At 45.9% G+C, this 285,278-nt stretch overlaps 9 protein-coding genes and 1 long non-coding RNA gene across 24 annotated transcripts; 6 read left to right on the top strand and 4 right to left on the bottom strand.

Annotated features, from left to right (window-relative positions):
• Positions 1-45,390: 45,390 nt before the first annotated feature.
• Positions 45,391-52,985, bottom strand: Pigm (phosphatidylinositol glycan anchor biosynthesis class M). The gene has a single exon (XM_021650586.2). The coding sequence runs from the start codon at positions 50,298-50,300 to the stop codon at positions 49,029-49,031; it is 1,272 nt and encodes a 423-aa protein (XP_021506261.1). The 5' UTR covers positions 50,301-52,985; the 3' UTR covers positions 45,391-49,028.
• Positions 52,986-53,130: 145 nt separating this feature from the next.
• Kcnj10 (potassium inwardly rectifying channel subfamily J member 10) lies at positions 53,131-87,326 on the bottom strand. Of its 2 annotated transcripts, none has more exons than XM_021650598.2 (2): positions 87,156-87,326; positions 53,131-58,153 (listed from the first exon to the last, which is right to left on the bottom strand). In XM_021650598.2, exon 2 carries the CDS (start codon positions 58,151-58,153, stop codon positions 57,014-57,016), a length of 1,140 nt encoding a protein of 379 aa, XP_021506273.1. In that variant the 5' UTR covers positions 87,156-87,326; the 3' UTR covers positions 53,131-57,013. The 2 variants fall into 2 exon arrangements, with proteins under 2 accessions (XP_021506273.1, XP_060220690.1); XM_060364707.1 differs by lacking the exon at positions 87,156-87,326 and adding an exon at positions 75,283-75,367.
• Positions 87,327-99,828: 12,502 nt separating this feature from the next.
• Kcnj9 (potassium inwardly rectifying channel subfamily J member 9) lies at positions 99,829-108,386 on the top strand. 9 transcript variants are annotated; one of them, XM_021650602.2, is made up of 4 exons: positions 99,829-100,023; positions 101,037-101,101; positions 102,266-103,141; positions 105,702-108,386. In XM_021650602.2, the coding sequence occupies exons 3-4, from the start codon at positions 102,292-102,294 to the stop codon at positions 106,031-106,033; spliced, it is 1,182 nt and encodes a 393-aa protein (XP_021506277.1). In that variant the 5' UTR covers positions 99,829-100,023; positions 101,037-101,101; positions 102,266-102,291; the 3' UTR covers positions 106,034-108,386. The 9 variants fall into 9 exon arrangements, with proteins under 9 accessions (XP_021506277.1, XP_060220684.1, XP_060220682.1 ...); XM_060364701.1 differs by having other exon boundaries at positions 101,972-103,141; XM_060364699.1 differs by having other exon boundaries at positions 101,778-103,141.
• Positions 108,387-109,068: 682 nt separating this feature from the next.
• Igsf8 (immunoglobulin superfamily member 8) lies at positions 109,069-116,805 on the bottom strand. Of its 2 annotated transcripts, XM_060364698.1 has the most exons (8): positions 116,683-116,805; positions 116,213-116,330; positions 112,418-112,795; positions 111,118-111,579; positions 110,407-110,814; positions 109,886-110,299; positions 109,501-109,631; positions 109,069-109,339 (listed from the first exon to the last, which is right to left on the bottom strand). In XM_060364698.1, exons 2-7 carry the CDS (start codon positions 116,283-116,285, stop codon positions 109,516-109,518), a joined length of 1,851 nt encoding a protein of 616 aa, XP_060220681.1. In that variant the 5' UTR covers positions 116,286-116,330; positions 116,683-116,805; the 3' UTR covers positions 109,069-109,339; positions 109,501-109,515. The 2 variants fall into 2 exon arrangements, with proteins under 2 accessions (XP_060220681.1, XP_060220680.1); XM_060364697.1 differs by lacking the exon at positions 116,683-116,805 and having other exon boundaries at positions 116,213-116,494.
• Positions 116,806-125,989: 9,184 nt separating this feature from the next.
• On the top strand, positions 125,990-131,370 carry LOC132646401 (uncharacterized). 3 transcript variants are annotated; one of them, XR_009584649.1, is made up of 3 exons: positions 125,990-126,535; positions 130,270-130,421; positions 131,136-131,370. It is a non-coding gene; the product is annotated as an uncharacterized LOC132646401 (long non-coding RNA). The 3 variants fall into 3 exon arrangements; XR_009584648.1 differs by lacking the exon at positions 125,990-126,535 and adding an exon at positions 129,880-130,011; XR_009584647.1 differs by lacking the exon at positions 125,990-126,535 and adding an exon at positions 129,880-130,092.
• Positions 131,371-132,308: 938 nt separating this feature from the next.
• Positions 132,309-159,206, top strand: LOC110556713 (sodium/potassium-transporting ATPase subunit alpha-2). Its single transcript, XM_021650604.2, has 23 exons — positions 132,309-132,461; positions 136,797-136,901; positions 137,083-137,142; positions 139,073-139,276; positions 139,756-139,869; positions 140,125-140,259; positions 141,114-141,231; positions 142,975-143,243; positions 144,054-144,252; positions 144,359-144,468; positions 144,661-144,795; positions 145,455-145,644; positions 146,252-146,427; positions 150,647-150,783; positions 151,256-151,406; positions 151,490-151,658; positions 151,861-152,015; positions 152,354-152,477; positions 152,666-152,811; positions 153,004-153,134; positions 155,140-155,241; positions 155,368-155,459; positions 156,530-159,206. The coding sequence occupies exons 1-23, from the start codon at positions 132,450-132,452 to the stop codon at positions 156,556-156,558; spliced, it is 3,063 nt and encodes a 1,020-aa protein (XP_021506279.1). The 5' UTR covers positions 132,309-132,449; the 3' UTR covers positions 156,559-159,206.
• Positions 159,207-174,120: 14,914 nt separating this feature from the next.
• LOC110556693 (sodium/potassium-transporting ATPase subunit alpha-4) lies at positions 174,121-205,454 on the top strand. Its single transcript, XM_060364696.1, has 20 exons — positions 174,121-174,277; positions 175,012-175,125; positions 177,462-177,596; positions 177,865-177,982; positions 182,109-182,377; positions 183,780-183,981; positions 184,306-184,415; positions 184,596-184,730; positions 188,624-188,813; positions 188,949-189,121; positions 192,979-193,112; positions 193,495-193,645; positions 193,947-194,115; positions 195,524-195,678; positions 195,799-195,922; positions 197,328-197,473; positions 201,146-201,276; positions 201,355-201,415; positions 202,316-202,340; positions 205,255-205,454. The coding sequence occupies exons 1-20, from the start codon at positions 174,176-174,178 to the stop codon at positions 205,407-205,409; spliced, it is 2,799 nt and encodes a 932-aa protein (XP_060220679.1). The 5' UTR covers positions 174,121-174,175; the 3' UTR covers positions 205,410-205,454.
• Positions 205,455-209,203: 3,749 nt separating this feature from the next.
• Casq1 (calsequestrin 1) lies at positions 209,204-219,598 on the top strand. The gene is made up of 11 exons (XM_021650600.2): positions 209,204-210,026; positions 211,586-211,670; positions 212,689-212,789; positions 213,421-213,532; positions 213,884-213,957; positions 214,293-214,423; positions 215,552-215,597; positions 216,062-216,116; positions 216,338-216,438; positions 217,453-217,527; positions 218,987-219,598. Exons 1-11 carry the CDS (start codon positions 209,748-209,750, stop codon positions 219,149-219,151), a joined length of 1,224 nt encoding a protein of 407 aa, XP_021506275.2. The 5' UTR covers positions 209,204-209,747; the 3' UTR covers positions 219,152-219,598.
• Positions 219,599-222,749: 3,151 nt separating this feature from the next.
• Positions 222,750-232,584, top strand: Pea15 (proliferation and apoptosis adaptor protein 15). Of its 2 annotated transcripts, none has more exons than XM_060364694.1 (4): positions 222,750-222,888; positions 228,760-228,867; positions 230,298-230,453; positions 230,613-232,584. In XM_060364694.1, exons 2-4 carry the CDS (start codon positions 228,762-228,764, stop codon positions 230,675-230,677), a joined length of 327 nt encoding a protein of 108 aa, XP_060220677.1. In that variant the 5' UTR covers positions 222,750-222,888; positions 228,760-228,761; the 3' UTR covers positions 230,678-232,584. The 2 variants fall into 2 exon arrangements, with proteins under 2 accessions (XP_060220677.1, XP_021506272.1); XM_021650597.2 differs by having other exon boundaries at positions 228,760-228,933.
• A 334-nt stretch (positions 232,585-232,918) lies between these two features.
• Dcaf8 (DDB1 and CUL4 associated factor 8) lies at positions 232,919-276,359 on the bottom strand. 2 transcript variants are annotated; one of them, XM_021650595.2, is made up of 14 exons: positions 276,215-276,359; positions 275,075-275,148; positions 259,313-259,386; positions 254,618-255,270; positions 253,532-253,672; positions 252,239-252,333; positions 248,044-248,154; positions 242,380-242,452; positions 241,848-241,905; positions 241,238-241,345; positions 239,780-239,910; positions 236,263-236,382; positions 235,516-235,632; positions 232,919-234,860 (listed from the first exon to the last, which is right to left on the bottom strand). In XM_021650595.2, the coding sequence occupies exons 3-14, from the start codon at positions 259,356-259,358 to the stop codon at positions 234,744-234,746; spliced, it is 1,770 nt and encodes a 589-aa protein (XP_021506270.1). In that variant the 5' UTR covers positions 259,359-259,386; positions 275,075-275,148; positions 276,215-276,359; the 3' UTR covers positions 232,919-234,743. The 2 variants fall into 2 exon arrangements, with proteins under 2 accessions (XP_021506270.1, XP_021506269.1); XM_021650594.2 differs by having other exon boundaries at positions 276,045-276,285.
• Between the last annotated feature and the right edge of the window lie 8,919 nt (positions 276,360-285,278).

The following is a 285,278-nucleotide window of genomic DNA, read 5'->3' as shown; positions in this document are numbered from 1 at the left end:
GGCCCAGCCCGCAGTGAGTGGTGCCACACGCGGGCAGATGGTCTAGGTGCTGTTAAGAAAGAAGGTTGAAAAAAACTAATTTCTAAGGAACAATATCAAAGCTGATCTTTAGCCTCCAATTGCACACACACATACACACTTACACATATTTGCACTCACACACACTCAGATGCCCATTCTATTGATTTTACACATGACAGCACATTTTAAAACTTAACTGTATTAACCTGAGAACTAAAACGCACACTCATCACATCAGAGGCTAAAGCAGAAACGCCTTTAGTTCCAGGTCCGTCTGGAGTAGATTAGAAGAACCTATGCCAGAAAAAGAAAAAAGGAAGGGCAGGGGCATAGGGGAAAAAGTAAGGCAGGGGAGAAAGGAGGAACAAGTATTAAGGGAGAGAGGGGGGAGAAATGAGGAAAAGGTATTAAGGGAAAGAGGGGGGAGGAAGGAAAGACTGTAGGGGATGGAGGGGTAGAGAAGAGTCAGAAGGAAAGAGGAGGGAGAGGGAGGGACGACAGGAGGGAAAGCTGTGATTTAATATAAATAAATGAAGGCGGAATACAGATCAATTGGAGGGGTGGGGGGAAGCAAGTTGAGCAAGCCATGGGGAACAAGCCAGAAAGCAGTTCTTTTCCATATCCTCAGTTCCTGCCTCCAGGATTTTATCCTCCCCAGGCTGTTTCTTGGTCATGATGCCTTTATCACAGCTACAGAAAACAAACTAATACTGATAGCCAGATAACCCAAGAATGATGGAAGAAGACACTAAGAAGACACTTAAGCTTGTCCTCTGGCCTGCTCAGACATGAGTACGCACATGTAAAAAGAACAGTAAATTTAGGCTCATAAGAAGCAAGGCCTGACAGCCCAGGCCCATGATCCCAGATACTTAGGAGGTTAAGGCAGGAGGATTGCAATTTCAAGGCCAGCCTAGACAACTTAATGAAGTCCCACCTCAAAATAAAAAGGAAAAACCAAGGGCTGTGGGTATGGCTCAATGGCAGAGCATGACTAAGCTTACGTGAGACCCAGGGTTCAATTCCAGTATCACCAAAAAAATTAATTAAATAAAAATATTTTTGTTTTTTCGAGACAGGGTTTCTGTGTGTAGCCCCAGCTGTCCTTGAACTCACTCTGTAGAACGGGCTAGCCTCAAAACTCACAAAGATCGTCTGCCTCTGCTTCCTGACTACTGGAATCAAAAGTATACATCACAACACCCAGCTTAATTAGATGAATCTTAAATAGAAGAATATATTAACAAAGAGAAAGCTAGTTGAAACCTATGAAAGAGAATAAATGGCACAAGGTGGGCATGGTGGTGCACTCTCATAATCCCGGCACTTGGGGATGCAGAGGCAATCAGATCTTTGTGAGTTCGAGACCAGCCTGGTCTACAAAGAGAGTCCAGGACAGTCAAGGCTACACAGAGACACCCTGTCTCAAAAAAAAAAAAAAAGAATAAATGACTCATGAGCTCCAGATGATATAAGTGACAGGTGTCCTACCCTTCCCCTGGGCAGAAAGCATCACTAGTCTCTTGTCTTTCAAAAGAATTCTAGTGTCGGGAGCCGCGTTCCTTTGCCAGCAGCTTTCCTGAGGCTGTGGGAGGCACTTCTGCCTGCACCTAAGACAGGAATTAACTCCCTCACACACCACCACCTTCACACTCAGCTACCCTCCACCGGTGACCCTAGGGAATGTGTATAAATAACCTCACTGTCCTTCCCTGTAGGAGACCCCGCACACACAAGGCAGGTGTCCCCTCCTGAGATACTCCCAGGATCCCGTCCCAGTCTCAGCAGGGCTGCCTCCCCACCTCCACAGCACCTCCCAGCTCTCCTTCCTGCACAAAACAAATACACCTCCAAAGTCAAATTCTCATTTCAAAGGAAAATTCATTCCATTTTTTTTAAGTCTGCAAGATGCCTCGGCAAGAAAAGCTATTGGCAGCCAACCCTTACGACCCATGCCCTATCTTCAGAACCCACGTGGAGGAAAGAGAAAACCAATTCCTCCAAAGTGTCCTCTGACCTCCACATGAGTGTGTGCACACATGTTCACACACACAGAATAAATAATGTGAAGGAAAAAAAAAGTCTACATCCATAGAAAGGGAGAAATAAAAACAGAAACGAACAGAGTTAGCAAGGATACAATGAAGCCACAGACTGAAACCCCGGATCATAAACACACATGTACACGCGAATCTTTTTTAATGGTCCCATGTAAAATTTTATGTCGGCTTACTTGAAAATTTGATAAAACGGTAGATGTATTGGAAGATATAAATAATCAAAACTGGATTAGGAGAATGCAAAAGGTCTGGAAAACTAATCCACATGGGACAAGCTGGAAAAACATTGCCAGACAATTGTACTCTCGGAAGATGACAGGCCTGGAGAGAGAGTTCCTAACGTGACCAAAATGTGTATGTATTTCAAACACACAGCCAGTTGTTAAAACTAACAGGAAGGAGGGTCTATAATATTAATAGTAGATAGAATAGATTTCCCAGTCATAAATGTGACTAAAATAGCACCAGAAAGAGAAAATTACAGACCAACCTGACTTATGAATATAGATGAAAAAATCCTGAATAAAATATTAGCCAATTAAATGCAGCAGTGTGATAAAAGAATAATGTAGCATGATCAAGGAGGTTTATTTTTATAAGAATACAAGTAAGGACCCAAATTAGAATTTCTATTAATATGAAATTACCCATATGAATAAAAAGATTATCTCAATAGACACTTAAAAGTTATTTTTTTGCTATTAAAAAGAAGAAGAAAAAAACTAAATAATCGGAAGATGAAAACACACTTATTTAACAGGACAGGAATACCTACCAATAGGTAATATTGCATTTAAAAGGAAATGTTTTAGAGAATTTCCCAGTACCGTTACTAGTAAGATACAAATGATGGTTGTTATTGTACCAGCATATCACATGGCTGTGGCCATTTCAGTGCTCAGCCATAAGACAGCATGTCCTGCCACAAAAATTAATTAATCAATCAATTTAATTAAATAAATGTACAGCCAACATATCAGAAACAGGATAAATACTTAACTATAGCTGTTCACCTTAAAAGCCAAAGATACTGTGAGATTAAACAAAGGCCACCCAAATTAAAACAGAAGCCATCTCTTCTGGGCTTGCTATTAGCAGGAAGGCGAGCCCTCATCACTTGGATTTGGAAGATTCTGAGGCAGGTGGAGAAATAGAGTGATTCTGTGTTCTCTGTCTTTCCATCTCCCCCAACCCAGCTGCTCTCAACTTTGTATGTTGAAACCTTAATCTTAATGTGGCGGTGTTTGAAGGAAGCAATCAGATCCTGATACTAGAGCCCTGGTAAATGGAACTAGTACCTTTGCAAGAAGCTGGGGGTGGCAGAGGAGTGGGGAGTGGAGGCGGGCAGGCTCTTTCGCCTTCCACTCTCCCAAGCGAGCTCTGAGAAGGCTACAGTTGGTAAGAAGGCCCTCATAGGAGCTGGTGGTGGCCCGCTCTGGCCCCAGGCTTCCTGCTTCCGGAACTGTGAGAAACAGATGTATATTGCTTATAAGGCGCAAAGAGTGGTACTTGGTCGGAGCAATGCAAACCAAGACTGATAAATTGCTGTTCTGGAAAGCTAGAGGCTGGCAAACCGGAAGCATCTATGAGATTGTCTCGGGGAACATATATCACTTTCCCTGGCTGGTCCTGACTTGAAAACAGAGGCAAAGCCTTGGAGAAATGCTATTTTTAGCTGAGCCCTGGCTTTTCTGGGCCCACTAAAGCAGCAGACCTGGTCTGACTCCTCTGCTGCTTGCTGCAAAGGTTGTAGGTCAACATTCTGTCTTCATATGTGGTTCAGCCATGGCTTGTTTTTATATACTGTTCCTTAAAAACGAGAAAATAAGGTATATAGTTACAACCTAGATGTTCAGCTTTGAGTTATTTTGGCCTTCTGTTCCCCCCCTTGGGGTTGGTTGGTTTGTTTGTTTGTTTGAGACAGGGTGTCACTATATAGCTCACTCTGGCTTTGAACTCCCAACTATCCTGCATCAAGATCCTGACTGCCGAGTTACAGGCATGTCCCCCACCCCGCACCTAGCTCCTTCAGCCTAGTTTGATTTCTGTTCTCTTTGACTCAGAGAACCCAAGCCACAGCAGCCACGTGGCACACTCAGCATTTTTCCCATTGGGTCTCTTTCTCTGGCGACTTTCCTATCTCCTCTGCTTACCTCTTGCTGGAACTTTTGTCACTGAGTTCGCAGTCTTTACTCTTCAATAGCCTCTTGTAACAATTTTATTCTTTCTCTGGAGTGGATGCTGGGCCTGTAACTTCACTCACCAAAGCACCAATAGCCAAGAGAGTTCTGCAGCAGTCTCCCGAATTTTCACAGAGCTGAGTTCCAAAACTGCCCCCCAGGAGATGGATGTCTGAGGCCATCGACTGCACTGTATAGTCCGTGTTTTATCCTATCCCTACGATTAAATTTAACCTCTAAGTTAGGCACAGTAAGAGATTAACAATTAATAATGAAATGGAACAATTAATGTATTGCCATAAACTCCATGAATGTGGTCCCTCAAAGCTCTCTCACTGTACTCTTACCCACTCTCACAGAGGATGCCGGATGCCGCTGCTGTATCATGTCTCAATTGCCAGCATCACTACTCTTGTGCTTTGGGACCACTGTTCAGAGAGACAAAGCGAAAGGCAAGCATCATGACTCCTTCAGTTGCCCTTGTAACCAAGATGGCCGATGGCAGGTACCGCGTGCTGCATGGAGACCCTGGGCAAAGAGGTGAGTCTATCTGGGTAGGATGGAGCAGGGCTGCACGAGATTTCATCACACTCCTCAGCGCATGCAGTTTAAACCTTGACAATTATTTTATTTCTGAAATTTCGCATCGAACATTTGACCTCAGATAACTGAAACCACTGGGGGAGGGGGAAGAACCATTGATAAGGGGGGGCACTGCTGTACGGAACGAGTCCCCAGTAAAAGTGGGAAAATAAGGAAATACGCTTATTGCAGAAGCGGGTAGCAACACCCAGGATTGGTCATAAACGTATTTTCCACTTCTCAGCATAGGGGCTTTCTGACTCTCCTCATCCCTTCTTAAACGTCAGTGCACCCTAGCTTGCCGGCCTCTCCCTCTGTCCTTCTGTACACATTCCTGACACTCTTTTTAACGGAAGTCTACTACACTTCTTTGAATGCATGCACCACAGCACACATGTGGACCCTAGAGGAGGAACTTGGAGGAACTGGTTTTCCCCTTCTACCACGTGGGTCCTGGAGGTCAAACTCAGCACATTAGGCTCGGCAGCAAATGTGCTTACTCACTGAGCCTTCTCACTCAGGCTTGGCCCCATAGCGTTGCTCTCACAGACCCGTTCTTGGACCCTCACTCCACTTCTAGCGCGCCTGCAGACACCTAAACTATTTCTCTCTTTTGCTTTCCAACAGTCATCCAGAGCTCTTCAGGTCTTACCAGACCAAATACAGGGCTGTACCGTTCTTGACCAAATAGCTCCACCCATGCATTTGCTAAATGAATTCTTTAAAAAGAAAAAGAGAAAGGGAAGGACACGACTGCTCCTAGGTTTGGAAGCGGAGAAGGATTTTTTTGTAGATACAAGGGAGAGCATAGCCAGAGACAAAAACATCTGGGAGAGTCCAAAGCAAACATAACCTTGAGCTGGGCCATGTGAGGAGATGGGAGGAAGAGAGAGCCAGGAGGCCAGAAGAAAAAAAAAAAAAGTCCAGCATAGCCAAAATGGTTGTATTACATAGGGAAGGGTAGCTGGGAGAAAGACAAGCCAGCCGCAGGGTTGGAGAATTTTAGAGTAGAAATGAGTCATACCAGCCATTTCCTGTAATAGGGAAGGTGGCCCTCAGGTCCACCTTGATATGTTAAAAAGGGACCTTAGCCAGCAGTTTGTCCTGGGGTTGAGAACTAACATCACAGCCTTTCTGTTGATAATAAATGATAAGGGGTGATGTAATGTTTTCTATGACTACTTCCTGCTGACATTGGGGCATCCTTTTTGGGAGACCTAAGAGAGGAAGCTGGAATGCTGGCCAAGACTGAATGGGGAAGGGAAGGAGGAAGAGAAGGAGGGAGGGAGGGGGAGGGAGAGAGACAGACAGACAGACAGAGAGAGAGATCCCACCCTCAGGAATAGGCAGGAGGAGGTGGGGAAATTTAGGAGTACTTATTTGGAGTTGGGGGGGGGGGTTGTTTTGTTTTTTTTTTTTTTTTTAAACCTTGGAGAGGCAGCTCCAAGTCAACTCCTGGAAACTTACATGAATTTTTTACAAACAGAAATAAAAGTTTTAGATATAAGCCAGGTGAGGTGGTGCATGCCTGGAATCCCAGCACTTAGGGAGGCAGAGGCAGGCAGATCTCTGTGAGTTCAGGGCCAGCCTGATCTACAAAGCCAGTCCAGGACAGCCAGGGATACACAGAGAAACCCTGTCTTGAAAAACCAAAAAGACAAAAGAAAGAACAAGTGTTAGTTAGATAGGTCAGCATGATCACGTTTGTAACCTGTACTGAAATCCACAGGGTAGAAAGAACAGTAGACCCACACGTCGAGTCACAGAAAAAGCTTGGGGACCCTGAAATATTTCAGGTTAAACACCTCTGTGAGTTTATCTCCTTTCAGAGTCTGGTAGCAAGGAAAACTGTCTTTCTCAGCTGCAGACCTAGTAGTTCCGTAAAGTGAGGCCTGAAGTCTGATTTTTATTGATGAAGAGAAGGCAGCTGTAGCTTCGGGAGAGGAGCTGGTGGTACGCTTGCTGCTGTTAAAGCTACAGTTAATCAAATATCATCAGAGATCTGAGAAGGATAAATAGTAGCAGGAGGCATAATCCAAACGGCGTACATATCAATTAAAATAACTGAGACTCACCCACTACCTAGATGACTGTCCTGGGCTGTCCTGGGCTGTCCTGGGCTGTCCTGGGCTGTCCTGGGCTGTCCTGGGCTGTCCTGGGCTGTCCTGGGCTCCCATGATCTCCATGGCTTCACTGGGGGCAGTGGTTATACAGGACAGCATTTAATCTTCAGCTGATCCACACCTGGATCAGCCCAGGTCTGAGAGGCTTTCTTGTGAATGAGGAACTTGGGAGACTGACCTTACTTTGATCAGGCAGAGTAGGACGATGAACCCAGTGTCCACAGTTTGTACAGTTTGAGGCAGACAAAGCATGGGACAGTTTTCTCCTCCAGTGGTTAGTGCTACCACTGTTCAGATGGAGTTTTCCTGCCCCATCTTCTTAGGAGAACTGAGGGTTCCATCTAGTATCTGGCATGTCCGTCTGTTACGGGAAGCTTTTTTCATTAAACACGTAAAATGTCATAAGTAGCAGATCTCCGAAGAGTTTGAGGACCATCATTAAGTATATCTGAGTAAGTTACTTGCTTCAGGCTAGACTTTAAAAATACCTACAGGAGGCTAAATAAAGCTTGTTGCTAAATGAATTACCCAACAGTTTACAAGTTAGTTACTTTTATAAGATTAGGATTTTAATCTTTATCCCTGTTAAGTTTGAGACTTAAAATTTTTAGTTGAAGGTTTAACTGAAGATTCCTTAGCATCAAAATAAAACTTTAAACCATAAATAATAGAGACTGTAAACTTTCTTGTTCCTTTTATAGTGTATCATTATAGATTATCACAGTTCTTCTGTATGACTCAGATTATCCAAATAGTGAAAGCTTAACAAGGTAAGCAAAGACAAAGAGGCTAGACAAATATTACTGTGAACCTAAATAGACCTTAGGAGTTTATAAACCTTATTTATCAAACATGCCTTATTTATCAAATATATATATGCTAAACATGTTTTTTTTTAAATTTTCTAGAAGCCTGGTGTTGATCAGAGTTAGCAAAGACATAAGTATGTGTGTAGATAAGGATTTTTAAGGTAGGTTTGTTAACCTGCGTATGCCTTTATAACCTTAGGAAGCTATCATCATATAAAAATCCTAATCTAAGATATTTTGGAAACCTGATGTTGCTTTTTTTAGTTTAAAAAGGAAATACAACAATAAGCTCATTGGGCTCAGTAGGACTAAGAATATGCCACCTTATAGGTGCAGTCTCAGTTGGTTTATAATGTGAGGCCAACCTAAGATGGTAATGAAGTCACATAGTACCCTCTTTTACCAGTAAAGCTGGCTGCCAGCCACATGATGGCTGTTTTTTAAAATCTTTTTTTTTTGTAAACCTATTTTAAAATAATCTACTTTTAAATAAGAGCTGAATATATATATTATATAATATATAGGTATATGTATCTATATATGGAAGGGCAGACCAGCCCCTGGGCTGGAGAATTCAGGACAGGGATCAGGGTGTGCCAGCCATACCCTGTAAGCGGTAGGGACTGAGGGATGTTGGGAGAACCTGGCAGCCAGGTCTGCTTTGGTATGTTAATAGGCACCTCAGCCTAATACTTAAGATATAGGATCTAGAGCTCTAGAGTTAGGGCATCTCCCCCAGAAAGCTGTAGTTGCTTACTTTTGGGTTTTTTGTTGTTGTTGTTGTGTTGTTTTGTTTTGTTTTTTGCTTTTTTGGTTTGTGTTAGATGTTCTCTATACAATGCAAAGTTGTCAAAAAAAAAGTCAGCTGCATCTGAACAGTAATAATTTGCAGGATAAATTCCACTTTCAATGTGAATAATATAAAATAAGATGCCTAATAGTAAGCATGAAAAGACTATAAAATTAATATAAAGGAAAATGAAAAGCTGTTTGGGGAATACAGAAAGCTCTGAGAGACATACCATATTTATGGTTGGCATATTTATGGGAGGAAAGAGAGGAAGAGGAAGAACATAAGGAAGAGATCAATGTTTTATATTCAAAATTAATGTGATTTTAATGAAAATCTCAAGGGTCCTTTTTGCAAACTAGCATAATTAATATACAGTCTACCAAGAACAACAGATAAGAATAAAAAATATATTGACAAAGAAGAGCAATGTTGTTGTGTTCAGATGTGAAGTGTTCCCCCATAGACTCAGATGTCTGAATACTTGGTCTCTAGCTCTGCAGCCTTGTTTGGGGAAGTTGCAGGAAGTAAAGCCTTCTGGAGAAAGTGGATTGCTGAGCAGAGCCTTGAGGTTTTATAGCCTGGCCCCTCTTTAGGTATTCTCTCTTGCTTCCTTTTCCAGGATTTCTGGGAGGCCCAAGGACACTGTCACCATCCATTCCCTTCCATGGTAGACTGTATCCCTTCAAACAGTGAGCCAAAATAAGCCCTCCCCTTCAAAAGTTGCCTTTGCCAGGTATTTTGTCACAGAAGTGAGAAAAGAAACTAAGACAGAGAACTACATTGTCAAATACTAAAATATGATTCAGTGTTAAAATCAAATTACACAGTCTTGTTACACAAGCATGCCGATAAATCAAAGAACCTAACAGAAAGCCCCATTACTTAAGATTAAGTTCACTTCCAATAACCAATAAAAATATAATGTAACAGTGATTTAAGTAAGAAAAACAAACACAAGCTTATTAACATGTATGCCTCATCTAAACATAAGCAAAACCCCAGAAAAAAATATTAAGTCCCACACTGGCCAGGTGGATAGGTTAACTGCAGATCTTCCCCTCTTCCTCCTCCAAATCTAATCCACCTGTCTCACCCTCAGCTCTGTAGCAGAGCACCTGCTATGGCCTCCTCCCTCCTCTCTGTTCCTATCTTCATCCATCATTCAGAGCCTCTCCTCCAACCTTTCTCCCCGCTCATCCTGTTCTCCCAGCCCCCAATCCAGCAGGCATCCCTCAGAACCACCAGCCACTCCTTGAGAGAGGCAGCTAAGCCTGAACTTCAGGCTTTCACTCTCCTCCACATCCAATCCCGCAGTCTCATCCCCAGTTCTGTAACAGGCTACTGGTTACTGCCTCTCCTCACTCTCTACTCCCATTCCCAGAGGACTGAGCAGAATCTAGCGGCACACCCTGCTTTTCCTCCCACCCCTGGACGCTCTCAGGCTCTTCCGACACCAGTAACCCCATGTCCCCAGTAATAAGACAGACTAATAGAATAGATTCGAAAACAGCACCCTTCTGCTACATCCAAGAAATACACGTTAATATCAACAACAGACATCACCTCAGAATAAAAGGATGGAAAAAGATATTCCAAGCAAATGAACCTAAGAAACAAGCTGGTGAAGCTCTTTTAATATCTGACAAACTAGACTTCAAACAAAAACTAATCATAAGAGATAGGGAAAGACATTACATATCATACTCATTAAAGGAAAATCTATGAAGAAGACATTTTAATTTTTGGGTTTTTTTGTTTTGTTTTGTTTTGTTGTTTTGGTTTTTTTAGTTTTTAGAGACAGGGTTTCTCTGTGTAGCTTTGGCTGTCCTGGATTCACTTTGTAGACCTCAAACTGCTGGCCTGGAACTCACACAGATCTGCCTGCCTCTGCCTCTCTGAGTGCTGGGATCACAGGTGTGCACCACCACGCTTGGCTTGACATTTTAATTTTGAACATCTAGGCACCAAACACAAGGGCAGCCAAATTTGTAAGAGAAACACTCCTGCAGCTTAAATCACATATTGACCCTCACACACACATGGGGGGACACCTCAGTAGCCCCACGCTCACCAATGGTAATCCAGACAAACTAAACAGAAAAAGGGTGGAGGTGACCTATGATATAAACCAAATGGATTTAATAGATATTTACAGAGCCTTCCACCCAAACACAAAAGAATATGCCTTCTCCTCATCACCTCATAGAACTTTCTCCACATACTCAGACAGAAAACAAGTCTCCACAGATACAAGAAAACCAAAATAATGCCCTGTATCTTATCTGACTAAAGCTGGATATCAACAACAGAAACAAACAAAAAAAAAAGCTTACAAATTCATGGAAACTAAACAACTCACTTCTGAACAAAAAAAAAAAAAAAATGGGTCAAGACAGAAATTAAGAAAGAAATAAAAGACTTTCTAGATCTGAGTAAAAATTGAAGGTCTCTAAGAACGTGACACTGGGCAGGTCTTGCCCTTCCCTCTTCTCTCTCCCCTGCTAAAGATTCCCTTATTTAGGCACTTCCCCATTCCTAAAGCTAGCCACGGAGGTCTGGTTCCTTAATTGGCCACTTCCTTATGCCTGACTCATTCCTGTGACTGATTACCAAGGTCCAACTATCAAAACATGAAGGTCTTGCAGACAAAAATCTCAACTCGGCTACCCTGACTAACATGCCCAATCAGAATTTACCAACTCACCCTAGCTCATTCTAACCCTGACCTCACTTAAAAAAAAAAAAAGAAAGAAAAAAAGATTACTGCTGCAGAGCTTTGCTGCTATTTCTGCCTGGCTCAGATTCAGCAACCTTGTCTCTGCCTTACTTAATAAACAAGCTCTTAGTGTTTGGGTATGATCTGTGCCTAATCCAGGGTCTAGAAGGGAGCATTCTATGGTGCAAGGTTTCCTTCAAAAATAAGTACAAAACACACCCAAACTTATGAGACACAATAAAGATGGTTGTAAAAGGCAAGTTCATAGCGCTAAGTATCTACATTAAAAAACAAAACAAAACAAAACAAACAAACAAACAAACAAAAAAACAAAAAAACTGGAGAGATCTTATACCAGTAACTTAACAGCATGCCTGAAAGCTCTAAAACAAAAAGAAGAAATCATAACCCCAAAGAAGTAGAATTAATCAAAGAAGCAAGGAATAATCAAACTCGGAGCTGAAATCAATAAAATAGAAACAAACAAACAACAACAAAAATACAAAGAATTAATGAAACAAAGAGCTGGTTCAAGTGACAAGCCTGTATTCAAATTATCTTCCAAAATAGAAACAAAAGGAATATTGCCCAGTTCGTTTTATGTGGCCGCAGATGCCCTGATGAACCCACACAACAAGGAAAGGGAATTACAAACCCATTTTCAAACCCATTTTCCTTATGAACATAAACACAAAGAAGCCTCCTGTATCAGAAATGGGTTATATCTAATTGAGTTTTTGGTCTAAGGGGTTCCATGGGTATCCCCCAAACAACCCAGGATGTTGCCAAGACTATAGATTGCTCTTTATAAACTGACAACACGGCCCTATTGCTGAAGACAACAATTACACAACTCATTGAATGTAGAGAAGTTGAGCTGTTACCTACAAAAAAAAACATCTACGTTTTTTAGTGTCTTTGGTACAAGAAGGTATGCTGTAGGCCAGCAATAGAGAATCACAAACACTAACCCAGCCACAAGCCCTTTGATCTACAATAGTATCCTGCCTGCAAGATATGCTAAGGCATAGTTTTTGTGAGTAACCAACCAATAACTGATTTGACTCAACTCCAGAAGATGGAATCAATACCCACTGTGTGGGTGGCCAAAAACTTGAGACTAGATAGCCCAGACACATAGGCTAAGAACAAATACTATCATTCTACTAAAAGAGCATAGCAATAAAATGACTCCTGATGACATTCTGCTATACTCCTAGATCACTGCCTTACTCAACCATCATCAGGGAAGCTTCCTCCTGCAGCAGATGGGAACAAATACAGACACCCCACAGCCAGACAATAGAGAGAGTGAGGCCTTAAAACACTCAGCCCTAAAAGGGTTATCTCTATTAAATCCCTCCCCTTCGGGATCAGAGAACCCTTCAGAAGAAGAGGCAGAAAGAGTCCAAGAGCCAGAGGGGTGGAGGACACCAAGGAAATGAGACCTTCTCAGTCAACATGATTGATGCCCGTATGAACTCACAGAGACTAAGGCAGGGAGCACAGGGCCTGCACAGGTCTGCACCAGTTGGGGGTCCTAGAGCTGAAAGAAGTGAACATATGTCCCCATCGCCAACCCAGAAGCCATCTCCCATTGATAACCACTTTGAGCAGGCATCTCACTGGGGAAACAAACTACATTTAGGTTAGGTTGCATGCCTAACAGATGGCCAACAGAAAATGAACTCAAGAGAGTCATTGGAACTTCCTTGTCTCGTAATGACATGTCAGAGCTTTTTTTTTTTTTTAAATCTTATTTCTCATTTTTATTTTATGTTACTTATATGTTTATTCTATTTACCCTACCTTTGGTTATATATTATGGCTTCCACTTTGGTCGTTTTATGGGATTCCTGAGTGTATAAACAATTGAATCTCTGCAGCTATGTTTCTTGTGCCTTTTCTTAGGCTCTTTCCCTTCAGTTTGTTTTGTCCAATTCTGATGTGTTAGTTTGTTTATCTTATTATATTTTATTTTATTATCATCCCTTAAAAAGTCTACCTATCTATTTTTTTTCAAGACAGGTTTTCTCTGTGTAGCCCTGGCTGTCCTGGGAACTCACTCTGTAGACCAGGCTGTGTACGCCTGCATGACAGAAGAGGGCATCAGATCCCATTATAGATGGCTGTGAGCCACCACATGGTCGCTGAGGATTTAACCACTGAGCCACATTTCCAGCCCCCTGCCTGTTTTCTAATGAGACACAAAGAGGGTGGAACCAGAGGGGAAGGGAAGTGGGGAGGAACTGGGAGGAGAAACCATAATTAGAATATATTATGTGAGAAAAAAAATTAATATATTTCCAATAAAAGGAAAACATAAAAAAAGCCAAGTGGGGGGGAAGTGGAGAGGAACAGGCAGGAGTAGAGGGAGGGAAACTGTAATCAGTATATATTACGTGAGGGGCAAAAATCTATTTTCAATAAAAGGGAAAAAATAAATCTCTAAAGTATATCTCAAAAATAAGAAGCAATTAAGGGGCCAGCAAGATGGTTCCACGCGTAAAAGCACTTCCCACGCAAGCCGTGAGAGCTGAGCTTGATCCCAGACCTCTGTAAAGGCATAGAGAACCAACTCCACAAAGCTGATTTCCACACATGTATCCTGACACACATGAGCCTGCACTCACACAGACGCGCCATACCCAAAGACAATAATAATAACTAATAAGGAAAAAGTGGGGGACTGAGCTCATGTCCTTGCCCATCCACACACTGAGAGCTGCCTCCCCGATCCTGTCTTGAATCTTTCCATCCTTTTACCTGTGTCCCTGACAGTTCCACTATTCAAAAGAGTCCTGGAGACGTAAGCCTGGATATATATTGGCAGTTTGCAAGAATATATTGCAATATGAAGATATACCACTGATTTATTTTTATTTTATTTTTTGCTAAATGGAAAAAGTTGACCATAAAAATTATGTGATCACAGAATAGTCTAGGCCTTCACTAGTATCTATCTGCTCACAACCTCTACTCATTTATTCTGCCTCCACTCACTTCATCCCATGCCTCCTTTAGGCTGAGCAACACGGGACCCAAGGGTATCATTACTAGCAAACTCTCGCTGAAGGGCCGAGAGATGAGAGTAATTACGGCACACAGCAGGAAACCACTTTGCATTTCACACCAGAGCTTCCAGGAAGCTCCCTACCAGTCAAGCTACTCCAGAGACTCCACCCTGTTTTGGGTTCCTGTCTGGCTTCCCTTCTCATTGTCACCTCTTTACCTCCTAGCCCTCATCTTCCTCTTTTGTTGGAGTTTGAATCTGAATGTCTCTCACAGGTCCCTGTTTTGAGCACTTATTCCCTGGTGCTGATGGAGATGGGGCCTAGTGGATGAAAGGAGGTAACTTGAGGTGGGCTTTTGAAGGCCATGCGTACACCTGGCTGGGCCCATGCTCTTTCCCCTAGCCACAGACAGAGCCATGCATTGTCCCACTGACCTTGCATGGGGAAGTGAAACCCTCTGAAATAATGAGCCAAAAAAAAAAATCCTTTCTCTTATTGAGCTGTTTCTGTCATGCATTTTGGTTACTGTGAAGCAGAAGAAACAGTCCATACCCTCTCTTAAGCTTCCAGAGTATTACTCAGTATTGGCTTGCTTTGTGAAAATGTGTTATAAAGCTTTTTAGTTTCCTCCTCTTCTTTCCTTGTCATGGTACCAAGATGACAAGCGTCCACTACTCAACTTCATGGGGACTATTAAGAATCTCTCTAAATTTAAAAAAAATTAAAAAATTAAAGTTTCCTTGAGCTGTTTGGATCTTTAAAAGGCAGAAGCACCTTCAATGCTGACAGCACACAAGTGCAAATGTAGGTCTTCTTTTTACACTTCATATTTATACATGCATATGTTGAAGAAAAGAAAAAAGGCTGGAAAGGCATTCTCCAACATACTAACAACAATTTATTCTGATTGTTGGGACTACAATAACATTTTCTTTTCGCTTTGCTCAAAATATGCTTTTTCCAAGTCTTCTGAAATGAGTTTATATTAATTTTATGAAAAATTGTATTTTCTAAGCAATAAGATGTGACAACAAGGACAAAAAAAATAATTCCTTTTGTTACAAAATTTTACCATTCAAATGCAAATGCCTTCACTTCATCTCAGCGTCTTTCACCTCCCAGTTCTCACTGATAGACTTAGGAGAAAAAGCAAGTTTATAAACAGCTATAATTAACGTCTAAATTATGTATTTCAAAGAGGCCAACAGACAAAGATGAAATAAGAAGCAACTACCAACTAATGGACAATAGATTCTTAGATCCAAAATGGGGGTGATGCCTGCCCTGGATTTATACCTTGTATTTCCTAGATTTATACCATGTGTATCTGTTCCGTAGCATTCAATCAAATGGGTTGACATTTGGCCAGATTCATGGCCCATGAATTTTAACAAGAGATAAAATTTGATAAAATCTATCAATCTCAATGTTTAGTTCTCCAAAAATATTTATGTCAGCCATTTATCCACATAAAATATGTAAGGGACCATTGACTCAGCCTGAGATCAAATATGTAGGGGATGCATGTCCTGCATTAGGAATATCCCAGGCTGAACAGCATCCTGCAGAGTTTACGCTCTAAGGAACTTCAGGATGGGCCCTAACCTGAAAATTGGGTCTTTGCAAATAGGAGGAGTTAAGTCTTTAACTTCCTATGACTTTAGAAGAGAATCGATGGAAAATAAAGTGGGGAAGTGTGGTTGATTGTCAGGATAGAGTAGAGTAAGAACCCAGAGGCAACTCTCCATCGGGGCTGGAGAGCGTTAAACTTCTGCCAACACCATTTAACAGGAGGGATTTTCACTTAGGCCTAGATCTGGGAGCCATTTAGTTCACATAGTATAATTTTCTCTCCTTCTGGGTGCGTGGGTATGTACACATTGTGGAAGCCAAAAGTCAACATACGGTGTCTTCCTCCATCGATCTCCGCCATATTGTTTGAGATATTGAACCCAGAGGGTCCAAATTATCTAATTGGCTGACATGGAGCCCCAAGGGATCCTCCTGTCCCCACCTCCCCAGCACTGGGATTACACATGCATGCCACTGTACTCCGTGTTCTTTGTAAATACTGGAGATCTGAACTCATGCTTGGGAAGCAAGTTCTTCATGTAAGGTGCCATTTTCCCAGCCCTCATCCGGGTTTTATCACTCCTTGCTGGCAATGACTTTCCAGCAGATCTGCATGTTACTGGCTCGCACCCACTCTCCTCCCTAATGGAATCCCCGAGTAATACATATCCTCCTGTGTGCATGTCTCTCACCTTGAGGGAGTCACAGGATGCCCCAGTCCTGCAGTGGAGGAAGCCTGGCTCTTTGGCATAATCTCCAGCTTTGCCTCTCTGTGTTCTTTCTTCTCTCAGTCCCTCGTCTAATGCACGTCCTAGTTTGCTCCTCTGTTGTTGCGATCCTGGGAAGGAAGTAGTTTATTTGGCTTATAGGTGACAGTCCATTGAGGGGAAACAAGACAGGAACTCAGGACAGGAACGTGGGAGCAGGAGCTGAAGCAGAGGCCATGGAGGAATGCTGCCTACTGGCTTGCTCCCCATGGCTTGCTCGGCCTGCTTTCTTATAAAACCAGCACCACCAGCCCAGGGAGGGCCGAGCACCACCCATGATGGGCTGGGCCCTCCTCACACGTCACCCAGCAATCAAGAAAATACCTCAAAGTCTTTTCTGATGGAGGCAATTTCCCAACTGAAGTTCTCCCTTTCCAGAGACTGTAGTTTGTGTCAAGTTGAAAAAAGGTAACCTGTTCTCACCCGCAGCCACACCACCTGCAGCCCCAAGCACTCTGTTTTTACAGCAATAGGGTTTTTAGTGTCTTTCCTTGACTTCTCGGCGAGCTCCTACACACATGACCTTTAAGATTTCTCTTCCCTGGAATGCACACCCTTTCACGGAACCACCCAGTCATAGCTGCCACCACCTTCCTGGGCACACCTCTGGCCCAGCAGTTGTCACTGTGTGCCAACAGCCTATTTGCTTTTTGTCTCTCCCACCAGACCTTGAGCTCCTTGAAGGCAGTGACCACATATTAGTCATGTCTGTCCCCAGGCCTGCTTCCACCAAAGATGGAAGAAGAAGCCATAAACGACAAAGGGCACTTCTCCCTGTGGCCTAACAGGGCCAGCCTAGCGAAAGGACCAGTGTCCTTGGTGCTACCGGGATGGAGCTACCAAGTTATCACTTGGTCCTAGGAGATTCACAGGGTGGAGGAAGCTTGTTCTGCAAGAGGTAGTGAGAGCCGTGCTGTCTCTGGAAATGAGTAAGCTCAAGTACACCCTGTTTAACCCTCATTCCACCGACATACTCGGTCCCATTTCCCTTCCTCTGCCCACCTCCTGGCCCTAAGCGGCTATCACGCTATGCCGCTCCGGACAGTTAGAACGCAACTTTATTGTTAAATATCCTTGAGGCTGTAGTTAGATATCCACAATATCAGAAACTAAGGCACCGGGGCATTCTTCTGCACATGCGCACTAACAAAGGATCCGCCTCCTCCAAAGATTCAATATCCTCATACCACTTACGTTGTGGTTTTTACACCTCATGAGAAGAAGGTCGTGGGAAGAAATAGCCTAAAAACGTCCACCATGATCTGGGAAAGACAAAGAGCCCCCTAACCCTACCAATACACCACCCACCTCCTAAATATTCATCAAAAGCTTCTAAAATCCACAATCAAAGATGGGTTGCTCCCCGTCTCGGAGCTGTCCACTCCAAATCCTCTGGAGTGTTTGTTTTGCTTGACTTGGCTAAATAAACTGCTGAAAGTGCATGTGTCTCTTGACTGAATTCCCTCCTTCAAGAAGACAAGAACCAAGAGGCCTTGGAAACACCTCCACAACCAACACTTTCCCATCCTCAGGCTTTCTGTTGCCCCTATCGGTCAGGATGACTCTTCTTCTATTCCTAGTCCTGCCTCGCTCCAAGGAGGTCCCGCTGTTTGGGGCCAGATGGGAGCTTGGTGCCTAAACTCTTGCAGGTACTGGCTCCCGAACCACCTCGGTGCCATAATGCAGCTCTCTGCGCGGCGAGCCGCTGGTCGGCCGCCCAGCGCCACCTGGTGGTCAGAACATTCCCACCGCTCCCCTTCAGTCCAGCCTCCTGGTTTTCCCGGCCCCTGCCCCTTCCTCCCCCTCAGAAGGGAAACCTTTGAAGGAAGACCCTAGGCTGTGGATCGGCAGCCTAGAGGGTACAATTACTCCTTGTAGGCAGCCAGAGCAGGGTTTGGGATATTAGACCAAAGCGCCCTTGTGGGGACTGAGCAGCCAAAATCTGGAACCTTCTCCCTTTGTCCTCAGCCAACCAGCAAGGCTATTCACAGGAAAGGTAGGTCTCTTGTCCATTCTTGTGTCCTGCAGACATCTCTGAGCCCTCCTGAGTCACTTCCTGAGGAGGGACAAGGTCACCTACAGTTTGACTCACCTATAGTTTGCCTGAAGTATGGTTTTGCTTGCAGCCCTGCGCTGTCTAGCCCAGACCTGTATCGTTTTAGAGCCTGCTTCTGCTTCAGGAAGGAGGTGAGAGGGGAAGAGCTGGATAGCCTGAAGGTCAGGAAGAGCCTAGGCCCTCCAGAGTCCCGGCCTCCTCCTTGTAGCCGTCCAGAGCTCAGCATAGGGAAGAGTGGCTGGCCCACGGAGAAGGCAGAAATTCTCTCCTCCCACAGTCTCTGCTTCCCCTATAGTAAATTTAGACCCCCGAATTCGGAGGTGTAACTTGAGGTTAGTTAGACTGTTCATGAGCCTGAGACGCTTCGGTATTTGTGAGTTCTCCCTCCGTTAACAAAAACTATTACTCAATTTTAGTTCTCTGTTAGCATAAAGGCAAATGTAATCTAGACTGGATTCGGGGTTGCACATTCGTTAGTATAGTTTGTTTGTTTTTTAACTTAAAATCATTTCGAACATCCTCATGACCTCCAGAAAGTGCATTGGTCCCCAGACCGGGTGTTAATGGGTGTGGCCCGCATAGTCCGCGCGAGTAACACTTGCGCCCCGCCCCTGCCCGTAGAAGCAGCAACTCTCTAGGACCAGGGGGAAACCTTCGAAACAGCCAGAACATCCTGGATCCAATCAACCAACCAGTCCTTGTCTTGTTGGCTCCAGGATCTAAAGACGTTCCTGTGATAAGAGCACGAGGAACTGGAGCGGGACCCTTTCATCATAAGATTGCCTGTCGTAGCCAGGCCTGAACCCACCTATAATCCCAGCGCTTGAGAGGCTGAGGCAGGAGGATCATGAATTCAAAGCCGGCTAGCACCACCTAGCTACACAGCCGGCCTTGTTTGGTCATATAAATAGAAACTCAAAAGAGAGGTCAAACCAAACGAGGGCGGACCCTCGAAGTTTCGAATGACCCACCAAATACTTGATGAGAGCAATCAGGCCTCATACCAAACATTCCTACTTCTCGGAGGCCGCCACTTGACAGTGCAGCCTGCACAGCTAGTCAATAAACAAGAGCTTTTCTAACCAAAATATTTTTCTGATCAACAAACGAGGTAAATCAAAGCACCGGCTCCCTGGCCGGAAAATTATGAAAACATCTGTATTTACCGATTAAACTGTTTCAACCGCATTAATAGAGTCCGTGCGTAAGCACATCACTTGGCGAGATTTTACCAATTGGTTCTGGATTGCTTTTATAAATAGAAGTAAGTGTTACGGTTAAAACTAAAGTTTAACCATTCTGCTCGTTAAATGGCTTTTTAAAGGGTTGTTTTGCGTTCCGTGAGTTTCTTAAACTCAAAGAGGAAAATATCAAGTTCCCCCTAGGTGAAGCAGTGCACACCTGTAAGAGATTAGGGCTGGATTGTCTTGTTTTACATAAATGATTGTGTTATATCATGAAAGTGTGAGACAGCTTGAGAACCCAACCACAGCCTCGTGAGCCCTCAGTTCCACTTTGTTTGTTTGTTTTTTAAAAAGAAAGCTTAAACTACTATTTTTCAAAAGCTTTTAACTTTAAAAAACACTTTTACGGGCTGAAATAATTATAGTTAATGGCGACAGTTAATCTTTGTTTCCACACAGCGTCTCATTCATCTTCACAGCCGAGCATAATCGCTGTTGTTTATGTCAAAGCCAGAGGAGGTTAAATAAAGAGTCCAGGATACCACAGCCAAACAAGGAGCTCTGAAGCCCACAGTCCTTCACAGCCCTCTCTGTGCAGCAGAGGAAGGCTTTGCTGACTGAAATGAAGACGAGGGCCCCTTGGAGCAGCAAATTCTGCTTCTGTCTGGGAAGCTTAGCATAAAATAACAACCCTTGTCCCTGTTAAAACCTGACTCCAGCTAAGTTTTGCATCTATTACTAGTCATATAACTTTTTAAATTTTCTGCCATTGTGTAGCATGATTTTTTTTCTCTTGGGTTCCCCCATATACTTGCAGGAATTCTAAGGAGTCTGCAGACCGCCCAAAAGATGAAATTCCAAGTCAAAGGCAGCGCGAGACAGACAGGCAATAATGTAGCCTGTAGCACCATCTACTGGTAGAGTTTCAGTATTGCAGCTATCTTGGGTCAGGCCCGAAAGGAGCAGGTTAGTGCTAAACAGTACGTTCTCCCTTGTGAGTCAAAATAACAGAAAGTCTTTTCCTGCAGAGAAAGCACAGAGGTAATCTTGACATCTCCCCGCACCGCCAAAGTACTGAGTCCTGGTCCTGGTTTTCCATAACTGGTTGTATAGGCTTGGGTAGGTCACTCCATCTCAAGTACCCCATCTTGGATCATAGGGAAGGGCTTTTTAGTTACGTTCCTCCAAACACTAAGATCACCGCCAGGGCCCTCCACAAAAGGCTAGGCCATGGTGTGGCTTCCTCTCCAGACTGAAGTGTAGGCATGCCTTAACCCTTTCAAATATAAATTTCTTGAATAAGGTTTTTTTCACAAAGTATCCCACAAGACTTCAATAAATTGTGTGTGTGTGTGTGTGTGTGTGTGTTCTATAGACATGGTCAACCCGTATCAACATTTACTGCACCTACAACTTTCCAAGGCTCCGCACTAAATCTTTATGAGCTATAAAAAACAGAAGTTCCAGTGAAGAACTCAGAGCTTGGTTGTAGAATAAGGCAAGTACATCATCTCTTCATTCCTTAACAATCTTGTCTATCAACTGGGAGAGTTTTCCCCCATGAGATCATATCCCTGGTTTTATAACAAAAGTCAATGGGAGAGGGAGAGAGATCTTTTTATAGTCGGTCTAGCTGGAAGGCATCTTTGCTATAAAACTCGTGTTTCAGGAGTCTCTGGGGGAGAACTTGAGCCAGAGCTGAGCTCCTCGGCCATCACTGTGTAGCAGTGTTCCTTCTCGTGGGGACTGAATTCCATTAAGAGATTTGTAGGTATTATCTATTGTGTTTAAGCAAAGTATATAAGAGTCTTGTGTCCCAACACGGACATCCACTCTATATCACCAAAGGCGGACATATAAAATATCAGCAAATGTCCCCGATAGTTTATCTTCTCTCAGAGACCAACTTGTTAGATTTATTAATATTTCTACCAAAGATTGGGAAGGAATTTACTCTTCAAATATCCGAGTAAGACAACAATCATATCCCGACTAATTAATGTTAACCATTTTCTCAGGTCCTGAAGTTTTTCTAACAACTACAGCTCATTTAATCCTCACAGCATTGCCAGGAAGTGCCCTATTTTGCCTCCTTGTTCCAGAAGAAGAAAATGAGGAACATTTATTAAATAACCCATAAAGCTATAGTTGGCTGATGCAAACTTTCTTCCCTGGGATAATCTTTAAGAGAGGTTAGGAATGCCCCCCACCCCTGACCCCCAGATCACAAGTCTTACAGTGGATGTCTTTCTGAACCCAGCTGCAGGCTCAGAGACCATTCAGACAATCAAAGAGTCCTCTTTCTGCACAAAGCAAGGAGTGGCATGGGAGCTGCTTGAATTTCCTTACATCATATGCAAGATGGAAATCGTTAGTCAACTTCTTTTGGCTTCTCTATCTCTTAGCATCCTGCCCACCACGCCTTATTGCAACCAAAAGAAATAGTGTACAATGCTTTGTAACTTCAACAATCCGGCAGTCTTCTTTCCCAGGTTGGGTCCATTTGGGTGGTGTTGGAAGAAAAGTGCTGGTAGTTGCCACATTCCAACAGCTACAAAAGAATTAGAGTGATTTTACTCTTCTCCCGTCTTCTCTATCCAAGATAGTTCAAGAAACACTAGATCGTAATAGGTCTTTATTTATTTCAATTTATTCACTTTGTACCCTGGCTGTAGCCCCCTCCCTCATCTCTTCCTAGTCCCAACCACCCTCTTTTTTCTCCCCCTATGCCCTTTCCCTAGTCCCCTGATAGGGGACGACCTCCTCCCCTTCTATCTGATCCTAGCCTATCAAGGCTGGCTGTATCATCTTACTCTGTGGCCTGACAAGACTACCCCACCCCCAGGGAGAGGTGATCAAAGAACTGGCCACTGAATTCATGTCAGAGACAGCCCCTGATCCCCTTACTAGGGAACCCAGTTGGAAACTGAGAAGCCTATGGACTTTCTCTGAGCAGGGGATCTAGGTCCTCTGCATGCATGGTCCTTGGTCTCTGCAGGCCCCCCTGGGCCCAGGTTTTTTTTTTTTTTGTTTTTTGTTTTTGGCTTTGTCGGTCTCCCTGTAGAGTTCCTGTCCCCTCCAGGTCTTTCTATCTCCCTCTTCTTCCAAAAGGTTTCTTGCACTCTGCCCAAAGTTTGGCTAAGAGTCTCAGTATCTCCTTCGATACCCTCGTGGGTAGAGTCTTTCCAAGGTCCCGTGTGGAAGGGTCCTGTCCTGTTCCTTGTCTTCTACTTCTGATGTCTGTCCTGTTTTCCCTTCTGAGTGAGGTTTCAGCCTCTTCCCTATGGTTTTTCTTGTTGTTTAGCTTCTCTAGGACTATAGATTTTAGCATGTCTAACCTATATTATATGTCTAATATCCACTTATAAGTGAGTATATACCATGTGTGTCTTTCTGCTTCTGGGTTACCTCACTCAGGATGATCTTTTCTAGTTCCCACCATTTGCCTGCAAATTTCATTATTTCCTTGTTTTTAATCGATGAGTAACATTCTACTGTGTAAATGTACCACACATTCTGTATCCATTCCTCCATTGAGGGACATCTCGGCTGAAAATAAAGTTTTCTTTTCAAGTATCTGGTTAATCTCAGAGCACCTTCCCTACCCGACCCTACGTCTGTCTTCAATCAAGGAGGAAGATACATAGTCCAAAAACACAGACAATTCTGGGGGGGGGGGGAGAGGATGTTCTAACTTTTTAATTATCTTCCCAGAAATGGGGCCAAAACGTTGATTCTCCCTGTCAGAACTCGCTGGCACCATGGACCCACAGTAGGGCAGGTGTGCTCTGACGGATACATTTTGTAGCAAACAAAACAAAGAACCTCTCCCTGAGGAATAACACAATCATGGTGTCTTTTCTTCCCTTCTTGTCATATGTATAATTTGTCTTCTCTTGGAAAGGTACCTATAAATTTTAATGCAATTTACCTAAGAACAATAGCCAAGTCACAATTCGCTAATCACTTTTGTCTCCCAGGAGGAAGGGGGAAATCTTAGCTGCATGCTGAATGACTATTACGGGCACTTCAAGGCTCACAAAGGAGAACCGAACCAGAGATCCTCCAAAAAGAATGTCATCCCTAATTTGTCAGACCCTTAAGGTAATAAAAAATTGTCTATGCAATAATGAGATAACCCCACCATTCAAACTCTGACTAAAAATCCTTAGATGACATTGAAGCACAACTCAGGACTCCAGGATTGGAGAAATAAGCGCGCGCGCGCGCACACACACACACACACACACACACACACACACGCACGCACATGCCCCGAGCAATGAAAGAAAACACTGGTCACAAGATTTCCAGAAAGGAAGAATATTAAGGACATTGTCGAGTCTTCCCATCTGATGCATTTTTTTCCCCTTTCTACAGGATGTTTGGCAAATGACTGGCCTCCCTGTCTGTTGTACAGAGACTATAAGGAAGAGACTTGTCTTATTCAACATCGGAAACAAGAGCTTGTCCCTCAGGCGACTATAAATCTTGAGTAGTGTTCCGTTTCCCTGCCAACCTGATAAATAAGCTGGGTTGTTTTTCGTTTCTCAAGGTATGGACTGGAAAACAGAAGATGCCCATCATTCTCTGTCCACTCCTCCCTCCTACCCGGGCTCTGGGAGGCTGCTCAAGAGGCCCACTTTTCAATGTGAGATCAATACAAGCTAAATAGGTAGTATTTCCAGCCCAAAGGGGCAACGCAAATCAATGCATTTAATGCTTTCCCTTGGGATTCGCTGATGAAATGACCTACAGGGTCGAAGAGGACAAACACATCATTGTGTGACAGAGAACAGAAATGAGTGAGAATCACAAGGCTGTGGGGTCCAAGTCAAACCATCTTCAAGGGGAGCAGGGCTGGAGCGCTCGCTCAGGGAGGGTCAGGTGACACCCGCTGCCGTGCCCCCTCCCCCCCCTCCCCGTAGCTGCTCAAGGCTTGTTAGGGGCTAGCACTAAGAACAGGGTGGTGACTTGCTCTCCAGGCACAGCTGCCACATCAGAGCCCTGGCAAATAGCTACTGGGGTGAGGGTGGGGCGCACAGGGTGAGAGGGCGGAGTTGAAGTGATGGTGGAGGATGGGAGGGGAGAGTAAGAGGGTGTTGGGTGGAGGGTGAGAGGATGGGGATGGGATGGAGGGTGGTGGTGGAGGGTAGGTGGATCGGCACACAGGAGTGTTCAGCTACCGTGACGGTCATTGGAGGGGAGCCTTTCTGGCTTAAGTGAAGCTGTCCACCCCTCACACACAATGTCACTTCAAATGTGGTTATAGTGAGGAAAATATAAATTTGCTTTCCATGCTGAGATGGAAACATTTCCACAGAGACCCATAATCTCCAGGGGAACCGCCATCCATTCCCATCTAGACAGGCAGAGACCTTCCATTGTGAGGAAGAGAACATGGAGAAAAATGATCGGATAAGAGATGAGAAAGCCGGAGAGGGAGTGCCAGGCAAACTTAAAAGAGCTGTCTGAATTTATTCTAGTAAAGTACGGCAGTCAAAGACCTTAAAAAAAATCCTATGCTCATCCAGGTAGAAAACAAAACAAAATAAGCTGTTCACACTGAGAAATAGCCGATTTCTCTTCTGAAACCTGAAATGCAACAATGTCACTCAATCGCAAAACAGATAATAAATCTGTGTAATGGAAAATGATACAGCAGTGAAAATGAGTGTAGTCCTTGACATGAGACAGCACAGGCGAGGAGCAAACGGGGAATACTGGGTAAAGAGAGTATTACAAAAACACATACATGTAAGATTAAGACACATCCCAGTTAAAGAACATATTGTTAAAGGATATACATGAAAAAACTGTAACCAAAAATCAAGAATACATTATCTCAAAAATCAGTATAGTGGTTCTTTCTTTCTTGTTTTCTTTCTTTCTTTTTCCCAAGACAAGGTTTCTCTGTGTAGCCTTGGCTGTCCTAGACTTGCTTTGTAGACCAGACTGGCCTCAAATTCACAGAGATCTACCTGCCTCTGCCTCTGCCTCCCCAACTGCTGGAGTTACAGGCATGCACCACCTCAACCAACTTAGTGGTTTTCTTTGGGAAATGGAAAAGGGGTACAGTTGGAAGCAAGTTCTAGTATAAGTGATATTTTATGTCTTGGTCAAGGTGGTGATTGTACGAATATTTATTATTATTATTATTTAAATTGTTTAAATTATACAAATGGCCAGGCATAGCGGCACATACCTTTAATCCTAATACTCAGAAGGCAGAGGCAGGTGGAGCTCTGTGAGTTCAAGACCAGCTGGTCTACATGACAGGTTCCAGGCCAGTCATAGATACACAGGAAGACCCTGTCTCAGAAAGTAAAATAATGAATTACATAATTGCATCCCATTGATTATTCCATACATATAATCTGTTTCACATTACACTTGTGTTTTAAAAGACTGAGATGGCTCAGTGGATATAGGCACTTGTGGCCAAACCAGACAACCTAAGTTTAAACCCCTGAATCCACATGGTAGAAAAAGAACCAAAAATTATTCTCTAATTTCCACACATGGAGCATGGCACACTTGCACACCCTCACATGCACACGATAGATAGATAGATAGATAGATAGATAGATAGATAGATAGATAGACAGACAGATAGATAGATAGATATTTTAAATCCAAGTACAAAACAGTATCCATTAGGGTTTTCCACAAACACAGGTTCAAAAGGATGTATACAGAAAAAAAAAAATGTACATAAAAAAGAGTTCTCATGAAGGACTGGCCCAAACCACTGGGGAATCTAAGGAGTCGCAGAAGCGACCTTCTTTGGGCTAGAGTCCCATTAAGCATGTAGTTCTAGTTAAAGCCTAAGGCCTGAGGGCCGGACCTCCAAGGGTATCAATCCCACTGTGACTCCAAGTGGGAAAGAACCAAGAACATGGCTACGGGCAGAAGATGGGCGCGCTCACCCGGGGACGCATGGCCCTTTCTTTACCATTGTGTTCTGTGCAGGCCCTCCATACAGTGGGAGATAGCCCCCACACTGACAGGTAGAACTTTAATCAGTTGACCGATTCAAAGGCCAGCATCTTCTGGAACTCCAACATACCTAGAAACGGTATTCTGCCAGCTATCTGTGCAGTTTTTGTTGTTTTGTTTGTTTGTTTGTTTGTTTCGGGTTTCTCTGTGTAGCCTCGGCTGTCCTGGACTTGCTTTATAGACCAGGCTGGCCTTGAACTCACAGAGATCCGCCTGCCTCTGCCTCCCTGAGTGCTGGGAATACGGGTGGGCACCACTGAGCCCAGTTATCTGTGCAATTTTTACTCAGTTAAATGACACATAAAATTAACTTTCTAAAAATTAAGGAACATATCAGTTATGCAATAAAAAATTAATCATACAACAGTGAGAATTTAAGATTATGTATGTTTAAGAAACACGTTGACAAAGTACAAAAGAGAGAGGGAACTACAATAGACAAATCTTACTTTGAAATGAGATGCAAATTTTCTAATTATTTTTAAAAGGCAAATTAGATTAGTAAGTATATTAGGGTACGTTAGGTAGTGTTAAATGTTGTTAGGATTTGTAATGAAAGAACACATGTGGTTCAACATTAGAAAATCTTATTATAAAGCATTAAGTTGAGAGAAAAGCCACAGGATATCAGTACATACTGAAGTCATTTGATTTGATAAAATTCCACACGCGCCACTTGTATTAATAAAACACAGGGCATCCAGCAAACCACAAAATGCATATATTTTGACAATAGAAAATGCTTGCTTCACACTTAAAACTCAAATGCCAAGATGTCTCTGCCACAGACAGGTACAATATGAAGATGCCAGCTAGCATGCATGACCTTTGTTAGAAAGCTTTCAGCCGAGTATAATAAGGCAAGAAGAAAGAATTAGAAAGTACACAGACTGAAAAAGAAAAGACAAAAATTGTAATGTTGTGTAATTGCTTGAAAACCCAGAAGAACTAACTTCAGTTTTTTCTAATTCTCATGATTTGTCCAACTGCAAGATGTTAAAACCACTAGTTATAATCTTAGCAAAGGTGTTAACACCGCTAGTTACGGTAGTAAATGCCACCAGGAGCTGAGCAGACCCCAGAAATGAAGTGTGTATCACTGTTCCCAGCTCTACACGTTTGTCAGAAGGAACTGTGAGCCTGGTTGTCAGACAGGCTCTCCAAGAGACATTTGTAAAGCCGGAATTTGGAATAAAACTTCCTGGTTTTTAGCTAAGATCCTGGGAGGCCGCTGGGAGACAGAGACAGGAGGCAGTCTGGGGCCTGCTGACGAGGAAGTCTTGCTAAATATGCAGGTTCAGCTTTCAGCGAGAGACCCTGTCTCAAAACACAGAGTGAACAGTGGTTGAGGAAGACACCTGACATTGACCTCTAGCCTCCACACACATGTACACATACATGCACAGGCCCTCACACCCACACACAATACATATATCTTCATGTATATGTTTGTATATACATGCACATATATATTTTCATAGGCTAGATATGACCACAGGCCTCTAATGTGTATTTTTTTTTTTTTTTTTTTTTGAGCCAGAGTCTTACATGTAGCCCTGGCTGGCCTGGGACTTACAACATAGACCAGGCTGGTATCAAACTCACAGATCTCTGCCTGCCTCTGCCTCTGGGATTAAAGGCATATGTCACCACGCCCTGCTAGTGTATAACTTTTCATTAGTGCTCAATTACATAGCTAATGTGCTAATATCTTAGAAGAAGAGTAAAATAAAACAAATTGGTTAACTCTTCAATAATGGACCATTTGAAATAAATATAATTAAGCATTCTTATGTCACACCAAAGGAAGTCCAGAAAGGAAGAAAGAAAGAAAGAAAGAAAGAAAGAAAGAAAGAAAGAAAGAAAGAAAGAAAGAAAGAAAGAAAGGAAGGAAGGAAGGAAGGAAGGAAGGAAGGAAGGAAGGAAGAAACTAAGCCAGGTATAGCATGCCTATAATCCCAGCACTTAAGAGATGGAGGCAAGAGTTCAAGGTCAGTGTCTGCCACATGGCAAATTAAGGTCATCCTGGCTACATGAATAGCAAAAATATGTAGATAAACCTCTATAAATACAAGGAGAATGTTTTCTAAAAGTAACAACAAACAAAAAAAAATCACAAAATGCAAAACAGACCTTGAATACATACTTTTTTTTCACCATTTCAGGTCAAAACATAAAAGACCAATTCGTGTAAGGAAAAATATTTAAACACAAGAGATCAATATCCTTTATATAACAAAGATGGCCTTCGAAATCAATAACAGGTATCTTCAGGGAATACTGAACACAGGCTTTGGTAAAGCAAATCAGAAGAAATGCCAAAGGCCAATGAGTATAATGTTCAACCACACCAGTAATAAAAAAAAAAAAACTGAATTTTCCCTACTGACTTGGCAAAGATTTCTCAAAATTATTTTTTAGCTTCAGTATCTACAAAGGCGTTAATTGTTGATAGTGGTCTACATTAATACATCCTGTAGAACAATTTGACAATATGTGTCAGAACTCAGGAAGCCCATTTTGACTCAGGAAGTTCATTTCTAAAAGTTTAGTCTAGAGAAATAACATACAAGGATACCACTAGCAGAAAACTAAAACAAAAACAAAACCAACACAAATGGATTATGAAATGCTTAACATTTAAGGTCTGAAGAAAGTCTTCAAAGACTATTTGTTATTGAAAGCCATTAAGTAATACTCTGCTCAGGCTTTATTTAAAGTTAACTTTAAAATATATACAATGATCTGAACGGATACACTGAAAGTATTAGCGGTGGTTCTCAGTGGACTATGGAGTTAGTCTACTGGGCTCTAAACATCCATTTAAAATTTTCGTTCCTGATTTTCATAACGAACATATTGTTTTGATGACAAGAGGAACTTTTATTTTTATTTAAAAATAAAACAAGCTGGAGTCATCACATGAACTAATTGATTGCTATGGTTACTTAGCTGTGTTAGGAGAAACTAGATACCATTTATTCGCTTTCGTTCTGTGTGTGTGCGTTTCTATGAAATATACATACTGTATATAAGCAGCAGGCCCGTGTTTCTATACTTGTGTTTTGCTTAGACCACTTCTAAAATAAACTCAAAAATATAAAATAAATTAAAAATAAATATAGTGAAAGCAACCCCAGAAATAAGAGATATACCCAAAGAGACCTTACACAAGCTTTAATTTAACTGTGTAAAATTTTAAGTTTTATTGCAAATAGTCCACAGAGTAGATTCTCTGCATGAGGCTCCCTAGAGGAGTGTGTAAGCAAAGTTCCTGGTTTGTCCTTGGCCACTTAGTACAGATAATGGACTCACACAAATACTCACAGGACCACAGGGACTTGCTGGCAGATGTGGCCTTCCTTCCACACACAGTGAACAGTGGATTCCTGCCAACTCCTCAAATATATGGAAAGAAAAGCCAAACGGATTTTGCCAGTGGTTCAAGGAAGGAAAAGCCTGCCCTCCAAAGGCTGTGACATGTGTTACATGAATCTAAGAGTCCATTCACAAATAAGAATGTAGGTGTCTGAAATGAACAAAATATCAAATTACAAGCTTCCATACATTAAGAAGGACAAGGTAAAGTTCCACCCTTCTAAAATAATATGGTATTTTCTGACTGGCCACTCTCCTTTGCCCATTGTTGGCCCAGACAGACTCTGTGTGTGTGTGTGTGTGTGTGTGTGTGTGTGTGTGTGTGTATTGTCATGTGTGTATCATGGTGTATTTGTGGAAGTAAGATGACAATTTTCAGGAGGAGTCCTTCCATCGTGTGCGCCCCAGGGGTCAAACACAGGTTGTAAGGCTTGACAGCAAGTGCCCTACCCACTGAGCCATCTTGCTGACCCTGTACCTTATCTTTTGATACAGGATTTCTCCCTGAACCTGGAGACACCAATTGGGCCGACTGTCTAGAAAGCAATGGTTAGATCTCCATCTGTCTCCACCCACCCACAAGCTGTGGAGTTATAGATATAACCCTATATCTATACACGGGGGCTGGAGATCCGAACTCAGGTCCTCATGCTTGCACCGTGCACTTTCCCATCTGAGCGGTCTCCCTAGTCCCAGCACCTGAGACAGACTTCTTAATGTTAGATCGCCCTGGGGTCACTGACAAACTCCCTCCCACACAAGCTCTGCCAGGCACTTGTGTGTAAGTACATTTATAGCCCAGTGGTTCCCACATGTCTACCTGACTGTCCGTGATTTAACTAAGATATCAGCAGCTCAAACTCAGCAGGATCGATTCCAGACTCTGTCTTTCTCCCTAAATCTATTCCTTCCATCCATCTTCCCGGTTCGGTGAAGGACATCACTATCCATCTCACTGACCAAACCAAAAGCCATTTTCCTTTCCCTTCTCCTGGGCACCGAATCCATCACAAGCCCTGACGGTTCTCTCTCCAAAATACACAAATGTGTGCTGAGCCCAGGCATGTCTACAAATGCGTGCTGGGTCCGGCCACCTCTTACCATCTCTTGTACCATTGCTTGGGTTTAAGCCACTGTCTTAGTTAGAGATTGTGTTGCAGAAATAAAACACCATGACCAAAAACAACTTGACTGCAAGTGCCCTACCCACTGAGCCATCCTGCTGACCCTGCACCCTATCTTTTGATACAGGATTTCTCCCTGAACCTGGAGATACCAATCAGGAGGAAATGATTTGTTTCATTTTAAAGCTACTAAGTCCATCACTGAAAAGGGAAGCCAGGGTAGGAACTCGGGGCAGGAACTGGAGCAGAAACCATGGGGGAGTCAGGTCCTCCTGACCTGTAGCTTGCTGAGGCTGCTTTCTTACACACCAGGACCACCACCTTCCCACCCACAGCGGTTGGACCCCTGCAGCACCAATCACTATGACAATACACTACAGATTTGCCCACAGGGAAATCTTTTTTGTTTTGTTTTTTTTCAAAGGGTTTCGCTGTGTAGCCCTGGCTGTCCTGAAACTCGCTTTGTAGACCAGGCTGGCCTTATACGCACAGAGATCCTCCTGCCTCTGCCTCCCAGGGTGCTGGGATTAAAGGTTTGCACCATCACGCCTGGCAGCCTACATGGAAATATTTTAGACACATTTTCTCCAGTTGAAAGTCCCTCTTTACTAACAACCTTGAGTTAAGTTGCCACTAAACTAGCCAGGACAGCCAACATCGTGGTCTCTTATCTGGGTTTTGCAATAGCTTCCTGTTGGTCTTAGCAAGATCCAGGCTCTAGTAAAGCCTCTACAATTATTTGGAACGCCTTCCTTCATTCAGTCATTCGCTTCTCCTTTTCTCCCCCTCGTTCTCTTCGTCCCTCTCTCCCTCCCTCTGTCTGTCTTTCACATTTTTGCAGTGCTAGGGATTCACCCTAAGGGCCTGCACATGCCAGCAAGCTAGGCAAGGGTTCTGCTACTGAACTACACCCCGTGTTGTTGTTCTATAATTTAGTTGGCTGGTTTAGTTTATTGCAACAAGAAATCATCTCGTCTCCGCCTCCTAAATGTAGATCACGAACATATGGCATTACACTCAGCTCCAGAGTGCTGTGCGTGTGTGTGGTGTGCTTTGCGTGTGTATATGCCTGTTTGAACCTAAATGCGTCCACACTTGTGTGGGCCTGAGTGGGCATGCGTGCACACGGGTGTAAAGGCCTGAAGCTGAAGATAGGCGTCCTCTTCAACCGCCTTCCACTTTGTTGAAGTTTCTCGTTGAACCCAGAGCTCTCCAGTTCCACCTAGTGGAGCTGGCCAGTTTGTTCCAGAGTGGTAGGGTCCCAGGTGGCTGCCACACCTTCCTGGCTTTTATCTGCGTGCTTGTGCAGCAAACACTTGATCCACTGAGCTGCCCACCACCACCACCAAGAGTGTCAAATATATATACAACCTGCTGAGTGCACTTGGGTCGTGCATATGCATGCTTGAGAGACGATCAACTTAGCACTGGATACCCAAAGGGAGGCTCACAGAAGGGAAAGACTGATTCTTCCTCCCTCTCAGCAGGTGTTAATTGCCCTATAGTTCTTCATCTGGGGCGGGCCTCCTGAAAAACTGAACTCTTTTCTTCTTAAATCTCTCCAGCCACTTTCTATTATACATGAGAAGAAATTTAAAATAAAATAAAATAAAAAAATAAAACAAAACAAGCCTGGATGTCTCACCATGGCCCACAGGCAACACGGTTCTCTCCTTATGTAAGTTCCTTTCTGGCCCCAGGGCTTTCTTTGCATTTCTGGAATGCCAGGTTCATCTTCTCTGACAGCTGCTGCACTTTCTAAAGGTGCCCTCCCCACACCTCTGCCAATGGATTTACTTGAAGAACGCTGCCTAGCTCCAGAGACGGGAGTAAGCAGGAAGGAAAGGTGAGGACTCAACTAGATGGTTTGTGCTCCTCCACAGCAGGCAACCAGCTCCCAGGACCTCCCATTTCTAGTTCCTGTTTTGTATTTCCAAGAACAAAGTTAGCTGCTCTACTGGTCTCCGGAAGAGTAGCTCCTCAAGCCAAGGAATGGTTTAAATTAACCATTAATTAGGGTATTTCTTTTTTATGATGCCTGGTAGCTTTGCAGTTAGAAGTCAGTTCTCTCTATCTCTCTCCTTCCTTCTTTTCCTCCCTCTCCCCCCCCCCTCTTTTCTTTTTTACAGACAGGGTTTGTCTGTGTAGCCCTGGCTGTCCTGAACTTGCTTTGTAGACCAGGCTGTCCTCAAACTCACAGAGATCTGCCTGCCTCTGCCTCCCCGAGTGCTAGGATTACAGGCTTACACCACCATGCCCAGCCCCTTTGTCTTAATTAGGGGCTTGTAAAGGAAAAATTAATTGCACAAAATGGAGTTTCAATATGACATTTTCATGCATGCACTTAGTGTTCTTTGATAATGTTGACACACCCCATCCCATGTCCTCCACCAATGTCCCTCCCGCCTTCCCTTGTTCCCCTTCTTCTCTCTTAATAGTTCCTTTATTTCAGCTTGTATATTTGTTTGTTGGTTGGTTGGCTTTTAATCTAGATTCCACATGTGAGAGAACACAGAGTATTTCTGGTTTTGAGTCAGGCTTGTTTAACACGAGCTCCAGCTCTATCCATTTTCCTTCCTAGAGTGTGATTCGTTTCTTCTTTATAGCTAAACTCCACTGTGTGTATATTCCATATTTCCTTTAACCATTCATCTGCTTATGGGCACCTAGCCCGGTTTCGTAATTTGACTATTGTGAATAATGCTGTAAATACCATGATTGTGCAGGTTACCTCAGTGATAGGTAGACTTTGATTCCTTCTGTTGGTGGGGGTGTATGTTAGTCCAGCTACTATGATGGTTCTCAAAATCATGATGTTTCTCAATAACCTAAAAACCCACGATGTTTCAGAACAACCATGTAGTTCAGCTCCTTGGCATTTGCCTTACGTATTCAAACCACCACACTGGTCTTTTGCAAACATCTGGTTTTCCATTTTGTGTTTTTATGGACTTTCTGTCTGTGCATGTGTTTCTATATGCATATGTGCTTCTTGGGTTCTTTCTTGTGTTTTCTGTTTGTTTGTTTGTTTGTTTGTTTGTCTTGGTCTATTCTGCTTGGTTTTTTATACACCTGTTTGTTTTCCAAGGAGAGAGAGAAACAAGACTAAGTTCACTGGGTGGGGAGGAAGGGAGGATCTAGGAGGAGACAGGAGAGAGGGGAAACTGTGATCAGAATTTACTGTGTGAAAAGAATATATTTCCAATTAAGAAACAAAAAGAAAGAAAGTACATTGAGCTCCTGCAGCGTGAAACCCATAATCTAGAGACCGTGTGCCTGTGTGCTAGCCTCCTGTTGTTTTCAAGATAGGACACCGCGCCAAACCAGTAACGGTCGTGGGTGTGGTCAACAGCCGAGACTGTTCCTCGTACTCAGTCCCAACAGTTAACTCTGCTCTGGAAAATGTAAAGCCTAAGGTAGAAAACTAGAAACTGGGGGTTACTGGAGCTGGCCGCCTGCTCTGAAAGTCCACAAGCCGCTCAATTCCTTGCCTCCCACACTTGCTCTTCAATGTCTGTCTTTAGAGTTTCTTAACTGGCCCACAGACTTTAAACACATCCTTTAGCTAAAGTTGGGTTCTGTAATTTACAGTCTACAAGACCTTAAAAGGAACCCCAACTCAAATTATTTTAATTATCTGTTACCTAGAGTTAAGCCTCACGAGCTCTTTTCTTACCAGTGACTATCGGCTACCCTGGACCATCTATGAAATCTAAACTCAGAAATAATTTTTGGCAAATGTAGGGCAGTTTGATTTGCATGTGCATGTGTTTGCACTCAGGTTGCGTGAAAACAGGCCTGCTTCCTCTCCAAGTCCCCCAGCACCCTTTGGTATTTTTCAACCTTCAGGCTGAATTCCTGTTCTCTCTCAATGTTTGCACACAGTTCATTTTCTCACTCACTCACTCACTCACTCACTCACTCACTCACTCACAGTTTTTGTGGAAAAATTGGGAACTCCCTCTGTATACACATCAGGGCCCTGTGTGTGCAAAGCCAATAAGTCTGAGCTCTAAAAAGGCATCTTTTCTCTCTAAGGAGGAGCTCATGTCTGTCTTTCTCATGTTTTCTTCCTCACCAGAGCAAAGGCTTAACTTGATAGAGGTCAGGATTCCTTTGAAGGGAGCTGCAGACATTTCCCTAGAGGGAAGAAACTGAAGACCTGTGCGTGTAAAATTGTGCATACAACCGGGATTCTTGGGATTCTCACTAATAATCACACCCCCGGCTGTGTCAGTCCACTTTTAGTCATTACGACAAAATACTCAAGGCAAAGCTAACTATACAAAGACAAAAAGTTTATTTGGCTCAGCTTCGGTGACCATCTTGGCTGCATCGAATCTTGCCGAGAATATAGATAAAGGAGAGAAGCCACACAGTGAAAGCCAAAGAGGTGAGGTCCCACAGTCCCTACCACATCTTTCCACCACAGAAGAGAGGGGTTCCAACACTGGACCCTTCAGGGGAAGGGTGGGAGCAAACACCTGCTCTGCAACAGCATCTAACAGCCCCCACGGTTAGTCCTCCCTTTCTCTAGCAATGACTCCCCTCTGCCCCTCCTGTCAGAGATTGATACAAACAAAGCTAGTTTCTCCCTCCCGGGGTGTATTACCCCAATGAGCAAGAACAACAGAAACTAAAGCCTCCCCAACACTTACAGGCGCTGTCACACTTAGAAGTTGCTAACTGCTCTCCCCCGCCATTAGAATAACCCCAGGACAAACACTCGTAATTTCCTAGATTACAGTTTACCTCACACGAGCTGCATTTTAAATGCTTTCCTTGGTAGTGAGACATGCTTGCTTGGGCCCTAGCTGAAATTATGAAAGAGCCAAATCCTATCAGCAATAGACTTAGCAAGAATTTTTGAGGTAGGTTATTTCCTGGGAAGATGATCACAGTGATTAATCTCATCGAGTTTTTGTCATCACTTTCGGAGGGTGACGTTCTTGGTCCTGTTCCCAGATTCTAGAGACCTGTCAATTTGAAACCTGCAGCACCTACCTTCTAGTTAGAAAAGTTCTGAAAACATTGGAGCTTTCTGGATTGCCTTCTCCAAGATAAATTAGGGGAAAGGAGAGTAGGGAGAAAAAAGATTAAAAAAAAAAAAAAAAAGAGTGGGTAGACGAGGAAGAAAAAGCATCATAAAATTTCACGCAGGTCAAAACTGGACAGATTTTTTTTTTTCCACCAGCCTTTAGCATTGGGGGAGGCAGAGTTATTTCCTCTGAACGTCTTTCTTTCTTTCTTTAGTCAACAAATAACATGTATCTTTAAAAAAAATTTTTTTTTGTCAGTTGAATTAAATAAAACGAAGTATGAAAAATACATAGGCTTACAAAGGGTGCTCAGCAAACATTTGTTAACTTGCCAGCCCCACTACACTTGTTTAACACACCTATTACACACACACACACACACACACACGCAAACACGCACACACACACAAATTGTCCTTGGGAGCTAATCTAGTTTGAAAGAAATACAAGCCCAATGTAATACAATGGTACACCAAAAGTATTACTTACCTAGTCTTACAACTATTTTTTTTTTTTCCTTAATCATTAACTTCTGGGACTGGAGAGATGGTTCAGTGGTTGAGAGCACTATCTGCTCTTCAGGAGGTCCTGGGTTCAATTCCCACCAACCACCACGTGGTGACTCACCACCATGTGTACTGGCAACTGATGCCCTCTTCTGGCGTGCAGATGTACAAGCAGATAGAGTACTCCTACATAAGATAAATATATCTTAAAAAAAAAAAATAGTTACCCTCTCCATATGAGTTCAATTTTTACAACTCAGAAGAGACTTCTGAGTTAGGCCTTGAAAACTGGGTAGCACCCAGTCTGAAAGCTGGGAGATAGGCAAGCCCGCTTGGCAGAAAGACAGCACAGCTGAAGGCGTCACACTGGGGTCGTTTCAGAAAACTGCATCATCTGGTGAGCTAGAGTGAGGGCGAAGGAGGGAAATTGGTGCTAGACAGAAGGTGCCGAAGCTCTTGGACTTCTCGCAGGTCACGAAGCCTCCTAGGGTGCTTTCATCAGAGCGGTGACAGGAACAGATGTGTCTTAGAAAGCAGGCTGCAGCAGCAGTGGGGAGGATAAATGAGAGGTGGAATGAAGGGCAAGAGAGACAGAAAGCAAGACCAGTCAGAGCTATCGATTCCAGATGAGAGATAATGAGAGCCTGCACTGAAGGACTGGCCACGGCACTGGCAAGATGCCAGCAGGCTCTGGGGACATTAAAGGCGAGAGCTGACAGGATTTAGTGACTGATTAGATGGGGGCGGGTAGTAAGAGAAGGAATAGGAGGTGATTATAAACTCCTAACTTAGAAAACTAGGCAGACACTAATGGCATTTAGAAATGACAGGCAGTAAGAAACTGCTTTCTTTTCCTTTTCACAGCTGCCACCATGGTCACTGAGTGAAGGACTCAACTGTCCCCAGCTCCCACTTGACAGACTCTTTGTATAACTCAATTCAACAAACCTGGGCAAGTGGGTGGAACACCCCAGTAGCTCGGTGATGTGGGTTACTCCTGTCCATCTTCTCTTGGGTCTGTGAAACCCCTGAGGAAAGAACTAATCCCAGTTCCTACAGAACTCAAAGCCCAGCTGGCACAGCCACACGCTGAAACTACAGTACAAGGTGACCTGCAGTGTAGACAAAAGTGCTGGGTGGAGTCATTTAGAGGACATCTAAGGTAGGCTCCCGTCCTGGTCTCTCTCTTCAACCGCTTCCGGTGCCTATTCTGTTTGCCCTTCTAAATGAGAATTAATCATCCTCCCTAGGGTCCTCCTTGTTATTTAGCGTCTTTAGGTCTGTGGATTTTAGTATGGTTATCCTGTATTATACGGTTAATATCTAAGTGAGAATATACCATGCATGTCTTTCTGCTTCTGGGATACCTCACTCAGGATGATCTTTTCTAGTTCCATCCATTTGCCTGAAAATTTCGTGATTTCCTTGTTTTTAATAGCTGTATAGTATTCCATTGTGTAAATGTACCACAATTTCTTTATCCTAGATGTTGAAGGACATCTAAGTTGTTTCCAGATTCTGGCGAGCAGGAGATGGAAGTAGATGCTGAAACTCACAGCCAAACTTTGGGCAGAACACAGGGAGTCTTATGGAAGAGTGGAAAGATAGAAGGACCCGGAGGGGACAGGCAGGCCACAAGAAGACCAACAAATCCAACAAATCTGGGCCCAGGGGGGCCTGCAGAGACTGATGCACCAACCAAGAACCATGCATGGAGAGGACCTAGATTCCTCTGCTCAGATGGAGCAAATAGGCAGCTCAGTCTCCATGCAGGTATCCTAGTAAGGGGAGCAGGGGCTGTCTCGGACATGGGTTTTGTTGCCCTCTTTTTGATGACATCCTCCTGGTGGGGTGGCCTTGCCGGGCGACAAAGGAAGAGAACCAAGGCAGTTCTGATGAGAATGAGACTTGACAGGCTAGGGTCAGATAGTGGGGAGAAGAGCTCCCCCTTTCTGTGGACTAGGAGAGGGGAATAGCGGGGTAGAGAGAGGGGAGGTGGGACTGGGAGGAGATGAGGAAGGGGACTACAATCGAGATATAAAGTGACTAAATTACAAACGCAAAAAAAGAAAATAAACAAAAAGTGCAGTACCAGAGAAAGCTTTGCAAAGGTCACCCTTAAACAAAACATGAACTGGTGAGAGAGAGACAAGCAGGGCATTTAACCACGGGAGCAGCAGGAGGTTTAAAAGCATGAAATGATGGTAAACTTTGGTAAGGTGGTTGGGATAAGGTAGAGGAAGCAGAATGGGAAACAGCCAATCACAAAAGATTGTGTGGAGCACTGGCTTACTTGGTAGAGTGCTCCAGAGTGCTCCCGTAGACTTCACAAAGTCCTGGGCTCAATCATCTGTATGCATAAACCTGGCATGAGCCACCCACCTCTAATTCCAGCACTTAAGAGGTAGGGGCAGGAGGATCAGGAGTTAAGATGATCCTTGACCAAGCTGGGGTCCTCCGGAGGGCTGTCTCTGAAACTGTTTTGTAAGGTTGTGGTGGTTTGAATAGGTATGAATCTCCCTCGGCCCATAGGGAGTGGCACTGTTAGGAGGTGTGGCCTTGTTGGAGGAAGCGTGTCACTGTGGGAGTGGGCTTTGAGGTCTCAGAAGTTCAAGCCAGGCCTGTTCCTGTGGATCCCGAGGTGGAACTCAGCTCCTTCTGCCAGCACCATGTCTGCCTTCACACTGCCTTCTCCAGACCAACGGTGGCTGAACTATGTGTGCAATTTATTCTAGCCAGTGAACTGTGAGTGACAGCCACCGTTCCAGCAGTCACCTGTATCACACTATAACTCCTTGAAGGCAGAACAGTTGTTTTCACCACCTTTATTTGCTGATCGTATCTGAGTATGTAACCAAAGTTGGCACCTATATGAATGATCATTAAACTAATTTTTTTTTCCTGCACTTCCAGACTTCTAGAACCCAGTGGATCATTTTCCGTTCACCATAGCTAAATGTTCAGCAGAGGAAGGAGTGATAAAGTCCCAGAAGATCTAGTAGGTTCTGGTCCTACTAAATGTACTATCTTGGACCTTGGACAAAGCATACATATTTCTAGTAATTCATTAATTCACTTCTTTGGGGTGGGGCAGTGCTTAGCGGTCAGGACAGATTTCACAAGTCAGTCCTCTTTCTAACGTGTGCACCCTGCAGCTGGAACTCAGTTCAGATACATGACATTCACTACACAAATGAAATTTCCCTATTCAATCGGACATCTTCAGGTTGCATTAAAAGGAACTTGCAAAATATTAGAAAACAAAGAACTGGGATCAGAAATGTTGGGGTTCAACTCTGGCCTTGCATTAGCCAGGGCTTTTGTTTTGGAAAGTCACTTGCTTCCGTGTAGTTTTTAATCTGTAAAATAAGCAGGGCAACACCCTGCACCCGAGACCCACCCGCATTTTAAAAACCACAGTATTTTTATGGAATTTAATGGGGTCTCACATAACATTTTATTAGCAGAATATGTTCCTAATGTTACTGGTAACTCTTCAAAAGCGGAGTATTTGACTCATTATTAGCGTATTTGACACATGGCCAGCATCTATAAATAACTGCCAAAAGAATGGAGAGCAAAGGTTAAGTTTTTCCTTTGTGAAATGAACTGAACTTCAAATAGTCATGCTCCAAATTATTTTAGATAGTCACTGTAAGTGTCGGTTCATTTTAGATAGCAGACATAGCAATTAGCAAAGTGTCTGTGCAGCTAGAATCATTGCCATTTAGTCTGGGTTTTATTCAGGATAATGAATATGAATGCGTTTTGACTAAATGAATGGTTCTGCCAGAGCGGCGCTGCATACAGGCTCATACCATTGTGATGCTTCTGACCCAGACAGAAGACATGTGCATTCATCTACAGAACACTGACCTTTGAGTGGCACCCTCCCCCCAATACAACACAACAGAGGAAGAAATGCTATGTAAATTGAGGGCACAAGCCAAACCCTCAATCGTCAGTGCCGGGCAGTGGGGGTGCACACCTTTAATCCCAGCACTCGGGGGGCAGAGGCAGGCAGAGCTCTGAGTTTGAGGGCAGCCAGGACTACACAGAGAAAGCCTGTCTCAAAAGAGACAGAAAGAGAGAATCAATCAGTTAATATACGGTTCGGATACAGAAGTAGAAATCTATAAAGCTTGAGCCAGACATTTGAAGGATCTCTTGTTTTGTGCATATACTTACTTACTTACTAGATCAAGACGAAAAGGAAAGAGTTTATAAAAACAGGAAGTCAAATAATTATTTTATATAAATCCAAACTCTTTGCATGTACACTCACATGCACACAAACACTCACACACACTCAGCGCACAAATATATACCTACCATAAAAACCAGCTACGCCACTCCCAGCTACACACAAATTAGAAACATAAAATCATGGCATTTGCAAGAAAAAAGATAAAAACTGGAAATTATGTTTCCTCCATACTGCAGATCCTAGATTTTAATCACTCTGTGTATGAGTGGGTAGAAATAGGTCGTGAGGAAGGAAGGGGACCCTGATGGAGGGGCAAGGCTTAAGGTGAGCTTCAGAAGGGGAAAGAAAGGAGGTGGTAGAAATGTGACATAAGGGCCAGGTGTGGTCATGCACATCTTTAATCCCAGCATTTGGGACACATACACCAGTGGACTTCTATGAGTTCAAGGCTGGCTTGTCTACATAGTCAGACCATCTCAAAGAAAATAATAATACTAATAGTAATAATAATAATAATAATAATAATAATAAAGTGACATGAAGGTAGAAAGGCTTCTGGGGGAAAGAGAGGAAAGGGTGGAAGGGAACCCACAAAAAAGTATGTATGAAAATACCAGAATGAAACCCATTGCTTTTATGTTCACTTAAGAGGGCTTAACAAAGCTGGGCAGTGGTGGCGCATGCCTTAATTCCAGTGCTAGAGAGGTAGAGGCAGGTGGATCTCAGTTTGAGGCCGGTCTGATGTAGAGCAAGTTCCAGGATGGCCAGGGCTACACAGAGGAACCTTGTCTTGAAGAAAAACAAACAAACAAACAAACAAAACAAGGCAGCTTAACAAAATACAAACACCTACAAAGATTTAAGGCTGGATCTCCTTTGGAACTCTAGAATCCCTTCCTCTCATCCCACCATCTACACACACACATATAATATATACCTATAATTCCAGTTCAGTCCTTTTGCTTGTACATGTCATAACTTTTCTGGCTGAATAAAATTTTGGTGTGTGTGTGTGTGTGTGTGTGTGTGTGTGTATTTTCTTTATTTGCTAGCTCCATTCTCACGTATGTTGTAGATGGCAATTAATATTTACTATTGATATATCTTTCAGTAAATCCGTGGTTAATCCTAAACGGTTGATTAACCAAATCACCACAAAGAGACCGGGATTTATTTAATTAATCTAGAGCACAATGCTGGGCAATAGTTACTCCATCCTAAACCTCCAAGCCCACATAGTTTCCTACCATTTAGATTTCCCACATTATACTTGCTTTTAGTGATATTTTAGGTCCAGTCCATCTCTCCATCTCATTCCAAGACCTCTCCTCCAGCCTCTGCTCTCTCTTTTCCTCTGCCTCCCACTCCTCCCTGTCCTCTGGCTCCTCCCCTCTCCTGCCTACTCCTTCCTCTCCATTGCTCAACATCATGGCTGGTTGCTTTATTTTGGCATGTTTTCACAAAGCTGAGACAGGTGATGCTTAGAATAAGTATCACAATGCAATGTCCTGATTGAAACTAGAGAGTGGGGAAGAGAAATCAGCATTTGAATGAACAAGGGTAAGGTGTATACATTCATATAATTGTAAACTGCAGCATTAAATAGAAATGAAAAAGTATCGAAGTTGTAATTTGACTTTGGACCTGGGTGTGGTAGAGCTCGTTCCTATGGTGGCTGTATTTTGAGTTGTTTGAGAAACCTATACTGATTAGCACAGTAGCTGGCCCAGTTTACTGTCACTAGCAGTTTAGTCTTAATGCATTAGTTTTGACTTTAGCCACTATGATGAGGGTGAGGACAAACATCAACAGTTTTAACCCTAATTTCAGTTTGTTTCTTCTTTTGAGATTTGCAGTTCATTAGCCCATTTTACTGACAGGAAGATTTGAGAGGGTTTTACTGTTTCTCTTCCTTACATATTTGCCTTCAATATTTAGTAGCTTATTCTGTGCCAAATATTGGGCATATTAATTTAACTGTTTTTTCAAGACAGGGTCTCATTAGGTAGCTGTGCTGGAGCTAGGTAGCCCAGGCTGGCCTCAAACTCACAGAGAGCTGCCACCTCCCAAGTCCTGGGACTAAAGGCATGTGCCACTGTGTCTGTCTTAATTTCTTACCAAGCAATTCTCTGATTATATTTTCATCCCCACTTCACAGATGGAAAACAATGTATGTATCCTGTTCAAGAGATGTGAAGATCCTGTTCAAGAGCTAGACCTAAGCTGTGTGATCTAGGCTTCTCTTATGGCATTAATCAGCCTGGGACATTTTCCTAACCACATGGATGCTCATTCTTTTAACCATACAAATGAACACTGCCATGTACACTGTTGTCCCCACCTTGTCAGAATGGCTGAAGTCAAGAACAATAATGTAGGTGAAGATGTAAACTGCCAGTGACAGTAAGCTGGGGTAGCTACTGTGCGAATCCTGTGGCGGTTTCTCAAAAATAAATAAAAAAATAAAAATAAAAACACATTACCATAGGAACCAGCTATACCACTGCTAGTTCCAAAGTTAAATTAGGACTTTTAAGCGCTTCCACAGATACTGTTCATTTGTTTGTTGCTGTACAATTTACAATGACCTGAGAAGTAGAACCAGTGAATAAAATGTGCACACACTGCAATTTTATTCAGCCACAGAAGAAATTCAATAAACTGAGGGAATTAGGATCACATACTACCTACAGCTTTATTTAGTTAGCTAAAATGTGATTCATTAATTGACTTCTTAGGCAAAGTGAATGGAGGGAAAGGACAGCAACAAAGATATAATACAAATAAGGAAGAGAGGAGTGGATGTGAGAAAATTACTAAATGTCTATTACATAACTAAGAGAAATGTTTAGGAACAGAAATGGCCTAGGGACTAAGAGTCCTCGCTCTTCTTCTGGAGGGCCTGGATTCAGTTCCCAGCACCTTACAAGTATTTATAACTCCATTCTCAGAGGAGTCAACATCCTCTTCTGGCCTCTGAGGGCACTGATCACACACACAGTAGGTATACCTGTATGCACAACACTCAATACACAAAACAAAGTTAAATACATGCACACACACAACCAGAAACTTGGTGCAGCCTAAGAATGGCTCCTTAGACAACCACACCTCAGGAAGGTCAAACAGACTGGCATGGCATCTGCCAGGGTTAAGTGTTGAGTCCCATTTATTTTGCAGAAATCTTCTGCTTGATCTGGGAACTCTGAAAAAAAAAAAAAAAAAAAAAAAAAAACTACAACACAGTGAAAAGCATATGTTATTTCAGTCAGAAGAATTCACTTAAAATTCTAGTTCTGTCTGTCATTTATCAGCAAGTCATTTAATCTTTGAACCGCTTTGCCCATCAATAAACCTAAGTACAAACACCAAATCTGAAGTGTTGTCATAAAAACTAAGCTGTGGCAGAGGAAATTGATTAACAATGAAAAACCATCATCATGATACAAAGTCTGTAAAGCAACTTTTGTCACTGAGGAAAGGATGGATATTAAGATACCCAAGATGTATTTCCTCTCATCTTAAAGTCTGCCATAAACCACAAAGCTGATGCTCTGTTTTCTTAGGAGATGGAATTATCCACAAAAGTAGGTGCTCAACTCTGGTGAAAGGGGAGGTTACTTACTTGCCAATTCTGTTTAGACTAGGAAAAGTAATGGCTATATGGCTGTTTAAAGAAAACAAACAAACAAACAAAAACAAGGCCAGATGCAGGCATACACTTAGAATCCCAGTGCTGGGCTGGAGAGATGGCTCAACTGTTAAAAGCATTGCCTGCTCTTCCAGAGGTCCTGAGTTCAATTCCCAGCAATCACATGGTGGCTCACAACCATCTATACTGGGATCTGATGCCCTCTTCTAGTGTGCAGGTGTTCATGCAGATAGAGTACTCATATATGTAAGATAAATAAAGCTTAAAAAAAAAAAAAAAAAAAAAGAATCCCAATGCTTTCAAGGCAGATCCTTAGGGTTTACCGACGAGTCAGCCTAGTCAATTTAGCTAGCTCCAAAAAAGAAAAAACATAACATGGACAGTGCTTGGGGAATGATATCCAAGACTGATGCATGCTTGCAGGCACGCTCGCACACACACACACACACACACACACACACAAACACACACAGAAATAATAAAACATAAGGGGAACGAGAAGAGATTGCATTTAAAGACCACCACAGGTAGAATTTTTTGCATATTTTTCTATTTGTAACTCACAGAACAGATGGCAAAAGAATGTAGGTGGTAATATAAACAACAGCTGATGTTAAAAAATAATATATTCAGCCATAAATTAACCAAAGGACAAGTTTTATACAACATATGAAACATTATATTACTTATAAAATCCAGACAGCGGTTAAGTCAGTAACTGAGATCTATGGTTTTTCCTTACTGAGTTGCACATTCCTGGATTGTCACAGCTTTTCCAAAGACCCTAATCCAAACCAGGTGTTATCCAGCACACCTGTTAATCCCTGCATCTGGGAGGTAGATTCAGGAGGATGCGAGTTCAAGGCCAGCCCGTTATATTGCAGGTTTGGGACCAGCCTGGGCTCTATGAGACCCTATATCTTACAACAACTAAAAAACAAAACAGACAATAATGATCCTATTCCAGGGAATTTAACTTGAGGCCTTTAAGGACATTTTGGAGACATCAGAAAAGCAGTTAGAGAAGAAAACACGCAGTGCTGTTTATACCACAACCTATCTCGATTGACACTCTTCTTAAATGCTTGCCTGTAAATCAGTCTGTCTTACACGGCTGATGCTGTACTGTGGATCTGAGTTTTTCCCACAACAGCCCAGGTGTTCATAGCTTCCTCCCTTGCCGGCGGCACTGCTGGGAAGCTGTGGGAACTTCAGGTCCGGCCAGCGGGGTGTTTTAAGGCATCAGAGGGAACTGATACCTCAAAGGGAACTGGGAGGCCCATATCCCTCCTTCGGGTCTTCTGCACCTGCAATGCGGTTGCTTGTTCTTACTGTGTGCTCCCTGCCACAGACGCTACTTCATCACAGGCCTGATGAAACAGGGCCAACCAATCTCAAAGTGAAACTTCTAAATCCATGTCCCCAAATAAACCTTTTCTCTCTGCAAGTTGATTTACACATCTGCTACAGTGACATAAAGATAATGAAGGTAGAATAAGAACAAGAGAATTACATAGAAAGTAAGTCAGAGAGCTACACAAACTTACAGTACTATTTAAGGACTAATAAGGAAACAAAAGGTAACATGAAAGGAAGCCAAAGCAATCAGATGGCTTGGCGTGAAAAGGTACCTGCTGCCAAGACTGATAACCCCAATCTGGCACTCAGGAAAGAGGAAAGTGGACTACCACAAGTTGTCTTCTGATGTCTACAGGTGCATCTGACTTCCATACACAGGCTGTGGTATTCGTGCCTCTTCCCCAAATACAAATTAAAAACGCTGCAAAGCAAAAGTCAAACCCAAGAGACCAAATCAAGCAATTTCTCCATTTAACTTGTTAAATGTTTTGCAGCATGGGGTTGAGAGTTGGCTCAGTGCTTAAGAATACTGATGGCTCTTCGAGAGGACTCAGGTTCGATTCCTAGCACAACATGACGGCTCAAAACCATCTGTAACTCTAGTTCTAGGAAATTCAATGCCCTCTTCTTGGGCACTAGGAATGCACATGGTGCACAGAAATACAGGCAAAACACCCATACACATAAATGAAATTGAAATGTTTTGCAGCAGATAAACTGCAAAATATCTTCTGCTTCTCTTAAGAAACAAAGGCTGGGCAGTGATGGTATACACCTCTAATCCCAGCACTTGGGAAGCAGAGGCAGAGGCAGATCTGTGAGTTTGAGGTCAGCCTGTTCTACAGAGTGAGTTCCAGGATAGCTATGGCTACACAGAGAAACCCTGACTCAGGGTTTTTTGATAAAGAATTTCTGAGTTAATCACAGAACTGTGATCTCAGCTCTTGGGAAGTAGAGGCATGAGACAGATCAGGAGTTCAAAGTTATCATTGGCTTCGAAGTAAGTTTGAGGCCAGCTTGAACCAAGACTGTGTAAAAGACCAAAAACAAAAGAAGTCAGATGTACACAAACACATTTCACGGGGGGCCGGACACACTGCTCAGTGGCAGAGTACTCTGCCTAGAACTTCATCCTAGAACGCTGAAGGTTTCAATCCCCATAACTGTATGATTGTAAAAGGTTCATGTGCCATAATTTGAAAGCCACTACTTAAACTGTCTTAAGAAAGGAGCTGTTAAATTATGAGCTAATGAATATAGAATTTGACATTTTAGGAAATGTCATTGTTTTCTACAACTGACCACTTTTCTTACAGACAGCCACAGAAAAGCCATCTATTCTAAGGCCAAATCCCAAAAGGAATCCAGCAAAGAAATGCTGCCAGTAATAGAATTTTGAATTATGATCAGCCTATAAATATTTTATCCTCAAAGGCTTTTTAGGCTTGCCTTGAGAGGGGGAAAAAAAAATTCTGGAGTAGTATTTGTTTTCAGGAGTTTTTTTGTTGTGGTTGTTAACTCTGGAAAAACAATCTGTTTTTATTTTCCAAATCATGACCTCAAAAATCATAGTGATCTACTGCTACTCATCTTTGAATGTTAGGACACTCTCAACTTAGATGGGCTATCTTTTCCAAAAATACTTTAGGATGCTTATTCATACAATTGAGAAAGTATTCCAACCCCCACTCCCACCCCAAGGAATAGTATAGTGATAAATAAGGGCCTGCCCACTGAAGCCTCATTTCTGCAATTCCTCAATTCCCTTGCAACCTCTTGATGATCTAGACCAGTGAGTCCTAAGGATGCCATTTATGCTTTACAGGAATCTTCCTCAAGTCTTTTCTAGTATTTCAAGTATTTTCAGTGTAGGATTTAAGCTAGGAGATGCCTTATCAACAATGTAACAATTTAAGTGATAAAACCAGATTAGAGCAAATAAAGTTTTATCCAAAACTTAAGATTTATCATCTAAACTCTATTACTTTTACAAGACAATAATATTCTGCTTAAATTCTAGATGGAAAATCTTTCCAGCAATTAAAAAAAAAAAAGGATAATAGTGTTTGATTTATTTTTTAAAAACTCAGATCTAGGGGCTGGAGAGATGGCTCAGAGGTTAGGAGCACTGTCTGTGCTTTCTGAGGTCCTGAGTTCAATTCCCAGCAACCACATGGTGGCTCACAACCATCTATAATGAGATCTGATGCCCTTTCCTGGGTTACAGGTACTGTATACATAATAAATAAATCCTTTAAAAAATAAAAAATATTAAAAAAACCCTCAGATCTAAAGATGGATGAGTTTAATCTTTTTGTATAAAATACTGCTGATACTAAATTACAAAAAAAAGAAATACATGATCACAATTTAAATTTTTTGAATTAGTCCTCTTCTAAGACCCCACATTTAATACAAAATATTAAACTTTCCCAACTAAGCAACGAAAGTGTTAATACTTTATATGTAAAAATGTTGTACTCTGTGAACTTTGTAAATTTTCACAACTGTCAGAAACAAAAGGCAGGGGCTGAAGCAGTGGCCCAGTATAACAGGAACAAACACTGCTGGAGACCTAATATCTATTTCTCTACTGTAGAAAAATATTTTAGCATCTTCTAGTTTCATCAGCTTTCCAACTATCAAACAAGAAATCTTTACTTTTCATTACAAAACTGAGAACTAAGATTTTCTAAAGAGTGGGCCTCAATTAATGGAGCCCCTTTATATATATGGCCAACATTGGTTTCAATTCCTTTTGGAACAAGGGAACTTTCAGTAGTGTGCTTAAAATGTTCAGGGAGGGAAAAAAAAATTCCAAAGCTTTTCCAGTCCACACAAAATAATCAGAATTTTCCAGGAGGTTGCAGAAGGCACAGAAGACACATCAGTCGTATTTGATTCTCTCTGTTAGGCGGTCTTCCTTGTAATGGGAAATAATCTGAATCAGTATGGAACAGTTGATCAGAAGGAAGAACAAACCGGCTAGCCAAATAAACAGGAAGGTGTTCGTTCCTTGAAACTCTAGCATATACGCAGGAGCCAGCCATAAGGCCTGCCCTATGAACCAGAGCAATAAGAGGATTATGGCTCTTTCCCAAGACATTCTCACTAGTGGCATCACCAGAGGCAGAAGGCAGAGGTACCAAAGAAAGTACTGAGAGGTGCAGACTTTGTTAAAAGTCACAAAAATGGACGTATGAAGAAAACAACAAAAGACAAGATCTCTGTAATAGGCAAAAGACACAGCTAAAAGCAAGATGAACTGTGGCAGGAACGCAGCCAGGCCCAGGGTAAAACTCCACTTGCTCTCTGCAGTCAAATACAGCATGTAGAAGTACGGTGAGAAGTTATGGCGGATATCCCTCCTGGTCAGGTGATAAAGATAGGTGTGCTCCAAAAATTCCCAACCGTATTTATAGTAAAAGCCGAGGCTCAGGGCAAAAAACGTGAGTCCAGCAACTGCTACGAAGAGCAGCACGGCCCAGCTACACAGCCTCTTCGAGAAGTCATACAGACGAGCCTGGAAAGAGTACCGGGCTTGCCGGAGACCCTCGTCACTGTCACGCTCGGGCCGCAAATGGAGCGCTATGGGGAAGATGTAGGTCACCGGGTAGATCTTCATGTGTACCGCGACCCCGTAGATGAGCCCGGCACACGCGATGAGTCGTTTCTCTATCAAGTACAGGGCCGTAAGCACCAGGGAGGCGACGATGGAGTCCGCGTTGCCTCGGCTGGACACCGCCATGGGTAAGGGGTTCAGCAGCCAGAAGACGCAGTAGCCACAGGCCTGGCGGCGCCCCAGCCCCTTGAGCAGCAGGAGGCGGTAGAGGAGGAAGGCGGTGAGGAGATCGCAGCTGATGAAGAGAAACTTGCCGAAGAGTTCGCTGAGGTAGATGTTGGGGGTGAGGAGCCAACTCAGGAGCGGGGTGTAGCGATACGTCGCCCTCAGGTAAGGGGAGCGCCCTTCGGTGACGAAACGCGCGGCGTCCGTGAACACGTGGTAGTCTATGTCGGTGTACCTCACGAGCAGAGTCCGGTCCTGGAAGACGCCGTAGAAAACCAGGGCGACCCGGGCCAGGAAGGCCACGGCGAACACCCCGGCGGGGGGCACCCGCAGGTTCAGGAACCATTCCCCCCAGTGCCTGGCGTAGCTCATGGTCCGCACCGCGCCCCTCTCGCTAGCCGTCCTCCGGCTCCCTCTACTCGGCTGCCTGGAGCATCTCCTCGGCTGGAGCGCCCACCGCAACAGCTGGGGATGGCCACTTCCGTCACGACGTTCCCCCCCCCGGAAGGAGTCCCCCCCGCACCACTTCCGGCCTCGCGCGGCGTCTCAGCTTTCTCCAGTGTCTCCGAGAGAGGAGGGATTTCCGGTCCCTCGTTGAGACACTTCCGCTGTCCGGAAAGCCCGGAGTGGCTGAGGCGTAGTGGAGCTGGGTAAACCTTCTCTTTCAGGAACCAGTTCTGCGGCGTTCCCAGCTGGGGTCAGCTGAGGAGGACTCTTGACCCCGAGGGAGCTGCGACCTGCTGCTGCATCCCACACAACTGGCTTGGAGGACTGAGAGTGGGAAATACAGAGGGAAAGAAAATAAGCCTAAAAGAGTTCTCATGTTTTCTTTCACCCTGATGGGAAGGTTCCTCGTACCTGAATACGTGTAGGTTGTCATTCCTGGAGTGCTGTCAGCTCCGTTCTTTTCAAGCATCGTTCACGGAGGTCAGAATCTGGCCTTCACCCACCCCGTTCCGCCTGGCCACCATTAATTTCTTGCCAAGGACTCCGAATCTTTCATTCTTTTTTCTTGTTTCTTACTGTACTGAAAAATCTGCTCGTAAGAACGTCATACTTTATTTTTGAATGTTTTCAGTTTCAACTAAATTGTAAGGTTCTCGAGAGTAGAAAGTGTCTTATTTCTTTGTACTTCTTGTCATCTGTTACAGTCTCAGGCGCGTGGTAGCCGACACAAACTGTCTGGATTGATCTTACAAATTTAGCTGCGCCTAGATGAGTATAGAGGTGGCTCCACTCAGTCTAGACATGTGTCTCTCACCCCACACTTTGCATTCATCCTTTGAATGAGCCCTCTTAACCTTACAGTCATATTCCGATATTTCTATCCTTTAATATGCCTAGACGTAATTACATGGTGTAGATTAATCACTACTTCTAGTCATTTTTCATCACACATTGGCCATATATACCGTGATAACACTTTACCATTCAAATTGTAGTTCTTAATAGTTGTTTATTAAGGATTTACTAACGATTGCCAGACATACTATTTTTTTTTAATATAAAGTAGATATCCCTACCTTTATTAACAAAGACAATCAGTTTATGGAGGGTAAATAAGTCACATAGGTAGTAGCAGGACTGAAATTGAAAGTAGGTCTATCCAGCCCAGGATATCTTAATCACTCTGTCCTAAACTTGCAAATAAAATGCTGATTTAGAATTCCAATTTCCCTCTGTTTCTTTTTCTCCTCTCTTCTTCAAGTCTTTCTGATATTCTTTCATTCTTTTCTTTATGTCTCTGGTTTGTTATTTTCCTTTCTGAATTATGGACAAGTGAAGCTTAGTCTCAGTAGAGAATATGAGAGAGATGTTTGAATATTAAGGCTTTGTCTGGGTAGGTTGCTTTAGGCTTTTTGTTTTGTTTTTTTGGCAGAAAAGCCTTAGCTTATTATCTCTCTATAGCTGACTTAGTAAGTAGGAGAGACACCGAATTCAGGAAGATAAGGAAACAACTAATCAAGTGAAGCAGCCTCTTCCTGAAGCTGCAGAAAATAGAGTTCTTAAACAAATGCCACTCCCTGCCTTAGGGCCTGACCCTGTGAAACGTTTTGTATTAGTATATGCTAACTGCTTCACATTTAGTTATAGTTTTTTTATATATACCACTTATTTCTTTTTTAAAATTTATTTATTTATTATGCATGTATACAGTATTCTGTCTGCATTCCAGAAGAGGGTATCAGATCACATTATAGATGGTTATGCACCACCATGTGGTTGCTGGGAATTGAACTCAGGACCTCTGGAAGAATAGCCAGCAGAAGCACTCTGAACCACTGAGCCATCTCTCCAGCCCCCTATACCACTTATTTCTGCGTGTAAGAACTACAGATTTGTGATCTGGTTATTTCATGCATCTTGTACATTTAATATATCTTATGACTCACTTGTAGTGTTTCCTAAATATCGATTTATTAAGGGTGAGAGACCCAAATTTTCCCTCTTACCTTTGCATGTTAAGGACCAAAAGTCAGTGACTGTAACCTGTTATTTCTTGCCAGAGTATTTGGGGTTAGATACTGACCATGACTTTCTCAGACTAATGCTAGGTAAGAATAGATAAGAAGCCCATTACTTTGAGATTGGGTTTAGAACTGCCTGATGATTAAAATGGGCTTCCAGAGCCTTGAGAATGTTTGAAGAAAACCATCAAAAAAGTATTTCCTATAGTGTGAAAGGAAAAATGAACTAAAAAAATCACTCTCCAAAAGGAACAGTGTCCCAGATCCAGAGCTGTTTTACTCCTGGAATTAGCCGAGCCAGTTTGCAGATTCCTGAGCCTTAGTATTTATTAAATCTTGCCCTTTAAGAAGTGTATTTGCAGCTGGGAAGTGACAGACACCTTTAATGCCAGCATTAGGGAGGCAGGCAGATCTTAGTGAGTTCCAGGACAGCCAGGGCCACACAGAGAAACCCTGTCTCCAAGAAAAAAAAGAAAGGAAAGAAAAAAATAATCACCTTTTCAAAAATTTAAAAACTGAATTTGAAATTGATTTGTTAAGGGATCTTAACAGGGGAGAGAGCAAGAAAAAGATTGGTGAAGGACTGGGTGAAACCATTAGTGAAATGTTTGAGTGTAAGGGAAAGTCAGCAGGAAAGCAGAGCCTAACTGAGTGATCCTCTCCAAAAATTCGGCCTGTGAGTTCAAACCTTGATAACAAGATAGGCTTCGATTACTAAAAGAACATACAGTGAGAACAAGAGATTCATCCAGTTTATTTAGTAGTTTGTTCTGAGCAGACAAAAATAAACCAAAAATACCTCACACGTCTTTTTTTTTCTAAATACATTTGACCTGGTTTAGTCTTTAATGCAATGTGTAGAAAAATCATCCCTAGATACTTCTGCTTCAGTAGCATTGGCCAACACTGGGCCTGGAAGCCCAGCTAACTGTACAGCATCGGTAACTGTGTTATTTTGCAAAGAAACTACATTAGCCAGCAGGGGTGAAGTTTTGTGGAACCAAGCCTTGGAGAAGGTGCAATGTGCCTGGCTAATAGCCACGTTATGACTGCTTTTCTTTCTCTGCTGACCTCAGGGAAACCCTTGGGATACTAGCTGATGTGGGTTTCAGGAAGTGGGAGGAGCAGTAGGGAGCCGCAGGAATCAGTGAAAGCAGTTTGGGGATTTCAGAAGCCTCTCACAGAACTGCATCATCCTCTGGGGAAGATGAAAGCCACATTCTGCATTTTCATAGAAGAGCCTGGAAGCCAATGCATTCAATCTGCCTTCATGCCAAGACTGAGACTTTGATATATGAAGCACCCCCTTTTAAGATTTCTGTATATAAGCTTGGGTCTCTGTCTTGAGAGTATCTTGAGCGCAACCGCTCATCAGTCCTGGCATTTGCATTCTGGCATTAAGGTTTCCACTTAATGCTTCCCAAATACTAAAATTTCAGTTTCTCAGTTTTCAGTTACCGGCTTAGAGTGACAGTTCCCACCTTGGTGGAAAAAATGAAAATGCAGAGTGTATTTCAAGAGAGTAAAATGGAAGGATGCTTTTGTTTGTGTTTGCTTGATTGCTTGTTCATTTTAGAAGTTGTTCAAGGGGCGGGTTATTGCCAGAGATAGGTAGCACATAGTATAAGTGTTAGATTTTCCTAGATCTGCATGGGTGGGGCATTTCCTTACCCCATTTCCTTCTAGCCCCTCAGCCCCTCTCTTGTCCTATCAGCACAGTTCATCAAACCCTGATGGATGTTCCTTTATTTATGAAAAGGGCAAGGTCTAGACTTCCCTTTTCTATAATCAAACTTAAAACCATCAGCTACTCTTACTGCTCATATGACTATAACACAGAAAATCCAGTTATCCTACTCCCCCAAACCAAGGCAAGATATTTTTCCCTTTGTTAAAGTCTGAATACTTCCTTTCTGTACATTCCGTATATTTAGATATATGTACACCTATATACATATATGTCTATATATTATCTCTGTTTTTTTTTTCCTTAGATAAACATTTATATGCTATCCCAAATTTCCACCCACCTTTTGTGTGTCAGTCACAAGTAAGACTCTGGGTTTCATTTCACTAGGTCCCTTAGTCTCATCTTTCTCATTTTCCCACTCTGGATATCCTTATCCTTCCCCATTGGTTGTTTTGCCCACCTGATCTCTTGCACCCCACTTAAAATCTGCACCTGTTATCCTCTTGACATTCCAAGTCTACAGACAGGGAACCTGTTTCTCATCAGTCCTGGCTGCTAATAAAGCTTCTTCTATATCCTGAAAAAGGAATCCGGGTCGGGAGTTGGGCTGTGATCTAAAGAACCACTTAAGGCTGGGAATGGGAGTTGTCCCATTGTTGGAAAAGGTGTCATTCTGAATGAACAGGACAGAATGATTTTAAAGTGCAACTTAGAGCAAAGCCTAGGATTGAAGAGGAAGTTCAAAAGGGGTTAAGGCAGAAATTGTTCTCTTCTCATGTTGTTATCCAAGAATCTTAGGAGAATTGGGCCTTAGGCAAGGGACTGGGAAGCGAGTCATTCCTTCAGGAAGGAAACAGCTATGTGCAGAAGGCACACAGGATAAATTGCCAGTGGATAAGAAGATGCACACACAGCAGTACACTTGGTCCCTGCACACTGAATGCCATCAAGTAAGTGCAGTGTTGAATATGTTTAAAAGCACAGAAGCCAGCTCTTGCCTTTTGTTCTTTGTTTCAGACATTCAGGTTCTTCTGGTTCTTGTTTTGATGTGAGTTTGAGGATAATGGTGAGTAAGGAGAGACTGAAGGATCTTCATTTTCAAGCTAGTTAATTGAATTCAAGGGAAGAAGACCAATAGAAGAGGACTGGGCACAGCTGAGATAGGTTCAGCCTCAAGATCTTCTGGGTTTCTCTGCAAGGATTTGTGCAGAGATATGTGCACATCCTGTATGAATGTGCAGCTGGTCATCATTTGTCAAGTCCACCTTACATCAATCATTCCTGCCGGAATTCCTGCTAAACTATCTTGTAGGATTTCCTGTGTACCTAAGTGGACAGAACTCACGTGTAATTTGCTCTTTAGAACAGAACTCAGTGCGTATAATGTCCTTCCCTGAGCCCTGCCACAGCCCTCATCAAACAGCTAGGAATGGACTGGGGCTGACCTTAAGTTGTCTTTTAATTTGCTGAAACTGACCCATAGGCAGAAGAGAGTAGAGATGACACTGACTTTCATCATTTTATGCCAAGTGTCGGGATGGCTGAGATTAGAATGTAAGTTCCTTTCCTCCCAGCATTGCCTCACAAAATAGCTGGCTCTTTTCAGAAGGGCACCAGGAGATGTAACAAAATAGTGGCTGGCAGCCAGAGTTCTGCTTCAGCCCAGACCTTAACAAAACATCGCAGATTTCCAGAGGCTCTGTACAGCAATCGGGAAATCTGAGAAGTTGGTGCAACTTTCCTGGGGAATCTGTGTCCTGTGACTAGTTTAATAGATCAATGTTAAGAAAGGAAATGACTTGTGTTTTTCTTTCTTCACAAGGTTGGATTAAGGGAAGAGGGTTCTGGGACTGGTAGGAAAGGAAGCAGAGGAACCAGGTACACTGTAATCTGGAGTTCTTTTAGATATTTTCATGGGGGCTGGGTACTGAACTTATTTAAGAGAGCACTGGGGGCTCATGTCTCTAATCCCTGCACATGGGAGGCAGAGGCAGAGGCAGGTGGGTCTCTGTGGGTTCCAGGCTAGCCTAGTCTACATAGTAAGTTCCAGGACACCCAGAGCTACATAGTGAGGCCCTGCTTCCAATAATTGGGATGGGGGGAGCACATTGGCTAAGGTCTTCCCACTTACAGGAAACAGGAAAACAAATCTTTCCAGGACAGGACCGCCAGAAGGACAAGTTCAGAGTAGTAGACAATAGTTCCAAAATTGAATTTCTCAGAATCCAGAATGGATGCAGGAAGGATAGTGGCTGTTCGTGTGTCTCAGGTCAGCCCCAGCTATGTGGAAACAGAGGCTGAGAGAGAACTGGGCATCCTGAGAAGATCCACTTGAGAACAGAAAATAAGGTGGTGACCAAGAGTCTAGGTTACCTCAGGAGTCAGCAGCTGAAATTAAAACACCATGACAAACCCTGGCTTCTTCAGGATTTGGTAGAGAGCCCAGAGAAAACTGATTTCAGATCCGGTGTTTCTGAGGGCATAGACCACAGAGTGGCTCTCTGAGAGAGTTCTGCTTTACGGAACTTACTAGATGGACACCAATGGAAGGAGCTCCAGTCACAGGTCATCAGACTTTCTAGTAGTGGGTGGCTGGGGGGAGTCTACCCATCCAGTCACATGGTCCTAATGTGAATTTCCAAGCATGGCTGAGGCCTTTCAAGCCACTTCAGCTTAATCTTCCCTCATCTTGCCCCGTCCTGGCTTAAGAGTCGTGTACATTGGTGTAGCAGTAGAGGAAGGTGCAAGGGGACAGTGAGAGGGAAAACACAGGACTGCAGTTGGCCTGGGCTACTCACAGGCCACAGCATTAAGGGAAAGTGGAGAATGGGTGCTTCCGGGGCTCTCCAGCGGACCCAGATAGTATCCTTTTCCCAGGGCACTAAGAAAGGAAAAGGCCAGAGGGCTCGGGAGGAGAGAATAGGATCTCAGACGTTGCTGATGCGCACACTAAGGGCACTGCCTTCCTTTTCCGCTTGCTCTCTTAATGACTCCTCCAACTTGAGCTTTTCTGGGTCTCCATAGCGCACAGTGCTGTCACGGAGACCACCAGGGGGAGCCACTTTCACAACCTGGTCAAAAAGGCTGAAGTCAGCTACGTATTTGCCACTGGCTGACAGTGAAATGGCAGGTGTGAATTCGTAGCCCCAGAGGATCTCCTCCGGCAGGTAGGAAGTGCGCACCTGACAGGTGGCGCTGGTGGACTCGACTGTCCCACTTAGGATCAGCACCAGCTCAAAGTCACCCTCCCCACTGCGGAGGGGGAGATCTTTCAAGGGGCTTGTCTCATCTACCACGTGGTAGAAGGTGAGGGGTAGAATGAGAAAGGGGCTGTCAGAGGCTGTGTCCACTTGGAAAGCCACATTGACCTGGTTGAGCCGAATATTCTCGCCCTCCTTCGTCTGGTGGGTCTGAAGCAGTTTGCCTGTCACCTGGCATCCAATGAGGAGACTTTTACGCATATTGGCAACCCGGATCATAAGGCAAGGCTTCCCATTGTGGGAGGCTACAACTGCATGCTGGCTGAAGCGGATAGTCTCAGCCCTCTTCTTGGGCCGTGCAATCTTTGCCAGGAAGGTACCGGTGATGAAGATTTCCAGAATGGTGGTGAGCACAAGCTGCGCAATAAGAAGCACGATGGCCAGAGGGCACTCCTCACTGATATAGCGAAAGCCATAGCCAATGGTGGTCTGGGATTCGAGGGAGAAGAGGAAGGCTCCCGTGAGTGTGTGCACCTGCACTACACAAGGAGTGTGGTTGGCAGGAGGTCCCAGCTCCAACAGGTCCCCATGGGCCACAGCTACCAGATACCACACCACACCAAAGAGGAACCAGGTGCCTGCAAAGGTTGCAGAAAAGAGCAGAAGCTTGTAGCGCCATTGCATGTCGATGAAGGTCGTCCATAGGTCCTTGAGGTAGAGGAACCGCTTGTCAGCAATGTGCTCCATTCTCACATTGCTGCGGCCGTCTTTCGTCAGGACCCTCCTCCGACGGATGCCTGGGGCCACGAGGGGCCGGCTTTCTGTCTGAGTCGTCTGACTGTAATAGACCTTAGCAACTGATGTCATCTGCAGGGAGCAAGACAGCACAAAGGAGGTTATTGCCAAAGTCCAGCCAACTCCTAGATACTCCCCAATAAGAAGAGAAGCTAACTAACATATGTTTTTAAAAAACAATTCTTATATTTATGTGTGGGGATTGTACTTAAGTGTCACAGCAAAGGGCAATTTGCAAGATTTTGTTTTATCCCACCATGGGGGCTCTGGGAATTAAACTCCGGTGGTTCAATTGGTTTGGTGGCAAATGCCTTACCTGCTGAGTGAGAGTCATCTTGCCAGCCCCTAACTTTCCTTTTGATGCCATTTACCCTGGCAAATATTTGTAGAGCACTTGTTAAATGCCAGCCATAGCATGAGGTGCTGATAAGTAAAAGATGGAAATGACATCATTCATGCTAAGAACTCCAAGCTTAGTGAGGAAGACACATGTGAATTGGACAAATAATTGCAATACACTGTGATAACGTTTGTGATTTGAGGAAGAGGTGGAACAGAGAAGAAAGAGTGAGAAGTGCACAGGTTCCTGAAAGTAGGAATGAGAGGAATGAGAACTACCGATCCCCACTGAACACACACGTGCATGCAAGCATGTGCACACACACATGCGCACTCATGAACACACACCACTCCTGTGGAGATAACTAATTTGAAATAAAATTTCTCCCTTCTGACGACTATCAAGGCAAAAAAGCATATTCCACTGAAATCCTGGGGCAGTCCTTTAACTTCACCAGGCTCTCTCCTAGCCCCAAGTTAATGCTCACTGGTGAGAAAATAGCAGAAGGAATCCATTTTTCCCTCAAAGTGTCCAATCTTCTTCATTTGCTGCCATTATCATCATCATTTGTTTACACTCCTTAGGAGATGTGACATCTGGGTCAGGGTCTAGGCTGATATTAGAGAGAGCACAGGCAAGGTTTGAGCAAAAGCAGGAAGCAGAAAGAAATCAACAGGTCGCAGCATCCTGCCAGCACCAAGACATTTCCCTACAGGTTGACAGCAACTCTAGATTGTAGGCAGCAAAACTGTCTTGACTGAAGTGAGGGTGGACTCCATCTTAGTAGCTATGTCTGCACAGGTTCAAATTCAAGATTGCTGTTCATTCTGATAGTAGAAAGTGGGACAAGGCATTGAAACAGGAGACAATTCATGTAATACAAGGTGTCTGGCATCCCTGCCCCAAAAGTAACTTTGTACTTTTCCAGTAGAGAAAATTTTAATACCTTAGACTATGAGCCTGACATCTGACACTCTGGAGAAGGATTGAGATGATTTCTGGGATTGGGGGCTCTCTGGATATCAGAGCATCATGTTGCATCCCCCACTCCATATGTCTGAACTATTACATTTCATCATTGTTCTATCATACTCCCTCATTTCCCCCATTGCTTTGCCTCTGGAAGACTCTACATTATATGAGTCTGCCCATAAACTCCTGTCCACACAGACACTGAATTTTTTCTAAAATGATCACCAATGGATGTGGGTCCTTGAGAACATTCATAGGCAGCCAACCTGCCTATGAATTTACCAGCCTGGTGAGCATTTGAAACGTTTATCTGTGGGAGACTGCTACTCAGCCGGGCCCCAGTGCTCTCTCCACTGCCCTACGGCCTTGGTTCCTTTGAAGCAAAAGAGAAAGCTCTGTAGCTCTGAAAAATTCCAGTTTTGGAATGTAAATAAAGCCCTGTTCAATACTCAAAAGTGTGTTCAATATCACGTGTGTGTGTGTGTGTGTGCGTTTGATCCTCAAATTCTTACTGATGTGAAACCTAATACATGAAATTTTTGAGGACTGTTAGAAAACAAAGGAACTGCACAGTTAGAGATGAGATAATATAATTTTAATTTTCAAAAATAAAAATGAAAAATACTTCATAAGCTATAGACAAATGGGTACTTATCCTAGGAAAGATTCTCAATCAAAATACGAAGATTATGTATAACTAGACAGAACAAGAAAAAAAGTTGTTGGTAAAACTCATTATGGGTTTGCTAAGAATGAGTTATATCAAAATAAATTAATTTTCTTCTATGATGAGGTAACTAAATTGACAAATCAAAATACAGATAATGTGTAACTATTATCAAAAAAACTTTAGCAAGTTTTTTGACAAGAATCTATCATTATATCTTTGGGGATAAGATAGAGAAAAATGACTAAAAAGGTAAAGTAATTACGGGGTCATAAAAATTCAGTGGTGCTGGGGAGTAGATCTTGGTAGCTAAAATTCATTTTCTATTGATGTAGAGAGAGATTTTTCCTTGATCTTGCCCTATCCAATGATCTTAACACTAATTTCATTCAAAACTAGAGAACACTGTGGCCATCAATTATGTGGATGACACAAACCTGGAACATTTTGCAAGGACTGGGCAGACTTGGGATCTAAAAAGAATGGATGAGTGAGCCAAATCTAAAAAAAAAAAAAGATAAATGTTGGATTATGTGCTTGGGTCCAAGAAGTATCTGGGAAGGTTTAAGATTATGAAGATGTAATTTAGTCACATTATCATGGAGGAAAAGATATTTAAACATTTTAGAAAAAATACAGTATGAACTATTTGTATATTTTGGCTGCCAAAAAGCAGTACAATCTTAAGCTAGTTTGGTTTAATGAAGTCTCTAGGATAAGGAGGTAAATGATTCCACTCTGCTCAGTTCATTCCACATCTTCAGTATTCCATCTCAAGCAGCAATCAAAATATAAAAAAAAAAAAAAAAATCCGTACCAGATCACGTGGGAAATGGTGAAACGAAATGGATGGATTTTGTCAAGAGAAGAGATGTTCTGAAAGAAAGAACAAATGTGTACAAAATACTGGGCTTGAGGGGCTGGCATATGAATAAAAATGGTTCAGATTAGTCTTCTGAGCTTCAAGAACAAACAGGACGAGTGAGTTCAAACTATAGGGAGAAAGACTCCAGGGTTACATTAAAACAGAGCGCTGTGTAATCAGGATTGCCCAGATACAAAGAGCCCCTAGAAAGGCGGAGAACATGCTGTTCCTGGGTGTTCATGGAGAAGCTGTACAGTCCTTTCAGAAGATTCGTCTCCTCTCAGAGGAGATGAAAGCGCTGCGTGGATATAGAAAGGTTAGGCTTCCAGCCAAACCTGTGGGGAGCATCAGGATGCCTGCCCCCCCCACCTCTGTCCCTGATGACATTCCGGCATCTCTCATCCAAGACCAAGGTTTGTGTTAAGAGGAGGTTCTGCATATCAGGGAGAATGGAGGCTCTCAACAACCTATCTTATTCTCAAAACAATAACCGATGATTATTACTTTATAAAATAGGTAATTTGACCTCCACATCATGAGGTAGATGCGAAAGGCATCATTAGAAACTAAGGCTCAAAAAAAAAAAAAAAAAAAATCACTTCAAGCAAATTAGTGGTAAATGAAAAGCCAAACCCAGGTCTTCTTGTTCCTGGTCCAAAACTGGTACTCTGTGCTGAGGAGCTTCAGAAACAGAGAAGACTGCGCTTTGAGAGCCCAGAGTCAAGGGCTCTAGAGATTTTGGCTACCAGCTAGCTTTTTCGTTGCCTCCGGCTGTTGTGTTTGCCGCCTCCAACTGTTGTGTCTACGGTTGCCAGCCCTTATATCTGCCACCTCCAGCTGTGATCCGAAGTTCCCAGCTGTTTGCCACCTCCTACAGCCAGGCCACTTTGTTCTCAGGGGTGGCCAGACTCAGAAACAGATAAACAATCAGCACACTCCACCCCCAAGCTGGCCGGGCCTCAGGGGAAAGGAAACCAGCCAAAGTTTTGGAAGTGGTTTCTCGCTGCCCTACCACACATCCTTGTTCCTCAAGAGGGTGCAATTTCTCCAAACCAGTGCCAGCCGTGCACTGGGGTTGGCATTCTAACGAGCAGCCTGAATAGTGAGAACAAACCAGGGGATCTACCAACCCCTTTTATTCTCTAAGAAATGAGCTAATTCTTTCCCTAAAGCAAAGGTTAGTCCTGAGGACAGTGATGTTCATTCCTCTGGCAAATACCATGCCTATCTCTGTTTCACGTTGCCAGCTCCCCCTAAAGCTGGGTTTCCTTACCTACAAGGACTTTCATTTTATGCCAGTCGATTGTGCTTCAGAAGGAATGGATTTATCAAAGCCTTTCTCAAGTACTTGATTGTTCACGAGACAAGACACAGTTCTTGTGACTAAAATTGGCCAAGGTCCCCCCATTGTTTCAAGATAAACCACAAGCTTTTGGCATAGCACTCAAGGTCCTCCATGATTTAGTTAGTCTCTGCCACCTTTTTATTCTCCTTCTCATTATTATTATTTTAAATACTGTGTTTCTTTTATTTCATGTGCATTGGTGTTTTGTCTGAATGTATATCTTTGTGAAAGTGTTGGGTCCCTTGGAATTGGAGTTATAGATAGGTTTGAGTTGCCATGTGGATGCTAGAAACTGAACCCAGGTCCTCTGGAAGAGCAATCAGTGGTCTCAACCACTGAGCCATCTCTCCAGCCCCCTTTTTCTTATCTTATTCTTCTTCCTCCTTCTTCTCTACCCTCCTCCTTCTTTGTTATTCTTCTTCTTTTGTTTCATTTTCCAAGAACACGTTTCTCTGTGTAGCTCTGGCTGTCCTGGAACTCTCTTTGTAGACCAGGCTGATCCTAAAGAGATCCACCTGCCTCTACCTCCCAAGTGCTGGGACTAAAAGCAACATGTCATAACCCCTGGTTTGGGCTTATTTCTTGGCCTTACCCTTGACAGTATTCCATGCATCCTTAGACTTCAGCTCTGCAAAGACCTCAATGTCTGATTCTTTCTACCTTTGGATCTGCTTTTGTACTGCTCAACTCTCTGGCTGTCTGATGACCTCCTGCCTATCTTACAAAGCCTGGACCAAGTGATAGTGATACCTTTGGAAGCCTTCCTCACCTTCAAAGAGATAGTTTTTCTCTATACACCTACCCTACCACAGCCCAGACTCTCTCTGACGTGAGTTTTCTAAGCATGCACTGGCCTGCATTCCACTTTAACACCGTAGTGCTTTGAATATTTTTTTTTTTTGCCATTGTTTGCCATCTGTTTACTCTTAATTGAAGGCCTTGGAATATGCTTGCATCTGTTTTACCAGAAGAAAGTACAGTTTTTAAGACCAAAGAAGAGATGACTAAAGACAACATCTGAACAGGTCTGAGCAAGGCTGGCACCTTGATGCACCTTCCTGGAGACCATGATAGGGAAGAAGAGGATCTGAGTTTGTTCAGGTATGACTCATGTTGCAGATGCTTGCAGATGTTTTCAGAAGGTGGAGGAAAGACAGCTCAGAGACTTCAGTGCCAGCCCTTGTATGGGTCAGCTGATTTTTTTTGCAGGAACATGGTAAAAGAGTGGCTCTTTTAAGTTGCTGCGGATGGAGGCTGGGAAGGAAGTTAAATTAGCAGAGGGCTTGAACAGTATGCACGAAGCCCTGGCTTTGAGCCTCACTGTATAAACCAGGAATGGTGGCACAGCTGTAATCCCAGTGCTCAGGGAGGTCAAGACAGGAGAATCAGAGGTACAGGTTATCCTTGGCTATACAGAAAATCTAAAACCAGCCTGGGCTATATGAAATACTGTCTCAAAATTTTAATTGAGTTGATTAATTAGCACTAAAATTTATTGTGCTATATTAGGTGGTCAGAAAGGATGCTTCTATACCACAGATAGCAGTTGGATGGGATGGGGGATAAATCATACCATTTCCTGAAACCTATAATGTGGGAGGCAAGTCCTTTCAGCTGCAGAGAAAGAGCTTTCTGTGTAGCAGAAGCAACTCAAGTGAAAGGAGCTTCAGATGTGAGTACTAAACCCACCCATTTCCTAATGCGGACAACTTCTCACTCTTCATCTCTTTGACTCCCTAAATCATTAAAGGTGCTATCATTCTCCCAGCTCCTCACCCTCATGGTCAGAGAGCCATGCCAAACTGCCTTTCCTCCTCAGTTCTGTGTTTTGGATGCATTCCTTATGTTGCCTCCCTTCATTTCATTACCATCTTTTGGGGCTTTAATGAATCACCGCATCGCCTACTATTCATCTCATTTCTCCATTTTTTTTCCTGTAATCAAACTCGTCCTATATTTCTACTGTGTTACCCCGCCGACCCACACTTCTGACTGTGAATCGATGAGTGCTGATCCAGTGTTTTCCCAAGCCCGTGCACATTTCATTCTCATGGCATTCCTAGGAGACAGTAAACCCAGAGTTCTGAGGGTATAGCATAACTGAAAGGGCATACTCAGCATGCCCAAGGCTCTGAGTTTGATCCCAAGCACTGAGAAAAAAAAAAACTGTAGTCCTTAGTTTATGTGTGAGGAAACTGAGGCTCATCAAGATGGTGTGACCGACAAGCATGGAGTCCTCTAACCCCAAATCCACCCACTTTTCATTACACTATGTCCATCCTGGAGCCTTCCCCAGTTCGAAGAAAGTATTTCATTGTTCACCAAAGAGACAGAAGACTCAGTCTCGCACCAGAGGTGTTATGTGATCTGCTTCTAACCCACCTTCCAGCCTTATTCCCCACTGCTTCTCTCCTGGGGCACATTCAAGCACTTGTTGCCTTGCTGTTGAAGCCCTGCTGTGCCCATACAGGCTTTCTTGCCTTCCAGGCTACCTGAGTTCAAATGACCCCTGTTCCATAAAGCCTTCTCAGAAACCACAGCCTATTCCTGAGTTCCCACTTAGTGAGTAAAAACAAGTTTATTGAGGGAAGCACCTAGGTCTATTGTATCTTAGTTTTAGGATCTTACGATTTAGATAGCAAATATTCTCCCAAGAAAACACATGTGTTGAAGGCCCTTGTCCCCAATATAGCAGTGTTCAGAGGTTGAGACTTGACATGAGTAATTGGATCACGAGAGCTCTAATTCATCAGTGCATTGATTAACTGGCAGTTTAGAGGTGGGGCCTACTTGGAAGTAAGTCATTGGGGGGGCATGACCTGAAGGATGTATCTTGTCCCCCCAACCTTCCTCTGCACTTCCTTGTTTCCCTGAAGTGAGCGGTTTTCTTCCTCCATGCCATTGTAGCATGATGCTTCTGCCACGGCCCCTGGCCTAGGAACAACAGAGGTTACCACATAGACCGAAATATCTCAAACCACAATTCAAACATTTCCTCCTGTAAGGATTTCTCTCAGATTTTTTTTTTTTTTTTTTTTTTTTTTTTTTTTTTACGCAACACAAAGCTGACTGACACAGCTAACAATTACGAGAAGCTCAGAAAGCATTTTGTGAGGGGAATTAATGAACAGAAAATGGCACAGCCATTCCTGGGTATAAAGGTCGATCTAAGAGAATGAGAAGATGCTGCTGTCACTGTAGGGCCGAGGAAATGTGGAACCTCTTGTTTTATGTGGAATGAATGGAACTCAACTCTAGCCTAGGGCCTTCTTTTTTTCTTATTTGTGTCTTCTCTTGATATTTCCTGTGGTTTTTTTTTCCCCCTTATATGCATGAAAACCCCAGATAACTAATTAGAATTATTAATAAATATGAGAAAAAAACAAAGTGTGTCTATCTGTAATGGTGTTTCTCACCACTTGCAGGGTGAGCTTTGTTTTCATGATCTTGTATAATGAATTTCTTTTTAGTATCTCCCGGGTACCAAATTCTAAACAAGACACTGGAGTTAAAGAGACGACTAAGATATAAATTAATTTCCTTGAAGACCTTAGAGCCTAACGAGAGAATCAACCATAAACAGGCAGGAACCAGTGATGTACGGATCAGTGTGTGTGAAGGCAGAGAAAGGTGACATCCAGTTCAAAGGATGGGGGTTGGGTGGTAACTAATATTGAGTCTCTATTGTGTGGTAGATGTGGGACTGTGATATATATTTTTTAAACATTTATTTGTTATATATGTAGTGTTCTGCCTGTATATGCACCTGCATGCCAGAAAAGCACACCAGATCTCACTATGGATGGTTGTAAGCCACCATGTGGTTGCTGGGAACTGAACTCAGGACCTCTGGCTCTTAACCTCTGAGCCATCTCTCCAGCCCCGCTGTGATATGTTTTTAATTCTTAGTTAACACATTTTCCAAATCACCATATAAAACTGACATTATTTCCATTTGGACTAGGAAATGTAGAGAGCAACCAGGACTTGAACTTTTCCTGCTACACCCAAGTCTCTCTTTCAGAGAAGAATACAAGAAAAGGGTGACATTGAGTCTAAAGGATGACCAAATTTTGTTAGGGCTTTGTAGGAAGAACCAAAAGAGAGCACATCCAATGAAAGGAGCACAGTGCGAACGGGCATATACCACTGGGGATGTCACAGACAGAGAATAAGAAACTACTTTTTTTTTTTTTTTTAAGTTCTGACAGATTAGGAAAGAGGGAGGTGAACAGTGGTACTCCTCTGGGGCTTTCTCTCTGTTTCCTGACTATAGATGTGATGTGACCAAGCACTCCAAGCACTATGCCTTCCTGCTATGACGGGTTGTACGTATTCTCTCTTAAGCAAGAGCCAAAATAAACCTCTTCCCCTAGGTTGCTTCTTGCCAGCTCTTTGGTCGCAGCAACAAGATATGTCACTGTACAAGCCCAGCGAGACAATCTGTGAGCAGGTCACCTTCAAATAACATGCATTTCCAAGAAATGGCCCAGACTTGTGTGGTCATGCATCACATTCTAGAGATGAGGTGGGACAGTCAGCAAAGGACGGGTAAGGTCTAACCTGGGAACAAAGTGCAGCTCTGCCTGCTGGGAAAATGCACTGGCCTGGGAAACAGGAAATTGAGGGCCATTCTCAGTTCTGCCCTGGGCAACTCTCAACAAGCTCTTTGCCCTCTAGGCCTCCATATCATTCATTGTGGAAGAAGGAGGTTGTATCAGATCTTCACTGTCCCAACTCTAGCACACACCTGTCTGCACCCAGAGACACCAATAGCCTCAGGATTCACTTCAGCGCATGCCCTATGGATATAGATTATGAAGGTCTTACAATATCTTAATGTAATATAAGCAAAGCACGGTGGGATAAAAGGAAACATTTACATTACTTGAAACCAAAGCAGCTCTCAAACATGCCCAGTGCATGGCACCTGTGAACACCCTCCTCTTTTTTGCCATTCAGAACTCACGCTGCTAGCTCAGTTTGGAGGTGTTGTGCTAGAAGATGAAAGAGGACACTTTCTGCTTTAAAACTCCCCATCTAGTGGGCAGTGGCACATGCTTATAATCCCAGAATTCCAGAGGCCCAGGCAAGAGGATGGTGAATTTGAGGCCATCCTGGGCTTTCCAGAAGGAACGTAGCTCAAAAAACAAACAAAACAAAAACTTCACCGTCCGGCTAACTTGGTCTGGTCCCGTTCCTCCCACTGGAGAAAGGAAACTGTTACCCAGGGTCCTCTCACCACCCGTATCAGCTCTTTTAAAAATATCAAATCCCACTTAAATAGTGATCTTAGAGGCCTCCTGGAGCAGAGTGGCTGGATCTGAAAGAACTATTTCTGGACTTCCAAGTGTTCTGAGTAAAAGAGAGCAAGAGAAGAGAAAAGAGACAGGGAGAAGAGGAAGGGCAATGAGAAAAGCTCTGAGGGTTATGTAAGCCCTCGAGGTTAGAAGAATGGACTTGGATGTGGGCTCTTGTAAAGCTTAATGTCGTTATTCATCAATCTCTCTCTCCTGTCCTTTCCCCGGTGAAAACGGAGAAATAGAACTGGAGCTGGACACACACAAATCTTGAGGTGACTGGAAAGCGGGCAGTGTGCATGTCCAGGGGCCTGCCTTGCCAGCTGAGTCACTGCTGCCTCTGTCCCCCACCCTGAGTCTCCTTCCCCCTGACCCTCCCATCCTCTAGCCCCAGCCTGACACCAAGGCCCTGGCCCAGGGAAGAATAGGCTTTTCTTCCCTTGTGTCAACGTTTGGAAAGTTCTCATAGTTTGATCAGAAGGAAGGATAAAAAGCCTTCAAAGCATTTCCTGGGAGCCTGTGACCTCTTGCTGGCCCTTCTGACACCCCCGCCCCACCCCCAGTTAGGAGTGGGAGGGACAAAGAGATGGGACCATGTCAGATGTTTTTCTGTGTTTAGACAGCACCACTGCCTGTCAGTGTGGGCTGATCAGGACCATTGGCCCTTCCTCCTGCTTGTTCCCCAGATAATGCCTTCTGACCCTCTTCAGGAAGGGAACCATGTTCCTGCAGAGAACTCCAGAGGCTGGCATCTCAGAGAACCCATTGTCTCCAGCTGGAGAGGGAGGATGACTCCTTGGCACATTGCCTCCTTGTGTACCTGCCTCTCACATCACTTCTAGCATACTCCCTCCCTGAGTTGTGGTCCAGCCATGGTATCTGCTCTTAGCTGTTGTCTAGGTCTACAGAACTGCACATCCTGAGCTCTTCAGTTAAACTGGTCCTTTGTGAGGACTTGGCACTATGTAGAGTTCAACTGAGGACGGAGCTGTACCACTGCCTCCTCATTAGCCTCAGCGCCAATGGTCCGGAGAGCCTCCAAACCTGACCCCATGTGAGCCTTCACCTCGGAACATTTGCTTAGAAATGTTAACGCACCCTCCTTCACCTTAACGGAAGAACCAGAAAATGCAAGTAATTGTCTGATTTAGCAGGAAACACTGGGAAAGGAAAATTCCGTCCGCCCTACCCCATCCTTTCAGAGGCAGGATCTTATGTAGTCCAAGCTGTCCCTGAACTCAGAATGTGCCTAAGGATGACTCTTGCCTGTATCTTTTGTGTCACACCCAGTTAATACAGTGTTTGGGAGCTGAAGCCAGGGCTTCATGCATGCCAGGCAAGCACTCTACCAACCACGCCACAGCCCCAGCCTATTTTCAGTACACGATGAGACGCTGAAACACTTCCCAAGGACACTGGGAGGAAGCTGAAGTCAAGTTTGAGTTGAGAAGGAACTGGAGGATAGACAACATATCTGTTCAGGATCTCTCCTTTGTGGGTCTCCTCTGCCTCAACTCTCAAATCAGTCACAGCCTAAGCTTGGACTCCTTAAAGGGATTCTAATCCAACTTCTGTCTGATGCTACTGGTTGAAGTAATCAAACTCATTTAGGTCTCAGACAAACCCCACCTCAGGAAAATCCACCTCTACCCTCTGAGCAGAGGAGGGTCCGGAAGGCCTACTGAGGGGTACAGAGAAAGAGAGAACTACAAAACTACAAAGGGAAACACCCACCGACTCACAAAAAAACTTCAATTTACCCTGCCTGCAAGATGTTTAGGGACAAAAATAGAGCAGAGACTGAGGGAATGTACAGTCAATGCCTGACCCAACCTGAGACTCATCCCATGGGACAGAGCCAACCCCTGACATGATTAATGGTACTCTGCTATGCTTACAGATGGAAGCCTAGAACAGCTGTCCTCTGATTGCTCACCCAGCAGCTGATGGAAACAGATGCAGACCCACAACCAATCATTGGGTGGAGCACAGGAAGACTTGTGGAAGAATGGGGGAAAGGATAGAAGGATCCAGAAGGGACAGGAGCTCCGCAAAAACACCAACAGAGCCAACTAACCAGGGCCCAGGGGGGCCTGTGGAGACTGAAGCCCCAACCAAGCACCAGGTGTGGACTGAATTTAGGCCGCCTACACAGATGTAGCTGATGGGCAGCTCAGTCTTTATATAGGTTCCCTAATAAGGTGAATGGGGGGCTGATTCAGACATGGACTCTTCTGCCTGTTTTCGATCACTTTCCCCTGGCAGAGCTACCTTGACAGGCCACAGGGGAACAGGATGTGCTCAGTTCTGACGAAACTTGATGTGCTGGGGTGGGTGGGTAAGGGTGTGAGTTCCCCTTCTCTGAAGAGTAGGGGAGGGGGATGGAGAAACAGGGACAGAGAGTGGGATGGAGAGAAGAAGAGGGATGGTGATATGACCAAGATGTAAAATGAATAAATAGAAGAAGGAAAAAAAAATTACAAACTTCAAGCTTAGCGGTGACCAGCCATTCTCCCATGTTGCATATGTAAGTCCTGGCCACCAGGGGGCAGGGCTCTCTAGTCTGGCAAGCTGCCCTCACAGACTTTCACAACCTCTACCAACACACCAACCCACTCCTTTTTCAGTTAGGTTGAACTACATATAATCGCAAATTAAAAATAAACAGATCACCCATCGTTGATATCATATGGTTCAATAACACTCGCAAATTAAGTAATAGTAGCAACCACCTCTAAAGAGCAGAAGTCTGCCTTCAAGAAAGCACCTATATAAATTCCACACCATTTTGTTCGATCCACACAGCCTTCAGGTGTGAGCAAAGGCAACCAGGAAATTTTCTCGAAGGTCAGAGGTGACGTTCCATTTGTTAAATCCAAGGGCGTTTTCTCAACCGAAGCAGTCTGTCATCAGCAGTTGAAACTGAAGACAGGAGGTCCGTTCCTGGCACACTCTGTTTTTTGTCTCAATTGCAGTGTGCTGGGAACTCTGATTTTGTAGAGCTTCTAAACTTTTAAGATTTTAGGCACATCACCTGAGTTTCTGGGCTTCCACATCCTTCATCTGCAAAAATGGCCTAATGACATGGAGGCGATGGGAGAATTATAGAAGATCATGAATTGTGGAGTGCTAGGAATGCAGTCTTGTTCCTGTCTGACATCACATTATCTAGATCATCTCTACCACTACCTTTAAATATATATTCTCTCTTTCAACGTTTATTTATATGGGTGCTGTAGCACACAGGTGGAGGTCACAAGACAACTTGCAAGGATTCGGGTCTCTTTTTCCACCACGTAGTTTCGCAGGTATCAAATTCAAATCATCAGGCTTGTCAGGAAGCTCCGTTAGCCACACTGAGCCAGCTCACCTGCCCTCTGTTTACTTTTGAACTATCCCTTTAGATGAGGTCTCTTTCCTACCCCCCTCCACTTTGATGCACCACCTCCCTCCCATCTTGATTCTCATTCTTAACATTGCTACCCTCCTGGCCTCCACTGTTCCAGCCCTTCCTATGCATTCCGCCTCACCTTGGCTTTGTATGGCAAAGTACTTACAGGTTCCCTCTTTCTGGAACACTCCAGTTTCCAGTGTACAGACACGTGTCTTCTCCTCGAGAATCTCTTGTGTGTTTTGCTCTCGTTCAGAGAATTGTCTTCCATTCATTTAGTGCCCAAACTGGATATCTGGTCTCTCTCTCTCTCATCTCTCAGCTCATTTGGTCACCAGGTCTTATCAATTCTGCCTCTTTGTGAGTCTCCCCACTCTCTGGGTAGGCTCCCACCATTCACCCTTGTATTCTTTTTCACTTGAAATGGAGAAATGACTCCCTGGTCACCCTGCCCAAGCTCGTATCCCTATCCCCATCCCCATCCCGGTCCTTCAGCTGCCATGGAGCCCTGCAGCACCCTGTCTGACCCATCACTCAGCTCAGGCTTGAGATCCATCAGTGAATTATTTCAACTTTCATGACAAAACTGCGTGATGTGGAACTCCAGATCCTTCCCTGACATCTCTACCTCCCTACCCCCGCCTCGCTCTAGAAGCCTCTCCTTTGCCTCCTCCCCACAACCCCTGTTCCTGTCATGAAGAACACTTCCTACCCTCCCCTACATGTGTCCTCACTTTTGCTTCTGCAACTCTCTCCATAGAGTCTCCCCACTTCCCCCAACTCTCTTCCACACCCTCTTCCCTCTAAAATATTCCCATTCCTCAAGGTCCTGCTCTAGTCCTAGTGCTCTCTTTGCCGTGGAGGCTGCTCCAGGCACCCAGGCAGAAATATTTATAGTCCCTTTGTGCTCCAGAAACATTTCACCACAGCTTTCTGAAGTCAGAGATTTGAGCTCATGCATATTTTTTAAGCTAGTACTTTTGAAGTTCTTCTAATCATTCGGTGTATAAGGACTTTGATATGTCAGGATGGATTCTGGGCTATAGATGTTAACTATACAGCCTATATGAGCCATCTTCACACACACACACACACATATCCACGCACACCAGATATCACTGATTCATAAAAGTACATTTATTTTCCTGGCTGAGCCTCAGAATCTTCCTAGCATAGTGATACAGAAACCATTTTTTTGTTTTGCTTTTGTTTTTGTTTGTTTTTTGAGACAAGGTTTCTCTGTGTAGCCTTGGCTGTCCTGGACTTGCTTTGTAGACCAAGCTGTCCTCAAACTCACAGCGATCCCCCAACTCTGCCTCCCCGAGTGCCGGGAGCAAAGGTGTGTGCCACCACACCCAGCTCAAAAACCCATTTTCAAGTGGACTTAGACTAACAAATGAAACCTATTTTTTATCCCGGTGCCTCTGTGTCACAGCCAAATTCTCTTTCTGTTCTCTGTTGCCACTGTTTGCCATTCTGGTCTTCATCAGTTCGTGAGTTATGGGAACCTCAGTCAATCTCTTAATCTCTCTAGGGCTCAGTTTCCTCATCTAAGGAGCCAATACACTTTGATTGTGTGCTCAGGATTACAAGAGATAAATAAAGTATGTGAAATCTGTAAGGCCCTTATGCAAATAAAGACATCATTATTGTTGTGCTTTGCAGATGAAGAAAAGAATTCCTCTGGATTAGAGGAACTAAGACTCGGAAAGGTGAGGTGACTTGCTGACATTTATTTAATAGCAAGCCAGAAGCTTTCTCCAAGTCTCCCGGGATTTTTACTCATATTGCTTCTCCGTACCCCTGAGGGCTTGATGCCAATCAAGCTGAACCAAGGCCTTATTACTGCTTTCTCTAGGGTAACTGCAGTTGGTGGGATAGGATTTGCTACGGCCTCCAAATTCGAGGGGCTTCCAGTTCACTGCTCTATCCCAACCCTCCCCCACCCATTCCCAACATGAGGCTTCCTCCAGAACCTCCTCAGCCTGCCAAGTGACGGGAAAAGCGTGCAGCAAGGAATGCTGAACAGATCTCAGTTCCTCGATGACTGATCTCTGGGCCCTTACCACCCCCTCACCTACTTCCAAACTCAGAGGCTCCAGGAAGCTAGCAGGCTTCTCCGGGCTTAGGATGCTCAGGACCTCAGAAGACTATGTTCTGGCACCTGATCTGACACTAGAGAGGCTCCAAGCTGACAGGACTTGTGCCTTAGTAGTCCCGGGAGCCCAGTTGCAATTCCTACTTTAGAAAAGAGAGAGACGGGTGTGATGGCGCACACCTTTCTTTAATTCCAGCACTTGGAAGATAGAGACAGACAGATCTCTGTGGGTTCAAGGCCAGATTGATCTACATAGTGAGTACCAGAACAGCCAGAGCTACTTAGTAAAACACTATCTCAGAGAGAGAGAGAGAGAGACAGAGAGAGAACCTTTGCTAAAGGTCCCTTCTCTATGCATTTGCTAATCTGTCATCTTCAAGTTATATTATCTAGTGATGAGATATTATCATCACTAGATAATAGAGAGATACAAGAGGCAAAAGCAGACTCAGGAGCCACTGTCTGGTGAGGAGGCACCCAGGACAGCTCCCACAGGATAATTTTACTGTGCCCCACTCCTTGCACTAAGGGCCACCTCCATCTTTGCCAAAATGAAAAGCACTTCTGAACTGATTTTTTAATTTAATGGCTTTTTTAAATTAGATTTATTCATTTATTGTTTATACAGTATACTGCTTGCATGTGTGCAGATCTCATTATAGATGGTTATGAGCCACCATGTGTATGCTGGGATTTAAACTCAGGTCCTCTGGAAGAACAGTCAGTGTGCCTAACCTCTGAGCTATCTCTCCAGCCCTTTAATGTTTACTGTATTGCCTGTATGTATGCGTGTGCCTGAGATCCCCTAGAACTAGAATTAGAGACAATTGTGATTTGCCATGTGGAGATACTGGGAATTGAACCCTGGTCCTCTTAACTGCTGAGCCATTTGTCCTGCCCCTGAACTGATCTTATTTTTAAGATTTATTTATTTATTGTATACAATGTTCCGTCTGCATGTACACCTGCACCCCTGAAGAGGGCACCAGATCTCATTATAGATGGTTATGAGCCACCACGTGGTTGCTGGGAATTAAACTCAGGAGCTCTGGAGGAGCAGTCAGTGCTCTTATCTTCTGAGCCATCTCTCTAGTCCTTGAACTGATTCTTAATCTGTATCTTTTGTTCATTTTTGAGTCTTCCTCAGCACCTGACATTTATGGACTTAAAAGAGCCCATAAGAAGCCAGGTGGTGGTGGCTCATACCTCTGATCCCAGCACTCAGGAGACAGAGGTAGGAGGATCTCTGAGTTCGAGGCTAGCCTGGGCTACAAGGTGAATTCCAGGATAGCCAGCACTACACAAAGTGTAGTGCTGTCTTAAATTCCCTCCTCCACTCCTCCTTCCCTCCCCCTCGCCCCAACGAACAAAGAGCCCATCAGGGGACAATGAGCCACTGGCTCAGTGGGTGGAGATGCTATGGGTGTGGTCTCTGGGATCTGCATGGGGGAAGAAAAGAACCAATTCCCATGGATTATCACCCATGCACAGCACTCTATATTACTTTCCCTCCCTTGGGCTGCCTCTGAAGAACTCGTACTTTGCTTTTATCTGGCAGATCCTTCCTCTCAGACCTCTGGGCACTTGCAGGCACTGACTCAGTCCCCTTTCAGCCTTGACTCTGGACTGACAGGCTGTGCTCTATCTATTGTCCCAGACCCTGTTGCCAGTCATCCTTAGCCTCACCTCCTCAGAATCACCCCTGCTCTCGGAGTGAGGGTGGGCAAATGGGGAAACTGAGGCTGCAGTTGGTATGTTGCTTATCAGGAATGTCTCAATGCCAGAAATCCAGTTTTCCATAGGAGCTAGAGCATTCTTTCATGGTGGGAGAGGGAGAAGCAATGCCAAGCCCTGGCCTAAAACTTCTGAAGCTTTAGCCTAGATCAAGAGATCATCCAGGCAGAGCCAGTGCCTTCTGGGACAGTGTGACCAAGGCAAGAAGGGAGAGTCTTTAAGAAAGACAAGTTGGGAGGAAAGGGTTGAGGAGAACCAGAGGGACCTGTCTCTAAAGCTCCCAGAAGGGAAGATGTGACAAGGTCCCTTACAGTCTGACTTTTGCTGAACTTCTGAGCATCAATATTCTCTATCTTTTATCCATTCCTCACACATCCCTTTCCCACTAGCCATACCAAACACCTCTCACTTCAGGAAACTACTCCAGCAAACAATTCTTTGCAAAATGGGACCTTTTCCAATCCCACATTGCTTGCTAAGTTCTCTTACCTCAGGATTCAGCTTGGATGTCACTTTTTCTGGAAAGCCTTTCATGAAGGCCTTCAGCCCTTCATCTGTGTTCCTACAGTATCACCAACAGCCCCAGCCCAGCCCTTCCCACATGCTAGTATTTTGCTGATGGCTCCATGTGATATGATACGTAGACCAATCCTTCACAGAAGGTTGGTGACAGCCCTGCCTTCATGCTAATGCTGTGGAAACTAGACTTAGAGTAGCTGCCTTGCTCCAGAAAGTTTCTAAGAGGGCTGGCACTGCAAACTGAACCCAGTCCATACTTGTCATCTTGCCCTGAGTCACAGGATGTTGGTGCTGGGAGGCACATCCCATTCAGTCCCCTCCATGTACAAAACCAAAAAGGAGACACAGCTTAGAAAAGATGGACAGTTTTCCCAAGATCACACAGCTTGCCAATGGAGCATGTGACTTGACATTGGCATCAGGGCAGTAGTCCTGGCCTTCATCCACCTTCTTCCTTCCTACAAGATCTGACCCTGGGGTGCTGAAGTGACAGTTGGTTTACACTTGAAATATTATCACGTGGAGCTTGTTCCCTGTCCTCTCCCAGCCTGGGATGTGTTTGAGCTGACTCTCCCCTCCATCAGGGAGCAAAGCCTCTCTTACCTCCTGCAGCAGCCAAGCCAGAAACACACTGTAAGAAGTGAAACAGAAATTAGTGGGGTCTCTGGAGAGAATAGGGGAAACACTGGAGGATGCTCTCTCTGCAGGCTCTGAAAGTGGCCCAGGAACCTCTGAACTATGTAGAAAGCCCATTTCCCACAGGGGTTCTGAAAGTCATCTGAACTATTGTGCAGGCCACCCAAACTTGGTTTACAAGGTGACTACAGGGCGACCTTCCTTACAGAGACACAGACTTCCTTTCTTTTCTTCCTTTTCCTGTGCCTAGTAATACCTCAAACCAAGGAAATTCTTCTTTCTAGCAAGTGTTACCTGTTGTTGCTTAAGCAATTTCTTTCTTTCTTTCTTTCTTTCTTTCTTTCTTTCTTTCTTTCTTTCTTTCTTTCTGCTGTTCTGAAACTCTCTCTGTAGACCAGGCTGGCCTTGAACTCAGAGATCCACCGGCCTCTTGCCTCCCAAATGCTGGAATTAAAGGAGTGCAGAATTGCACCATCTGGCAAGCAATTTATTCTCGTTTGCACCCTTGAGGGCTATGGAGACCCATGAGTACTCTACCTATGACTCCTACTGTCCTCTCAGCTCCAGCTCCTCCTCAAGGCTACTGTTCCACAGATGGAAGGCAACCTCTGACTCACAGAGCAGTCCCAGGAGGTCAACCTTCACCCCAGGAGGCAGTCTCTCTGCTGCTTCCTAACTTTCCCCCATATTCTTTAGCTACATTCCATTTGAGAAGGATGGGGATGGGGTGAGGGTGGCAAGCAGATTCTGAGTAGATCTGGAGTGGTGTTCAGAGCAAGGCGTCTCATTGGGTGCCCCTCCACTTGGCTGATCGCTACAGCACAGCAGGAAGGATTGTGGTCAGGTTTCCTTCACCCAAACTGGACATTCAGAGGCAGAGGAACACAGATAGAAGGGATGGATGAGGTGCAGAGACTGATGGGAAACATGATTTAGGCTGAATCCGGTAGCCAGAGGGAAGCATCTGGCTAATGAGTAGAGGGGAGGAATAGCAGGATCCTGCAGTTATTTTGTGCAGTTCTGACGTAAGGGAAGCATCATGGAGATCAGTGTGCATTAACCACTTCAGCTTGCTTTCTGCTGAAGCTACTGCAGCTGCGATCTCATGCACCCTCCCTGGACCCAGTGCACCTCAGAAGTCAGCTCAGCCCTGAAGTCTCTGAAGTGATAGAAGGCCTCTCCCCAGACCTAACCCTCCTTTACAGCATCTACTCCAAGCTACTAGAGAGATGCCCCAGACCAGAATACTATCATAGGCACAGACACCCAGCACAGATGCTGTGCAGACAGGTATATGAGCTGGGAAGGGCAGAGCTGAGTACCACAAAGGCTTGCGGCCAACAGTGGTCACCAGCTCTAAATCAGCTATGTAGCTGAAGGATAACTCTCTCCAGCTCTCCAGAGTCAGTAGCAGGAGCAGGGCTGAAGGCAGAGTAAGAAGCAGAAAGAGGTAGGTCCACCCTGCTCAAAGTGACCTTCTGAAACCCTTTCTGTACCCAGAAGCCCAGTGAAGGTCCCCATACCTACAGTTCTCTATTCCCAACTGTTACTGTGCAGGCAACTTCTTTCCGAAAAGGGTGAGTGAAAGGCAACTATGGTAAAATTCCATAGGAGTAAGAGACCGTCTGAGTAGAGCCAGAAACAGCCAGTACAAAAAAAAAAATCAAACAACAAAACTAGAGACAAGAGACCATTCTTGTCAGCAGCTACCTGGGCACCTCATCTCCCCTTCTCAGTCTTGCTGAGAAAAATTATACTCATCCTGTCAACCTCTCAGGGTCATGAGGGATCGGGATGTTCTGGAGTGCTCTGGGGGAAATGCAACAGAAAATCCACCAGAGCCTGCCCACCGGGTCAGGATACATTATCTATCTATCTATCTATCTATCTATCTATCTATCTATCTATCTATCTATCTATCTATCTATACCTGTGTGCTTGACTCAGTGCTGGGGTGGGGGTCCTGGTCCACTAACCTCACTCCGAGGCTGGGGCAGAGGTAGGAAAGTTGTACTCCAAGTTTGGCTGAGGCTGTGTCCGTGGTTAACGTATAAGCAGGTACAGTCTGGGGCAGCAGGACATTCCCCGCCCCAGGGCCACATTGTTGAGGTCACAACAAGTGCAAACTTGTTAAAACCTGTGTCAGAGCAGCAGAGGGCAGAGTGAGGGGCGGGGAGGGGGGGATGGTACTGAGTCGCCAGCAGCTGCTGGAGGAGGGTGGAAGGGAAAGGGGGTGAAGTGGGGAGAGGAGGTGCGCAGGTGCATACGCTGATGGGAGGCGGTGTGGACATGTGGTCTGCACGTTGTACCGGGGCACATCTGCTTGGCTGGGGCGCTGGGGCGGGTGTGGGGCCGCATAGATGAGTGTGTGCCTGTGTGTCTCTGCATATATGAGCCGTGTGTCCACGAGCAGGGATAAGAAAGGGGCGGGGCAGTTGCAGGTCCAGGCTGGGCATATAGAAGGAGGCACGGGCGGGCTGTGTGTACCCTACTCCGTCATGGGCCTCTCAGACCTGCATTCCAACTCCCTCCGCAGACCGCCCCCACCCCGGTGGTTCAGGCTTTGCCCTCCACAGTCAGCCATGTCAGATGCCATCGCCCCAGCCTGTCCAAAGTGAGGGTGTCCTACTGCCCACAGACTCCCCCCACACCCATGCTCTCTGGGCCCTCTGGACACTGGGGCGGGTGAGGGGTGGTGGGGGGAGGCTCTGAAAGCAGGTGACTGTTTGGGGGAACTTGGGGACAGAGCCCCCATTGTGCCCGCCCAGGAGCCGCCTCAATGGAGCTCTCTGACACAAAGGGGCTTTGACAATGGGCAGGACATTAGTATGCAGAGCCAGCCCCTAGGCCCTCTCACTGTCCCACAGCCCAGGGGCGGGAGCTGGGGGGCGCCTGGCAGTGGAAGACAGGGTGGGGCAAGGCTGAGACTGGGGAGATTTTAGCCCCAGCAGCTCCCTTGGGATCACTGACCAAGAACCAAAAGAAGAAGATTGACTAGGGCCCCCAAACCCACCACTGACCAAAGGGGACAGTCTAAACAGGAAGGCCTTGGGGATAGGAGTTGGGAGAAGGGCTATGGGTGGGCAGTCTGAGTCCTCCCACTCCTACCTCCGTTTTGCCCTCTAGTCAAGGGAATTGTGTGGGTAGGATTGTGAACAGCAGCATGAGAGAGCAAGGTTCCAAGCCGAAGGCCAGAGCCACAGCTGGTGGAGGCTGTGTGCCAGAATGGTCAGGCATCAGGAGGAGAGGGAGCCGAAATTCTGGGTGCTCAGATTTAGAGGGCAGTCTGGTCTGCTGCTTCCTTGCATGCTGTCCTCTTATTCTGTGTGGGTGGGTAAGTGGCAGGGTGTGTGGAGACCTAAAGTTGATGTCAGGTGTCTTTTGCTACAGCAACACAAGACCTAGATTTTACATGGGTGATGGAGATCTGAACTCAGAGCAAACACTTTCCTCACTGAGCCATCTCCCTAGTTTAGTGCTTCCTTCCTTCCTTCCTTCCTTCCTTCCTTCCTTCCTTCCTTCCTTCCTTCCCTCCCTCCTTCCTTCCTTCTTTCTTTCTTTCTTTTTCTTTCTTTTTTTGAGACAGAGTTTCTCAGTGTAGCCTTGGCTGTCCTGGACTTGCTTTGCAGACCAGGCTGGCTTTGAACTCACAGAGATCCTCCTGCCTCTGCCTCCCTGAGTGCTGGGATTACAGGCATGTGCCACCATACCCAGCTTGGTGCTGCCCTCTTATAAGACCTCTACAGCCCCCACTGCAGATAGAGAAAGCAACTATAGTGATTAAGAACAAGGGCTGCTGTTCTCGGTGCTCTTCCAGGAAAGTCAGTCTGAACCCAGAAAGTAATATCAGCTGCGCTGCTAAGGGGAATCAAGCACAGGATCAGCAAGTCAGAGTACTCATCCCAAGGGTGTACACCCACACCCAATTCAGGCCCACCCCCAACACACACCAGCTAGGTCTGAGGTAGGGTTCAGTGCAGGGGCTCTGAGGAATGGGTTAGTGAGAGCTCTGAAGAGCGTAAGAACCTAGCAAAAGACTGCAGGCAGCCTGCAGGAGAAAGGGCGCTACCCGAGCTGCTGTAGAGTTTAATCAGATTTCCTCCAGCCTGGACCAGTAAGCTTAAGAATGTCTTTCTAGAGCTGAAGAGATGGCTCAGGGGTTAAGAGCACTGACTCCTCTTTCAGAGGACCTGAGTTCAATTCCCAGTTCTAGGGCTTCTGACACCCTCACACAGACATGCATGCAAACATAAGAGGAGGAGGAGATAGAGGAGGAGGAAGAGAAGGAGGAGGAGAGGAAGAGGAAGATTTAGCACCTTTCTAGTCACCTTTCTAGTGTTGTATCATCCTCTACACTCTAAACAGCAGATGCTTACTTATTTATGCTCTGTCATAGGAATTGAACCTAGAACCTCATACATGCTTGGCAAATACTTTGCCACTAAACTATATCCCAGCCCTTATTTTCCCTTTTTATTTTGAGACAAAGTCTCATCAAGTTGATCAGACTGACACTGAATTCACCGTGTAGACCAGACAGGTCTTGAACTTATGATCCTCCTGCCTCAGCTTCCTGAATGCTGGGATTAAAGACACACACCACCACACCTGGCAGCAGATGCCTTTTAAAGGCTCTGTTTCATAGAGGACAAAATAGAAGCATGGGATGTTAAGGACTTACCCAAGGTTACATAGCTAATGGGTAGAGGAGCTAGGTTCAACCTCAAACAGGTAGCATCTCCTACAGCCCACAGAGTTACCAGTGAAGCCTCTGCTGAGGGACATCAGCTGAGATGCTCAGACTTTCATAAATGTCTCCTGCTGTTCCTCACATGGGCAGTTCTCGGGGTTCAGCTCAAGCACTCCTGAGGTGCTCTCAGAGGCTTTCTGAAGCCAAACCTATCCTTGTCATAACACCAACGTTGCATTATTTGTTCTTCCCATTATTTCAAGAGTGATCACCCTGGGGTGCGTGGCATGTGATATTGCAACATGCTAAATGCAGAAGCAAATAGAAGGAACCAAGTGATTTTTACTGAACTAGACATTAAAAAGATTGTGTAAATAAAAAGACAGGGTCACCCCTACTCGTCCTTTGTTTTATAAAACAGCTACTTTGACTTAAAATCTCACAATCAACAGGCAATCAGGTTATCATTATTATTAAATTAATTATGAATGGTCTTAAGTCTCTTCAGCATTTCTTTCTAACATGATGTGCCTCAATAGATACAACCCATGCAGATAATGTTCTTTGGAGCCCTCAGTAAAATTTAAATGTAAAGGGGTAGTGAGATTTAAAAAAATAATTAAGAGTCACTGCTCTGGAAAGCCTCAGACACTCACCTTCACCTTTTATACACCATCCAGGTATCTTTTTAAATCATAGAATCAGCCAGGTTTTAAGCATGGGGGTGAGGCGTGTATCTGGATCTCAGAGTTAGGACTGGAAAGAGTAGAAGAGCTGAGGGAGCTACTCTAGGGAGAATGTAACACTAAGAGGCCAGGCTGACACCCCCTTGAGTGTTCCCACATCTCCCACCTTGCAATCCCTGCTCAGAAGTATGGACAAGTCAATAGGACTGTCCCAGACTGGACTTTGACCAGCTGACAAGCCCAGCTCCAGGCTGGTGTTAGATCTCCCACTGAGGGACCAGCAATGCTGAGAGGACAAGGAACTGGGGTCCAAGAGTCTGCTGCTTATAACCTTAGGGTAACACACTGAGGGGCCAGCAATGCTGGGAGGACAAGGAACTGGGGTCCAAGAGTCTGCTGCTTATAATCTTAGGGCAACACTGTCCCTACCAGATGAAATGGTTGGTCAATGAGAAGTCACTCTTGAAGCTCCCTAGAGAGTTAGGTAATGGGGTCTCACACACATGGGCATTTCTCCCAAATGATCAAGAACAGAGTCCTGCCTAGATTCAAGGTAGACAGAGGGTTTTTTGTTGTTGTTGTTTGTTTGTTTGTTTGTTTTTTCCATCTCTGGAAAAAAGCAGAAGTCCTCTGCTGTGTGTCCAAAGGCCAAGGGATGGAAGCCTTGCCTTTGCTTCAGGAGGTCCTCAATATGACAGGGACATGAGCATGTCTTAGAGGACCTCATAAGCAAGTACAAAAGACAGGACATCTCCTCTAACATTTGCCGTGAATAAGGTATCCTAGGAAAAGTCAAAGTTGAAAATAAAAGAAGATGATTGAGTGCAAAGTTTTCAGGCAATGGACCTGGGAAGAGTGTACTCAGGAACTAATTGTCCTTGTGTGTGTCCCTCAGGACCAAACCCTTGAAAACACAGTCTCAACAGATGGGGTTCAGGAGGGGAGGTAGAAAAGGCAGAAAGTCACTTAAGTATTGTAACAGGAAATCTCAGTCTAATGCTAACAGGAGTGTCTAAGCATGGAAGGGGCAAGATAAAAATCACTGCTTATCAAAAAAAAATCACTGCTTATTGATATCAAAACCAAATGCGGAGCAGTTAAGGGAAGGAATAAAGGAGAGAGGCCAGAGTCAGAAAAGCCATGATGGTGGGTATCATTAGTAACTATTGATGAAATTGACAGGCTGATTAGAGGACAGAAGCTGAGAAGGGCATATAAGCCAGCTGAGAAGGAAGAGATGCTAAATGAAGAGAGCAAGAGACAGGCTAGGAATGAAGCTCAGCAGGCAGAGCATGTACAAAGCCCAGGGTTCCAGCCTCAGCACCACATAAAACCAGGCCTGGTAGGCAGTGTGGTAACACAGACTACTATCTCAACGCTTGAGAGGTGGAGACAGGAGAACAGAAAGTTCAAGATCATGGTTGGATACACAGCAAGCTTCATAAGACCTCTCCTTACCACACACACAAACAGAGAGAGAGAGAGAGAGAGAGAGAGAGAGAGAGAGAGAGAGAGACTGTGCTAGAGAGATAGCTCAATAGGTAAAGCACCTAATACACAAACATGAATTCCTGAGTTCGGATACCCAACACCCACATACAAAGCCAGGCACAGTGAACATGCCTACAATCCCAGTACCAGGGAGAACAGGATTCCTGGGGCATGCTCGCCAATCAGTCTGGCCAAACTGGTGAGCCCCAGGTTCAATAGGAAATCCCATCTTAAAATACAAAGTAGACAAAGATTGGGGAAGACGCCCAGCATCACCCTCTGCCCTCTATACTCTTGCACACACATCCATACATAAACACATACATACAGCACAAAAAAGAGAGGGGAAACAGAGCCATGAAGGGGAACAGAACTACAGGAAGATACATAGATACATACGTAGCCCAGATGGAGGGGTAGAAATTGGTATCTTTGGCTAAAAAGCAGAGGTTGCTAGGAATGAGAGATTGTCTGGGGAAGGGAACGGTATACAGCAGAACAGTTATTGATTCTGAATTGAAGACAGGAAATCTGTTTGGCACAAATTTCATGGGAAGAATGGGCCATGACATGAATGTCCTGTTTCTGGTAACAGCCAGCGTATTGGCATGAAACAGAAACCCCATGTTTAATTTCTCAGTCATTCTCCTGTCTTCTCAGATCTAGGGTGAAGTATCAGAAAACCACCATGAGGGCTGAGACTAGTCCCAGGAGCCAGGAGAGAGGACAGAGTAGAAAGAGTTGGAGAGCCCAGAGAATGTCAACAGCCAACTACACCTTTGACATGCTGCCCACCTCCTAAGCCCTATGCAAATATTGACTCTTTTAATCCTCTCAACTATTGTTAGCCGTGATGACAGCATGAGGGAAACTGTGGGGCTACTAACTGCTAAGGCCAGGACTTAAACCCAGTAAAGAGGACTCCAAGGCCGTGTTCTCAACAGCCTTGTGTTACCTCTCAGAATGCAAAGGTGGCAAAGTTAAGGGTCACCCTGCCACCCACGCGAAGCCTCTTGACAGTTATCATATAAACTCTACATTAAAGAGCTCCGCAGCTCCTCTCAGAAACCTTAATGGTGGGTTGTTTTGTTTTTGTTTTGACTGAGACTTTTTAAATTTTTTATTTTATTTATCATGGGGCACAGGGTCACATGTGTACCTAAGTACATACAACCCATGTGTGCAGGTGGCCAGAAGAGGGTGTCAGATCCCCTGGAATTGGACTTACAGATGGTTGTGAGCTGCTGTGTGGGTGCTGGAACTGAACCCAGGTCCTCTGCAAAAGCAGCAAGTGCTCTCCACCACTGAGCCATCTCTCTAAACCACCAGAAGTGTGTCTTCTTTTCTTTCCCAGGCATCATTTCAAAAGCCTTTCTTTTTATGGGATGTCTTCCCTACTGGAGCCTAACCTCTTTCCCTGAGTTTCACACATGCCCCCCCCCCCAGGACACATACACTGGTAGAGCTGCAGAAGGGCCATGTATTAACCCAGTCTTCTAGAGCCCCCACTTCTCCAAGCTTCTGCAGACCACACAGCTCTGATGTCTCTCCCACATTCCAGAGACAGCCCCTCCCTTCCCCACCACCTCAAAACCAGGCTCCAGGCAGGCAGACACCCACAGGAAGGTTGCTCCCACAATCCTTTTCTCTTTGCCCTTTCAAGGTTCTGATGGGGGGGGGGGGGAGAAGGGTGGAGAGTGGCCACCCAGGACGTACTCTCTCTATGAAGAATGGTGACAACATGGACACTGGTCTCTGAGGAGAGAAAAAAGCCCTTGGCCCCAGACTTGAGGTGATGAGATGAATGCAAAAACTCCCCATTCTTTGGAGTGGTTTTAGGCAGCTGCCCTCCATTCTGTGCTAAGACATTTGAAGTCCAAAACTCCCCTTTCTGGGCAGTCTTCCTGCAGCTACATCTCCATGGGGTGCCTCCTGGTATCCCTTCTCTCTGCCCCTTCCAGGGCCTCACTACTGTCCTGGACAGCTTGGCCTCAGCCTGGACAGTAGCACTGACCAGTCAGGCAAGAGAAGAATCTAGGCCGGGAAAGGGAGGGACACTGGAGTCTTTTTTTTTCTTTCTTTCTTTCTTTCTTTCTTCCCCGTCCTAAATAACTTTGCAGGAAAATTTAGGGACTTGTGTCTCTTTCCCTCCTCACCAGTGCTTCGGACCTCAACCTGTCTTTGCAGCTCGTGCACACAAACCCAGCCTAGGGTGCCCAGAAATCTCCTTTTTGGAAATGGACCTTGCTACTCAACTTTGAAACTCTTATCCCTCCAGTCCCAGCATAAAGGCAAAGAACTTCATATGAACCCACCCGGATCTAAACATCCCAGCCTCCCTGGTCCCTAAGGGAAAGAGAGAGAGGAAGGTCCCTGGGTCTTCCACCAGTCATTTCCCTTCCAGCCCAAGCCAGCAAACTGCAATGCAAATGAGCTCATGCAGAGTGCAGGTGGGGGCCATAGAGAGAATTTGGGAAATGCCATATTATCTCCCACATAGCTATGTGACCCCCAAAGACATATGGGCACAGTGTGGAGAGGTGTTATTCCCCACACCCACACCCAGCAGAGTAAGGAAAAGCAGTAGGATCCTGCATTAGGGCTACACACGGAATGGGACCGTGCCCCCCCTCCCCGCCCCAGTCACCCCCAGTCAGTGGAGTCATTGCCATTTGATATCCACTGAGACAACTTGGCTGCTCTGGGCTCTGGATGGGAGCTGGGGGTGGGGGGAACGGCTCAGAAAACAGCAGTTCCTTTCAGGACCCAGGTTGGCAAGGGCTTAGGGAGGCTGGACTGGCCCAGATCACCCCCTCACTCCCCCTTCTTTCTTCCTTCCCTTGCCACCACGACCAAAGGCTGGGGGGGTGGGTGGAGGGATTGGCACTGCCTGGGTCAAGCCTACCGCCTCTGCACTCCAGCCCTGGACCCTCTCCCTGGCACAACGCCTTCCCTGCCTGCTTCCCCTTTTCCTCCTTCCTGAAGAACCAGCTATGAGCCAGGACACCTGGTTCCTCCTAGACTTGGTCCCCGTACTCAGGCTACACCCCGGAGAGTTGACAAACCCGACGCTTTGGCAGAGGATGGAATCGCCATCATTCCAGGAACATAGTCAAAACTCCTTGGAGATCAGGGAACAGTGCTCACGATGAAACTCAGCTGAGCTCGCGGCAACTGCCGGCTCATGGTGCCAGTCTCTCAGCGCCCACTCTGTGCCTTCCACATAACCCCAAACAGGAGGCTCCCAAATCTTCTTTCACCATCTCCTGCCCTCCGGAACTACCTAAAGCAGTCTGTCCCATAGGGAGAAAAAAAAATTCAAACGCCACAGCAAGGGCGGTCTGGCCAGAAATCTCTTGTCAGAATTTGTATTGATAAGCAACCTAATCAGGCTTTAAGCTGTGCCTTCCCATGGGTCCAAATCTGTCTCTGTTTCTTTACACCCCTTGGTCAGCCTCAGCCTGCCCAGGACACTTCAGTTGCTGGAATGAAATCCTAAGACACTAGAAGTCCTACCCCCACTTTTTCTTTTCTTTTCTAGTTTTGTCCTTCTAGCCATTCTGGGCCTCAGCTCTCCTTCCTAGAATCAATTGTTTTTTTAACATGACTGCCCTTGGCCAGTCCCTGTTGGAGGAAGAGAAAGAATGGGAGAGGGAATCGCTGGAGGATGAATTCATAGACCCTAATCTACCCTCTAAATCCAGAAGAAAGAGCCTGCTCCTTCTGATATTCTCCTTGGGAAGCAATTTGAGGGGTGTGCGTAGGGAGGGGTCTCTCAAAATAGGAACCAAGTTGGAATGGAAGGAAGAGTGGGGAGGGAGGGTTCCAGGCACACCAGGCTGACTGTGACTTCTAATCCAATGCTTGTTTTTCTCCCCATGTGCAAACTGGTGATCAGAACATCCGTCAAAGAGTGTCACTGTGTGAATGTCACTGTAAGGGGGAGGGCTGGGAGCAGGAGTAACCTGTGCCTGCTGGGAGCAGGGGGCACAATCTCTATGCCCGCGTGGGTGGGTGCAGGCTTTATACGCACTGAATACTCTAGTTAACCGGACGCGCCCCGTGCAACTGCAGGTGTGCCAAATGACGAGGGGACATCACGGAAGCCCCTTTCTCAGATGGAAGGCCTGAGGGGCTAGCCTGAATAAAGTACCCTTGAGGAGGGGCTCTTCCCAGGGGAGTCCACTTGGAACTGCCAAGGCTGAAGGAGGGAGACAGGGTTGTACTGCCGAGGCCAGCCAGCCTAGGTAGGGACCGAAGGGCTAGAGGACCCCGATGTCCTAAGTGGATAGGACCCCGGCCAGGACGGCAGCACTCCTTCATCAGGGCCAGAGTCTTACCTTGGCTCGGAGGTGGATTGGCTTGCTCTGATGAACCGAGAGACAGCGGGACAGATGAACAGACGGGGCGGATAGGAGTGACGAGCGGAGCTGTGCGACGGGCAGGGCCAAGACTCTTAAACCCCGAGCCGGGATCAGATAAGGGCTTGTCCGGGGGCTGGGGCCGGGGTCGGGCCGGCCGGGGGCAGAGTTGGGCCGGGCCGGGCCGCCCCCTCCCTCTGCAGCGCCGGAGCCAAACTTTGTGTGAATGGAGGGGCCTGGAGGGGGCCGGGAGGCGGGGGCGGGGGGGAGAGTAGAGGCTGGCCAATGGCAGAGCGGAGCGCCAGGCCCGAGCCTGGGGATTGGAGGGATTTAGGCAAGGGGCGGGGCGCAGGGGGCTAGGAAGCGCACACAGAGACGGACTGAGGCGCAGAAACACCCAAAGACAGAGACGCAGACAGAGTCCCGGAGAAAAGGAGATGAAGTGACGATACGCGAAGCGATAGAAGCTGAGCTGGCAAGATGACAGGGAAAGAGAGAAAGGAGAAAAGGGAGGCGGCCGTGTCAGAATGGAGGAACCAGGACGAGGGCCGCGGGGGCGGGACTGGGCCCCAGTTAATGAGGTGGAAATGAATTCAGGACGGGCCGCGACTGGCAGACTTGGCCTGGGTTCCTGGGGCTACAGGGCTCTGGCATACCGCACAATTTTCAAGTTATTCGCTGTTCTTTGTGTAGAGAGTGGGGTGCTGGGTGTAAAAGGCGCATCAGAAACCATCCCTCTCGCCCCCCCCCCCCCCCCAGAAACTTCATATGGAAGGAAAAATAAGCTGCAGGCCAGTGCAAAGTGTGGGAGACACCCAACGCCGTGGAAGGAGAGGGAAGGGTCGTTCTACCTAGGGATTCCCTACAAATGTTCAAGGGAAGAGATAACATCTACGTGGGTCCTGGGAATGGGAATGCAGGGGGTCCAGGTCCAAGGAGGTGGCAGGCAGGACACTTATGGCAGAGGAACTGTGTATGTTAAGTCCTGAAGGGAACACACAAGTACACACCGGCTTAGGAAATGGCATCAAACTATTCCCACCCACTAGAGAACTCTCAGCAAGGACTGTTCTCATTACCTGAATCTACGTCTTGAGTGATTTGTATCCACTATGTCATGTATGGCATGTATTAAATGAGAAAATAGCGACTTCCCACTTTTATTCATAATACTAATACTAATCAATAACCAGTATTACTTATTTACTGGGTTCAGGGTTGAAAGCAGAGAAATTATGTATTTTAGTTTGTATGCAAGTGTCTCTCAAAAAGCCCTCATTGGGGCTGAGCGTGTAGCTGAGTGGTAGAATGCTTGCGTGATCGTGGGTTCCATCCATCACCACCACAGAAAGAATAATGTGAGGGAGAGAAGAAAGGAAGGAGGAAGGGAAGGAGGGAGAAAGGAAGGGAGAGAGCAAGGGAGGAAAGAAGAAAGGAAGGGAGGGGAGGGAGAGAGGGAGGAAGAAAGGAAAGAAAGAAGGTAGGAAGGGAAGGATGGAGGGAGGGAGGAAAAAGCCGAGAAGCAGGCAAGGAAACCCTCATTGGCCAAAGAGAGGGCTAGCTAAGGGCTAGTTCTTAGAAGCAAGGCTTGCTCAAGAAGACCCAGACTAAATATATGGTTGTTACATGGTCAGCCTGGACTTTCTGTAGGCAATGGAAAGCAACTGAGAGTTCTTGAGCAGAGGAAATAAAGCCATACAGAAGCTGCAGGAGGTTAATCTGGAAGTGAGTGAGCTGGTTTGAATCTGAGAGGAAACGGGAGGCATTTAGATTAGATAGAGAGCAACAGCAATAATGTGGGCATGAAGAGAGCCTGGACCGGGGTACCAAAAATCCACAAGAAAAAAAACAAAAACAACAACAACAAAAAAAAAACCTCCAAAGAACCAGCTTCTCAGTGTGAGCAAAGAGAAAGGCTTCTGAGATCTCACTGGCTGTGAACTCTACAAACAAGGAGAGCTATAGGATCACTGAATCCCAGGGAACAGCCAACCTGTTGATGAAACAGAAGATTGAGGCAAAGATGGTGAGTCAGGAGCTGGGAGGGGCGGGTGGAGGTCAGAGGGAAGAAGACACAGTGGGCAGGTGCTCCACAGCAGAAGCCATGACAGCAAGATAACCACGCACGGTGGAAAGATAGACGAATCTTCCAGAGTGAGGAAGATTTGCATTTCAAGGACGAGAAGGAGGAGACCCTAAAAAGTCACAGTGGATGGGCAAAGGTGTCAAAGAACCAAGAAAGGAAGGACAAAGAGAGGAACTTAGGACTGTGTCACTCTGTGTAGAAAGAGAAGCACTGGGTTTGATAACAAGAAAGTCATTGGTGACATTTGAGCCTATGCCTAGGGGTGGTATAGCTGGATCTTGAGGTAGCACTATTCCTAATTGTCTGAGAAAGTGCCAGATTGATTTCCAAAGTGGTTGTACAAGTTTACATTCCCATCAGCAATGGAGGAGTGTTCATTGGTGACATTTGAGACCAATTTCTTTTTGAGACCAATTTCTTTCTTTCTTTCTTTCTTTTTTTCTTTCTTTCTTATTTATTCATTCATTCGTTCATTTATTCTGAGACAGGGTTTCTCTGTGCAGTCCTGGCTGTCCTTGAACTCACTCTATCGGCCACACTGGCCTCAAACTCAGAGATCTGCCTTCCTCTTGCCTCCTGAGTGCTGGGACTGAAAGTGCGCCTCATCAGTTCACCACCTCTGTCCAGTTACAGAAGAGTGATTCAAGGGGAACTAGATTACAAGGCACTACAATAGGAAATGAGAAAATGTTAACATTACTCTTTTAAGAGTCTTGTTTAGAGAGGAGAAAAATACAGTCAGAACCAAAGCAATGGGCCAGGAACCATCTAACCATCTTCCTGTTTGTTTTTTTGTTTTTTTGTTTGTTTGTTTTGTTTGTTTGTTTTAATTTCTGGTATCTTCTGCTCTTAGAGATGAGTGGCTACGGTAAGATGATCTGAAGACCTGGCTGTTTAGGCTGCAATCCCAGTTGCTTAGAAAGCAGAAGCAGGAGGGTTGCAAACCCAAAGCCTTCCTGAGCTACAGAGTGAGTTCAAGGCCAGCTTGAACAACTTAGCAGGGCCCACAGTCTTGCTTTTCAAAGATGAAGATTATGAGGCTGAGCTCAGACTACAATATAAACTGAAGAACAGCCACTGAGAAGAGGAGACAAAGAACTGTCATGGTTTATGAACCCATTGCAAGGCATTCATCACGAATTTATTATTTTTTTCCAAAAATGCTATTCAAGCATTTGGCATCAATCACCATGTGCTCATGACTCTAATCCACCTGGATGTATATTTCAAACACAGTCCAACATAGAACGGATCATCTTGATCATAGGACTGCTCCTCTTTTTTCCAAGCCACAGTGAATCCAACTAGAAAGACAGCGGACATCCCAGACTCTTTATTCTTCCTTACCCCAGCTCCATTCTCTAACCAAAGTACCTCTTTTCTGAACCCGCTGAGCACCCTCCCACTCCCCCTCCCACTCCCCCTCCCAATCCCATTTGATTGCTGCTGCAGTCTCCAGCAGATGGACCTCTCAGCAAGGCTCCTGGAGCAGCCATGCTGGTTTGTTCCCACCAGTCTTTCTACACTCGAATAATCGTTCCGCTCCCGAATTTCTTTATGTAAAAACAATTAAGGCAAGCAAGATGGCTCAAACGATAAAGGCACTTGCCGCCAAACCTGACGACCTGAGGTAAATCTCCAGTACCAAATGTTGTCCTCCGACCTCCACATCTGTGTTGTGGTGCATACACACATACACACACACACACACACACACACACACACACACAGAGAGAGAGAGAGAGAGAGAGAGAGAGAGAGAGAGAGAGAGAGAGAGAGATGTAATTATAACCTGGCTGGTCTGACACCATTCTCCCCATGTCTTCCTTTAGCCCTTCACATCCAGATCTTCCTCCTCTAACACCCTTGGTTGGGTCTTGTGTTCTCTTTCTGTATTTTCCTCCTTTCTCCTTGGTCACCCAGACTGAGTGTTCTGCAAATCTCTACCTTCCCCCTGTCTTCCCTCTAGAGCTCAACTTCCATTCTGGCACTTGCAAGGAATTTCCACCCTCACATGAGAGGCCCCAGACGAACCCATACTCTTCCCCCATCTCAACTCCCCCTCACCAAGGTTGGGAATACGCACAGCTTCCTTATTTCTGTGTAACTCCTGCCAAGCACACTGAAAAACTAATAAGTGTTGGTCTACCTGCTTGCCCTATGTCCCATTCTGTAGCATGCCAGTTCAGCCACCAAGTTCTGTTAAGTCTCTCTTAGTCATATCTCTCTAGGATGCAAATTTTCATTTCCACTGCCAGAATCATAAAGATTACCACTGGCTCAGGACCTGACCCATCCCTCGCCCTTCTCTCCAGGCTCAAAGGAAGATGAACTGTTTTCCTTAAAGAACTCCTGCATAAAACCTAAAATTAAAACCTTGAACAAAGTGAGGTATGGTGGTATACACCTTTAACCTCAGCACTCAGGAGGAAGAAGCAGGAGAGCCTCTGAGAGTTTGAGGGTAGCCTGATCTACGTAACCAGTTTTAAGTCTGCCATAGCCAAGGCTATATAGCAAGATATTGTCTCAAAAATAAGGATGAAAAATCAGCAAAAACCCTGCTCTTACTAGTCCAAGCTCCTTTGCTTAACATTTTTTGACTTCTCCTTGAAAGGATGGTGGAAATAACTGAAGCACAGGGCAGAAAACAGATACCCTGAAGAAAGTTTAAGCTTCTTCCAGATAGAGAGAAAGAGAAGCCATGTGCTGAAGTTCAGAGTGAGGGTGCAGTGGCATGGGACGGAATTGGAGAGAGTTTGATAATCTAGAACCACAGAGGTGCGGGGCTGTGGAAGCTTTTGTGGTCCTGTGATGTTCTCATTTTAAGAGTGACTTAAATCAGGCTTCCACCCTTAAGTAGCTGTGCTTTGTTAGCAACTACCTTCTCCATATACATCATGTTAGTTTTTAATATTTAACTTTTTGCCAAACAGAAGACCTGGAACACACTACAAGCACAGCAGCACCGTTGGCGATGGGTGCTTAGCATGCCAATGTTTCTGAATGTTTACTGCGCATGATAGATTTGATTTCGCTCATTTGGATTCATTCTGTTTGAGACAGGGTCTTACTATGTAGCCCCAGGCTGGTCTGGGATGTGAGAAGTTCCTGCCTCTGCATCCTAAATGCTGGGATTACAGGCACACGCACCCACACCTAACCATGTATGACAGATCATGAGATGGGAAAGCCCAGAGTCAGGAGCAGTAGGTGCCTGGCCTATACACGGTAACATGCCCAGGAAGTGTTAAATGTGGCATTTGAATCCACCTGTTTGACCACAAAGCCTGTCAAAGGTTAATAGTAGAGAGGCCTTGCATGATTAAAACATAACCACGTTTTCCCAAGTAGAGGTTATGACTCTTGGCCAAATGTCAGCATGAAAAAATTGCTGAGGTATGATGTTCATGGTCAGCTGTACAAGAGGACAGAGAAACCCTTTTCCTTGAAGACCTCCTTTTCTTTCATGTAGAAACCGTGTCTTCTTACTTTTTCGATTCATTGCTGCTCTTAGACTTAATCCTCTTACCACTGGCTTCCTTTTTTCTTTCTTTCTTTGTTTTTTTTTTTAAACTTCATTCAAAACGGGGTCAAGTCCCCCACAGAACAAAAGAGGAACATGGGGTGAAGATCCTTTGCAGAAGGAGGACCCACAAGTGGGCATGGGGCAAGGGACATTTTTCTGGGGAAAGCAGGTAAGTGAGAATGAAGGAAAGCAACAAAGCTTGTACTGAGAGGCGAAGCAGGTCGTCAGAACAGGGGGCACTTGGCTAGCCATCAGAGGAGGGTAAAAAGACTGAGACATGAGCATGTGCCCCAGGGACTCAAAGGAACATGTTTCTGCTTAAGTCCCCCAGTGTCAACAAGTTCCACTAGAAGTAAGGCCACTCAGAGTAGGATGGCAGGCCACAGAGAGCTCAGGCAAGTCGTTACCTTTAAGTACATATACTATACACAAACCCACGTTGATAAACCCTAAGTTATAAATTACTGATTACATTACAGAAGGACTGTGGAAGGCAGATGGGGAGGGACGGAAAGAGGGAGTGGGAGGGAGGAAAGGAAAAATGTTTTTTACCTGTAAAGTTTATCTAATGCCTAATTGAGCCCATTGATGGAAACTCTGTTAACACCCAGATACACTGTAGAGAGGGGAGGAAGAGGATATCAAGAAACCTCCAGAAGCCTGGAATTGGGAAGGCTATCTTAGCCCTGCCTGACTCTTCTCTTGGAACCCTCTTCTCATCTGTCAAGTGAGGGTTCCTTCTGGACCACCTCTAAATTCTGGTCTGTGTCTACCCAGCCCCATAGACTGGTAGACAACAGAGACTGATGTTTGATTCTTCTAAAGCCACACGCAACTTGAATTTACCTATTTATTTTTAGAGATAATGTCTCACTGTGTCTCTCTGGGTGAATGGAACTCACCATACAGACCAGGGTAGCCTCAAACTCACAGAGATCCAGCTGCCAGTACTTCTCAAGTGTTGGGGTTAAAAGCATGAACAGCCACAGAAAGACCCTTTGAATTCATGCAAAGTGTTATTTGGACTAACTTGACCTTCCTGCTCCTATAAGCTCACATCCTCAACTATCCCCTGCCTTCCCCTTCATACTTCCGCCCCCATTTCTACGCTTTTGCCCAAGAAGTCTCATGATCTTGTTCAAGGAAGCCTTCCCAGTTTGGCTGACCCCATAGCTGGCAAGAAAGACAACTTCTGCAGGAGTAAGCAAAAGGCTTCACTGCACTCATCTGGTACCCAGACTCAGGGCTGTTGGGGAAAGAAGGGGAATGTCCCTACCCTCACCTCAAAACAGCAATCAAACTGTACTTCTTCTATAGGATATCTACAAGAACCGAGATATTTGGACAGAACTGCTGTTTCTAGTTTACACCAAGAGTGTGTATTTGTGTTTGTGTGTGTGTGTGTATGTGTGTGTGTGTGTGTGTGTGTGTGTATGCGTGGGCACGCGCGCACTTGTGAGCCCATAATTCAGGTATAAATATACACTGTCATGCTCAGCTTTTATGTAAATGTTGGGTATCCAAACTCAGGTCCTTGTGCTTGCTCAGCAAATACTCTGCCCACTAAGCTATCTCCTCAACTCTACACCAAGGTTCTTTATAAACCAGCAGGTGGCCCCAGAAGTGGTCTTTCTGTCCCCAGTGTCCTCCATCTTTGTTTATTACAACTCCACTGACATATTGGGTTTGATTCCTTGCTTTTGTTCTCTTGGTGTATAAAACCTAGGATTTTACCTATTTTTCTGTACACTGGTCGCTTGTGAAATTTTCTTTTCACCTGCCTCAGTTCAAGCTAAATAAACAAGGAATTGGGATTAAACTCAACAAGTGAAGCCGAGGGCCTGGGGGATCTGGGAACCAGGCGAGAGAGTGCTGTCCACTGTCAGCTAGGTTAGGTTCCGGGCAGCCAGGATGGAGTCAGAAGGCTGGCTGACAACACCTGGGGGCCACGGTCAGCTCTGTGACTCTCCCTCCAGAAAAAGGGGCCAGCTCTATGCAAAAAGCCGGGAGTCTGGTTTCTTCTCTCTGAGCGCCTGGCACAGTGGGACCTACGTGAGCAGTCACTTGGCAGGGCAGAGAAGAGCAGGCTAGCAGTCCCCAGGCTCAGGTGACAGGGCCGGACCCAGGAGACAGGGATGCTGACTGGGGCTTTAACAGCACTGTTGATGCCAATCTCAGGCAAAAACCTGATATTTCCACTTGGCATAACAAGAAACAGCCAAGAGGATTAGAGAGAGGTCAGTGGACAAGCAGAGCCCCCTGCAGGTCTCGTCCGGGGATGTCAGAACAAAGGAGGGCAGCTGCTGCTGGACAGGGTTCTCAGGAGTCCGCTGAGGAGATGCTGCTGCTGCTGATGATGATGATGATGATGGCAGTAGTGGTAGTGGCAAGAGAAGGAAAAGGAAGAGAGAGGAAAACACAGTTTGTCAGGCTCTAAATAAACAACCCTCAAGAAGAAGATACTATTTATTGTGGCTTTTGATATGAAATGCCCCTTCCCAAAGGCTCATGAGTTGGAGCTTGTGGTGCCATCAAGAGATGACCTTGTTGATGGGATGACCCTAAGTGAACTGTAAGGAGGTGAGCGCTGCCTGGAAGAAGTAGATCACCAGTGGCATGCCCTCGACCTTCCTAATGCTATGACCCTTTTAACACAGGTCCCCATGTTGTGGTGACCCCCCAACCATAAAATTATTTTCATTGCTACCTCATAACTGTACTTTTGCTACTGTTATGAATCGTAACGTAAATATTTTGGAGCTAGAGGTTTGCCAAAGGAGTCATGACATAGATGTTGAGAACTAGGAAAACAAAACAAAATAAAACAAAACAAAACAAAAAAAAGCACCTCTTTTATCCCTTCCTCTCTTCTCGACTCTCCTTTTTTTCTTTTCATGCTTCCCCTTCCTCTCTTCTCTCTCCCTACTCCCCACCTCTCCAGGCTCCATGAGGTCTGCTTTGCCCTGCTATGTACCATGATGCTCTATCTCATATCTCCAAGAAAAATGGAGCCAAACAACCCTGGACTGAAACTTCTGAAACTGAGAACCGAAATTAATTTTTCCTCTTTTAAGTATGGCTTATGTATTCTGTCATAGCAATGAAAGAAGAGTAATACCAAGTGTAATAACCAAGTGTAACATGGTTATTCTCATAACTCCCTCTCTCTTTTTTCAGTTTTTAAAGATTTTTCTTTAATATACAGTATTATGCCTGCATATATGCCTACATGTCACAAGAGGGCACCAGATCTCATTATAGATGGTCATGAGCCACCATGGGTTGCTGGGAATTGAACTAGGAACCTTTGGAAGAACAGCCAGTGCTCTTAACCTCTGAGCCATCTCTCCAGCCCCTTATTCTCATCTCTTAGATTTAAAAAACTAACATTTTCCAAACATAGTCACACATGTCTGTAATCCCAGAATTAGAGAGGCAGAGGCAAGAGGATGCACTGCAGGTTCAAGGTTGGCCTGGACTATATAGTGAGTTGAGAGAGAGAGAGAGAGAGAGAGAGAGAGAGAGAAGAAAGAAAGAAAGAAAGAAAGAAAGAAAGAAAGAAAGAAAGAAGGGAAAGAAAGAAAGAAGAACAGAGAAAAGGAAACAAAAGAAAGGAAGGGAAAAATAAAGAGAAAAATAAAGTTATTTGCTCAAAGTCATGCATCTACTATCACATGGATCAGGATCTGAACTCAAGTCATTGCCTCTGGAGCTTATATTACCCCATACACCTGTCATGTTTTGTCAGCACATTCCAGAAACTCTTAGCCTTCTAATGTGCAGTTCTGTTTCTTCCTGATCTTCTAGTTACATGTTCTCCAATGTTAAGGCCCAGGAGAATGCATAGAAAACATCTGTGCACAACAATATTGGTGATAGTAATAACACCAGCTTGAATTTATATCTCACTCTGCTTTTAATTGTTTCCCTGGGGCTGTTGACTGAAGCCTGGGAATGTGGTTCTGTGGTACAGTGGTTGAATAGTATCCATAAAGCCCTGGGTTCCATCCACAGCACTACAAATAAATAAGTAAATGAATAAATAAATCCTGGGGGAAATTAACATCGAAATGTTTCTATTTCTCCAAAACGTTTCTATACTGGCTGGTTTTGTGTGTCAACTTGACACAAGCTAGAGTCATCAGTGAGGGAGGAGCCTCAGTTTAGGAAATGCCTCCATGAGACCCAGCGGTAAGGTGTTTTCACAATTAGTGATCAACAGGAGAAAGCCTAGCTTGTGGTGAGTGGTGCCATCCCTGGGCTGGTGGTCCTGGGTTCTATAAGAAAGCAGGCAGTGCAAGCCATGGGGAGCAAGCCAGTAAGCAGCACCCCTCCATGGCCTCTGCGTCAGCTCCTGCCCTCGGGATCCTGCCCTGTGTGAGTTCCTGTCCCAACCTTCTTCAGTGATGCACAGCAGTGTGGAAGTGTAAGGTGAATAAACCCTTTCCTCTACAACTTGCTTTTTGGTCTTGGTGTTTTGTCACAGCAACAGAAACCCTAACTAAGACAGTTTCTTAATTTTTGTCAGTCCTTTTGCAGTTGTTTTCATATAACCATAATCGCCTTGTATGGATATTTTATGTCCTGATTTCCTTTCCTCTTTCTTTCATTCTTTCGAAGACAATTTTTTCATGGAACCCATGAGCCTGATGTGTAGCCCACGCTGGCCTTGAACTCCTGATCTTCTTGCACTCTAGCTTATGCTCTACTTTTTACATAGCGGCACTATCTACAGACACGTAGCAATGGCAATGACTCTGCAGTAACCCATTATACTGAATGCTACAGTTACCACATTCCTGTGGTGACGTAAAGCTCATGGAGCTGACAGTAGCAAGCGCTGGCAAGAACGCAGAGCAACAGGGACGGGAAATGTTGCTAGTGAGGCTGCAAGATGGTGCAGTCGCTTTAGAAGATGGTTTGGCAGCCACCTGACAAACTAAACACATTCTTCACATATGATGCTGCTACCATACTCCTTGGATTTGACAAAAACTGGAAGCCTTTCAGTGGGTGAATGGACAAATGAATTGTGGCACAGCCTGGCCATGGACTATTACTCAGTACCAAAAAGAAATGAGTTATGGAGCTATAAAAAGACATGGGACGACCTTAAATGCACAAGCGAAAGAAGCCAGTCAGAGGAGCCACAGGCTATATGATTCCAACTCCTTGACATTCTGCAAAAGAGCTATGGAAACGATTAAAAAAAAAAATCAGAGATTGCCAAAGGCGGAGGGGAGAGTGAGATGACTAAGCAGAGGACAGCTCTCTGCACTGTGATGGTGGATACATGCCTTCATGCACTGTGATGGTGGATACATGCCATCATGCCCTATTCCAGACTTACAGCAAGAGAAATGCACCGAGAGGGAGCGCTGATGGGAAGGAGAGGCCAGTGATCACGCTGTGCCGATTTAGGTTCTTCAACTGTAAATGAAGTACTATTCTCATTGGGGATGTTAACAGAGAGAATGGCCCTGAATCGGTCGGACAGAAGACATACGGAGACGCTGTGTACCTTTCTCTCCACTTACGTGTGCTGTTGTGTATGTGAATGCACTTTTGCATGTGTGCATGCATACACATGTGCACACACGGAGGTCAGAAGTCAATGTCTTCTCGTATCACTCTCCACCTTATTTTTTTGAGACAGGGCCCCTCATTAAACCCGGAATTCACCTATTTGGTGAGGGTAACTGGCCAGGGAGCTGCAGGCAGCCTCCTGTCTCTACATTCCCGGCTGGGACTACAGGCACTTGTCACCATGTCCTGCATTTTACACGGGCGCTGAGGATCCACACCCAGGTCCTCATTTGTCCGACAAGCACTTCACCGACAGAGCCACCTCCCCAGGCTCTTCTCTTAATTTTTTTTTTCTTTTGCTGTAAAATTAAAAACAACCTTTGAGAAAGTCTTCTGTGTGTCTACCTATGATCCTGACACGGAGGAGGCTGAGCCAATAAGACCTGGGGTGGGGTTGGAGAACACCTAACAAACAAAAACTTACAAATCTTTTAAATGAAAACCCTGAGGGCAGTGACGAGATCTGAGACTCTCTTGTATCTCTATCCAACTCTGGAATTCGACAAGCTACTTTTTCCGTTTCCTCATCCATAAATAGAAAGAAAAAAAAAAACAAACAAACAAACCAATAACTGTCTCAGGTCTGTCACAGGAATTACATAAGCTGGGGATCGATGGAGCAGTAGTAGCAGAAGGTAGCAGTAGTCTATGAGGCTCTGCGTCTTTCCTTCCCATCCATCATAAGGTGCTTCTGGGCAGGGGTGTATTCATTTCGTAATCACCTAAACCTAGCACAGTGTGTGGCATTTGGGCCCCATAAGTCTGTTGAGTTGATGTGCGTGCTACCTTAAGCTTTCCTCTCCACTGGACATTTGAGGGTTTCCTCAACTTTTTGACATCTCAAAACCCTTCTATTTACATTGCCTGATTTGATCTGCATCCCATGTGAAGCATGCAGAGGAGGGCTGTTAGCCCGTGCCCACACTCTGAGACAGAATAACTAGCTCAGAGACTCGAAGGGACTTCTCTGGGTCACATTACATATATCTGTGATGATGGAACCTCTGGCCCTGCCTCTAGCCCCTACTTCTGAAGACCTCCTTTCCCTCTAGCTGCTGCCTTCTGCACTAGAGGTCTTTTCAAATATGGAGCCTTGTCGTGCTGGGCCTGGTCCGAGAGCAACGCCTTCACCCAGTAGCCCCTGCTGGGGACTGTAAGCTGTGAGACCCCAGATGACCTCCTGAAATGAAGTATTTTATTCCCAATGCTTCCAAGCCTTTATTTTCCCAGAGTGAGGAGCTTCTTAGAGACGGGTCAGCATGCCAGGATTTTCCCCCCCTGCTTTTCCCCTTAGAAAGGGGTGAAGAGATGACTCTCAGTGTCCAGGAGGAGGGAATATGGCTAAAAATAGCTGTGGCGTGTGGATCAGCCAGAGTGGTACCCAGGACTAGGAAAGGGAGGGGGGACGCTGTAGAGCTGTAGCCAGACTGGTTGCCATGGAAACGAGAGAGGAGCAGGGGAACCTGGGAAGTGGGGATGACACAGATACCAAGTCCTAGTCTGAGCTGCCGTTACATTTAGGAGAAACATCAGTGACTGCTGCTCCCACTCTCAGAGGGGACCCAGGGTGTGGGGGGGAGATGGTGTCAGGAACATGGACACCAGCCCCCAAGGGTCTCTGCTGTCGGCTACTCTCCTCTTCAGACTCTGTGAGTTGAGTTATGGGACTTGGGGTTTGGGCCCCTATTTCTGAGGCAAGTGGGGCTTGGGTGGAGCTGGTTCCGAGGGAGTTCTCACTAGACAGACTTCTTTCCAAAAGATGAGCCCCCATAGTGGCCGGCAGGCTCTAGGGGGAGGGAGAGAGCACCAAGAAAAGGTGACAGTGGGATCTTACTGAAAGGGGTCACTGCATGCCCAAGAACTGTGGTCAGAAGAACTGGAGTTATCTGGAGGGAAGAGGCAGAAACGAAGACCTTGCTCTTCAGGTAGTGAACATTGCACACCTTTCCTGTCCCGTGGAAAAGAGACCCTTCCTCAGGACGGCAAGAGCTAGGGTACGATCAGAAGGTTCCCTGAGCAAGCAGTGTTCTCCAGATGATCGGAAACTGGGAAACCATTCCTGGGCATAGATGGAAATCAGCTAGCCTAAGACCCTAAGAAGAATGTCTAGAAGCCCACCTGAAGCTAATGCTGGGACGAAAGAGACCTGGGGCCTTGGGGCACTGAGTACGTGCAGACCACTTCCAGAGGGCAGCCTGAGCGGCAGAGAGGGAAAAGCTAGCCTGCTGTGGGGGAGGGGGAGATCTGCCTCTGCCAAGGTGTTCCTGTGTCCCCTGACTTCCATGGAAAATAAGTATGTGGGGGTCCCCTTAGGACACAAACTGTCTTCTTGTAGTTTCTCCTTCCATTTTTTAATTTCACGTACACACACCCTCCAAAGGTCTGGCGGCAGAACACTTCACTCCAAAATTTAAAACTTGGGCTGTCGGGTTTGTGGTTACATCCCCTCGCAGTTTCTCCCTGGGACCTGGTCAAACATCCAAACCATCTGCAATCCTTATGTCACATTTCTGCCCCCCCCCCCCAGCCCTCCTGACACCCCCACCTCCCTGCCCCCCCCATGGGAGGAGATGACAAATCCCAGGAAAGAGAAAGGAAGAAGGTTGGTGAGTCCTAAATTCTTGTTCTCCAGGCTTTCCTTCATATGGTCCTTATCTCTTAGGGGACCCTGAGCGCGTAGGGAAGGACCCTGGACATCCATCTCTCTGGGCAGATTAACTAAAGCAGGTGGGTTTTGCTTGGAATCTGGGCCTTGCTCAGAATGTGGGCTTCGGGACATATGGGAGGTGGGGTTGGGGCTGGGGTTGGGGTAGTAAATGCAAAGCAGGACACTTGGAAGGGATTGCTGCAGTGGGTGCCTGCCTGCTGTTTCTTACCTCTCTCGGGAAGGCCAGAGGTCTGAAAGATACTAGACTAGAGATACTAGCTCTGGGTGTCCTGGCACTTCCTTTATGCTTGCTGTGGGCAGTTGATCTCACACGGCCTCCAGGCTCCTACTGCCAACGCTTCTCAGCATGTCTCCCTTGGGAAAGAGCCCAGGGGGAAAGGGCCGATGTCAGAGCATCAGTGACCATGGTTGCCAGTGGGAATGTCCTAATGTTGGGAACATTCAACCTTTGCACACCGGAGAATTTCTGTGCACAGCCTGCATTTCTTCCTCCTTGATAAGTCTGGGGTGGAGAAAACATGCACGAGGCGATGGGAAGAGTAAGGTCCAGGGAGAGAGAAGAGCAGGAAGGCCTTGGTGTGAACGCTAAAACGCTCTTCAGATGGGTCTTTGGGTAGGACGGTGAAGAATCCTGGGAAAGGGGGTAGACAGCCAGGGAATGGGTTGGGAAGCCCTCATGGCAGGGGGCTCCGAAAAAGAAGGAACTGCCAAGGAGCCTACCTCTTATGGTTTCAGAACCCCGGTGCTGATCCTGTGAGGGGCTTGAGGAGGTGACACCGAAATGTCTAAAGCCTCCTTCTCGTTGAACTGTGCCGCCCAGTTTGTGCCCTTTTCCCCGTGTGATCCCGTACAATTCTTTCTGAACCTTTATTTTTGCTTTACGGGTCTGGATATCTTGGCCTTCGTGTTCACCTGTGCATCACCCTCAGAGGCCAGAAGAGGGTGAGAGACTGCAGTTACCGCCGGTTGTGAGCCGACGTGAGGGTGCTGGGAATCCAAACCAGACCCCTCCCCCCACCCCCAGCCAGTGAACCCCTTGAGCCGTCTCTCCAGCCCCGCCCCGTCCCCGCCACCCTCTGAGCACCGAGGGATGCCAGTCAGGGCTGCGGTTCCCAGCCCGCCAGCGGGGAAAACTGGGGCCAAGAGACAGGAAGGGGAGATTGGCTCGCTGCGCCGGCCCCGGGTCCCGAGCGGCTCCGTCAGCTCGGCACACCTCTATTAAGACCCCGCAGGATCCCCCGCCGCCGCCATGGCGCAGGAGAACGCCGCTTTCTCCCCGGGGTCGGAGGAGCCCCCGAGGCGCCGCGGCCGCCAGCGCTACGTGGAGAAGGACGGGCGCTGCAACGTGCAGCAGGGCAACGTCCGCGAGACCTACCGCTACCTGACCGACCTGTTCACCACGCTGGTGGACCTGCAGTGGCGCCTCAGCCTGCTCTTCTTCGTGCTGGCCTACGCGCTCACCTGGCTCTTCTTCGGCGCCATCTGGTGGCTCATCGCCTACGGCCGCGGCGACCTGGAGCACCTGGAGGACACGGCGTGGACCCCGTGCGTCAACAACCTCAACGGCTTCGTGGCCGCCTTCCTCTTCTCCATCGAGACCGAGACCACCATCGGCTACGGGCACCGCGTCATCACCGACCAGTGCCCCGAGGGCATCGTGCTGCTGCTGCTGCAGGCCATCCTGGGCTCCATGGTGAACGCCTTCATGGTGGGCTGCATGTTCGTCAAGATCTCGCAGCCCAACAAGCGCGCCGCCACGCTCGTCTTCTCGTCGCACGCCGTGGTGTCCCTGCGCGACGGGCGCCTCTGCCTCATGTTTCGCGTGGGCGACCTGCGGTCCTCGCACATCGTCGAGGCCTCCATCCGCGCCAAGCTCATCCGCTCGCGCCAGACCCTCGAGGGCGAGTTCATCCCGCTGCACCAGACCGACCTCAGCGTGGGCTTCGACACGGGCGACGACCGCCTCTTCCTCGTCTCGCCTCTTGTCATTAGCCACGAGATCGACGCCGCCAGCCCCTTCTGGGAGGCGTCGCGCCGCGCCCTCGAGAGGGACGACTTCGAGATCGTGGTCATTCTCGAGGGCATGGTGGAGGCCACGGGTGCGGGCAGGCTGGAGGATGGGGGGCGGGGGTGCCGGGCCAGGGCAGGAAAAGCAGCCGGTGGGAGGGGCAGAAAGATGGACAGAGAGAGGGGGGTGTAGGGTGACAGGCGGAGGAGGGGGAGGCGTGTGCTGGGGCAGGGCTGGAGGTGAAAGGTATGGACAGGGTGACTCTGCGGAGTCAAGAAAGGGCTTGGAAGAGTTCTAGGAAAGGGCGCTAGCTTGAGGCCCTGGCCTGACAGGTGTGTCACTTTGAATAGCACTTTACATCTCTGAGTGCATTTAATTCTTGCAAAGCTCCCCGGGAGGTTACTTAATACTGTGCTCACTTTTCAGAAAATGAGTAGCCCCGAAAGAAAAGTCCCAGAAATAGCCAGCTGTCACAAGCCAACGCAGAGCACAGCCCGGGTGGAACACAGGACGTCTATCTTCAGTGTTTCCTGGGACGGTGTAGGGATGAAGGTTAAGGGCAGGGTTCTGGTGCCCAGAGGGCCAGAGCCCTGGATTTTGATTGACCTGAGTTATTCCCAAGGAGGCAAACTTAGGGGTGGGGAGGTGATACCTGCTCTCCCTTCTGCCTCTGTTACCCCCTCTGTCACTCTTAACTTCCCCTGGTGTTGCCATTTCTAGCGCCATTCCAGAAGGAACTGTGACGTCAGTACCTTCCCTCGGGCCTACACCGGCACGAGCTTGGGAGCGGGTAGGAAAGACTAGCATAGGAGCAAAAACAAGCCCTTTCAGACGTTCTAGCCCTCGAGAGAGCATAAGGAAAATGCAAGTAAACTAAAGACCGGTAGGAGGCGCTGTGGTGCTGCTATTGGCAGACTTGCTCCCTGCTGCTAGCCTGGAAACCTGACTCCAGATCCTAGGCAAAAAAAAACCAGCCTGGGCTTCTTCTCCACCTCAGTTGTATGCACTCCCCACTCCTCCTTCACTCCTTCACTAGTCCTAACCCTTCCCCTTCCCTTACTAATCTCTGTCTCTCCATCTTTCCCTCCCTTTGACACTATCTTGGGCAGGTTTCTTACAGGGACTTTTTGAACTGCCTTCTTTTCCCTTTTGCCTCTACCTCCCATCCACCCCAACTCCCCCCCAGCCCCATCTCGCTTCTCAGGTCTTCTCTTTTCAGAGGCCCTGTGGCCTCTCCTTCTCCACCTTCACTGGATACATCTTATTCCAGCTTTGCCAAAGAATACCAATGTCCCTAAGATGTCTCAGGGTCAGAATTGCACTGAGAGCCAGTCTCCGGTTAGTGAATGCTTACGCCTCTGTTTCGGAGATGAATTTTGGTTTGGGGAGACTCCGAGGTAGGAACAAAATGATCCGTCTTGAGGGGAGGGTGCAAAAACCCAAAGGGGAAGGTAGGACACAGGCCCGGGCAAGGACTGGAAAGGGCAGTATAAAGGACATAGGGGTAGGAGCTTGTTTGATTTTTCTAGAGGTAAAGCTGGGAAGGGTGGTAGTATTTTGGGATTCAAACTGCTTTTGAAAAGCAAGAATAATGAGCCAAAACCCAACACGATGACATTTAAAGGGAATAAATATAAAATTCTACATTTAGGCTTTAAAAAAATCACTTATGTAAGCACAGCATGGAAAGGCTCCGATGGAGAAAGAACTGGGGGTTTTAGTTGGCTACAGGCTTGCTGTAGCAACGTGATTCGGCTTCCAAAGGCGTTTATGTAATGTAATCACGGGCCGCTTCACTAAAGCATCTTGGCAGGAAGCAAGGGATGGTAAGCCTTCTTTTCTGCATAGATGAGGCCACAGTTGGAAAACGTATCACACTTCAGATGGACCCTTACTTGGTCCTCTGTGGCCATTCTGATTGGCAATGATACGAGTAAACTTTTGGGAGCCAGATCAAATGGAAATGGTCATGAATTCAGTCTGAAGAAGAGAAAACATAAGGGAGCCTGGGGCTGTATTTACAGACACTCAAGGGGTGTCAGGTGGGAAGGGAAGGAAGCCAAGGGGGTAGAGATCCTAGCAGCCAGACTGTAGTTTGCATAAAGGAACCCACGGCCAGTGAGGTGGCTCAGCAGGCTAAGGTGCCTGCCACCGGGCCCGATGGCTTGAGTTAGATCGCCAGGTCTCACACTGTGGAGTAAGCCGATTCCCCAAGTTGTCCTCTGACCTCCACGCACGTCCTGTGGCACACATGCACATACACACATGCATATAAACGCAAATAGCTGTAATACACGTTTTTAAAATGCAGCCCGAACGCTGGAGCCACCACACGAAGGACTGAACTATAATGAGGTAGCGGGCCTACCATCCTAGGAGCTGATCAGTTCAGCTACTTTCCCATGGTTTGGCAGTGTTTGCGGGTGGGTGGAAGAGGCCCTGTGGGGAACGAGAAGTCGAACTAGATGAAAAACTAGGTTAGTTTTAAGGTTAAGCTTCTCAAAGGCGGGTAGGCTGGCAGATGGAGAAGAGAAGAGGGCTGACCAGAGAGAGGTGGGAGTCCTGGAGAGAGAAGAGGGTTGCGGGATGAGACAGGAGCGGGAATCTCCCAGCTCAGGCCCCTTTGACTAATGCCGCCTCCCCCCCCCCAGGAATGACGTGTCAAGCTCGCAGCTCTTACCTGGTGGACGAGGTGCTGTGGGGCCACCGGTTCACATCCGTGCTCACCCTGGAAGATGGCTTCTATGAGGTGGACTATGCCAGCTTCCACGAGACCTTTGAGGTGCCCACGCCCTCGTGCAGTGCCCGGGAACTGGCAGAAGCTGCGGCCCGCCTTGACGCCCATCTCTACTGGTCCATCCCCAGCAGGCTAGATGAGAAGGTGGAGGAAGAAGGAGCTGGGGAGGGGGCAGGTGGGGGAGACGGAACGGACAAGGAACAGAATGGCTGCCTGCCACCCCCAGAGAGTGAGTCCAAGGTGTGACTAGTCTTCTCCAAACCCCTGCGGCAGACCAGGGGGCCAGACACAGGTACACGGAAGCTGCAGAGCGGACATGGAAGAAGAGGAGGCAGGTAGTGTCCCGGGGAATGGTGAAGTTGGGAGAGGCCCACTGAGTTCAGGATCCAGTAGGGAGGGAAGAGGTCCCGGTTTGAAGAGAATAGAGGGTGGGGACGACAGAACGCATCAGTCTGTCTGTGTTTGACCTTCACACCTGTTCACGGGTGGACGGATGAACAGAAGGACGGGGTTATGGGGGCTGAACGGGAAGGTGGGGGCAGCCAGAAACCGCCAATGGATAACTTGGGTGGCAAATGGATTGACAGTTGGTGAATTCGGTGCTGCCTTCACCTGCAGCACACCTCTGTGCGAGATCTACAGGCACCCTTTGCTTCCAGACATAGGCAGCCTCGAGCCAAGGTACATGGCTGAGGGATCAGAGCATCAAATGGATTACAGTCCCCCACTCACCCCCTTGGGTGGCCTCCATATGTGTGACACACCTGTCTAACTAGACAAAGTGGCCACGGTTGAACCAGAGAAGAGAAAACTGGATGGAGGAGAGCACAGACGTGCGTACCCTCCCCGGCTTCATTATCCCACTGTGATGGGCTCAGAAAGGTGTCCATGGCCTTAATCCTCAGGGACTGGGCAAACAAGCAAAGGGGGCAGATGCTGAGCAGGGGCCCTGGAGCAGGACGTGGAGAGACCCAAAGACAACTATTTTGTGAGAGTGGAATGGAGCCTTGCGGGTACTGCCACACAAGCAGGGAGGCAGGAAGAAAGGCCATAGGAGAGGCTTAATAAATGGTTTTACGAGGGACGCCAGCTCCCAGGGGAAAGTAGTTTGTCCTTGGGGCACAGTGGCAGGGCCTCCTCGTTCACAACAGTGTCAGGTGTGATATTCAAAGACATGATTCCCAACACCAGAACGCAGGGCAGGTGGAGGTCAGAAATACCCCACAGCTACTGAGGGAAGCGTGCATCACACTAGGAGCCCACACAAGCTGTTAGAGGAAGAAGTGTGAGCGCATTAGCAACCAGGAAGCTAAGGATTGAGTAAGGCAGGGGGGAATGGTGGGAGCCAGCAGTTACGAAGCTTTGCATCACTCACCTGGAGGGCTTGTTAAAACACAGATTGTTGATCCCACTCCCAGCATTCTGACTCAATAGGTCCGGGACAGAAACCAAAAATCTGCACGTCTAACTAGTTCCCAGATCTAACAGGTTCCCAGACCGTGCTGACATTGTCAGTCTGGGGATTACACTTGGATGAGGCATCTAAGCGGAGGAGAAGCCGGGGGAGCTGAAAAGAAGCCGAGGATTCTTAAGGAGCAGAGAAATGAGAAGGGAAATGTCGGGGGAAAGAGGACCCAGGTCCAGGCTGAAGAGCTTTACTGAAACGGCATCGGTAACTGGCCGGTGACACGCTGGAGCAGCATCTGGGAAGACCAGAGGGCAACAGAGGCAAGAGACGGCATTTAGGGGACTCCTGAAGAGTCAGTGGCAAAGGTCCGACTCTCTTACAGGACTAAGAAGGCAAGACTGACCCAGGGAGAAAATGGAGCTGAGCCTTGCGGGTGCCTGCTGCCTGCCGCCTGTCCAGCCAGGACAGGGAACCCTGGAGACACACACTCCCTTATCCTGGTCTTGTCCCAGTCATCTTGGGGTGGTGAGGGAGAGAGCAATGGCAAATTGAGGAGCAGAAGATCAGTCAAGGGACCTGAGGCTGGGCTCCTGGAGCCAAGTGTAGCCCCAGTGATCATGTCCTCTCAAGGCACTGGTCCAAACCTTGGGCCTGGCCACACCCATCCCTGCCCTTGAATAAGTCTGCTGCCCTGTTTCAGGCTGAGAAGCCAGCATCCGATGGGGCACTGTGTCTGCCTCCCAGTGGCCATCCCAGAGAGACCTCGAGCTGTCGCCTCTCCCCTTCAGCCTAGCAGTGCACTCAGGTTTCAGGCCCTCCACCTGAGTCACTCTCAAAGAAGAGGTCCGTGAACATGTATGGGTCTGCTGGGATCCCGCATACACATAGGAAACTCGAGCACAGACAGTGACTAGGTGGAGTCTGGATGAGAGGGGTGGAATGGAGACATTGGAGCCGCCCCTGGAAGTCACTGGGATGCCACACTCAGGGCACCGCTGTCCAGGGCACTGTCAGGAGGACTGTGTCCTAGTGGCAATGCTGACTGTCACTAATTACCTCTATGACTCTCAGCAAGATACATTACTACTTCTCTGGGCCTCAGTTTCCTTATCTGTAAAAAAAAAAAAAAAAAGTGATAGCTGGCAAACTCGTAATGCTCAATAAATGCTGAATTACTGAATTAAAAAGGTAGATTGGATACTGCAGAGCCGAGCCTGTTAGGACCAGAGGACCCTTGGCAGGGAGGGGCAGCTAGCCAGCGGGCGAGTCCCAGCAGCAGATATGAGCAGATGCAGTGGCTCCGTGTACACAGAGGACACAGGCCTGCCAACTGCTGCGGTCCCTAAGTAGGCAGCCCTGTATTGAGGCTCCTATTCTGCTGCTGTCAAAGAGAATAATTGAGGTCAGGAGGAAAAAGACTGAGGCCCCAGGGCCTGGTGGGAGGAGTCTTGTCCAAGACTAGCCCAACCAGGAGAATGAGACCCGAGGAGGGTGTGGCCCAGTCTGGAGGGTGTGGCCCAGTCTGGGAAGCTCAGAAAGACTTGTCCCTGGAAGCTCTGTGAAAGGGGGCCAAGCTCAGCTGCAACTCACCCCCTCTTTCTGTGTTCCCCTTCCCAAATAGAAGCCCCATAGGAGTTGGCGAAGCACTGACTTTTTAGGCAACAGATGGGTTCCAGGCATCCCCTCCCGCAGTGGGTGGGTAGCAAGGCCCACGAAGGACAGGTGTTGTTTATAGGGGGAAGAGAGGCCTGGGTTGTCCAGAACGGGTGGTCAACCCCCAGCATCTAGTCTACTACCATTCCCCCTGCCCCACTCCGCCCCCTGTCGCTGCCTTTTATAGCTTCATGGCAAGGGAAGACACAACAGGCCTGGATTTCTATAAAACCAGTTTATTCACATTTTAGAAAAACTAGTTTGAGGACAGGAACTGGCCTTCCTACAGTATAAGTGCGAGACCAAGAACACAGGCCAGAAAACTTGAGGAAAGGTGTGGGGAATGGGGCAGGGGAATGGGGGAGCCACGTCTCCCACTGTGGATGGGGCCAGGTCAAATAAATTAAGGAGGGCTGGGCAGAGGGCAAAGGTATCCAGGCAACCGGATGAGGGGTGGCGCTGGTTGGAAGACAGTTGACAACCTGCAAGAACTGGAGAGAGGGAGAGAGCCTGTGGAGTAGGCTGAGGAACAGGCTCTCTTTGGTCCTGTCCCTGCTACACGATGCTACAGGACTGTGCTGGCTGCTTCTCCTCTAGGCACAGCTCAGCACAGAAGCCCGAGGAAGACAGCGTTCAGGTTCCTTTCCCTCACCTGGGGTGCTACTGATCACCGCTTCCGCATCCTCTTCATAAAGCAGCAGGTGATGGTAGCGAGGACGCTGGCACCAGTGACTAGGGCGACTCCTGTACCCACCAACAAGGGCACGAACAGGGTATCCAGAGCTGGCGGAGAAGAAGATGGCAACTCCGATAATGCTGCACTGCTCTCCAACGCTCTCCCCGGCAGATTTTCTAGACTCACCCCCTATTCACAGAGCGCCGCCCCTGTCCACCCCCTACCTGCCCGCTCAGCTCTCAGGTCAGCTTGGGGCTGCTCTTGCAACGGGATGTGGGGAAAAGATAGCAGGGGGAAGACAGGAAGATGAAAAGGGGCAAGCACAGCAGGAGCGGGCGGGTAGGGGGTGGTTGTCACTCACCATGCGTGTAGGGGTAGACGGTGACAGGCCCGGAGCGCGCGCTGCCTGCCTGGTACCAGCTGTAGTCGGCATGCTGCACCCAGGCACTCGGGGCACAGTGGTAGATGCCTTCGTCCTCGGGCCCCAAGCTGTGCAGTCTCAGTCGGTGACTTCTGGGGCCCACCAGCTCCACGCTGACAGGCCCCCCTCCGGGGCGGACTCCCAGCTCTGCCACGCCGTCCTGACCCACTCCACCCACCAGCTGAGCGGGGCCAGAACTCAGCTCGCCCTCCTCGGGTCTCTCCACCCACCAGCTGGCTGCTAGGCGCAGCCCTGGGGGGCCGCCCCGCACGGAGATGTTGCAGAGCAGGGAGGCGGTCTCTCCCCGGTACACGGTGCCCCCCGCCAGCCACGCCACGGCCTCCAGCACCACACCTGCAGAGCAGAGAACACGGGGGTTACAGGGCAAAGGCTAGGCACCAGGAGCTTAAGAAGTAAGTTCCATGAGCTTTGGGCCTGTGAAGGGCTCAACCTCCCCTCACCTTCTTCTCTCACGTGCACAGGGAGAGGCCGGGATCGAGCACTGGCCGCTTCCCGAAGCCGGGTCCCGGAGCCTCGAACATAGGCTTTGGCGAGGCAGCGGTAGGTGCCTGCATCACCGGGCCTGGCAGCCTCCAGCCGTAGTCGGTAGGTTCTGGATGCCACTTTCTCCATGGCAATGTGCCGGTCCTCATAACCAGGGCCCAAGCTACCTATACCTTCAGTGTCCAGCTGGGCCACCAGGCGGCCAGGCCCAGGAGCCCCGGCAGGGGCCATCTCCCAGCCCACAGAGTACGCGGCGTGACGGCCTGGTGGGGGCAGGGCCCCTGACACGTTGCACAGCAGTTCAAGGGGCTCACCCGGGCCAATCCGGCGTTCGCCGGGTCCCACGGTCACCGCCAGCTGGCTGGCTGAAACACAGCAGGGGAAAGAAGGGGTCACAGGGACGTCTGGGTCCCCCACCTCTAATTCCTCTTTGCAGAAATTCAGAGGCCTTCTCACGTGTGCCTCCCACCAGGACCTGAATTTCACCCTTCCACCATAGCCCTTGTATCTCCATATCCAATTTCTGAGCAGAGGAGGCATGGAGAGAGAGAGAGAGAGTGAATAATGTGTAGAAGACAGCTCACTCCATGGGAGAACAATTCTGTAGTCAGGTGATGGCCATCTGATGCCCACTGGGATATCCCCACCGTGGGATCTGCAGCACTTACACAGCGTCTGCACATCCACGTGGGCCAGGACGGCTCTCTTCTCTGCAATCTGGACCCAGGAGCCATCAGGATCCTGAATCCACTCGGCAGCAGTGCAGTGGTAGGTGCCGGAGTCCCCGGCCTGAGCACCCCCAACCACCATGCGGTAGCGGTCGGTCCCTTCCTTGCTCAGCCTCAGCTCCCCGGCAGCCAGCCTCTCGGCATAGGGAGCTCCAGCCTCCACGGCCATGTCGGAGCGCAGTCCCACCACTTCCTGAAGAGTGGCCCGCCCCACTGGCGCCTCAGGCGTGGCTCTCCCAAAGGACACCGACAGGTGTGTGTGCTTCTTTGTTTTGGTCTGAGCCAGGCAGCCCAGGGCCAGCTCCTGCCCCTCATGCACTGTCAGGCGTGAGGGGGAGGTTGCAGCCTGGCGTCCCCGGGGCCCTGGAGGGGCAGCAGATACCTGCAGCTCATCTGGAAGAACTGGAGAGAAAGGGCTTTAGTGAGAGAGGGCTAGTTGCGGGCAGCCCCCTTGTTTCCTGTGTGCATCCTGCTTTGCTACGTGCTCTGTGAGCCCCTGGGGGTCACTGTCTTCTGCATCTTTCCTCGGTGATACCAAGGCCAGCCTGAGCACATCAATATGCTCAGTAAGTACTTACTCAATTTCACAGAGCAAGCCTAATGACACCCACTCAGATGCCTGAGATGAACCCATCTTAAAATACTCAGAAAAGTAACTCTGTTCCTCTTCTCTAAAGATAAAAGGTTGGACCTGATAGTGCAAGTCTGTAATCCCAGTTTCCCAGGAAGCTAAGCAGAAGGATCAAGTTCACGGCCCACCTAGCTACAGAAAAAGTTCAATGCCCATGTAGGCAACTTAAAAAAAAATAGATATCTATATATATATATATCTTCCATCCCATTCTCTCCCCAACCCCAAAGAAAGTGCTAGAAAGGCTAACACAGGAAGACTGCCTGGGTTACACAGTGAATTGTGGGAGAATTGCCGTGAGTTGCAGGCCAACCTAGGTTTATGAGTTGTAGGTCAGCCTGGGCTACTAAGTGAGACCCAATCTCAAAAGGCAACCCAGGGGATAGAGTTTAGTAGCATGCTTCCTTGGTGTGCTCAACACAGTAGGTTCAGTCTCCAGGACTAAGAAGGAAGAAGGTGGGGTTGGTAAGAGGAGAAGGAAGAGGAAGAAAAAAAGAGGAAGAGAGAGAAGGAAGAGGGAAAAGAAGAAACAATTCTGAGTGTGCTGGCTTATGCCTCTAACCCCAGTATTCGGGAGGCTCTCTCACTACCCAGCTCAGAGCCCAGTACCTCTCAGTTCCACTTTAGCACTATAGTTGCCCAGGTACTGGGAATCCGTAGAGGGGGTGTAGCATTCATAAAAGCCAGAGTCCTGGGCCTGCAGGCGAGCAATCTTGAGCACCACGGAATCCCCTTTCAGGCGCTGCACCTGCAGGTCACCGGATGCCACGCGAGGCCCGAAGACAGCGTAGGAGAACTGTTTGTCCTTGGTGCTGATGATGCCCAGGGAAGTGGCTGGGGCCTCTGGTCTGTACATGAACCACTCAAAGTCTTGCTGAGAAGGGCCCTCATAGGCACTCACGTTGCAGGAGATAGAGACAGCGGTGCCAGCCACACGGTAAAGAGGCCCCTTGGGGACATGCACCTGCCGGCCATAGCACCTGACTCCTGTGGGGAAAGGCAGAAAGAACTGCAATCTTTTTCGAAAGAATGGGTCACCATTCAGTGCCCAGTACCATCAGGACCTGTCTCGATCGCTGCCTGTGAGGGAGAGGGAAACCTAAGGAAGGTCAGAACACAGCAGGGCCGTAAGACAAGGGTAAGAACAGGGAAGAGACGCTGGGACCTAAGCGACACAGGACATCACAGCACACGGCACAGACCCAGATCCGTCTCCGAACAGAGGAACACTCTAGATCTCCCAAACCAGAGGCAGAGCACCTGTGTGAACAAGAGTGCACCTGGAGGCTGGGGAGACACCCCAGTTCTGAGCTGAGTTCCCTGCAACCCCGTAAAAAGCTCGGCCTGGTGGCTGGTGAGGTGGCTCAGCAGGTAAAAGCAGAGGCCACACAAGCCTGCCAACCTGAGTTAGAGCCCCAGAATATACCTCGGAAGGAAAGGACTGAGTCCTGAAAGCTGTCCTCCGACCTAAACACACACTCACTCACTCTCTCATAATAATAATAACAAATGAAGTGAATGGGTCCTGAGCAGTGGTATCTAAGGTTGACCTCTGGCCTTTACACGGGTACTCCTATATATGCACTTGCACCCATGCACACATGTGGACTTCCACGCACCACACACACATGCAATTTAAATAAATATAAAAAGCCTGTCTGCTTCCTTGTCTGGATTTTTATCTGTCCTACCCTGCCATTCGTGCTGGGAGCATGCTTAGGCGGAGCCTCTGAGACTTTTGCTGGAGGGGAGCTGGCACAGTCTTACAGAAAGGCTGCTTGGCTTAGCTCGGTCACCTGGGCTAGACAATAGAGCCAGTGGCCCAGGCTGGACAGGGCACTGTACTGGACGGGGCATCACACTGGACAGGGCATGGGCCTACTCAGTTCTCACCACACAATACCCTCCCCGATACAGCTGTGCCATGAGCTCACTGCTTCTCCCAGCCCAGAGGGCTATAGAGGCAGCTGTGGCTTCTGGGGCAAGAATCAGGCTCTGCCTTGGCCTGGGGCAGAAGATCCCTTCCCCCCAGAGTCTGTAAACCTTCTGGCCAGCCCAGATGATGCACCACGTAACCCCCCCACAAACAAAAGCTTTGGTTTGCATATGATTTGCATATACCACACATCATTTACATAGGCCCCCTTTCTGTAAGGAGACCCTAAACACCTGCTGCCCCTTCCCCCTCTCTCACTCCCTCCACCCATTTTACCCCCATCCCTGTCCAACAGATGGTCCCCAAACCTTCGAGTGTTCAGCTCCTTTCTCCTCTCCACCAGGCACAGCCACTTCTACATAAGACCATAGAATTCCAGAATGCAAGGAGGATTGGCAGTCATTTCACAGCTGAGGGAAATGACGTTATCCCGCCCAGAGAGTACCTCTAAGGAGTTCTGGGGCTAGCATCTAAAACCAGATCTGAGTCCAAAGCTCTCTCCTTGCTCTCCCAACCAACACAGCTGAGAAGGCCTGGCCGGAGAGAGAACCATCTCTCTTTTAGATGAGGAAAGTAAGGTAAAATCTGACAGTCTGGCCAAGATCCTGCCATCTCCGGAGGGTCTCTCCGGAGGGTCTCTCCACACCCCTGAAGAGGAACAGAAAAAGAAGAGGAGACACTGATTTACCGAACTGTGTAATTTCCAGGATTCCCAGGGGGAAGCCCACAGCCTTGCTACTGGCACTGGAAGAAAAGCCCCAGGAGCCTGAGAGTTCTCACTCCTTTCTTCTGGCTACGTCATTCTGAGAACACATGATCACTGCCTGAAGCAGAGGCTCGAATCAGGAAGCCAACACCATGGGACCGACCCTTTGCTCTCCTGGGTCTCGGTTTCCACCTTTAAGAGCCTCCAGTTCTGACCTAGCGAGTGTGTGACTCAAGCACACACTGCTGCAGGCACATTTCATAATCAGGGTTGATGGTAAAGGCTGCCCATGGGTAGACTCTGCTCAGAGGGCCCCCTCCCACCTTCCTGGCCCCACAGTGCTGCTGCTCGCAGATCCCCATGGGAAAGTCATCCCCACAGCCTCGGGAAATAGACTGCTACAAGGTTCTCTCTTCACAGGCCACCTCCTCCCTTACAGCCAAAGGCCTGCTTTGAAGTCAGATCTGAGTTCAAATCCGATCCCCCACCGTCACCGGATACGCCGTCTGGAACAAAAATATTTCATTTCCCTCATCTGTAAAGCGAATGTCAGTGCTGAATGTGGTGGGCTGAGGTGCCAGCAGGCTCCTCTTCTGTTCCCACCTGACCTCCCCTGGGCTCATCCCTGCTCCATGAAGCCCACTGGGGAAAAGAAGCAATCGCTAGGCAACCAAGCTCCACAGCTCCTTCGTCTCCCTACAGCACTCTGCCTCCTGCCTTGTTCCCCAAGGAGAGTGTTCTTCCTGGCTCCAGAAGCCCAAGGACCTGCGACTGTGTGGCACCATGCAATTCTGGTCAAAGCCAGAGAAGGCGGCTGGGATGCCCCACAGGCTTCTTCTGCCTTGTCCACAGCACCTCAGAATCTTCCCATCTGCATATACGCACCACACACACTTCTTTCAAGGGCTTCAGTCTCTCCTGGCAACTGCTTCCATGTCATATTCATCCCCAAACCGCCTCCTACAGGAAGCCCTCCAAGTCAAACCCAAACAACATCATGTTAGCAACCTCCACCACACACACACACACACACACCAGCCATGCAAGGTTGGCCCAGAACACAAACCATCATCAACATCCACCAGGACAGATCCCAGGGTAGCTTGGAGATCCCAGGTTCAGTTTTCATGGAGCCTGGTTTCTCCTGAGGAAGGGAATGTTGGGACCACCTGAGTCTGACAACCAGCCAAATATCTGGGAGAGTGGAAGAAGGGCAACGAGCAAACTGGCCCAGGGTGGAGACAGACGTGAGGGAAGGAGCCTCAGACGGTGTAATATATGTTAGGGTGAGGGATGGAGGAGACTTTCTTCAAAGACCGTGGTCAGAATTAGCCCCTGGGCCTCCAGCCAACTCTGGGGCAATTATGAAGCCCGCCAGGCACTGCCCACGCAGAGCAGGCACCCAAGGCCAGGCCTGGAGTCGAGAGTGGGGCAACGACCCCAGGCCCTGGACGTAAAAGATGACAAGTGGCGCCCGCCTCCGGAGGTCCGATGGTGTCTCTCAAGATAGCTCAGTAGGTCGCCAATATGCCCCAGCTGGGGACCTAAAGCTAGGGCGCCACCACCCTCCCCATAACTGACTGGGCAGGCGGCCGCAAAAAAAAAAAAAAAAAAAAAAAAAAATGCGAGACGCCGAGCCCAGAGACACGCCTGATGGAGAAGTAGGGATGCAGCCAGTTCCGAAACGCTAGGAAGGTGGGCCGTCCGGCTGCACAGCGTCAGGCACCTACCCGGCCCGGACAGGGGCGACGGCCCGGCTTACCGAGCATTAGCAGCAGCAGCAGCAGCGGCAGCAGCAGCAGCGAACTCAGCGGCGTGGGGCCGGGGGCGCCCATTCTGCGTAGGCGGCTCTGGGGAGGCTCCGCGGGGCGGCGTGGGCTCTGGGGGGCCAGGACCGCGGGGGGCGCATGCCCGGGTCGGGGGCCAGAAGACGGAGCGGCAAAGCGTGGGTGCGCAGAGCCCGGACGAGAGGGAGCCGCCAACTCCCCGCCCTTCTCCCTCCTTCCCCTCCTCCCGCAGCTCTTCCCGCCCTCCGCGGCTCCGGAGACCATTCCCGCCGCGCCCCGCTGCCCGGCCCCGCCCACACGCCTCGCCCCGCCCCCTGGCCGTTGCCCCGGCCAGACTCCGACCCTGGCGGTGGCCCGGCCTCGGGCTACGGGCTGGGCGAGCCGGCGGCACCTGGGCTCCTCTACCCCCCACCCGCCCTCGCTCCGAGCGCGCCCCGCCCTGCACCTGCCAGCCTTTCCGGGAGAATCGGGTGCCTGCAGAGCCTCTGGGGATGATGGGGTGACTGTGGTTACGCACTCAGAATCCAGTTTGGCGATGTGGGCCACTGAGTCCTGGCAGCAACCCCTGCTGACTTACATGGGCGTGGCGGGACCCAGAACTTCCTGGACGTGGGGCGGTTGGGCTCAAGGGGCTTCAGGGCCCCGGAAGATCCCTGGAAATCTGCTTAAATACCCGGTCAGAATGCAAAGGAGAAGGAAAGTGGGTGAGCCGTCCAGACTCCCTAGCTGGAAGTTCCTTGTTCGGCTCAACCCCTCCAACCTCAATTTTTCCCCTCCACATACAGAGCAGAGATTGTAAACACTTAAGGAGTTACGGTGGTAATTCACTGAGATCATCACCTATGTTGGTTGCACACGGTAACCAGGGGGCTGTTTTGTTTTTGCATTAAATTGCTTTCTACCAATTGGAGTCTCCGACGAGAAGATATGGACACACCCCTCTGCTGGGAAGGGTGGAGCCACCCCGGAGGTAGGAGAAACCAAGTGGACCCTCCTTCCTAGTGCTGTGTCTCCAACTGCGAAAAAGGCGGAGAGTAGGGTGGGGCCAGAATGGGGAGAAGGGACAGCCCAGCCTGCAAAACCGAGGCTGTGGAAGTGGCCATTAGTGGGAAGTGGCCGAGACCAAGTCTAGGTCCTTCACCTCCACACCCTGCTTGTTCCCTTTATCCCTGCTCCCTCGCTTACGGCCCCTTATTGAGAAAACAGACGAGGAAAGTGGTTCAGGCCAGAGCTGACTTCCTATTTCCAGAGAAGTATTCGTGGAGCTGCCAGTCGAAGCCAAATTCAGTGACCACAGAGAGAAACTCTCATGGCGTTTGGGAGTCTTATGGGGAAGTCAGAACTGCAATCCGGATCTTCCAAGACCGCCCGGCGGCACCTGCTGCTTCCCACCTGGACATAAGCCAGCCTGGTTTCCTCGCACTGTTTCTCTAGCCGTGTTGAGCTACGTGAAAACGGAAAGTTACAGAGAGACTTTGGAAGTAAGAGCATTCTCCCTTTAGCTGGAAGTTGAATGGACTGAGTGCCTTTCTGGTACTTAAGGTTTGAAAGTCAAAAGCTGGGCAAGGCGGTGCACACCTGTAATCCCAGGCAGAGGCAGGCAGATGAGTTCCAGGCCAGACAGGCCTACAAAGTGAGTCCAGGACAGCCAAGGCTACACAGAGAAACCCTGTCTCAAAAAAAGGAAGGAAGGAAGGAAGGAAGGAAGGAAGGAAGGAAGGAAGGAAGGAAGGGAGGGAGAGAGGAAGGAGGAAGGAAGGAAGAAAGGAAGGAGGAAGGAAGGAAGGAAGGACCTCTTGAAAGTCAATCATCATCATAATGATCATCATAGCAGCCATTTACAGGATGGTTACACAATAACACCTCTACCTGTATATCCTTTCTAGCCTTTACAGTTTATTTTACAGGGCAGAGTCATTTAACACAAGGGGAATCTGAACTACAAAACATTTATGTATCTTGCCCAAGGCCACACGGATCTTAAGTTGACTGAAGTGTGACTAAAGCTCAGGCCTGGTGTGCTCAGGAGGCAGAGGCAGGTGGATTTCTATGACTTCCAGGCCAGCCAGGGCTACCTGGCTACACGGTGAGATCCTATCCTGAAACAAAAAGCCCAAAACAAAACAAACCCCATGCCTGACTGTCTTTAAATCTTCTAGTACCCCACTGTTTCCTCCTTGTAGGGTGAAAACTCATTCATGTAGCAGATCCCGATTGGGCCTTATGCTGGATTTTGGTAATACCCTAGACAGCCGGGCTGTCATGGTCCCCTACTCTCCGGGATGTCATTCTTGTGTTGCGCAATATTGAGTAAACAGGTAGCAATCAACACTCAGTATAAGCATTATGGGATAGAGGGGAAGGAGCACTCTTCAAAGAGCTTACCTTGGGGCTTGGGGCGAAGGGAGTCCCATACTAGTACAGGCGCTTAGGGGCTAGGCTAGTATGCCCAGAGGAGTCTGGGGCTTTTAAGGAGATGGCATACACCCCTCCCAAAACTGTGGAGTCCAGCAGTGGCCAGCAGAGGGAGCCCAAAGTCCAGGACCGACTCACTCTTAAGATGCTTATGTAACCGGCTAAGCTGGGGGAGGAGAGCAAACGCCAGGCACGAGGCACATTACACACAGGCACATGTCCAGGGACTTTCACGCAGAAAGGTGTTGCGCACACGCCCAGCAGAGCAATGCTCAAACACACGCACAAGCAGCAAAGGAGAACCGGATCAGCGTCCAAGACCGGAGGGCCCTCCGGCACGCAGGCTTCCATCCATCGCGCCCGCAAGAAAACGCATTTTCTCGACTGAGGTCCTTGGGTGGGGTGAGCAGTGAAGGAAGAGGGCCTTCCAGACAGTGTCCAGGTTAGACTAAAGCGTGGAAAGAAAGGAAGCCTGGGATGGTCGAGTCGTCGACACTCCAGCTTGGGTTCTCACTCCACCGTCATCACCCACACTTCCATGGACTACCACGCGTGGGCAGACGTCAGTCACCGGTCTCATACCATTCGCTTATTTAACTCATTCTGCCTCCAGACGGCATGTGTAGAAGGCATCTGGGTGACAGTAAAGTGTCATGAGTATCGTTAAAGGTGATTAAGACCCAAGGTCCTGAACCGGTTATAATCTGCCTGAAATGTCACATGCTACAGCCACAGCCAAGGAGACAGTGCCCCTCAGAGAGAAGCATGTTTGAAGACAAGACTTTTGAGGTGGCGTGTCTGCCCTGTGCCTGCTACCTAACACGATCTTACCTAGTCCTCACTAGAACTGTGAGGTCAGCAGTTCCCATCTCCACAGGAAACTGAGGCTCGGAGGAGTTAAGAATGTTAGCCCTTCTCTCCGGTGCTAGGTTCCTTGGAGTCCAAATTCAGGTTTGAAGCTAGGATCCTATAGCCTGTTACACGGTAAAAACAAATATCACAGAAAAATAAATAAATAAAAAGAACCCCAGAACACACACACACACACACACACACACACACACACACACACACACGTATGCCTAGAGCTATTGCTGAGACAAACTGAAAAGCTAATAACATAGACACACACATAATATTCATTCTCTCTCTTAAATATCTGCAAACTCTAGCTTAGAGGTGCACGACGGATCACACACAAGAATGTCTTGTATTTGTGCGTGTTTACAAAGCCCTGACCTGGACTACACTGATGAGCTATCGTTTCCCACCCAGAGGGAAAGTTCTCTCTGATGAATTGTTGAGAGGTTACAAAAAGAGGCAGAGTCAAAGGAAGAGCCAAACCCGACCTTTCACCTGGACAACAAATTCATGCAGGGAATAGAGCAGGTACGTAAGCAAATAGAAATATGCAAGCATTACACACATCCAAACAATCCCATACCCCAAAAATGACCCCCCCAGCACATTCTACTTCTTCCTCCCCTGAGCCAGGCAGGCATGTGCAGCCTTATACCTCTCTCTCTCTCTCTCTCTCTCTCTCTCTCTCTCTGTATGTGTGTGTGTTTGTGTGTGTGTGTTGTGTGTCCTGGTCCCTCCTCTTGCCCTGACTGAGCTCACACTTCTAGTTCTCAAGCCCTGTGCCAAGTGGGCAGCACAGTTGTTCAAGAATAGAGGAGCCTCTATGCTACTCTGGCCTTGCATGACCTGGTTCTGACCCACGGAGGGGGCCCAGCCATTTCTGCACCCAGGATGCGTGCCAGCTGCTGCCCACTTTGGAATGCCACACGTGGATCCCTCTGAGCTGGAAGTCCTATAGTGTGGGTGTGGGGGCTCCACCCGCAGGCTCCCCGGACATGTGCTCTGTCCCCAGCCCTCTGAAAGGGAACAGCTGCTTCAGACTTTCATCTGGAGGATGTCAGAGAAGCGACTCTCACTGTGTGCGATCCGAGCAGGGCAGACCGCAGCGAAGGCAGGAAGCAGCAGCCGGTTGAGCAGACAGACGCCTGTGCACGGGTGTTAGTGAGCCTCAGGGGGCACCAGGTGACTGCCTCTGAGTCACCGGGTTGAGCAAGAGGCAGATCTGAAGACCAGGTCACTCACGGCTTTGTGTGCCTCCAGCTGAGCGAGGTGAGGAGGAACAAAGGCTAAAGCTTACTGAAAGGCTGCTTTGTGCTGGGCGCTGTGTACACACTGCTCGCTCGCTCACTCAAGCCTCACCACAGCCTCGAAGCTAAGAGCTGTGCTTACCTGCAGCCACTGAGGCCCTGTGTCATTTACCCAAGTTTGCGCGGCAAGAATACAGGAGCGCACACAGGCGAAAGCAGACTAACCTCAGAGCTTAAATGGTCTGAGCACACTTCTCCCTCCTGTGCAGTAACCTGCACAGTGAGTGAGTGTATATGGTGTGAGTGTATATGGTGTGTATGTGTGTTTGTGTGTATGTGTGTGTTGTGTGAGTGTGTGTATGTGTGTGTTGTGTGAGTGTGTGTATGTATGCGTGTTTGTGTATGTGTGTGTGTGGTTTAGTGTGTGTTGTGTGTATGGTATGTGTTTGTGTGAGTGTGGTATGGTGTGGCAGAGTGTGTATGTGCATGGTGTGTGTGTGGTGTGTGTAGTGTGTTTGTGAGTGTGTGTGATTATGTGTGTGTATGTATTTCTGTGTATGTATGTGTGTATGTGTTTGTGTATGTGTGTGTGCTGTGGCGTATGTGTGGTATTTGTGTGTGTGAGTGTGGTGTAGCGTGTGAGAGTGTGTGGTGTGTGTATATATGTATGTGTGTTTGAGTATATGTGAGTGTGTGTGTGGTGGTGTGTGTGTAGTGCGTGTCTGTTGGTGTGTGGTGTGTTTACATATGTGTGTGGTGTGGTGTGTGTGTGTGTAGTATGTGTGTATATGTGTTTGTGTGTGGTGTGTTTACATACGTGTGTGTGGTGTGTGTATGGTATATGTGTTTGTGTGTGTGTGTCACACAGTGGGTATTCTGAAAATCTTTCCTGCAGTGCTGGAGGCCCCAGATAAGAGGAAATGATGAGCTGTGACTTGGAGGGAGAGAGGAACGAGGGTGGATTTCATGTGCACCCCAAGACTGACTCTGACTCTGGGCTCTCAGCCCCTCACGGTCTCCCAGAGAAGGAGAGAGTTTGGGGACCAGCTCCACAGCTCACTCGGAGAGATGTTCTCCCCTCCAACCGGAGCAGAAGGCAGGAGGTGTGAGGGGTGGTGTGGGAGGGATGCGCAGCCAGCCCAGCCAGCCCAGCCTCCGTGCTGTTTTCTCGGCTCCCTCCGCTCAGCTGAGGTCTGCCTCGGCCTTTCCTACCAGTCCCTGGCTGCTCACTTGCCCACCTGGACTCCATAGGAGGCCAGTACCCCTGGGCTATTCTGGCCAAAGAGCTGACAATTCCCTTTTTGCTTGGTCCAACTGAAACAAGGGTGGAATTTTTCCAAAGGCTCTCTATTAGGAAAGGAAAGGAAAAACAAAGCCAGAAATAAAAACTGCAAAAACAAAGAAACAGATGGAACAGTGGGGGTGAGTACACTGGCCATGGGAGTGAGTGTGAGCTGGGTCTTGATGCTAACACAACCCCCAACACACACAAATCCACAGCATCTGCCCTTGGCCCTTCGGTGGCATTTTGCACACTAAACTGTATTTACAGAGCTTGTTTCAATCTGCCTCCCGTGTTGACTGAGCTTTTCAAGACCACTGCCAATTCTTCTTTTTCTTCTTCTTCCTCCTCTTCTTCCTCTTCTTCCTCCTCTTTTTCTTCTTCTTCTCTTTTTCTTCTTCCTCCTCCTCCTGCTCCTCCTCCTCTTCTTCTGCTTTTGCTTCTTTCTTCCTTCTTTTGGTTTTTCAAGACAGGGTTTCTCTGTGAAACCATGGCTATCCTGGACTTCATTCTGTAGAATAGGCTGACCTCGAACTCACAGAGATCTGCCTGCCTCTGCCTTCCAAGTGCTGGGGCCAGAAGAGTGCACCAGCACTGCCCGGCTGTTGTCAATTCTTTTTCTGCCTGGCAAGGTTCAGCAGACATATGCAGAGTGACTGAGCAAGTGAGTAGGCGGTGAGGGGGTGGCCAGCGGAAACCAGTCTTTTCTCTCTGCTTACCCCATGGCCTCCATGGTGGACATGTCTGTTTCCTCTGATTCTATCTCGCCCTGACCACTTCCACTCACACACAAATGAAAGTTTCTTCCGTTTCAGAACTCAAACTTCTGTCCCTCAGAAATCAAGCCATGCTGCTTCCTGGGCAACCTAGTAAGGGCAGGTCTGTGCTTCAAAGAGGGAAGGTGCCCGAGATCATGTCCAACGAAAGAAAAATGCACTCTAGGACCTTGAAAATCAAGGGCAGAAAGTAATAGCTATGTTCATTGAACATTTTCGTCCTCCACGCTGAGTTCGTGATTATACAAACGGGTTCAGAACGCATTTTGTCCAATTAGGGGTCAGCCTGAGATTTATTTTCTAGGCATTCTGACTACATTTGTGGACAAGAAACTGGTGTCTGTGGCATTACATGGGTATGGAGGTCTAACCAGCTGCCAGCCATGGTTAACAGGGAACCCCAGCAGTGGGGTGGGCCCAGCAGACAGGAGAAGAGGGGTCCCCTATCTTCGACGGGCTCTCCTCAGTTACCCTTTGTCTTCTTTGTCTTTCCGCTTCCTGCAGTAACCTTCTTGGAGGAGGGTAGGCTGCCTTTTCCTCCAGCTCCCTCACCACATAACCTCCTCAAGGTGGGGGAGGGGATGTTGTTTCCAGGTTTGACCTGCCTTTAAGATTCTTTTTTTCTTTTCTTTCTTTCTTTCTTTCTTTCTTTCTTTCTTTCTTTCTTTCTTTCTTTTCTTTTCTTTTCTTTCTTTTCTTTCTTTCTTTCTCTCTCTCTCTTTCTCTCTCTCTCTTCCTTCCTTACTTCCCTCCTTCCCTCCCTCCTTCCTTCCTTCTCTCCTTCCTTCCTTCCTTTCTATGGCTGCTGGAAGTTGAACTCAGGACTTTTGGAAGAATAGCCAGTGCTCTTAACCTCTGAGCCATCACTCCAGCCCTGCTAAGATGGCTTTCTTAGAAGTCACAGCACAGAGATGTCTAAGGTGAAAAAAAAAAAAAAGTAACTAGCCTTCATTTCCCTTTGCCATCTGAAACTTGGGTTTTAACGTATTTTGTTCTGCTCCCTACAAGAGTTCCTCTCTCAGCTCTAGGACCCTTGGCTTGTCCTAGCTCTCCCAATCTTTCTGGCTTCTCTGCCACAGCATCTTCTAGACCAGCGGTTCTCGTCCTTCCCAGTGCTGTGACCCTTTAATAGTCACGTCGTGGTGACCCCCAATCACAAAATTATTTTTGTTGCTATTTCACAACTGTAGATTTGCTATTGTTATGAATCATAATGTAAATATCTGATATGGGAGCCCTGTGAAAGGGTCATTCGGCCTTCATAGGGGTCACGACCTACAGGTTGAGAACCACTGTTCTGGACTCCTCTTCGGCCTCAGTATTGAGCAAAGTTCTGCCTGAGAGTCTTGTCCATTTGTCCTCCAGATCCCCCACGTGGGCGGCCTCTGCCTCAGTCACTTCTATGGAGGTGGCTTCCATAGGCCATGCCAGTCCTGTCTCCTTCACTCAAGGGGCTCGTCCTGCAGCCCGGCTATACCCCCTCAACCTCACCACATACCACAGTGAAGTACGGCTTCTCGCCCAAACAATCTCCTTCCTTCCCCAATTTACTTAATCACCGCACAACGCTCCCCACCTCTCAAATCCTTCCTACCTTGCCCTGGCAAACAGCCAGCTACTGAATCCTAGATGTTCCTTCTCATCCATCCCCACCTCCTCAACCGTCACCCCGTCACCCACAGAGCTCCTGTCTCTTCCTCCCAGCCCCACACCTCACAACCATGTGCATACACACCCTTCAATCAAAGGAGTCTACCTAGGGTACAATTTGAATGAGATTACTTCTCTCCTCAAAAACTTTAAATGTCTCCATATTGTTTATAGCAATATTTCTCAAACTTTCCTGGTGGTAAAAATACAGACTCCCACTCCCCACCCTCGCCCTCATGAATCAGAATCTCTCAGAGCTGTGCCTGCTGTTCTGTATTTTGAACAAGCCTCCAGGTGACTTTGATCATCACAGGTTTTTATTTTCCATTTTTGTTGTTGTTTTTATAACGGAATGCTGGCATTTAGGATAACACTAGCAGTCAGGGCTCTCCGTTCCCACTTCCAAGATGGACTTCACATTCTCCTCTATGTTCTCGATGCTGCGGCAACCCCTGTGCCTGAGCTCATAGGGTCTCTCTTTCTGAGCCAGACCTCTCCTATCTGGCAAGACCCAACTGAAATGTCACCTCCTCCATGGAGCTCTTCCTGATTTTTCTGGCTGAGAAATCATGTCTCTCTTCTTGGAGTTGATAACAGCCTTTAGACTAATTGTGTGCAACCAGCAGCCATTAGAGCCTAGCCATTGGCATCTTTCCCTCATCTTTATCCTCTATCTCCTGTTTCTTGTCACCATTGTAGCCAGAGAGGATCCTTTTCCATAGCAAAATGGCAACCCTAGACAGAGGCTTTGCAGGCCTTTTTTATAGGAGACTAGGGGAATTCTAGCAAGGGTTAGGTAATCTAAAACCTCATCGGTGGGTGCCAGAGAAGTTACAAGGGTCAATTCCTAATTGGCTTGCGTCCAGATGGTCAGTGGGCTGCATTCCTGTGCCATAAATGTTTAACTACAGGATGAGGTAAGCCTGCCCAGCACAGATGCCCCATCCTGGAATAAGATATTTTCCCGTTCTTGTGGTTATTTCCAGGCTATTCCTTGGGTAGGGATTTTATGGTATTGTGCCTGAAATTGGTGACCTGTGGTCTAGTTCCTGGGACTGATGACTTTTCTTTTAAAGTCAGGCCTGGTCCTAAAATGGAAACAAAATTGCGTTTATGTAGTCCTCTCACTACTTCTAGTGGGAGCCTATTCCTGGTTTGCGCACAGTCACTGTGATGCTGTACCTTCACACGCATCAAGCAGCAGGAGAGGGAACAGGCTATCCACAGCTCTTCCCTAAGAGTGCTAACCCGCATCTGGACGACACACGCGTGTAATCCCAGGTATCTGGGCAGTCACGGCAATAGCACTGAAAGTTGGAATCCTACACAGGAAGACTCCAGCTCAAAACAAACAAACAAACAAACAGTACTGAGCTCATTTTGTAAACCCCACACTGTGTAATTATCTCTCAGAGGCCCCACCTCCTAATACACCACACGGCAAGCTCAGATTTTAGCCTGCGACGTAGTGAGGCTTGGTGTATTAATCCCTTTTTCCTCTGCTGGCAGGAGCAACCTGTTTTGGCTCATTGTTTGACGGTATAGTCCATCATGTTTGAGAAAGCACAGCGGGAGCGAGAGACATCTGTTTCACAGTCAGGAAGCAGGGAGGGATGAGTGCTGGTGCTCAGCTCACATTTCCCCTTTCCATTCAGTCCTAGGCCTTCCTCACCATGCCATGTAAGAGTGCTGCTCACATTTACAGTGGGTCTTCCCGCCTCAGTTAACGCAACCTAAAAACTCTCCCACAGGCACGCCCAGAAGCTTGTCTCCTGGGTGACTCTAGATCCTGCCAAACTGGCAGTCACACGCTCAGCATGCAGCGCACAGCTAGTGCTCACCCACCATTAGCAGTGATCTTGGGGACAGGAGATCTTGGGGACAGTCTGGCTCAGTGACTCTCAACCCTGCCGGCCCATTGACAAGTTTGGGACATCCAGAGGCCTGAGCCTGACCTCAAACCAATGATCCTTGGGGTAAGGCCAAGGCCTGGGACAGAAACATGAGCTGAGATGAGAATCCTTCATTTTACCGATAGGAGATAGAGGACTTATTCAAGTACTCCTGGTAAGTACAATAAGTTCTACGTTGAAACCCTCTCATCCCTCATAGCCAGTCCAGCACAACTTCTGGCATGAAGGCCCAGTCTTGGATCTTGTACTGGTGGCCTGGGAGCATCACCTGAGGGGAGCCATGTGGAAGGCAGAGCCTCAGGCAATGAGGCTGAGAAGTTGAAGGAAAGTTAAGGAAACGGAGAGGAGGGAGATCTTAAAGGCTCAGGTCCCACCCTGGGAAAATAGAGTTAAAAGTTGGAGTGGGTGGATTTGGAGACTAAATGGCCTAGGGTTTGAAGCAAAAGGAGTGTAAGAGTGGGAACCTTGACTCTGGATTTTGACAGTCTTTCCAGTACTGGCCCAGAATGGGGCATACAATAAGAGCTCAGCAGTGCAGGTTGACTGTCTCAGTGACTCAGTAGCATCAGGAGGAATGCACACTGTTGATCTTGCCACGTTTCTATTGGGAAAAGATCCTGGACTTTAAGAGAAACTGAGGCACAGAGGAGGCCAAGCTCCCTAGAATTCTGAAAGTGCATTACATAGGGGAGAGGCCATGGCTCTGTGTGCCAGAGCATCCTGGCCTAGTTGGGCATACAGAATGCCAAAGGGAACAAGCAGATGAACGGAAGGAACTGTATGCTGGGTGAAGAGAAAGGGCATGGTAAGGAAAGAGGGAGGGAGGCAGGCAGGAGGAGGCCAGGGGCCAGGCCAGACTGCCTCTTGATAGGGAGAACAGGGGGGCGGGAAGCTCTGGGCCAGTGGCTTGGTCAGATCCTCAGCCAAAGCAAACCTACCTCAGGGGGCTCTGGGACCATTCCTTCCCCACACAGATGGAATCAAAGGCAAACAGGAGCCCTGCGGGGCCCAGCTGTGACCCCTGCCCCCAAACTCAGCAAGGCCCATTAACCCACTCTCCACACCACCTCTAACATACTTTCACAGCCCCCATTTAAAAATTTTTTTTCTGGAAACAGCCTCACCTGGTATTTGCTCCCTGAATGCCAGCCAAGAGATGCCAGGTTCCCCAGCCCAAAGGATACCCAGATCCTGCCCACCTCCCCAGTAGCTCTGTACAAAATGTCAAGGTCATCTTTGCTAATAAAAAAAAAAACAAAAAACAAACTGAAAAAGCGGGCCTTTCCTTGTTTCTGTGTCAAGAGTTAAAGAAAGGGTCCAACCTCCTTTCCTAGACTCACACTAATCGAAGGAGACATACCTGTACCTTATTAAAAGATTGGGCAGGAGCCACTGCCCCCTCAGCCCAGAGGAACTACAGGGTTCTTCTACTGATTCCCTGAGCTGGGCCATGAGTTAAGAGGAAGTAGCCCAGAGGTGAAAAAAGGGCTCTCACAGGCTTTCAGGCACTCCGTGTCGCTTGGGTGACAAGTTAGGCGACAGACCCTGTCCGAGGTCATAGAAGTGGCTGGTGGCCCACTGGAACCTAACCTTCAGGCAAGTGTCCCCTGCACCAGGCCATGACCCAGACCCCGTGAAGGGCAGGTGCGAAACAGGCACAGAGTACCGTGCACCACCAAGCCTGAGCGTGAACACACAGATCTTTTCTTTCTTACTCGTCTTAACATCCTCTCTCGCCCCCCCCCAACCTGATACACAGGCTACTGTGTACTGACGGGAACCCAACGTGGACCTTTCTGCATTCAGAGAAGCAAGGAAAGCAAAAAGACAATGACGGATCAGAGGCAGAAAGACCAGAGGGCCGCCCCCCAGTGCCTTTCTCTTCTCTTTTCTGAATCCTATACAGTATGACTTGAATAATCAAAACAGGACAATAAATACCATCTGGGGAAAAGATTAAAGATGGCAGACCCCAGGGGAGTCCAAGGAAGAGGTCAGTGGAAAGGGAGACCAGGAAGAACACCGAGGAACCAATCTCAAGGAAAAGATAAGAAAATCCACACAGTCCTTGTGGTTCAGTGGTGAAACCGAGGTAGGAATGGACCTAGGGTGGCTACATCTGTGACTTGGAGCCCAATATTCCCACCGCCAGACCACTACAGGCTCAGAGAATGTGAGCAGAGGGCTAGAAAGAAAGGGGGAATGAAATAACGCCTTTTGGTCACCAGGTAAGGTCACCGGGATGGTCATTGTTTGAAAGAAAAAAAAAAATCTCACCCACATCCCCAGAAGGTTCCAGAAGCCTGGCAGTTGTGACAGGATCACAGAAAGGAAGAGGAGAGGGGCAGGGAATGGAAGAGACAGGATGGCCCAGGGGGCTAGCTGCAGGGGAGGCAGACAGGCAAGAGGTACTGGGGCAGAGGAGTCTGGTGAGGGGGCGGGAGGAGGGGCCGTGGGAGTGATAGAGCCTCTCCCAGCAATCCCTTTCCTCCCTCTGTCCCTCCCACACTCTCTTTCATGATCTTGAAACAACCTTCAAGTCTGGGCTGGAGGCCCCAGGAGGCCAGTCACTTAGGAAACAAAACTGTTTCCTTTACAAGTCCATCTGCAGCTGAGCGCCCACCCTCCCCCCCTTGCACACTCTCCCATGGACTCTCACGTACACCCACAGTAACGCACAGCCTTCCCTGTGGCACACGTGAATGCCTGCACATGAACACGTGCTCATCACACACGCCTATGCAGACAACGCATCTGTAATAGATGGGCCACACATCCAAGCACCACCGCCCAGTCCCTGTCAACACACAGGGACTCGTCTAGTCCGAGTTGGCTTCTCAAACTAGCTATGTAGCTATGTAGCTTAGGGCCACCTTGAAATTCTGATCCTCCCGCCTCTACCTCCCAAGTACTATGATTAAAAGCCTTGTTCTGCAGCCCTTGTTTTAGGGGGTATTTGAGATGGAACACAGGGTCCCATGCTTGCTACGAAGGCATTCTACCAACTGAGCCACATGCCCAGACTTTGGAATTAGCACTTAGTACATTTCTTCCCACAGAATACCAGACACTGTCATTCCCCTCAGTCATAACTAGCACCCCACCTCCAAGCTAGCACCTGTTTCTATCTCTCTCTGCTCCCTACCCCTGCATACATATCCCTACTTCCCAGGTCTCTGCCAACCAAACCTGGCTCAGGCCCTCTCCACCCTCTCCCGGTGACCTCTTTATACTCTTGTGTTTTCTCTCAAGACCTCTCCTGCCTTCCTACCTCCGGCTTTCACATCTGTTTTCCTCCTTTTGTTCCTTTCTTGTCTCAAATGAGTTCTCCAGTCCAGGTCCACAGGTAGCCAACCCGGGCACAACAGATCAAGAGGCCATGTGTCAACAGAGGGAGTGGTCAGGGAGGCGTGGGTGGAAAGCAGGCTGTGGGTGCCCTGCCTACCTTCACTTGTTGCAGCCCAAGTTGAGCAGTAGTGTCCTTGGGGCCGTAGTCACCCAAAAGCAGGGCATGGCAGGGAGCGCTGGTGCAGACAGAGGAAGGGCTCAGCCCTTTCCATTATTGAGCCTGGCTACGACAGCGACAGACAGCAGAGCCAGAGTGTGGGAAGGACTGGGCCACACTGGAAGGTGCTAGCAAGGGTGGGAGGAGGAGGCTGAACACAGGATCTCAGAGTCTCTTGTTTCTCTTCTGTCTTGTATCTTAAAGAGGTAGGGAGATTGCTCAGGAGATTAGCCCAGGAATCTAGATGCACCTACACTCCAAAAGATGATCTAATCACCCCTAAAACCCATAGCTCTCCTAGCCTCTGGGGGTAAATTTTCTAGAGCCCTCTTACTTAGGCTTTGCACCTTCAGATAGATACTCTCTGTGTCCTTGACACACAGGAACCGTGTCTACTTCCTCGCGTGATTTCCCAGTCTCATCCAGACCCACGTCCGAGGCCCGGAAGGGAACACAGACCATGAGAAAATCCACGCACGCGTGCTTATTCTGCCCATCCTTCCAGCCGAGGCCCAGGAGGAAGCGGTAGGGGCAGGTAGGATCTGACCCTCTGATGCCTGTAATGGAAAAATCTCAGCTGCAGACCCGGAGGGGGGCAGTTATTTAGGGAATTCAGATGTGAGCCCTGGGCTCTGAGAGTAGATTTCCTGGACAAGAGGTCCATAATCCCTCTATGGGGAGCTCCCTCCAGGGCCAGAGGGGGCCCAACCCAGCCAGCCCAGCCAGCGGGCACCTCAGGCCTCCTGCCAAAGTCCCATTCCCTCCCTCTCTCTTCCTTCCCCGCAGTGCTCTCAGACCCACCCCTTCTCAGTAGGGGTGGGAGGGGGGGTCCATTCACTCCATCTCTGTGCCTAGAGAAATGAGGACACTGCAGGAGAACCTTGTCCCCTGACTGCTCCTGGTTGGCGGGGGCAGAAACTTTTCCCTTCTCTGTCCCCAACCCCTATTATTTGGCTCGTCATCAAATGAACCACACCAGCACCCCCATAACAGCTGGTCCCTGTCATTATCTGCTCTGTCCCTGTTTCTATTGAGAATAATGTTGAAAATACCTTCCCAGCTGAAGGTGAAGCCTTCCTCCCTCTCTCCCCGGGGCCCAGTTCCTAGGATCTCCCACGCCTTTACACAGGTCTCTGGTAATAGAGATGCCTGTCCCCTTCCTCCCAGAAGGAACTTGGGGAAGTCATTGTTTTTTTCTAGTTCATGGCCTTGGTACTTGAGGGGATAATGACTTCCATGCTCTCCTTAGAAATGCCACAGCTTCTGGTTTTGACTTCTCACACCACTCACCAACCTCAGACTCAGACTCAGCCACAGCTCCTCTACAGCATCGGAGGAGAGGCTCATCTGCTCCACACACAGAAAGGCAGAGATGTCACCAAATGCCTGCTGTGCCCGGACTAGGGCTGCCTTCCTGGTTCTTTCAAGTCTTCCAACTGCTTCCAGGTGACAAGAGTCTTGATTGTCTTGAGCACCGGGTTGCAGGTGTGTCCAACTTTTAAATATTGTGGTATAACATTGTCCTCTACAACATTCACATCATCCATAAATCACACTGGACAACTATGCAATCATATTATAAAAATAATAATAATAACATTCACCCTGGGGAGTGGCGGTGCTCTCCTTTAATCCCAGCAGAGGCAGGTGGATCTTTGAGTTTGAGGCAGCCTTGGACTAAATAAAGAGCTAGTTCTAGGACAGCCAGGGCTACACAGAGAACCCCTGTCTCAAAAACAAAACAAACAATAAAACAAAGCAACAATAACAACAACAACAACAAAAAAAGTCACTATAAAGTTGTAAAGCAGTTCAGTGTTTGAAGTCAGTTTAGGATGTGTTGGGTCAAAGTCATAGCTGTCATGAGGTGTGTGCAGCCTGAGGGTAACAAGTTGGACATGCCTGGCTCAGAGGTTACCTCCGGGAGGCCTCCTTCATCTCCAAACTTGGGTCCCTTGCAAAGAGCTTCAAACACAAGAGTCATCTTGTACTGCAGTTCTAACTCTTTCTTGGCCACTATGTCCCCGCAGCCTCTATAGCAGGCTGTTGCTTTTTTCTGGGAAATTGGATTCTCGGTCTGTCCGATCCACTAAGGTTGCTGAATTCTTAAAGCCTCAGCTTCCTCACCTGGAAATATAGGCAGTTAGTCTGTAAGATCTCAGGCATCCCAGGACCAGGAGCTGATGGCTCTCCAGGGGCCACATCTCCTTCCTCCTGCCACCCCCTCCCCGTTCCTTGCCCTTTGCTTCTCTCTTGGCTGGGGAAGTACTGAGGGAGTCTGAGGGGGACACACCAAGGGACAAAACAGGACCATCAGAGAGGCCAGTTGCTAAAGGGGCGGGAGGGGAGGAGTCCTCAGGGATCCAGTTTCAACAAACGTTTCTTTCCCCGAGAAGGGGAAGGCGGGGGTGAGGGGGAGAGGGACCTATTTAAAGCTACCCTGTTGCTCAGGCTGTCTCTGTCTGTCTGCCAGGGTCTCCAGCTGCCCCAGACAGTCGGTGTGGTCTTGGGATCCTCCTGGTGACCTTTCCAGACTAGGTCTCCTCAGCCACTCTGCCCCAAGATGGGTCGTGGGGTGAGTATCCCCCCAAATCAGGGACTACTCTCTGGAGGGTGAGGAAGACGTAGGAGAAAGGGTGGAGCAGAAATGGGATGTGGAGGGAGGGTGAGAGACGCCGGCTGAGTGGGATGGTTTGAACTTGGAGCTACTCTACCAACTGTACATGCATGTAGATTCCACAGTGCTCAGGAGCCCATCCCTGCTCTGTCCTGCTCTGCAGCCATCCCGCCCTCCTCCTCTCCCTCAACTATCCCAGAAGCCACCCAAGTGCCCTCACCCCAAATCCCTCCTCTCTCACCACAGTCCCTAACTTCCCAGCTGAACGTTTGGCACTGTTAGCTCTCTCCCGCCCCGTGTTACCCACTGAAAATATCTATTCCTCTGAGATCCTAGCCCAAGAGCACAGAGGCCAGCCTGGGGTTGGAAGGGAGCTGTGGGGCACCCCTCTCCCAGAGCCACCTAGCAGAGCTAGGCATGCCAGATGGGAGGGAGAGCAGGAACGTAACCTCAGCCCTCATTCCAACACCCCTCCGGATGTCCCCAGCAACACTGTCCTCGGCTCCGGGCCACAGGTTTTGGGGACCTTTTCCAAAGTCTGGTGAGAACTGCCCCTGCCCAGGCTGCTGTGAAGCAATGGATTTGCCAATGAAAGGATTAACAGCCATGTCTGGGCGAGCAAGGACAAGGCTTCCAATTCTTAAAAATGAAATTCCCGTATGAAGAAAAGTGACCCAACCTCTTTACATACTGTGCTTGGCAGCTTCCCCTAAGTGGAATACTGGCAAAAGAGGGCACAGAGGGAAAGGGCTTGACAGACCGTTGCAAAATGTGAGGAAGTCACTGCCATGGGGTGCTGTGGGCCAATTTTGGGGCCCAAGGCGGAGTCAGACAAGGACATGTTATTGCACTAAGCTGAACAGCTGGAAAAACTCTGAGCCTGGACACCAGGGTTCCAGAGCCAGGGTGGGAACTGGAAACAGAAGAGTGCCTTCCTTGCGTGCGTACGTGCCTCTCTCCGTGTGCGTACATATGTGTGTGTGTGCAGACAAGTGCACATGAATCCACAGCCTCACAACAGTGTGTTCCCTGTAAGCTGGTAGTGCTACGGGCATTCGCAGGTGAACTGCATTGTGCTTCAGCAGGTGAATTTGCAAATGAACATCCTTTGAGCATGCAGGGGCACAGACTCGGGGGCGAGGGCTGTAAGCCCACCCTTAGGAACCATCTATGGGCAATGTGTTCTCCTGAGGAAGAGGTGGTAGTCCTAAGAAGACATGGTGTCCTGGGACCTTCAGCAATATCTCAGTATATCCTGTTCCCCATAGAAAGTGCAGATCCACCCAGCTGAGGTGCAGAACCAACCAAGTCAGGCGAGCCCTACCTCCATCTAAGTGGGAGTAAAGAGACGAGGCCCCTTCACCCCCACCCCGCTCTACCTTACAGCAAGATGGACCCAGCTCACAGAGTTCTTTCTACTTGAAAAGCAATTGGAACTTCTCCCCCAGCACCCTTGCTTGGTCCATAACCTGTAACATCCCTCATGGTCTGATCTGTTTGGCATTAAAAAGCTGGGTTAAGTCTGGGAGTTCAAGGCTGGGAGCTCAGAGTCCTACCTACCCAGAAAGCTCGGCAGGAAACAAGTCCCATTCCCCACACTCTGCTCCATGCTCTGCTTCACCTCCACTCCAGCCCATCACTACGTGGCTGCAAAGGGCATTGTGGGAGTTGGGGGAACGAATCGCACTGGGGGGAGGGAGCCAAGCCTCCTCCAGAAGCTGAGGTGGGGGTAGGGGCAGCGCTGGCTGATTTCCAACTACCCCCACTCTGTCCCAGTCTCTGGCTTTCTCAAAAAGAACTCTCTGTTCTCCTTCAGCATTCAAGAACCAAAGAGAGGGACTTGTGCTAGGGGAGGGAGGGAAGAGCAGAGGGAGAAAGGGGGGTCGCTTCCTCTTTCTTTCTTCCCTGGGCAGCCACCGGTCCCAAGTCTCTGCAGGCTCCTGGCTGAGGAGCCTGAGATCCTTGCCAGGACAGGAGGAGGGGGAAGGGCAGTGTGTCCCAAGCTTTGCACTTATGGGAGGACAGGGTGGGAGCTTGGAAAAGAAAGGACCATATGGAGCCGTTTAGCTGTTTAGCTCAGCCACAACTCAACATACTAACATACCAGCACATTTTTCAGAGACATGTGTTTGTTTGTTTGTTTGTTTGTTTGAGATAGAATCTCACTGTATAGCCCAGGCTGGACTCAAACTTCCAATCCTCCTGCCTCCACCTCCCGAGTTTCGGGAATACAGATGTGCACACCACCACCCCCAGCTCCAGAAGTGAGCATTTGATTCTCAACTTCCTGTATTTCATTTTACATCAAAAGTACAGAGATTTCCCCGGGCTCTGCTGTTCGGCCTCTAGCCCAAACCTCTCCTCGATGTGTACACAGGCTCCCGTCCCTGAAACCCCGAAGGGTCACATTGAATTCTGTCAAGATTGCTTTCTTGCATTCAATCCCTTCGTGGTTTCCCATCCTCTGCCCAGCTCTGCCTCGCCAAGGATACTAGCATTCTTGGACAAAGCATTTCAGTTCACCCAATTAAATGAAGCCTCTTACATCACCTGGGGAAAGGAGAGGTAGAAGTCTGAGTCCTTCTCTCCTCCTTCGAATGGCCATCTTAGTCTCCCCAAGATGCTTGTCCTTTTGAAGATCAAGACCAGACTGGATTCGTAGCCATTTTAGGTAGAGACGGAAGCATGATGCATTGGTGACTTTTCCCAAAAGGAGGGTGCCTAAGCAACACAGCCCCCAAGAGCACATCTCCTTCTAGGTCATTGTATCCGAAAAGAAGTGCCCACCTTGTATTGTATGTCCCACGCTCTCCCTTGCTCCTGATTTCACTGGACAGAGTTCTGTAACTCAAGGTGCGAAGTTCACGATTTCCTTTGATCACAGAAGCTGTCATATTCTCCAGATTGGTGGCTAACTCCGATGGGTGGAAATACATCAGCTTGGTGCTCTGAGGACTTAGAATACCTCAGCCACGCCATAGCAAAATGGCAGATCCATGCTGACACACATTTGTGCAAATCCACAGAACATTCACTGCAAGAGCTTCAGCTGTAGCCACTGGGAGGTAGTGATGAAGCAATGTACCGTTCTAATAATGTGGGAAGGAGGCTGCCCATGTGTACCCATGTGTACAGGCAGAAGATTCATGAGAACTTCCTCCACTTTCCACTCAACTTTGCAGACAGCCAAAAAGTTGCTTTTAAAAAAAAATACCCTATTCAAAACAAAAACACCCCCCCTCCCTGAGGTGCATAATCTTGAAAAACAAAATAAACAAACAAAATCCCACACAGGCTATTTTTTCTACCAGGTATTCATTCTTTAGGGAGAACACAAATCATAACCATAGCATCGAAAAACTCACTCCTAAAAGCTCCGTGGAGCCTTTAGGGCCCACAGGAGAGCCAGAGGGACCAGGCAGAAACTTAGCTACACCTTGTATCCTGAAGGAGGTGGAGAAAGATGGAGGTAGGTGACAGTATTTTCCACACTATCCACAACTCCAGGCCTTTGCTAGCTCCCACTAAGCCCATTGCTAAGGCTGCCTCCATTTGAATGAAGAAGCCCCACCACCTCCTCCAAGAAGCTCCTATGAGACCCTGAAAACTTGGGTGGTCCTGAAGAGAAGGGAAAATGGGGGCCTCAAAAGATCACTGTTAAAAACACCCAGCTGACCTGGACAGACGGCCCAAGACCAACTCTGACTTACATGACTTCGGTTCTCTATTTACTCTCTTAGACATTTCTCGACAAAGGGAACTCAGTTATGCTTTGGGGTTTCAAGTTGCCTCTGTCCAGTCCAAGGCGAGCCTGACCAGTAGGTTGAGGAGGGCTCCCAGGACACCCTGGGCTCCCATTTTATAGATATACTTGAACCCGTCACCCCTGGCTTCTCTCAGTCCGTCATCCCTACCCACTCCATTTCCATCACTAAGCCTCTTCTCCTCTTGGCTTCCAAGGACTACCCAGCACCCAACACCTCTAAATGAGGCAAAGACCATCAACACAATCCCTGCCACTCCCAGAATTCTCTTAAGTAACATAGGATGGTGTTTTTCAAAATGTGTATGTGTTTTCTTTTTTTATCTGGCAGAATCCCAAATCACACAGTAAACAGCTAAAGTTCAAATGTGGGGTCCTCTCGGCTCTGCCAGTAGTCTGCAAGTGGAGAGCCTGAGCTCATCCATTTTCCCCCACCACCCTTCTTTCAAGGCCAGGGCATCCTTGATGGCTGGTGAGAACAGGTTCCAGCCAGTCTCCCTGATTGTCTGTGCCCTCCCTTCCTTTTGCAGGCAGGGCGTGAGTACTCTCCTGCTGCCACCACAGCAGAGAATGGGGGTGGTAAGAAGAAACAGAAAGAGAAGGAGCTTGATGAGCTGAAGAAGGAGGTTGCCATGGTAAGACCACAGTGCTTTCAGCAGGGCCATGGAGGAACAGCTCTGCTCTGGCAGTCACACACCAGCAGCCGTGGGCATCCAGGGAAGCATGGTACCCAGGCCCATGCTCCCTATTTAACCCTATGCCCCAAAGTGTGCTCAGCCTCCCTTTCCAAAAACATCTCTACTTCCCCTTCCCCAGGATGACCACAAGCTGTCCTTGGATGAACTGGGCCGAAAATACCAGGTGGATCTGTCCAAGGTGAGTGGAGCCATGAGGTGAGAGAGGCAAGCAGCCTGAGGTGGGAGAGCCTCCAAACTGGAACACAAAGCTCTTTGCAAGTGAGGGAAACAGTCCAGAGGTGAGAGACTTAACTAAGGATTAGTTGGTGGCGCAGCCAGAAATAGACTTTGGACCCCCGATTCCCCCCCCCCTTTCACTGTGGAACTGGAAGCTAGAATTCCTTAGAACCCAGGGCCCAGATCCCGGCTCTGTGATCTGCCTCAAGCAACTGCTCTCAGAGGTGATGGACGTGGACCAGCAGTGACTCATCCCCGTTATTATAGTGCTTGCCGGCTCCTGCTACGTCAGTGGCTTTGTAATAAGATGCAGTGTGGACATTTCTTCAATCCGCACCGTAGCTCTGTCAGGCACTGTCAGCCTGCTTATTAAAGCAAGGAGAGTCAGAAAGGGAGAATTGCTTTGGGGATATGTACCCAGGCCCATGCTCCTCACCTAACCCTGTGCCCAGAAGTATGCTCAGCCTCCTTTCCCAAAATGTCTCCATCTCGCCTTCCCCAGGATGACTGCGAGCCATCCTCAGAAGACCTGCATTCCACAAATAAATACAGGCCAGAGTCAGATTGCCAAGCCTATCATTTAAAATTATTTTAAGTTGTTCCTCAGAGCTAGGTGCACTGGCACTCACCTGCAACCCCAGCTGCTAAGACTGAGGCAGGAAGATTGCAAGGTCAAGGCTAGAGTGGACAACTTACAGTCGCTGTCACAAAATCAAATCAAAGAGGGCTATGGCTATGCATGTAGCTCAGTGGCAGAGGGCTGCGAAGCTTATGTGGTACCCTAAATTCAAACCTTAGTTTAAAAAACAAAAATCTTCCAAGTGCTACGGTGGTCAATCTAGTCCTAGTCCTAGGCACTCAGGAGGCTAAAGCAGAAAGAACACTTGAGCTCAAGAGTTCAAGACCGTCCTAGACAAATTATTGAGATCCTGACTCAAACAAATGAAACATTGTTAAAGCCAGCCACAAGTTCAAGGACAGCTTGGGCTATAACGCAATGTCCAAGCTAGAACAATACCCTGTCTTTAAAAAAAGAAAGATAAAAAAATTGAATGCGTCAATACCCCTGGCACACTCCTTCCTGTCTCTTACTAAACTGTTACCCTCCCAATCTTTAATCTTCCTTTATTTTCTATGACATGTTTTCCATTCTCTGGCGTCGACGTGTTTTTATTACGGTGCCGGTTTCCTCTTTAGATTGCCGGTGGGAAATTTGTTGATCTGGCTTCGTCTCTAGGCCCTTCCTAGTGCCAGGCATGCAGTCATTGCTCAACGTTTATGCATAAAGTAGGTGAACGGATGATGTGAAGATCAGTAACAAGTGGTTTCTGCTCAAAGTCGGTAGCCAAAATTTCAAAAACAAAAATCACACAGGTAGAATTCCAGTGCAATGTAGCCAGCACCAGTCTAGAGTCAAGCATGAGGGGTTACCTGGATCCACAAAGAGACCTTTGATGTAGCCTGGGTCCCAAAGAATGGAGTGCCTGGCTAGGCTTTCTTTGGAAAGTGATTGGTGTTTGCTTAAATTGCATGGCACTAAGGGTCAAAAAGCATTGAGAATTTCCCAGGAGCCCTAGAGAAAGGAAGAGAGGAGGGTGGTCAGACAAGAAATCTTTCCGGTGTGCTTATGCAGGCTGTCCCAACAAAAACAGGTTTCAACCCAAGAATAACCGAAGGCGGAGCCACAGTCAGAGTCCTTTCTAACCTTCAAGGCCCAAGTCCCATTAGAGATACCAGTTTCTCTGTGTGGTCCCTTCCGATGTTTCCACGCCTTCCAACCAAAGGAGCTATTCCTCTCTCCAGCTGGACATTGGTCTCCAAGGTGCTGAGAGGTAGAGTGAGGGTTGGGTTTGTCCCATACACTCATTCCTATGTCTTTTCTCGTTTCCTAGGGCCTCACCAACCAGCGAGCTCAGGACATTCTGGCTAGGGATGGACCCAATGCCCTCACTCCACCCCCCACGACTCCTGAGTGGGTCAAGTTCTGTCGTCAGCTTTTTGGGGGCTTCTCTATCCTGCTGTGGATCGGGGCACTCCTCTGCTTCTTGGCCTATGGTATCCTGGCCGCCATGGAGGACGAACCATCCAATGATAATGTGAGACACTCACACAACCCCTGGGTCAGCTCCTGGCCCCACCCTCCAACTTTCAACCCCAAATGAGGTGATGGGGAGGGCTCGGGGGGCAAGTCCCGGTCCCTCAGGCTGAAGGAAGGTGATATTTCTGTATACAACTTGGAGCACCCTCCAACACATACAGCCAGTAGTGATGAGTGACACGAACCCTCCATGCTCCTTCCACCAAAATGGGCTGGTCTGTATCTGTGGGTCTTCACTCCCAGAACAGCCTTGAACCATGGAACTCCCTTCTTTGCTCCTTCCATGCTTAGAGTGTGGGTTAGAAGACTGGATGGGGGCTGGGGTTGAGGAGAAAGACTTCTTACTACCGTTCTCTCGACTGGGCTCAGATGAAGGTTGGGGGTCCTACTTAGTATGACTCTGGGTGCTCATCCCAAGTGACACCCACCCCTGGAGGTGAGAAATGGCAGATCCTTCAAACACTCTCTCCTCACCAGCTATATCTGGGTATCGTGCTGGCAGCTGTAGTCATCGTCACTGGCTGCTTCTCCTACTACCAGGAAGCCAAGAGCTCCAAGATCATGGACTCCTTCAAGAACATGGTGCCTCAGGTAGAGAGCAGGGACTGGCTCCACCCAGCTTGGGGCATGAGGTCTCTGAGACGGCCCACCTACTACTGTCTTGTGGTCTGAGGTGAAAGAAGGATGGGCAGAAAACACCCTTTTGGGCTCTCCAGGCCAGAACCCACTTGTGTTGCTGAAAGTGTGGGATTTGCTTTTCCTCCTTTGAAGGGGAGCAACAAATTGGAGAACAAAGGTAGAAACAAATCTCTCATGGGGGGGGGGGGGCTCTCTGCCGTCCCACAGCAAGCGCTGGTCATCCGAGAGGGAGAGAAGATGCAGATCAACGCGGAGGAGGTGGTGGTGGGAGACTTGGTGGAAGTGAAGGGTGGAGACCGTGTCCCTGCTGACCTCCGGATCATCTCTTCCCACGGTTGCAAGGTGAGGAGGTGGCTGAGTCTGTACAGAGGTGAGAGAGGGCCTCTTGAGAGTTGAAATGTTAAGAAACCCAATTGCAAGGTCTCTGCTGTACTCCTCTGTACCTCCCAGCTAAAGGTCCTTCCAGCATATACACAACATGCTGCCTCTGTGTATCTTCATGTTAGAAATGCTCCAGGCCCTGGGATTTCTTTGATCTAGCCACTTTATAGCCACTGCATACTGAATACCATTTACGCAATAGATGCCCTAGATACACTATCTAATTTCATTCTGAAAGATTCCAGGCCAGCCTGGGCTACAGACAGACAGCCCCTCATAATAAATACAATTTTAAGGAAAGAAAGATGAAGAAGCTGGGTGTGGTGGTTCTAACCTATATAGTCTTAGCACCCCAAAAGTGGAGGGTGGAAACAGGAGGGTGGGGAGTTCAAGGTCAGCCCAGCCTGGCTACTTAAAGAGGGTGTCTGAGAAAACGATGTAATTATAAAGGCTACTATCTGTGACAGCCTGATGTATGTCAGGAGGTGGCACTTTCATAGACTGCCTTGGTGGTGCCTCTGAAGTTGCGCAATGCACTGATCTTGCTAGCATTCCCCACTTTACAGGTGAACAAACAAAGGCCTTGTAGGTTAAGCAAATAACCCAAAGACACACAAAAGTCAGGAAGAGTCATTCGCCCACGCCAAAGCCAGAGCAATAGCTGAGTAACGCCATAAATGTGTGATGAGGGCAACTGTAATTTTGTCCCTCTTGTCATGAAGATTGAGGGCAGCTGGATGTGGCTCAGGAGACAGCTGTGTGCACACAGCGCCACTGCTGCCGCCATTTTAACGACCACCCCCCTTCCTCCTCAGGTGGATAACTCATCCCTAACAGGGGAGTCAGAGCCCCAGACACGTTCCCCCGAGTTCACCCATGAGAACCCTCTGGAGACCCGAAATATCTGTTTCTTCTCAACCAACTGTGTGGAAGGTGAGAAGCTAGCCTCTCAAGAGAGCTCCTCAGCCCAGCACAGGGCAGGGAAGGGTCTGACTTGCCAAACTGTGCTTCCTTGGCAAAAGCAAGGGCAGACTGACTCTGTTGGAAGCCACCTCTCTACAGGAAGCTCATCCCAGACGGAAAGCTTTCCGAAGAACTCTGAGATGGCAAGCCAGGATGCTCCCCCAGTCCTTGCTCTCAGCAGTTTGAGGAGCAAGCGAGGTCCTCCAGGCCTGTGGTTCCAACCATTCGATTTCTCCCTTGACTCTTGATTAGAAATAGGAGGCTCAGTCTGGGTCAGGAAAAGTGTCAGGTGGAAAATCACGTCCTCCTTCCGGCTTCATCATCCACGTAGGCCACGATGGCGAGGACATCCTCACAGTGTGCAGTCTGCACTGGCTGTTCCTCCTCAGGTCTAGGTTCAAGCCATGAACGCTGGTGGCAAGTGAGAGCCCTGGGGGCTGTTACCACCTAAGGACAAGAGTCTAAGCACAACTGCAACCCAGACTCTCTGGCCAAGCCATGAGCTGAGTCAGGACTGGCTCCAGGAAGAAATCCAGGGGCAAGAGATGGTAGGCGAGAGAGGTTTACCTAGACCACAGACTTCTCACAATAAAGATAAAGAATACTTTCTTGCATCCCAACCCCATGACTTTCCTTCCCTGATCTTCCTTCTCCTCAGTATATTGGTTCTTTGGGCTTGTTTCCCTCCTTCAGAGGACTGGAATTACAATAAAAATCAGGTACACATTCAATTTCCTAAATTTTTAATGTACTGAGATTCTGATTTATCATACATTTCCCATAACTGAATGCATCTGAAAGGTCGCATGAGGCGTTCGTATAGCCTATGCAGCAACCAGCTCTGAAGAGAGGGCAGGAAATGGATGGAAGTCACATTTGCTGCATGCCTGCTATGTGACGGGCACTAGTCAAAGTGCTTCACACAGTTCCCCCATTTGACTGCTGACTCCTAGGCAGGAGTTCAAACAGGCACTCGAACCCAGAGTTGGCTGACTTCAACATGCGTCTCCTTCCCACTGCACCACACTTCCTTTCCAAATACCCCTGTCACATATTTTAGGTAATCACAAGTTTACCTAACTTCCTTTATAGAGATCTATACCTAACATTGAGAAGAGCTTGATTTTTTTTAATTAAAAAATATTTCATAATTGTGTGTGTGTGTGTGTGTGTGTGAGTGAGCACACTCAGGCCACCGTGCACAGGTGGAGGACCTGCCTGACCTGGTTTTCTCCTTCTACCGTGTGGGTTCTAGGGATCTAACTCAGGTCATCGGGGTTTGAAGGTAGTGACCTTACACAGTGAAGCATCTCTCTGGCCCGAGGAACTCTTAAGATTAAGCAAACAGAGATCGATAAGTACTTTGCTTCTGCTTATAACACGCCTTTGAAAAATAGCTAGTATAAGATTGATTTGCTGAAATGTTGCGGGCAATTTTTATTTCATTTATTGAATCTCTTCAGTTTGAACTTTAGTATTACTTGCAAGATGTCTTTTCTGGCCCAAATATAAAAGAAAGTAATTTGCTACTGTTTTCACTCTATGTCTGGTGATCCATACAGTGAGGGTAAGCCCAGCTTCCTAAAAGTAGCCTCCGGGGTCCAAGTCTTTGGCTTATTGACTTTGTGATGTTTTTATTTCCTTAGAAAATATGATGAGATTGCAGTCACTGGCAAGCCTGGGGCCCTTATTCCCTGTCCTGTCCTCTACTAGGCACTGCCAGAGGCATTGTGATTGCCACAGGAGACCGGACGGTGATGGGCCGCATTGCCACGCTTGCCTCCGGCCTGGAGGTGGGGCAGACGCCCATAGCCATGGAGATTGAGCACTTCATCCAGCTGATCACAGGGGTGGCGGTGTTCCTGGGGGTCTCCTTCTTTGTGCTGTCCCTCATCCTGGGCTACAGCTGGCTGGAGGCCGTCATCTTTCTCATCGGCATCATCGTAGCCAACGTGCCTGAAGGGCTTTTGGCCACTGTCACTGTGAGTGGATCAGGCTGAATGGCCACCAGCGCCGCTGTCCTTCCCCCTAGTTGATACAGACAAGGTTGCTTATTGCTTCCCAGCAATGTTCTTCCCTTCAAGTCCCTGCAGTCACATAACAGATGCTGGACTCGGAAATTGTTTATTGCTTGCCTCGGAGTTTTAGGTTGAAAAATTTTGGAGCTGGGCTGTATCTGAGCATTCAGTTTCTCTTTGGGGATTGTCATGGTCATGTTCTCGCCATCTGTGAGCCTGTCTCCCGGTGCAGTCTGGGTTCGTCCTGTCTCACTTGCTGTAAAGACTCTTTCAAAGGTCACCAGTGACTAAGTGGCAAATCCACTGACATTTCTAAGCTCCCATCCTTAACGCTGCTGCTGAAACAGATACTTCTGTCCACCCTCTTGCACTCTGTCCTTCATCAGCCACAGGGATGTGTCACCACCCTGGTTCTCTCTACTCACAGCAACCCAATGGCTGTCAAGCCCCAACTCCGCTTTCCTCTTTGCTGTCTGTAAAGAAACCCATTTTCTCCCACAGTTTCTGTAACCCTTTCTTTGAATATGGCTCTCACATCTTTGTGCCTGCTCTGCAGTCAGATACATTCAGCTTTCCTCCAGGAATGTACCACAAATACACCTGGGAACCTGTTCAATGTGCCTAAAGTTGAACTGTTGCTCTTTCCTGCTAGGTCCTACACAATCTTATTTGTGAGTAGGATTAAGAAAAAAAGAAATAGAGCTTCAGGATGGGGAAAGATCATGGACACCTGTCCCTCTAGAGTTGGCCCTTTTTATCATCTCCGTCTACCAGGTGTGCCTGACTCTGACAGCCAAGCGCATGGCCCGGAAGAACTGCCTGGTGAAGAACCTGGAGGCGGTGGAGACGCTGGGCTCCACATCCACCATCTGCTCGGACAAGACGGGCACGCTCACCCAGAACCGCATGACAGTGGCCCACATGTGGTTTGACAACCAGATCCACGAGGCTGACACCACGGAGGATCAGTCTGGTGATTGGGTGCTCCAGAGAGGGTGAAGGGAGGTGATGGTGTGGAGGGCCTAGGGTGTGAAAACGCTCTCACAGGGAGCCAAAGCTTCTCTCGCTTTTCTTCCCAGGGGCCACTTTTGACAAACGGTCCCCCACTTGGACAGCCCTGTCTCGGATTGCTGGTCTCTGCAATCGTGCTGTCTTCAAGGCTGGACAGGAAAACATCTCTGTCTCTAAGGTAGAGGGGTGGCCAGAGAGTACACACGCAGGTGTGTTAGGGGGGTGTTTCCAGAATTCCCTTGCAGATAGATGCCCAGCTTCCCCCCTCACGTCCTGTGACCTTTGTGATCTCGGTTGATGCCCTGTCTGCTCTGTCCTCCACTCCCTTCCCTCCCCAACTGTGATACTGAATTCTACTTTCTTCTGGCAGCGGGACACAGCTGGTGACGCCTCTGAGTCTGCTCTGCTCAAATGCATTGAGTTGTCCTGTGGCTCAGTGAGGAAGATGAGGGACAGGAATCCTAAAGTGGCAGAAATTCCCTTCAACTCTACCAACAAATATCAGGTCTGGCTGGGCTGCTGTGACCTAGTGAGAAAAGGGGGATAAAAAAAATGGGGAGGGTGGGTGAACAGAGACTCAGCGGAAGAAAGTGAGCCAACAGAGAGGCAACAGAAAGAAGGAATGAGACTCCCACCTCAATCCCAGGGCAACCGGCATGGCTGCATGTCTGCCTGCCATCATCCTCTAACTGGCAAACCTCACTACATGCAACCTGTCACCCTCTCTTCTCTTCTTCCAATAGACCCTCATCCCCTGGCAATGGTCCTCCATCACTGCCATCCAAATAACTAAAGCACACTTCCATAATTCCCTTACTGTATCCCTCAGCTCTATTCTGCATGCGCTGTAGAGGTAAAGTTCCCTGGGTCACTGGGATATGGGGATGCTAATGAAAGCCATCCAACCTCTAGCACCAGGCCTGTCCTAAATGATCTTAATGACTATTTATTGGAATATGGAAGTGACTCTCAGATTTTAAGACTCGGGACTATAAGCAAGCACCCTCTGCACACATTTTCTCCTTTGCTGACACTCTTTGATGGGTTAGAAGTCATTGTTATTAGGAAGGTTTCCTTCCCAGCAGCTGCTATCAGACCCTGTGCTGAGCAAAAGAGCCACCAAGGCTATATAGCTCCCTCCACAACTGCCTTTCTCCTCAACAGCTGTCCATCCACGAGAGAGAAGACAGCCCCCAGAGCCATGTGCTAGTGATGAAAGGAGCTCCGGAGCGCATCCTGGATCGATGCTCCACCATCCTGGTACAGGGCAAGGAGATCCCTCTCGACAAGGAGATGCAAGATGCCTTTCAAAATGCCTACATGGAGCTCGGAGGACTTGGGGAGCGTGTGCTGGGTGAGGAGGCAGAAACAGGAGCAGGGCTAAGAATGTGGTTCCTGAACCTTGGTTGTATCTCTAGCCTGTGGAGGTTTGGTTCTCCTCCTGCCTGAGGGCTGCTTCTGAGCACCCCATGAAGTCAGGAGGGGCAAGGGACGAGAAGCATGCCTGGTTGAGAAGAGATCACACACGCCACAGCTGACGGCTAGTTCAACTTTCCTTCCAGAGAACAAAGACTACATAAACCTAGTTGGGAGGCTCCAAGAATAGGTGTACATAATTAGTTGAAACTAGGCACTTCAAGGATGCTTGATTTGCATATAGGGGCAGGGAGGAGACGGCTAGCGGGGAGTTGTGCCAGAGGCCATATACCAAGTGTGACTAGGGGAAGCTATTCCTAAAGGCAGTCTCCAGAAGAAGCCAGGCAAAGAGCAGGGTACCCTGCTGAGGGGAGGGAGTTCTGCCTATAGTGCCTGGAGCTTCTGATGGCTACCAGATCCAGGCAAGAACTGCAACCTCAGCCAGCAGGATATCTCCAACACGGGGGTGGGTTGGGGGGGGGTGGCCTGGAAGCAACCAGACAGCTACTCTGCTGTTCTTACTCCTCCCTCTTGCTCCTCCCCAGGCTTCTGTCAGCTGAACCTGCCTTCTGGAAAGTTTCCTCGGGGCTTCAAATTTGACACAGATGAGCTGAACTTCCCCACAGAGAAGCTCTGCTTTGTGGGGCTCATGTCTATGATTGATCCACCCAGAGCAGCTGTACCAGATGCTGTGGGCAAGTGCCGAAGTGCAGGCATCAAGGTACTGGCCTCCTTCCCATCCCCCCAACACTGTCCTCTATGCCTGGTGCCAGACAGAGGTCCAGGGACTGTAGCAGCTGCTGTCTTGAGGAGACACAGGTTCCTGGTAGCCTCCTTCCATGGACACAGAGAAGTTGTCGACCTGCAGGGAAAGATGCATGCCTGACAAGAGCCCTCACCTCTTCCTTTTGCTCATGCCCATCCTCTAGCCCGGCTCACTGCCCCATCTACATGTGCACCCTTCCCTTCTCATTCTAACCACCAGTTGGCACTCCTAGCATAAACACTTGGTTCTCTGACTGCCCCACTGCTGCTCAGTCTGCCATTTGGAATGGGACTAGTAAGCTCTTGTCTACCCCAACGGGCTCACCTTATCCCTCCATATTCTTCTCTCTCACTCATGTCTCCCCACTGACTTCTTGTCCAACTGCAGTTACTTCTCACTGACCACTCTCTCTTATTTGCTTGGCTTGTTTTTCATTCAGCACGTATGTATTGCTTATCAGCTGTGCATCGGACACTTGGTCCCTGATGTCCTCTTTCTCGAGTCACCAGTTCTCATGCCTCCTCTTCCTCCTCCTCCTCCTCCTCCTCCTCTTCTTCCCAATGTAATTTAGCCTGCCCCTAGGGATACAAAGATGAATGGAAACTGAGCCACATCTCAAGATCTCTCAGGGAGGTAGATGCTTCTAAGCACGTCACAAAATGGTCATAAGAGTTGGGGTCATTGATTATCTATGGTCAGACACCCTAGTAATAAGTTTTCATTTTTCACATGCACCAGTCACTAAGCAGTAAGCATGGCTGCCTTCTGAGTAAGCGCCTGCATCTTCACAGTTACAGGGAAACTGAGGCACAAAATAGCAAGCCCAAGATCACATAGCTAGTTAGTTGTGAAGTCAGGATTTGAAACAAGGCAGTCTTTTTCTTAAGTATCACACAGGAAGACTTGTTGCTACACATGTGTAAGAGTTTTGACTGAAATAACCACTCAGTATGGGAAATGGGCAGTGTTACCCCACTGATAAACAAATGCATAGAAACTCAGAGTAGGTAAATAGTTTCCCCAGAATAGAACTGTTGGTAAGAGGCAAAGCACAGCTGGCTTGTCTGCAAGCCATGCTTCTTCTGCCCAGTCAGGTGCCTCTCGGCATGACGAGAAATAGCACAGAGGCTGGGCAAGGACTCTATGGAAAATCAGCCGGGAGCTGTTAATTCTGCCTCGGAGAAGCAGACAGGGTTTAGCAGAAGGGATGATATTTGACCTGGGCCTTGCAGGCTAAAGAGGATTCGGTAGGCTATAAAGGAAGGGGAGGCCTGGCAAGAACAGTCCGTCCCAGGATATGTCGACACTATCCGGAGGTGTGCGGGTCAGCAGGGGAGAGACGATGGGGGAGCACTGGGAATCAGGACCGAAACATTGGATCAAGGCCAGTTGGGAAGATTTCCTTTAAATGCCAGACTTGAGCCTTATCCTGTGCGCTGCCACAGAAGGCCACAGATGTCACAGATATAGGTTTAAGGATTCCTAGAAGAGGATGGGCTAGATTTGCGGAAGAGCTGAAGTCAAGGAAACAGGGAGACAGATTAAAACACATTAAAAGGTGCACAATGGCCCAAGCAAAGGGTGAGGATCTGAACAAGACAGTGACAAAGGGAACGAAGACACATAGTTGCAGTTGAGAAGCATTTTGAGAACTTGATGAGCAAGCTGGGCACGGGGTACAGAGATATGGGAAGAGAACAGGACAGACTGAATAGGGCAGATGGTATCTAAGAAGAGAGGAGTTGGAGGGGGTACAGGGAGTGCAGATAGGATCTCGGCTTCGACCTTAAGTCTGAAGCATTCATAAGAAACACATACACACAGAGCGAGAGAGAATATCTAGAAACAGTTATAATATAGCTTAGAGTCCAAGAAAGAAGGTCAGGAGTAGAGATTTAAATCTCATGAGCACATGAGTGCTACGGAAAGGTTTACTAGAATATTTAGATATCTTGCTCAGGAAGCAAACAGGAGTGAAGCAAAGGGTGAAGAATTAAAGCCTAGGCTCACTGACATTTCTGAGGAAGTGGAGAAAAAAGAAGCCAGTGGAGCCAGGGGGCAGGAGCTGGGGTGGCAGGACACAGCTAACATTTATTGAGTGAGTACATAGCCAGCCTAGAATGATGTGGGTCACCCCTGCGTTGTGCTGAAACAGAAAATTGACCCGCCTGAGGTCCAACAGCTGGTGAAGGTCAGTGTTTAAACTTAGGCTCCTGTCCAAAGCCAGAGCTTGCTCCATTCTGCCACCCCAAGGAAGCTTGAAAGAATAATCAACAGGATAGGAGGACAATTGGGGCACAGATAATGAAGGTGCAGAAACCAAGAGAGTGAAGGGTTTCAATCTGTTAGAGAGTCAAGGACAATGAGGTTGGAAGAGACACTTGTTTTTCAGTAGAATGCGACTTTGGGGGTGGTTTCAGGTTAATAATAGGGGTGGCAGAGGAGGCAGCGGGGCCTGAAGAGGTGTGTCTTGCTGCAGATCTGTGGGACTTCTACCACAAGCCCACATATGCAAATCTGTCCTCATCCAGCTGATCACTTCATGCTGATAATAGCCTCTTCCCAGGCCTACACCCTTCTCATCCCACTCCATCTATTCTGCAACAGCAAAGAGCGCTAATTATCCTGGCTAAGGCAAGAATCGCCTTCTCCCCGTGCTATGCAGGGCTGTAGAAGCAGGTGAGCATGACGGCTGCTGGACGCTGTCTCTGTCTTAGCCCTGCTCTGTCGAACTGCACTGCCGCAGTGGTCACTTGAGAAACCAGGAAAAGCAAACCTCTGCTCTGGGCTTCTGTGACCCTGCAGAAAGCACGAGGGCTCACAAAACTTCGGTCTTCTTAACTGTGCTCAAAAGGAACTGCTAAAGGCTGGAGAGGTGGCTCCGCAGTTAAGAGCACTCACCGGCTGCTCTTGGAGGAGAAAGAGGAGGAGGAGGAGGAGGAGGGGGAGGAGGGGGAGGAGGAGGAGGGAAGCTGTTAAAAGAAGTACCTGTCCAGCTCTGACTGCCTCATTTCCCACATACTCAAACCTTTAAAGAAATCTCCCAGGCAACCCAGACATGGTAATGTATGCACATAATTCCAGCACTTGACAAGGCACAGGCAAGAGGACCCTGTGAGCCCGAGGTCAGCTTAAGCTACATGCATCAAGATCTTGTCCCTGAGAGGATGGGAGAGAGAGAGAGAGAGAGAGAGAGAGAGAGAGAGAGAGAGAGAGAGAGAGAGAGAACAACCAAGTAAGAAAGAGACAGAGATGAAGAGACAGGCAGAGAGATAGGGAGACAGGGTTGGGGGAGAACAGACTCTCCTCTGCCTCATTAACCTGCCAACCTGCTGTGGATGTTTTTGTCTGTTTAAACATGCTTCTTCTGAACCCTGAACACACACACACACACACACACATGCACTCCTCCACTATTCTGGCTGGGATTCACCAACCTCAGATATCTAGTAGATATCTATCTATAAAGTTAGATATTGTATAAAGTTAGATATCTATATCTATATCTAACTTTATACAAATTTGGAGAAAGAAATGAGGGGAGGGACAACACTGCTTCCTATTTATTTATTTATTTATTTATTTGTTACTTTTACATCCCAATCACAGCCCCCTCCCTCCTCTCCTCCCTGCCCCACCCTCCTACCCTTTTCTCCTTTTCTCTCCTCCTCTTCTCCTCAAAAGAGAGGAGCCCCACCCTGGCACATCAAGTCGCATCAGGACTAAGCACATCCTCTTCCACTGAGGCCAGACAAGGCAGCCCCATTAGGGAGAAGTTATCAAAAGCAGGCAACAGAGTCCATGTGAGAGACAGCCCCCCAACCCCTGTTCCACTTGCTAAACAAAGTTTGGTCTCCACATGAAGACCAAGCTGCCCATTAGTTACATTTATGTTGGAGGCCTAGGTCCAGCCCATGCATGCTCTCTGGTTGATGCTTCATTCTCTGTAAGCTGCCATGGGCCTAGGTTGGTTGACTCTGTTGGTCTTCTTGTGGAGTTTTTGTCCTTTCTGGGTCCTTCCCCACTCTTCCACAGGACTCCATGAGCTCTGCCTAATCTTTGGCTGTGGCTCTCAGCATCTGTTTCAATCTGCTGCTACGTGAAGCCTCTCAGAGGACAGTTACGCTAGGCTCCTGTCTGCAAGCATGGCAGTCTGTCTTCTCCTTCCCATCAGGTGATCATGGTGACTGGAGATCACCCTATCACAGCCAAGGCCATTGCCAAAGGGGTAGGCATTATATCAGAGGGTAACGAGACTGTGGAGGACATTGCAGCCCGGCTCAACATTCCTGTGAGTCAAGTCAATCCCAGGTGAGGCCTTTACAAAGACCCTGTCCCTGACCAACACCTCCTCTCCCAGAGTCCCTGGGTGGTTCTTGGGGATATCTGGACAGCATCTCTGGGAAGCCCAGTGGCCAGTCCCTCAGACAAGCTTGTGTCCAGGCTGTGCCACCACTGAGCTGTGTCACCTTGGAAACATCTTGCAGTCCTAAACCTCTATTCTCTCAGCTATGAAATTAAGATGCTGTCCACATGGCAGGGTTGCTATAGGGATAGGATATGCCTAGCAGACAGCACTTAATGCTTGGGTGATACTGCACAGCTGCAGGATGTCATGTGGCCTTCTCTGAGGAAAATAGCAGAACTCAGTGTCACAGAAGGGGGCACAGTAGGAATGATGGAATCCCATCTCACAGAGGAACTAAGGCACTCAGGGACCAGGGAGGCACAGCAGGACTGCAGTGAGTGTGAATGGTCAGCTGTCTCTGCCCCTGCCCTCCAGAGAAGCCAAGGCATGTGTAGTGCATGGCTCGGACCTGAAGGACATGACCTCAGAACAGCTGGATGAGATCCTCAGGGACCACACGGAGATCGTATTCGCCCGGACCTCCCCTCAGCAGAAGCTCATCATTGTGGAGGGGTGTCAGAGGCAGGTGAGCAAGACAGCAAGAGGCAAGGTCAGCGGCCAGACAGGCCAGGCCTTTGTTTTCAAACACCCTTGGTGTCTTCTCCCCAGGGAGCCATCGTAGCAGTGACCGGTGATGGGGTGAACGACTCCCCAGCCCTGAAGAAAGCTGACATCGGCATCGCCATGGGCATCTCCGGCTCCGACGTCTCTAAGCAGGCGGCTGACATGATTCTTCTCGATGACAACTTTGCCTCCATCGTGACAGGCGTAGAGGAGGGTGAGGAAGCTGTGTGGGCTGTGTGACATCCAGGATGTCTGAAACCAGACCTTCTGCTTCCTCTAGCTTGTTCACGCTGAGATTCCACGCTGCTTTGGCTTTCAACCTTCCTCTTAGAGAAAGGAGCAGCCAGCCGCAGCTCAGGGGCTGGGGTGGGGAGGGTCCCTCTAATCGTCCTGATGCCCTCAGAACCTCTCCACAGGCCGCCTGATCTTCGACAACTTGAAGAAGTCCATCGCATACACCCTGACCAGCAACATCCCGGAGATCACCCCCTTCCTGCTGTTCATCATTGCCAACATCCCCCTTCCCCTGGGCACTGTGACCATCCTCTGCATCGACCTGGGCACAGATATGGTGAGGCCAGAGGGCGGGGTCTAGTCAGACCGGGCAATCAAACAAAACAGGGCTGGGGTGAGCAATGCATAAAGGAGCTATATATACCAGGGCATCTGACCAGAGACCCTTACCTAAGCACAGGCCCGGAAGAAAACAGGAAGCCCCTCCCCACCACACTGAAGTGCTGTAGTACCCAAGCCTCACTCTAGGCAAGCCTGAGTGAGCTGTGTCCCTGGTGATCATAGGCTCTTAGGTACCAATGTGCTGAGCTCTGTTGACTCGGCAGTAAGCTGTGGCTGCTCTTGTTTGGAAGATCTCTTCAGACACCCTCTCCTTCCCATGTCCTATGTACGCAGGTTCCCGCGATCTCATTAGCATATGAAGCAGCTGAGAGCGATATCATGAAGCGGCAGCCACGGAACTCCCAGACAGACAAGCTGGTGAACGAGAGGCTTATCAGCATGGCTTACGGACAGATTGGTGCGCCCAGCTAAGGGATTGGGAGGGTGTCCCCCAAAGGCTGCTTCTGGTGCCTGAGAGAGATGAGTGGAACTTCAGGGAAAAGTCCAGCTCCCTGAGAGCCAGAGACTTCAATCTCTGTCCCCGAGGGGTGCCTCCTTCCTGCCGCTTTCTCCACTCAGGTTCCTTTTGCTTACAACTCCTTCCAGGCATGATCCAGGCCCTGGGAGGCTTCTTCACCTACTTTGTGATCCTGGCAGAGAACGGTTTTCTGCCGTCACGGCTGCTGGGAATCCGCCTTGACTGGGATGATCGGACTACCAATGACCTGGAAGACAGCTATGGGCAAGAGTGGGTGAGTGGGGCAGTGTAAGTGTGATGCAAAGGAGAAAGGATGGGAGTGAAGCCCTGGCGGGAAATGGCCAGGAGCAGCCTAGAGGCAGAAGGTGGGTTAGGTGCCACGTTCAACAACTGCCTAAATCATGTTGGCTGCTGATACTGTCCCTTCCTTTCACACGTTACCTCTTTCTGCCCGCCTTCTTCCCAGACGTACGAGCAGCGGAAGGTGGTGGAGTTCACGTGCCACACGGCCTTCTTTGCCAGCATCGTGGTTGTGCAGTGGGCCGACCTCATCATCTGCAAGACCCGTCGCAACTCGGTCTTCCAGCAGGGCATGAAGTGAGCACCTGCCGCCGCCGGTACCCACCATCCGGGCAGAGTCCTCCACACAGGGTCACCAACCATGTAGGCCAGAATCCCAACACCAGATCGCCTCAGCTCCTGGGCTGCTAAGGAAGTCCCTGGCTGTAATAACCTTCCTACTTACCCCGAGCCAGGTTTGAAACAGACCAAGAATGAAGACAGAACGGCAAGGCTCTTTCTACAGAGTTCTAACAATGCTCGTTTATTATGGTCTCCTACCTTCATGCTCATCTTCCTTGGTTTCTTCTCATCCTTCCTCCTTCCTTCCCCTTCCACTCCCTGTATCAACGGCGCCTAGCCACATCCTTTGCCCAGTTCTAAATCCAGGCGCAGGGCTCCTGCACTCCACTCCAGCACTTGACACACAGCGGGTTGAATAGCTCTTGTCCTGCGGTGCTGCATCTGCCCAGGGGCTTGCTTGGGCCTTCCCACACTGTGACGTCATGTGCAGGGCATTAGGTACCTCACTCTAACTCCACCACAGCTCCTCCAGGTGGATACCACTGTATGCTGTGTGAGCAAGAAGTCCCCCAGGGTTAAATGATGAGGTCGTTTGGCTGGTCAGGGCCCTCTGGGTTGGTCTGTCCACCCCACATTGTAGTACTTCACCTGTCATACATCTGTCACCTCATCCACTTGTGATTTTTAACATGGAGGCCGAGTACAGCATGGTCCTGTACCAGACATTTACAAGGCAGCATATGGGTGACACAGGAAAGTGGAGACAGAGCCAAACTGATTAAGTCAGCCCACCAAGAGGCAAATAAGAAAGAAACAGCATAACTCCTGCTAAGTACAGGGAAGAAGCGTTGATACCCACAAACCACCTGGCCAGAGGCAGCCTCGGGGTGCCTGGGCCTCACCTTCTGTTTTTGGACAGTTAAAGGTCTTCAGAGATAACTCAGCAGCATGGCAAAAGCCATGTGAAACCAGGCACTTGCTTGCAAGAATCTGCCAGGTTTTATAGTGGGTCATCCTTAAGCAAATTCCGAGAAGACAGTGATGGCATGCTAATCCAGTTCATTTTGGAATCCATGAATATTTATAATAAACTTTAATGTATTCATCATTTACTAACAAGTGTAACTTGGGAGACAAACATCAATTAAAATGTGGATTGTGCAGAAGAAAAGCAATGAGATATTCCTATGTCCTCTTCAGACATGGTCTTGTGCTTTATGTAACCAAAGAAAACTTGTCTTTTTCTTCTCCTTCTCCTTCTCCTTCTCCTTCTCCTTCTCCTTCTCCTTCTCCTTCTCCTTCTCCTTCTCCTTCTCCTTCTCCTTCTCCTTCTCCTTCTTCTTCTTCTTCTTCTTCTTCTTTCTTCTTTTACGTAGAAAAGAAGCATGAGGCCCCAAGAAATTAAATGCTGTTTGATCACCCAAAGTCAGGAAGTGGCTAAGCTAGCCATAGACTTGACAGGTCTGCCTCTAGAAACTGCTCTCAGAACTTGGCTCCAGCCCGCTTTTAAATTCTGATGCAGTGACTACGAGTTAACCACTTCCCGTGTGGTGACACAGGGACAAGCTGTGATCAGCATCAGTATCTTGCAAACATTCTCCTCATTCAGTGTCTGTGAAGAGCAGCCATCTGGGTCCATAGGAGATGCTGACAAACAGAAGGCATCCATGGGCTGTGCCCAGAGGAGCTTTTTAAGACATCTTGCTGGGAAGATGATATTTTCCCAGCCATAAGTCTGGAGCAATAACAATATTATATGTTGCCTGTGGGCAGGCCCCTGTTCACTACTGCATCTCTGGTAGAGAGTTACATAAGAAACAACTATTTAATGAGTGAATATACATAAAATAGACAGTAATCAGAGGTGAACAGAACAAGCACAAGGAAATTGTTCTCCCTTTGGTTACATAAAGCATGAGAGAAGAGGTCTGAAGAGGATCTGGATGAAGAACCCTTCCTGTTCCTTCCCTTAGGACAGTCTCCCACAATGCTCCCTGCCTTCTTTCCTTTGTCTTTCTAGGAACAAGATCCTGATTTTTGGGCTCCTAGAAGAGACAGCTCTGGCTGCTTTCCTGTCTTACTGCCCGGGTATGGGGGTGGCCCTCCGAATGTACCCGCTCAAGTGAGTGTCTCCCCACAGAGAAACTTTGGGCCCCTTTTGGCCCCAGGTTCTGATTCACTTGAATTCTGCTTTTGTGACACTGTGCCAGCCTCTGAGGCTCCTGACACTTCCCTCCATTGCTTCTAGGGTCACTTGGTGGTTCTGTGCCTTTCCCTACAGTCTCCTCATCTTCATCTATGACGAAGTGCGAAAGCTCATCCTACGGCGGTATCCTGGGGGTAAGCATTTTCACTCTGCAGAGAGAGTTGACCTAACGGCCCAGGAGCCCTGCGCATGCCCACCCTGGCCTCCTCCTTTTAGATCCTGAATCTCATGTAGCCTAACAAGGTTCTTCAAAGCCTCCACTTTCCTCTAGACCTCTCAACCTTCCTGATGCTGCAACCCTTTAATACAGTTCTGCATGTCATAAGGACCCCCTACCATAAAATTATTTTCATTGCTTCCTTAACTGTAATTTTTCTACTGTTATGAATTATAATGTAAATATCTGATATGTAGGATATCTGATGTGACCCCTGTGAAAGGGTCATTTGACCCCCAAAGAGGTCATGACCCACAGGTTAAGAACTACTGCTCTAGAATCACAGATTAGAAAGGCCCTTCAAGGTCATCTAAGCATCTACACATTTGCTGACAAAAAAAAAAAAAAAAGGATGCATGGAGGTGATTTATTTGTTTAGGATCCTAAGGCAAGGAATAGAAACTGGTACCAGAACACACAGGGCTCCTGATTCTTGGGCTACAACCCGGAGCTGGTTTATGTATTTGTTTGTTTTTGGAGAAGGCCTGGTTTATTTTCCCTAGAAATATTTTTGATCATTTGCTTGGTTGTAGGTTGGCCTACAAACGACACCTCATCCAAGAACAGTGTTCGGTGTTGAATGGCCCAATATTTTATGTGTGTGGTTTTCTAACGGGCCCAGTATCTAAAATGTCGGTGTTTTTCACATAAAATCTAAAATCTGATTTCTAAAACAAATGCTAAGGCTGTCAGTCTGCAGCACCAGTGGTACAGCTGCTTCCTTAGATTCCTGTCACCTGGGGAGCCCAGGAGACATTTCAGCATCTGCTGAGCAGAAATGCAAGTCTCCCCCCAAGGCAGGCTTGTGCCCTCCTTCCCCTTTAAAAGCAGATAGCCCACCCAGAAGGCCTGAGGCTGTCCTTTCCCTCTGCCCTATTCCCCGGGGCTCTTTGTACCTCTAACCTCAGCTATTTAAGCCCTGGGGTGAGTTGATCTTTTGCCTCCTTTTACGCGCCTGCTGCAACCTTTATCCCATCTCTCTGACAGGCTGGGTGGAGAAGGAGACATACTACTGAGCTCACTGGAAAAAAAAGAAGAACGGGAGAGATGGGAAGGCCTGGAGGTGTTGCTGGGGTAGTAAAGGAAAGGGCTGGGCGGAAATGTGAGGTGATATTTTAGGGGAAGATTTGGGGAAACAGTGAACTAAGTTGGCAGGCTTGGGTAAATAGACGAGGTGACTGCTCCAACCACTCCATAGGTCCAGCTGTGAACCCTCAGACAGTATATGTTGGGGTCACCTCCTCAGCCCCCTCTCATCCCGCTCTACCGCGTTGTCTACTTTTCCCGAAGAACTGAGGGTTGTCCCAGCAGTCCCTATGTCCCAGCCCTTCACCCTCACCTGTGTTATTCAAATAGATCAACACCCAAACATTAACCTTGTCTAATCCTGAAGAAAACCTCAGACCACCAAGCAGCTATGTCTCTGGCTTCATTCCTTTTCGCCTTCCTTAGCCTCCTACCTGGAGTCTTCCCCAGCTCCTCCCCCTCATACCTTGAAAACACCAAATTCTCCTTCTATGAGTGCAAGAGCCTGAGGCCAGAAAAGGAAGCTGGTGGGACAGCTTCCAGCTGGTTGGCTGGTAGGTCTGTCTCCAGCCAAGGCCAGCCAGCAACCAGAGGAGAGCTGGGCTATCAAGGAGAGGTTGGGGTGGGCTGGCTGAAGGAGACAGCAAGGAAAGAAAGGCAGGCAGTGACCAGAGCTTGTCATCTTCAGTCTTCAGGTAGGTGGGGTGGGCTCTGGCTCTTAGCCCTGGCTTACCAGCAGACCAAATTCCCGTCTCATCAGACTAGCAGCAAGGGCAAGACCACAAGGCAGTGTGCCATTCCACTGCCCCTGGAGTGGTCCTCTGTCTACAAGGCTCAGGTGCCACAGAAGGTCCTGTTATCTCAACCACACACTCTTGGGAACACCCCCCCCCCATCTTTAGAATAATAAGTTCTCAGGTGCATCACGCTGTTCTGAGATGTCAGGTAGCTGCCAGTTCTCCTCCCACTCTCCCAGTCCTTCCCCTTCATGTCCATCTGCTGGACCCACATCATTTCCAGTATTGCCCAGCTGGTCCTGGAAAAGGATGTCCTGGCCATTGACAGGAATTAGCATAGAACAACCCTGTCTTTCAAGGACATGCAGAATCAGCTTAGGTCATGACACTGTCAGAAATTTCAGACACGAGAGAAAATCTTAAGAGACCTACCTGCCTTTGACCTCTCAGACGGCACGGCCACTGCTCTCAGACAAGTGCCCACTTTCCTTGACACAGGAAGCTGGCTTCAGGTTCCTATGGAATAGAGTTTTCTTTCCTTACTCTCTTCTCACCTAACATTTTGCTCTGCGGACAGCTGCCCATTCTCTAAGCCTGGCCTAGAAAGCATTGCATAGATGGACCTACATGAATGAGCCAAGCAAGAGAGAGACAATAAGGAAACTGGAAGGCTTAAGGTGGAAATATAAAGGACAAGCATTAGGCCAAGCCTGAAGGCCTCCCAAAGGCTACTGTCTTATCGCGGTAGAGTTTTGCTTTATCATTCAAACTTTGAAATTTGTCAGTCCTGGTCTTCAGTTGGAAGTCTAAATGGAACACCATAATTATTTGGGCCTAATTAATTTGAGATTATTGACTTTGAATCAATGACTTTATTGCACAACCAATAAAGAAGTCATTTGGTCAGCAAATTAAGAGCATAAACAATATTGCTAGAAGAGACATGTTTAGTCTGTCTCAGAGTATGCTTTTCAGGCACTTTAGAAATCCCCCTCTAGGATCAGCAAGTGCATAGGCTAATTATCACCAGTCCTGATATATTTGTTAAAGGAACATCTACAAGATCCTTACTGATGACCTTCTGTAAGACATTAGTTTGAGGCACTACATATGTACTTGAAAATAATAAAGTTGCATTTCTTTATCAAAAAAAAAAAAAAAAGAAAGAAAAGAAATTGCTCTCATGGTTGGTTTCTATACTTCATATTTGCTTCCCTTCAAATTGTGGTACTGGCTGTGTGCCATGGAAGGACACACAGCTTATAAAAGGAACTGAAAGAAAGGGCAAATGTCCCGAATAGTCAGGAAATAATCTGGCCACAGACAGTGCTGTGGGGAAAGCTGAAGGGGAAGATGGTAGGTTGCAAAATAACCTAGAAGAAAATGTAGCCAGAGCTCTCTTCCTCATAACCAGTCCCACTTGGAAGACAGTAGAGTTTGTCCAGGACAAATGGGTCTATGAAAGGTATGGGGATATCTCTATCCTTTCTGCTCCAGACCAAATCAGTCCATCTTGGGTTGAGGTAAAGCTCGTATAGCCTTGAAGTCTACCCGAGTAGGTGTTGGCAACATTTTTGCAGAGTGTGTGTGTAAGGGGCAGTAGAGAGGGACACTGTACTGAGAGGAGGGATGACTAGATGGTGCACGTTCCTGCAGGGGTCAGTGGGGATGGGGGACAGGAAGACACTGGCTCTTACAACCCAGACCAATCTCAGAATAACCACGAGAAGCCGGGACCAGCCCAAGCGTGTCCTGGCCCCCCTCTATTATAACTCTTCAGTAGTCATGGTGGTGTCCTGGAGGCGGTCACAGTGGCTGTAGCTCACTCAGTGCGTGTAAAATATCAGTTTTCTTTGTAATGGTTAAGAATAAAGCCGGATTAAAGTTTACTTTGTTCTCAGCTCAGGGTCTTTGAGATGGGTCCTTTGCCAAGAGCACTTTTCTTTCCCATGCCTGGCTTCCCCCCTTCATTCAGACACTACCTTAGGCATGACATCTCTCAGGAAGTACCTCATAGCTGCCCTCAAGTAGCTAGCATTCCTGGCATTCCTTTCTATTCAATTTGCTTTTATTCATAAACACTAACTCTTGATCAGTGCGGGAGTTTTGACGTGCTCAGTTTCCGACCTAAGCCAGTTCACCGCTCCTTAGGCAATCTGGTGTTCCCGTGCTGCCAGGAGGTCACCGTATTGTCCACTTAGTGTGGACACCAGATTGGCACAGTGCACTGCAGTCCAGAACTCCTGGACTCAAGCCATCCTCCTGTCTCAGCCTCCCTAATAGCTGGGACTACAGGCATGTGCCACCAAGCCAGGCCATAAATACTAACTCAAATTTAGGTTATAAAAATGGGTGGATGAATGCATGCATGGATGGATGGATGGATGGATGGATGGATGGATGGATACAGTATATTAAAGTATATGCACATAACAGAGGCTGGAGAGATGACTCACCAGTTAAGAGCACCAAATGCTCTTCCAGAGAAGAACAGGGTTCAGTTCAATTCCCAGTTTCATGGTGACTCACAGCTTTCTGTAACTCCAGTCCAAGGTAGTCCACACTTGTCTTTTTGGCCTCTGTGGGCACATGCACATAGTGTGCAGACATGCATGCAGGCAAAACACCCATTGTCTTAGTCACTGGTCTACTGCTGTGAAGAGACACCACAACCACGGCAACTCTGTACAAGAGGAAGCGTATACTGGGGCTCGCTCACCAGTTTCAGAAGAGTGGACCCTCACCATTGTCACCATGGCAGAGAGCATGGCAGCACACAAGCGGGCTGGCGCTGGAGAAGTCACCGAGAGCTGCCCATGCAAAGAGAGATGGGGCCTGGCTTGGGCTTTTGGAGCATCAAAGCCTATCTCCAGTGATACGCCTCTTCCAACGAGACCAGACTTCCCAACCTTTCACAATAGTTCCAATGAGGAACCAAGCATGCAGAGATGCGAGCCCACAGAGGACAACCTCACTGAGGCCGTCATAGCCATACACACAAAATGCACAAATAAATAAAAAAAAAAATATGTAGAGACACAACTGACCGCTAGAGGATCTTTGCCAAGATATAGACTCTGCTGGCTGGGCACGATGGAGCATGCCTGTAATCCCAGCACTCAGAGGGATAGAGGCAGGCGATCTTAGGCTGGCCTACAAAGCGAGTCCAGCACAGCCAAGGCTGCGCAGAGAAGCCCTGTCTAGGAAAACAAAAAGATTCTGCTGGTGGTAATGCTAGAAAATAAGACCAGGCTCCCACCCAGATAGAAGAATTCCCTACAGCATGACTCCTTTACCAAGAGAACTGAAATGTGATAATTTCATCAGAAAAAAAGATGACAAGCTAAATGATCAAGACGCTAAGAACACACCCCAAAACAGTAGAAAATTAGTAGTTCAATATCAATAACAAAGGGAGATGCTGAACAAAAAGATTTTCTTTTTCTAAAACAAGGTCTCACTGTGTAACTCTGGCATTCCTGAAACTACTAGTGTAGACCAGACCAGCTTCAAACTCAGATCTTTGTGTCTCTGCCTGCAGAGTGCTGGGGGGTAAATTTGTGAACTCAATCAAATTGAGTCTTTAAAAAACATCCCTTGACCTGGGTAGCCCTATGTCAGTAATCTCAGCCTATGGGACCCTAAGGTAGGAGGCATGTGTGTAAGACCAGCCTGGACCACAGAGTGAGGCCCTGTTTCAACATCAAATGGGCTGAAGAGATGGCTCAGGAGTTAAGAACGCTTGCTGTTCTTGTAGAGCACCCATCTTCAGTTACCAGCACCCACATCCAGAGACCCGCAAGCACCTATAACTGCAGTTCAAGAAGCACCTGATGACTGCTTCAGGCCCCTGATGGAACCTTGCACACACACGGTATACACACCTACACTTGAGCACACATATATATATAAAATAATCTTTAAAAAAAAAAAAACTTAGCTCCAAGATTGAAGATTTTTTTTCTTGAATTCTTCAAAGAAGATTCTTACATTATTTAAACTCTACTAGAATATATAGAGAAAAAAAAAACACTTGAATTGCCTAGCTGATTTTATGAGAGATGGTATCATTTTAATAAAATTTTATATTGCTTATAATAGCTCCATGGGAATTCAAGGAAGTATATTACAAGGAAAATGTCAGTAACAACTCAAACGAACTGAAAACATGACTGAATAATTACTTAAAATGGCACTGAGGCGGCTATCCGGAAAACTCAGTATCTTCTCATGGTTCAAACACTGCGGAAAAACCTACTTGGAAATGCAATTGTATTCAGAAAAGAGAGGAAGAGAGGAAGCCCAAAAAGCTAATAACTGCAACTGTATCAAATTTGATGTCAGACTTTGAAACCCTGAGTAAGGAGTTTTGTTTTTTTTAACTAGAGACAATGGCTGGGTCGATGGCTACCAGTAAAGCACTTGCCAGATAAACATGAAGGACCTGAGTTCAGAACCCCCCAAGCACACATGTAAAAAGCCAGGTATGGTTGTATGCATCTGTGATCCTAATGCAGGGAGGTGTGGACAGGAAAATCCTGTTGCTTGCTGGCCAGCTAGTCTTGTTGAATCCGGTAATTCTAAGGTCAGTGAGTTGAAGGAAAAGAACCACACATCTGAGGCCAGCCTGGGCTAAACACTGAGACTATTTTTAAACACACACACACACACACACACACAGTAAAGAGACAAACTGTAACAAACAAAAAAACATACTGTGTTTTGAATGAGCACAACTGTCTATGACACCAAAAGAGACAGCCTATGTGGCCTGAGTGAGAATAGTCTTATATAGTTGCATACTTGGTCCCCAGTTGGTAGAATTGTTTGGGAAGGATTAGAAGGAGTGGTGTTGTTGGCAGAGGTAGGTCACTGAGGGCCTTGAAGTTTCCAAAGTCTGTGCCCTTTTCAGTTCTCTCTCTCTCTCTCTCTCTCTCTCTCTCTCTCTCCCCCTCTCTTCTCTGCTTTGTGGTTGTTGTCTTATCATGTAAGCTCTCAGCTACTGTTCCAGCACCACGGCTGCCTACCTGCTACCATGCTTCCCACCATGACGATCATGGACCCTAACCCTCTTGAACTGTTAAGCCCCCATAAACCTTCCTTTTATAGGTTGCCTTGGTCACGGTGTCTCTTCACAGCATCAGAAAAGACACAACCCAAACAAAGGAACAGCCCCAACAACAAAGAGCCTTGGAAGCAGGAAGCTCAGTCACAGGATGCAAAATTCAGTCAAATGTGTTTTTAAAGGCTAGAGATAGAAAACTGATAACAAAGGGCTTATTTTTGCAACAGAATCCAAACAAACCATGCTTGAGTCTTAGTGTGTGCAGTATAATGTATTAAAACAAATTTAAAATAAGGATGACAAAAATTAAAATGTGAGAACATGGAAAGCTGACCCTAGAAGACTAAAGGTATAAAGATAAGCAAGTTACTCCAAAGGAGTTGATCTAATACCGGTCAACGTGTTTACTGCATTTTTTTTTAATGAAACAGAACACACAGTTTATGAAATTCAGCTTTAATGGTAACCAGGAAGAATCTGAGTTCTTAAAGAGAAAATTAATAGATAAGCCTTATACTTAGTATTTAACCAAACAGGTTTTTAAACACTAAGTGTGTTTCATTCTCACTAAGTGGCTTCATTATCAAAATATGATAAACATGAAATCTGAAAACTCATCATTCACTTGACTTTGACTTGGGAACTATTTATGGACTGGCTGCTTTGAACCAGGCACCACTCCAGAGGCCAGCAAAGGTTGAGGGGAACGGGCAATTAGCAAGTCAACAGATAATGGCAGGACAATGTCAGAGGGTGAAAGTGCTGTGAAATGATGGATAGGGCTGGCCAGAGGCCCTACTTTGTAGTAAGCCACTGAAGCTGTCTCTGAAGAGGTTAGCTTTTGGGCTAAGATCTGTGGATCAGTATGATCTTTCAAATAACAAGCTGGATAAATTATGTCCCCTCAGCTCTGCGTCTGCTTCCCACCAAGAGAGAGAAGTAAACACCAACCTAGCCACAAACCTGTTCTACAATGGTGTCCCGACTGCAAGATCTGCTAAATGGTAGCACAAAGCTTGCGGGACTAACCAACCAATAACTGATCAGACTTAAGACCCACTCTATGAGATGGAACCCATCCCTGATGACACTGCCTGGACCAGACCTAGGGCAAAGCCAAATAAGCTGGCCTAAAAAAATATATATATATATAAAATATATATATATATATATATATATATATGTATGTATATACGCACACATACATACATACATAGAGGGGGGAGAGAGAGAGAGTGGTAAGATGACTCCAATGATATTCTACTATTCTCATAGTCCAGTGCCTTGTGCCACCATCATCAGAGAAGCTTCCTCCTGCAGCAGATGGAAATAAATACCACACCCAGACATTACACAGAGAATAAGAGACCTTGGAACGCTGCCCTTAAATGGGATGTCTGCATCAGATTCCTCCCCTCAGAGCTCAGAGAAGCTGGTGGAAGAGAAGGCAGAAAGAGCGTAAGAGCCAGAGGGGATGGAGGACACCAAGAATGGAAGACCCTCTAAGTCAACATGATCAAAGCTCATGGGAACTCGAGACTACAGCAGCACGCACAGAGCCTGTGTGGATCTGCACCAAGCCCTCTGCTGTGAAAGAACTTTTATTTGCCTGTTTCAGTTGTTGCCTCGGAGGTTTACTGGTTCTGTCTGCTAACCTAGGCTAGGCCTAGTCCTCAAATCTTGTAGCCTCCTTACAATCTAACCTAGGCCTAGACCATTTTCAAGCTCTGAGACTTACTACTTAATAAGCCTTTCTTGATCTTACTGAGCTCTGGGCTGGCTGATGCAACTCAGCTGTTCTGGCTCTAACTCCTCTCCCAGCTAATTTATTCAGTCTGGCTTTTCTCTCGCCCCTGAATTGCTTTTCTTGGCTCCAAACTATCTCCAGCAATCTTTTCTAATCTCCTAGCTCCTTCTCATTCTCCGGATCATTCTGTCTTTACCTGAGTTATCTCTCTACAACCTCTACATATATTACTGTCTCTCCTTTCTCTGTGTTGCCTCTTTAAGTAGGTTCCCTTTCCTCTCTCTTCTTGTGAGAGTTGGGCGTATCCTATTCTGTCAACTCTTTCTCTGATTTGTTGATTTTTCTGCCACTCAATTACAAATCACTTTTAAACATGGGTGCTTCCTCTACAAACTAACTTTACCTTAATTGTTTGGGATTAAAGGCACACCTGGACCTAAGCTTTTCTTTACCTGAAACTTGCTCTATACCAGGCTGGCCTTGAGCTCATATCTGTTTGTCTCTGTCTCCTGGATTAAAGGCGTGTTTGTATTCTAGCCCGAGCACACAGATGGAGAAGGTCTTTGGAAGGTATCTCTTGCCAGAGCAGCCATGTGGGCCCCAGTGACAGTTTTTGTTTTATCTTTTATTATTATTTTTATAAAAATGAATAAAAACCTAGCCACTAGGGTAAAGGTTAACCACTAAACTGTCATTTATACCTGCTGAGAGAAAGAAAAATCAGATTTCTCCAGTGGAATGACACTGGGTACATCAACCACTCTGGGGGAGTTAGGTCTCATTTTAAGAGTATTAGACAACAAATAATGGACTCCACAGTACTTTTTGTGTGTGATTTTATTTGGTTGCACTTTGTGCTTTTTGCTTTGTTTTATTTTGTTTTCTGTTTATTTTGTTTACTAGGTTTGGAGAGTTTTATTTTTTTTATTGAGTTTTCTTTTTTCAGAAAGAGTTTAAAGTTGTTAGGTAGGTATGGAAAAAATCTGGAAGAACTTGGGAGAGGAAAAGAATATGATCAAAACTATATTTAAATTTAAAAAATTGTTTTATATAATAAAAATATAAAAAACCCACAAAGAAGGTGAGAAAACATTTATAGTGTAAATGGCAAGAGAGTCTAACAACTCAATTAAAAAAAAAACAATGTAAAATTGAACAAATGATAGGATAATTTACAAAAAGGAAACTGCAACCCAGGAAATCCACCACCATATTGGAAAATACAGAGACAATAAAGAAATGCAAATAATCACCCCTAGAAGCCAAGGTCACCTCATGTGGAGACTGGTCTTTGTTACATTTTATTGCTAAGCTCCAGGCCAATGCCCTTTTAATAGCAGTTGGCAGAGTATTTTAAGATTTTAAATGAGCTTTCCATATGATTCAGCAAAGGAAATTGATTCTACAGAAATAGAGGCTAAGGCTACCTCTACCCAGTTTGCCACCGTGGCAATGTTTTTCATGGTTAAGAAAACAAATGGAAAATAGCCTCTCAGCTTCTCAGCTTCTGGAGTGCCTGCATAAGCCATAACCAATAAGGACTATGGAAAGCCTACAGGAGCTGCCTGATGCACCCAGCAGGTTGATAAATAAAAGGAAAATTGAACAGTCATGTGAAGATTAAAAACACATCTCCTCTTGGGTATCTATTTGAATAAACATAAAAAAAAACTGGAAAGATGGACAGCACATTAATATCAGTTACAAGGAAGCCTTGAGGGAAGGGAAAGGTGGACTTCGGGCTTTTACTTTGTACTTTTTTTTTTTTAATACAAGATCTCACTTGTAGCCCAGGCTGGTCTCCAACTCAAGGTTCTCTTGGTTCATCTCCTGAGTGTTGCTGAGATTATTTTATTCTATATTTAGAATAATTTATATGTGTTAGTATGTGCATATGTGTGTGGAGGCCAGAGGTTGGTGCAGAGGATCTTCTGTTGCCCTCCAGCAGATTTTTCTGAGGCAAGGTCTCACTGAACTGGGAGCTCACTGATTCAGCTGGACTGGCTGGAGAGTAGCCTCGGGGATCTTCTTGTCTCCCTAGCCCTATGAGTACAGACACACATCACCACAGCCAGCTTTTTACATAAGTGCTAGCGATCTGAACTGAGGTCCTTAGGCTTGCATGACAAGTTCTTTGCAGACCAAGCCATCTCTATAACCACACTTATTTTATTCTTTTTATTAAAGAAAGAAGACAATCTCTAACTACTACTACTACTACTTATTATTATTATTATTATTATTATTATTATTATTATTAAATTTTCCTGTGTAGCTTTGGCTGTCCTGGAACTCTATTGACCAGGCTGGCCTCCAACTCAGAGAACCGCCTGCCTCTGCCCCCCAAGGGCTAGTATTCAAGGCAGATGTGGGCTGCCACCACCACCAAGAGACTAACTTCTGTTTCAGCTGGGAAGGGAAGTAAGGGTGAAGGCCACCATCAGCACAGTGATGAATGCTTTCAGATTACCTTTAGACTCAAAGCCACACCCAGCCAAAATGCAATTAAACAAATATCAAATAACAGAAATGTACGTGATCTCAGAACCGAAAAAATATAATTGATAGAAACACATGGGATGGCTGCTTCAGATTCTTTTACATAAAATGTTAAACACAATTAGCACAAGGCACTAACAGTTAGTGGAAAAGAGGGCAAGAATTTGAAGGAGAGTGGGAGGGGCCTATGGGGGAGAAAGATTGAGGGGAGGAAAGGGAAGAGAGAATTAAAACATAATTAGCCCATAAAAGTCAAGGCACTCTTTGACAAAGATGCCCAAACCATACAATGGAAAAAAGATAGCATCTCCAACAAATGGTGCTGGTCTAACTGGATATCTACATGTAGAAAAATGCAAATTGATCCATACTTACCACCCTGCACAAAACTAAAGTCCAAGTGGATCAAAGACCTCAACATAAAACCAAAGACATTGAATTGGTTAGAAGAAAAAGTGGGGAATACCCTAGAACTCATTGGTACAGGAGACAACTTCCTGAACAGAACACCAACAGCACAGGCTCTAAGAGCAACAATCAATAAATGGGACCTCATGAAAATGAAAAGCTTCTGTAATGCAAAGGACACCATCATCAAAATAAAACGACTACCTACAGATTGGGAAAGAATCTTTACCAACCCTTTATCTGACAGAGGGCTAATATCCAGTATATATAAAGAACTAAAGAAGCTGAAAAGCAGCAAACCAAGTAATCCAATTAAAAAATGGGGAACAGAGCTAAACAAAGAGTTCTCTGTAGAGGAATACAGAATGGCAGAGAAACACCTAAAGAAATGCTCAACGTCATTAGCAATTAGGGAAATGCAAATCGAAATGACCCTGAGATTTCACCTTACACCCATCAGAATGACCAAGATGAAAAACTCAAGTGACAACACATGCTGGAGAGGTTGTAGAGAAAGGGGAACCCTCTTCCACTGCTGGTGGGAATGTAAACTTGTACAACCACTCTGGAAATCAATCTGGCGCTTTCTCAGACAACTAGGAATAGTGCTTCTTCAAGATCCAGTCATACCACTCCTAGGCATATATCCAAAAGAGGCTCAAGTACACAACAAGGACATTTGCTCAACCATGTTTGTAGCAGCTTTATTTTTAATAGCCAGAAGCTGGAAACAGCCCAGATGCCCCTCAACTGAAGAATGGATGCAGAAATTGTGGTACCTCTACACAATGGAATATTACTCACAATGAAAAATAAGGAAATCATGAAACTTGCAGGTAAATGGTGGGACCTGGAAAGGAGCATCCTGAGTGAGCTATTCCAGAAGCAGAAAGACGTGCATGGTATATACTCACTCATATAGACATGTAATATAGAATAAACCTACTAAAATCTGTACATCTAAAGAAACTAATCAACAGGGAGGACCCTGACTAAAATGCTCAATCCCCATCCCAAAAGGCAAAGAGGATGGACATCAGAAGAAAACAGGAAATAAGCTAAGAACATGCCACAGAGGGTCTCTGAAAGGCTCTGCCCTGCAGACTATCAAAGCAGATGCTGAAACTTATGGCCAACTGTTGGGCAGAGTGCATGGAATCTTATGTAAGAAGTGGGAAATAGTAAGATCTGGAGAGGACAGGAACTCCACAAGGAGAGCAACAAAACCAGAAAATTTGAACACAGGGGTCTTCCCAGAGACTCATACTCCAACCAAGTACCATGCATGGAGATAACCTAGAACCCCTGCACAGATGTAGCCCATGGCAGTTTAGTATCTAAGTGGGTTCCATAGTAATGGAAAGAGGGACTGCCTCTGACATAATCTGATTGGCCTGCTCTTTGATCATCTCCTCCTGAGGCGGGAGCAGCCTTACCAGGACACAGAAGATGACAATGCAGCCACTCCTGATGAGATCTGATAGATCAGAAGGAAGGAGAGGAGGACCTCCCCTATCAGTGGACTTGGGGAGGGGCATGCGTGAAGAAGGGGGAGGAAAGGTGGGATCAGGAGGGGAGGAGGGAGGGGCTTATGGGGGGGATACAAAGTGAATAAAGTGTAATTAATAAAAAAAAAGTTAAAATTAAAAAAAAGTCAAGGCACTTAGTAAGATACCAGAGAAGGTGAACAGACTAGCTAAAAATATCATTTAATTTTGTATATGCTTTTTTTTTTTTTTTTTGTATGTATGTAGGTGCATGACACGAATGTGAGGGTTAGGAGACAACTTTCAGAAGTTGGTTCCCTCCTACCAGGTGGGTCCGGGGCCTGGAGATGGAACTTAGCGACAAGTGCCTTTACTTACTGAGCCATCTAGCCAGCCAATACATTGCACAGTAAGGGAATAATGTATATAACGCGGGACAGTTTTACTTTTGCTGAGAAGAACTGCAATGCACATTTAGCGGCACATAAAACCACCAACAGTGAATCCACACTGTTCATTGAACACAGAGCAAATGCTGCCGGCAGTTCTTATGTGGAGCGAGGCTTCTTCAAATGTTCCACGTGTGACCTCCTTTCTCCAAAGACATTGTTACAGACATTTACATACTAATGAGATGGATGTGCTTGTTTATTTTAGTATAAAAAAATTAAATCTTGGCTGGATATTTGATATTGCCCAGCAGTGTTTTCAGAGCTGATCAATATTTTTTATAATCAGTCACCAGTGCTGAGACCATCTCTTCTCATAAATATTTTGTGCAAAACAGCAGACGTATATTTCAAAATTGCTGTAAACTTTGTCTTAATTCCAAGCCAAAATTCATTTAGTGATATATATATATTTTTTTATTTTAATGAATCTCAAGCCATCAACATTCTAGCTAGCACAATGCAATCCAAAATGTAATACTTCCACGCCAAGGAATCATGGGATGGAAATGGTAAAGGTCATTTTCAGTCACATTTCTCCCAGAACAGAAAATTTTGTTTGGACAGTAAAAACACTGAAGGCATAGGGGGTGGCTCAGTAGTAAAGGAACTTGCTTCCCAGGCCCCAGGGCCTGAGCTCTCGCCCCTAGAACTCAAGTGATAAAAGGCGAGAATGACTCTTTTTAAAATTTTGTATTAGTTTATTTACTTTACATCCCAAGGGTGCTCCTTCCCTTCCCCTCCTCCCAGTCCCCCACTTTCCCTCCTCCCCTCTTCCTCCTTCACCACAGAAAAGGGGAGCACCCTCCCCCCCATATTAACCCTCCACGGCACATCAAGTCACTGCCCATCAAGACTGCGCGTATCCTCATCCCCTGAAGCTAGGCAGCCCTGCCAGGGGGAAGCAATCCAAAAGCAGGCAACAGAGTCCATGTTATAAACAGGCCCCCCTCCACTTGTCAGGCAACCCATATGAAGGCTAAGCCGCCTTCTGGGTGCATGTATGCAGGGGCCTAGATCCAGATCACGCATGCTCCTTAGTTGATGTCCCAGTGAAAGAATGGCTCTTACAGGTTGTCCTTTGACCTCCACACATGTACTGTGTCACATACATGCATGCAACTCCCACACGAAATCAGACCACAGGATTTCTGGCAGCGTGTGTTGCACCCCCGCCACACAGTGCCAAGTGTGCTTGTGGTGTGTTCAGAGCCAAGACGATGGGGAAGTTACATGATGTGACACCAATGGGCACTGCTAGAAAAGCTCAGATCCATCACGTTCTTGATTTCAAGTTAATCTTGTCACTGTATAATCAAACACTCTTTACTGTTGCCAATTCTTTGCACACACACAAACTCACATGCCGTTTAGTTACCCCACCATAGAGAGGGCGGCCACATACTGTCTGAGAAGCTAGAATGTAGAGTACCTCACTTTCTTACTATTGAGGCTTTACAAGGGAGGAGGTATCTTTCCAAACAGAGAAGGGAAGCGCAGAAAGGGCAGTTAATTTGTACAGAGTCACACAGCTGTTAGATGAGGGCTCAGTATTTAAACACAGAGCTTATCCCCCTAACTAATCTCCAAAACTAAAAAAAAAAAAAAAACAAACAATCTTGGAGACAGTGGCCCACACCACTAATCCCAACACTCAGTGATACAGAGACAAGACAATCAGCGTACGGTCTAGGTGCAGAGCAAGTTCCAAACCAGCGGGGGCTCTGTAACAAGGCCATCTATGCACACACACCACTGTTGTCGAGTTTTGAACCACCTAACAGGATTCCTAGCCTCAGAAGTCACAAGACCTTACAAAGACTTTGTTCCAGTTCTGCTATCTGACCTAAATTTTCTCTGTAGCAGAACCTGCTCCAGTCATCCCCACTCAGACAGAGGTTTGTGTGTTCTTGATTAGATCTTTCATGAGCCCATTATGATGCCGGGCCTAGACTGTTGCCATGGTACACACAGGACCTAGGGCTGAGGACATCAAGCCCGCCCAGAAGCTCACTCTGACCTCGGCTCCCACTGCACTTCCCACCTGCTGAGCCCCCTGAATCTCCATCATTTAGGCACCCAGGTACCCTCTATGCCGATCTCCCTCTTTGCTTTCACCCTGACTTTCAGAGTCTAGGCTCACTCAGCTTGATATTTCCTTCTCTATCCTTGCTGCTCAGACCTGCTCCCTCACTCACGTTTCCCTTCCCCTGTTGCCCAGACTCCTTACTCTACCTCTCCCATTCTGTGGCTGGCCTGCACCCTTTCCTCCACACTGCTCTTGCCTCCAGCCCCTCAACCCTTCCTTCCACTCCCTCCCATGCCCTTACCCTCTTTGCTTTCTTCCCCACCAGTTGAGCCGAGCCAGCTCTATCTAGAGATCACATTATGGAGCTTGAAAAGGAAAAAGGGACAGCGGCTGCTCAAGAGCAGACTCTAAGCCCAAACACTGTTACTAAAAACATGAATAAAAGTCCGATAAAAACTAAAAAAAAGAAGAAAGACTTAGAAGACCTGAAGAAGGAAGCAGATATGGTGAGACTACCCAAAGCAAATTGCCCTTGAAACACCTATCAGCCTTCTCCCTGATTGCCTTCCACATCTGCCTGGACAACAGAGCACACTGCTAGGGCAACCCCTTCCCGCTTCCTCCCTCCTCCCTGCATTTGACCTGAGGTCAGGTCACCATCTCACCTTCATGATTCCTCTGTCCCCTCAGAATGATCACAAGCTAACCTTGGATGAGCTGAGTGCCAAGTACTGTGTGGACTTGATCAAGGTAAGAGCTGCCTGAGGGAGGCAGAGGTTAGCACTGGCTTGAGACCATAAGGAAGGACAGTGAAGAGACTGAAAGTGACCCCCACCCTTCAACTCCAAATCCAACTTTTCTTACCCTCAGCCCCACAAAGTTCCACAAAACTCTACTCGGAAAAGATGGCGGTGGTAACTACCCCAGAGAGAGGCTATACAGGTAGATGGGATAGTAAGGGGGTTGGGAATATACCTTTGTTTTAGTCCTCTACCTGTTTATACTCTTGGGGTTTATCAAAGACCCCAGAGAGCTTTTGCTTAGGTACAAACAACATTATTGGTATTTGCCATAATAAATTTAAATTGGAAAAATTGAAGGTATTTAAAAGTATTCCTCAGCTCATCTGTAAGTAGAATAAATACTAGTAAATATGTGTGGGCAGAAAGCTGAGGGTACAAGTCAGTAGTAGAGCATCTGCAGGACCTTGAATTTGATCCCCAGAATGGTGACAAAAAAGATAGGAGAGAAAAAGGGGGATTAAAGGCTCATTGCAACTAACAGCAATAATATTTTGACCAAATAACTACATTTCTTAAAAAAAAAAAAAATAGTGTCATCTTACATTTTACAAACTTCTTTAATGTCTAACTTTCTTTCTTGTTTGTTTGTTTGTTTTTTCGAGATGAGGTCTCACTATGTAGCTCTGACTAGCCTGGAACTTACTATGTAGACTAGGTTGGCCTTTAACTCACAGAGATCCACCTGCCTCTGCTGAGATTGAAGGGGTGCATCACTATGCCCAGCTAATGCCTAGCTTTCTAGTAGAAAAATATGAATTCTCATACCTTTGGTATTAAATCTACTGGTATATATCATGAATTCTTTGGAAAACTTGAAGTGTTAGCTTTTTATTATTGTGACAAAATCCTTGAATCTGGTGTTTGAACAAGAAGGAACCCCATAGGCTTATATGTTTAAATACTTTGTCCTCAGTTGGGGGAACTTCTTGGAAAGAATTAGGGGGTGTGGCCTTGATGGAGGAGGTGTGTTCCTGGGGCTCTGAAGTTTCAAAAGTGCAGCCATTTCCAGGAAGCTCCCTCTTTGCCTTGTGCCTATGGATCAGGATACAAGCTCTCAGCTACAGCCTGCGTGCGGTTCCCTGTCATGATGGTCATGGACTCTAACCCTCTGGAACTGTGAGCCCCAGTAAACACTTTCTGGTCCAGCCTCATTGGTCATGGTGTCTTCACAGCAATAGAAAGAGTAACATAAGGCAGCGGCAATGTAAAGGAGGGAAGAGTCGTTCTGACTCACAGCTCATTCTGGTCATGGTTGTGGTCTCTTGACTCTTGGTTCCCGTGGGGAGGAAGCCATTTTTTTTTTAAGATTTATTTATTTAGTGTGTGAGTGAGTACCCTGTCTGCATGTACACCTGCATGCCAGAAGAGGGCATCATATCCCATTATAGATGATTGTGAGCTACTACATGGTTGCTGGGAATTGAACTCAGGACCTCTGGAAGAGCAGACAGTGCTCTTAACCACTGAGCCATCTCTCCAGGCCCCTGAAATGTCTCTTACAACACCATCACAATACCACCATCAGCTGGGAACCAGTTAATTTGCGGAACATCTAAAAGTCAATACTTACTTACCATACTTTATTTCTTTGTGGCCAACCAACCATTCCCAAGGATGAGTGAAGACAATGATTTAGTGCTGTTAAGAGCTTTAGACCTTCTGGACCCCTTGAAGAGAGTATTGGAGGTCCCTTGGGTCTTTCTAAGGAGAGGCTAAGATGATGGTTGATAGGTTTTGATAAATTCAATTATCACATAATAGAAAGGAAAAAGCACAGAAGTGTGTGCGTAAGACTAGAATAAAAGATCTTTGCATTGGTGTCTTTAATTTGATTTTCGCTACTTTCCAAATTGGAAAGCCAAAGTTTAAATGTCAATATGTTACCAGCATCATACCCCCAGTTAGTCTAGTACATCATAGTTATTTCTGTATGTTTGTTTCCCAGCTTGAACTCCCTAGGAGTAAGGACCATTCTTTAATTTTTATTTATTTAATTGGTTGATTGAGCGAGCACTTAAATTTATGTGTGGAGGTCAGAGGACAACTTGAGGGATTCAGTTCTTTCCACGGTGTGAGTCCAAGAATTAACTTTGTCAGGCTTTTCTGTAACCTTTATGAGCAAAAATCTTCAGATGTTCCAAGGCCTGCTTTTGGGTAGACCCACTCTGAGGCTGTAACAAGTAGGTCCTCCTTTGCTGTAACTGGTTTTTTGTTGTTGTTGTTGTTTTGTTTTGTTTTGTTTTCACAGCTTTCTCTCCATCCCTGTTTCTTTTCCACACAGGGCCATAGCCTCAAAACCGCCCAGGAAATTCTGCTTCTACATGGACCAAATGCACTGACCCCTCCTCCCACTACTCCCGAGTGGGTCAAATTCTGCAAACAGATGTTTGGTGGCTTCTCCCTCCTGCTGTGGACCGGTTCCATTCTCTGCTTCCTGGCCTACGGCATACATGTACACCATAGCGGGAAAGCCCAAAAAGATAATGTGAGCGTGCTCATCTAGTACCATCCACGTGCAGCTTGGAACTCCCGAAGTCTTCTGGCCCAAATCCCCAGTAGTTCAGGAATTTCTAGAAGAGACCTTGGTCCATCTTGGTCCCCTGCAAGCTCTTATCTAGAAAAGCTTCCGGTTCAACTCCGGGAGAGGCATTCTTCCAACTGTCTTCCCACCTAGTCGTCGCCAGAGCATTTTGTAGCCCCTCTCGCTTATACAGAGTGTCTGTCTATTCATCTCTCACTTTCCCTGGCTTATTATCCACCTCCTACCTATACAGAGAGGAGAGGAAGATTTACATTCTCTGTCTGGGATGTTTCTGACCACTCCACACAGTAGCTTAGATTTTCTTTATTTTTTTTAATTTTTTTATTATTATCATTTATTCCATTTCATTCAATTTGTATCCCAGCTGTAGCCCCCCTCTCTTATCTTCTCCCAATCCCATCCTCCCTCCCTCTTCTCTCCCTATGCTCCTCCCCTAGTCCACTGATAGGGGAGGTCCTCCTCTTCTTCTATTTGGCCCTAGCCTATCAGGTCTCATGAGGACTGGTTGAGATTTTCAAGGAAGCCAAGTGTGCTGTTGCTATCCCAGCCCCTCCGCCCTATAACTCAGTCCTATGACTTCCTCCACCCAGAGGAAGTTGTTACCTTGGCAATCTGTCTGAGGATAAAGAAGGGAGAAAAGGATGTGCCAATGATACTTTTTTCCTCCCAATCTTCAGCTGTACCTGGGTTTTGTGCTGGCTGCCGTGGTCATCATTACTGGCTGCTTCTCATATTATCAGGAGTCCAAGAGCTCCAAGATCATGGAGTCTTTTAAGACCATGGTGCCTCAGGTAGGTAGGACTTGTGTGGGAGGATCTAATGAGAAGCAGATTGTGGACAATTATATAATCGCTCAGTCCCCTGGAGACTGTCGCACACAGTGGGTGCTGGTGCTCTGGGTGAGGCTGGTGATGAGGGGGCCTGGAAACTACCAGGAGAAAATGTGAGACTCAGATAATACCACCCCAAAAAGGTCTAGTCCCAAGGTAACAATCAAATGAAGAAATGCCCTCCACCTCTCTCAAGAACATCTCTTGAAAACCAGAAGTAGAGAACCGGTGGATAGACTAACATTAAAGTAAATGAATCTTCGGAAATGTCCCAGTTTATAAGAAGCTAAAAAGATATGACGATACGGATATCCTGGCAAAGATAGAGGTCCTGGGTCTGGTGCTGTGCTGGGAGACAGTGTCAGAAGACATTTTGGGTCATGCGACAAAAGCTGAGATGTAGACAGTAGAAGTATTGCTTCAATGTGAAACCCACTGAAACCAATCGCTGTATTGCATAAAAGAATAATCCAGAGGCCAAGAGATGGCTCAGTAGCTTTGTTGGCTGATCTTAGGTCAAGCTGACACACAAGCTTAGAGACATTTGGGAAGAAGAAATTCAGTTGAGAAAATGTCCCCACCAGATTGGCCTGTGGACAAGCCTGTGGTACATTTCCTTGATTGACGGTTGATGTGGGAGGCTCCAACTCACTGTGGCAGTTCCCCTCCTGGGCTGGTGGTCTTGGGTGCTATAAGAAAGCAGGCTGAGCAAGCCATGAGGAGCAAGCCTGTAAGCAGCACCCCTCCGTGGCTTCCCCATCCATCCCTGTCTCCAGTTCCCTGCCTTGAGTTCCTGAGTTCCTTGGATAATGAACTGTGATGTGGAAAGTTTAAGTAACATAAGCTTTCTCCCCAAAGTTGACTTTAATTGTGATATTTATCACAGTAATAGAAACCCGAAGACTCTGCCCTCGCTGAGGATCGACGGTGGCTTACAACCTAAAACTCCAGTTTCAAAGGGCTCCCTTCTCTTCTAGCCTCACAGGCATCAGGCATGAGCACAGTGCATTTATGTATGTGCACATAAAAGAAAATCTTTTTTAAAAAAGAGAGATTACATAATTCTTAGAAAAATGCACTCAGAAGTGTTTAGGATAATTGTCAGGATGCATGCAACTTAGAGACAGAAAAGGACAAAGCAATTGAGATTAAAGTTAGTGAGTGGAGACAGGTAAAAGTTGTGTGTGCTTGTCACTATTTTCATTACCGAAACTTTTCTGAAATTTAAAATTTATTTTCAAATTGAAAAATTTAAAGGTATCTGGAAATAGTATGACAGCAGATTGGAGTTCCTAAATGCACGCCTAGAAGCTTATTTTTAAAAGTCTCCAAACTCATGCAACAATATTACCATGTTTTCGCCTTGTAGCCTAAGATTTTCTCTCTCCCTTTAATGTCAACATAATTTAAACTTTTCCTTGAGTAAGAGTTTCGTCTAGGAGCTTAGAGTTTATCCGGTAGCATTGATTGCCTAATACAGCACCCCAAACACGGCTTTTGTCCTGATTCTGTGTCGGGCTACTACTCCGGTCTGAGTTGACTTCAGCTTCCACTAGGTAAAAATATAAGATGACCGTATTCACTCTGGAGCCTTGGTTGAAATGATTGGGATGTGATGCTTGGAGCTCTGGCTTGTTCATGGGAGAAGAGGGTTTCCAGGAACAGGGGGGGCAAACCTTAACATGAACAATTTTTTATTAATTAATTTATTTACTTTACATGCAGATCTGCAGTTTCCCCTCCCTTCCCTTCTTCCAGTCCTTTTCTCCTCCTCTCCTCCCCCCATCCACTCCTCCTCCCTTTCTCTTCAGAAAAGGGGAGACCTCTCTTGGGTATCAACCAGCCTTGGCATATCCATGCTGTAAGACTAGGTGCATCTTCCACTACTGAGGCAACCCAGTTAGCGGAAAGGGTCCCAAAGGCAGGTCCCCAGAGTCAGAGACAGCTCCTGCTCCCACCGTTGAAAGAATTTTTTTTTTATCTTTGTTTGTACCCATTTGCTAATATCTTATAGGCCAAAAGTAAGTTTGAAAAAAAAAATAAATTATATGGTCAACTCTACATTTAGAGACAAAGAGATAGATCCCACCTCTTAATAAAAAAAGCCACCAAAGCCACATTGCAAAGGTTCTGCAGACAGCAGTGGTAGAAATATGCAATGTGCCAAAGAAAGACCTTTCCAAGGCTATTGTGGTGGATAACACAGAAGGATGGAGATATAAATGACAATGCAAAGGGTCCGGGCAAGACAGGAAAGGCGGGAAGCCGCGTAATCATCCTACGTTGTCTGCCTACAGCAAGCCTTGGTAATTCGAGATGGAGAGAAGATGCAAATCGATGTGAAAGAGGTGGTTTTGGGAGACCTTGTGGAAGTGAAGGGTGGAGACCAGATTCCTGCCGACATCAGGGTTATCGCTGCCCAGGGATGTAAGGTGAGGGGGTGTGGGAAGCCAGAGGAGGCAGCCTAAGGCGGTGTATGTTCTAAGGCATGCTAAAGACCCGGGATGCTGTTATTCAGAACCTCCAGATAGAGACGAGGGTGGTTCGGAAGTGAGACAATGAGATTCCAGGAGCATATTTGCTTATCTCTGCGTGTTAATGATGTGCTGATTCTGACAGCTAAGGCAAGGCTGCCTCTGTAAGTGAATTCATCCTTTGTTTTAGGCTCGCCTTTTTAACCTATCCTCCTTCCCACCCCAGGTGGACAATTCCTCCTTGACTGGGGAGTCAGAACCCCAGTCTCGCTGCCCTGATTGCACCCACGAGAACCCTCTGGAGACAAGGAATATCCTCTTCTTCTCCACCAACTGTGTAGAAGGTGAATATTGAATCATACACAGCATGGACTCAACAGCAGAGGTGGAAACCCAGACTTTTAAGACCTTTTGTTTTCTAAAGTTTTTGGAATAGGAAGATAGTAACCAGGTTGGCTTTTCCACCACTCAGGGGCTTGATGACCTCTGGCAAGAGGTCAAACCCTCATCTCTAAATTTGCATTCTGTTAATACTGAAAACTGTTACCCATTGACTGTTTATGGACTAAATGACATAAGTATGAGATGCTTAGCACAAGGTCTAATACACTATTGACAATTGCTTTGGCTGTTGGAAATAACAGAATGGAGGAAAGTTATCTCTCTCTGCTGGGTTACTCTCCTAACTTCCTTTTACCTTCCAGAGGAAGATCTCAATGCTGCAAGTTTGAGTTATCAGAGGTACCCCTCAAACTTTACCATTCAAACGCTGGCTTTGTCCCTAGACTGAAAGTAAGGCATCCCTGAACCAGGACTTAACATCATTATGTCACTCTCTCCTTTGCCCTTTCCCCTTAAGGAAACTAAGTACACTCTGGAATCCATCTGCAAATCATTGTTAATGTGTAGGAATAATGTGTTTTACTGTCTGAAGATAGCTGTTTTCTGCTGAATGCATAAATGCACGTAGCTGTAGTGTCAAGTACTGTAAACACTCTTTTTCTGTTCTCACAACGACACACACCAAACTCTAAAGTTCAAAGCAGCTGCATGCTCGCCATATTTAAGGCTATGACTCAACAGAAAAGAGGAAGATTAGAGATTCTAACAAGTCTCTCTCCAAAGCTTATGTTCTTTCCTCCCCTTCTCCACTCGGCTCAGCACCTCTCCTCATCATTTAACTTGAAAGTGCCATAATAATAATAATAATAATAATAATAATAATAATAATAATAATAATAATGTTCGATGTGCATTAAGAAAAAATCCAACTAAAAAGAAATATCACTTGATTTGTACACAATACGTAAAACATGATTAATTGAGTTTACAGAAAAATGCAAATTAGCAAGACTTCTCTAAAAAGATTGTATTTCTGCTGTTACAGTTTAGGAGGAAATTTGCTCATATTTATCTTTCTGAATTGTTTCATCAGCTAAAGTACATGCTGCTGACAACTGGGTTGGGCAAGAGTAACAAGGGTCTGTCGGGTGAAAAGAGATTTAGTAGAAGACAGACAAAACCCAGATGTAGCCCAGAGGGTAGAACTAGCTAGATTAAGTTAAGGACTCTTGTTTTATTTGTTGAAACATGTCAGGTTTCATTATGTAGTTCTGGCTATCCTGGAATTCGCTTTGTAGACTAGGCTGGCCTTGAACTCAGAGATCCTCATACCCCCCACCTCCTGAATGCTGAGGTCAAAGAAGTGTTCTACCATGCCCGCTAAACTGAGGAATTTTTGTACAGCTTGCTGAAAATTAGCATTTTCCTTAGTCCCGTTCCCCCTTTAACCTTCTCTCTAGACCAATTTACACATTAGTAACATAAACACAACTTTATCCTTGCCTCCCGGCTGTCATTGCTTATGGATCTTAACAGACAAAGGCACGAAGGCCTCTCTCTGTGTTCCCATGCTTCCAGAGAGCCTGCTCTTTCTCTGATGGTACATGGGAAGGAACGTGAGGCAACAGCGTAGCCCAGGATAACAGGAAACCCGCCCCTATCCGTCTTCTAGTTTGACGCTAACCTACTCCATCTCCAAACACATGAGGACCATTTACTATATGTTATCTTTTCAAGCTAAGCATTTGCATGAAATGGATTTAAATGACACTATAGCCACCTATGCCCACCCTATCAAAGATAAGAAATCCTTTGTGTCTTTCAGTCATTTTAGTAGTTTTCAGGAGCGTTCAGAGAACTCTGTCAGCCAGTTGTCTATAGGGAGCTTTACACTATGATCCTGTCTAGATTACACTTCCCATAATACTGGCCTGGTCCAGCTGAGAACCCTACCCCTAGATTTTTGAAAAATATTTGTGTGTGTGTGTGTGTGTGTGTGTACATGCCCCACATGTATTCAGGAACCCAAGGAGGTCTGAAAAGGTGACCCCCTTGACCTTCAGTTATAGATGGCTGTGAACCACCGTGTACATTCTGAGAATCAAGTCCAAGTTGTCTGCAAGAGTAGTAAACGCTGTGGACAACTGAGCTATCTGTCCAGCCCACACTCCTGGACTATTGCTAAAGGTGATCCTAGAACTATAGACCTCCAGCTGCTGTGCCCCTGGGTTCCTGTGTTTGTCAGAGCTGCTGCTACTGAGGCGCATGTGTAATTTTATACTGATTCTTCAGAAATTCCTTTATTCACCTGAATATGAGAATAAAGTTTAGTGTCTACATATACCCAACCTTGTTCTAGGCTCTTTTGGAGACATTTAATTTCATGGCTCTTTGGATCCTTTGTTTCTTCTTCTCCTCCTCCACCTCTTCTTCCTCCTCCTCCTCTTTCTTCTTAAATGAAGTAGCACACACTAACCTAGAACTCACTATGTAGCCCAGGCTGGCCTTGAACTCAGGGCAATCCTCTAGCTTCAGCCTCTCAATTACTGGGTTTCTAGGTGTAACCCACAACATCTGGGCTGTGTTTCATCACATGTTAAGTATGAGGAAGCCTGAGCCTCAGGGAGTATAGTACTTTGTATCAGGGAAAAGAGCTACTTGTTTAAAAAGTTGACCTTTCTGCCTTATGCCTTTCTGCTTCTAAAATAAAAAAGCTCTGCCCTTGAGTTTCTTTCCTTGATAATTCTATGACTTGAATGGTACGAATGACAGGCACTGTGGTAAAGCAGAAAGAATGAGGTTTGGTTTTGTTTTTTTGAGACAAGGGTTTCTGTGTGTAGTCTTGGCTGTCCTGGAACTCATACTGTAGACCAGGATGGCCTTGAACTCAGAGATCTGCCTGCCTCTGCCTCCCAAGTGCTCAGATTAAAGTCGTGCACCACCGCCGCCCAGTTCAGAAAGAATGGTTTTAAACAATCTTGATTCATGCTTGTGGGTGACTGCCCTGTGCCATGGGTGGGTAAAGTGGACCACGGTATCCAAGTAACTGCACCTCTAGGGTGGGGAGCAGAGCTGGTGGGGAGCAAGGGCCCTGGGAAAGCACTGGGCACAGATGTCATGGCTTGTGCTACCCAGCAGAGGTCAGACTAGTTCTAGTTAGAAAAGCAGGGAGGGGGCTCCTCAAGCAGAGTTTTTCAAATACTGACAGCTGAGAACTGGAGAGGTCTTCCTTGTGGGCCAAGCTGGAGGTGCACTGTGGGAGGCTCCGCAGGCTGTGGCTCGCACCCCTACTTTTTCTGTCCGCACAGAATCCTCTGTCCTACTGTATCAGTCCAATTTTGACACTAAACAACCTCAAAATAGCATCAGATGAGGGCTCAGTCCCATGGGACTCTCCTTACTCCGGTCTCCAATCCAAGTAACAGGCTGTCATCCACGCTTCTGACAGGCTCACTATGAACTGAGATTCCAGGACTCCTTTCTTGAGGCTCACGGAAGTGAGGGAAGCTCTTGATCTACATTTTCCACTCATTACAGAGGATAAGACACAAGTGAACAGGCAGATGGGAGACAGGCATAGGGCTGGTGGTGTGTGAACAGGAGTTTCTGTATCCTGAGTATGCTGTTCTCCAGACAGCTCCATGTGTTTGCCAGCCTGGAAGCTCTCCAAACCCAGTTGTCTTGGCTTTTTAATGGGTGTTTTATTACACAGACATGACTAATTATATCATGTGCCATTGGTATTCAACTCAACCTTCAGCCTCTCTCCCCTTCTCAGAAGTTGGGCTATAGACCTGAAAGTCTACCATATAATCACATGGCTGGTTCCCATGGCAACTTCTCCCTCCTCCTGGCTACCCAAGAGCCTACCAAGAATTGCTTCATTGAAACAAAAGGTTTTCTTAGCACCTATGGAATTCTATGGAATTTGGAAGCTCTACGCCCAATATTCCTATCACTCCAGAAATAATAAAATGTTAGGAACCAAATATGATGACAAAAGATTCTTGTAGCAATACAATCTAAGGATTTTAGAAGTTCTGTGACAGTAACTGGGATGGAGATACCAATCCAGGGGGTTGTTATTTTACCACAGTAGGGTATCATAGCCTCTTCCTCCATTCACAGGAACAGCCCGGGGTATCGTGATTGCTACAGGAGACTTCACAGTGATGGGCCGAATTGCTTCACTGACGTCAGGATTGTCAATGGGCCAGACCCCCATTGCCACCGAAATTGCACACTTCATTCACATCATCACTGATGTCGCAGTCTTCCTCGGTGTCAGCTTTTTTTTCCTCTCACTTATCTTGGGCTATACCTGGCTAGATGCTGTCATTTTCCTTATTGGCATCATTGTGGCCAATGTGCCCGAAGGGCTGCTGGCCACTGTCACTGTGAGTAAACAAGGTTGGGAGGGGTGGCCCCTGGGCAAAAAAAAAAAAAAAAAAAAAAAAATGACCATAGGGAAGTGAAATCCCTGGTGTCACTTGTTGTTATTGAACATCTTAAGTGTGAGGTGTTCCTGAGATGTAAATAGGCATCAAAAGTCATTTAGTTCCCACCTTTACACCGACTTCCTCTACTGGGCCTCTGTGACTACTCTTCTCAGTGAAAGAAAAAGCAAGACACAACAGAAAAAAGGAGTGTGTCCCGGTCTCAGGTGCATTGGCTGTTAAACTCAGCCAAATCACTTAAGACCAACAGGCCTCAAGTATTCATTAGCTTTTAGAAAAAGATTATTTTGGAAGTACAGAATCTTACTGAAAAGACTTCAAGGCCATTTAAAATAAACCTTTGACCCAACACTGAATGTTCTCTATAAAAATCCATGAAAGATAATTGTGGTTTGTTTTTTTTTTCTTTCTGAGAATGGAGAACATAGCTCCTCTTTGTCTCAGCCTATTTTGCTCTAAGATCACTTAGTTAAATTTCATTATATTGAGCAGAAATATGATCCCTGTTTCATCCTAGCTTTCCCAACCAAAATAAGTTGATTCTCTGTCTCCCATGGTCTACCTTTTTATGGTAGCCATCATGAACCCTCAGATTCTCCAGGGTAAACCCTTTTTCCCTTTCTTCCTATAACAAGGTCTTAGCTCTTCATCTTACTAATAACTTGTTTAGGTAGGCTCTAGTTTTTTTACATTCTTCTTAAAATAGAAATAAGAATAACATTTAGGGTATGTTTGGACTGGTTTAAAAACACTGGGACTAATGATATAATGTAAATAAATTGCAATTCCATAATTGGAATTCTATACTTACATATCCACAGAATAATAATTTGTTAGCTTTTAAAACCAACCTTGCATTCAATTTATGATTAACAAAATTTTTCTGGCTTAAATGATTTCTCAAAGGCTTTTTAGTATTGTGACATTCTTTCCCAATGTCATCATTGTTCCCTCCTGCCCAAACTTTTCTGAAACTACTGGCAAAATGGCCTGTTCATAATAAAAATAAAATATCGCCCATCTGCGTGGTTCTTGGAGAGAGCGGATCTGAGAGAGAGGAAGTGGCCCAGGATGGAAAAGAGGCTATTGATAGAAAATCTAAAAGTGTCCAGGGGAAAGAGCTTGTGCTCTGTGACAGGCATTCTGATGAAGGAAGACAATGAAAACTCCTGCCATAAGCACACACCTAAATCATTTCCGTATCATTTATGCTGATCGCAGGTGGGATTTCTAAAGACTAGGTTGGGATAAAAGGGAAATAAAAATGATCAGATTCCCAAAGCAAAATAATGTACACAGCCCTCCGCGAGAACCCGTTCTTTCCTCCTTTGGCGGCTTTCAGGTGTGCCTGACGCTGACAGCCAAGCGCATGGCCCGGAAGAACTGCCTGGTGAAGAACCTGGAGGCGGTGGAGACGCTGGGCTCCACGTCCACCATCTGCTCGGACAAGACCGGCACGCTCACCCAGAACCGCATGACGGTGGCCCATTTGTGGTTTGACAAGACTGTGTATGAGGCTGACACCAGCGAGGAGCAGACTACGGGTGAGTAGTAGCATTGGTAGCCGGAAGTAGAAGGAGCTGGGGGTGGGGGATGGAGAGGGGGTGTTAGGAGAACGATGACTCCAGACAAAATAGGAGAGAGCTGGAGAGTGGAATGGAGGGAGGAGGTGTGATAAATATGACGGGAAAAATACCTCTGTGCAATATTTGGGTGTGAAAAGCAAGCAGTGAGAGTAACTTCCTGTTTGTTTGGACTTCGGTTCAATATAGAGCTGAGAATGACCTTGAACCCCCTAATCTTCCTCAAAGTCGAATCCCTTGTCTTAAACTCTGTGTATTTACAGTTCTCCCCTTCTTCTTCCCTAGGGAAAACATTTCCGAAGTCATCAGACACCTGGTTTTACCTGGCTCGCATTGCTGGCCTCTGTAACCGGGCGGACTTTAAGCCTCATCAGGAATCAGTTCCCATAACAAAGGTATCAAGTTGAGGTGGAAAGCGGGCACCTCAGTGACTAGTATCACCTGCCCTCTTCCAAAAACGTCGGCTTCTCTGCCCTCAGTGATTTTCTACACACACCCTTCCCTTCTCACGGAGACCACAGGTGAACCCCAGACGGTAGACCCCTGGGACTTATTATGCAAACCCTTCCTTGCAGCGGACAACCACGGGGGATGCTTCCGAGTCAGCCCTCCTCAAATTCATTGAGCAGTCTTACAGCCCTGTGAACGAAATGAGGCAGAAAAATCCCAAGGTGGCAGAGATTCCCTTCAATTCTACCAACAAGTACCAGGTACACAGCTGACAAAAATAGGAGAAGGGAGGGAGGGGGGCGTCACGGCTTGGTCAGTCGGGAAGCTATGCCTTTGCTGCCAGCTGTGTTTTGGAGCAGGGCAAGAGCTCAGGAGAGCCAGCCTCCCAACTAGGAGGAAGGCTCGCCTCAAGCAAGAGAGGAGAACTAGGTGGTAAAGGGAGAAGAGGGGCTTCTTCATCCCCAGCAGAATTCTCACCCATGCCGCCTGCAAAGAAAGCACATCAGAAAATGCTAAGACAGAGTAGCCCAGGCTGGCTGGTGGGAGTCACAGCAGAATCATACACAACTATGAGTTTACACCAGTATCTGCTATGAGATTTGCCACCGTAGACACAAGGCTGTGTCTGCAGATAAACCCTTCGCCATCAACTATCCCCCTTCCCTCCATAATGTTCCTGGTGCAGCCATCAGTGAGGCAGATAGGAGTCACCAGCACGTGTGACCCCTCTTTTGTTGTTTTGTTTTTGTGTTGCTTTTTGAGACAAGGTTTCTCTGTGTGGCTCCCCCTGTCCTGGAACTTGTTTTTGTAGACCAGGCTGGCCTCAAATCAGAGATCCACCTGCCTCTGCCTCCCCAGTGCTGGAATTAAAGGCATGTGCCACTATGCCTGGCTTATGTTTTTCATATTTAAAAGAACTGATTCGTTATCCACGATGAAGCAGGTGAGGGGGAAAGGATGAGTAATGGTCATTGTCACAGACCATGAAATCCAGAGAAGCTATGCATGGTGGTTCAGCTAGGAGGGGTTGGGCAAGATTACTCTGAGTTCCAGGTAAGCTTAACCTATAGTATGAGACCCCTGCCTTAGAAGAAGAAGAAAAAAAGGAGGAGAGAGAGGAGGAGGAGAAAGAGAAGAGAAAAAAGAAGGAAGAAGAAAGAAGATGGAAGAAGAAGGAAAGAAAGAAGACAGAAGGAAGAAGAAGAAGAAGAAGAAGAAGAAGAAGAAGAAGTCACCAAAATAGCCTCTTGAAGGAATGAGAAGCCAAGCCAATGTCAAAAAGAAGAGTTCAGTAAAAAATAGAGAACAATGAATGGCCACGACATGGCTAGAGGACACTCTACTCAGACAAGTGTTTCTTCCAGTTCCTTGTATTTCCGTGAAGACTAGAAATTTGAATGTGTGAAGCAGAGTTGTTGAATAAGACTCCTAACTGACCTTTGGCTTTCTGTCTTCAGACATAACAAAATAACCATCTATAGAGATATTTTTTTTAAAGCCCAGTTACTTGTCCTAAGAGATAAGTAGATCCACACTTCCCATCTAAACTTGTCTTACTCACTGTAATAAAATAGATCTCCCAGATCTACAAATAAGCTGCAAACGCTATTCCCACTTTTTTCCTGACACTTGGTGGTCTCACTAACCAGACAGGAATTCTGTGGCTTGGCAGAGCATACGGCCTTTGGATGAATTAGGTACCTCTCACTCTTGTGTGGTTAAAAATAAAAAGTCAGACATATTCATGACATTGTTGGAATGTCTAACAAGTAACCATGTTCCCCAAAAGCTACCATATGACTGCTTCTGAGCCACTGAATATCATTCAAGCAGCAGAACTGGTCTCTGTGGTACATGTGTGTGATAGACCAGCCGACTGGACTCAGCTCCAGAAAGGCTGTAGCTCTGGCAAGCTCTGAGTGAATGTCTATAATTAGCTTGCTCCAAGGGCAGAGACTCCAGTCTCTGAAAGAAATGTGTCTTACTTAGCCTGTCAGTCTTTTGCCATCTCTGAAATGAAAATTAAGTAGATTGTTTTTGTTTTTTTATTAATATTATTATTAGTTACATTTTATTAACTCTGTATCCCGCTCCCTTATTCCCTCTCAACCCCACCCTCTCTTCCTCATCTAATTAAGTAGATTGTAGTCTGAGCATTTCTGATTATTCTCTCTGTCTCCTTTATGTAATCTTTAAAAAAATAAAATAAAACAACACAAAACAGGCGTTCTCTGTGTGGCCCTGGCTGTCCTGGAACTCACTGTGTAGACCAGGCTAGCCTCAAACTCACAGAGGTCCACCTGCCTCTGCTTGCTGAGTGCTGGGATTAAAGGCGTGCATCACCACCACCACCACCACCACCACCACCCTGCTTTATGTAATCTTGCAAAAAAATAATTCTTTTTGGCCAGGTATGATGGCATATTCCTTTAATCCCAGTACTCAGGAGGCAGAGCCTTGAGGATCCCTGTAAGTTTGAGGCCAGCCTGGTTTACATAATAAGTTCCAAGTCAGCCAGGGCTACACGGTGAGACCCAGCCAAACAAATATACAAACAAACAAAACAAAACAAAACAAAACCCAACTATTTCTTTTTCTTTTTCTTTTTCTTTTTTATTTTTGAGACAGTGCTTGTAGCCTGGAACTTATTATGTAGACCAGGCTGGTCTTGAACTCACAGAGTTCTGTCTCTGCCTCCTGAGCGTTAGAATTAAAATCATCTGCCACCAGGTCCAGCTGAAACACGTATTTCTTTTGGGGAAAGGCATGTCGTGGATTCCATGTATCAGCCAGAGGACAATCTGTAGAAATTGGTCCACTCCTTCCACTGTCAGTCCAGGGATCAAGTCTTAAGTCTCCAAGTTTGGCCTCAAGCCCCTTTATTTGCTGAGCCATCTTGTGAGCCCAGTCTGTCATCTTCTAACCAAGGTTTTTATTCCCTGTGTCCACGTTAGTAGAGGTAAGGAGCTCTCGTGCTCTCCTGAGCCTTTTATTCATTCAACAAACAGTCACTGAGCCCCGAGACAATTGAGTTTTGTTAATCTTACAGCTTCCTCCTTTAAACAAGGTTGTTTGTTTTGTTTTTCCTTTTAATTACTTAGGCATATCTTGAACATAACTGATAGTTCTCTGACCAATCAGCTGTAACCACCTTTTCCGAGCCAGTGGCTCACCCCACTCAACCTCCGGGAAGTGCAGCCTGGCCTCTTCGTGTTCCCACGGTTCCTTTCAGTCTGCTGATTCGGTCTCCAACCGGGGCTGTAGCCCGGCAGTTCCTAGGAGTCTAAAAGAGGAACTCAGCAGGGTGCCTTTACGGGAGATCAGAGTTCCGAGGGAAAGGCAAATCCGGAGGCACCAAGTGCTGCCTCTGCCCGCTGAGGCCTCTGCAGATTCTTTTCATGAGCGCATACCTGACCTTCCTTCAGACATCCAACCAGCTGGCAGTCTTTCTCCGTGGCCTCTCCTGCCTGTGGAGAATGGCTGCCGGGCAAAGTTATTTAGAATTTGTGCTTTAGTTTCCATTTGGGGGGGGGGGTTGTTGTTTTTGTTTCACAACTTTCATAAAAACCCATGAACAGAGGCTGGAGAGATGTTTCAGCGGTTGAGAACACTGGCTGCTCTTCCAGAGGACCAGGGTTCAAGTCCCAGCATCCACATGACAGCTCACAACTGTCTGCCGTCCAGCTCGCTCCAAGTGATTTGACACCCTCACACAGACACACAGGCAGGCAAAACAGCAATGCACATAAAATAGAAGTCAATAAATGATTAAAAAAATAACGTAGCCAAGACAAGATATTTTTCCTCTCTATGGAAGGAACTGAGGTTTTGCAGGATCGAGTGGACATAGTACGCTCACAGAGCAGATGAGACACGGATACTGGCTCTAGAACACTGGTCTTCGAGCACACATGAGCCATCCAATCAGCAAGGAACTGGGGTATGCCCTCAGAGAAGTTCTGAGGGGAAACTAGATTCCTGTGCAAACGATAGGGCTGTGCACGGCTCTGAGCCTGATGTGACCTGAGGGAGGGTGGGTATGGAACCGGTCTCCAGTCTCTTATTTAACCTTCAAGAACTTTCCCGAGGATTTTTTTTACTCCACCCTCCACCCTCTGCATATCTGCTTCCATCACTACCGTTCTCTCCCTAGATGTCCATCCACCTTCTGGAAGATAACTCCCAAACCCATGTGCTGCTAATGAAGGGTGCTCCCGAGAGGATCCTGGATTTCTGCTCCAGTTTTATGCTGAATGGTCAGGAGTACCCTATGAATGAGGAAATGAGGAGAGACTTCCAAAATGCATACTTAGAACTTGGAGGTCTGGGAGAGCGTGTGCTGGGTGAGGAGCTGTGGAAGGGCTGTGAAAGAAGGTCATTGAAATGGCCGTTGGTGGGGTGAAACATTTAGGGTATTGGGGTGTGTGGTGGGGGGACATACATTGGGTGACTGCTGGACCCTTCATCTCTCTCCCCAGGGTTCTGCTTCCTGAACCTACCCAGCAGCTTCTCTAAGGGATTCGAATTTAATACAGAAGAATTAAATTTCCCCATGGAGAATCTGTGTTTCACAGGCCTCATCTCCATGATTGACCCCCCTCGAACTGCTGTGCCAGATGCTGTGGCCAAGTGTCGAAGTGCAGGAATTAAGGTAAGTTTCTGTGTCCCCCAAAGGTCACGAGCTGAGGCAGCTAGTAGAAAGCTCAGCCCATAGTAGATGCCCAGTAATCTTGGCCGAATTGATTGCTGCCTCCTTGAGTTTATGGTGTCTACTCTTCGGAGAGGTCTAATAGGGATTTCTTCCAGAAGCTTATCTCGAATCGATTGTTGGAAATCACTGGGGAAGCTTGAGAGGTCAGCTGTCTAAGCTAGACCCCAGATCCCAGGATGGACCTCCAAAGTTTCTGGAAATTCTAATACAAATCTGAGACCTCTGCCAAACAGTGCTTCTTTGACAAAGTGTGATTGATCTGTGTCTGTCTCTGTCTGTCTTTATGTGTGTCCCTGTCTTCCTCTCTCTCTCTCTCTCTCTCTCCTCTTTCTCTCCTCTCCTCTACTCATATCTTGATTCAATAGACCTAGGGCCTCTGGAGATTGCACACCTTGAACAAGCTCCTAAAACACATTACTGCTGGCCCGCCCACCGTAGGAGGAGTTAATGCTGGGTGGTGGTACTATGAGGCTAAGCTCCAGGCTGGAGCAGACAATAGTGATGATGGACTATTGAAAGCTAGGTAGCTCTCCATGGGTCTGACTTGCAACTTGTAATGTTCAGCTCAGTAATAGCACAAACCTCTGACCCTCAAAGAGAAACTAGAAACTAGGAGTGAAACTCCACTATAGGGCAAACCCAGAGGTAGGAAGTCTTTGACATGAGGTAGGCCTTGAACTTCACAGGAAGGTGGCAATTGAATTTTTCCAGTTCCGAGATCCTGTGTATTTGTGTTTCAAGGTTCAAAGACTCATATTTTTTTAAAAAATGTTGATTGAATGAATGATTGTGTGTGTATCTGTGCATTTGTGAGTGTGGGCACACACAGGCCACGATGCAGGGGTGTTGTTCAGAGAATAACCACCTTTGGAAGTCAGTTGGTTCTAGCTTGTGGGCTTCAGGATCTGAACTGCCAGGCTTGTTGGGCAAGGGCTGTTAGGGAGCCATCTCACTGGCCAGGACTCATATCTTAACAGATTAGATGCTGACACCTTCTGCTCACACCTAATCTCCCGATCACCTGCACCCTCTGGACTTGGGAAGAGATGGCTTCGGAGCTGGAGCCACTTAGGGGGAGTAGGTGCTCTCGGTTGGAGATGCTCTTATATCAGACCTGTGACTACTGGCAATTTGTCTGAGTTCTCAGGAACAGTGTTTAGTTAAATAATGGTTCACTGGAGTGGAAACTAAAGAAATGATGTGGGAAATTACGGCGAATTAAAATTTTAATCACCACCTTATAAAACATTTGAGGTAGTGAGTTCTTTGTAGAGATGACATTATTACAGAACATCTCCATAGAATAACCAGTGTCGTTTCCCCAATGTGCTATAAGCTCACATCCCATACCATGGAAGAAGGCACTCACCCGAATTTTCTGAGCTTTGAGGTAGGCTATTAGAATGAGGACTAACGTTGTGAATGTAGTCGGCAGTTATCTCACCTGGAGATGTGTGGATCTCTTTGGCAAGAAGAGAGCCACAAGAGCGCCAACAGGTAGGGAGGCCCAAGTAGGGAGCGAAGCAGTAATGAGTCAGGATGCCTAACAAGATCCAGGGTATCACCACCGCCGCAGGCACAGCCAGCTCATTGGAGTTTGTGAGGACCCGGAGGGGCTGTCCCTGACCTAGGGTCCCTCAATGTGTTCTGAGCACCCCCTGTTCTGGGCCTGCCTATGGGTCTCCCTACAATTGTGTACCTCCTCCTGGACTCTAAACTGATGGAAAGCTGGCAGGCTAAATTGAGGAATCGTGAATCATTCTGTCTCCAGGGAGGGAAGTATAAGACAGGCCAGCGGCGGCGTCTTTCAAAATGTACAAAAGGGAACAGGCACATGGGAGCTTGTTCTGAAGTAGACCCTTCCGGAGCTACCCCCCCCCCCGCCCACCCCAGGTGGTAGTGACGCACAGCTGGTGACTTGTCACAGACTGCTAAATAAAAGAAGTCATATAATTGTTGCATGGCCTCAAAGCCTATGACAAGGAAATGATTGGATGACTGAGCAGGTATTCGTGTGCCCATGGCTCTGAAAGAAATGTGATTTTTAAGAATTAAAAAAAAAATACTTCCATCATATTTATCACTAATATTTCAGTAGAATGGAGATACTAGGCACATTATAACCCTTGTCCCTGCTTCAAAGTCAGGCTTTGAAAGCTCTCCTGGGCGCATAGCTTCCGTACTAACCTTTGAAGGTTTCTTTCAGATGGTCTGCTCTGGGAGAAGAGGGTAGAAGGGAACATGGAGTAGCTGGTACAACTGTGAGACATGAGAGCCATAGGCAGCATCAACACATTGGAAATTAAGCTTTTCCAGAACTTGATGAATTCCAAAAGCAGTTGGATACCCTTTACCTCAAAGGGAGCTAGTCTTTGTAGAACTACGCTTTCTGTTGTATGAATTCATCTCTACACAAGTAGATCACTGTAGAGTAAAACTGTGTCTAAGGCATGCGCTCTAGGAATACTTAGCATTGTATTTTTATGTCTCTGACTTGCTTGGGGGTGTGGTGTGGCTGAAGCCATGGACGACAGTCCGTGTAATGCTCAAACGTGGTGAGCGACTAAGAAAGCGTGAGGATGACAGGCATGCCTTGTGAAGCAGGTCCTAGGCCACCATGGATGAGCCATTGGGAAGTTTCTATTGCGTTGTGACCCAGAATCACATGGCTAAGGGCTCAGTCTCAGCCACACGTAGAAGACATTCCTCTTATGGTTCCTTTCTAGATCCTCACCATCAGGCAGCCACAGGCCAACCTCCTGATGATCCACTGTCTTGCAACTAGGCTGAACAATCAATATTAGTGTTTTGGGGTATAAGCTCAATGCAGTTTTCACTGAGTCTTTGGTAATTACAGCTTAGGTAGCACTTTGTTGTCTTTTATCAATTTGAGGGTGCTAGTGTTGAGGAATGATGGGGGCTTGTGAAACTCTAAGGTTGGTTCTTTGAGGAAAGCCACTTCATTGCATATTTCTACACCATGAAAGCAAATACATAGACCTCTTCTGGACCTTTGTGCCTGAAAGCGGTGGAAAATGTTGCTCTTGTCAGGCATTTTACTTATCCCTGCTGTCAGAGCTTGAAAACTTGTATGGATCCCTAGAGGACAACTGGGAACCTTGAGAAGGAACTCCCAGGTAGTCGCCAGACCTTCAGGCCTCATTCCATAAGTTTTTGTTGATGGCTTATTAAGCGTAGGATGTTGTAGTGGGACAAAGTGCATATGCCTCTCATCTTCACAAAGCTCTCATTCCAGTGGGGAAAAGATCACTATCTAGAGAAGTGCTGAGTGGTGGCACATGGAAAGAGCAGAACGCTGTGAAAGCACAGAACACAAGAACCTCATCTTTGGGTAGAAATAGGATACACTGAGCTTTCGGGTTGAAAGTGCAGGACAAGGCAAGGCAAGGGGCAGAGCAAAGCTCTGTATTCCCTGGGGCTTGAGGAAGTCTTGCTAAGTGACATATCATTCCAAGCATCCCTTCATAATATGTGGTACATACTTCTGTGTTATTGCTTAAAGTTGCAAACATCTTCTGGAACAAGTTGGATGAAATTGTAAATTTTGCAATGTTTCCCAATGACTGACTTCTCCCTGGGCAGCGTAGAACCTGATGCGTCTGTGTCACATGGGCTGCTTATCCCCACCTCCCTCCGAGGACTGACCCCCACAGAAGCACAGCTCTTGACTTGTATGAGTTGTCCTTGGAATTGAGCTGCTATTAGGTGGGGGCAGGGGGGTAGGAATCCAGAGTTGGGCTAAAGCATTCTCCTTTTCCTTCCCCTTCCTAATCCAGGTAATCATGGTTACAGGGGATCACCCCATCACGGCCAGAGCGATTGCACAAAGTGTGGGCATCATTTCAGAAGGCAGCGATATAGTAGAGGGCGTCACTTCTCATCATATGCCTATCGACCAAGTCAATAGCAAGTGAGACCCTTAAAGAACTCAGATCTGACATCTCTCCCTCCATCCTTAGACTGCCCCACCAAAAACTACTCCCTAGGGTTCCTGGAGTCTCCTGCAGCAAGTAGGATTGTGGGATTTACACTCCTGCAAACGAAATATAAAAGAAGTAACAAAGTGATTAGGTCACTGAGTTTTCAGAGGAAACAGGAAAAGAAATAGAGCCAAAGGGAGGCGTGGTTGACAAAGAGGGACAAGGATAGGATGAGTCAATATGAGGTCAGCACACGTGGAGAAGGAGCCTGGGTGGGAAGGAAACCAGAACTTAGGGGTTTAGTAGGGAATCCTGGAACCTGAGGTGAGTCCTCAGCACTTTGATCTAGCCTTTGGGAACTCCTTCCCCTAGGTCTGTGAAATCCATTGTAGTGCATGGCTCAGAACTAAAGAACATGGACTCAGAAGAGCTGGACTATATCCTCAAAACCTACAAGGAGATAGTATTTGCTCGGACCTCTCCTCAGCAAAAGCTCATCATTGTGGAGGGGTGTCAGAGACTGGTAAGGGTTCCCAGGTCCTGAGGAGCCTGGCAGAGGCCAGCCACAAAACCAGCAGGGGAATATGTGGGATGGGTAGAAGAGTACTGGAGGGAATCCTATCCTAAACCTCATTGATAGCCTTCAGTTTGGAAGTTCTCTGAGAGCGTAAATGGCTCAGGGGAACAGAAGACATGGCCGAGCATAGATAAGTCAAACATGACAGCATTTAGAAGTGAGATGCTGGAATCAAAGTGACCTTTGGGACTGATCCTGAATCTAACAGATACTTTTTTTTTTTTCACTCTTGTCTGGATTTCACAAGGGAGCCATTGTGGCAGTTACTGGTGATGGGGTGAATGACTCCCCGGCACTGAAGAAAGCTGACATCGGCATTGCCATGGGTATCACTGGCTCTGATGTCTCTAAGCAGGCAGCTGACATGATCCTTCTGGATGACAACTTTGCCTCCATTGTGACAGGCGTGGAAGAGGGTGAGGAGGCAGGGTACCTCGCGGTGGGACTTGATCCTTGAAGTGGAGCTTAGTGTACATTACCTTCATTGCCTCTGATCACCATCTAACCTCCTAAAGCTGTAAGGACTTCAAGAAGTCACAAGACAAAATCTTGAAGATTCTGTTCAGCTTGGCCTTGGGGAACATGGCTACTGATCTAGGAGGCATAAAGCCCTGGGCTTAAGGCCCAGCACCACACAGAATATCTGTTATCCCAGCACTCCAAAGACAGAGGCAGGAAGACCATGAGTTGAAGGTCATCGAGGCTTGCCTGTATGCCATAAAAGACCTTATATTTTTTAAAACTCAGCTAATATTTGAGGGTGCTCTTTTCAAAGATAAAGTTCAAGGGTTGTCCAGATTTTCCAGGAAGACCAAGACACTGGCATCACATCATACCTTCCTTATGGTCTCACAGGGATTCAAGTGTATTTACTTCAAGTTTTTAGGGGTAGCCATAGGCCCGGAAAATTAATGCTTCAGTCTTCCGCAGGGACCCATAGAAACTTGTTGTCTGAACAATAGAGACATGTTAAGACCAACTGAAAATTGTGTGCAAATTAATTGCATGAACTCAATTACCCTCTTTCCAGAGAATCCTAAAGAGAATGCCGATTGGAACAGGAAACCCCATAAGGCTATATGCCTGGCTCCCTCATTTCTGTTTGAACTATCTCACTAAACTAATCCATTTTATTGAAATCTGGTATGATCTGAGAGTTTGCTCAGTATATTTAAATTTAATTCAGTAATTTTTTGGAGCACTATTTGCAAACTAACTATCCCAGATGCAGGAGATGAAAGACATGAATTCCTGCCCACAAACAACTTAACTTTGTAGTGGGGAGAGACAGACAATGAACAAGGCAAATTTCATAGTATGGCAAAGTAATAGGAAAAAAATAAAGCATGGAGTTAAGGAAAGACTGTGACAGCCTCTAAAAGGGTAGCCATGCAGACTCAGTCATATTGCAAGGCAGGAGAAGTGTACTCAAAGGGCAGAAGAAAGGTCACAAGTTAGGTAAGGCAGAAAAATCAGATTCAAACCCAAGCTTGGGTTCTTTCCACTCAGTCTTAATCTTTCGAAGACTTTAATACTGGTATTTTCAGACACCTCCAGGATTAACTCTGCCTAATTTCCAGAGATCAGATAACACTAGCCATGTTGAATCCAAGAACAAAGAGTACAAAATGTGGCCATGGCTAATGAACCATGGCTTTACTTGAGAGTCAATACAATTTTTGGACAAAACATGGATCCCTCCCCACCTTCTCCAAGGTCTAAGACTCCCCAGCATTTTCATGGGCCTCTCTTTCCTAGTAATTCCTTTGCCCAGGAGTTGTATCATCTGGTGGTTTCTCACAGACGTTTACTCATCCTCCCCAGGTCGCCTCATCTTTGACAACCTGAAGAAGTCCATAGCGTATACCTTGACCAGCAACATTCCTGAGATCACCCCGTTCCTGCTCTTCATCGTCTTAAGCATACCCTTACCCCTGGGTACCATAACCATTCTCTGCATTGACCTGGGCACTGACATGGTGAGCACCGGGTCTCACTCTGGGAATGCTAAGATCGATCAAGTATAGGGGAAAATCTGTCACATGAGGGGACAGAATTAGAGTTTCTTCTGAACGCTGTGTACCTGTCGTTCCCACCAGATCCCTGCTATCTCCTTGGCTTATGAGACACCTGAAAGTGACATCATGAGGAGGCTTCCACGGAACCCAAAAACCGACAATCTTGTGAACCACCGTCTGATTGGCATGGCCTATGGGCAGATCGGTGAGCCTAGAGAACTGAGGGGTGAAGGGGGGGTGAGGGCTGCCTCTGGTTGGCCATTTAGACACAGCTATTTAGAACTCAGGGAGACAGTTTCTCAACAACAAACTGTGTTTGGTCCTGGGACCACAAAGAACTGTTGATCTCTGACCTGTCCTCAAGGATCAATAGGAAAGGAAAATAGCCACATAATATGACACTTTATGTATTCACCTTTCCACACGTGAAGCAAAGAGGAAAGGGATAACATGCTTCTGGAGCACACAGCATGCTAGCTCACCAGTTTGGAGGAGATAGAGCTTTTAGGGAGGAAACAACTCGCACTTGAGGATAAGGCTTTGACTGGTAAGTAGGTAAGCAGGTATGCTGGGCCAGCAGAGAAAGGAAATTCACAAAGCCACAAATCATGGTCAGTGAAGAGTAAGTTGTTCTGGTGGTGTTTGGTCTTGATAATGAAGTAGACAGAACCATAACGAGGCTGCAGACATAAGAAATATTAACATTGGGATAAACTTTGACAGCCATGTGAGAACCATATAAGGTTTCTGTCATTAACCAGCTCGGTATAATACATTGTTTCAGGTAAGGATGGACAGGGAAGAGACTGAAGAAATCACCTAGGAGAAAAATGTGTCCAAAAAGTAGTGGCAGACCTGTGTGAAACCTAATTCATCACTTCCTGCCTCTATGGCCCAGAGGATAACCGAGTCATGTGTTCAGATTTTCCCCACTTAGGATAATAGTTCAAAATGAGAAGGAGTTATGCCCACAAGAACGTGCAAAGCTCTGTAACAAATTATAACCGTTGCTGTTCTTCAGCTCCCACTCAGTAGGGAGAAAGAATGAACGGCTCCCAAAGTCCTTTTTAATTTTAAAATTGATTCAAGGGCTGGAGAGGTGGCTCAGTGGTCAGGAGCACAGCCTGTCTTGCAGAAGACCCAAATTCAATTCCCAGTTCCTACTATGTATAACTCCAATTCCAGGGGAGCTGAAGCTCCCTTTTGACCTCTGTAGGCATTGTTTATGTACATACCTGCCCAACACACACATGATCAAAACTAAAAACACATCTTTCAAAAGATTATGTGATTCAGAAATAACCTTAGTTAGACCAAAGCAAGACCAAAATCCAGCAGGGCAAACTCCAAATGCTATAGCTCTATGTTGGGTGTCAGAGAGCTTAAACAGCTCTGCTCTGCAGGCTTAGGGTTTAGAATCAAATGTCAGGGTTTTGGAGCCAAATCTCTCAGAGATGGCAGGATCGGATCACTGATGACAAGACTCCTCATCATTATGTAGATACACACCAACCCTGCTAGAAGCAAGGACCAGCCCCAACACTGCTATGATCTGCTTTTTGAGGCCTTTCTTTGAACTGACTCTCCTCCCCTATGACTGTCACACACAGGGATGATCCAGGCTGTGGCTGGGTTTTTCACCTATTTTGTGATCCTGGCGGAGAACGGTTTTAAGCCTTTGGATCTGCTGGGTATTCGTCTGTTCTGGGAAGATGGAAGCCTAAATGACCTAGAAGATAGCTATGGACAGGAGTGGGTAAGCAGAAGGTGTAGGATCTGAATTGGAACTAATTAGACTTGGGAAGCTGAGGTAGGAGTAATGCAAATTGAAAGCCAGCCTCCTCAACATAGTAAGTTCATGGTTAGCCCAGGTTATATGCTAGGAGACCTTGTCTCAGAAAAATGTGTGTTCAAATCTTAGTTGTTGAAAAGATTGCTTTTGGGGCTGGAGAGTTGGCTCAGTGGTTAAGAGCACTGGCTGCTCTTCCAGAAGACCCTGGTTCAATTCCTAGCACCCACAGGTCAGCTGACAACTGTCTGGTCTGTAACTCAAATTTTAATGGATCTGACCTCCTCACAAACATATATATGTATTCCAAACACCATATATATATATATATATATATATAATTTTTTTAAGAAAGAAAAGATAGCTTTTATACACTTGTGGCTTCTGCCAGCTGAACCCCATGAGACCATCAGAAGTCCATGTTCCCATGCTCCAGTAGCCACACGATGCCCAGTGTTCTCACTGTTCATCATATCAACATCTCCCCAGCCCTCAACTCAAGCTCTTGTTAGTTTTACATCCTACACGTCTTCCCTACAGCCAAGATGTGACATGATGTTATTTATAATAGATTAAATCTAATTAAAAATAATTTTACATAACAAGAATTTCTCTTACACACTGAAGACCTTATAAAGTATTATGGGTTAAAACAGTTGTCATGCTTTCGTATCTATTACAGAGATGCCCCGGAAGGGTGCTATTCACAGTTAAAGTAGGAATATCTCCTTGCCTTTCACATTAGTTACTTTTCTCTTGCTGTGATAAAATACCACAAACAAAGTTACTTTTAGAAGAAAGTTTATTCTGGGCTTATGGTTCTAGAGAGCTAGATTCCATGCTGGTAGATCAAAGGTACCAAGTTGTGGGCAGCTGAAACAGCAGCTGAGAGCTCACATCTTGAACCATAAGCAGAAGGCAGCGAGTGCACAGGGGGATGGCAGGAGGCTTCTAAAACTTCAAAGCCCACCCCTACCCAGTAGTAGACAAGATGATCTAATCCTTCCCAAAGAGTTCCATCAACTGAAGACCATGTAGTCTAACATATGAGCCTCTGAGGGCCATTATCATTGAAACCACCACACTCTGCTTCCTCGCCCCCAAAGGTTCCTGGCCATATAATAAAGCAAAATGCATTTAGTCCACCTTCTAAAGTTCCCAATGGCCTTTTATGGTCTCAACATTGTTTTAATGTTCTAAGTGTCTTCTGAGATTCAAGCCATCTAATTTGTAAACCCCTGTAAAATAAAAAAGCAGACCTGACCATGTGGTTTTCTTAGAGGAATTTAGAAAATTGCAGTTGGACTAAGCGCTTCCTTTCCCACTGAGGCCAGACAAGACAGCCTAGCTGAAGGCAGACAACATAGAGACAGCTCCCCGTCCCACCCTGAGCTTGTTGTTAGGAGATACACATGAAGAACAAGCTGCACTTCATATGTGTAGGGGTCCTAGGTGCAGCCCATGCATGCTCTTTGGTTGGTGGTTCAGTCTCTGTGAGCCCCTAAGCCATGAGTCTTATGAAGCTTCTAAGAATCATGGAGGAGAGGGAGGAGTAGGACAGGAGGGAGGAGAAGAGGGGTGTGGAGGGGTGTGTGTGGAGGTGTGTATAAAACATATCAAGTTTACAGATTTTAAGTAAATCTAAGAGAGACCAGAAAATAATATTAAAATCAAGGCACTAGAGTGAGGTAGAAGGATAAACATGGAAGATAAATATGCTTAAAATTTAAGCTGCAGAAAAACTGTAGGTATTGGAAAGGATATAGGATAATGTCCACAGCTTAACTATAAGAGTGTGGAGAACATCAGAATTAGAGGGGATAAAAGCTGGGAAGAGTGTTCATAAATAATGGAAGATTATTCATAAATATGAAATTTAAATCTAAAAAAAAATGAGGACAAGAACAGAAGTAGAGTAACAGTGAGTCAGATGCTAGACTCCGCAAGCAATGGCAGGGATTGGCACCGACGGTGGTGCAAGAGCTGCTGGCACTCAGGGAAGCTGGCTGGGCTTACTTCTCTGTTCCTTCCACGTTTGGCTCCACAGTGTTTGTTTGTTTGTTTGTTTGTTTGTTTGACAATTGTTTCACTATATAGACCAGGCCAGCTTTGAATATAGTCTGCCTGCCTCTGCCTCCCAAATAATGAGATTTAGGGTGTACAGCACTACCCCCAGACAATTTTAAACCCTTGTGTTCTAGTCACTTAAGGCTTTTCATTTCTATCTAAATACAACTTTAGGTATAATCCAAGTGGTTTTATATATAGTTAGTATCTTTTTTTTAAGCTTCCTTTATATTTTTTTAAATTATTTTTATTTTATGTGCATTGGTGTTTTTGCCTGTATGTCTGTGTGAGGATGTCAAATCTTGGAGTTATAGATAACTGTGTGGGTGCTGGAAATTGAACCAGGGACCTTTGGAAGAGCAGTCAGTGCTTTTAACCACTGAGCCATCTCTCCAGCCCCTACAGTTAGTATCTTAATATTGTGTAAACCTATGTATTAACTTATCTATATTAAGAAACATTTTGTTTTTAGACGTAGGCTCTGTTGTCCAGTTTTTCCCCCAGTCTAACTTAGGTGCACCTCTTCTGTGTTCCCACAGCACTCTCGGCTTCTCTGTTGTAATAAGTCACCTATTGCATTGACATTGTGAACATTTTTATGCCTCCTACTAGATTCTAAGTTCCTTACATACAAAATATAAATGAAAGAACCATGGGATGAATAAGGGAGTACCTCCTATCTACCATTCCACAGGGCCTTGAGCACGCTAGGCAAGCATTCTACAATTGAACTACAGCCCCAGCCTTCTGGCTACCACTCTTGGGACATTCCTTTCTGCTCTCTGCTTATCCCATCCTTCCTGATCTATGACCTCTGGACTCTGCTGGTCTAAGTTCACCTTCTTTTAATCATATTCCTAATTTTTTTAAAATGTGCTTAGTTGTTTTTTTAAATGTGCTTAGTTGTGCTTAAAACAAGCTAGCACCATCAGAGAGGAAGGAGCCTCAGCGGAGGAAATGCCTGCATGAGATCCAGCTCTAAGGCATTTTCTCAATTAGTGATCAATCAGGGAGAGCCCAGCCTGTGGTGGGTGGTGTCATCCCTGGGCTGGTGGTCCTGGACTCTGTGAGAAAGCAGGCTGAGTAAGCCCTGGGAAGCAAGCCAGTCAAGCAGCACCCCTCCATGGTCTCTGCATCAGCTCCAGCCTCCAGACTCCAGGCCTGCTTGAGCTCTTGTCCTGCCTTCCCCTAGTGATGGACTATGATCTGGAAGTAAGCCAAATAACCCCCTTCCTCCCTAACTTGCTTTCTGGTCATGGTATTTCATCACAGAAATAGAAACCCTAACTAAGACAATTACCTAATGAGGCACGCCACATAACATTTAATAGGCAAAGCATGGTGAAGGGACCCAAAGAGCTTTCAGTCATGTTGGGAAAAGACACAAACACTATAATGCAGTGTGAAAAGTGCTATAAGAAAGACAGCTACAGGTGCAGTGCTAGAGGAAACCAGAGAAAGTTAAAGCTCAGACTCTGGATCCTGAAAAGCAAGAAAGACGAGAGAAACTTTTGGGTGCACCTAAACTCCTTTCTGACACAGATGTCGCTTTTTTGCTCATCCTACCCCCAGACCTATGAGCAGCGCAAAGTGGTGGAGTTCACATGCCAAACGGCCTTCTTCATCAGCATCGTGATTGTGCAGTGGGCCGACCTCATCATCTGCAAGACACGTCGGAATTCACTCTTCAAGCAGGGCATGAAGTGAGTGCCCAACTCAAACACGCCATTTCCTCGCCTTTTCCTCCTATGTCTCTTACACTCATGGATCTTTCTTCCCAGAAATAAAATCCTATTATTTGGAATCTGTGAGGAGACGCTTCTGGCAGCTTTCCTGTCCTACGTGCCGGGCATGGATGTGTCCCTGCGAATGTACCCACTCAAGTGAGTAAGGGAAGGGATTCCAACACAGGGAGAACACGTGGGAGGAGAAGAGTGTTTGAAAAGGGCGATCGCCAGGTAGCAACTGCCCAAATCATGGAGCCACACTCAGTGACTTGAGAGATTCTTTCCCACTCCAATACACTTTATTTAGGGTGCTATTAGATACCACGTCTAGAGATCACAAGCCACTGGACTCGGCAAGTTCAGCAGGCGTAGCACTGTTTCATTGAGTGGAATTGTATGACCGGCATCTGAGGGAGCCAGGCAATCATACATGTTTCTAGGTCCAAATATAATCATGGCAGTGGTCTAGCTTACCAGGTAGAGTGGCATATACCTATAACCCTAAGAGATAGAAACAGGCCCATGAAGAATTCAAGGACATTCTTGATGACATTGCATGTTTGCGGCCAACCGGAGATAGAATCCTTGTCTCAAAACAAAGAGCCAAATTTATGGTTAGCTTAACTAATTCTTTTGTTTTTTTATACAAATCTGTTTTAACTTGAGAATGTTTTACTCTATGAGACTTAATATATTAATCTGTTTTAATACATGAGAATGAACACGCTGAAATTGTTTACTGTCTGGTTCCTTGTCTTGTTCAATTCTCAGCTTTTTATTATGTTTTGCTTTAACATTAATATGTGCTTATGAACCCTTTCGAGCCAGGCTGTCATGCTCATGTACCCAGGCTAGCTTTGTACTTGCTTTGTAGCAGAGAATGACCTTGAACTCTCCCAAGTTTTGGAATTATAAATGTGTGCCACCATGCTCCGCTTTAGTTTATAATCTTAAGTTTTAAAGAGAAACAGGGCTGTGTAGCTCAATGATGCGGTGCCTGCCAAGCGTGGACAAGGCCCCAGGTTCTATCCCTGCATTGAAAATAAAAATCTAAATTTTACTAAGAAAAAAGCAGAACTGCTTGCCCCGTTGCCACTATGTCACCTGCACAGGCAGCCTTTAAGAATGATTTAGTAAGCTGGGCAATGGTGGCACACGCCTTTAGTCCCAGCACTTGGGAGGCAGAGGCAAGTGGATCTCTGTAAGTTCGAGGTCAGCTTGGCCTACTGAGTTTCTAGGACAGCCCAGACTACAGAGAAACATTGTCTAATGTCTAAAAAAATATATATTTAGTGTGTGTTCTTCCCATTCATTTCCTATGTTTTCACATGCTTTGCTCATCTACCCACCCCTTGCAGTGTTAGAAATACCGCTTCATACAATATAGGTGCTCAGTTAATATTTGATAGGGGAACCTTGATAGGGGAATGTAGACAGTTCTAAGTTCGAATCGCAACTCTTTACCTTATGTGACTTAAGGAAACATGTACCTACTCTGAGACTTGGCCGTCAGTACCCCTTGGGCAAGGCTGGGGATGCAGTGTAAGGGCAGAGCACAGCCATAACATAGATGAGGCCCTGGGCTTGTGCTCCAGCGCTGGAAAGAAAAGGCGGATCTGGCAGAGAGAGTGTTTGAGAATTACATGTGGAACTTGGTTTGAGGCACTGAGCATATTTGACTCCCGGAGGGTGTTTTATTAATAGTAGCTTTGCTTTTGTTGTGTAGATGTCAATAACAAATGGAAGTGGACCTACGGTACTCTGTAGGCACCCTGGCCACAGCACTTAGCACCGACTATTATATTGTGTTCCCATTCATCTCTTTTTTTTTTTTTTTTTTTTTCTGTGATCTCTCTGAACTCCTCAAGATAAAAGACCATCACATAACCACTTTTACTTCCCAGATCCTTTTCAAGGGATTCAGGGTATACACATAATTGTTGTTCAACAGATGGAAAGGTCTTGCGTAATACTGCTTATGTGTGTGGTGTGTGTGCAGGAAATGCATCCTGGACTGTATCTGTACCGCCCAATATGATAGCCACTGTCCATACGTGCTGCCGAGCTCTTGAATGTTATGACTAATGAGCATGAAAATGTGTATTTGTGATTTTAATTTTAACTCAAAGTTAAAAGTTAAAACAACTGGTGAGTGGTTTTGCACACCTTTAATCCTAACACTTAGGAGGCAGAGGCAGAGGCAGGTCCTTCAGGCCCAGGCTGGTCGACAGAGTGAGTTCCAGGACAGCCAGGCCTACCCAGAGAAGCCCTGTCTTGAAAAACCAAAAAAACCAAAACAAAACAAAACCCCAACATTAATTAAATATGTCTATAAACAACTTGGACTACATAGAGTGGCACTATAATGTACAATCCCAGTGATATAAGAGTAGGAGATTAAGACTGAAGAATCATGAATTTGGGGCCAACCTGGCAACATAAGACTCCATTTCAAAACAAACAAACAAACAAATAAAAATGGAAAGGAAAAGGAAGGATAAGATAATTTTATTTCTTTGGATTGTATTTCCTTTTAGCCATTGAAAATTTTATATCCTAAAGCTAGGCGTGGGACATGCCTGCACATGAAAGATAGAGCCAGAGGATCAGGACCTCATGGTCGTGACTGACTACACAGCAAGCTCCAGGCCAGGCTGGGGGAAGAGATCCTGCAGAAAGGGGTGGGAGAGAAAACTTAGCAGCCGAGTTAGGTGAGGAGTACAGGATACACACCAAGATTTCCAAGATTTAGTATTAGAGGAAGAATGGACACTATCTTAGTGTGGCAATGTTTATATTGATTGGCACGGAGGTAAATGCCTGTATCTCAGCACTCAAAAGGCTGAGGCAGGAGGATCCCAAGTTTGAAGTCAGCTTGGATCATACAGATACATCCTATGTCTTAAAACAGAACAGAACAAAATAATGTTCATAATGACTGCACACGTTAAAATGGTATTTTGTATATATTGAGTTAAATAAGAGTATTAAAATGTACTTCTTGCGGTTCATTTATCATAATGTGGGCATTGGAAAACTTTCAATTTTGCACATGGTTTGCATGATTTTTTTCATTTTTTTCTCTGGGTGTACATGTCTGTGTATGCCTATGCTGTGTGTTTGTACACAAGTCCAGGTGTGTACAAGTCCAGGTGTATGCTACCACAGCACTCATGAGGTCGGGGGACAGCTTCTGGTGCTAGCCTTCGCCTTCCACCTTGTTTGAGATGAAAGTCTCTCTTATCGTTCACTGCTGCATGTACTAGGCTAGCTGACTCTGGAGACGGCCCTGCCTCTGCCTCCCATGTCCCTTTGGGGGATTACAGCCACCCAGCTCACCAAGCTTGTGCAGCAAGCACTGTTTCCACTGAGCCGGTATCTCCACCCATCTCCCAGCAATGGCCTTATATTCCTATTGAACTACTGAGCAGGGCTATTGACTTCTGTGCCGTTCTCTGGGCCACTCAAGGGTATAAGACTCTTTGAGTCCATCTTCCCATTCCCTAATGAGGGAAGAAGCCCAAAGTGGAAAAGGGGTCTATTTTGCAAGATGGTGGTACGTGTAAACACGCCTAAGTGCATACATTGCCTTCCCTAGTTGGAGAGCTTGAGAGTATGCAGAAAAACAGCATGGGAAAGGGGTGACTCTCTCAGCAGCTCATGAAAGTTAGTTGGCAATATCTAGAAATGCTGCATTAACTCTGGCCGTGACATTTATCATATTGCCATTGACATTTCTGATTTCTGTGCTGTGTCCTTTCTCTCTACCCCTAATCCCTTAGCACTCAGGCTCTGACCTCCTCAAAGGGAAAATGAACCATATCTCAATTGATCAGCTATATCTCAAAATCAACTATATCCTCTTCTTGAGCACCCAGCTCAGTCTCTCTAGTTCCCATACACCATTGCTGCTTGCCCTTCTCTGGCCACTGTGTCTTCAGCCACACTGACGGCCTCTCACTCTCTACAGGATAAACTGGTGGCTGTGTGCCGTCCCCTACAGTGTTCTCATCTTCATCTACGACGAGCTTAGAAAACTCATCATCCGTAGACGGCCTGGTGGTAAGGCTACCCTGGACCTTGCTCTTAAGTGGTCACCAACCCCCTAATGAGTTTTCCCAACCCATCTGTTTCCTCTGGACCCACTGGCTTTCTCCATCTCACTGTCCGTCCTTTGCTCCTGCTCCCAGCCCTCTACTCCTGACTTCACTTTTCTTCCCGATGATGGTCGGGGCCCTGTTCCACACAGCAGGCTATCCCCTTGCTTCTTTTCTTCCTGTCTGCCAAGCTCCCCTGCGTGTCCCTGCTGAGACCTTCCCTTAGTTCGCTTTGTCTCTTCTCCACAGGATGGCTGGAGAAGGAAACATACTACTAAACGCATCAGAGAAAGAGCTTCAGGTGACATTGGTGTCACGAAAGCCAGGACTGAGTGTGATGCGACATCTGAGATTAAGCAGGGGGCAGAGACACTGGGTTGAATTTACTCTGGATGAGAGAGATGAACTTGCATTCCCGGGGCTGGAGCAAGAGCATCTGGTAGGAGATGGGGGTGGGCTGAGAGAAAGCCCAGCCTGGCCTGCCTGGAGCCCAGTGACTAGTTACACAGTCTTGTTACATCCAGCAGCCAACCTAGAGAGTAAACACTTGGAACAGCCCTCACATTACTCGGTGTGTAGAAGTCTGATTTTTTCGGGGGGGGGGGCAGGGGGCAGGGCAGAATGCTGTAAAGCTCCCTTCCTGCACCTACATTGAAACTAGGCAAGGGAGACCTCCAGGGAGCTAAGAAGAGGCCGAGAAGGTACTAGAGTCAAGCATCTGGGGCTGGTTGTGATGGCACATACCCTTAATACTAGCATTTGGAAGGCAGGGGCAGGTAGATCGCTGTGAATCTGAGGTCAACTTGTCTGCGTGTTGAGTTCTAAGCCAGACAGGGCTACACTATGAACTCTGCCCTTAAAAACAGAAGACCGAACCTACTTACCCCTGCAGGGTATTTCCCATTTTAAGATCAATCTCTGATGTCCTGTCAGCGCTAGTGACAAGGGACTGCTCTCAAGTCTAGCTCAACCCAGATGGTAAAAGAGGGACACAGGAAGACCAGCTGAGCTACGTCTTGTAGAGGTACCACAGCACTCGTATCTGTACCCACACTTGTGGGGCTTGTGGGACCAAATAATCTGGACCCTGACTTGGGTTTCCTCAGACCAGACTACAGGCCACAGAACTGATGTTCTAAAAGAGACCCAATAACGTAGGGTCAATGACTTGGGAGTGGTCACATGGAGTGGGGGCGTGGGTCCCTCTTCCGGGGCAAACTGGGTGGTTCCTGCCCTTCAACCCTGTCATCAGGAAATCTCTTCACGATCCCCACCCTATAGTCTTTTCTCTCTGCTATAGTGTTGAAACAGGCTATGTGCATGCTAGGCAAGTGCTGTATCACTGAACTTGCCTACTGCCTCAGCATCCTGAGCCCTGGGCCAAGCTCTTTTTTTTTGATCTGGTCTTAGTAAAAAAAAGTACAAGGAGCCTCAACCCTACCCACCCTCTTCTCTAGGTTCTTCCTCCCTTGTCTTGCCCCATCACAAACTGGTTTCTGCTCAGTGAACCTCTCTGCTTTGCCCTATTGATCTCATGAGGTTCATCCTCAGGTACCTCTCAGAGCTATCTGCCCAAAATGATACAGAGGAATGCTGAGGAAAACTGGGAGAAAATCAGTGGCTGTTACCAAGATGCTACACATTCTGCACTGCACACTTTCTGGCCTCGTGACAAGGACCGCAGCCACCATCCGTCCTCAGCACTGTGTTCCCACCACTGCATTCTGTTTCACAGGAGGAGAAACTAGGGGCTCATTCCGAAACTTGTGCCCCCTAACCATGTTTCAAACTAGTCTTACAGTGGTAACACAGCTACAAACAAGACAGACAAAACAGGACAAAGGCAGAGGACTGTGGATCCCAAGGATGAGCTCTATTGCAGGCTGACAGAAAATAAAGCAAAACAAAAACAAAAGAACCCTCCCATTGAAGATGTAGCCAGCCCCTCTCTGAATCAGGTCCCTTTCTCAGAGGTTTCCTTCCACTCCTTCACTCTTCCAATGCAAGGTCTCCTGGGGACAGAGCTATATCAGTGTGGGGTCCACCTGGGCTGCTGACAGGGCTGAAACAGACCCTGGAAGATGGAAGAGGGGCGGGGAGGTATGTGAGTGAGGTGGGGAGGGGGAGGAGGAGGGACCAGCTCCTCAAGTTTCAGCAGTGGGGAGCTTTGAGTGTCTGGTGGGTTAAAAATACAGACGCCCCAACTCAGGGTCATTTGATATGGGTAGCTGAGGCGTGTCAAATCCATGCCTGCACACAGGGAGCCTGGAAGGAAGGGGATTGAGTAAAAAGTAGAGAGCAAAGCATTAGAGAGAAGAGGCCTAGAGTAGTGGGTGGTGTAGGAGCTGAAGACAGTAAAGGTGGAAATGGAGCCAGAAAGGGCCACCAGAGGGGGATGGTGGCTGCATGGTAAGGAGGAGCTGAAGCAGTCAGGGTCAGCATGGAGTCCTGTTTCCCTACAAAGGTTCAATTCATGATGGAAAAAGTCTAGTGCTCCAATGTCTGTTCAGACATTTACATCTCCCCAGAACCCTGCAGTGCCAAGGCCAGATCATGTCCTGAGCAGGCCTGCCCATCACTCCTGAGTGGCCTTTGCAGCCACAGTTGTAAGCTCTGCCTGGCACGTCTGTCACTCTCCTGGGCTCTCAAGAGCCAGGATTCTGAGATCTCCTCAGCTCCAGTGCCATGCTTGGGCTACCTCTGGCCTCTCCTGATACGGTGACAGCTGCCCCTCTTGGACCTCCTCCTGCCATGTTCTTAAGAATGCTAAGTTAGCTGTGTATGGTCTGCTCCAAGGGCATGAAAGAAGTTATTCTGCTATCAAAACTTTATACTTCTACCTAGATGCAAAACAAGCACCATCCTTCTAAAATGAGAAATACCTTTCACTGGGCACAAGGAAGTGTGACTTTAAAGTGATCGCTCCATGATCTCCCTTTGAGCCTCAGTTTATCTAGGTATAGTATGAACCCTGGAAGGCCATAAAAGGGTACTCATAAAAGGCTAGGTACTCAAAGCAAAATTCAACTCTTGAGCTCCAGGCTAGGAGCCTGAAATTACAGCTCTCACAGCTCTGCTTTGGACCTCAGACACACAGACTTAATCCACAGCCTTGGGTAAGGGCACAGGGCCCACCCCTTCCAGTTTACCTCACGTTAATGTTTTCCCATACTTATATCGATCATCTGTGCCTTGTCAAGACGTAGGAATAAATAGTGGCTATTCGCTCTCTGTAGAAGCATGCAGGCTGGGGAATCCTCTCTGCCCCCTTTGCCCTAGAAACAGAGCCCCACAGGGTCGGGGGGGGGGCAGAGCACTCAGAGAGGAAGCACCAAGCAGCAGTGGGCTGGACAGGCAGACAAAGCCCAAGTCCCCATCACTCCAGGATGGAATATGGGCCAGCCCTGTCCTTCCCCCTACATTCCTGAGTTAGGACTGTTGAGTGAAGCAAAGGAAACTGACTGGAGCTAAGCCAGGTCTCTGGTCTTGGACTCCGCTCCATCTTTTATTCAGAGAATGATCTCATCCTTGGTCTACGTTCTTTAAAGGGAACTGCAAAGGGTTTCTTTCCTGGAGTCTGGAATGCTCTTTTATTGCCCCCGCCTCCTCTGTATCAAAGAAATAGACTTTACCTATAGAAGATCGCCAGATTTTAGGGGTCAGAAGAAATGCCGCATTCTCCCCCATTTCATCCTGCATTATCAGTTTAGCCTCTGACCCAAACTGTGTCCTCTCCACCTGCACTTGCTTCTGATTAGCCTTGTCCTATCCTGGGATCCCCAGTTACCCCGACACCTCCCCTCCCCCAAGCCCAGCTTCACTTACCCCTAACTCATCTGGTCTTATTTTTAGATCGGGCATCTCTCCCTTTCCCTTTCTTAATATGGCGATGAGCTCTTAGGCCTGCATGGGGCCAGGGGCTAAGGAGCCTTGGACACTGGGGGAGGGGGAAGGAAGGAGCTGCTGGGCACCTAGAGAAGAGGTATAGGCAGTGGGAGGACTCAAGCTCTCATGGAGCTGTCCCAGCCTCAGAAGGTTATCCATTTCTCCTGCCAACCACAGGGACATATTTAGACAGGACCAGGTGGGGACTGAGGGGTGCCAGTTTCAAGGGGCAGCTCCGGTTCCCTCCCCGCCCCTGCTCCTATTCCTCCTCCTGACCCTTTTTTCTCTTGGCTCTGTCGGCAGTTTCTCCAGGACCCAGCAGTGTCCTCTGTCTACTGCTCTGGCCTACTCTCTACCCCACCCCCACCTGGAGCCCCTAACTCGGGATTCTGTATCCAGGGGCACCTCCCTACTTCAGCTAACCTCCTCTGGACCAGGAGAGCAGACCCAGATCCTACTACCTCCATGAGAGCTACTGACAGGATGGGGGCCAGAGCAGTGTCCAAGCTGCGGCTGGCACTGCTGTTTGTACTGGTGCTGGGGACACCCAAGTCGGGGGTCCAGGGGGAGGAAGGGCTGGACTTCCCCGAGTACGATGGTGTGGACCGTGTGATCAATGTGAACGCAAAGAACTACAAGAACGTGTTCAAGAAGTATGAGGTGCTGGCCCTCCTCTACCATGAGCCTCCCGAGGACGACAAGGCCTCACAAAGACAATTTGAGATGGAGGAGCTGATCCTGGAGGTGAGTGGAGGATGGCAGGCCTGAGGAGCACGCCCGCTCTCCTCTGTGAGCCCCACGTCTGAGGGTGGGAGCTGGAGTAAGAACAGCATCCCAGGGTCTCTGTCTTTACCAAGAAGGTGAATGGAACGTGGCCTTAGCCAAAAGAACGAGACTCAGGGACCAAGGCCCTGCCCTTTTGGTAACTTTAGGGGGCTGCCCCCTCCATGCTGTAGGAGGCAGGGGTTCTAGGTTTGGCTGGGGTGGGGGGAGGTGATGGCGGCTGCACACAGCACTATGCATTGAGCTCCATACCACCAACGTCCTCTTCTAGCCAAAATAGCCCCCTCTCTACACACTTAGGGCTGTACTCCAATACCCAAACAGCAGAAGTGTAAACACAATTGATATTTTGCCTGCAGCTGACTAATATATATATATATATATATACATATATATATATATAATCACTAAATATCTTCTAGAGGCCTCCCACGGGCCTCCCAGCCCAGCCTCCCTCCCTCCTTCAATTCCTCTTTTGTCCCTCTTGGATCACACAGATGTCCTCACTAGAAAAATCCTTGTAATGGAGGCTTCAGCATGCCTTCCCCATCTTTTCTTTCACTATGACTTTGGGCCCAAAGCAGAGAGGGTTAACAGAAGGAGGAGGAGAGAGCCTTATGATTGGAACATGTGGCCACACACATCCTTAAGGGAGCTGGGATATCTTTTCATTTATCTGCACTTCTCTGGCTTGGTGATACAGAGAGGCCCCACCTTACACAGAGCTTGGGATATTTCAGTATAAGACACCAGGCCCCAAACTTGCACTTCTGTGTGCCCCGTTGGGCTCTGGAAACCGCTGTTTGATTAATGAGCCAAGTATTTTTGTCCTGATTGCTCAGTGGCCTCTGCCACCCACCTGCCACCCACCCTCCCATTCCCTTAAGTATCACTGAGCTGCCTTGCTTGGGTGGGGTGCGGCAGTGAAGTATGCCCTCAGCAGAAAGAATGGTCAGATTGCTGGGTGGGGAGGCTTTTGGGTAAGTGACCAGCCTGTGTGATTATCCATAGCCTACAGACTAGCTAGAAGTATTTTGTGACAGGAGGAAATGGGGCCTGGAAGAAGAGTGCTATTTAGTTTCTGCCAGTGGCTCTCCTTCTAGGGGTTAACAGTGACCTCTTGACTTTCTGGCCTTTCCTGCCCCTCAATAGCATGACCATCCCCATCCACACACCCCATTCTCCACAGCTCTCACTTTAGGAGTTGCTTGAGGATCCCAGGGTCCCACATTCACCCATGCTGAGTTTGATCATGATGGAAGGCAGGGCCCAGCCTGTGAGACTCCACAGCATCCCTCAGGAACATGGCAATGAGCAGTAAATATGCACGATCTTTTTAAAAAGTGGAACCAAAGTGAGGCCAGGATTATGAGTGCCTGGGGCTAGTCTGTATCCTAACCAGATGGTCAAGGTCAGTGCTTGAGTGGCCTGCACTTCAGCTGACCCGACGATGGGAAGGCATTAAACGGGGAAGGGGTTAATAAGAATTCTAGGGGCTAATTTACTCATGACTCTTCCAGTTAGCAGCCCAGGTCTTAGAAGACAAGGGTGTTGGCTTTGGCCTGGTGGACTCTGAGAAGGATGCAGCTGTGGCCAAGAAACTAGGTAAGGGAGGAGGAGGAGCAAGAAGCCAAAGGGGAATGCAAGACTGGAGAGGCCTAGATGGGGGACTTGGGTGGAATCTGAGGGCTCAGGAGTTCTTCCGCCACACCTATCCTAAAGTGGGAAGGGGGGTGTCTGACATTGGGGGCTATTCTGTACAGAGACCCATGCTCTAATCCCAGCATGAGATGGAACAGGGTGAGGTGGTGACTTATCTAGAAAATGGCTAAGGCTGGGCACGAGCCTGGGCATGGTGCCCCATACTTGTACGTGGAAGAATGAGTCAGGAGGATGTTGACTCAAGCCTCCGGGGCTACATAGTAAAACTCTCAAAAACAACAACAAAAAACAAAAAAAACAAAAAAAAACCAAAACAAACCCACGGAGTTTCTTTGTATGCTAACCTAAAAATGTTTAGTTAAAAAGAAAAAAGAAACAGGTGTTGGAAGGAAAGGTAAAATTAAAAAAAAAAAATACAGGCATAGTCAGACCTTCTACAAAGTCCTTTTTGAGCTCCTCCCCCCTTCCCTCCCCCTCCTCCCCTCCCCATTTCCTCCCTCCTTCCCCCACTTAGCTGAGCCCAAATATTACACCACCAGCCGCCAGGAGGCAGCACAGGCTGGACACCGGATATGGTTGGGGGAAGGGTAGTTAGCAACAAGGCATCTGGACAGCAACAGCAGAGAATCAGCTACTAGAGTCTTCAGAGAAGCTGGCAGGAATATTTGTCCCTGTCTATGTAGGCAGAGTAAAGGAGCAGAATTCGCATCTTCCAGTTTCCTCCCCTCAGACCCTACCTGAGCCCCAGCTTCTCCCTAGCTTCCTCAGCTGTGACACTAGCTCCTAAGCTAAATTCACAGACTTGGGCTTGGGAATGAAGGGTGTAAGGCAGATGCAGAGAGAAATGGAGAGGTGGAGGGTAAGTCTGCCAGGATTATCAAGTGGGCTGTAGCCAGAAGTCAGACTCTGGTCTGTGGGAAGGTTGCGCTCCTAGTTAACCGCCCTCCCATGCATTCCCCAGGACTAACTGAAGAGGACAGCGTCTATGTGTTCAAAGGAGATGAAGTCATTGAGTATGATGGCGAGTTTTCTGCAGACACTCTGGTGGAGTTTCTGCTTGATGTGAGGATTCCCCGGAGCCTGACAGCCTTCAAGTCTCCAATGCCCCTTGGTTCCTACTATATACCCCCTACATGCACATGCGCGCACACACACACACACACACACACACACACACATATACTACATCAGTCATACAGCACATGCAACATATCACATGCATATATCACACAGATCAGACACAATGCTCACAAAACACACATATACCACATATATATGATGACATATAATATATATCACACACCATATATATGTACCACATATACCAGACACAAAACATACATACAATGCACAGTCATATGCAGCACACATGACCTGTAACACACAAATCACATATAACATGGAACATATACAATTTACCATCATACATGTACTTTGCACATCACACCCATATATAAACCACACATACAGCAACGTATCACAAATAGAAGATACAGAACATACACATTACACACATGGCACAATACATACTACACATACACACCATTAACAGTGTACAACACCTAGGCCACATACCCACATCTGTTTCCCCTTCTCGTCCCCTGCCTTTCCCCTAGCTCTCTCTCCCTCACATTTCTGGGTCCTATCAGTGAGGACAGAAATGGTCTCCTCCTCGATGTCCGTGTTCTTCCAGGTCCTAGAAGACCCTGTGGAACTGATTGAGGGGGAACGAGAGCTGCAGGCCTTTGAGAATATCGAGGATGAAATCAAGCTCATTGGCTACTTCAAGAGCAAAGACTCAGAGCGTGGGTAACAGCCCCCCTGTTCCCCTTTCTGACCCTGCATTCAGCCTACCCTCCCGATGCGCTTCCTCAGCGTGGCTAAGCTAAATCTATGGCTCTGAAATCCCAGCCCCTCTTCTCTCTTTGGCATGGTCAGCGCCATCATCTGTTCCGTCTCTCTGCACTCTGGGCCGTTCCCAAACACCCCCGGCATTCCACTGCTCCCTCCACAATTCTATTGTATTTTATTCTCTGAGAACTAGAGTTTAGAGGGGATGGGTCTCATTCTGAGACCCACATGTCAAGGAAGATCTGCGGAGAGGCCGAGGGGAGTGATTCTCTGGCAGACCCTGAACATGATTGTCCCTTCCTCAGATTACAAAGCCTACGAGGACGCAGCTGAGGAGTTTCATCCCTACATCCCGTTCTTCGCCACCTTCGACAGCAAGGTTCTCTTCCCTGCAGCTTCACTATGTCTCCCTACACCCTTAAGTTACCTTCAGCCTTCTCTCCAAAAATTGATGGAGTCTTGGTGTGCCATTCTACATGCTGGCACTCTCCACCCCAAATTTCTCCTTCCTTCTCCTATGGAATTGAAGGAAAGATGGGCAATTAGACTGTCTAACCCACCTTTGTTAAATGAAGCCCAGAAAAGTTAAGTCATTCACCCAGTGACACAGACCCATATTTTCTCATTCCTTTTCTGCAACTTGTTCCCCCTTTACGCTGTTTCTCATTCTGACCCGGCATCTCCGACTCCACAACTCTCGTCTACTTCCTTAAGGTGGCAAAGAAGCTGACCCTCAAGTTGAATGAGATTGACTTCTATGAGGCCTTCATGGATGAGCCTGTGACCATCCCAGACAAACCCAACAGTGAAGAGGAGATTGTCAGCTTCGTGGAGGAGCACAGGAGGTGGGGACTGGGCAGCCCTCTGTGGAAAAGGTTCCTCTGGTGCTAGAGCACCAGTCTGTGAGGTGGGCTGGGAAACAAGCCAACAAAGAAGCAGGACTCTGCTGGAGACCAATACACTTCTGGGCATTGACACGCTAGCACTTCCCCATTATATTTTGTTCCCAGCACTTAGTCCTCTGTAAATGTGTGGACTGTGGGGCTCCTTACAACTTAAGTAATGTCAACAGATTAGTGAGTGCCTGTTCTAACCAGGAACTGAAACGTACCTTCTCCCTATTGTTGAAGTTAATTCCTTTAGCATCCTCGGTGAGAGAGGCTTCAATGGGAAAGAGTCAGAACTGGGATTTAAGCCTTGACTCAGTCCCATATCCTTTCTCCTTCTCTAGCAGTTTCTCATTCAACTAGCAGAGGGCGTGGCCAGTGGGCCAAGGCTTTTGCCTTCCAGTGGTTGTTAGGCAATGTTTCCAGGACACTTTTGGCTGTGAGGAGTGCTGCTGGTATTCAGTAATTAGAGGCCAGAGATACTATTAAGCATCCTGCAGTGCACAGGACACCCTCTCCCTCCATGTCAGCTGATGCTAAGAAAGCCTGCCCTATACTCACGTAATTCTCGTCCTTCATGTGACTCTACAATTAGATTTCCACTCATCCGTCTAAATACTACTTACCCCCTTCCATTCGCTTTTGTCCTCTTTGACTGGGGCCAACATATTGTATAGTGTAACTCTACCCAATACCTAACTCAGTACTTATAACCTTCATCAGCCTCCACCCCCTTCCTGGTACTGGGACGTGAACCCAGGGCCTGGCTCAATTAGGCACGCAATTCTACTGAGCTCAGGCTATCAATTTTACTGAATGAGTGAATGAAAAAATGACTATGCTGTTCTTACCTTTTCTCCCAAAGTCTCTCTTCCAGCCATCCTACCCTTCCCCACTGACCATTGTTTTGTAGTCATGCAGTGATCTGGGCCTGATGCCCAGAGCTTAGATTTGCTAGCTGGTTTTGTTCTGGCACAAGCTGTCTATGCCCTAGGCCTGACCCAGAGGTGGCTTCAGCTGTGGGGACATTCTAGAGAGAGAGGTCCTTCTTGCCCACTGAATAGGGACCCCCTGTGTCTCTCCTAGATCAACGCTGAGGAAGCTGAAGCCTGAGAGTATGTATGAGACTTGGGTGAGTGACTCTACCCAGGACCAGGTTCTTGGGGAGCAGGGATGGGTAAAATGGTAAGTATTGGAAATGACTGTCCCTGCTCTTCCTTGTGCCTTTCTACTAGGGGGAAAAAATTAAAAATAAATAAATAAATAAATAAAATAAAGCAGTGTGTCAGCCAAGGAGCAAGCTGGGTTTTTTGTTTTGTTTTGTTTTTTATAACCGAAGAATACATCATGTCTCAGGTGACAGACATATGACAAGGCAGACTCAAACTCTGGGGTAAAGGGATTGCTAGAGCTGAAAGAGCTGTTACTTCGAAAAGAGTCACCACCATGGAAAACACAACCTGGCATTCCATGACTCAGATTCAAGGAACATTGAGGGGGCTGGACAGGAGAACAGTGAGGTCTCTCTGACCCCCGACCTACACACACACCCCATCCCCCAGCTCTAACCCGGCTTCCCTCCTCATCTTCCAACAGGAGGATGATCTAGATGGAATCCACATTGTGGCCTTTGCAGAGGAAGCTGACCCCGGTGAGGAAGGAACGCTAGCGTGCCGTGGGGGAAGGCAGGGGCGGTTGGCGTATCTGTTGGGTCATAGGCCTCCTGTGGAAGGCATTCCTGGGAGTCTTCAAGCCGCCAAGGGCTTTGAAGTGTGTTGGTTTTGGAGGCAGGGAAACGGGTCTGGACTCTTGTCTCCTGTGTCCTTTTCCTATCTGTTCCACCTCACTTTTCTTACTTCTGCCTCTTCCAAGACGGTTTCGAGTTCTTAGAGACTCTCAAGGCTGTGGCCCAAGACAACACTGAAAACCCTGACCTCAGTATCATCTGGATTGACCCTGATGACTTCCCGCTGGTAAGAGACACTGCTGGAGCACTGGTGTCCTAAAGTAGGGACTTGGACTGGGCTACCTTTTTTGTTTCAGAATTCCTATTCCCCACATCCTAGCTTGGGACCCACAAGGTTATGCTTGCTTCATGTTCACGAACAGCATAGACACAGAGGGCATCCTGGGCTAGGGCATCCTGAGCGAGGGCATCCTGGGCTAGGGCAAAGGGGATGAGAGGTAAACTGCATGGGATGTGGTATGTGACTCCCGGATCAGAGGCGGACAGGTAATTAATGGACCAGAGCTGAAGAGCAGGGCTCTGCAGAGCGGCTGAGTACAACGCTGTGCATAAATTCAGAGACTCGGCAGAGTCCGCGTCCCAGGAGAAGGCTCTGTTCTCAGCCGAATCCCCGGCACCTAACATTTATTGTTGAATGGGCAAACAGGAATGTGACGTGCACTGATGATTGCCAGGTCTAAGTTCTTATGTTAAGAGATGTAGGAACTGGGCTGGAGAATGGCTCAGTGGTTAGGGGCACTTGCTGCTCTTCCAGAAGACTGGAGTTCAGTTCTCAGCACCCATGTGTGGTGGTTGTTCAGCTACAGAGGATCCATCGCCCTCTTCTGGCCTCTGAAGGTATGCACGCCCATGCTAAACATTCATACAAATGTGAAAAAAACCAAAACCAAAACCAAAAACAAAAACAAAAAACGAGAGAGATGTAGGAACTGAGGGCTCTCCCCAGAGAAGTGAGTTGCTCAAAGGTTCAAGGCCAATCATAAGCAGACCCAGGAACAAAGCAGGCGTTTCCATTCTTCTCCCCAGAAAAGAAAAGCTGTCCTCCTCATCCTTTTCCTTTGAAGTTTCTACACCTTCACCGATTAACTTTACCTCCAGCTTTGCGGCCCACTGCTGGTCTGTCCCTCTACCCATTACCAGCTCACCCTGCCTCCTTTTTTCCCTAGACGGACTGGCATCCTGTTACGGACTCCTGTTCTCCTAACCTGTATTAAGTTGCTGTATTTGGTTCTCTCTACAGCTGGTCCCGTACTGGGAGAAGACATTTGACATCGACTTGTCAGCTCCCCAAATAGGAGTTGTCAACGTTACAGACGTGAGTTTCCTTTCCTCACTCCTGCCTACCCACCAGCTCATCCCCCACGCAAGTACTAACCAGGCTCAACCGAGCTTCGCCTCCAAGATCAGACAGGACTGGGTGAGGTTAGGGTGGTTTGGCCTTAGACAGAGCACCAGTGCTTCTCAGTGCAGATGCTACCTAGGAAACAAGCCCTGCCCGGGAGCAGGAGACATTCCTGTCCAATGGCTGGACCTGTGGGGTAGGAATGCAAGATCTGAACATTTGAACCATCCACTCACTGGAATCACCTGTTCATTCTTCAAAGTGTAGTTCAACTTCTTTGTCCTCCACTTTGGAAGTATTCCCTCTGTGGCACACTTGGAGGTCACTGGCATTGAGAATTTGTCTTATAGCATCCTATCTCCTCCAGCAGATTCTGAACATTTTGAAAGCAGAAATCTTCAGATGACCACACAGCACACACTTATTTGTTGAGTTGAATTGAGTAGTACAGCTTTTGAGTATTCTCAGTCTTATGGAGTAGGCAAGTAAGGCTGGCTCTGGTAAATTTTACAATAATATAAATAAAATGCTAGCTAGCAAGGCAGGGCTTTCTGCTTGAGAGAACTGGAGTAGTTTAAGAGAAAGTAGCATTACAGTGGAGAGCAACTGTGTACAGGATTTCAACCAGGGACATATACAAGTCTCTGAATTCAGAGTAAAGGGTGATCAAAGGTCTAAAGCAAAGGCAGGCATGGTGGTACATAACTCTACTCCTCTACTTTCTGCACTGGAAAGGCAAAGGCTGGAGTACTGCTGTTAGTTTAAATCCAGCCTAGTTACGTAGCAAGTATCAGAGGCCAGCCAGCCAGCTACAAAGCAAGAGCACATCTTTTCTTGTTTCTTTGTTTTTGTTTTTTAGGTAGCTATCATGAAACTTACTCTGTAGACAAAGCTGGCCTTAAACTCCAAGATCTACATGCCTCTGCCTCGAAAATGCTGGGATTAAAGGTGTGAGCCATCAAGAGCACATCGTAAAAATAAAAACAACAACAGCAACAGCAACAACAAAAAAGGCAGCAAAAGTAGTGGATATCAGGTCTGGGAATACACTAGAATTTTTGAGTTTAAAAATCACCAAAGCTTGTACTAGAAAATCATTTTATGAAAATCCTTGAATGTTAAAAGCCTCTGACTTTATTATGCTTGCCATGAGTAGTCTCACTGCTTTTACATCATAGACATGACAGAGATGTATGCTTCCTGGTGCTCAGTACAGCAACAGTAAAGACAGACAGACTGAAGGGAGGTTTTCAGCCAAAGCACCTTTTCTTTGCACTCGTATCCATCACCATTCTAACTCTCATCTTCCATGGGATAGCTTCTCTGGCCACTGAAGGATGCAGGGAAGGGACAGAGGATGCACAATGGAGTGGGAGGAAGGTCCAGATGCGTACTGAATTTAGCTTCCGTCCCTACCTGTGCCGTTGCCTAGGCGGACAGCATATGGATGGAGATGGACAATGAGGAGGACCTCCCTTCTGCTGAGGAGCTGGAGGACTGGCTAGAGGATGTGCTGGAGGGTGAGATCAACACAGAGGATGACGATGATGACGACGATGATGATGACGACGACGACGACGATGACGATGATGACTAGTTGCTGTGGCAACCACCCACCAGCCCCAGTTGCTCTCTACACGTACCTTCCTACCATCCACGCACTTCCCCGAGCTCCGTGGGACGCTAGGTCATTCTCTACTATAGGGCCGACTATGGTCTGCATACAGGGTGCTTAAGGTCCTGGTATCCCTCGCTGATGAGAAAAGGAGCTGCTTTTCCTCAGACACCTGCCTTGTCTCTTATCCCGTACCTCTTCTGTATCTACTGTTTCTCTTCTGTCGCTCCCCATACCTTATGATTTGCCATCTCTCTGTCCCTTCCGTCAATACAGTCTCCCATCCCTCACACCTTACTGCTTTCTCACTGTCCTGACCCTGGCCAGGAGGAAGGGAGGTACTGTGTCAGGGGCTGCATCTCAGCCCTCTCCTGTTAATGTATTTGGGTCAAATGCAAGGCCTTAATAAAGAAATCTGGGGCAGAATGAGCAGGTGTTGGCTGTTGAAGTCTCACCCTTATGGCAGGAGGGAGGTGACCACTGGATAGGAGATTTAACTGTGGGTGTCTTGTTAGGAATGAGCTAGGGAGCTGATCGGCCGGGGGCGGGGCTCTGCAGGCAGTTATCCCAGGGAAGCCTGGATATTTATCATCGGCCTCCAGTCAACAAGCGTTTTCTGAACACATGGTGTTTGTCCAGTGCTGTTGTTGGGCTCTGGAAGAACAGAAAGTGCCAGGCCCGTCCCTGCTCTTGAGCTGATTAGTCTCACTAAAAAGTCAAGGCAAGCACCCTAAACAACTGAGGAAGAACACAGCAATATGCAATTGATCAATATGTAATTGAATATGTAACAGTGCCCCAGGCCCCTGCAGCTCTTTACTGGAACATAAGGACTGGGGTCACTGTCTGTTCTGAGCGAGGTCTCCCCAGACCTCGTTGGTCCTGCTGTTTCCTTCTGTACACCCCTCCATTCTGGTACTTAAACACCCTGTTCCGGTGCTTCAGTTACACAGCCACTAAACCGAGTCCTTCGGGCAGGAACCCAGGCTTTCTCTTTATTTCCATAGGGCCTGCGACATAAAGAACTATCTCCATTTTTGTTTAAAGAAGAAAATGAAAAAACAAGGAAGAAAAGAGATAACAATAGGCTTGGTATACACTAGGCTCTGGTTGTGCGCACCTTTAATTGCAGCACTTGGGAGGCAAAGGCAGGCAGATCTCTGTGAGTTGGAAGCCAGCCTGGTGCATAGAGAAAGTTCTAGGACAGGCAGGGCTACACAGAAAAACCCTGTCTCAGGAAAACAAAAAGGGAGCTTGGTGACTTTCACAATAGAAACAAACCTTCTCAGGGCCTTCAAATTGAAGAACTGGATTTGTCTAGTGGCAAAGGAATTGGGACAGGGACATTCCAGTCAATGAAACAAAACAAAACAAAAACAAAAGCATTAACAGGGTGTGTTTGGCATTTTGGCGACACCAGAGGTCAGCAGAAAAATGAAAAGAAATTGAAGCTGTGTCCATGAGGTTGGGTAGGCACAGTGGGGTTGGCTTGTGGAGGTGTCTGAACTGAATCCTATGGACTGGGATAGAAAGGCAAATTTTCATCTGGTAGCAAAAGCCAGGGTAGACTTGGGGAAGGAAGGGGACGTAAAGGCAGAGGCAAGAAGCCCCATTCCTAATCAGAAACTTATAATTAGAGTGCGTTTGGAAGAAGCTGGACTGTGTGGAGCTCATGGTGATAAGGAGGCACTGACTTTTGAACAGTCTCCCCTAGACTTACACCTGTCATCCAACCCCAGGATAGGTTCAGGTGGGAGTAGGCACATTCACATTGGGAGCATGAAAGAGCCAAACTGCCGACCGAGCTTCCAAACAAAGAGGCTCAGTCTGTGTTTTCAGATAGGGTACCACTATGTAACCCAAGGTGGGAATCCTCCTGCTTCAACATTCTGAGTCTGGAGATGACAGGTGTGTACCACCACATCATGTATGACAGTTTCTGCTAAGGCAGCGTGAAGTTATTGGATGCCTAAGTATGGAAAAATGAGCCCTGAGATTAGAGAGGCTTGCATTCAAATCCAGGGATTGTTCTTAGAGAAAGTGGCAGAAGTGTACAGAACAGAAGCCAAACATTCAATCAACCTGTTCACATATAATGGGTAAGTGATAAGCAACTGGGTATCAGGTTACATCATAGAAGTATTGTGGGGTTTGCTTAGTATAGGTCAGTGAAAAATGCTAGATGATTTGCTATTTTTTTAAAGCACCTATCTGGTAGCAGTCCCTAAAGACATTAATATTTCTGATTCTCAGAAGAACGCTATGAAGTGGGTGCTGTCATCCTGAACTTTATGTACTTAATTTGTCTAAGGAAACAGAGCAAGCATAAAGTCCATACTCTGTGTCTTGCTTCCTGATTTGTTTCATTTAAATACTATGTCCATGCACAAGTGATGTTGCTCTGAGTCTCAAAGATGGGTCAACAAGCTAGATTTTTTAGCCCTACAGCGCAGGGTGAATCAGAAGCAAAAGCAAATTCTGAGGGTATGTTATCTTCAAAGTGACAACGGCCAGCCACACCGGGGGAGAAGAGCAAAGAGAAGCACTAGGAAACCTAAGGTGTCAGGAACACCGCCTGCTTCTCCCAGAAGTGTGGCCCCAACAAAGGAAGGACTCTTCGGAGGCTTCTAGAAGGGTCTCTGTCAAGCTGGAACTGAGGCAAGATGGGTGTTCTTGGTGGTGTGCAAACATTGAAGATGTTCATACTTCTCAGGCTCAGACACACCTAGAGTTGAACTGAAATCCCTTATGCTGGAGATGGGGTGAAAATCGGATGCTTCTCTGATTCTCCCTTCCCTCTTTCAGTCTGGCTGAGAATCTGGGGGAGGAAAGTCCCTGAAGTGGAGGGGAAGTGAGAATTATCACACTGGGCCTAGGCAGAGGGACAGAGCTAGGAGACAGCTAAGTGTGGCTTTGTTAGCTGTCTATATTTGCATGCTGAGCTCATGGCTTTTTTCCCCAGAAAATAAAATTACATCATAGTGTGTGTGTGTGTGTGTGTCGGGAGGAGGGTGTGAGTGTGTGAGGGTATATTTGGGAAAGGCAGGAGGAGCACCGGGGTCCAGCTGCTATCATCCAGAAGAGATAATGGCTCCTGGCCAAGTAAAAAAAGATTCCCCTGCTACTGCCTGCCCCATCCCCATTTCTATTCCTAGCCCGGATAAACTTGATTATTTTCTACTGATCCTCTCTCTGATATAAGAGGCTAGGAAGGAGGTTTTTCTAAATACCAAAGCAAAGTAGCTAAGAGAACCCAGAGGCCACAGGCCTTCCAAACTCCCCAAACCAAATTGCCTCTGCCTTTGGGGGTCCTGGCCACCGTACTCATCCAAAGGTCAGAGGGCACGAAAGTGACCCACTGGGAAAAAATTAATCTGAGGATTGTTCCACAGTTAAAGGGGAAGAGGCAGAGTCCATACTCCATCCCAGTCCTGTCCCCAACCTAGGAGCCTTCCAGAACCCCAGCACTCAGTCTCTGTCCCCTCCTCCCTCCCCTCTCCGCTCCCCGCCCCCCGCCCCTCCCCCGGCTCTGACATCACCGGCCAGTCGGGTGGGGTGAGGCGGTGCTGGGCTCAGGCTCTGCTCCACGGGCGGAAGAGGCGGCGGCGGCGGCTGGAGCGGCGGCTGCGGTGGTAGGAGCCAAGGAGCAGGCTCCAGACGCTGCTTAGGAACCGGGGACCCGGGAGTGCCCGCACCCTGAGCTCTCAGCTCCGGAGGCGGTGAGAGGGGCATAGGGGAGATGTGTCGTGGGGGAGGAAGTAGATGGGGGGGGGTCTGGGTTTGGAGGGGGTCACGATCCCGGACGTAGGGGACAAATAAGGGAGCTTGAGGATCCAGACAGGTCCACGGTGTCAGGTTCCATGGGGTCTGTGCATTCAGAGGCTGGAGTGTGTTGCAGGCAGCGTGGCTTCGTCCGCCCATTCCGCGCTGAACAGCAGTTTGGGAGTCCGATGGCCTGGGGATTAGGATGTAGCCTGCTTCCCGCCCAGCCGGCTGGGCCAGGCCAGCTCCCGCCCCTCCCTCGTCGCTTTAGCTTCGGACTCGCCTCTGCAGGCGGTCTCTGGGCTCAGCTCAGCCTTGCCTCAGTTCCTCTGGCGGAGGACAACTGGTTCGTGTGCTCTCACACCCAACCTACTAGGTTTGGGGAGAGTGGGATTGGTGGAAGCTTGCCCGGAGAAAAGGAGGAAGGAGTTGGGGGTACAGAGCAATGATGTAGACAACGTAAAGACCCTAATTAATTAAAAAAAAAAAATCCGTGTCAAAACCGACAGGGACAGAAACACACCTTTCGGAAAAAAGACAGCCAACCACACAGTGACACACACCCATGTGACTTACATACATCCTCTCATACAAACCAAATCACAACATCCCTGCACTACGCGTCCACCCACCCACCACAACCCATTGCCTCCAATGTGGAGTCTCCTTGACCAGAGCCTGTAAGACATGAGTCTGAACAGGAATGTTGAGTAGTGGGTGGAAGGGGCCGCTGTCCACAAACGCACCCAGATTTTATGGACAGCTTTAGTAGACAATATATCTCAAGGACTGCTGAGCCAGTGCTCGTATCCGGTGAGGGGTTTCTTGTGACCTTTCTCACTGACTCTAAGTTTAGAGCATGGGGTACCTGGGAGTGGCTAGATTCTGGACATCAATATGGCCAAAGGATGGAGGAGGAAGTAGAAGCCAGGGAGAGGGTGAAAAGAATGAGTCAGCCAAGGATGGAACCCAAGTCAGAGGGAGAGAGAGAATGAGAGGAATGTGTGAGAAGACAGACATGGAGAAAGGGACAGAGAGCTATGGGAACCACAGAGAAAAGGAAAGTCGTGACGGCACGAACAGGAAGAATGCTGGACATCAGAAGTTAGGGATGGTAAAAGCAGGGAGATGGAAGGAACATGTGGGTATTTTGCGTCTTGTTTCTCTAGGTATGTGTCTGGCCCCCAGGCTGTATGAGTGATTAGTGTTAATTGTTCTTTGTGGTTAAACACTCTAGTGGGGAAACGGCCGGTGCGCCCCAGGCTGCCAGCTTCCCTGGTTGCCTCCTACTTAGATGACACCTGTGCTTAGCAGGTGTACATGTACTGTCACACATAAGAAGGTCGCAGGGTCACACTGTACCTCCCACACACACCTTCATGTTCAATGTCAAGATAGTCATCTCCACCAGCTAGTCAGTAGCCAACCATTACATACTCAGCTCCTCCTATCAAACTTTTTAGCAGGGAGGCTCATCCCTTCCGTATGGTAGCGCTGGGTATTGGGGTGGGGACACTGAGTCTTACGAAGTTTAGATGTATCCATGGTTACCACCAAATGGAATGAGTGAATAGGCGCAGGAAGGTATGGGTGCCATTCAAAGAGTAAAGGGGGGTTGGGGATTTAGCTCAGTGGTAGAGGGCTTGCCTAGCAAGCCCAAGGCCCTGGGTTTGGTCCTCCAAGGTGGGACAGGACTGGGAGACAAGATTACAAAAAAGACAGCAGAAAGAGGCAGAAAAAGAAACTAAAAAATGACTGGGGAGAGAGGAAAATAGATGAGGAGGGTACAAAACTGGGAAAGACATAAACAGCTAGCCTAGGGACAGTCACAGGGCCCACAGTCATGAAGCTCTCCCTCTTTTGTCCTGCCTAATCCCAATGTCAGCCATCCCTGGCTGCCTCCATCTTGGACATGGCCCTTTCCAGTCCCAGAGGCAACCTGTTTTTCTTTTTAGATGTACATTTTGGAGCCCTACTCCTAGGCTGACCTTGGAACAGTAAAGCCTTCTTCTTTGTTACTGGAAGAAGTGTGTGGTGAGATATCCAAAGCTGGATAAAAAGGTTGGGGGAAGAAGTCAGTTAAAGATACTGAAAGAAAGAAACTGCTGCACTGCTTGGATCTGAGGCCCAGAGAGCATTTAAATTACAATAGCTACAACCCTACTCACTCCCTTCCCACCTGTTTCCGTTGATTACTTCCTTCAGTTCCCAACTTCAGACAAGACTGACTAGAGTGCTCAGGAATCGCCTCCAGCCCATCAAAAGGGCCTCCAGGTCCTTGCATCTGTATGGGACTGCCCCTCCCCTCAGCCTTCAGCAGCTGTAACAGATGTGGAGGAAGGGGTATCGGCTAATCCTCAGGCTTCCTTTTTATGGTTCCTATCCGGAACCAAATGCTCGGGGAAAGTGGATAATCTACCGTAAATTAGTGTCAGAATGCTCAAATTATTTTGGTGCTGCCCCCTCCACTACAGGTGGTTACCCATTTGCTAGGCTTCTCTGAGCTCCTTTGGAGCTTGCTTCTCATTAGGCTGGCCTTCCCATCCCTTATGTAAAAGGCCTCTACTTTCCCAGCATTCTCAGTGGTCAAGGGTCTTCCTGGAGCCAGCTGAGGAGAGGTAGGGAGGAAGGAAGGAAGGTGTGAGGAAGCAGTGAACAGAATAAGGACTGAGATGGGAGGGAAGGGACCTAACTTCCTGGCAGCCTCAGCCCCGGTTCCCAGTTCCTGCCCTGGTATCCTGTCCGAAGAATGGCCTCAGCTGGGTGTTCCTGAGGCAGCCCTCTGCAGAGCTCCAGAGATGAGGATTACTCGGAGTCAGGAGTGTAGACTTCTCCATAGGCCCTAAGTCTTTGCTGAGGATAAAAGAGGCAAGCTCTGCCAAGCCCCACCATAACCAGACTGACCAGCCAGGGATAATAGCTGATTGGTGAAACCTGAAAGTCATGGAGTGGAGATTCTGCACCCTAAAAAAATGTTCCCTAACAACTCTGCCCTTGCCTCTGCCACACCTGGCCACAGGCAAATGCTAACTCCAGACTCTCCTTCGCTGCTCCCTCAAGGGCCCCTATTGGTTTCTTTCTGTGCCTTAGTGCTCCCCACACTCTTCCCAGCGGTGGTGTCATTGTCCTGATGACTGGGGGGTGGGGGGGACTCTGTACTGAGGTTGCTATGGTAACAGCTGAGTGGAGGCTGCAGCTTTGTGGACTCTGCTTAGTCGTGTGCCCCCCCTCCCGAATTCCTCATGTGCAGCTTTTCCAAGGCCAGCTTTCTTCTGTGACTGTGGATGTGTGTCTGTACGTAAATTTTCTTGCATACTCTTAACAGGATCAAACCTGAACACACGTAAGCTTGAAGTTAGTGCCCTCACAGCCACACATCTAGTTCCGACTTAGCCCCATTACCAGAAAACCCAAACAAACCGTCTCTTCCACATACCTGTTCTCACTCAGGAAAACCAGCGTGTGCATGCACACATGGACACACCACCCCTCCCCAGCCACTTTGTACACTTCCTGCCCACATTCCTCCTTGTATGTTTTACTCTTGGAAAAGCTCCTACCCAGTGCCCCCAACCTTTGTGGGTGTGTGTGTTACACACATTAATCCCTTCCCGCCTACCTCCCCAGTAGAGCTGTGTTTTAGATCCAGAGCCCTAAATCTTAACTCCTCCCGAGAGATTCACACACAGCACACTTTCCCTCCCACAGCAGCTCTCGTATTTACAAACTCTCCCTGCCTGTGGAAACAAGGCAGTGTGGCCCACTTTCCAATGAGGGTCTGGTCCTAGTGCCTCATTTGGGGTAGGGTCTTCGTGTCTCCATCCTATGTGACATTTCTGGCCCCTCCCCCACACCCCCTTTTCTGCCCTAGGATTATCGGTGGAGGCGGGGCTGGGCTTCGGAGCTTGCTGCTGTGACCTAGATTTCAAGGCAGAGATGGTTCCTGGTGCTGACAGTCAGAGAGCATTGTCCCTGGCCCTGCCTGGCAGGACCACTGCTGGGCCCTTCTGTCTGGTGGCACCTGGGTGTGCGAGGAAAAATGTTTCCTGCAGATTCTTCTGGGGGTCGTGCTAGCCCTGCTGTCTGGCTTATTGTTTGTTTGTGTCACGGCGCCTGCCACTGAGGAAGGTTTGTTTATTCTAGTCAAAGTAGGGGGCTGGGAATAGGGACTTCTGGGTCCACACTTACTATGCAATGCCCAGGGCTCTACCTTAGTTCCCCTACAACAGAAGTCAGAAACAAGGAAAACAGGTTTGTCAACCTGACCCCTTTGATCTGCCAGTTTCAGCTCAGTGGTGGGTGATGCCTGGGCAGCTTTGGTCAGGTCCAAGGCCATTCCGCTCCTTGCCCACCTTTTAGTCTAGCCACAGAATGTTTTATGATATAGTTTGCTTTTTTTATTAAGTGCTTTAATTTTCTGACTATAAAAATATATACTCATTGCAGAAAACAGGTCCTTATTTGAAACAAGATTTTGCTAAGTGGTCCAGGAAATCCTCTTGCCTCAAGACTCCTGGGAGCTGGGATTACAGGCATAAGTCACTATGATCAGTTAGGTCTCTGATTTTTGCTTACCACTAGTTTTACATTTTATCAAATCCATATTCTAAGGTCTGACTTTTTTTTAATGTACATTGTTGTTTTGCCTGCATGTATGTCAGATCCCCTGGGACTGAGTTGCAGACAGTTGTGAGCTCCCATGTTGGTGCTAGGAATTGATACTGGGTCCTCTGGAAGAGTGGCCAGTGCTCTTAGCCTCTGAGCCACCTCTCTGGCCTCAGGTCTGACACTTTAATTTTAGCCACAGTTCCTACTTTAGTGAAGGGTGTCGTTGAATGTTCTTTCTCACCTAAGGATCATGAGAGGTATGAAATGAAGAAGGCCTAGGTCAGATCTAGCCTGGCCTGTGAGAGGCCAGGTTGAAGGTAGTATCAGAAGATGTTGGTAAAAGGTTAGCCGTTCCCTTCCTGTCAGATTCTGGAAAGCCACATCCAAACTCCCCTCCCCCCATTACCCAGCCTGCATGGGAACTGGGCAGGGGGCCAGAGCCAGCCGCTTGGTATTCTTGGGCGCGGGGGCTGCAGGCACAGCACAAAGGCTAGGAGAGAAGGCTGAGTTGGGGCCCAGTAAACTATCAAGGGAGAAAATGGGCTCCACAAAGGTGGGGGTGGCCCATTGCTCCCTGCTATCCTAAGACTAATAATCTAATGCAGGGTTAAGAATGGAGGGGCCAGGGATCCATCAGGCCAAGTAACTAGGCAGCCATCCAACATGAGTCATCAGTGGGGTGGTGGGAAGATGAAATGAGGGACCCCTTTGCTTCTGGGGAAGAATGGAAGCTAGAACACATGGGCTTCAACTAACTCCTTTTTAGTTTCTCACTGCTAGGCAAGCCTGTGACAGGGGGAGGAGTTGTAGGTAGGTGGGGCAATTGGGGAGGGGGACTTGGAGACTGCAAGAAAGTCTGGAGAATGTTGCCATGGTAACCACCTCCTCAGTCAGGGGAGCTGTTTCCAGGGTTACTGCTAAGGGAGGGAAAAGAAGAAAAAGATTGTGTACTGGGGGGGGGGGGGTTATGACTTGTCATTCTGGGCTCCATGCTGGCCCCTAGCTTCTCCTAAGTTTCTTCCTGTCTATGTAGGGTTTTCCTTTTCTTCCTCCAGACCTGCTCACTCTCCTAAACTCCCACATTTGAGGTACATACCACCCTGGCAGGACAAAGTGTGTGTGCATGTTGCTGGGGGTACACAGATAAGTATTGGCAGTTAGTGAACTAGACCCCATACAACAAGCTCAGCTACCTCTCCCTTTACCGTCTTCACCCCCAGTCATGGCAGAGTACGGGACTCTCCTTCAGGACCTGACCAACAACATCACCCTTGAAGATCTGGAACAGCTCAAGTCAGCCTGCAAGGAGGACATCCCCAGCGAGAAGAGTGAGGAGATCACTACAGGCAGTGCCTGGTTTAGCTTCCTGGAGAGCCACAACAAGCTGGACAAAGGTGGTGGAGAGGGCTCTGCTCACTCAGCAAACAGAAAGGAACACAAGCCCCTTACACAAAGTGAAACCCTATGACAAGGCGGGGTGGACATGTTCCGAGAGTGTCCAGGGTTCTAGACATGTTTCTTCAATGGCCCGTGTCAATACAAAGTGCTTTTTCAGTACTCCTGTGCCATCACTATATAACGGCACATGAAAACAGAATTTAAGAGTGGTAAATTTGAAACCACTGTCCTAACATTTTCTTACCTACTTTTAGAGACTGCTGCTTCTTAGAGGTGGGAGGGGGACACTGGATTAGAGCAGTGACATGCAGCTGGGACTGGCAGGGTAAACTGGTGTGTAAGACGGTCCCAAGTGCTGGCAGGGTAGCAGGCAGAAGTACTTGCCATGCAGGGCCAACAGTGAGAGGGGAGAGCCAACTCCCCAAAGCAATCCTCTGACCTCCGTAACACACACACACTCATACACTCAAGATAATGTAATAGACTGCCCACAAAAGCAAGTGGGATTTCCAGGGTGGGACCCAGAGTACCTGTTAAGGAACAGCTGGACTAAAAATATTGGGTCTGATTAGAGGTAGCTGTGTTACAGGTGTGTCCTCTTCTAGCTAAGAGTATATGATAGTAGGGAGGAAAGGTGGAGGAGGACCTATTAAGACTATTGCAACAATCGGAGGACAGGAGCCAGATGATCTGATGGCATGTATAATCTTCAAGCCATCCTGATTGTGTCGGTGCTTTCTATTCACTTAAGTAACTTTTTAAAAAAAAATTATTTTTTTATTTATACAGTGTTCTGCCTATATGTATGCCTACATACCAGAAGAGGGCACTAGATCTTATAGTTATGAGCCACCACATGGTTGCTGGGATTGGCACTCAGGACCTTTGGAAGAGCAGAGGGTGCTCTTAACCACTGAGCCGTCTCTCCAGCCCTAAGTAACTTTTCTTACTAGGCTCAGATCCTCTTTGCCTCTAAATCTCACCTTCCTGTTCCACATGTGGTATCGAATACTCATTTGGCAGAAAGTGAAAAAAGGACAGGCTGAGTGGGTTAATTTTGCAAGCAGCTTTTCTATTGTCCCTTCTTACCCCAAGACGGACTTGATATCTAGCCCAAAGTCCTTTTTTTCCATTTATACTGTACAGAATTTAATTGACTAAACACCTGTGGTTCCTAGGATTAGCCTTCTGAACTGTCTGCTGCTTCGAACTTTCTTCTACTGGCTTTGTAGTCCTCTCACTGTGCTTGTTCCCTCCAATAACCAATGCAAGCAACTCAGTCTTGATTCAAGAATACCAATTTGACAGGGTAGAAGTTGCCCTCTATAGCCTAGCTCTGACTCAAGCTGCTTTCCTCCAGACAACCTCTCCTACATTGAGCACATCTTTGAGATATCCCGCCGTCCTGACCTACTCACTATGGTGGTTGACTACAGAACCCGTGTGCTTAAGATCTCTGAGGAGGATGAGCTGGACACCAAGCTAACCCGCATCCCCAGTGCCAAGAAGTACAAAGGTAAGAGGCCATACCTTTGGCACAGCTATTCCTCTGCCTTTCCCCTCTGACTGTATTTTTAGAGGAGTCATCCTGAATTTGGGGAGTGGAGGTTGGTGTTCAATGGGCCCGCTGGGCAACTTCCATTCCTGGACTCCCCCCTACCCTTTGTTTTTCCAGACATTATCCGGCAGCCCTCTGAGGAAGAAATCATCAAATTGGCTCCCCCACCAAAGAAGGCCTGAGCAATGGGGAGGAAGAGGAGGAAGGTTGGATCTTCATCAGACCACTCCCTTCCCCATCCTCAATGGGAGGGGCTAGGGCAACCCCCTGCCCTGTACCCACTTACTAACTTGGTCCTAACCCCTTTACTATGCGCGTGTGTGTGCGTGTGCGCACGCTCTGGCTGTCTGTCTGTCTAGCTCATCTAGTTCCTCCTCCTCATGAGGGGATTGCAGTCAGGGGAGGGGGAACTTAATTTCCCCACTATAGGGGGAGGTAGAAGCTATTTCTATGAAAATAGAAATTGGCACATTCCTCCTCCTCCCCTTTCCTCCACTCTTCCCCCACATCTTTAAAGTATGGAAGCAGAAAGGACCTGCATTTTCCTACACTGAGGAGCTAAGGTAAAGATGAGGTATGGGAGAGATGGTTAGATCTAAAGAAAAGCAGTGGGGGAGGGTAAAGAGGCTACTCAACCTCCACCTGGAAGGGACGAAGAAAGGCCAGAATTCAGTATTTGTATTAGGCTGGACTGGCTAGAATCCAGTTTCCTGCTATTCCTTAGGCTGAAGTCCCAAGTGCCAGTGGTCCCTCCCCTTGCCATGGGCCTGGGATGGGTTTGAGCCAGAAATCTTAATGAGAAGACCACTAGATCCTTTCCTGGCCCCAAAGATCTAACCCCATGGAGAAGAGAAGTCAGTATTTGATGCCCCCAACTTCTGCTCTGGAGACTATGCTGGGACCATGCACTACTGAGCCTGAGACAGGAATGCAGGCAGAGACAGGCCCCCTTTCTACTTCTCTGTTCCTAGATACAGACTGTTGGAATACACTGACCCTGAGCCTAGGGAGATTGGGGAATGCAATCCCTTTTAGGTTTTAAACCCCAACCTGCCCACTCCTTCAGGGTCCCAATGTGGATATTGTAGACAACCTTCCCACTCTCCAGTTTAGAATTCCCCAAGCAAGAAAGGGTTAACTACAGTTGTTTCCTTTGCACTGACTACCACCCCAATTCAATCCAGGAAGGGACTTGGTGACCTTTCTCATTTGGCTTGTGAATGCCTCACAGCCAAGTCACTAGAGTACAGTGAGTGAACCCAGCCTCCTACCTGTCCCAAGATGCCCTTCCCCATCTTGACCGTGCTAACTGTGTGTACATATATATTCTACATATATGTATATTAAACCCGCACTGCCATGTCTGCCCTTTTTTTGTGGTTTTTAGCATTAACTTATTGTCTAGGCCAGAGCCGGAGTGGGAGGGGAATGCCACAGTAAAGGGAGTGGCAGAGCCAAATTGTTAAATAGTCCAAACAGAAAAGAAAGCATTTAAACCAACCACAACAAACATTAAATTTACACACAAGCTCAGAGAAAGTTGAAGGTAGGAGCTTTTAGGATGTGGGAGCAAAACTTCACAGGGAGGGGAGGATGGGCTGTCCGAAGAGAGAAGCCAGAGTGGCTAGAGCACCCTCAACTCCTAGCCAAGCCCAGTCTGCCCATCTCCTCTGGCCACTGCTGCAGACACCTGCCTTAACACACACCTCCAGTTTTGCCTTAAAGGTCCTTCCTAAGTCTCCCTAGTCTTGCCTGGCTTCTCCTTTAAAAAAAGAGATACTTGTACAACTGGGAGAAAGGAAATAAGCATAAACCATCCTTCCATCTGGATTGTTGTATGAGAGCAAGAATGAGATGGCGCTTACTTTATGGAAGAAAAAAAAGAGAAGAGAGGGTGCTTTTCAGCAGTTTCTCTATAAGGCAAAAAAACAAAACAAAACCCACAAACCTTAAAAAGACTAACCTGCCCGAATAGACTGATCTACCCTGCTACCCTCGTGCTGCTGGTCGCCCCTAGCCTGTGCTCCTCTGTCTGCAGCATGCACAGCCTTGTTCTAACCCTGGAATAAAGGTGACTGACTGTACTGTACCTAACTGACTCTAGAATTTCTGTGGGTCACTAAGAGTTTGGGAAATTTCTGAATGACTGGGAGGGGATATGTAGTGATCTTTTCCCTATTATTTACTGCAGTATAGAACAGGGGCCTGGAAAATACCCCGGAACAGTGTGTCCCCATCTCTAAGTACCACTGACATAAACAGGACTATTCTGATTACAACATTGTTAATGTAGCTCAAACACTAGCAACAGGGATATCCCAGACCGGGCTTTTTAAATATGGGCAGAATCAAGCATGTATGTATACTGGAAGGAACAAATACTCTACCATAAATAAACGGACCACATACCACACAAAGCAGCAGTCAGGGGGAAAAGCTTTACTGAGGGAAAAAAAAAATACAACGAATTTCAGAGAGCATGGTTTTGAGCCCACCTCCTCATCCCTCTAGCAGTGGACACATAACACTAGCCAGGTACCACACACTTCCTGCATCAGGAAGGAAGCCCAGTGGCTGGCATCTGGTCCAAGCTGCTAGGATGGGGACAAGAGGGAAAGTGTGTGGAGGAGTACTATCCTCTTTTTCTTTTCCCTCCCTCCTGGCCCAGTGTGCTCAAGCCAAGCTGTCCTAGGGTGCAGGATTCCTGATTGGATCTTGTGGAAACTAGGGGCAAAGGATAGCAGCAAAAGCATTTATGGGCAAGAATTTAACAGGACTTTCATACTCAGTGGCCAGTGTTTAAGACAGGGGTCTTAAGCGCCAGTCACTAGAATAAACCTTCCAATTACTGGCTTGTCCCTCAATTCCCTGGAAGGTTTCCCTTCATCCTTCCTTTAGGAAGGGAGCTGGTGCATAATTTAATGCTTAAAGAATCAAGCAGCTAAAGGCGAGGGGGCAAGTGTGCTTTCTGTCACACAAAGAATCAGGATACAGTCTCTGTAGCAGTGGTGCCCTTCCTGAAGTCACAATTCAGTCATGTTTTAAAGACAGGCGAGCCTCTAATGAGAAGAGCAATCTTGGGAGCCCCCACAAAACTTAAGAGAATTAGGAGACCTGAGGCAAAGTTGAAAAGAATTTCTTGGTTTTTTTTTTCCAAACCTCTGCACCAAGGCAGATAAGAGCACAGCTAAATATCCTTCCTTGTTGAGCCTTGTAAAACCTAAGGGTAAGCCCTAGGTTCTGATAGCCATACATAACGACAAGCTGACGTGTTACCTCTATATCACCACTCTCGCTCAATCTTCCTTTAAGTCCCTTTATTGCATTGCATTCATAGAGAATATATAGGTATTTAAACTTTTGACAATAATTTTAACTTGATACATCCAAGTTTAACTTGCTTTTTAATATATTTGTAGATATAAAATTAGGCCTCTAACAGTGATAGGGACAGGGAAATTGCTGCCACTGAACACAAAAAACAAAAGAGGTAACTTCTTCCTGTTCTTCCACCTCTTTCCCCTCCTATTTCTCCACAACCTCCATCATAGATCCCCATTTAGAGGGTGATGGGATGAAGAGGAGAAAGTGAAGGATACATAGTCAAGTGCAAAACACTGTGATACATACAGAGAATAAGTGTTGTGGAAAGGGAAGAGTACTGGGATGGTTAGGGACTCTTAAGGATTTTCCAGAGAAACAGGACCCTGGGATGTGGTTGCTCAGGGGCAAAAAAGAAAGGAAGAGAAAAAAAAGGAACTGCCTGACTTCTCAAAAAAATAAAAGGGGGAAAAAAAGAAAGAAAAGGTGAAAAACCTAAGCCAAAGAGAATGGCATTCTTGCCTTTCTCTCTGGCCCACTGGTACTGAACAACCAGTCCTCCCCCCTCCCCCCCACAAAAGAAACAAGGGAGGTTAAAGGAAAATAAGCCCCATTTCCTATCCAAGCCAGTTTACAAAAGGCTTTGTTTCTTTCCCCCTAAACAAAGGGCTTCAGGGAGAGGCCCATTTCTGCTGAGTCCTTTGCACCTTTCCATAGAACCTCAGAGGGGCTCGGTCTCATCTCTCTCTCACTTCTAGGGGCTCTCTGCTGGTTCAATTTCCTGTGGTCTGTCCTCCTCAGATATCTTCTATTTAAACAAAAGTCCAAAGTGCATTTCTGTTGAATGTAAGGGCCTGGGACCGAAAAAGAGTTGCCCAGGCAGGATTGGGCTGGCAGCCCCAGCCCATCCCTCCTATGTTTGGGGCCTCAGGATGGCATGCACTGCACCCGGTCTGGGCCCTCCTCCTCGTCGGATGTGTCTGAGGAGCTGGGAGACTCATCAGAGTCCGCATCTGTTGCCCCAACCCCAGGTTCTCGCCAGCGCTGTAGGATGGGAAATCCTTGTTAGTAACATCTCTGGATCAAGGGCAAGATTGTTGGATCTAGGAGAACTCCCTCCCCACCCTCCCCCGTTTAAATTAAATACCTAGGGTGACCTGTTTACTCTCAGTTTCCTACCTCGGCCTCCCTGGTAGCTAGAATTACAGTGCTTACTACAGTACCTGGCTCAGAATTTTTCTTAACAGGCCAGAGAGTAAATATTTTAGATTTAGATTTGCCATATGGTCCTGTTAGAAATGTTCAGCTCTGTCTCTGGACCATGAAAGCAGCCACAGTTAATACAGAAAACAAATATTGCTGCATTTTCAATAAAAATGTGTTTGTTGATGCGTGCTCTAGACTCTTAGCATGACAGTTAACACAGGTCACCCGGAGCAACTATTTCTCTAATCTCGACCCACAATCCAACCACTGCAACTGTAAGGATAACCCTCTGCATATATGGTGACAGAAGACAAAAATCACACAGCACCTGCCTTCTATTAGTTGCTCTAATGGGAATAAAGGCCTATGGATGAGACCTCCAACCAAGGTTACTCCATTTCTCTTTAAAGTAGTAAGAAAGTGTGCCGTGAAATTTTTTAGCCTTCTTTAAAGGAGCACAGTCCTTGGGAGTTCATTTCCAATGGAAGCTTACCCTATGATGGCGTCTCTGTCTCAGGTGGTGCATAAGGAACCAAAGCATGTGACTATCAAACAGGTCAGTGTGATGCAAGCTATCTTCATCCCGTTCTCGCTTGTTCTTCTTAATCACCTAAAACCCAAAAGGGTCGGGAGAAGGGGTAGTAATGAATCTCTGGGCTTGGTCAGTAAGGTTGGTATTCCTGTTTGCATGACTGTAGCCCAGCACCTGAAAGCGGATTACGGGATTACAAACTCAAGGCAGGCCTGAGCTACTCACTGAAAATCTGTCTCTGAAAAACAAGGGCTAGAATGTCTAGAATGAAGATCAGTGATAAGGCATGTGTATAATCCCCAGTACTTGGGACACACACAGAACCCCCTGCCCCACACACATACATACACAGCATGAGAAGACTGTGTCTTCCACCCCAGTAAATCATCCTTTCTGATACCATTAAGCTAATGTAGAGCTAGATTAGATTAGCACAGGATGCCCAAAGTCAGCCACTGAGAAGGTTGGATGATGTAATACAAAAGTTTTTCCTGAAGATGCTTCCTACCTACTAACTAGAAGCACTTCAGAGCTGACCTCTAGCTCAGGACTGTCCCCACAGAGGCAGGGAGTAAGGTAGAGAAGAGTGCTTAGAGCAATGTCTTTAAAGGACTAAGCAACAAGTTACTCCTTCCTTATGACAATGAGGAATGATAACAGTTACATGCATAAGTAGAAACAAATGAATATCTTCAGCTAGCCACTTACTTCCTTTAACCCTGTCAGCTCAGTGGAAGCTTCAGCTGTCGGTGCCCAGATCTTCACATCATGGTCTAGGCCACTGGTTGCCAAAACAGGTAGGTGAGGATGGGGCTCAAGACAGTTTACCTGGTTTGAGAGGAATGAAAGCATGGGCTCAGGAGTATAAGGGAGTAGAATTTAAAATCCAGGGCTGCCTTGAGCCAAATAGTTGCCCTTGCCCTGGGCTGAAGCAGGTCCACCTACCTGAGCCTACACCAAATAGCCCTGGCAGTAGAGAAGATACAAACTGGATGCAAAATCAGCTTGTCTTAACATTTTCAATATATAGATGGGGAGGCTGTATCCCTAGACATAGCCCCAGGTTATAGCCATACCTATTGCTGGCTTCATAAGCTAATGAGGTACAGAAAATGACTCCATTCACTCTAGAATCTAAAGCTCCAACTTGGCCAAGGCTTGGAAAAGGAAAAAAAGGAAAAAAAAAAAAATCCTTCCAGTGGCTTTCATCAAGTGCCAATTCAAAAAACAAAAAAAAACCACAAAACTTAGGAAAGCAGTAGCTGCCACTGCACTTCCAGAAAAGATGTGGAAAACAATTATACACACTTGGCACTGTTTGTGATCTGGAGGATGTCAGAGGCTGGAGAGAATAGGATGAACCAAGGGGGAGGGGGCAGTAAGGGAGGTTTGTATTTGTTTAAGAACTCTGTATCATAAAGGGCAACATCCTGATAACCTGCCCTAAGGGCATAGTAAACTCAGCCATAGGAAGGTACATTGTAACTGCAGATTCTCCACTCAATCAACTTCAGCTACCTCATTCACTAACAGTAGAAAAAAAAAACAGTAGATGGCAGACATCTGGTTTCAGACAGTTTCCTTTTGTCTGAAAGCACCCATGCCCTCTGCTGTCTGACTTGAAAATATAAGCTTCCTTAACAGGGAAGGGCAAGGCAGGGCAGGACAGGGCAGAACAGAGCAGTTCCCATCCCCACCGGAAGAGCCAGTCCCAGATCTAGCTGCTAGAGCATTTTTAGGCTTTTAGTCAGACGAGGAACAGATAGGAAACGCACCCCGCCTTGCAGCTGCTCTATAGTCCAAGAAAATATACCCTGGCAAAAAGCCTCTTCTAGTTTTCTCTGGACCAACCTTCACTGCTGGTACCTGCACACTCAGACAGAAGCTAAGGAAATGGTAAGGCAGCCACAGAGAATAAAGACGACTTCACTTTCTTTGAGTACAAATAAAACAGCCTAGAGAAGAGCAAATCTAAGTCTGAGCCTAAGAGTAAACCAGAAAGCTCAGTTTTCTTCTGCTCCTATTTCACATGTGAACTCATTGAGTTTCTTTTAGGCTACGCACTTGGAAGCCTGAGAACACTAGAGAACAAACTCCAATAATAAACGTTCTCAACAGATACTTGACTTACACACGCAAAGCTGACCTCATTCAGCCATCCATTTCCTAATGAAATCTTGCTAACGACCTGTATTCTTGAGCTATAGAAATATCAAACAAGTGGGTCAAATAAAAAAGCATAAAGGCAACAATTTCTTGGGACCTAAGCCTAAGGACAAAGTCAATGGCAAGAGGACAAGAGAATAAATTACATACAATACCTGAGTTGGAAGCTGCAGGGGAGCCAAAAGAGAACCTTTGGGCCAGGAGGCCTGGTCACTTCAGCAGACCTGTCTCAATGCCAGAACTTACTCTGTCAATAATGCTTGAGCAGAGAAAAGAAGTCTGGCCTTGCCAGACTGGGGGAAGAAGGAGAGGGATGGAACTGAGCATCAAAGCACTCTTGGGAGAGTAAGGAGTTGTTCTCTGACATCATCTCCCACTCCTGTCCCTGTGAAGTTGAATGGGAACAAAGAAAGGATCCCAAAACAATTAGGAGAACTGGGCAAGGCGGGCAATAACATTTAAGATCCCTCTGATGCGAATGTTCTACTTTATGATACAAAATACTTCATCATCTATGCCTAGACTGGAGCCTGATGACCTCCACTGTTGGAAGGTTGTAACAAAAACAAAACTATCTCAGAGGGAACCAGTTAAGAAGCACATGGATCATTCCGCTCACACAAAGGCAAGAACAAGCAAAGAAACTTTCTCTAGAGATAGTCACTACATCTCTTAGAATCATGAAAGCTCTGGCCTGGGGTCCACACATCCCAACTAGATGCTCTTCCCCTTGAGCACTGGGTTAATCAATGAACTCTGGTACTGGCTAAGCTGAAAGCAAACTGGTCAGCAGAATGCTTTTGCAGAACAGACAAGTGCTGACTTGGAGAGGGCACTCATCCCTGTATCTTTCTGGAACAAAATGCAAGACGATCATTTATGATCATGAAACAATTCACTTGTCCCTCTTAATATGTGCTTACTGCAAAACATTCATTAAGACTCCAATGTTCTGAACTTGTTAACTAGACACGACAGAGGAGGGACCTCTGAAGGAAAGGAGAAAGAAGTAGAGAAGAGTAAGACACACCTTGAACTTATAGATTCCTCTCTTCTTACATTCAGGCTATAGAAGACTTAATCTATGTATGTTCTAGACTCAGAAAATTTAGAGGAGATCAGAAAAAAATATGAAATATCCTCACTAGCGTATCAAGAGAACTGAAAGAAGGAATGGGCTCTTGACTGCCAAGGAAGCATTTTCAACTCTAAAACTGCTCTCTGGTATTATGCCTCATCAAGTCATAGCTGGACTCTGAAGTACCCCACAGCTTAGAAGAATGAAAAGGATGAGAGCCTAAGCAGTTCTAGTCATTTCTTACAGGACCCAGATAACCAAACCACTGAGGTAATCAGTAAAGTGTAGTATTTCAGATTGCCTCTTCCCTTTCATCAGTGGTTCAAAAACCTTGTTTAAATAGAAGGCTATTTAATTAACTCTTTCCTAATGCTTGGTCTCAAAAAAGGAAGGAAAAAATACAGTACAGTAGATACACAAGAGCTGACCGTTCTCCACTCCTTAATTTGATTTTAACAGTTTCCCTGACCCATTAATACAGAGGATGCTTGCAAAAACGTAAAACTCAAAGGACAGGCAGACATGCTCTGACGTACTATCTAGCAGGCCGCTCAGCCGTTCTTTCCAAGAAAAACAGGGATCTTATTATCTTTGCTCTTCTTTCTATATACATACAAGCATATTATGTGTATCTGTATTCGTTTAACAACAGGCATGGCACTTTATCCCCATGGGTCTCCTCCTAAATAGTACATTAAATAAATACTAAATTATGAAATATCCTCACTAGCATACCACGAAAACTGCAAGAAGGAATGGGATCCTGACACCAAAAAGCATGTTCAACTCTGAAACTGCTCTCTGGTATGTCTCAAGGTGTGTCTTACAATTACAAACTATACTTGTTTCCCAAAATGTTAAAAAATGTTTCTCCTAAAATAGATAAAGAGAAATAAATTTGCATCTAGCTTTTATCTGACTAACCAGGAATCAGCCAAGACTGAGAACTAGGGGCCAGCCAGTCCAGCACTCCATACTCACCACACCTCCCTTGTCCCCCTCCATGAACTGAATGATCTGGCAGGATGACTTCTCCCAGAGGAAGATGTGCCCGCAGTCACTACCGCTCACCACAAACTCACTCTTGGGGCCATAGAAATTGACGCCTTTTACTGAAATGATAAATGAGGGAAGAAACCACATAAGGGTTGGCACTGGGCCTGTATTTATTTACCTCACTGAGAATTTAGTAATTCACAAACTCTGAGTCATCCAAATGCCAAATAATTCTTTTCATTTCCACGAAACAAGTCAAGAGACTGCGTGTGGTAGATGATAATTACAGGATTCACACCAGTTCCAAAGACTATTTACACTTTCCCAAAGAGCTCTACCAGGTGCACGCCTGGGCAACAGTCTGCTTCAGCTACATTCTAACAGGCAGAGGCCTCAAGCTAACGCCCATCTGTCCCAACCTGATTCATTTCCAATCTGCACACCTTGGGCCCTAGGATTATTCTTGGTATGTATTTGATTGGTACCCAGGCAGTGTTTCTTAGGTCATCAGCTGATCTGAGACTGAAGGTATGTGGCATCAGCACCCATGGCATGGTGAGAAGCATAATGAGAAGTATCTCATTATGCTCACAACAGGAGTCCAACTACTAAAGAAAATGCCACATACCAACCACACTTTTTCTTTTGCTTGCCCATGGAATGAAATACAAAATACAGAGCCCTGCCCCTCTTTCCTTCTTACCAGTTCAAAAGCAGTAGTAAAGGTTATTACTGTCTCTAAATCCAATGATAACACACAGCTGAGAGTGGTGCCAACAAAGTGTAGTAATCCTCTACCTTCTTTCTATTAGAACCAGTTAGGATACTTTAAAAAATCCCAATGCTCCAGCTGCACCCAGCACCAATTAAATACAGTAGGGGGAGGGGCAGCACCAGTGCTCTTTTATTAAAAGACTGAGGTGAGTCCAATGAGCACCAATGTATGGGAGCTACAACACAGAACTAAAAAGGCAAACTTCACTGGAAATTTAGGCGCTATACAACTACTATTCTTCCTACTTTGCTTTATTTAAAAGAATCATTCCCTTCTCTCCCTCTAAAGACATAATCTTACCCACATTATATGTAGTTCAGTACTACAGCTTTCCCTGACTCTAAAAGGACCTCTGCACCTACTCTACGGTACCTGAAAATCACAGAACATAAAGAAGTCTAGCTTCACATTTAAACCACAGGAGGCAACATCACTGCAGTGAAGACGCTACTGAGTCCTCCCCAATCACTCTAAAAAAAAAAACAAAAAACAAAAAACCACACACACACACAAAAACCAAAACTCCAGCTCAACTATGGACAGCCCTTCACTGCCCAAGCTGACACAGACAGCTTAGTCCTTACTTCGTTCCCACTTACACAATGGGAACAAGATAATGTGGGCTGTCATGTGACCTGGGTCTCAGAAACACAGAAATGCAGACTGACCTGTAGCATTATTTCTGTGACCTTTATATCTCTTAATATACTGGGCCCCATCACTGTGAGAAGAGTTGAAAAGGTAAATGTCTTCATCATTGTAACTGGCCAGGAGCTCTGCCAAGAACAAGAACACAGCAGTGAAGGCAAAGGCTGAAAAATGCAGGAACCAGGAGATGTGGGGGTTGGGAGATTGTCTAGGATGGGGCTTCTCGATTGCAGTGCATCCTCTTAGCACCCAGATATAGCATCCATCTTACTTAGTTTGGAAGTGTAGCAAATAAGGTTATACAGGGTCTACAATGAACACACTGTCAGCCCAGGGATAGCAGAACACACAGAGATCACACTCTTCAGCTTACTAGTCAATCAAAGGTGTAAGAGCTTGCTTAGGCTAGTAGCCTAGGCTTCAGGACAAGCCCATGAAGCATCATCTGCAGCGTTTCCAAGGGTCAACTGCTGCATCCTCCCACTACATGCTCACCATCAGCAACTATTCCCAGCTGTTCCACTTGGAGCTGGTACAATGGTGAGTCCTCGAGGGCACATGCCTCATTGGCTCAGCAGTTCCTAGACAGAGGAGGCATGCCAGCCTAGGAGCTGGGCCTTGCTCACGTACCTGTGCCGTCGTGGCTGTACACAAGACAGGTGATGTTTGCTTTGGACTCACTGTTCACCTGCAATAAGGAGCAGATACTGACGGATGCCCCCACCCTCACCCCATTTGTTAAACCACTTTCAGGAACAGGTTTTTCTAGAAACTCCCCTGTATCTTTTCCCAGAGACAGACAGAGATAAATAAAAAGATAGGGGGAGGGATGAGTGAGTGAGAGTGAAGTATTTAACTGAGGAGACATATCCAGCTCAATGAGTAGAGTCTTAGAGAGGCCCTGTTTTGGTTCTCTTCTGTGCAGATTAGACACTGCAGCTGCATTAGGCCACACCATTGGTGCAAATCTCCATTTTGTTGTTGAGAACACTTAACACTAATAAAGGTCAACTGGCTGCCTAAAATCATAAAACTTTTAAGTGAGAAAGCCAAGATTAAAATCTGTCTGACTTCAAACTCTTCATACTATGCCAATGAATTTGAAGGCAGCTGAGAATGGAGTCAAGGAAGCCAGGAGCCAACAGCCCTTCGTGAATCTTACCAAGTGATGAGGACAGAATTTTTTCAGTACTCCATTGTTCTCATTCTCATCAATTTTCCTCTGGTCATAAATCCTATGAAAGCAATCAAAGTGTCAAAACTTACAAAGTGATTCCTTAGAGAGTTATAAGACAAAGCCTCTTTCCTAATCAAAGCTTTTGGTTTCTTTTTCGCAAAGGTGTTCCCCTCTCCATTCCATTTTCAAACTCTACCTTATCCAGGTATTTTCCATATTAAAGTAATCCTCTATTATGTCCCCAATTGAGTTGCTTATTTCTCAAGTTTTCTATCACTTACTACTTTAGTAAGGGGGTATGTTTCATATATGTGAACACCAGAGGATAACCTTAGGTGTCATCTTTTGGAACACCATCCACATCCCTTGCCAACAGGGTTTCTCACTGCCCCGGAGCTACCAATTAGACTAGACTGGCTAGTAGAGACAGGGATCTTCCTGTTTGTTTCGCCAGCAGACAGAAAGTATCACACCCCCTTTTTTTTTTTAAGTGTGTTCTAGGGATCAATCTCAGGCGCCATGTCTGTGAGGTGAGCACTTTATGGCTGAACTATCTATGGTTTATTTTCACAGAAGCAACTAATATACTTTTTATATGTATGTTACTTTTGCCAAAGCATTTCTCACTCATGGGCAGAGGCCATGCCTTCTATAAGGCAACAGGTCTGTAAGATTTATCTTTATTTTTGTGCATGAGTGTTTTGCGTGCATGTACATATATGGGTCACATGTGTAAGTGCAGTGCTGCAGAGCTCAGAAAAGGGTGCCCAGTTACTCTGAAACTGGAGTTATAGATGGTTGTGAGCTATCATGTGGGTGCAAGAAACTGAACCCAGGTCTTCTAGAAGAATAGCCAAGTGTTCATAACTGCTGGGCCATCTCTCCATCCCTTCTTCCTTCAACTTCTATTTAACTCTCATAGGCCACAGAAACTATCAACAAACCAATTTACCAAAGTTACCTGTAGTCAACTACAGTCAAAATGTTGAATGGAAAAGTCCAGAAAACAAAACAACAAACAACAATTTATTAGTTTTAAATAATTTTCATTATCGTATGTTGTGGTTCCATGCTCTGCTCCATCCCTCAGTGTCCATACACTCTTAGATGATCTTCGGTGAATCAGCTTGTGCCAGTTTATTAGTGAAGAAGTTTATGTCCATTTTTTCCACGGTAAACAGGTACTGTATGAACCTTGGGGAATGGGGGAGGGGGTTTGGGGTAAATGCATTCAACTGGTTGTGGCCAGCATGCTAGTGATGCTCTATTTGCATCCAGATACCAGCTATGTGACTACCTGGAAAGTTGGGGTCACCAGGTAAGGAGGGCCAGGGCATACAGGCTCAGAACAAGGCTAATTTCAATTTTGACATTTCTAGGGTTTGGAACCGCTCCACCTCACCAGTTTCATGCCAGTTCTCCTGGTGGCATGGTCCACATACCCCACAGTATTTCTATAACATTTTATTTTACTATTGGTCATTGCTGCTACTCGATGTGCCTAATTTATAGACTGTCACAGGTTTATCTAAGGAAAAAAAAAAAAAAGGAAAGAAAAACCAAAAAAACCTCCCAAATCTCCAAAACAGTATCAGTACCTTTCAGGTTCAGTACTATGCAGAGGTTCAAAGCTAACCAGGGAAGGAAATACATCCAATTAGGTTTAAATCAACAGCTCTTTTAAAAAACGCAAATCAACAGAGCTCAAATGTCATTAACCCTTTTAAAAAATTCAGAAAATAGCCAGGCATGAGAACACATGCCTTTAATGTCAGTACTCAGGAGGCAAAGGCAGGAAGATCTCTCCAGCCAGAGCTACAGTGAGACCCTGTCTCAAAACAAAAACGAAAAACACATCAAGTTTAGTAAGTCAGCAAATTAGTGAAAAGTACTAAATATTCAAGCTCCATGGGGGTGATCTGTGGTATATGGACAATTTTGTGTTTCTCGGTACCCAGTATTCATTGTTCTTTGTTTTTTAAGGGATACTTGTATCTTTATTTTCTTTTCTTCCAATCATAGTTAGGATGTCTGAGCACAGGCTGGCAAACTCTTAAGCAGAAGGAGAGAAAAGCCTGGCAGACTGCCAAGTATCAAAGTTGAATTCTGCCACTGAAGCACTGACATTCTGATGTGCAATATGTAAATGAAGAGTCATGGCTGTGATCCAGTAAAACGTTATTTTTTAAAAAAGATTTATCTTTAATTATCTGTAGGTGTGTATGCCTGTATTAGCGTATGAGCATATGAATGCAGGGGCCTACAGAGGTGAGGGCACTGGAACCCTAGAGCTGGAATTACAGACAGTTGTGTCCACCAAACATGGGTGCTGAGAACTGAACTGTGATCCTCTGGAAAAGTGGCATTTTACTTTTAACCACTTATTGTAAAACTTTATTAAAAAAACAAAAACAAAAAACAAACAAACAAACAAAAAACCAGAAAAACAAAAGAAGGGCCGGAGAGATGGCTCAGGGTTTAAGAGCACTGGCTGCTTTTACAAAGGTCCCAAGTTGAATTCCCAGCAACTACATGGTGGCTCACAACCAATTGCAATAAGATCTGATGCCCTCTTCTGACAATGCAGGTGTACATGCAGGCAGAACACTGCATACATAATAAATAAATCTTTAAAAACAGACAACAAAAAAAACCCAAAATTATAGCCAGGAGTGGTGGCACACACCTTTAATCTCAGCACTTGGGAGGCAGAGGTAGGTGGATCTCTGTGAGGCCAGCCTGATCTACAAAGTGAGTCCAGGAGAGCCAAGGCTACACAGAGAAAGACTGTCTCGAAAAAACGAAAAGGAATATAAAGGTTAGCACAGCTTACTAGCCTCTATACAAAATAGAGGCATTTAATAAGACGAACATAAAATTTTCCACTATTTTCTGAACGGGAGCTCGCTAATTCAGACAGCAAGCCCCAGGGATCTGCCTGTCTACCCCTCCAGTGCTGGGATTACAGGTATGTCCCAAAATGCCCAGCTATTTTTATGGGAATGCTGAGGATCTAAACTCAAGCCCTTATGCTCATGTGCCAAGTATCTTTATCAACTAAACCATCTCCCTAGTTCCTTACTCAAAGCCTATACCACAGCTCTCGCTATATAAGCTATCAAGCTAACTACTGACTTGCTACCCTACCCTAGACCCTTCTCAGCTATCTGACCTTCATCTGATGTTCCTCCAATGTAATATTCTCAATCAAAGGATGGGGGAACTATTTATCAACTCAGTCTTATGAACCAAGACCTATCCCCAATCTTACAGCAGTAAGTTTACAAAGTCAACCAACTAACTACCAATTCAAGACCAAAGGATTCACCCCTGATACTCTTCTTTCTAGTGCTAGGGATCCAGTCACGATAGACAGATGCTCCATCACTAACCTCCTCTAACTCTTATGGCAGTCTATGCAGAGTGTAGTAGTAGGGAGAGACACTCACACTGCCTGAATTTGTTAATATCTGTTTTTCTTTGTTTTAGCTTTAGATCAAAAAGTATGTCTCCCTAAACCTTCCTTTAAATGCTTTTTCAGAACCCTAAAGTAAAAATCAGTAATAATTATGTGAAGCCTTGAGTCTGAGCAGACTATTTCTCTGTATTCCTTGCTTCTTTCTTAAAAGGACACTACAGGAATTCCTCTAGGACAGTATCAAAAACAATGGTGTCATTACATGAAGTATTGGGTAAAAATGTTTTCAAATTTGTACCAGAAAATAAGATTCCAAGATTCATTTAGGCAAACTAAAGAAGTATCAGAGCAGCCGAGGTGAGTGTAGTGTCAAAGAAGATCTAGGTACAAAAAGGACAAGAGAATGTAGAATCGGTGTGGCTCAAATCCACATGCATGTCTGAAAGGTAAGTAAGCTACCATCTGCTAAGAGATTAGGGTGCACAAAGGGACTAAAAACACTGAAGCTGATAAAAGAAGAGATCAGTATTTCATTCCTCTGTGTGCTGAAATGCTAAGAGTAATTCTCAGCCCTACTCTAACCTTGGGAAATTATAAGCTGTGGAACAGGGCACTCGAGCTTTATTTAAACAGCCATCTTGATCCTTGTGGTTAAATTCTCCATGACAAAGATTTTTTCAAACAATCTTTTCCCAAGGGAAAAAATTTGCAACCAGAAGTTCAGTGAATGCTTGGAACTTAACCCAGAAAACTCTGACAACAACCTTTTTGATCAACAGCATCTTATAGAAAAAGAGTGACGGGACTGGAGAGAAGGGCCAGGAGCTAAAAGCACTAGCTGCTCTTGGAGAGGACACAGGTCTGGTTCCCATCCACATGGTGGCTCACACCCATCTACAACTCCACTTCCAAGGGTCCACAGCCCTCTTCCAGCCTCTGTGGGCATCAGGCACACACATGATGTACACACATGCATTCAGGCAAAAGACTCATACACACAAAATAAACACATGAAACACTACTTCATATTTAAAGACTACTAACTAAAACAAAGTGTGAAAGAGTAACGAATTGTCCAGAGCGCTTAAAAAAAGCCATATATTTTCTGAAAACTTCTCACGATTCTAATACAAGTAATTTCAAATAGTTACAAAAAATGTGCTTTCATTCCAAAAGAAGAATTTCAACCACCAGCAGAAGAAAAAAACAACACACTATTTTTCTAATTATGCTGCCCCTCCTTTTTCAACTGACAATCCCAAAGAAATGTAGTTAAAATACAGCAGCTGGATAGCTAGGGAATAAGGGTCAAAGAGAAAACAACTGGTACAATGGGGATTGAAAGAATGATGTCTGTTTTCCCTTAGGATGCGTCTCAATAGCCAGTGTTAAAAACAGATGTTCACAGTAACAAAGATATTATTACAGATAAAGAAAAGTGGTTCAGAACTACAGAAGCAAAAATTCTCAGTTACAGAGTGTTCCTAAGGCAAATTCTTTCTAAATCCAACCAGTGTTCAAAATTGCTAGTGCAGAGCTGTCAAGATGATTAAGTGGGTAAACACACTTGCTGCTCCATGATGCAAGCCTCATAATCTGAGTATGATTCCCAACCAAGTACACAGGACAGAGCTAGCTCCACAAGGCTGTCCTCCGACTTCTGCGTGCACTAACGTGCACTGTGGCAGACACACCCACATCTATTGTATAGATCTCATCTACTTTATCATACACACACAGACAACAGTAAAATTTAAAACCTATTTGAAAAGATTATTACTATGATGTTGATTTATACAGGAAAATAGTGGAAGACACATAATGGTTTATGTTTTAGCCACTATGTGGGACACATTTATCACTCTTCTTTAAAACACAATAATCTCAGGACAGAAAATAGGGCAAAGCAGCAATATTTCTTTCCTCAGGCACCACTCATAAACAACGTGCACTACTCATGAACATGGCACCCAGTTATACACATGCACACAAAACACTCATACATAAAAATACATTCATTTTGAAAATGACAGTATCTGTAAAACTCCTCAGGTTGCTGTAATAGGGAACAGAATACCTCAGAAGGTGCTTAAGCACTTCTAAAAGGGTAAAAAGTTCAACATGATAGTTAATGGACACAATTTGCTAACTTAGCATTGGGGAGCATCTGGCAATGCACAATCTACCATAAATCTCAAACTTTCAAACATACAAGAGACTGACAAACTCACCTTACAAACTGATCTCGTCCACCCACTGCAAACTGGTGGGTATTAGCAGGATTCACATAGATTGTATACAGTCCCACTTTCTTCTCCTTCTCTTTTGTCACCACTAGTTTCCTTCAAAGAGTAGAAAAAGCATACAGTTATATTCTCCTAAAGATCCAGATGGAGCTCTGCATGGGCCATAGTGACTTCTAGGCCAGCCTGGGCTACAGTAAAGTGTCTCAAAACCAAACCAAACAACAGCAAAAATCTTAAAGACCCAAGATGGTCATAAAAAGTGAAGAAATCAAAGAGCAAATATATATATGTACCAAAAAAGGTAGGTTTTTTTAATTTGTTTTTTTTGTTTTGTTCTGAGTAAGAAAATAAGAAAATGCACTATGTCATTTTGAAGACTAGGAAAAAACATGAAGTAATTTTCTCATGTTGTTTGATAAGTTGGTAATCATCATGTTAAGTAATTAAACCAGAGTCATAAAGACATACTGCATTTTTTCTTCCATGCATGGGATAAGAGAAAGGGGAAGTACAACGAGAGAGAGAAAAAGCTGCCATGGTGGCATGTCTGAAATTCCAGCATTCATTCTGAGCCAAAGCATATCCATGACTTCCGTCCTTAGCACCACATAATCTGGGTAGATGGCACATGTCTATAATCCAGCACTCAGAAAAGAGGCAAGAAGAGCAGGAACTGAAGTCATCCTCAATTATCTAAGGGATTAATGGCCAGCCTGGATTATAAGAGACTTGTCTTTAATAAAAGGAGAAATAAGAGGAAGACTGAGGAAAAGAAATATGATTTATGGGCTAAGAGAAGAATTTAGAGGGTGATTATAAACAAATCATATTACATCCAATAACTATATTGCAATAATTATATATATATAGTTATGTCACATATTATATGCAATAATGAAGCCATCATTTTGAACAATATATGAAATAATAAAAAGTATAAGCTGGGGCTAGAGAGATGGCTCAGTGGTTAAGAGCACTGGCTGCTCTTCCAGAGGACCTCAAGTCTGATTACCAGCACCAACATGGTGGCTTACCACTGTCTCTAACTCCAGTTCTAGGCGATCCAATGTCCCTTCTGGCTTCCCGCACATATGTGGTACACAAACATACATGCAGCAAAATATCCATCGACATAAAATAATAAATTTTAAGAATTTAAGTGTAAGCTAAAAGTATGTGCGAGAGTGTATTGTGCCTTAGTCATCACACCAAGTATGTGGAGATACAGGAAGCTAGAAGAATCAGGCAAAACAGTGAGCTAAAAGCCCTGGATATCACAGTCTATCTCCCAATCCCAAAAAAGTCACTGAAAACCTGGCTTTGGAGTTGAAGAGATGAACCAGTTAGTAAAGGGTTTGCCATCCTAAAATAAGCACATGAGTTAGAGCCACAGCCCCCACCCACAAAAAAGGCTGGACGTGAAGATGTGTACCTCTAAACCTAGTGCTGGGGATGCAGACATGGGATGCTCCAACAGCCTGCTGGCCAGTTAGTCTTGCCAAATTAGTGAGCTCCAAATTAGTGAGACCATCTCAAAAAAAAATAAGATGGAAAGCTGGCAAATGGCTCAGTGGTAAGTGGTTCGCTGCCATGCTTGACAACATGAATTCAAGCCTCAGGTTCCAGGAGGAGGAAGGAGAATAGACTCCCTCAAAGTGTCCTCTGACTTTCACCTTGGCATGCATGTGTGTAAATAAGCAAACAAAGATAATGTTTTTAAAAATGGGTGCCAGACTCATGCATGACTCAGGGTAAAGGCATTTGCCACCAAGCCCCAAAACACTGGAGTTTGATCCTTAGGACCCACAGGTAGAAGAAAAGAAACAGCTCCTTCAAAGTGTGTACTGTATATGTGTACACACAAATACATGTAATTTAAAAATTAAAACGACACATACACATTGAAAAACAAGCTATCACTTTCTAGAACACAAGTAATTCTAAAGAAAACAGCATCCTTTTCCCTTATCTGAGACAAATTAAGAAAGAATGGATTTATGAAGATAGCTATGTGTAAAACTGAAGAAGCACTTCAAAATTACTGATTTTAACACAGGATGATTCTTCTGATGACCTTCATGGCATGGGGTCCAAAGAGAACCCCAGGAAACCTCAAAACCTTGCTTACAAGAATTTAGCTAACCAGCCATAATTTATCCCACATTAAGAGTAATCCTACAGAACATTTCTTAGATCTAAGTGCCTATTTGTCAAATATGAAATCATACAGATTAATAAACTTACCGGAAAGATACCAAGAAACTATAAAGAGGGGCCTAATTTTAGCTTTTGTCTCTTGTTTTAAGCTTTTATTCATTTTGGAAAAATGGAAATGGAAACAAGAAAAAGGCAGTCACCAAAACAAATTTCTTTGTAAAGAAATTTTAGCATTCTCTTGGCAAGGTCGGAAGTCACTTGCCTACAACTGTTCCAGAGAATGAGATTTTGATTTTAAAATCTCCCTAGCTTTCCATTAAAAGAATACAGATCCCAGGTATACTGGTACACATCTTTAATCCCAACACATAGGAGGCAGAGGCAGGATCATCAGGAATTAAAGTCATTCTTGAATAAACTATGAGCCAGCCTGGGTTATGTGAGAGCCTATCTAAAAAATAGGAAAAAAGAAAAAGCAAAGTATAGAGATCAATGAAAAAAGTCATTAGGAGGAAAAAGTCATAGACATACAGATGCACATGCACACATACAACTACATTCAAAAGTGACTGGAAACTTATTCAAAATTACTAACAATAGTTATCAATAGCTAGAAAATGGGAAAAGATACACAGGGAGAATTTCTATTTTGTCCATGTGTTTTTATTATTTGAGTTTAAGATAGAACTATTGAAAAATCAACAAAAATGGAAACAGACAATGTATGTATGTATGTATGTATGTATGTATGTATGTATGTATATATGTATATACCCATGCAAATATGTATTACTGAACTTCTAGTAAGAAAGGGTGATATAACGAAAAATGGTAAAATTCAGATTACATAAAGTTATATAACTGGTAATGACTGGGTTGAGATTTAACCTAGACATGCCTGGACCCACAAGATGTTTGTTCTTAAACCAGAGAGATGGCTTGGTAAAGGCACTTGTTGTGCAAGCCTGGTAACTTGAGTTCAGTCCCAAGAACTGCATCAAGATGGAAGAAGAGAACCAACTCTACAAGGCTGTCCTCTGACCTGCGCGCGCGCACACACACACACACACCATGGCACATACAGCCTACTGTGTACATCATACACAATAATAGTAAAATAAAAATTACAAAACAAACAAACGGTGCTTTGTTCTTCTATGACACTACACAGTTAAAAAGGGAGTTCCATGTACAAATGATCTATAGTATAACAAAACTACTGTATGCATCAATCTTATTTTCAAGATTTATCTCTATTTTTCTATATGTAATTTAACTGAAAATTTACAGGACCATATCTCTAAGCTAGACTATAATGTACTTCCTCTGGTAAACTGAATGGTAGGTATCTAAGTGAATAGAGAACAGAAGATTATCAAATTTTTAAAGCCTGCCTATAAAAAGTAAGCTTTCTCAGAGAAATAAGTATAAGCATTTCACTGCTAAGAAACAGTGAACCTCTCCAAAAACTTATGCTATCTCTTAACATACATAGGCCTAAAAGTACTATACTTTAATAAACATAAGAGTTCAACATTACCATGACATGTGGAACATTTTCAAGACCAGGGAATAGAGTATTGCAAAGAAAACATGACTAGGAGCTAGAAAGATGGTTCACAGGTTAAGAGCACATGCTCCTCTTGCAGAGAAGCAGAATTTGGCTCCCAACGTCCATACTGGATGGTTCATTAACTACCTGTAGCTTTAGCTTCTAGGCGATCTGATGACACTGGTCTCTGTGGACATCTGCACGCATGTGTACATCATCCCCCCACACACATACAGAAAATTGAAAAATAAATTAAGTCATCACTTCTAGACATTTTGGTTAAAATTAAGTATAAAGATAAATCTTTTTTGACAGGGTTTCTCTGTGTAGCACTGGCTGTCCTGGAACTCACTCTATAGACCAGGCTGCCACTGCCTCTCAAGTGCTAGGATTAAAAGTGTTTGTGCCACCACTGCCCAGTTAACAAATCTTTAAAAGAAAGAAAAAAAAAAGTATTATGGTTAAACTTACGAAGCTGGCCGGTCTTGTCGCAGGTCAATGGTAAAGACAACAGCATCTTCACCAGCTGACAGGAACGTACAGGGAGAGTCTGGTTCTAGGGCCAACTGAAGGAGAGAAAGGGAAAGGATGCGGTTTCTAAAAATTAGAGGGACTCTAGTCCATTCACTTACCTTTAAGGGAAGCAATTAAAATGTCTTAGTGGGCTGTTGAGTGGTAGGGGTACCCAGCACTTGGAAAGCTGAAGCAGGAGGATCTTTGTGAGTTCAAGGGCATCCTGATCTACACAGTCAGACTATGTCTCAAAACAAAACAAAACAAAACAAAACAAAACAACAACAAAAAAAAAAACCCCAAAAACAACAACAAAAAACTTAGCAAATTTTGTTATAAAATTCTAAGAAGAGAACCAATTTAGCTTCAGTCACTCTTAACTGTGTGAATTAATAGTCCATTTATTCTAGGACAGACAGGGCTAGAGAAACTCTATCTCAAAAAAAACAAAAAGGAGTTCATTCTAAAATAAAGTCCACACCTTCAGGAGTACAAATAATATAGAAATTTCTTTCTTTTTCAGTCCCTGTATCTTAATTCTAAAAAGTAGTTACCTAGTAGGTAGACTTAATCAATGAAGAAAAAAAAAAAAATCAAAGACACAGGTATTTTTTAAACCTTCCTTTGCATAGTATGGAAAAACAATGTCCACCCGAGACTAGAAAGCTCTGAGAGCTTCACTGGCTGTGACCATCCATTCTATACTCACAGCTCTAAATAAAGCTTCCATCATTATTTGTAGGCTACTAGCTGGGAGCTAGGAAGTCAGGAATTTTCACATCAGAGAAACCAACCCCTTGGAACCATTAAAATGATCTTTAAAAAAAAAAAATCAGAATGAACTTCAGGGGTTTAAAAGAGACAAAGGAACTCAAGGATCTCTGAAGCAACCATGAGCCTAGCTCGGGGCGAGGTTTGTTTATTTTTATTTGGGGGTTTTCAAGGCAGTCTCGCTCTATAACTCAAGCTAGCTTTGATCTCACTGCAGTCCTATCTGCTTCCCAAGTACCAGGATTACAGGTATGAGCCACATGTTGTTCATTTATGAACTGAGGGTCTCTTCAATACTTGTTTTTCAGGAACTTTAGGGCAGCTGTTTTTGCTCCCTGCTTTACAAACCTAGGGGCTGACTGAAGTAAGGCAGGTAGGTGAACACAACAAAGGGGACACAACGGATAGAGAGAAGGAAAAATCCTGGCTGAGGTTCGTGGAGGATCTTGATTCCCCATCACGGCAACAAAGACTACTAACCTTGTGGGACGCTCCCTTGTGCTGGGCCACACGCTTTGTGTTCTTGCAACACTGTGTAGCAGACAGTTCTGCAACTCGGACCTGCCCATCCCGAGCACACATTGCCAGGGTGGAATCACCACTGTTAGGAAGGAACTTGGCCTGAAGTATTACAAATGAAAGAGACACACAAAAGAAATTAAAGAGGTGAATTTAAGGGGGAAAAAAAAAAAGGAGTCATGACCTCCTGTCACCTTCTTTCCTTGTACAGCTAGATGAACCTTTCCTACTCTGTACCAACAGCTAAGCCCAGATCTTTCCAGAAGTTAGAGGAAGAGAAAGAAAATCACTTCTGATATAGAGGTGCATTCTGGATGGTTCTAAAAGAATGAACACTACATGATTAAACACTATGGTAAACTACACTCATGCCTTACAGGGAGAAAAGCAAGGAATAAACACGGACAAATTTTCATATGCCAAACAAATATAAATTTGCCACAAAGGGAAAGGAACTTGGAAAGAATGCTCAGGCGTATGGATGAGTGGCTAGTCATCAGCATGAGGATGGGACTGAAGAGTAGTAACACCACAGAATAATCCTTACCAGATTTTAACTGCAATTAAGTACCAGCCATGAATCTAAGTGCTAATCTTCCTTTTTCTTTTTCAGTACTAGGGAAAAAAACCCAAGCATGTGCTTTACCACTGAGCTACACCCTCAGTCCATGCTCTGCTCATGGGATGTTACAAGCCCTATTTTATAGATATACAAACATGATGCACAAGTTACATAACTGTCTAAATTCATATGTGGCCAGGATTTGAAAACTTGGCCCACAAGTTTGTGCTCTCTACTTTACTGTCCTATATTGACACAATATAAGCTTCAAGTATCTAACCCACACCTGACTTAACAATAGTCCTTATGTTCAAGAAAACAAAGCTACCATGGGTCTCTCAGTATATTATGGAGTCAAGGCTGGACCAAGTCCTGCTGTTTAATTCTAATCACCACTTGCTACTAGCTTCTGCTCTAGGCAGCAACTCAAATTTGTCTACCTCATGCTTGATTTTCTCAGTTGCTATTATGTCTCTTTGCCTTACCTGGAAGACATTACTTTTGTGGCCACTCTCAAAGTCCAGTACTGGCTGCCGCCGCACCCAATCCCACACCACCACCTTCAGGTCATCACTGCCACTGGCCAGCCAGGTGCCACGCTGGTTAAAGTGCAAGGTATTGACACAACCGGTATGGCCCTCAAGCCCATGTTGCAGGCGGAAACGCTGTACAAACACTCTTGCCCCACAAGCCTCATACACAAAGCGGGCACTTGAACCCAACTCCCGCTCCCGAAGGGCAGGAAGGGCTTGCCAGCGAGGTCGGGGCAAAGCTGTTGTCTCTGAGGATACCCAGTCTTCTAGGGCTCGCTCATCATCTGAGGAGTCCTGCTCGCGGCTAGCCCGTTTGCGCTGTACACGGTGCCTCGGCTGTTCCTCCTCCTCGTCCTCTGAGTGGTCATGGACTCGGTTTTCATCATTGATGGAATAATGGCCAGTGTCCTCCATGCTGTCAGAGTCCTTTTCTTCACCTGAGCTCTCTGTGTCTGTGCCATGACTTTCTGTGCTGGTGCGGTTGGGGCCACCATCATCTCCAGTCAAGCTCAAACTCAGGTCTGAGGCCTCTACTTCAATACCTGAGGATGTTTCCCTCCCCTCTTCAGCTCCAGACATCTCTTCTGGACTGCTAGACAGGCTTCCTGAATATCAATGAATAGATGCAAGGAAAAACAATTAGGACAATGATTAGAAAGATTTTTCACCTTGGTCTAAAAAACTACATCAAAAACCAAGAAAAAAAATTAGTGAATATGTTTACTTTCCAAATGCCTATAAAGAGTAATTTCTACCCAGGCATGTTAATGCATGCCTGTAATCCAAGTACTTGGTTGGTAGAGGCAGGAGGATCTAAGAGTTCAAGGTCATCTTCAGCAAATTTAAGGTCAGCTTGGGTTATATGTCTCAAAAAAAGGAGAACAGGGGAATGGGGGAACTTCTGAGAGGAAATCTTGGTTTGTTTTTTAAATTTTTTTGTTTTATTTATTTTACATGTATAAGCACTCTACCTGCATGTACACAAGCATACAGGAGGAGGGCATCAGATCCTACTAAAGATGGTCATGAGCTACCACGTCGTTGCTTGGGGTTGAACTAAGGACCTCTAGAAGAACAGATAATCCTCTTAACCACTGAGCCGTCTCTCCAGCCTGGTTTTGTTTGTATTAAATAAAAAATTAAGTCCAAAGTTGCACAGGCACCAGACATGGAAGCACACACTGGTAATTCCAATACTCAGAAGGCAGCGGCAGGAGATTAGCCCAAATTCAAGGCCAGCCAGGGCTACACAAAAATGACTATTCAGTGCTGGTAGGATGTTTATAGCAACTCCCTACCAGGGCTCAGGAAATACCACAAAAGGGGCAAAAAGAATGCAAGAACTGGAGGACTGTTAAGAATTGTTGTCTTCTGGACATGACATAACCACTGTACTCATGAACTCACAGCAGCTGTGGTTACCTTCACATGACCTTGAAAAGATCAAGTCAGATTCCAGCATAAACGGGGAAGGGCTTATGAGGCCCTAACCCTGGCTGAGCAACTATTGGCAAATGAGGGTTGCTGGGGAAGGGAGTCACTTTTCTTCAGGGGTATAGCAACTATAGCAACTGGTAGATTACCCCTGCTCATGTGGATGGTCCTACTCATTTGACTGCTGGAAGCATAAACTAAATTTAATGGGTTATTTTTAAAAAACAACATTGACAACATGAAGGTTGGAGGACAAGTAGAAGGGTTCAAAGGGAATGGGGAAAATAGGGATAGATAAGATCAAGATATATTTTATACATGCATGAAATTGTTAAAGAACATAATTTTTATAATATTCTTAAAAAAAAAAGTATGTTGAGGTCTGAAGAGATGGCTCAGAGGTGGCTCACTGGCTGCTTTTCCAGAGGTCCTGAGTTCAATTCCCAGCAACCACATGGTGGGTGACAACCATCTATGAGATCTGGTGCCCTCTTCTGAGGTGCAGGCATACATGCAAGTAAAACACTGTATATAAAACATTGATGCAATTACCTTAGATCCTACTCTCTTTTTGAGACAGGGTGTCTAATGTAGTGCAGGCTTGCTTAGAACTCATTCTGTAGACCAGACTGACCTCCAATGTGACAATCTTTCCTTTTTACTTCCTGATGCTGGGATCACAAACTACCACACCTGGCTTTAGGCTATGTTCTGTTTCATAGGAGCTATTAATTACAGCAAATAAAAAATCTCAAAAGAAAAAAATTCTCAGCAAGGACTAACATGGCCATCTTCTTACTGGAAAAAGCACACTGGTTTATTATGACATTCCCCACATCAGGACAGCATCTACCCCTGCTGCTTAGCTGCTTTCTTTCATAAAGTTTTTTATCACTGTGGCATTTATTGGGGAGTGGATGTGCCACAGTGAATATTTAGCCATAAGATACCTTAAAGGAGAGAGTTCTCCCCTTCTACCATTTGGGTTCCAGGATCAAACTCAGTTATCAACCAGGTGGCAAAAGCATCATCCTGAGTTATCCTGCTAGTTAATCTAGGTTCTGAAAAACTAGAAAAAGGGGAGTTGAAGAATTTTAAAGTGCCATTATGATCACTTACACAGGTTCTTAACCCTTTCTAGCAAATGTACTTTAACTTACTTTCGTTAGTAAGCTTGTTAGATAGGGTCTCATTATGTAACCATAGTGGCCTCAAACTCATGAAGATTCTCCTATCTCAGCTTCTCAACTGTTAGGATTACAGGCACGAATCACTAAATCTAGTTTAGTAAATAATATATTTTTTTTCTTTTCTTCCATGTAAGGGATTAAACTTAACGGCTTGTACTTGCTTTCCAAGAGCTCTACCACTGAAGCTACATGCCCAACCCTAGCTTAAAATTTTCATCCAATTTAGACATGCGTTTTCAGTCTTTTTATTGAGAGATGAAATGGTTCTATCAAGAAGCATACATGAAGCTGATAAAAAGCAGGGCTACTGTATGTGGTTCTGGAGAGGCTCAATATGTTCTAGGCCTGCTAGCTTGGCAGTTATATAACTGGGTGACTTTCAGTGTTTACAATTAAAGGCTGTGCTCTTCTCTAGCAAAGAAATCACTGCAATGAGCATTTAAGCAATTGCTCACACCTAATACAATCACAACATCCAACCTACGGTCAGGGTTTGGAAAAAGAAAGGAAAAAGAGGCTTTTTAAACACTTTAACACTGCTTACTATTGTCTCTGAGTACAAAATTTTATCCTCTTACAAGTAAAATTCATCACAAAAAGGTAAACCAATTGTGTGACTCCAGTATAAGTTACTCAGGTCCAGTTCTAATGTTTTAATGGTCCAAAGCTAGAGCACCTTATACTGTCCAGTTGTGTGGACTGGAGCAGTGATTTTTCAAGACTGTTAAAGAAATACAAGCTTTTCAAAGAACTCTGAGGCAAAGCCCAACACAGAAAACAAAGCATTTGGTTTAAAGTAACAAAATAGAAGGCTGAACAACACAAAAGCACCCCACCAAAGAGCATAATCGTATGAAAACTGGGCTAGGAGACAGAAGAAAAATGGGGAACCCATAGAAATCTGAACTTAAGAAGCAGATTTGCTGAGAATAACATATGCTGAGAAAGTATAATAGATGAGTTTGGTGCACCTGAACTTAGCTTGGGGTTGGTAAGAAGGGATAAAAACATCATGCCCAGTGCTGTTTGAGTATAGCTCAATGGGGAGTACCTGTTTAGTGTGTACGAGGTTCTGGGGTAGATGCCTGGCACTGTACCCCTGCACATGACATCTAACAGAGCCCTAGATGCACAGGAAAGTAAAACCCCCAAACTCCTGGAATTTACTGTTAAAATCATGATAAACAAGGACCAGCAAGATCATCCAGCAGGTAAACGCATTTGTCACCAAGCCCGACAACACAAACTTTGATCTTCAAAACAGACAGAAGAACTTGATTCTACTAAAGTACATATGAGTACTAAATACATGTAATATAAAATTTAAAAAGTTGTGATTAAAAAAATGCAGACTTTGAAGGTGGTAGCACTTTAAGAGACAGAGTACACCACAAGCTTGAAGAAGGGACCAAGTAGTCACTGACCAAACTCTAGCTTAAAATATGGTAATTTTTTTTCTATATAAGCCCAAATGGTAAATACAACATTCATTCCCCAAAACTCCCTCCACCTTAGTTTTCTTCTTAATAGTATTTTTAAGTCTGCCCATCTGTAAACAGGCTTTCAAAAATCTAAACCACTTGACCTTTTAGAAATATCTCTGGGGTAGAGAGATGGCCCAGCAGTTAAGACCATGGGCTGCTCTTTCAGAGTGCCCAGGTTCAATTACCAGCACCCAGATGGTGGATCACAATTGTCTGTAACTCCAGTTCCAAGGAATCTAATGTCCTCTTCTAGCCTCTGTGGGCATCAGGCACAAAAGTGGTGCACAGACATACATGCAGGCGCAATAACCATACACATTGAAAAATATTTTAAAAAAGGAAATATGCCTATTTTGATCTTCTGAAAACAGATAAAAGTAGCAGATAATCCAAGATGATTCCTGTGTACTTTCTCATATTCAAACAACACACACAAGGCTCCTTTATCTCACTAAAATTCAGGTCTCCATTCTCCCTTAGGGAAGGGGGGAGACCTCAGCTGACAGTAAGGAGAGTTTCACCTGTTTTCAATGCCTTACCATTAGCTAAATCTGTTCTGCCATCTGTGCTCCCTTTGCTGGACATCTTGAAAATGGTATTTGCTGTAGCCAGCCTGGATTTGGAAAGAAAAAATAATAATAATTAGAAAAGCACCTGGGAAAAACAATAAAATAAACAAGGAGATTTAACAATTCATAGATTTTTACCACTTTCATAGGAATTAATCTTTTTTGTGTGTACATTTAACATAGCTATTCAGTTGCTGGGCCCAGCTTCTTTGGATGTAATTCCATAAAGAGACATAGTTGGGAGGAGGTCAACCGACATCTCTTTACCTTCTTTATTGAGTAACAGTTAGTGTTTTTTTCAGATGGGAATGAAGGACCTGAAATAAAACTTGAAACAGCAGATGCATATGTAATAACATGCTGCTGGCTAAGAACCTCAAATTAACACAGATGGCCACTCAGCACGGCCCTCTGAGCAAGAATCTCCCATTATAAGTACAGACATGTTTGCACAAACTCTGTGAAACATTTGTTTTCACAAAACGAATACACAAGTCAAGGTTCTGAATCTCATTTCACATACAAATAGAAGATGAAATCAAGCTCTTAAAAAGAAGCCTAACCTTTGGTCACTCAGGTGCATAGAGTCAAGCCTATTATAAGCAAAGACACATAAGCTATAAGCAGAGCTAGGCAGTATAGCAAACACCTTTGACCTCAGTATTTGGGAGGCAGAGGCAGGCAGATCTCTGGGAGTTCAAGGCCATCTTGGTCTGCCGAGCAAGTTCTAGACATCCAGGGAGGGCTACCCAGAGAAACCCTATCTCAAAAAGATTATCAGCAAAGATGGAATTTGAACCCAGGAGTATCTTACCACTAAGAAAAAAAATCTCAAGCCTAGACTTAGAAAACAGAGCCAGGCATATCTCAGTGAGTGTCAGACTGGCCATACAAAGGTGTGTAAAAGAGAATTCCCATTGAACAATCTTAGCTCGTGTCACACAGTGGCAAGCATTACTTCAGCTAATTCTACTAATTTTCACCAGACTTACCTCTGTGGCAAAGCCCTAAGTAGAACTAGGGAATGTACTGTATTTCTTTAATGCTCCTTTAACTAACTTTCCTACCCTTTCCAGGGCTTTACTGCCACCTCCAGCAAATTCCAAAGAGCAAAGAATAATATTATTCAGGCCAGAGTTTTGTTTAGCCCTTTCAGTGTCTTGAACAAAAGGCAGTGGTAAAAAGACAAAGTATGATTATGACCCAAGACCAAGTGCCCCGGCACCATCCTCCAATCTTTCAACAGCCCTTTCATTCTGCTAACAATTATCACAGAAGCCCATCCTCACCCTCACCCTCTATTTCTTCCCTTCACAGAATCCTATGCTGCTTCAGAAAAACTGTTCTCTGCAGAGACAACTGTCCAAAAACTACCTACAGCAGAGCAGGCCACAGTGGAGAAGCAGAAACAGTGTAAAAAAACAGGACTGAATCAGAGAAAGCACCTGGAGGAGCAGTGATGAAACACAGTACTGACACAAGCTGTCGACAACCCTTCACAAACACTAGCTATTTCTGGAGCAGACTACTTTCTTCCTCTCACTTTCCATTTATTTAGCTTTATTTTGTTTGAGACAGCCTCACTCTGTACCTCAGGCTGGCCTCAAACTCACAAGGACCCTTCTGCATCAGATTCCCCAGGGCTGGGTTAACAGCTGTGAGCCACTTCAACTGGCTTCTCTTTCTTTTGCTGTACATGAAATTTTAAACAAAGATTTATGTATCAGTTTTGCCTATATGTATGTATGTATGTGCACCGCCTATGTGGCTGGTGCCCAAGAAGATGGTTTTGGATCCCTGGAACTGGAGTTATGGTTTCTGAGCCACCATGTGGGTGCTGAGGAATGAACCCAGGTCCTTTGCAAGTGGAGTAAGTGTCCTTGACCTGAGCCATCTCTCCCATTCCATGTGCATGTATTTTGGTAAGACATTTCCAACATACAACAGTTACTATATATATGTATATGTATATATATATATACACATATATATGTATATATATACACACACATATATGTATATATATATATACACACATATGTATATATATATATATTTTGTTGTTGTTGTTGTTTAGTTTTTTGAGGCAGGGTTCCTTGGCTGCCCTGAACTGTTCTGTAGACTAAGCTAGCCTCAAACTCACAGAGATCCACCTGCCTCTGCCTCCCACAGTGCTGGGATTACAGGTATGCACCACCTCACCTGGCTGACTATGTATATTCTTTAGCATCTCAAAAATCTCTGAATTTAGTTTTAAAATTGAGATTATTATAAAAGTCCTAGAAAATAAGGAAATTTATTCCATTACTGGTCGTCATAAAGCACACTGCTGTATCACGGGGTAAATTAGGAGCAGATGTGATTATTTTTCCACTTCTAGAATTAAACTGTCTAACACATCACATTCTCACCCTATTATATCCATTTCCAGAGGATGAAACAGCAGCTTCCCCCAAACCATTCTCATAACTAGATAGCATACTTTCTAGGAGGTTGGAAATGTGTGAACTTGTCATACTGTTCTTAAAGGCCCAGCCTCTATGACCTGCTCTGGGAAGTAGGGAAATAGGAGCCATGATGTTCAACTCATATGCAGAGTTTACAGGAGTCTTTTGGGAGAGAAAATGGCTTAAGGTTCTTTCAAAAAGGACTCTTCTTTTTGAGGTAAAGTTGACAAACAGCATTACCAAATTCAGAAACAGAAAACTCTGTGAATGCTAATGCAAACCACAGCAGATAGTTTCTAAAGATTAAATTTTAGTAAAATCAAACCAGACTAAAAAGTACAAGTTCAAGAACCCAGCAATGAGTGAAGCCGTAAGTATACTGTACCCCGAGGAGCTCATGATCACCACTGGACTTTGCTTTCTTCATCTATAAGAGACTGAAAGCAGGGCATGATAGCACATGCCTGTAACCCCCGTGTTTAAGAGGTGAAAACAGGCCTATAAATTCAAGGTTATCCTCAGACACATAACAACTTCAAAGTCAGTGTGGGCTACATGAGACCCTGGCCTCAAAAAAGAAAACTGGAAGGCTGAGTGTTCCTACTTTAAGTATCCAAATGACCCAAGTCATGAAATTTTCTGAAAATTAACATGATCCTCAATTAGTTTCAAATTTTAGAGCATTTTCGATGTTCTTATTATTTATATGCAAACAATCCCAAATCTAGGCTTGAAGTAAAGATTAATAGTACAGTGCTTGGGCAGCATGCAACAGCCACAAATATCATTCTAGAAAACTGAAATGTAAATACTTCTGGTGGCAAACATTTTAGGTAAGGGATATTAAACTTGTACCTATTCTAGAGATGTTATACATTAATAGAATTTTAGGTTAAAACCTATGCAAAAAGGAGCAGTGAGCAAAATTTTATTAATGAACTTCAGTGTAAATTTTGAGCATCTAACCCCAGATATGTATATATGTATGTATGTATACACATACAATCAGCTTGCATAGAATAGTAAGATTCGACAAACACGGACACACACACACACTGGTAACTTCAGCACTTGAGAGGCTGAGGCAAGAGGACTGCCAAGAGTTAGAGGTGAATCTGGGTTACACACTGAGTAACAGCCAGCCAAAACTACAGAATACAACCCTATCTCAAAAACACAAAGTGGGGGAGGAGGCTGGAAAGATGGCTCAAAAGTTTAAGAGCACTGGCTCCTCTTTCAGAGGACCCGGTTCAATTCCCCAACACACACATGGTAGCCTCACAATAGTCTCTAACTCTAGTTCTAAGGAACAGGATGCCCTCTTCTGGCCTCCAGAGGCAACAGGCATGCATGTGGTGCATAGGCAGGAAAGACAACCATACACACAATAATATAATAAAAATAATTAATACAAAATAGGCTAGCAAGATAGCTCAGTAATGTGCCTGACCTAGCACTAAGCCTGCATATCTGAGTTTGATTTCTAGGACTCAAATTGTCCTACTGTCTTCAGATTTCCACACATTCACTATGGCACACACAAAAAATAAGAAAAATGGAATAATACTTTTTAAAAGGTATGTCATTTAAAAGGTATGAATATATACCAAATAAGTATTCAGCATTCTTTTTCTATACATCACTGGATCATCTTATATACCCTTTAACGAGTTTGTACAAATCTCATCTTGAAAACCATTTCTCTAGAAAACCAAGAAATTATGGGCTGAGGAGAGGTTTAGTGGGTAAAGGGCTCACCACACAAGTGTTAAGGATGAGTTCAAATCCTCAGGGCCCACAGGAAAAGCAAGTATGATAGCTCACATCTGTCATATCAGTGTTCTGGGAGAAATGGGAGCTAGAGACAAGAGAACTCCCAGAAGACTTACAGTCTTGTTAGCCTGGTGTACACAGGTGCAAACTACAAAAGCCCTATCACAAACAAGGTGCAAAGTGAGGACAGCCACCGAGGTTGCCTTGCCTCTGCCCCCAACATGCATGCTATGGCATACTTGCACATACAAATTCTCTCTCTCTTCCTCTCTCTCACACACACAAATTATGACAATACAATTACTTTTGAGAGAATGTATAATTCTCTTAAATTTCAGTCAAAATGAAACATAACCAATTCAACTCTAGTGCTCTAACAGCCATCTGAAAGTCATCCATTGACAACATAACTTCTGATGTGATAGCATTTAGAGATGGAATCTTTAGGATACAATCAGGTTTAGATGACGTCATAAAAGTGGATTTCCTCACAATGGGATTGGTGCCTTTGTAAGTTTTTTTTTTTTTTTAATTTCTCCCTTTCTCTCTAGTATGTGAGGGCACAGTGAGGAGGCAGGCATCTATAGGCTGGAAGACAGCCATGACCAGAAAGCACCCACCCTGGTACTCTTAGAATTTATCCTCTAGAATTATAAGAAAATAAAGTTCTGTTGTTTAAGCCACCAGTCATTGGTGTTTTGTGGTAACAGCCTGAGCTATCTTAAGATACTACCCAAACTAAAGCAGGCATAGACACTTTCACTGTGGCCTACAGTAACTTACATATCATAACCAGAATCCCTTCCACTCATCAACAAAATAAAAACCATGTTGATTCAAGCCCAAGCCATCATTTTGATTTTTTCAATGCTTTACATACCCCAAACTCCACTGTTTCCACTCTGATCAATTAACATGTAAAATCTGGTCCAGAACAAACTATGCTGAGCTGAAAAAGCTGATGAGGTCACTGTCTCAGGTAGCTGGAGGAGTTTAGATTAGCTTTACTGCCTGTACTCTAAAAATAACCAAGACTCCTGCCAAACTGAAGGTTAAAGAGTAAACTATCTGAGGATGTTGGGGGGGGAGGAAGAGATACAGGTGTTATTTCAAGTTCATTAGTAAATCTGAGCGATTTAGTTTATTATTTTTTCTGTTTTAGTAATAAGCCCTTAGAATTTTACCTAACTACATGACAGGTTACTAACTAAAAATCAGGGAGTAAAAGAACCAAGAATCTCTTATTTGAAAGTTGTCGCGGGGGGGGGGGGGGGCAGGAGGGCGGGGGCGAGCTGGAGAGATGGTGCTGCACTTAAAAGCACTGACTGCTTTTCCAGGGGCCCAGGGTTCAATCCCCAGCACCCACATGGCAGCTCACAACTTTCTGTAACTCCAAGATCTGCCACCTCACATAGACACACATGCAGGCTAAACACCAATGCACAGAAAATAAAAGTAAATCATTTCTTAAAACAAATGTCAGGGGCATGCATGCCTTTAACCCCAGCACTTGTAGAGCAGAGGCCGGAGGATCTCTCTGAGGCTGAGGCCATCCCGGTCTACATGTCTTGTTCCAGGACAACAATATGAAACCCTGTCTCAGAGTCAGGTGGACCTCTGAGAGTTTGAGGCCAGCTTAGTCTATAGAGTGAGTTCCACAACAGCCAGGGCTACACAGCAAAACTCTGTCTCAAAAAAGAAAAACGTCAGGGCTTCCCTGCTGATGAAAGATCTATATAACAAACCACATGTGCTAGAACAATTGGCTATCACAATGCACACAACCTCGATCCTACTGCATGATGCCCATAAGCTGAAAATGAGCGATAGCATGTAGACTGAGGTACAGCACATGCTTCACACACAAAAAGCTCCTGGTTCAATTCCTAACATCCCTAAAAGTAAATAAATCAAAGGATTTACACAACTTCATAAGGAAAACAATGGAGATAATTTTTATAAACTTTAAGTAATTATTTCCTAAGATAGGAAACAAGCATAAAGCTTTAAAATTAAAAAATAATCAGTTATTGAAGTTAAAACTCTCTCTAAAAGGCTAGACAATGAAAAGATAAGCTATAAACTGTCAAGGAAATAGCTATGAAACAAATGGAAGACAAAGGACAGTAACCAAAATACATTTTAAAACTCTTATGATGGTACATACCTTTAATCTCTGGGAATTCAAGGCTAGCCTGGTTCTCATAGTAAGTTCCAAGCCAGCTACAGAATGAAACCCTCCTCAAAAACAAACAAAACCAACCCATAACAACAACAACAACAACACTTCTTGCAACATATAATGATCACTTGAGGAAAGATTCTAAACATTATCGATAATTATGGAAACAAACTAAAACTGCTATGAGACTACACTAACCATCTTCAGAATGGTTAAAAAAAACTTTAATAAGGAAATTTTACTTTATATTAAATATACACAGAGAAAAATTGACCAGAATTTTCATATACAATTAGTTAAAATACAAAATGGTACAGCCAATTTGTAAAATATTTCGGCAATTTCATTTTTGGTTTTGAGGCAGCCATTCTGTGTGATAGCCCTGGCTGTCCTGGGTGCACTTTGTCGACCAGGCTGGCCTTGAATTCAGGGATCCACCTACCTCTGCCTCCCTGAGTGCTGGGACTAAAGGCATGGGCAACTCTGCCTGGCCATTTTTTTTTTTTTTTAAACTCCCCTTAGATTAAGTTTAAATCCTTTTGGTGTCTAGGGCTGATAAAAACTGGTCTGATAACTGGTCTGATAACACTCAGGCCCAACAGAAATATCAACATCTAAGTAATATTATGGTGGGTAATGTCCTTGATCCTTTTACTAAGAACCCAGTTTTACTTGCACAGAGAAACTGTCTTGAAAAACAAACAAACAAACAAACAAGCAAAAAAGAAAACCTCATTTTTAGTCAATTCTTATGACTTACAAAAATTTTTCCCTTAATTCTCTCAGGCCAATCCACGTTTCATTCTGCTATGCAGCTCACAGCTCTCCTACATAAACATCTATATTTAAATAAGGTAAGGTTCTAAAGTGTCTTCTAAAACTAAAAGATGATGTTCCAAAAGTTTAATTATTAGTAAGCAGACATCTGTAAGCCACAGGGTTCACAGTTCCTGTTGAGAAGATGGATGTCTCATACCACTTTTAAGTGAATAGCTGGTGAAGGCCAATCTCCACCCAAAGTATAAACTTGCTTTCCTAGATCCTATCACCATCTGCAATTAGTCCTCCTTTCCTTATTACCAATCCTTGTTTTCAAACAAAACAGCTCAGCCAACAATGGTGGCATGCACCTTTAATCCCAGCACTTGGAGGGCAAGAGGCAGGCATATTTCTGTGAGTTCGAGACCAGCCAGGTCCTGAGTTTCAGGACAGCCACGGCTACACAGAGAAACCCTGTCTAGAAAACAAACAAAAAAAATCAAATAAAATAGCTCATTTAAAGTTAATTTTTCCTGGCTCTTACACTCTTTCTGCCCCCCACCCCAGCCCCTTCTGAGATGATCCCTAAACCTCATGAGCAGTGCAGGAATTATGTAGTATCAATTGGAGCTGGGCACCACTGGCTCACTTGTTCTCTAGTATGATAGAGTACATCTAGAAATCTCTGAAGCTACCCACGTGAAGTCTCATCAGTGTGGCTGCCTAAATAAGACCTGAACAAGAATGACACCAGTAGACATGGTACCAAGGAATAGGAAACCCCACCAGGCCTCAGCCTTAGACAAACAGGAAACAAAGGAATGCTGACAGGAGAGGTCAAAAGAGTCTTCCCCAGGGAAAAGCCTCCTAATTCATTACCCAATACTATGTGACCTACAGTCAGTCACATAAATACAAGTGATATTAAACACAATGAACAGGTTATAGTTATATATTTAGAAATGTGTGTGTATAAAACAAAAACTAAAATGAGGCCATGAATTTGAGGGAAGGAGTACAGGGAGAGGTTGAAGGGAGAAAAGGGATGGGAGGATATTATATAATTATATTTTAATTTCAAAAAGTAAAGATAATAGCCACGCAGACACCTTTAATCCCAGAATTTGGGAGGCAGAGGCAGGCAGATCTCTGACTTTGAGGCCAGCCTGATCTACAGAGTGAGAGTTCTAGGACAGCCAGGGCTAAACAGAGAAATATTGTCCACGCCAGCACAAAACAAAATAAATAAAATAAAAATAAATACTTTTTAAAATAAATTATTTACAAGGGAAAAATGTTCATTGTTCTCACTCATTTTACCATTTTAATATTAAATAATTTAATCTTCACAACAAATAATTTGCCAAGCCAATTTTCTACTAATACTGCCAGTTACATTCTAACTATACTATTTATTTTCCAGAGACCCTAACAGCACTGAAACTCAAAACGAGGAGATTCATATTGTATAAAATGTTTATGGGGTAAGGTGTGGTAGTACACATCCTTGATCCTCCCACTTGGGAGGTAGAGGCAGGCAGGTAGAGCTCTGAGTTCTAGGACAGCCAGGGTTATATAATGAGGTCCTATCTCAATACACAAATAAATGTTTATGGGAGGCTAGACTTTGGGCTATTTTCTACTTCTAAATATTTAAATGAGGTGAATATAGGAACAGAAGGAAAACTGGGTATTTCAGGATCAAGGAAATTAACTTCTATTTCCTACTGTGCAAAACTCTGACAGCATGAGGCAACCCAATTGTACAGAAGTGCTGGGTAACCCATTCAAATTATAAGCCTTTGCACACAGTAGTCCTCCTGCATACAAACAAGCTGGTATACACCAATGTACCTGGCAAAAGAAGCTGAAAATATATCAATGAATCCACAATCCTTTGTGTAGGCAATTAATCAACTGGGGTAAATGACTATGCAATTATAATACAAAAGATACAAATATCAAGATAATTAAAAATAGATACAAGAGACTAAGGTTGGCAATTACAAGTCACCAGCTTGAAATCAGCCTGGGCTGCACAGTGAGATCCTGTCTCAAAAACAAATTAAAATAAATAAAATGTTACCATTAAAGAAAGTAAAGTTTTATTTTCACTTTTGGGAAGAAAGGAAAAGCTTCCAGGGAAAAACAGTTTTTAAGGCAGAATAAAGTTTCAAAGAGGAGGAAGAGAAAGTCAAAGAAGAAGATGGCAATGACAATAATATTCTGACTACCCAAAAGGAAAAATAAAATGGAAGTTAAAAACCTGATAAACTCAAGAAATACATGTGTAGTAAGCGTTAGCCAAAAAAGAGCTAGTCAAATAGAGAGGTAACACAGAAAAGCACAGAGCTGGCTGGGTGTGTGTACCTGTGTGACTGTGATGCATCAGGGAGCTTATTTTGTCAGATAAGATAGTCTGAAATGGAAGGAGAAACAAGTTTAAAAGCCCTTATAGTTGCCAACAGACTACCTTAAACTAGTGGCACATGAACATAAAGGGGACTGGACATGACCAAACACTGTAGGATTGACAGTATTTGGCTACATAAACAGTTACAAGACAAAGTTAAAAGACAAATTTTGAGTACAGAAATCAAATGCCACCAATGACAAGCTGGTACCTGGAAGATTAATTCTAATATTAATTTAAATCCAAGCTGATATATTACAAAGATAGTGAGAACCAATGCAGCAGATGTGGAACTTAAGAAATAAACCTGACTGAAAGGCTCTGCCCTGCAGACTATCAAAGCAGATGCTGAGACTTATGGCCAACTGTTGGGCAGTGTGCATGGAATCTTATGTAAGAAGTGGGAAATAGTAAGATCTGGATAGGACAGGAGCTCCACAAGGAGAGCAACAGAACCAAAAAATTTTGAACACAGAGGTCTTTCCAGAGACTCATACTCCAACCAAGTACCATGCATGGAGATAATCTAGAACCCCTGCACAGATGAAGCCCATGGCAGTTCAGTGTCCAAGTGGGTTCCATAGTAATGGAAATAGGGACTGCCTCTGACAAGAACTGATTGACCTGCTCTTTGATCACCTCCCCCTGAGAGGGGAGCAGCCTTACCAGGCCACAGAGGAAGACAATGCAGCCACACCTGATGAGACCTAACAGACTAGGATCAGAAGGAAGGACAGGAAGACCTCCCCTATCAGTGGACTTGGGGAGAGGCATGCGTGGAGAAGGGGGAGGAAAGGTGGGATTAGGAAGGAGGGGTTTATGAGGGGATACAAAGTGAATAAAGTGTAATTAATAAAAATTTAAAAAAAAAGGAAAAGAAAAGAAATAAACCTAAGGCTGACAAATGGATTCTAAAGCCCCACATGGTGGAAGAAAATCAACTCCTGAAAGTTCTCCCCTGGCCTCAACATGAAAGTCATGGCACGTGTCTCCCCCAAAGCATAATACACCAGACAAAATTAGTAAAAACAGAATTTACAGAAATAAATTACAGCTAGATACACAGACTTATAAATTATCTAAACAGAAATTTCAAAACCAGATACCTTGTAAAGTAAACCTCACTAAAACCAAACCAAATCATCACCTAAGAGTGTGCTCTGAGAGAAGTCCACGGCAGGAATCTTAGGATCCTTAAAGAAAAGACAGAGCGGTTACAGAAACGATGAGGAAATTCAAGGATTCAAGGATAAAAAGACGTCAAATGATTTATGTTTTCTCTTATTTCCACTTCTACAAATAAACTATGAAAAGGTCTTAAGAGTGAAAAGCTAGGCTGGGAGGTGGTGGTACAGGCCTTTAATCCCAGCACTTGGGAAGCAGACAGATCACTATGAGTTGGAAGCCAGCCTAGTCTACAAAACCAGTCCAAGACAGCAAAGGTTACACAGAGAAACTGCCTCGAAAAACAACAACAAAAAAAGGATTTTTGTTCTTTTCTTTGGGCAGGGGGACTTGGGGCAGTGCTCAGGGTGTCCACATAGGCCTTGAACTCAAGATTCTCTTGCCTCAGCCTCCTGAGTATCTGGTATTAACGGGCAAATACCTAACCTTTCCCTTGAGAATTTTCATCTTTTCACTTAAAGGAAGCATTTACAATTGCTCTTTGTAACTTGAGTTGCTGGCATCACTATTCTCCCACTTGGGTGCCATTTATTTAAACACAGATACTAATGTAGCGTGAGTGCTCTGATAACAGGTAATAACTAAGAATGACTAATGCTGTAGAGATGGCTCAGAGGTTAAGAACACTCACTGTTCTCCCAAAGGTCCTGAGTTCAGTTCCCAGTAATGGCGGCTCAAAACCATCTATAGTAAGATCTGGTGTGGAGGTAGAATGTTGTATAAATAAAAAAAAAAAAAAAAAGAGATGGCTAATGAGTACAGCTCAGATACAGCACCTAAAAAGGTAGTTCAGGTCCCAGGAAAGCTGGGGAAGATTCCATCTTTCTACTCAGAAAGGCACACAATTTAAAACTTATGAATTGTTTAAATCTGTATTTTGCCAATTAATATTTTTATCCCATGGTTAGGAAAAAAAATCCCAAACTACAAACAAAGGGGCTGACTGTAACCTGGTTACAAGACATCCATGCCTGCTACGGATTTCCTTCACTCGGTGCCTGTGTTCCAAATAAACTGTGTGAATAACAGATTAGCTCAGTTTACTGATAATCTATTTAAAAACAAAAGGGAAATTCAATCTCAAAAACTTAAAAAAACAACTCCATAAATAAATTTAAAAACGACTCTAACACCAATGTTACATAATAAAAACTTCAGTTTGGATCCTTTTTCAGACAGGGTCTCTCTTCATAGTAGACCAGGCTGGCCTCAACCTCAGAGATCTGTCTGCCTCTGCCTCCTGAGTGCTAGGATTAAATGTGTGTGCCACCACAATGGTAACTTTAGATCCGTGTCGTTTTTTTCTATAATCTAGGTATTTCCTAGACATGTTTAGAATAACTTTTATACAGCAAAAACACAGCAGTAAATGTACTAAAAGCATAGTTTAAGTAGAAAGCCTGTAATATAGTCAGTTGTGGTCATCCATGCCTATAATCCTAGCACTCAGGAAGTTGAGACAAGAGTAGCAGTATTACTTAGTGAGCTCAAGATGAGGCTCAGTTGGAGAGAGACAAACAAAACCAGGAGAGTGGTATATGCTTATGATGACATTAGGACGGTAGAGACAGAAAGACCAGAAGTTCAAGGCCATCTGCAGTTACATATTGAATTTGAGGCCAATTCGGGCTACTTGAGACTCTCTTTGGCAATATCCTTAAGAGAGACAAGAATTTTATAGCTGTAACACACAGACTAAGAATGTGATTCAATGTAAACAAAGATGTCACCTAAAATCTTGCCTGCAGGTTTGGGGAATGAGTGGTCCTATGGTGTCCTTATCCAGTACACAAGGCAGTAAGGGACAGTCAAGTTATTCTTTCAACACATTTCCTTTTCTCCTCCACCCTGTTCATGCAACACAAACCTCCAGGTCTCATAAAATACAAATGCCTAAACTCATGACCACTGTCAAGAGTGGTGAGAATTACAATTGGCAATCTAGCCCCTGGATGGTGGTGATAAAAGTTAATCAGCCTTAAAAATCACTGGTCTGAATGAAGCTGCCTTTACACTGTACTGTCATTAAAACTTTTATGAACCTTTGACTCTTCCAAAACAGATGTTGAAAAAAAAAAAAGGTTTAAATTCTTTACTTGCACTGTCTCAGGCTGACGAAGTTGTGAGATGAAAAGAGGACTGTATTAACTTAGCACTGCCTCACTTCAGAAAAGACAGCATTTCCTTATCACATTCTGAATACACTGGTGGTGAGGCTCACCAGAGCTCACAATCGTGGAGAAAAATGCATCCCTCTTGGTAGCAAAAGTGAAACACACAGGGGACTATTACAGGATATCTGATCACTCTGTGAACCCGAGGGTGTACTGGAAAAATCTGTCTCTAGTTGTAGTACGGCTCAGCTCAATCACATACCTTTATGTATTTTCTGTTTATTGCACACAGGTGGTTGTGGTGTGGCTAAACTCTAGCACACACCTTTAATCCAAGAGCTTTCTGTAAATAGGATTAAATAAAGTTAAGCCAAACTGGGTGTGGTGGTGCACACCTGTAATCTCAACACTCAGGGAGCAGAGGCATGAGAATCTTAGTGGGTTCAAGGCCAGTCTGGTCTATAAAGCAAGTCCAGGACAGCCAAGGCTACACAGAGAAAACATATCTCAAAAAACCAAAATAGATAAATAGATAGACAGGTAAGGTAGTTTGATAGACTGACTGACCGACCCTTGGTAAAGAGGCAAAGCAAACAACTAATTGACAGAAATGAACTTGGGGAAAAAAAAACAGATAATGAAAGGAAGTCTGAAGGATGGACAGAGAAACACACAGGAATAGAGAGAAGGAACATTGAGCTGAAGGGTATTTAAGATAAAGTATTTAAGGGTATTGAAGGATATTTAAGATAAAGAGAAGGAGAGCGGGCTTTTTTCTTCTGGGACAACGCCGTTCTGGGACATCAGTGGAATAGGAAGGTCAGCTGGGTACTTTCTTTGCCTCTCTGAGCTAGCAGGCTTTCACCTCAGCATGTGGCTCAAGTCTTCATTGGTAAATATCAAACATCTGTGATTTTGTTTTAAAAACAACAGGGGATAGTTGCAACACCAGTAAACATTGTAGCAGAAAAGAAAGGAATCTGAATATACTGATAAGGTATGCTAACAGACCAAGAGGAATAAGTCAATGAAATAATAATTGATGTTTAGTTTAAGAATGCATTTAGAAACACACATATAAGCATTTCCTATTCCTATGCTCAGAAATCTGGGTTAAAAGACACCCTACACAGCATTTACAAAGCAAACATCTAATATGAACAATCAAAACTGAATTTGAGGGGAATGGCTCAGCAATTAAAAGTGGCCACTGCTCTGAGGACCGGAGTTCAGTTTCTGGAAGCCACATGAAAGTTCACAACAGGCTAACTCCAGTTCCAGGGGATCTAGTGCCTTCTTCTGTTCTAGCCCCCACAGGCACTTTGCTTACATGCATAAACTCCCACAGGCACATGAATCTTAAAAATGAGTCTGACAGACTGAGGCTGTGGCTCAGTAACGGAGAACTTGTTTGGTATACCTGAAACCTAGGCCCCAGTTTTTATTTGTTCGTCTGTTTGAGACAAGGTCTCATCTCACTATGTAGCTCTGGCTACCCTCAAACGCAACAGAAATCCACCAACATCTACTTTCAAGTGCTGGGATCAAAGGTGTGCACTAGGCCCAGTTCTTAAAACAAAACAAAGCAAAAAAAAACCTAGAAAGATGGATTCAAACAAACACGTGTATTACCCATGTGCCTCAACTTGTATACCCAGTATTTGGGAGGCTAGAAAAGTTTTCAAGACCAGCCTGATCTACATAGAGAATTTCAGGCCAGCTTGGGATAAAGTGAGTCCCTGTCTCAAAATTCAAATGGGCTGTGGAAATGGTTCAGTAGTTATGAGCACTGGCTGTTCTTACAGAGGACCCAGATTCAATTCACAGCACCCATATGGCAGCTCACAACCATCTCACCCTCCAGTTCCAGGGATCTGACACCCTCTTCTGATCTCCTCCAGCATCAGTCATGTAAGAGAACCATGCAGGTAAAACACCCATACACATAAAACTAAATTAAATTTTAAAAGCTGCGTTTTTATTCTTAGAGCTTACATATATGCATCAACACAAAAGTTTTAGTTTAGTTCATAATGAACACTTTCTAGTTTGGGTACCATGTGAAATAAAACAACACAGGAACTCTCAAACTTTTCCAATACAAAGTCATAAAGGTCAAACCTACCTTCCACAGCTGCTTAGCTCTTCTATTAAAAAGTCTTACGAATCTCAAACCCAGCTCTACCCACTGCTACCTGAAACCTTTAAAAGTCTTACAAAAACTACACTAACAACTGTGTTTCCCTCCCGCTTTGGTTTGGCTCATGTTAATGAATGCACACTGATAATTCTACTAACCAAAAATTCTGCAGACTAGCTACTTTTTTTTTTTTCTTTAAAACCAAAAATTTCCCACTATGTTTTAAAAGTTGGATCTCTGGACTTAGACACCAATTAAATGGAGAATCACATCCCTCCTAGCTTCTAGTCATCTATAGTTAAATACTTTCTAAATGGCATGCATGATAACTTTTGGGTCTAGGAGAAGAGATCTGGTTTGACTAAAGGCTAAACAGAAGTCAGACAAACCAATTCCCAAACAGTCTAAGACATGATCCACACAAAGACAAAGCACAATGCAAATAAAGAAAGAAAAAAAAAAAAAGAGAGAGAGAGGCAAGAGTGTTCACTCTAGAGTTAACTCAAATCATCTGAAGACACACGGAAGAGTTTAGGGCAGCAGGTCAAAACACTGCCAGTTATATTTGTAAGTAATTTAACCGAAGCTGGAACAAGGCACGAATAATATTCAAGCTCTTGGAAATGATAGTAAAATTGTTAAAGAGTTTAGCGGTCTGCATTTGAGCATCAGGAATCTGTCTTGAATTGAGGAATTAAATGTCTTCAACTCCCACTCACCTTTCCTCCTTTTATCACTGATGTAAGGCCAGGCTTAGCTCCTGAGAAAATTGGTCTGGAGGTTCACTGAAGAACTGAGAAAAGTTAAAGTTTACATGGCAAAGGTGTCTCTTTTGAACAAGGCCAAACATTTATGAGCACAATTTACTATTTTTAGTCCTCCTTAGAACTATTTAAAACCAAAATAACTTACCTAATTCAATTCTGACTACTGAACAAAACCCCATACTCGTAACGGAGATAGAATTAACACAAGATTTAAACGCCAGGCAAGTTATCTCCCAGCTCTACCAACACTAAAAAGTCACTTATAAGGAAAACCTGCATCTTTTCAACTCTAAACCAAACCACCCTCGTTAAGAAACTACAGAGGGGGGAGGAGGGAATCCGGGGGAGAATGTGATAGCGCTAGTGCCGGTTTGTTTACAGACTCCACCAACAATCATGAGTCAGAAATTCAAGCCACCAGATGCTCTCCAACTAATAAGGACCAAGTGGGACCTTTCTAAGGTGTCCTAAAAGATCTCGGGACAGGGGGAGGTACACTAAGAATTATATCACAAAGCGTACAGGATCAGACCTCAAGAACAGACTGCTAGGTTCTTGGCCCGCGGCCTTCCGTACAAGGTGCTGGGCCTCAGAACTTGGGATGGGGGAGGGGGTACACAGCGCGGTGGGCCTGAAGTGACAAGGAGACGCAGACAGAGCCGAGTCCTCAAATTATGAAGGGAGAAATGAGAGCATACAAATGGGTCACCGGACGAACAAGAAGTCCCTGTGAATTATGGGGATGGCTCTAGGGGGGAATCCCGGAACTGACCCGGGCAAAGGACAAGCAGTCCTCCCAGCACTGACTCGGGTGAGGGGACTAAGACCTAAACCCTGGGAGCTTAGGAGAGGGATCAGGCCCATCCTGCGGGGAAGCGGTCAGGGAGAGGGGGGAACAGGCCGAGCCGGACGAAACACGGACCGGGTAGGTCAAGGGGAGGGCGTCCGGCTGGGGCAGTTACAAACACGGGAGCCGGCGAGGCTCGGCAGCCCGCTTCCCGCCTTGGGTCATCCTTCTGCCAGCGGATGCTCCGACTGTTCCAGGCCCAGCCGCCCCGTCCACTGCCGCCACCAACGCCGCCGCCATCTTACACTGGCCAGCGGCAGCCACCACCGCCGCCTCGGGTCTCTGCGCCTGCGCCTGCGCCGTCACGCTTTCCGGCCGGGTTTACGACGCTGTGCTGGAGGAGACTGAGCGAGAGCGGTCGCGCGAGCTCGTGGCTCCCAACCCTCCCGGTGGCCGCACAAGGGGCGGAGCCTGAGGCCAACCGAAGCCGCGAGGGGCGCGTGCGCGGTGCGGAGGAGTCGAGTTGTTTTCGTAGTTTCTGAGTGATAGCTTGTGTCCTTGTATTCAAATCACATGCGATTTAGGGCCTCCTTAGCGTTGTGGTGGGAAATGAACCTCATTTCAAAGAGACCGGCAGGCAAATTACTAGGTGTCCTCTAGTCCTGAAGTTCTAATTTTTGCCACAAAAAAAAAGTGTTTTTTGTTTTTTTTCATGTTTAAAGAAAAAAACAACAAAAAGCAAAAAACCCCGGCTCCTCTGAGGCTCAGCACTGCATTTCCTTCATGGCTTCTTAAGAGGCCTCCAAGCGAGGGTCATTTCTGTCTGACAGCACCCATTTGTCCATTTGTTTAAAAGAGCCTCTAAGAACTGGGGATTGCTCAAGTGTTGGAACGCTTCCTAAGGGTATAAAAGTTTGATCCCCAGGCCTGGGGTTGGGGGTGAGAAGGCTTAGAGACAGGATTTATTGGCTTTTTTGAGACAGGGTCTTTCTCCAGAACTTTGGCTGTCGTGGAACTCACTATGCTAGATCTCACAGAGATCATCCAACTGCCTCTGCTTCCCAGGTGCTGGAATTAAAGGGTGCGACACCACAGAATTTTTTTTTTAATTAGCATACAAACCAGTAAGTTTCAAGCTGGACATAGTGGTGCACGCCTAGCACTCTGGAGACTGAGGCAGGCTATACACAAGTTGGAGGTCAACCAAGAGTAAGTTCTGGGCTGGAATGAGTCCATCCCCCACCCCCAACAAACACACACAACACAGACACCAAACACACAGAAACAAAATAATAGGTTTCCTTGTGACATGTTCATACACGTGTTATACCTGGTTCTTACTGTTCTCCTTCCCCACTAACCGTCCCCTTCTTGTTGGTTACTTTCCTCCGGTAAGTTACCATTAGCTTTCATGGGGAGTGTATATTGCATTCCTTTGTTTTTTTCCATTCTTCATAGATGAATGATTGCCTTGTGTACGTATTCCATATTTTCTTTACCTATTCACCTGTTGATGTCTAGGTTTATTCATAATTGAGCTGTTTTGAAAACGCAGCAAAAACATGGATATGCAAAGCAACTCTGCAGGTCGATGGTTTCAGGTGACTTTTGAGCATTGCTTTGTGCTAACCTCTGAAGGAAACCCACACAGGATTCTAGGGGTGCAGACTGGCCCCCGCTAGCAGGCTGAACACCCTTACTTAGTGTGTGTAGCAGGGAATCCAGTAGAATCAGTGTGTCTCAGGTAAACATTAGAATAAAATAGTTGTTTTTCACTATTAGGGTAGACATGAGAATGAATAGTTGTTTTCTCGAAATCACTGTAGAAAACCCATTCTGTTTTCTGTTACCTATGGAGTTGTTTTTCTAAAGGAGCTTTACAGCCTTTGCATGACTCTGCTCACAAGATAGTTCTGGCACACCTAGAATGTCTTCCGTTATTGAGCACTACAAACAGCACGCTATACGGACTAAAGTTGCAGGGACATGATGTTTTTCTTCAGGAAACATGGCTCAGATTAGGGGCTTTGGTTTAAGGAACTTGGTGTACCCAAAAAAACAACTTTTGTGTAACAATCAATAAATACACTTTGGGGAAGCTGTTCAATATTCAGTCCACAGAGGCTGGATCTTCCTGCTGCCTGCAAGGCTATTCTGCAGGGTCTTTCTCTCTCTGATCGACCAGCAAGACGCCGAACACCAACAGCTGTTGAAGGTGTTCTTTTAGACAGGGTCGCCTATATCCTAGGCTGCATTCCAATTCACTACATAGCTGGGAATGATGACCTTACATTACAGAACCTCCTGACTTTACCCTCAGAGAATTTCAGGTGCGCATCACCATTCTGAGTTTACGTGGTGCCGGAGGTTGAGGGCAGGGCTTTTGATCTTGTTGAGCAAGTACTCCACCAATTAAACCACACCGTCAGCCTCTATCTCTTTTAATCAGAAGGTCAAGGTTCTGGATTCAGACTCTTCAACCCCGCCCCATACCAATACCATTCCCTCCTTCCCCTCCCCCTTCAGTTGTTTTTAAGACTGGTGCTTAAATGGCCCAGAATAGTTTCAAATTCACTTCTATAACTACTGCCTCCACCTCCAGAGGGCTGGGCAGGCACCGCCTTGTCTGATTTTATTCATTGCTGGGAATCCAACCAAGGGCTTTGTGCATACCAGGTAAGCACTCTAACAACTGAGCTCTAGCCCCAGCCACATTCTATTCCAAGCTGTCTCTTTCTTGGCTACTTGCTGCAGTAGACATGTGGTGATTAATACTGTTAACCTGACAAGATCTATAATTAGTTAGGAGACAAACCTCGAGGCATGCCTGTGAGGGATTACCTAGATTAGGCTGAGGTGGGAAGAGCAACCTTAATTGTAGGTGACATCATTCCATGGGCTGGGGGCTTGGCTGAGTGAAAAGAAAGTGAATTGAGTACCAGCACTCATCACTGTTTCTGGACCAGGAACACAATGGGACCAGTAGACTCATACTCCATCTGCCACACTTTCCCCATCGTGCAGAACTTCCCCTCCAACTATAAACTGCAGTAATTCTCCATTAGTGCCCTGATACAATTAAACATAGCCAGCCAAAGTGTCTTCAAATATAAGCCAGGTCATAGTCCCCTACCCAAAACATCCAATACTTTATCATATAATAAAAGTCAAAATTTATCCAGACTGAGGGCTCAGCAGTCAAGAACACTAACAGCTCTTCCAGAGAATTGTGTTTCAAGTCCCAATACCCAACAAACTAACAAACTCCAGTTCCAGGAGATCTGATGCCCTCTTCTGGCTCTGTAGGCACTGCACATAAATAGAACACAGACATACATGGAGGCAAAATAACGCAAACACCATGTTATTTAAAAAAAATTATCACAGTAGCCTCCAAGGTTCTACATGATCTGGTACCTATCTTATTTCTGATCTTATCTCTTGCCACACTACCTGGATCAGCTCTAGCCTTATTATCCTTCTTGTTATCACAAACACCACAGAAAGTTCCAGCTCCAGCTTGGTGTTTGTTGTTTTGGTTGGTTGTTTTTGGTTTTTTGAGATAGGGTTTCTCTGTGTAGCCTTGGCTGCCCTGGACTCACTTTGTACACCAGGTTGGCCTCGAACTCAGAGATTCACCTACCTCTGCCTCTCTGAGTGTTGGGATTACAGGGTGTGCCACCATGCCCACCTCTCTGGCTTGGTGTTTTACCTTGCAATGTTCAGCTATGTTTATGAGACTGCATCTCTCCGAAGACAGGTCTCTACACAAATGGTACTTCCGAAGAGAGGCAGCTCTCAAGTACATGGAATAACATATCCTTGTCCACGTCTATACTGATTCTGATTCTACTTATGTATTTATTTTTGAGTCAGGATCTCACTGTGCATTTCTGGCTGGCCTTGAACTCACAGAGATATACCCGCTTCTCCCTCAGGGGTGCTGAAATTAGAGCCATGCATCACTATATTTAGATCTGCTTTTATTTTTAGGACATGAAGTCTCACAGCTGTGTGGTAGCCCACATCTGTAATCCCAGCACTGGAGAGGTGAAAGCAGAAGGATCAGTAGTTCAAGGACACCTTGGGCTATAAAAGTCCCTACCTCAAAAACAAGTAAAGGAGAGGACAGGGAGTGGGGCTCCAACTCTTGGGCTCAAGTGATCCTCCAGCCTCAGCCACCAGAATAGTACAGATGCACACTGCTACTCCCAATCTGTATCACTTTTTCATAACATGTTCTATAACATGCTCTATAACACTGTTATTATATTTAATTTATTATGTATGGGCATTCTGCCTGGACCGCTTGTGTGAGAACAGTGCCTTTGGAAGCCAGAAGAGGGCAACAGACCCCCAGGAACTGTAGTTACAGCCAATCAGGAACTGCCATGTGGGTACTGGGATTCAAGTCTGGGTCTTTTGGAAGAGCAGCCAATGCTCTTACCCACGAGGCCATCTCTCTAGGCTTCAGTTATATATTTTAAATCTAACTGTATTATTAGAATATAAATTGTTGAGGGCAGGAACTCTCCCTTTTTCATCTTTGTAACTTTAACAGCTAGAAGAGGGCTAGTGAACAAAGTAAAGTCCTAGCACTCTTTCATTCAGGGAGCAACAACTCACTGTATTCCTATTACACAAGAGGCCTTGATCTTGGCACTACAGCAGTGAATACAAAGATCCTTTGATTTACAGAGCTTTTTAGTGCAGGGGTTGGGAGTGCAGGGGGAGGAAAGATACACAGAAAATAATATAAAGTCACAAAGGTTATTGTGAAGGGAAACAAGGTAAAGGTAGGTTACCATGGTAATGAGTTCCAGGATGGTTATGCCCTTTTACCCTGGGAGTTTGGAGAAGGAACCTTTACTGAGGTGACCTCTAAGTAAGTGAAAAAGCAGTCACACTCAGGTGGGAAGATTTGTTCCAGACAGAAGGATGAGCAAAGCCCCCGAGGGTGGGGTGGCAAGAGGAGGAGGGCCACCACAAGTGTGTGGACCAAGGACAGAACGGACTTTGTCCTAAGAGTGTGCTAGAGAGTCATAAAGGATTCTGAATACAAGTGTCACGATTTGATTTATAACTGGAGACATTCACTCTAACTGATTTCTTTAACTGCCTTCGGGGAGGCAAAACAGAGGCTGACAGACTCGTTAGTTAGGAAGGGATTGCAACAGACCTGCAAGACTAGTATTGCAGAGCAAGTGGTAAGAAGCGGCTGCGCTGAGGCTGTACTCACCAAGTGGCACAGAAGGGAACTCACTGACCGACTGCACGTGGGTGTGCGATGAAAGGAAGACGGCACCCTGACTAAATAAACAGTGATGCCTTTTACTGAGGTACATGTGGGGGACAGGCACTGGTTCTGCCAGGGGAAACATTCAGTTTGGTTTGTCAGATTCCAAAGCATGGAGTTTCACACCACAGAAATAAACAATGTTACTTCTTACTGGGAAAAAACATGTTGGTTGTAATGGTTCCTATTTTGGTTAATGGGTTTGAGCCTAGTTAGGTGACTTAAAATTCTCAGTCCAAAATCACACCCAACCATGACTTGACTGGTGGGACAATAACCAGCAAGCTACTACTACTTCTCCTCTTTCCTCTTTTTCTTCTTCTTCTTCTTCAAGAGGAAAAATTTATTTTGGCTTATGATTTCAGAGGATTCAGTCCATGGTTGGCTGGTTCCATGGTTGGGCAAGACATTACAGCAGGAGGTGGGGTGAAAGCTGTTCTTGGCTTCATGGCAAGCAAAAGGCAGAGAAACAGCAGAAGAAGCCAACTAGATACATAGCCTCAAGGCCATGTAGTAACCTACTTCCTCCAACTACACCCAGCTCCCTCCTTTTAATACCTTCCAATAATGCTATCATATTATGAATATATTAAGTGAAAACTCCATTGATTACATCAGTTCCTCAGGATCTGTTTCCGGAAAGCCATGGTATTTCATTAACCCCCTAAAGTATTTTTATTAACATTTTTACATATTTTTTTTTACTCATGTTTTCCCTTCTCCCAACTCTTCCTAGATCCTCTCCACCTGCCTACCAACTTTATATCTCCCTCCCCACTTAAAAAAAAAGAACCCAAAACACAAGAAAACAAATAAGCAAGAAACAAAAAGTCCTCAGGAAACCCACAAAAATGAAACAATCTAAAAACTAGTAAGACAAAAAAAAAAAAAAAAAAATCCGCCAGCTAGGCGTGGTGGCACACACCTTTAGTCCCAGCGCTCAGGGAGGCAGTGGCAGTTACATTTTTCTGAGTTGGAGGCCAGCCTGGTCTGAAAGGGAGTCCAAGGGGAGCCAAGGCTACACAGAAAAACCCTGTCTTGGAAACAAACTAACAAAGCAACAACAAAACAAAATCTACAAAAGTACCACCGAGTTCATTTGGTGCTGGCTACCAACTCTTAGGCAGGGGTCTACCCTGGAGTGTGGTTCACATACCCAGAGTCGCCTAATACCTTACGGCTTAGGCACTGAATTTCTACTGAGGCTCAACAGCATGCCAAAAGACGTTATTCAAAGGGTAGCTTTCTTTGCTGAAGGCACAGTCTCACTCCAAAAATCACGGATGTTTAGATTCCGTACAGACACCTCTATTGCCATATTTTTCAGGCCACATGTCCTACTCACCTCCCCTGGGTACCTATCACAAAAACTTTTAATTCCTAAGTGCAGACTATACTGTCTCCAAAACTGAAGGCTTACTATGACTGGCCTTTCACTTTAGAGGAAGGAGCATGTTCCGGCATGCTTCTGATAACATCTCCTAAGTGTCACCATGTGGCAGGTTCTGAGACTCTGCAGGATGTAGCTCCCCATCCCCGTCAAAACTGGGAGAGTAGCTGCACTGCCATCATTTGACTAACATAGCCTTAAGACCTAATTAGCATGATCTTACTGAAGCAAACAAGTATGATCAGCTAAAGAATGTCTAGGTCTCTGGACATTCTGGATTATTGTATAGCCTAGAGTAATAATGTATATGTTCAAGGTTAAGACTATAAATATAGACTGTCACCTATCCTTTATGAACACAAAGTACTTCTGACATTTTCTGATGGGAACTGAGAGAGCATACACGCTAAATTGGGGTTTTGTGAATTTTAGTTACTAAATATTTTAGGCTTTGCAAGCCTATCATGACTTTACTTGGCCAAGGTAGCACAAAAGCATTCACTGTGTAAATAATCAAGAATGACAATAAATCTTTACAAAATGCAGGCAATTGGGCCCATGATGGCTTTATTAGACACGGGCTAATAAAGGTGGAAGTAGAGAACTGACTCCACAAACTCATCCTTTGACATCCACATGTTCATGGTCTCACCCCCATCAAACACACATACACACAATCACCCCACACAAAACGATTTTTAAAACTGGGTAACTGACCACGTTTGGCTTAAAGGCTGTAATTTGCTGAATCCTATGCACCTGTCACATAATCTATGCCAGATGTTGTGCTACCCTTTTCAATACAGAAAACATCTGACATAGCAATGCTTTGGGGATTACTTGCTCTGGCTTGCAAGCTGTTTACTGTAATCCACCAGTTTTTGCAAAAGCCAGAGATTAGACTAAAGGAGGATATGATGTACCCTTTAAGTGTGAACTAATCCTTGCTATTTCCCTCACAATATAAGCATTATTATTATTTTGACAGAGGTGGGGGTGTAGTTCTAGGAGTTTCTACTTGGTCTTTCTGCCAAATGCTGGGCAACTTCATTGGCAGGTCATACAAGAGATATACATTTGGATAGTGGGGAAGTGATCAGAAGATGGAATCTGTAGATCCACTGTAGGGCAGACTGGTGCAGCATTCCAGATTTCCCTAAATGGGGAATGTGTGAAGAGGAGCCACTGTTGTGGTGAAGGACATCAGATGCCCTGGAACTGGAGTTACATACAGTTGTGAGCCACCATGTGCATACTAGGACCCACATTCCGGTCTTTTGCAAGACTAGCGAGTACACTTAACCTCTCCATCACCACGATGGCCTATCTTTGATGTTCAACCAAGAGACACACTTGTGGGCAGGTCTGTGAGGGAGGGCAATTCTGTGAAAGGCTGAGAAAGGCCCTCCCACAGAATGGGAAGCACCTTCCAGCACTAGCGGTATTGCCTGCCTGTTTTGATTCTTACAGGTCTATCCATCATTGTTGCTGCCATGAGAACCCAGCTCCTTCAGTATCCCAACATGCACTGAAAACCAGGGCTCTCCAGAAATCTTCTAAGCACCAGATTGGGACTACTGAGACATCTAGATTCCTCACCTGAACAAGCTCCCTAATTCTCACCCTTTCCATCAGGCTAACACCACCACTGAACTACTTATCCCATATCATGTAAAGCCATCTGGTAAGTCTGGTTGCTCTAGAACACCCTATCACTGTATTCCAACTCCTCTGGATGTTCTTTCCTGAGTGTGCAGGTAACTCAATGGATCTGTCAGGTGATAGTCTAAGAACAGTTGGTGACTTAGATGCGCACCAAAACTTACAACTTTTCTTTGACCTCAATTTTGATGGTCCTATTTATAAACCTTGGCTGCCTGTCTGTCCTGCTCCTAAGACCACCTGTGTTATATTAGCCAATCTCCACTCATGATGTTACCCTTAGAATAGCTGCCACCCTGCTTCTAGCAGTTACGTGCTGCCTTGGCTTTCCAGAGGGAGATGGTCAGTGAGTTCTTCAGTTACACAGCAAAGCCTGTGTGTCTCCTTCCTGAATCCTTTTTGTACATTCTGTATTATCTGCCATGTCTACTATTGTGGGACAAGGCTGGAGGGAGGCTCAGTAATTAAGAGCTACCTGCTCTTTCAGAGAACCAGAGTTCAGTTCCCAGCATCTACAGCTTGAGGTTCACAACCACCCGTAACTCCAGCCCAGGGAATCAGATGCCCAGCACACACATATAGACACTAACATACAGAATAATAGTAAATCTTAGAAAAATTTAATGTAAGGTGGCTAAATTTTTTTTTCTGATGTGGGCCATTTTTCCCAAGCTTCATAAAGCCATCCCAATGGCCTGGTTATAGCCTATGAGGCCTTACGAGGATGTTCTGGGGTCATAGAAAAACAGCATTGTACATCTATGAATTTCCTGTTTCATGAAGCCATCTATCCAGTCACAACTTTGTTACCTGAACACACAGAATTTTGGAAGGGTAGCACTTGTAAACTTTGACAACAGTTTAAATACTGCACTAAACTTAAGCTATAATATGGCTATTTTTAGTTATCAAGAAAGAGAAGAAAAGAGCCAGGCTTAGTGGTGCATGCCTGTAATCCCAGTACTCAGGGAAAAAGAGAAAGGTGGTCTGTGAGTTCGAGGCCAGCCTGGTCTACAAAGAG

The sequence above is a fragment of the Meriones unguiculatus genome, chromosome 11, assembly GCF_030254825.1.
Source record: "Meriones unguiculatus strain TT.TT164.6M chromosome 11, Bangor_MerUng_6.1, whole genome shotgun sequence".
NCBI classification, from domain to species: domain Eukaryota; kingdom Metazoa; phylum Chordata; class Mammalia; order Rodentia; family Muridae; genus Meriones; species Meriones unguiculatus.
Note: the sequence above shows the minus strand (reverse complement) of the source record. Positions and strands in the feature narration are given on the sequence as shown.

Excerpts from the sequence above, each read along its gene's own strand:
- Igsf8 (XM_060364698.1), bottom strand. The coding sequence starts at position 116,285 with ATGGGCGCCCCCGGCCCCACGCCGCTGAGTTCGCTGCTGCTGCTGCCG. Across the intron at positions 112,796-116,212 it reads GCTGCTGCTGCTAATGCTCG|GAGTCAGGTGCTATGGCCGG; the intron begins GTAAGCCGGGCC and ends CTTTCCCCACAG. Across the intron at positions 111,580-112,417 it reads TGCTAAAGTGGAACTGAGAG|TTCTTCCAGATGAGCTGCAG; the intron begins GTACTGGGCTCT and ends CTTTCTCTCCAG.
- Dcaf8 (XM_021650595.2), bottom strand. The coding sequence starts at position 259,358 with ATGTCCAGCAAAGGGAGCACAGATGGCAGAACAGATTTAGCTAATG. Across the intron at positions 241,346-241,847 it reads GTACAGCCACGACGGCACAG|AGCTCCTGGCCAGTTACAAT; the intron begins GTACGTGAGCAA and ends TGTTCTTGGCAG. Across the intron at positions 235,633-236,262 it reads AGCTGACAGGGTTAAAGGAA|GTGATTAAGAAGAACAAGCG; the intron begins GTAAGTGGCTAG and ends TTTGGGTTTTAG.
- Pea15 (XM_021650597.2), top strand. The coding sequence starts at position 228,762 with ATGGCAGAGTACGGGACTCTCCTTCAGGACCTGACCAACAACATCACC. Across the intron at positions 228,934-230,297 it reads CCACAACAAGCTGGACAAAG|ACAACCTCTCCTACATTGAG; the intron begins GTGGTGGAGAGG and ends GCTTTCCTCCAG. Across the intron at positions 230,454-230,612 it reads CAGTGCCAAGAAGTACAAAG|ACATTATCCGGCAGCCCTCT; the intron begins GTAAGAGGCCAT and ends TTGTTTTTCCAG.
- Kcnj10 (XM_060364707.1), bottom strand. The coding sequence starts at position 75,327 with ATGAAAGGCTTTCCAGAAAAAGTGACATCCAAGCTGAATCCTGAG. Across the intron at positions 58,154-75,282 it reads CATCCAAGCTGAATCCTGAG|ATGACATCAGTTGCTAAGGT; the intron begins GTAAGAGAACTT and ends TGCTCCCTGCAG.
- Casq1 (XM_021650600.2), top strand. The coding sequence starts at position 209,748 with ATGAGAGCTACTGACAGGATGGGGGCCAGAGCAGTGTCCAAGCTGCGG. Across the intron at positions 210,027-211,585 it reads TGGAGGAGCTGATCCTGGAG|TTAGCAGCCCAGGTCTTAGA; the intron begins GTGAGTGGAGGA and ends TGACTCTTCCAG. Across the intron at positions 213,958-214,292 it reads TCGCCACCTTCGACAGCAAG|GTGGCAAAGAAGCTGACCCT; the intron begins GTTCTCTTCCCT and ends TACTTCCTTAAG.
- Kcnj9 (XM_021650602.2), top strand. The coding sequence starts at position 102,292 with ATGGCGCAGGAGAACGCCGCTTTCTCCCCGGGGTCGGAGGAGCCCCCG. Across the intron at positions 103,142-105,701 it reads GGGCATGGTGGAGGCCACGG|GAATGACGTGTCAAGCTCGC; the intron begins GTGCGGGCAGGC and ends CCCCCCCCCCAG.
- Pigm (XM_021650586.2), bottom strand. The coding sequence starts at position 50,300 with ATGAGCTACGCCAGGCACTGGGGGGAATGGTTCCTGAACCTGCGGGTG.
- LOC110556713 (XM_021650604.2), top strand. Across the intron at positions 151,407-151,489 it reads TGGAGGGGTGTCAGAGGCAG|GGAGCCATCGTAGCAGTGAC; the intron begins GTGAGCAAGACA and ends TCTTCTCCCCAG. Across the intron at positions 152,478-152,665 it reads CATGGCTTACGGACAGATTG|GCATGATCCAGGCCCTGGGA; the intron begins GTGCGCCCAGCT and ends AACTCCTTCCAG.
- LOC110556693 (XM_060364696.1), top strand. The coding sequence starts at position 174,176 with ATGTTTGGTGGCTTCTCCCTCCTGCTGTGGACCGGTTCCATTCTCTGC. Across the intron at positions 175,126-177,461 it reads TTAAGACCATGGTGCCTCAG|CAAGCCTTGGTAATTCGAGA; the intron begins GTAGGTAGGACT and ends GTCTGCCTACAG. Across the intron at positions 177,597-177,864 it reads TCGCTGCCCAGGGATGTAAG|GTGGACAATTCCTCCTTGAC; the intron begins GTGAGGGGGTGT and ends TTCCCACCCCAG.